Raw genomic sequence first — 205,603 nt, forward strand, 5'->3', positions numbered from 1 at the left:
TGGGTTCTCTAGGGAAGCAAAACTATTAAAGTGTATAAATATATAGAGAGAGAGTTTTATATTAAGGAAATGCCTCACATGGTTGTACAGTCTGGACCATTCCAAGTCAGTGAGCCAGGCTGGAGGTTTCTCTTGTTTCATGTAGCCACAGGGGCTGGTGAACCCAAGATCAGCAAGTCAGCAGGGCTCTGGTTCACAGGCCATGAAGACCGATGAACCCCAAGATCAGCAGGTAAGCTGCTAGCTCAGGTCCCAAGAACTGGAGATCAGATGAACAGGAGCCAGCTGCAAAATCCAATGCAAGAAAAACCCACTAGCCTTGCCAGAATGTCCACTCATACTGGATGCAGGCCACACCCCCAAGGAAATGTCCTTTCAACTGCTTGGGTACTCACAGCACATATATAATGGAAGTGATCACATCGTTATACAACTGCCAAACTACATCATAACTGCCAAACCACTGAGAATCATGGCCTAGCCAAGTTGACACGCAACCTTAACGGTCACATTCCCTGTGCCCCTGAAGATGTGAGGATCAAATGAGAGTGCTTTTTAGAAATCCACCACCTTGGTCCCCCTCGCAATCCAACCCAGAGCCTGGAGCCCAAGAGGCAGGCAAAATCACTGAAGTTTGTAACTGTGGAGATCATACTGGTGTTGAGACAAGGCCCTAGCTTTTGCCTCATGAATTTCCTCCTTCTTCTGAGGGCTATGACTAGTCCTGAGAATTAATGCTATTGCCCTGCTCCCACCCCACCCTCACAATCATGTCATAATCACATGGCCATGGCTATGGTGGGAACACCCAATAGGAATGGAGAAGTCAAGGCTGGAGAGGCCGCAAACCACAACCGGACAAGGCTTCAGCAGACCCTGCATGAGATGATGCAGCCCCCACCCCTACCCTTTTTGAGTGCTCTGGCCTCTGGCACTCAGTCACCAGTGCCCTGGCTGATCATGTGACTTTGCAAGAGATGATGTGACAGTTACTTCTCTGCTTCTGCTTGGCCCTGGCTTTGTGTAATCTCATTGGAAATAGAGCCAACTATCCCTTGAGAGGCCAAATAAACCTCAGGATGCATATTCTGCAGAGACAGTATAATTTCTGACTCAAAAGATGCCATATTTATTTATTTTTTTTAAACATGGGATATTGTTTATACTTCCCCCTGTGAAACATGCTCTGTCCATGAAGTTGGGTCACCTCCTCTTCGAGCCCACACCATTTGGTGGGGTGGGAGCATAGTTTGGGACTCAGGAATTTAGCTTTCTGGATCTTGCTCTAATCCTTCTTTCCCATTTGTTACTGTCCCTCTGACACAGTGAAAGGCTCTCAAATAGGGTTTTTTTTTTTTTTTTTCCATCTCTAGGACAACTGTGAGGAACTCCCTGTGGGAGTTGTGTTGATGGGAGCCAGGCTTGCTCTGGATCAATTATTTAGTTAACACTGTTCATGGAAAATCATTTTGATGTGAGGACTAGTCAGCTGGGGATGAGATAGATGTCACCCTGGAACCCTAACCTGTACCTCCCACTTGCCATTTTCTGCCCTCCCACCACAGAGCCACTGCTAGGGGCCTTCCTGCTTCTAGATGTGTTTGACAGACCGTGTGCCTGGTGGCGTCTTCTCTCCAGACCCTCATGACTGGAGCAGTTGTGTTTCTGTTCACCGTTAGAGGATCTTTATACTGGACCCATCCTCTGCCATATGAGGGACTACAATATATGGTTATCCTCTCTCTTACATCTTAAATGTCCCTTCTCTATGGGACACTTACTGTCAACATTAAAATATGCTCTTTTCTTCCATGTCCAAGAAAAAAAAAAACCCAAACAGCCCTCCTAGACCTCATGCTCCTCTTTAGATACAATCACTTGTTCTTCTTTCCTTTACAGTTGAGCTTTTTGAGAGTGTGGATTACCCTTGCTGTCTCTACCCCGTCACCTTCAGCCCACAGCGAGCTGGTTTCTTGCCGAGGCATCTCACTACCAAAACTGCTCTTGGGAAGCTTACTTTTCAGTCCTCACTTTACTTGACCTCCACTGACCCTTCTTCTTGAATCATGCTTTCTTCTGGGCTCTGTGACATCTCACATTCCTAGGTTTTCCTCTTTCTTCCATGACCACTTTTTCTTAGTCTCCTTTATCAACTCCAGGTCCCTGGGTGGCACAAATAGTAAGTGCTCAACTTCTAACCAAAAGGCTAGTGGTTCAAATCACCCAGTGGCTCCACAGGGGAGGGACCTGGTGATCTGCTCCCAAAAAGATTACAGCCATTGAAAACCCTATGCAGTGTATTTCAGTCACTGAAAACCCTCTGGAGTGCAGTTCTACTCTGACACTCATGGGGTTGCTGTGAGTCAGAATCAATTTAATGGCAACAGATTTTATCAAGTCTTGCTCTATCCAGTCTCTTTGTGTTGGAATTCCTCAGAGATCTGTCCTGGACCCTCTTGTCAACCTATACTCTTTCCTCCAGAAATCATATCTTACTTCTTTGGCTTTACATACAATCACAGGGCTTGCTCCTTATAGCAGACAAGCCTGTTACTGCAGTTTTGGGGCTCTTGGCTTTGATGTGTAAGGCCAGGCTGTGTCAGGATAGGCCAGAGTCAGGGCATCACTTGGAATCACTGAAGCAGCAGCCCAAGCAAACCTCTTTCCTCACCCAAGACAGTCACCTATTGGGGGCAATTGTAAAAATGATGCAGCGTCAGACCCCTTCATCTAGCTTCTGGGGGAGCGAGAGAATCAAAATCAACAGCATCAACATCAGCCCAAAGCTGATTCCTCTGAGGTACAGATCAAACACACCTCCACCCTCCAACTGTTTTACTAATTCTGTCACCAGCCATCCCTCCCACGGCACTCTCTACTCCTCTGCTCAGTTCAGTATTTTGTTACAATGGCCACAGAGAACTCACAGACTACACTCACAGTTATGGGGTTTATTAGGGAAGTAACAGATTACAATTCAGGGTCAGGAATGACTCAGGATACAGTACTTCGGTGAGGATAACTTCTTGCCACACCCACAGGCAGGCTTCTCTGCCCCTGCCCGACGTGAGCAAGTGTTACAAGCTCTTTAACTCCACTGACAAGTGCCAAGAGGCACACAATTCCCCCAGTAAGCCTCTGGATAAAGGCACTCAGCCCTCTCACTCCTTGCGCCGGGAAGCCCACTGCAACGTCTCACACTGGTCTCCTGGTTCTGCTGTGGGTTGTTTCTCTGCTGCAATTGCCACAGCCTCTCGCTGTCTTGAGCTTTCTCTGGCATTATAGCTCTCTTTGTCCCCTGGGTTAGAAGGTTCTCAGTGCAGGAAACCTAGGTCCAAAGGACACACTTCACTCCTGGCTATTCTTCTTGATGGTAGTGAGGTCTCCCTCCCTGCATCTGGGATTGTCTCCCTTTAAACATAGCAGGATAGCAAAACTGACCAATTCCCTCTTTAGGGTTCCATACACCTTATTTGCATAGTCTCATTGCCCAAGGGTTCCATGTGCTTTATTTGCATAGCCCCACCTAATCATTTTGAGGGAGTCACAAGACATGGCTAGAAAGGCCATATTAAGTAATTCACTGCGTGGCGGCAGTCAAGGTGGGCTAGACCATTATGGGGCCACTAGGCCTGAAAGTCCTTGATTGTCCCAGGCCTCTCAGACAGATGGGTTAGCCTTGGCTCTCGAAAATACATTATCTGTATGGTTACATTTATATTAAATATGCAGAAAATGCAAATCCATAGAGACAGAGGCAGATTAGCAGTTGCCAGAGACTGGGGTAAGGGGGTAATGGGGAAATGGGGAATGGGGAATGACTGCTTAATGGGTAGGGAGTTTCCCTTTGGGAGGATGAAACATCCTGGTACTAGACAGTGGTGTTCATTGTGAGTGTACTAAATGTCAAAATGGTAAAAAAAAAAAAAAATTATCTGGGATTGACTCCAGAAGAAGAGTCACCACTGCTGAACTAAACCACCATACCAGAGATGCATTCAAGGTCAAATGTGACAAGTAGGTAAGGAACTCCAAAGGGGAAATGACTCTTTCTCCCCAAATGACTTGCCTTAGTCATCTAGTGCTGCTATAACAGAAATACCACATGTGGATGGGTTTAACAAAGAGAAATTTATTTTCTCACAGTCTAGTAGGTTACAAGTCCAAATTCAGGGTGTCAGCTCCAGGGGACGGTTTTCTCTGTCAACTCTGGAGGAAGGTCTTGGTCATCAGTCTTTGTCCAGGAGCTTCTGTGTGCAGGAACCCCAGGTCCAAAGGACATGCTTTGCTCCTGGTGCTGCTTTCTTGGTAGTATGAGGTCCCCATTTCTGTTCCCTCCCTTTTCCTTTTTATGTCTTGAGAGATAAAATGTGGTGTAGGCCACACTCCAGGGAAACTCCCTTTACATTGGGTCAGGGATGTGACCTGGGTGAGGGTGTTACAGTCCTGCCCTAATCCTCTTTAACATAAAATTACAATCACAAAATGGAGGACAACCACACAATAGTGGGAATCATGGCCTAACCAAGTTGACATTTTTGGCGGGAACTGAATACCATACCTTCCCACAGTGCACAGAATGAGATGGGTATGTAACCCACATCTCCCAGGCCCACACCACATTGGAGGTGCAGTAAGACAAACATGATTTAAAGACAACTAAGTTTGTACACTGTATTAATTACTAGTGGACTATAGATAGGTGGTGTGACAGTAGAATACAAGTTTAAAGTTGTATTAGAAATTTTTTTTCTTTCAAATCTATATTTCTGTAACTATGATGAGGTCAGATGTGATGTTTGGCTGAGCATTCTGGCACTCTGAACTGAGGCCGGGGAAGAAGGCTGATTTGAAGTGTTTAAGGCCTTGAACTGACAGGACTCTGAAACCCTTTGGAGAAGCCTAGGGTTACCCTCTGATATATGAAGTGGGTGAACACTACACGCTGCTGATGCTTATCCTACTTCTCAAAACAACCCTATGAGGGGGCACAGAAAACCAGGAGTGGAACCAGGATTTGAACCAAAGGTGCAGTGGTAGTTCAGCAGGAGAATTCTTGCTTTACACCTGGGAGCCCCAGGTTTGATTCCAGGCCAATACATTTTGCCGTTTTCTCTATCCTGCCGATATCAAAATGTGAGTGTGCTGAGTGAAGCTCCTAAAGTTTGCTTGCTTGTCAATTTTGCCCCTCACCGTTGCCACTCCCACTTCACTTCCTGACTTGTAAACACGCAGGATGAGAGCAGGTGACTGACGGGTATGATACCCAGAGACCTCAGCTGCACTCAGCATATCCTGCTATTGTAAATGTAAGTCTGCTTTGGCAGCTACTGTCCTGTTTTCCCTCCTTTTCGTGGAACCATGGTTAGGGGAATGATTGTATTCCTGGGGATAAACATTTAAATTTTTCAGTGTGGGAATCAATGTGGTGTACTTGGAAGATCACACTGCTTGGAACCAGCACTAGATTCAAATTCCAGTTCTAACACCAAACTTCAGTTCTTTACGTAGAAGTAAAATAAAAGTACTGAACTCAAACTCAGAGTCATTTTGAAGACCTACATGAGATCATGGAAGAGGACCCAACTCTTTTCCTGACTTGTAATAGGCACTCAAGACATTCTTTTTTCTTTTCCTCCCCCTTCCCTACCATCTCTGCTTCCATGAATTCCATTTTTAGCACTAAATCTGGACTAAACATTTGACCCATGAGACAGAGTCTCCATATGTTGAGGTGCTCAGAGCAAAGGGGGTGGGATTGTAAGTCATCGAGAACTTGGGGAGTCAGGCCCTTGTTTCTCCCTCACTGAGTGAAGCAGGAAGGCTGCTAGACTCTGAGGGACATTCTGCCTTGTCCCTCCTCTCCTCCTAAGCTCACTCCTAGCCCAGCATCCTCAGCTTGAGTCCCATTGGCACAAGTTTCTCTGCATGCTTTGTCCCATTGTTGCCTACTGCCCTGCACCAAGGTCGAGGGTAGATGTGACCTGCTTTCCATGGGGCCTGGACTTGGGAGAAATGAGGAAGTATGTGGTTTGTCCCTGGTGCTCTTAATGTCCTGAATTTTGTCCTGTTTCCTCCTCAGGGTTAGCTTTCCTTGCAGTGCTCTCGTCTCTCTCTGTCTTTCCCTCCACACACGCACATCCACTCCCAAACTTCAGCTTCTAAAGAGTGTGTGGATCAGACCAGCTCCCTCCAGGGGCAGCCCCAGTTCTGCCACAGCATGCTGGGATATTGTTGTCCAAAAAAATGCCCCACAGAGCAAACAGCAGTACAGTGAATGAACAGCTGATTCCATGCCTTCTCTTATTAACCTGAGTAGAAAAAATCAGCCCAGTATTTAAATTTAAACGTTTCTCTGTTTACTCCTTTTTCTCCTTCTATATCAGCTGCTTAAACAATGGTAAAACCCTGAGTAAATAATATGAGCTTGTATTAAGCATATTTTTATGTGTTCAGAACAGTTCTATGACTTCTATGTGTATTATCTCAATTAATTAATTAACTCAGTTAACCCTACGAGGTAAGAACAATTATTATTCCCATTATACAGATAAAGAAACAGAGGCATAGAAAGGTTAAGTCACTCATCTGAGGTCATGAAACTAGTCAGTAGCTAAGCCAGGAATCAAACTCAGGGAATGTAACTCTGTCTTTGGTTTTTCGCATTGCACTAAGGCAGAACAGGGCATAGGGAAAGACTAAGTCAAGTGTTAAGGTCTAAATTTTGGTTATGGTGCAGAGGTCAATAGTTACTGAGGTGTGATTGGCATCTTTTGAAAGAAACTTATTACTTGCACATATCTATAATCAGAGCATGTGGGTTAGGATATATATTGGTGCAACCAACTTTGGAAAATATGATCTGATCTAACATATTTGAGGATGTTATAAAAATTAAGACCTTTATGTAAAATATTAAAATTTATTCTACTAATAAAAAGAAAGTAAAATTTGTGAGGATATTCCTCACATGCTTACAAAATTTCCTTCATATTCTGGGTTCTACTTACACCTTCAAAGGGTCGCTATGAGTTGGAATCGACTCGATGGCAATAGGTTTGGCTTTTTTTCTTTTTTTTTGGTTATTCTGGGTTCCATTTATACCTTCAAAGCATGGCCAGTCTAGAGGGTGGGGGTGATCCTAAGGCCATAGTCCTATATTGGGAAAAATTAAGAAGAACCGTATAAAAAGTTTTTGCTTTCAAACTTACATGTTCTTCCAGGTAAAGGATGTCTTCCAATCCCTTAGTTGATAGTTAAAAACCCAGAGAACGGGAAATTTAGTCTCAACCTTAATTATTAAAAAGAGAAGCCAACTCCTTTTGGGTATACCCATTAACTCATTAATTCATTTAAGCTTCTCAATTGGGTGTGGGTAATAGTAATGTGTAGGGTAACAGTAATGAGTATGTCTCAGACTCTGCTGCTTCCTGAAAATGGTGGTCACCATCTTCCTGCTATGACTGCTTAGAAGTCTGCCAAGAGTATTCTTCCTCCACAGACTCTGTTATGATATGGACTAGAGCAAAAGTAGGGGCTCCAAGTTATTTATCCCCACTGAGATAAGCACAATTAAGTGTGTATCCTTGACCTACACACTGGAGAAACAGACCAATTAATTGGCATAAAGGCTGAAACACAAAACTTACATTCTCATTAGGAAAAAAATCAGTTTGAACCACAAAGACAGTGAAAGGGAAAGCATAGTGCAGTATGGCTCAAAGAAAATACTAATATTAGTCAATGATTATTGAACACTTTGCCCACTGTGTTTTATGTAATCTTCACAATGTCCTCTCTATGTTGCTATTATCCCCATTTTGCATGGATAGGGATACCAAAGGTTGAAATAACTTGCTCACAGTCACACAGGTGGTCTTTGGTGGAGCTGGAACCTCTAAGCAATGCTCCTAGGCCTTCCAAGCCTGCTGTTACTCTTCTGAAGCCCGGTGGAGTTAATGGTATCACCAACCCAATTGGTCACCCAAACTTGGGAGTCATCCTTGATTAGGCCCTCTCCATTTCCCTCACATCCACTTACGTGTTTAACACGTGTATTGAGGCCCTGTCATGTGCCAGGTAGTGTGGATACAAAGGTGGACAGAACCTGAAAGAATTCTGTTAACTAAGTCAACTAAGCAGAGTCTTCTCTGGGGTTTTTACATTTAGAATCAGACAGAGTAAATATCAGTCTCCTTTTGGCGGTGAAACTGGAAGATGCAAGGCCAAGGAGTTTCTTGCAGCCATATTTCCTGTTGTGTGGAGGAATCCAGTCTGAAGAAAGCAACTCTCTGATGTTTCAGAGAGAATTAGAAATGAAAGTTGGGGAGAAGGCTCTGGCAGCTGTGTCAGAGATTCTGTTCCTAGCCATTCCTGAAGCCAGCTGTTCCCTGCTCTCTGCATTTATAGTAGACTACCAATAATTTCCACCTTTTGCCTAAGATGGTTGTGTTTCTGTCACTTGCAACCAAAACTATTCTGAATAACACAAAACAAAACAAAAATATTCACAACCACAACTTCCACGGCCTCTATCAGACTGAGTCTAGTACAACTAGATGGTGCCTGGCTACCACCACTGACTGCTCTGACAGGAATCACAGTAGAGGGTCCCGAACAAAGCTGGAGAAAAATGTAGAACACAATTCTAACTCACAAAAAAAGACCAGACTTACTGGCCTGACAGAGACTGGAGAAACCCTGGGAGTATGGCCCCCAGACACCTTCAGTAATCTCAGTAATGAAGTCCTGAGGTTCACCCTTCATTCAAAAATTAGACAGGCCCGTAAAACAAAATGAGACTAAAGGGGCACACCAGCCCAGGTGCAGGGATTAGAAGGCAGGAGGGAACAGGAAAGCTGGTAACAGGGAACCCAAGGTTGAGAAAGGAAAGTGTTGACTTGTCCTGGGGTTGTTAACCAATGTCATAAAACAATGTGTGTACTAACTGTTTAATGAGAAGCTAGTTCTGTAAACCTTCATCTAAATTACAATTTTTAAAAAATCCACGATCTCACCCCCCCAGGTAACCCGTATTAGCAGTGTGATATATATTCTCATAGTAGCATCTCTTGGAGTATCTGCCCAGCTCACAGTCTCTCTTCCTAGCCGTGGCCGTAGGCCTTGATTCATAGGGAAAGACCTCCTGTTGCATGTCAGTACTACTTGACCTTACCCACCAGGCCATAGTTTATTAATCCAAAGGTTCATTCCTGGACAAGTTGAGTCAATCAGAAACTCTCTTCTTAAAATTTTATATTTGGACTATAAGAATACAGAGCCTAGGCGGGATTCATTTCATCAAAGCTGTAGAAAAGAAGTTCCCCAAATTCACCTATTGAGAAGGACCTTGGCATTGTTCTTGCTCCTTCTCCTAATGTATCTTGAAAATTCATCTCTTCCTTCAATTTCATGAGATACTCTAATGTTTTCCCAATAAATGCATCCCTTCTTTTTCTTGTTTGTTTGTTTTTAAGTTGGCTTAGGTGAAAAAAAAAAAAAAATTTTTTTTTTATAGGTGAACCTTAGTTTCTTATAACCAAAAGAACTTTTAACTTGCAAACTCCTCCAGATTTATCCCTCTCTCTCTCTGTATACAATAAAAATGGGATTATACTTAATAAACTGTTTTGCAATATACTATGAATATTTGTCAAAGACAGTAAATGCTATTAATTTTTAACAATATAACACTGTATATGTGTATCATGGCTTACTTAACCTACTTGTAATTTTCGGTCTTTTACGGAGTTTAACCCTTTTCTGTATTCAAAAAAGTTTACTTCTTAGGATAGATAAATTTCTCCAGTTCACATTGCTAGACAATGTAAACACATTTTTAAAGACTTTTAATTTATATTGCCAAGTTTTCTTCAGAAAATGTGTGCTAATTACATTCCCCTCTTGGTGAATGAGAGTTGTTTCATATCATCAATAACATTAGGCATTATATTTTGTACCTTTGTCAATCTAGTAAACAAAGTGACACCCCCTTGTTTTATTTGCATTTATTTGATAACAGCTGAACTTGAAACACACACACATATACACACCCGGCCCCAATTAATGACCACTTGTGTAACTTCATTTATAAAATGTCTGCTTTGGCCCCTTGTCCATTTTTCTAATGGGATTTCCATTTTTTGGTTATTAATTTAAAAATATATATATTTTTTTAACTTATAAGAATTCTTTATTTTTTCTAAATATATTTGGTGTTTGCAAAATTATTTGTGTTGTAAATACTTTCCCAGTTTTATGTTTTCTTTTTATTTATTCTTTGTTATTGTTTTTATTGCTGTTGATTTACAGAAATGTTTATTTTTATTTTTTTTTTTTATAATAACTTTTATTAAGCTTCAAGTGAACGTTTACAAATCCAATCAGTCTGTCACATATAAGTTTACATACATCTCACTCCCTACTCCCACTTAATCTCCCCGTCTTGAGTCAGCCCTTTCAGTCTCTCCTTTCTTGACAATTTTGCCGGCTTCCCTCTCTCTCTATCCTCCCATCCCCCCTCCAGGCAAGAGTTGCCAACACAATCTCAAGTGTCCACCTGATATAATTAGCTCACTCTTCATCAGCATCTCTCTCCCACCCGCTGACCAGTCCCTTTCATTTCTGAAGAGTTGTCTTCGGGGATGGTTCCTGTCCTGTGTCAGCTGAAGGTCTGGGGAGCATGGCCGCCGGGATTCCTCCAGTCTCAGTCAGACCATTAAGTTTGGTCTTGTTATGAGAATTTGGGGTCTGCATCCCACTGATCTCCTGCTCCCTCAGGGGTCCTCTGCTGAGCTCCCTGTCAGGGCAGTCATCGATTGTGGCCGGGCACCAACTAGTTCTTCTGGTCTCAGGATGATGTAGGTCTCTGGTTCATGTGGCCCTTTCTGTCTCTTGGGCTCTTAGTTGTCATGTGGGCTTGGTGTTCTTCATTTTCCTTTGCTCCAGGTGGGTTGAGACCAATTGCTGCATCTTAGATGGCTGCTTGTTAGCATTTAAGACCCCAGACGCCACATTTCGAAGTGGGATGCAGAATGATTTCATAATAGAATTATTTTGCCAATTGACTTAGAAGTCCCCGCAAACCATGTTCCCCAGACCCCCGCGCTTGCTCCGCTGACCTTTGAAGCATTCATTTTATCCCGGAAACTTCTTTGCTTTTGGTCCAGTCCAATTGAGCTGACCTTCCATGTATTGAGTGTTGTCTTTCCCTTCACCTAAAGCAGTTCTTATTTACTGATTAATCAATAAAAAACCCTCTCCCACCCTCCCTCCCTCCCCCCCTCGTAACCACAAAAGTATGTGTTCTTCTCAGGTTTACTATTTCTCAAGATCTTATAATAGTGGTCTTATACAATATTTGTCCTTTTGCCTCTGACTAATTTCGCTCAGCATAATGCCTTCCAGGTTCCTCCATGTTATGAAATGTTTCAGAGATTCGTCACTGTTCTTTATCGATGCGTAGTATTCCATTGTGTGAATATACCACAATTTATTTACCCATTCATCCGTTGATGGACACCTTGGTTGCTTCCAACTTTTTGCTATTGTAAACAGAGCTGCAATAAACATGGGTGTGCATATATCTGTTTGTATGAAGGCTCTTTTATCTCTAGGGTATATTCCTAGGAGTGGGATTTCTGGGTTGTATGGTAGTTCTATTTCTAACTGTTTAAGATAACGCCAGATAGATTTCCAAAGTGGTTGTACCATTTTACATTCCCACCAGCAGTGTATGAGAGTTCCAATCTCTCCGCAGCCTCTCCAACATTTATTATTTTGTGTTTTTTGGATTAATGCCAGCCTTGCTGGTGTGAGATGGAATCTCATCGTAGTTTTAATTTGCATTTCTCTAATGGCTAATGATCGAGAGCATTTTCTCATGTATCTGTTGGCTGCCTGAATATCTTCTTTAGTGAAATGTGTGTTCATATCCTTTGCCCACTTCTTGATTGGGTTGTTTGTCTTTTTGTGGTTGAGTTTTGACAGAATCATGTAGATTTTAGAGATCAGGTGCTGGTCGGAGATGTCATAGCTGAAAATTCTTTCCCAATCTGTAGGTGGTCTTTTTACTCTTTTGGTGAAGTCTTTAGATGAGCATAGGTGTTTGATTTTTAGGAGCTCCCAGTTATCGGGTTTCTCTTCATCATTTTTGGTAATGTTTTGTATTCTGTTTATACCTTGTATTAGGGCTCCTAGGGTTGTCCCAATTTTTTCTTCCATGATCTTTATCGTTTTAGTCTTTATGTTTAGGTCTTTGATCCACTTGGAGTTAGTTTTTGTGCATGGTGTGAGGTATGGGTCCTGTTTCATTTTTTTGCAAATGGATATCCAGTTATGCCAGCACCATTTGTTAAAAAGGCTATCTTTTCCCCAGTTAATTGACACTGGTCCTTTGTCAAATATCAGCTGCTCATACGTGGATGGATCTATGTCTGGGTTCTCAATTCTGTTCCATTGGTCTATGTGTCTGTTGTTGTACCAATACCAGGCTGTTTTGACTACTGTGGCTGTATAATAGTTTCTGAAGTCAGGTAAGGTGAGGCCTCCCACTTTCTTCTTCTTTTTCAGTAGTGCTTTGCTTATCCGGGGCTTCTTTCCGTTCCATATGAAATTGGTGATTTGTTTCTCTATCCCCTTAAAATATGACATTGGAATTTGGATCGGAAGTGCGTTAAATGTATAGATGGCTTTTGGTAGAATAGACATTTTTACTATGTTAAGTCTTCCTATCCATGAGCAAGGTATGTTTTTCCACTTAAGTATGTCCTTTTGAATTTCTTGTAGTAGAGCTTTGTAGTTTTCTTTGTATAGGTCTTTTACATCCTTGGTAAGATTTATTCCTAAGTATCTTATCTTCTTGGGGGCTATTGTGAATGGTATTGATTTGGTTATTTCCTCTTCGGTGTTCTTTTTGTTGATGTAGAGGAATCCAAGTGATTTTTGTATGTTTATTTTATAACCTGAGACTCTGCCAAACTCTTCTATTAGTTTCAGTAGTTTTCTGGAGGATTCCTTAGGGTTTTCTGTGTATATAATCATGTCATCTGCAAATAGTGATAACTTTACTTCTTCCTTGCCAATCCGGATACCTTTTATTTCTTTGTCTAGCCTGATTGCCCTGGCTAAGACTTCCAACACGATGTTGAATAAGAGCGGTGATAAAGGGCATCCTTGTCTGGTTCCCGTTCTCAAGGGAAATGCTTTCAGGTTCTCTCCATTTAGAGTGACATTGGCTGTTGGCTTTGCATAGATGCCCTTTATTATGTTGAGGAATTTTCCTTCAATTCCTATTTTGGTAAGAGTTTTTATCATGAATGGGTGTTGGACTTTGTCAAATGCCTTTTCTGCATCAATTGATAAGATCATGTGGTTTTTGTCTTTTGTTTTATTTATGTGATGGATTACATTAATGGTTTTTCTGATATTAAACCAGCCTTGCATACCTGGTATAAATCCCACTTGATCAGGGTGAATTATTTTTTTGATGTGTTGTTGGATTCTATTGGCTAGAATTTTGTTGAGGATTTTTGCATCAATGTTCATGAGGGATATAGGTCTATAATTTTCTTTTTTTGTAATGTCTTTACCTGGTTTTGGTATCAGGGAGATGGTGGCTTCATAGAATGAGTTGGGTAGTATTCCGTCATTTTCTATGCTTTGGAATACCTTTAGTAGTAGTGGTGTTAACTCTTCTCTGAAAATTTGGTAGAACTCTGCAGTGAAGCCGTCCGGGCCGGGACTTTTTTTTGTTGGGAGTTTTTTGATTACCGTTTCAATCTCTTTTTTTGTTATGGGTCTATTTAGTTGTTCTACTTCTGAATGTGTTAGTTTAGGTAGGTAGTGTTTTTCCAGGAATTCATCCATTTCTTCTAGGTTTTCAAATTTGTTAGAGTACAATTTTTCATAATAATCTGAAATGATTCTTTTAATTTCATTTGGTTCTGTTGTGATGTGGTCCTTCTCATTTCTTATTCGGGTTATTTGTTTCCTTTCCTGTATTTCTTTAGTCAGTCTAGCCAATGGTTTATCAATTTTGTTAATTTTTTCAAAGAACCAGCTTTTGGCTTTGTTAATTCTTTCAATTGTTTTTCTGTTCTCTAATTCATTTAGTTCAGCTCTAATTTTTATTATTTGTTTTCTTCTGGTGCCTGATGGATTCTTTTGTTGCTCACTTTCTATTTGTTCAAGTTGTAGGGACAGTTCTCTGATTTTGGCTCTTTCTTCTTTTTGTATGTGTGCATTTATTGATATAAATTGGCCTCTGAGCACTGCTTTTGCTGTGTCCCAGAGGTTTTGATAGGAAGTATTTTCATTCTCGTTGCTTTCTATGAATTTCCTTATTCCCTCCTTGATGTCTTCTATAACCCAGTCTTTTTTCAGGAGGGTATTGTTCATTTTCCAAGTATTTGATTTCTTTTCCCTCGTTTTTCTGTTATTGATCTCTAGTTTTATTGCCTTGTGATCTGAGAAGATGCTTTGTAATATTTCGATGTTTTGGACTCTGCAAAGGTTTGTTTTATGTCCTAATATGTGGTCTATTCTAGAGAATGTTCCATGTGCGCTGGAAAAAAAAGTATATTTTGCAGCAGTTGGGTGGAGAGTTCTGTATAAGTCAATGAGGTCAAGTTGGTTGATTGTTGTAATTAGATCTTCCGTGTCTCTGTTGAGCTTCTTGCTGGATGTCCTGTCCTTCTCCGAAAGTGGTGTGTTGAAGTCTCCTACTATAATTGTGGAGGTATCTATCTCGCTTTTCAGTTCTGTTAAAATTTGATTTATGTATCTTGCAGCCCTGTCATTGGGTGCATAAATATTTAATATGGTTATGTCTTCCTGATCAATTGTCCCTTTTATCATTATATAGTGTCCTTCTTTATCCTTTGTGGTGGATTTAAGTCTAAAGTCTATTTTGTCAGAAATTAATATTGCTACTCCTCTTCTTTTTTGCTTATTGTTTGCTTGATATACTTTTTTCCATCCTTTGAGTTTTAGTTTATTTGAGTCTCTAAGTCTAAGGTGTGTCTCTTGTAGGCAGCATATAGATGGATCGTGTTTCTTTATCCAGTCTGTGACTCTCTGTCTCTTTATTGGTGCATTTAGTCCATTTACATTCAGGGTAATTATAGATAAGTAAGTTTTTAGTGCTGTCATTTTGATGCCTTTTTATGTGTGTTGTTGACAATTTCATTTTTCCACATAATTTTTTGTGCTGAGGCGTTTTTCTTAGTAAATTGTGAGATCCTCATTTTCATAGTGTTTGACTTTATGTTAGTTGAGTCGTTACGTTTTTCTTGGTTTTTGTCTTGAGTTATAGAGTTGTTATACCTTTTTGTGGTTACCTCATTATATACCCCTATTTTTCTAAGTAAAAACCTAACTTGTATTGTTCTATATCGCCTTGTATCACTCTCCATATGGCAGTTCAATGCCTCCTGTATTTAGTCCCTCTTTTTGATTATTGTGATCTTTTACCTATTGACTTCCATGATTCCCTGTTATGTGTATTTTTTTTTTTTTTTAATTAATCTTAATTTGTTTGTTTTTGTGATTTCCCTATTTGAGTTGATATCAGGACGTTCTGTTTTGTGACCTTGTGTTGTGCTGATATCTGATATTATTGGTTCTCTGACCAAACAATATCCTTTAGTATTTCTTGTAGCTTTGGTTTGGTTTTTGCAAATTCTCTAAACTTGTGTTTGTCTGTAAATATCTTAATTTCGCCTTCATATTTCAGAGAGAGTTTTGCTGGATATATGATCCTTGGCTGGCAGTTTTTCTCCTTCAGTGTTCTGTATATGTCGTCCCATTCCCTTCTTGCCTGCATGGTTTCTGCTGAGTAGTCAGAACATATTCTTATTGATTCTCCCTTGAAGGAAACCTTTCTTTTCTCCCTGGCTGCTTTTAAAATTTTCTGTTTATCTTTGGTTTTGGTGAGTTTGATGATAATATGTCTTGGTGTTTTTCTTTTTGGATCAATCTTAAATGGGGTTCGATGAGCATCTTGGATAGATATCCTTTCGTCTTTCATGATGTCAGGGAAGTTTTCTGTCAGAAGTTCTTCAACTATTTTCTCTGTGTTTTCTGTCCCTCCTCCCTGTTCTGGGACTCTAATCACCCGCAGGTTATCCTTCTTGATAGAGTCCCACATAATTCTTAGGGTTTCTTCATTTTTTTTAATTCTTTTATCTGATTTTTTTTCAGCTATGTTGGTGTTAATTCCCTGGTCCTCCAGATGTCCCAGTCTGCATTCTAATTGCTCGAGTCTGCTCCTCTGACTTCCTATTACGTTGTCTAATTCTGTTATTTTATTGTTAATCTTTTGGATTTCTACATGTTGTCTCTCTATGGATTCTTGCAACTTATTAATTTTTCCAGTATGTTCTTGAATAATCTTTTTGAGTTCTTCAACAGTTTTATCAGTGTGTTCCTTGGCTTTTTCTGCAGATATCCTAATTTCATTTGTGATATCATTAAGCATTCTGTAAATTAGTTTTTTATATTCTGTATCTGATAATTCCAAAATTGTATCTTCATTTGGGAAAGATTTTGATTCTTTTGTTTGGGGGGTTGGAGAAGCTGTCCCGGTCTGCTTCTTTAAGTGGTTTGATATGGATTGTTGTCTCCGAGCCATCACTGGGAAACTAGTTTTTCCAGAAAATCCGCTAAAAAAAAAACTGCAGTCAGATCCCTATCAGGGTTCTCCCTTTGGCTCAGGCTATTCAGATGTTAATGAAGCCGCCTGGGAAGGGTGGGGGAGGGAACAGAGAGATAGGAGAGTAGCACCTCAGAATATAGCCAGAGTTGCTTGTCTTGCTTGGAATGACTGTTATATCTGAGATTCTCGCGGGCGCGTCGCCTATGTGTGCTGGCTGTGTGGAGATTGCCCCCGAGGGGTCTGGCCCGCTGGAGTCACGGTCAGATCCTCCGCTTCCAGCCCCACGCCCAGCGTCAAGGCTCCCCTACTGGGACGGTGCACTCTCAACTCCAAAATCAGTCGCTGCCTCCCGGGGACTTCTCGTCTCTCCAGCCGCGTGGCCGTGCCGCCCCCGTGAACTAGGTGGGCCCCCTCCCGGGGTTAGTTCAGATGGGTGGAGTAGCTCCCTGTGCTTGTGCCGCGACCGAGTGTCCTGGCTGGAACGCTGTTCTCCCCACTCCAATACCAGTCGCTGCCTCCCGGGGACTTCTCCTACCGGCTGCGTCCCACGCCGCCCGCGCGACCCGGCTGGTCCCCTTCCCGGGGTTAGTTCAGGGGGTGGAGCAACTCTCCGTGTTTATGGCGTACCTGCGTGCAGTCCTAATCCCTGCGGGACGGTTCCCCGGCTCGGATGCTGCTCTTTCTGCTCCAAGATCAGTCACTGCCTCCCGGGGACTTCTCCTACCGGCTGCGTCCCACGCCGCCCGTGGAACCAGCTGGTCCCCCTCCCGGGGTTAGTTCAGGGGGGTGGAGCAGGTCTCTGTGCTTGTGCCGTACCTGACTGGTACGCTGGCTCCAGGCTCTGGAAACAATCGCTGCTTCCCCGTATTAGTTCGTTCTCCGTCTCTAAATCTGTGTTTGTTGTTCAGGGTTCGTAGATTGTTATGTATGTGATCGATTCACTTGTTTTTCCGTGTCTTTGTTGTAAGAGGGATCCGAGGTAGCGTCTGCCTAGTCCGCCATCTTGGCTCCGCCCTCAGAAATGTTTATTTTTATGTAAACTTTATTCTTATTGATCTTTTCCTTTGTGGTGTCTGACTTTTGTATTATGCTTCTAAGGACTTTTCACATGCCCAGATTATATGAATATTCACCTATATGTTCTTCTATGATTTCCTTTTTACATTTAGATCTGAATACATTTGGGTATAAAATAAGTGCGGTGGGATGGATTGCTTTTGTGTGGCCTTACTAGCCATGGTCTTGTAAATCCCACTCAAGTGATTGGGTGAGACTGTGGAAATAGAGTAATTGTGGCCCACCAAATGGACCGGTCAGTTTTGCCATCCCACCGGGCTTGAAATGAGCCACCCCAGACATGGGAGAGAGAAGATACCACCACTACCTTGGAAGAACAGCCAGGAGCTAGCATGTCCTTTGGACCCTGGATCCCTATCCTGAGAAGCTCCTGGAACTAGGACACATACAGAGAGAGAGAGAGGAAGCTGTAACCCTGAAGACAGCGAGAAGCAGCCACAGAGACCTAGAAGCAGAGACCTGGCAGCAGGAGACGTTATGCCGAGTTTTCTGGCCCACTGAGTGAGAAAGCTGAGTGCCTTTGGACAGAGGCCAAGGGCCAGGGAGATGTATGCTTGTGAGCATGGCTGGGAATAGACTGTTCTGATGGAAGAACTGTAACCTGAGTGTTCCTGAGCCTGAGTTGTAATTATTACTTCCCTAATAAACCCCTTAATTTTGGGTATTGTCTGTGGCCGTTGCAATGAATTATCGAACCCAGCAGAGAAGTAGAGAGTGCCTCGGGAGGAACGGTTGGTGTCAGAGTTGGTAAAGATGGCGGAGAGAGGAGGCATATCTGACCTCCACCTCATAGGTGTCAGCCTTGGGCTGTTGATCTTGATTCTCCTTCCCCCTTGTGAAGTTAGAGTAGGTCAGACACCACTCTGATGGCATTTTCACAGTAAGGATCTTTTTTTTCTCTAAATGGTTGTCCAATTTATAGTTTTACCCAAATGATTAACCACATCATTTTTTTAAAATAATCTCTTCTTTCCTCCAGTGATATGAAATGAGCCATTATCATGAACTTAAGCCCCTTTGTACTGTGGTCTGTTTTATGAATTTCTATCTCCCATCTTGCTACTCATGACACCAGACTCTTCTTTTCACTTCTTCCTAAAGAAAATCTATTCCATAGAGCATTCATGATCAATGTTGATTTCACTGAATATTTGTTGGAGGAGATAGAGAATACCAAAGCGCAAATAAGTACAAATAAATCCATAAATCCCTAGTTCCACTTGGGCTGAGCTGTCTCCTGATGGTCCTTGGCTGCTCTGTGCTTTTTCACATGGATCTGAGTCTGATGGGGTTTTCAAATATTTGTTCAACAAAGTTAAAAGTCATACTTTCACCCAACCTTTGCAGCTCTTTTTGCCAAAGACCCTGGTGGTCAAGAAATCTGGGTCCTGAGGGGCAGGAGACCAGGTTATGTGTTGCCCTTATTTGCATCCTTGTGAGATGAGTGGGCTCTGGAAATACACTCCCCTACCTGGACTGGGACAATCTGTAACAGGTCTTCCTATAACAGATCTTCTTCACATATGGCAGCCCACCAGCAGCTTTGGGCAATGTGTTGCACTTGAAATTGTGAAGGGAGGGCTGCTGCACTTGAAAGCTGGAGGTCATTACTGCTTTAGAACAGATCTTAGGCACGTGTTGCCCATCTCATCCCCAAGGAGCAATGAAGCTCCCTGCTCCTCTGCACTACCATCGTATCAAGCTTTGCTCTTTGCAGAACTGTTCACATATCTTACCTTATTTCCTCCCAACATTGCTGTGAGATAAGTGGTGATTATCTCCGATTTACATAAAAGATAAAATCAGAAGTTACACAAGGAAAACTTAGAAAAGGTGGGACTGGATCAGAAATGTAATTGATTAGCCTGGTGCAAAAGTTTTCTATTTTCTTTTTTTTTCATGGAACATTTATTATCTCCACCCTACCTGCTCCACTTCCCAATTTGCTTTCTTCTCTAACAAAGTTCTTAGTTCAGTATTTTCCAGTATTTGAACTCTGGGCTCTATGCCTTCTGGTCTTCACATTCTCCAAGCTTGTTTTTCAGTTAGGCTTTCTTACAGGACTAAGAGTAGGGCTGAGTTTAGCTTGAAAAGAGACAAGGTCACGCTGCTTGAAAGGAATGGTCATTGTGCCCTGAAGCTGGAGAGTAACCTGAACTTTTTCATTTTTAGGTAGAGAAAGAGTTCAAACTGCCCTGCTAAACATGAAAAGTCGGCCAATGGCCTTGTTCTAAAAGAATTTTCCTGGCCTTCCTGATGAGGGGTAGCTTTAGGGCTCCTGCGGCTAGGAGTAAAACTTTGGGACACAGTAGGAGTATAATCAGTTGGTAAAGAGCTTGGAAACGGTGAGATTTGTGTATTTTATTGAAATCTTCATATTCATCCTTTTTCTCAGGGTATATTAAAATCTTTTTTCTCAGGCTAAATGTAACTATTTGTGTTGCCTTATTTTTTGTTAGTAATTAGACTTGTCAGAGATTAACCTCTTTGTCTTCTGTTTTCCCAGAGAAATAGTCCTTGGATTTATTTATCTGTTCTACCCTTTTTTTTTTTGGTGCTTCCTAATTAATTAGTTTTTGCCTTTATTATTTTGATTTTATTCATTTCTTCAGGGTGGATTTTGTTTAAATTTCTTGTTAAATGTTAATACATTCTTCTTCTTTGTTTAGTAATAAATCAAAAAACCAAACCAAATCTGTTGCCGTCTTGTCAACTGTGACTCATAGCAATCCAGAGTAGAACTGCTCCATAGAGTTTCCAAGGACAGGCTGCTGGATTCAAACTGCCGATCTTTTGGTTAGCAGCTGAGGTCTTAACCACTGTGCTTAAAAGCATTATTAAATGGAGTATCCCATTCAGTTTTTTAAAGTGTGGTAAAACGTAATATAACAATTGTACGCCATTTTGGGTGTACAATTCAGTGACATGAATTGCATTTACCATGTTGTGCAACCATCACTATTATCTCTTTCCCAAAAGTTTGTCTTTACCACAAACAGAAGCTTAGTGCTCCTTAAGCAACAAATCTCCATTTTCTCCTCCCCCTAGCCCATGGTAACCACTAATAAGCTTCCATCTGTATGCCTTTACCTTTCCTTGATATTTTATTTAAGTGGGATCATATACTATTTGTTCTTTTGGGTTTGGCTTATTTCACTCACATCGTGCTTTCAAGGCTCATCCACGTCCTAACATGTATCAGAGCTTCATTTCTCTTTAAAACAAACAAACAAAAAAGGATGGCTGAATAATATTCCATTGTATGGATATGAGGAGCCTTGATAGCGCAGTGGTTAAGCGTTGGGCTGCTAACCAAAAAGGCGGTTGAACCCACTAGCTGCTCTGTGGTACAAAGATGTGGCAGTCTGCCAGCCTTAGAAACCATAGGGGAGGGTTCTACTTCGTCCTATAGGGCTGCGATGAGTCGGAATCCACTGGACCACAATGGGTGGTTTTGGTTTGTATGTGTACACAACATTTTGTTTATTATTTTTTAAAGTTGTATTTTCTAAACAGTTTGCGATACTCTCTTAATGCTATTTTTTTGTGGGATGGAGTTTTTTTTTTTTTCTATTTTGCAGTTGATTGTTGTTGTGTGCAGTGTGGTTGGATCAGACTCACAGCAATCCTATAGGATAGAGCAGAATTGCCCTGCAGGGTTTCTCAGTCTGTAACCTTTACAGAAGCAAATCTCCAGGTCTTTTCTCCGGAGGAACGGCTGGTAGGTTCCAGTCTCCGACCTTTCACCTTTCAGTAGCAGCTGAGCATTTAACCCTTGCGTCACCAGGGCTCCTTTGGGTAAAAGCTAGAAATCAAGGGGACATTTTGATGACACGTTTGTCAGTAATATTTATCTATATCTGGGGATACAGAAATACATAAATCATCCTCATCTAGCCATCCTATACTTCTCCCTAGAGGTTTCTGAGGCGCTATACATAAGAAAAGGAGCCTTGGTGGCGCAATGGTTAAGCGCTCGGCGGCTAACCGAAAGGTCGGTAGTTGGAACCCACCAGTGGCTCCCTGGGAGAAAAGACCTGGCGATCTGCTGCTGTGAAGATGACAGCCTAGCTTCCTGCTGGCACTCGCCGCCGCGCACCCGCGTCCTCCGCGCCATGCCGGCCGCAGTCTCCACCGCGAGCTGCAGTGCCGGGCCGGATCCAACGCATCCACCCTGTGGTGTCAAGGAGGACGGCGCCGGCACCGGCACTCTGTCAGTGTTTGGCATGCAGGCGCGCTGCAGTCGGCTTGAGAGTGTGTTTCCTCTGCTAACGACCAAGCGTCTGTTCTGGAAGGATGTTTTGGAAGAGTTGCTGTGGAACTCTGGTGGCGCAGTAGTTAAAAGTTTGCCTGCTAACCAAAAGGTCTTGACTCCACCAGCCACTCCTTGGGAACTGTATGGGGCAATTTTACCTCTGTCCTATAGGGTCGCTATGAGTCGGAATCAACTCCACGGCAACAGGTTTGGTTTTTGCTATCAAGGGATCCATCAATGCTAAAGAACTGTCTTCCAAGGGAGTGAAGATCTGGGATGTCAATGGGGCCCGAGACTTTTTGGACAGCCTGGGGTTCTCCAGGAGAGAAGAAGGAGATTTAGGCCCAGTTTATGGCTTTTAGTGGAGGCATTTTGGGGCAGAACATAAAGATATGAATTCAGATTATTCAGGCCAAGGAGTAGACCAGCTGCAAAAAGTTATTGACACAATCAAAAGTAACCCTGAGGACAGAAGAATCCTCACGTGTGCTTGGAACCCGAAAGACCTTCCTCAGAGGGTGTTGCCTCCCTGCCATGCCGTCTGCCAGTTCTAGGTGGTGAACAGTAAGCTGTCCTGCCAGCTGTACCAGAGCTCAGGAGACATGGTCCCGGGGGGAAGAGGGGTGCCTTTCAACATGGCCAGCTACCACCTGCTCACCTACATGATGGAACACATCATGAGCCTGAAGCCAGGTGACTTTGTACATACTTCGGGAGATACACATATTTACCTGAATCACACTGAGCCCCTGAAAGTTCAGCTTCCATGAGAACCAAGACCTTTCCCCAAGCTCGGCACTCTTGGAAAAGCTGAGACAATTGATGATTTCAAAGCTGAAGACTTTCAGATTGAAAGGTATAATCCTCAGCCAACTATTAAAATGGAAATAGCTGTCTAGACTGTTTTTAAAGGAGTCGTTTCAAGGATGTTGTCAGTCTTTAGGGGTTGGACTGGATGCCCAGGTGAAAAGGTTCTTTTTGCTAAAAAAGAAAAAGGAACTTGGTCAAAACCTGGCTTCCTTTAAGCATGTTGCCAAACGAAAAATGTACTGTGCCAGTTCTTCTAGGAATAAAAGGCCTTGAGCTTGGCTAATTTACTGCAGATGTATGCAAATGCTGAGATTATGAATAATGCTGGGAGAGTGAAAATTTACATGCCTTTAACACAAACGTGTATATGCATCTCAAACCCAAGTCTTTATGAAGGTCAGTGAATTTCAAAAATTCTATAAACAATTCCCCCAAACTTGAGTGAGCTGAGTAACACCATCGATCATAATATATAGTGTTGTTTTGAACATTTAAAGTCATTTGTTTCATATATTGCTATAATAAAGCTGTGTTCTACATTCATCCTTTTTTTTTTTATTGCCATTTATCTGCCCAGTTTCTGCCTAAAATAATTGCATTTGACTAATAAACACTCCTGAAGAAACATTTGCTGCTGTTGTTTGGATACTACTCATAGAATTAGAATCTATACTTTAGAAATGCTGACTAAACTATATTTTTCCCTGTTTATGATTCATCTAATTCCAGCTACATTTAATCGTTATAATATAATGACCTAGTGGTGATGGCAGCATGACATGATGAATGTAATTAATATTACTCAACTGTACATTTACAAATGGTTAAGTTGGCAACTTTTTGTTATATTTGTTTCACCACAATAATTTTTTTTTTTTTTAATTAAAAAAAGAAAAAAAGATTCCAGCCTATGAAACCCTGTGGAGCAGTTCTACTCTGTCATATAGGGTCGCTATGAGTCAGAATCAACTCTATGGCAACAACAACATATAAAAGAAACGATAAGCAAATGGGAATCAAAGTACTATTTTATTAATAGCTGATCCAGTTTATACTAATGCTCAGTGAGAGGCTCTGGAAAAAACAGACTGGAGCACAGAGCTCAGGCTCAAGCTTCAACAGAGATCCTACTCTAGATCTCAGGACCAGTCAGGCATCATCATGTGGCAAGAGCTGACTGGTCATTCCAGGCACCCAGGCATTTAGATTTGGAAACAGAAGAGAAACTGAGCAGAGCAGCTGTAAAACCACCTGGCCTGGGTGGGGAGTGTGAGGCAGGAAGAGAGTGGGCAGAGAACCCTGTAGCATGGGCAGAAGCAGTCAAAAGTTCCTCTTCCCTATAGTAGGGATTTTATTTCTGTTTTGTTATTAGTGTCTGCTTAGGCTTTGTGGTCAGAAAATATGGTCTGAGAAAGTTCCAATTTTGAGAACTTAATGAGGTTTTCTTGCTGAGCTGTTTCTCTGTGCAACAGTTTCCTGAACATTTAAAATAAAACTGTGTTATTTATACATGTTTAATATATCTACTAATTCAAGCTTATTATCTGTATTATTTAACATTTATTCAAATTTTTTACAGTTTTATTTGTTATCCATTTGATTGGTAATAGATCCATAGGTGCCTGATAAAAATCATAGTGGTTAAGAACTATGGCTTCTAATCAAAAGGTTGGCAATTCCAATCCATCAGGTGCTCCTTGGAAACCCTATGGGTCAGTTCTATTCTGTCCTATACAGTTGCTATGAGTCAGAATCAAGTCAACAGCAACTTTTATATATATATATATATAAAAATGTGTATTTAGAAAATTTAGACCATGACAAACATTAATATTTCTTTACTGTCTTTAACTTCTTTCATATAAAATGATTCTCCTTATCATATAAAATAATTCTTTTTATCCCATAAAATAATTCTCTTTATTACATTTAAGGCTTAAGCCTTGGATTCTATTTTTCTGTTATTAATACTGCCAGGGCAGTTTGTTTGATATATCTTTGCCACATTTTATTTTTGACCTTTCTGAGTAGTTTACATTGACTGTGTCTTGATCTGATGACTTTTGCTTTACTTCTATTATATTGTTTTATGTTTTAAAAATATTTCTGACACAGGGCCAAGACGGTAGTCAGATGCTTCTGGTGGTCCCTTTTACAACAAAGACCCCAAAAAACAAGTGAATCGATTATATATGACAATTTAGGAGCCATGAACATCACAGACAAAGTTAAGGAATCAGACTGAGTGGGAGGGGAAGGGAGAAATGGTTCAGAAGCAGCAAGGACTTGCCAGAACTGACTCAGCAGGAACCAGCACCCTACGGGTTGGATCAGCTGATGGCCACAGTGAGGCAAACAATGGCATTGGGGAATTGTTTTCCATATGGGGAGAGACTGAGTGGCTGAGAGACTGTTCAACCCTCCAGAACCAGTGAGAAACAGCCCTCAGTTGGCAAAAGATAAGTACATGCATCTAACCTACTGCACGGATCTAAAAACCCCTTGTTTGGAAAGAACCTCTCTCTCTGCTCCCTCCCTGCTCTGCGCAAGTTCCAGGCTCCATTCAGTGATTGCTGATCGCTGCTTCCCCTGGGCTGGAAGTAGGGCCCGTCACATGCTCTCAGCCGTTCTCCCCACCTGGGACAGGGAACAAATTAACAAATAGGAAAAAATAATCTGCCAGCTCCCCTAAGCTGGGAACTCAGGGGAGGTACATTTCCTTTGCCTAGGCATAGGCATAAGGGGTCCATAGACTTTGAATGCCTTTCACCCCTGCACAGATGTGTGTGTGGCCATTTCAACAGTGTAGGCCCTCATTAGCACAGTACAACAGGGTATATACCTGAAGTCTAACTTTACTGTATCAGCTGTATGGTGGAGTGGCAGCTTCGTGATATTTGACACCGCTCTGCCCATTAAGCTGGATCATCACCTATCCATATCAGGGTCCTGAAGACTGGTGGCTCCACTCACACCACCTAGCCACCTGCAACACGGGTCCAAGAATAAATTGTGCCTCCCAGTCCTTACAGCCAACAGCATTGGGTGTCCACAGTCTGGCTGCAAAAGCCACCCACCTATGCACTCTAAGGAACAGGGACAAGCTTTCCTCCCAGACACTCAGGAGCAGCTGTCAGCCCCTGCCTTGCTCAGCACGTGACCCCCTACTGCAGCCAGATACCTGTGCCTCTTCCAATCACCCCTGCCCATCTAGGACTATAGATAAGAGCCTGCACCACACACTTGGTGACTGACTATCTAGACACCTGAGCTGAACCCATACAAGAAAAGTAAACAGACTCCTGGGCTTACATACCTAGCAACAACTCTAACCACCTGGACACAGGACGTTAGAGCTTCAAAGGCACCAATAATCAAACTAGCTCACATAAGAAGCCTATTTGGGCATATGAAAATATGACAAAACAAGGAGCTAGCACACAGTAAGCAAACATAAAATAAATAAATATAATAACTTATCGATGGCTTGGAGACAACAGTTGATATCAAATCACATAAGGAGGCAGACCATGATGGCTTCAGCAAGCTCCCAAAACAAAGAATCAAGAAATCTTCCAGAAAAAGGAAAAAATCCTGGAATTACTGGAGGTAGAATACAAAAGATTAATACTCAGAACTCTTCAAGAGATCAGGAAGGAGATCTGGCAAAATGCAGAACAAGCCAAGGAACACACAGATAAAGCAATAGAGGAACTTAAACGGATTGTAGAAGAGCGCAACGACAAATTTAACATGCTACAATAAACCACAGAGACAAACAAACAGAAATCCAGAAGATTAAACAATAAAGTTTTAGAATTAGACAACTCAATAGAAAGTCACAAGAAGAATTGAGGCAATGGAAGTCAGAATTAGTGAGATTGAAGATAAAGCACTTGACACCAGCTCATTTGAGGAAAAATCAGACAAAAGAATTAAAAAAAATGAAGAAACCCTAAAAATTATGTGGGACTCCATCAAGAGGATTGGAGTACCAGACTAGGAGTGGGGGGGCGGGGGGGACGGGTAACAGAAAATACAGAGAGAATTATTGAATATTTGTTGGCAGAAAACTTCCCTGATATTGTGAAAGATGGGAACAGATCTATCCAAGATGCTCATAGAACCCCACACAAGGTAGATCCCAAAAGAAAGTCACCAAGACATATTATAATCAAACTTGCCAAAACCAAAGATAAAGAGAGAATTTTAAGAGTGGCTAGGGATAAAAAAAAAAAAAAAGTCATCTACAAAGGAGAGACAATAAGACTAAGCTTGGACTACTCAGCAGAAACCATGCAGGCAAGGTGGCAATGGGATGACATATATAAAGTTTCAAGGAAAAAAACTATCAGCCAAGAATTATATATCCAACAAAACTCTCTCTCAAATATGATGGCAAAATTAGGACATTTCCACATAAACAGAAATTTAGGGTATTCACAAAAAACAAACCAAAATTACAAGAAATACTAAAGGGGGTCCTCCAGTTAATCAATAACATCAGAGAACAACCCAAGACTAGAACACAGAACAGAGAAACCAGATAAAACCAGATAGGGAAGTCACAAAAATAAATCGAAGCTAAAATGCTGAAAATAGGGAAACAGAGATGTCAATATGTAAAAGATGACAACATTAAAACAAAAAGGAGGGACTGAAAATGTATTAATAGATCTTTCATATGGAGAGGAAGTCAAGGCAATTTGAGAAATAAAAGATTGGTTTAAATTTAGAAAAATAGGGGTAAGTATTAAGGTCACCACAAAGGAAACTAATAATCCTACCCATCAAAATAAAAAATAAGAAAAACATAAAGACTCACCAAATACAAAATCAACAATAATGAAAATACGTAAAGAAAAAAGACTGAGCACAGAAAATTAAGTGGAACAAAGAAACTGTCAACAACACAAAAAAAAGGACATCAAGATAACAGCACTAAACTCATAACTGTCAATAATTACGCTGAATGTTGTTGTTGTTGTTAGGTGCCATCGAGTCAGTTCTGACTCATAGCGACCCTATGCACAACAGAATGAAACACTGCCCAGTCCTGAGCCATCCTTACAATCGTTGTTATGCTTGAGCTCATTGTCGCGGCCACTGTGTCAATCCACCTCGCTGACCCTGTACTCTGCCAAGCATGATGTCCTCCTCCAGGGACTGATCCCTCCTGACAAAATGTCCAAAGTATGTAAGGCGCAGTCTCGCCATTCTTGCTTCTAAGGAGCATCCTGGCTATACTTCTTCTAAGACAGATTTGTTTGTTCTTTTGGCAGTCCATGGTATATCCGATATTCTTTGCCAACACCACAATTCAAAGGTGTCAATTCTTCTTCGATTGTGCTTATTCATTGTCCAGCTTTCGTATGCATATGATTCGACTGAATATACCATGGTTTGGGTCAGGCACACCTTAGGCTTCAAGGTGACGTCTTTGCTCTTCAACACTTTAAAGAGGTCCTTTAGAGCAGATATACCCAGTGCAATGCGTCTTTTGACTTCTTGACTGCTGCTTCCATGGCTGTTGATTGTGGATCCAGGTAAAATGAAATCCTTGACAACTTCAATCTTTTCTCCATTTATCCTGTTGTTGCTCATTGGTCCAGTTGTGAGGATTTTTGTTTTATGTTGAGGTGTAATCCATACTGAAGGCTGTGCTCTTTGATCTTCATTAGTAAGTGCTTCAAGTCCCCTTCACTTTCACCAAGGAAGGTTGTGTCATCTGCATAACGCAGGTTGTTAATGAGTCTTCCTCCAATCCTGATGCCCTGTTCTTGTTCGTATAGTCCAGCTCCTCGTATCATTTGCTCAGCATACAGATTGAATAGGTATGGTGAAAGAATACAACCCTGACACACACCTTTCCTGACTTTAAACTAATCGGTATCCCCTTGTTCTGCCCGAACAACTGCTCATATGCAAGTTCAAGCTGAAACTAAAGAAAATCAGAGCAAGACTATGAAAGCCAAAATATGACCTTGAGAATATCCCACCTGAATTTAGAGACCATCTCAAGAATAGATTTGATGCATTGAACACTAGTGACTGAAGACCAGACGAGTTGTGGAATGACATCAAGGACATCATACATGAAGAAAGCAAGAGGTCATTGAAAAGACAGGAAAGAAAGAAAAGACCAAGATGGATGTCAGAGGAGACTCTGAACTTGCTCTTGAACGTCAAGCAGCTAAAGAAAAGGAAGAATTGATGAAGTAAAAGAACTGAACAGAAGATTTCAAAGGGTGTCTCGAGAAGACAAAGTAAAGTATTATAATGACATATGCAAAGAGCTGGAGATGGAAAACCAAAAGGGAAGAACACGCCCGGCATTTCTCAAGCTGAAAGAACTGAAGAAAAAATTCAAGCCTCGAGTTGCAATAGTGAAGTATTCTATGGGGAAAATATTAAACGACGCAGGAAGCATCAAAAGAAGATTGAAGGAACACACAGAGTCATTATACGCTGAATGTAAATGGGTTAAATGCACCAATAAAGAGACGGAGAGTGGCAGAATGGATTAAAAAAAAAAAAGATCCGTCTATATGTTGCCTACAAGAGACACACCTCAGACTTAAGGACACAAACTAAAACTCAAAGGCTGGAAACAAACCTATCAAGCAAGCAACAATCAAAAAAGACCAGGAGTGGCAATATTAATCTCTGACAAAATAGACTTTTAAAGTAATAGCCACCACAAAAGATAAGAAAGGACACTATATAATGATTAAAGGGTCAATACACCAGGATGACATAACCATAATAAATATTCACATACCCAAAGACAGGGCTTCAAAATACATTAAAAAAAAAAAAAAAATTCAGCATTGAAAAGAGAGATAGACAGTTCCACAATTATAGTAGGAGAATTCAATGCACCACTTTCCATGAAGGACAGAGCATCCAAAAAGAAGCTCAATAAAGACATGGAAAATCTGAATGCCACAATCAACCAACTTGATCTCAAAGACATATACAGAACACTCCACCCAGCCACAGCCAAGTATACTTTGTCTTCCAACACACATGGAACATTGTCCAGAATAAACCACATATTAGGCCATAAAGCAAGCCTTAATAGAATCCAAAGCATCAAAATATTACAAAGCATCTTTTCTGACCATAAAAGTAGAAATCAATAACACAAAAAGCAAGGGAAAAAAAACCAAACACATGGAAACTGAACAACTGAACAACTGAAAACTACTGAGTTATAGAAGAAATTAAGGACGGAATAAAGAAATTCGCAGAATCAAATGAGAATGAAAACACATCCTGACAGAACCTTTGGAACACAACAAAAGTGGTGCTTAGAGGTCAATTTATAGCAATAAATGCACACACCCAACAAGAAGGGCCAAAATCAAAGCATTAACCCTACAACTCAAACAAATAGGAAGAGAGCAGCAAAAGAAGCCCATGGGCACCAGAAGAAAAAATAAATAAATAAAAATTAGAGCAGAATTAAATGAAATAGAAAACAATTGAAAGAGTTAACAAGACTAAAAGATGGTTCCTTGAAAAGATCAACCAAATCGATAAACCATTGGCCAAACTGACAAAAGAAAAACAGGAGAGGAAGCAAATAACCCGAGTAAGAAATGAGATGGGTGATATCAAAACAGACCCAACTGAAATTAGAAGAATCATAACAGAATACTATGAAAAATTATAATCTAACGAATTTGAAAACCTACAAGAAATGGACAAATTTCTAGAAGCACACTACCTTCCTAAACTAACACAAACAGAGGTAGAACAACTAAATAACCTATAACAAAAGATTGAAAAGGTAATTTAAAAACTCTCAACAACAACAACAACAAAAGCCCGGGCCCTGACAGTTTCACTGGAGAATTCTACCAAACTTTCAGAGAAGAGTTAACACCACTACTACTAAAGACATTTCAGAGCATAGAAAAGGATGGAATACTCCAAAACTCATTCTATGAAGCCAGCATAACCCTGATACAAAAACCAGGTAAAGACATCACAAAAAAAGAAAATTACAGACCAATATCCCTCATGAACATAGACATAAAAATCATCAACAAAATTCTAGCCAATAGAATTCAACAACATATCAAAAAAATAATTTACCATGACCAAGTGAGATTCATACCAGGTATGCAGGGATGGTTCAACATTAGAAAAACAATCAATGTAATCCATCGCATAAATAAAACAAAAGAGATGAACCACACGATCTTATCAATTGATGCAGAAAAGGCATCTGACAAAGTTTAACACCCATTCATGATAAAAACTCTCAGCAAAATAGAAATAGAAGGGAAATTCCTCAACATAATGAAGGACATTTATACAAAGCCAATGGCAAATACCCTAAATGGAGACAGTCTGAAAGCATTCCTCTTGCTAATGGGAACCAGTGAAGGATGCCCTTTATCACCACTCTTATTCAACATCGTGTTGGAGGTCCTAGCCAGAGCAATTAGGCTAGATAAAGAAATAAAGGGCATCTAGATTGGTAACGAAGAAGTAAAAGTATCTCTGTTTCCAGATGATATGATCTTATACACAGAGAACCCCAAAGGATCCACAAGAAAACTACTGGAACTAATAGAAGAGTTCAGCAGAGCATCAGGATACAAGATAAACATACAAAAATCAGTTTGATTCCTCTACACCAACAAAGAGAACTTCGAAGAGGAAATCACCAAATCAATACCATTTACAATAGCCCCTAAGAAGATAAAATACTTAGGAATAAATCTAAACAGAGACATAAAAGGCCTATACAAAGAAAACTACAAGACACTACTGCAATAAACCAAAAGACAGTGACATAAATGGAAAAGCATATCTTGTTCATGGATAGGAAGACTCAACATTGTGAAAATGTCTATTCTACCCAAAGTGATCTACAGATACAATGCAATTCCGATCGAAATTCCAATAGCATTTTTTAATGAGTTGGAGAAGAAAATCACCAACTTCATATGGAAAGGGAAGAGGCCCTGGATAAGTAAAGCATTACTGAAGAAGAACAAAGTGGGAGGCCTCACACTACCTGATTTTAGAACCTATTACACCACCGCAATAGTCAAGTCAAAACAGCTTAGTACTGGTACAACAACAGGTAGGTAGACCAGTGGAACAGAATTGAGAATCCAGAGGTAAATTCATCCACCTATGAGCAGCCGACATTTGACAAAGGCCCAAAGACCGTTAATTGGGGAAAAGGCAGTCTCTTTAACAAATGGTGCTGGCATAACTGGATATCCGTCTGCAAAAAAATGAAACAAGACCCATACCTCACACCACGCACAAAAACTAACTCGAAATGGATCAAAGACCTAAATATAAAATCTAAAATGATAAACATTGTGGAAGAAAAAAATAGGGACAATGCTAGGAGCGCTAATACATGGCATAAACAGAATACAAAACATTACTAACAATGCAGAAATACCAGAAGAGAAACTAGACAACCAGGAGCTCCTAAAAATCAAACATTTATGCTCGTCAGAAGACTTCACCAGAAGAGTAAAAAGACAACCTACAGACTGGGGAAAAAAATTTGCCTATGACAAATCCGACCAGCATCTAATCTCTAAAATCTACCAGATACTGCAAAACCTCAACAACAAAAAGACAAATAACTCAGTTCAAAAATGGGCAAAGGATATGAACAGGCACTTCACTAAAGAAGACATTCAGCAGGCTAATAGAAACATGAGGAAATGCTCACGATCATTATCCATTAGAGAAATGAAAATCAAAACTACAATGAGATACCATCTCACTCCAACAAGGCTGACATTAATCCAGAAAACACAAAATAATAAATTTTGGTGAGGTTGTGGAGAGACTGGAACACTTACATACTGCTGGTAAGAATGTAAAACAGTACAACCACTTTGGAAATAGATTTGGTGCTAGAAATAGAAGTACCATACGATTCAGCAACCCCACTCCTTGGAATATATCCTAGTGAAATAAGAGCCATCACACAAATAGATATATGCACACCCATGTTCATTGCAGCACTGTTCACAATAGCAGAAACATGGAAACAACCCAGGTGCCCATCAAAGGACGAATGGATAAAGAAATTATGGCATATTCACGTAATGGAACATTATGCAAGGATAAAGAACAACAATGAATCTGCAAAATATCTCATAACATGGATGAATCTGGAAGGCATTATGCTGAGTGAAATTAGTCAGTTGCAAAAGCACAAATATTGTATGAGACCACTATTATAAGAACTCAAGAAACGGTTTAAACACAGAAGAAAACATTCTTTGATGGTTATGAGGGTGGGGAGGGAGGGAGTGGGGTATTCACTAACTAGATATTAGATAAGAATTATCTTAGGTAAAGTGAAGGACAACACACAACACAGGTGAAGTCAGTGCCACTGGACTAAACCAAAAGCTAAGAAGTTTCCTGAACACAACTAATCATTTCGAGGGGCTGAGTAGGAGGGGTCCGGGGACCAAGGTTTCAGGGGACATCTAGGTCAATTGGCATAACAAAGTTTATTTAGAAAATGTTTTGCTACCCTCTTGGTGAGTGGCGTCAGGGGTCTTAAAAGCTAGTGAGCAAGGCCATCTAAGATACATCAATTGGTCCCAACCCACCTGGAGCAAAGGAGCATGAAGAACACCAAAGACAGCAGGAAAATATTAGCCCAAGAGACAGAAGGGCCACACATAAACCAGAGACTCCATCAGCCTGAGACCAGGAGAACTAGATGGTGCCTGGCTACCGCCAATGACTGCCCTGACAGGGAACAAAACAGAGAGTCCCTGAAGGAGCAGGAGAAAAGTGGGGTACAGAACTCAAATTCCAGTAAAAACACCAGACTTAATGGCCTGACTGAGACTGGAGGGACCTTGGAAGTCCTGGCCCCGACTTTCTGTTAGACCAGAACTGAAGCCATTCCCAAACCCAACTCTTTAGACAAAGATTAGACTGGACTATAAAACATAAAGCGATACTCATGAAGAGAGTGCTTCTTAGCTCAAGTAGATACATGAGACTAAATGGGCAGCTCCTGTTCAGAGGCAAGAAGAGAAGGCAAAAAGGGACATGAGCTGGTTGAATGGATACAGGAAATCTGGGCTGGAAAGAAGGAGAGTGCTGTCACGTTATAGGGAGAGCAACTAGGGTCACATAACAATGTGTGTATAAAATTTTGTATGAGAAATTAACTTGAACTGTAAACTTTCATTTAAAGCACGATTAAAAAAAATTTCTTTGTGTTTTCATTCTTCCATTCCCTTCCCTTTCCTCTTCTTCTTCCTTCCCCCTCCCCTTCCTTTCTTTCCATATGTATTATATTTTCTTCCTCCTCCAGTTTTAGGGGACATACATCTTTTTAACTCAACTAAATATGTGTCTTCATAATCAACAATTAATTTCAAGAAAAATTAACATTACCTTTCATGTAATATAAGAAACAGGCATATTTATATTCTCCTCTCCTACACCTTTATCTTTTAAAATGTAATCAGAGGATTTGGATTCAGATCATTTTCATTATATTTTTACATCATATATAATTATCACATATATTCTTTGATAAGGTATTTTCACATTTATATTGTTTTGGGTTATTGTTTTATTAGTTGTTTCCTCAAATAAAAGCTCTAGGAGTTCCAAAATTATTGACTGATTTTAGTTATGATGACAGAAAATATGTTATATGACTTGAATTCTTTTAAATTTATAGAAACTTGCCTTATTCCCAGAATATGGTCTATCTTAGTAACTACTTCATGTGCATGTGAAAAAAACGTATATTCTGCTGTTCATGGGTGGAGTTTTCTGTAACTATTAGGTCACGTTAGTCGTTATTCAACTTTTTTTTCTGATTTTCTGTCTACTTATTCTATCAATTATTGAGGGAAAAAAAACAAAACAAACTCAAACCTGTTGCTGTCAAGGTGATTCCAATTCTGATTTATAGCAACAGACTAGAACTGCCCCATGAGGTTTCCAAGGAGCAGCTGGTGGATTTGAACTGCCAACATTTTGGTTAGCAGCCAAGCTCTTAACCACTGCACCACCAGGGCTCCAATTACTGAGAAAGAGGTGTTGAAATCTCTGACTATACTTGTTGATTTGTCTATTCCTCATCACAGTTCTATATGTTTTTGCTTCATGTATTTTGAAGCTGTTATTAAGGACAAAAATATTTAGATAGTTCTGTCCTCTAATTAATTGATTCCTTTATCATTATGAAATGGCCCTCTTTAGCCCTGGTAATATTCTTTGCTCTGAAATTTATTTTGTTTCATATTAATATTGTCCTAAAGTTTCCTTTTCATTGGTGTTAGCATGGTACATATTTTTTCATCCGTTTACTTTTAACCTATTTGTATCTTTATATTTAAAGTGAGTTTTTATAGGTAATATAAAGTTGGATCTTACTTTTTTATCTAATCTAACAACCTCTGACTTTTACTTGGGATGTTTACACCATTTATATTTAATGTTACCATGGATATGGTTGGGTTTAAATCTACCATCTTGCCATGTGTTTTCTAGATGTCCCATCTGTCTTTTTTTTCCTCTTTTTCTTTTTTTGAGTATTTTTCATGATTCTATTTTATCTCCTTTATTGGCATATTACCTAAACTTCTTTGCTTTGTGCAATTGCTTTTTTGAGTTATGGTATGTATCTTTAACTTACCACACATAATATTATACCATTTCCATATAGTATAAGAGCCTTACAACAGTATACTTGGATTTCCTTTCTCTCAGACTTCAAGCTAACGTTGTCGTACAGTGTACTTGTATGTTATAATCCACAAATACATTGTTATTATTGTTGCTTTAAAAAGTTAATTTTCTTTAAAAGATACTTTAAGAAATAGTTTCATATTTTTAAGTTATTACATGTATTATTTTGATGCAATGGAAGAATACATTTTTTAACTGGAGAGCTGTTCATGATACTTCCTTAATGCACATATTGCAGACTTGATAATGTTACTCCTATCTGTGGAGTAACAAAATCAAATCTTGAGTAGCGTTTGTTTTGCTTCACAGCATTATTGAAGTATAATTTACATACCATAAAATTCACCAGTTGAACTGTACACTTCAATGATTTTCAGTAAATTTTTACAGTTGGGCAACCATTACCACAATCCAATTTTAGAACTTTCTCATCACTCTAGAAATTTCCCTTGAGCCCATCTGTAGTCAATTTGCACTCCCCGTCTCCACCACCGGCAAAGCACTGATCTATTTTCTGTCTCTATAAATTTGCCTTTTCTGGACATTTCACACAAATGAAATCATACACTGTGTAGTCTTTTGTGTCCGGCTTTTTTCACTTAGCATAATGCTTTTGAAATGTATGGTGTACCACGTATCAGTATTTCACTGCTTTTTGTCTCTGAACAGTATCTTATTGCATGGGCACCCTACATTTTTGTTCCACTCACCAGCTGACGGACGTTTGGTTTGATTCCAGCTTGGGGCTATTGTGAATAATGCTGCTATGAATCGGAATCAACTCAATGGCAACGGGTGTGTTTTTTTGGTTTGCTATAAATATTCAGGTATAATTATTTGGGCAAACATGTCCTCATTTTCCTTGAGTACTTTCCTAGGAGTGGAATCTATGATAAGATTTATGTTAAGCTTATATTCGACTTTTTTTTTTTTTTTAACAAGTAGATCAATAGATCATTTTCATCGAACATGACTGGCCTTCCTCTTTCTCTTCACTAACTTTTTGTTCAACATGGGAAGGGTATCACTTATGTAATTGAATATATCCATCTAAAGTTGTGCCTTTAATTCAGGCTCTTTGGAATGTGGGACCCCAGTATTTTTTATTTTTGTTTTTATTGAAATACCATGAATATAGCATACCATTAACCATCTTAAAGTGCACACTTCAGTGATTTTAGTATATCCACTGTTCTGCAATCATCACCACGGTTTAATTCCAGAACATTTCATCCAAAAAGAAACTCCATGTCCCAATTCTCCCCTCCCCCCGTTCCCTGGCAACCACTAAATTCCTGGAAGGCCAAAAATACATTTTTAGCTGGCAACAGGATTCTTCTTAGGGGGAAAACTATTTTTGTTTAAAAAAGTTTGATGAACTACTTGGGTAAAGGTGGATCCTTAGGGCACAGATTAGCAGAAAAAAAAAAAAAAAAAATGAAGACATGGCTAAATTGTCCTGCATTTCAAGAATCTAGGGGGTATGATAAACAAAGAGAAAAGGCCCTGGTAATGGAGTGGTTAAGCTTCACAGGAGAAATATGTGGCAGTCTGCTTCTGTGAAGATTACAGCCTTGCCAGAGGGGACAGGAAAGCTGGTAATAGGGAACCCAAAGTTGAGAAGGGAGAGTGTTGACATGTGGTGGGGTTGTTAACCAATGTCATAAAACATGTGTACTGTTTAATGAGAAACTAGTTTGTTCTGTAAACCTTCATCTAAAGTACAATTAAAAAAAAAAGTTAGTCTTGTTTTATATGGTCTCTTTTTTTTTTTTTCTTTGAGTCAGAATTGGCTCAATGGCAACAGGATAAATAAAGAATGAAAATGGGAAGGGAAAAAGAGAGGCAAGAGAATTCTGAGGAACAAGGATACCCAATGCTCACTTTTAAGTTATTTGCATACCAGAAACATAATACCCTCCGGTAAGCAGAACAATGGCCCCCAAAGATAGCCACATCTGAATCTCCAGAGCCTGTGAGTGCTACCTTACATGACAGAAAGAACTCTGTAGATGGGATTAAGTTAAGGATCTTAAAATGGGGAGATTATGCTGGATTTTCTGGGAAGGACCAATATAACCCCAGTGTCTTTAGATGTGAAAGAGGCTGGCAGGAGTGTCAGAGTCAGAGATAGATTTGAAGATGTCACACTGCTGGCTTGAAGATGGAAAAAAAGTCACAAGCCAAGGAATGCAGGCAGCCTCTAGACCCTGGAAAAGGCAAAGAAATGGATTCTCCCCTGGAGCCTCCAGAAAGAACACAGCCTGGCCAACCCCTTGATTTTAGCCCAGTGAAACCTGTGTTGCACTTCTGACTTCCTGAACTATAAGATGATAAATTTGTGTGGTCTTAAGCCGCCAGGTTTATAGTAATTTGTTACAGCAGGAATAGAAAACGAATACACTCCCCATTCACTAACATTACCTGAATGCCCAGAGTCCTTAACGAGATTTAAGTGGAAATCATTAAAAGGAGCTGGGGGGCCAGGATGAGGGGGAATCAATGCACATATAACAGGGACCACACACAGGATGGTGAGACGATCCATCAACTGAACTGATTCAGAGGAAGCAGAAACTAGACCCTAAAAACAATTGTGGGAATGTAATGCATCCACCTTTAACCCGTCATGGGATTTTCAGAAATCTTCAAGGCAGCCCTGGACATTCCACCAGTTTTTGAGAGGAGATTTAAGCCAAGCAATACCCACTGGGTTTTGATTAGACACATGTTGTTAACAGGATAGTAAATGCAACACTTTTTTTTAAATGAAATTTTATTTTTACGTGTTTGAATAGTGATACACTTACATATTTAAAATCAAAATGAAATAAAAAGGTAAACACTGAAAAGATTCACTCTTACCCTGTCCACCTCTGCCCCATTCTTTCTTGCCCCATTTGTACCATTTTCTTTGGTTCATTATTATTATTCCAGTGTTTCTCTATAAAAACACAAATATATATTTTTGTCTCCCCTCTTTTTTGCATAAAAGATAGGATACCACATGTGTTATTCGCCATCTTGCTTTTTTCACTAAATAGTACACCGTAGAGATCTCTCCATATCAGTGCATGGAGTTCTTCCTTATTCCTTTCTTTACTGCATAGCATTCCAGTGTGTAGATAAAAGTACCACAGTTCATTCAACTAGTTACCTCGTGAAAGACGTTTAGGTGTTTTCAAGCTTTTACTATTATAAACAATGCCCTGATGAATAACCTTGTACATGTATCATTGAATATGTATAGGCGAATCCACAGGGTAGGTCCTAGAAGTAGGACTGCTGGGTTAAAGGGCAAGTATTGCCAGATTCCCTTCTACTGAGGTTGTGGCATTCTCATTCTGTACTACCACTCTGTTTGAGTGCCTATTTCCTCATAACCTTCTTGAGTATGTTGTCATACTTCTGGATTTCTCTCAACTTGATAGATGAGAAATGATAGCTTACTAATTCACGTTTTCCTTAAAGTGAGATTGAGCATATTTAAGGGCCATTTTTTTTTTTCCTGTGGAGTGTCTTTTCATATTCTTTGCCCCTAAGTTGGACTCTTCTTATCTTGTTTTGACCAAAGTCTCAAACAACTGAGAAGAAAGTAATAGGTGGCAAGTACTCCCATATTCTTAAATGAGGATTTTTAACTGGTGTTGTGACCCTCAGCCCAATACCAGTGCTTTCCAACCAGTTTGTTCCCATTTGAACCCCTGCTAAGAATTTGCATTTAATCAACTCGATGGTACTGGGTGGTTTTTAACAAGTTCTGAGGCAATGCTAATGCTGCTGGTTAGGAACCAATTCTGAAAACCATTAGTAGAGCAGTGGTTCTCAAAATTTATCATACGTAAGAATCACCCAGGGACTTTTCTAAAATGTAGGTTCTGATTCAGTATATCTGGGGTAGAATCATTAGCATGGCCTGGGAACTTGTTAGAAACGCATATTCTCGGCAGGGATTCAAATCTGAATGAACCAGTTCAAAGCTCTGCCTAATACCCAAAAGAGAATATAAAGTTGTTTAAATGAAAAGGTCAAAAGACAGATGTTCTTTGGAGAAAACTGTTGGAGGGCTGAGATTTTCTATCACCCTACCACAATGGTGGAGAGCCAGGGATCTTCCTTAGCTCCAGCCTAGAAAGAGGAGCTTCAAGAGGACCACCATTCAGAGAGTTTGACTCATATCCCCTAAAGTTTCTAAGAACACATTGGTCTGGGGTCTTATCCCAAGGATGAGAAACGCAAGGTCAAGAGGTCATGGGAGCCACACTGAAAAAAAAAAAAAACACACTGAAGGCAGGCTTAATTTCCACTGAGGATAAAGGGTCTAATGGGCAAGAAGACCAAAGGCAATTCTGTGGCTGGAGTTACCAGTGATGAAGGGTGGTCCTCCATTTGGCCTGGCAAGGATCTGTGGGTTTCCATGGGCCAAGTAGATATCCTGGAGAGTAACTATACTAGAGGAGCCATGTTGATATGACATTGCCAGGGTAAGAGAACCCAGCATCACCAGCAGTAAGAAGCTGCAGAAGGCACTTTCAGGGGCAGGACCTGAGATGGTGACTCAAGAGTAAAGGATAACAAAATACAAAATATCTGGACATACACAACAAGACATACGGATGAATTACTTTGTATGTTGAAAACTAGAATACTCCAGACAAGAACGCCAAAGAAAATTAAATGGAGACACATACCATGTTCTGAGACAAGAGTACTCTATATTTAACCACCCCTCCCAAAGGAAAAAAAAAAATTTTTTTTTTTCCCCCAAAGAAGAATACTAAGACTTTGGGAGGAATTTGACCAAATAATTCTTTATGTATAACTCATATGTGTACATAAATAAATACGTAATAAAAACTGAGATGACTTCGAGAATTAATAGAAAGAATGGCAACTTGCTTTTACTTCATATGAAAAACCTATTTTAAAGTTACAGCAGATGGCACTGGCACAGAAATAGATCAGTAGAACAAAAGAGAAAGTTCAGAAATAGACCTTTAGTATATGATAAAGGTATGATTTCAAATCAACCCAAAACCAAACCCACTGCCGTCGAGTCAATTCCAACTCACAGGGACACAATAGGACAGAGTACAGCTGCCCCATAGAGTTTCCAAGGAGCACCTACCTGGTGCATTCAAACTGTAGACCCTTTGGTTAGCAGCTGTAGCCCTGAACCACTATGCAACCAGGGTTTCCGATTTCAAATCACAAGGGAAAAAATAACATTCCATGAATATTAATGAGACAACTGGCTGAGCCATTTAGTAACAATAAAAAAGGCACCTCCCACCTTGTTCCTTATACTAAAATAAATTTCAGATTAATTAAAGTTTTAAATGTTAAAAAAAAAAAAAAAAGAGCTAGGCTAGGATTGGAAAATTCTTCTAAGCATGGCCCCAAAGGCAAAATACATAAGGAAAAAGATTGACAGATTTGATTACACAAATGTAAAATCTTTGTGCAGTGGTGTATAACATATACAAGGCTAAAAAGGAAAAGATAAACTAGAAAATTATTTACAAAATACATGACAGCTAAGAATTAAAATTACTACGATACAAAGAGCTCTTTCAAATCAATATAAGGCAAACAGGCTAAGTGCTGAGAAAAAAAAAAAAATTCACAGAGACCAAACAATTACAATTGGTCAATAAGCACGCAACAAAACAGTGAAGCATTACTTTTTACCTGCCAGATTAATCAAGATTAAAACTATCAACAATGACCAGTGGTGTTGAGGGTAGAGACCAGGATTTCTGCTGGTAAAAGTGTAAATTGGTATAAACTTTCTGTGAGACTCCCCTGGCAATATGTAGCACAGTGTCAAATGAAAATCGCTTTTGATCCAGCAATTTCACTTCTAGGAATTTGTAAGTAATAATTGCAACGTGGAAGACAGATGTGGCAGTCTGTATACAGATTTGCATAAGGATAGTAAAAATTTGGAAACTCTCTAAATGTGAGACAGAATCCCCACAGTGTTGTATTCTTTACCTGGCTTCCTCCACTACAGTGTTGTATTGCAAAATCATTTCCTTTGCTGGGATCCCCCCTCCCAACTCCCCAGCTTTGCATTGGAATTCTGCTTTTTGCTTGGAGGTTACCTGTAAACCCCATTGTGACTTCATAGTACGATTAAGGATGTTGCTGATATAACTTGTATGAACTTTCTACTTGTAAACTCCTTCAAAAGTAACCTGCCTAAGGGTAGAAACAGGCACTTCACTAAAGACGACATTCAGGTAGCTAACAGATACATGAGGAAATGCTCACGATCATTAGACATTAGAGAAATGCAAATCAAAACTACAGTGAGATTCCATCTCACTCCAACAAGGCTGGCATTAATCCAAAAAACACAAAATAAATGCTGGAGAGGTTATGGAGAGACCGGAACACTTACACACTGCTGGTGGGAATGTAAAATGGTACAACTACTTTGGAAATCGATTTGGCACTTCCTTAAAAAGCTAGAAATAGAACTACCATACGATCCAACAATCCCACTCCTTGGAATATATCCTAGAGAAATAAGAGCCTTTACACAGACAGATATATGCACATCCATGTTCACTGCAGCACTGTTTACAACAGCAAAAAGGATGGAAGTAACCAAGATGCCCATCAATGGATGAATGGATAAATAAATTATGGTATATTCACACAATGGAATACTACACATCAATAAAGAACAACGATGAATCCATGAAACATTTCATAACATGGAGGAATCTGGAAGGCATTATGCTGAGTGAAATTAGTCAGTTGCAAAAGGACATATATTGTACGAGACCACTATTGTAAGAGCTGAAGAAATAGCTTAAATAGAGAAGAAAATATTCTTTGATGGTTAGGAGGGTGGGGACAAAGGGAGAGACAGGAGTATTCACTAATTAGATAGTAGACAAGAACTATTTTAGTTGAAGAGAAAGACAACACACAATACAGGACAGGTCAGCACAACTGGACTAAAACAAAAGCAAAGAAGTTTCTTGAATAAACCGAACACTTCAAAGACCAGCATAGCAAGGGCGGGGTCTTGGGGACCATAGTTTCAGGGGATATATAGGTCAACTAGCATAATAAAATCTATTGAGAAAATATTCTGCATCCCACTTTGGAGAGTGGTGTCTGGGGTCTTAAACAATAGCAAGCGGCCATCTAAGATGCATCAGTGGGTCTCAACCCACCTGGAGCAAAGAAGAATGAAGAACACCAAAGACACAAGGTAATTATGAGCCCAAGAGACAGAAAGGGCCACATAAATCAGAGACTGCATCAGCCTGAGACCAAAAGAACTAGACGGTGCCTGGCTATAACCAATGACTGCCTTGACAGGGAACACAAAAAAGAACCCCTGAAAGAGCAGGAGAGCAGTGGGGTGCAGACCTCAAATTCTCGTAAAAAGACAAGACTTAATGGTCTGACTGCGACTAGAAGGACCTCGGAGGTTAGTCCAAGACAGGAATCATTCCCAAAGCCAACTCTTCAGACAGGGATTGGACTGGACTATAAGATAGAAAATGATACTGGTGAGGAGTGAGCTTCTTGGATGAAGTAGACACATGAGACTACGTGGGCAGCTCCTGTCTGGAGGGGAAATGAGAAGGCAGAGGGGAACAGAAGCTGGCTGAATGGAAACGGTAATACAGGGTGGACAGAAGGAGTGTGCTGTCTCATTGGGGGAGAGCTACTAGAAGTATATATAAAATTTTGTATGAGAGACTGACTTAATTTGTAAACTTTCACTTAAAGCACAATAAATATTTAAACAAAAACAAAAGTAACCTGCCTGTCTGCCCTTGGCAAGCAGTCTTGGTGGCAACAGCTCCGACTTCTCCATTTCCTTGTACAATGAAATAAAGGCGTCTTTCTTATTCTCTCACCTTGGGCTCTCATTTATTGGCCAATATGAGTCATGCCAAGTAAGAATCTGGGGTTTCCACCCGGTAACAAATGGACAATTGACGATTGGTTAAATAAATTATGGTACAAACTTATAATGTAGTCATTACTGTCATGAAAATGTATCCAGGACATGTTGATGAGTGAAAGAAGAACATTATAAAACCACGTGCACAGTTTGACCCCATTCTAGTAACCCTGTGAGTTGTGCCAAGAAAGTATGAATCTGGACACACACAGATATCTATCACCAAAATGTTAACAGTAGAATCTCTGGAGGCTTTTTCTTTCTTCTTATACTCTCTTTCTCTCCTCCGCCCTCCCCTCCCATCTTTCTCCTTCTCTTTCTGTCTTTCTCGATAACAAGCAAACATGGCCTTCTTAATCAAGGGGAGACAGGAGGGCAGGAAACCATTTGCTTGGTTTCCATAGTATCTGATTTGTGTCATTGTATCATCCATCCACATGGGCACAGAGGAAGACACACTCTCTTTCCTCTCCAGAATGGGGTAGTTCAGTTTAGTTGACAGTGGCTGTGGTACGCAAAAGGCCCTTAAAACACTGTTTGATTGACTACTACTACCACTGGTTTTCTCTTAGATGAATAGAATGGAAAAATAGAAGGTTTAGAAAATAAGAATATGAGATAAGCAATAAAAAGGGAGCATTGAGAATTCTTTTTACTTCCTTTTAAACGAATTTAAATATTGACTCTTATCCCAAGGTAATATGGAATTTCAAGATAATCTTTTCTGCTCTGGTGTTCTATCTTAAGTCTTAGCTGCAATTACAGGTCTTGTTCAGAGACTGTTACTTATTTCCCTAGTTATTCCATGTATTTGTTTGATTGTAGCTCCCTCTAGAAGTGATTGGGGTGGGGTGGGGGGAGTACCTTACAGTGTAACAAGACATATATGCTATAATATTAAAGGCAAAGGTTAAAAAAATATTGTTTGGAAACTTAAAGGCGTAATTTTCCCAAGAAACGAAAGGGCTAATCCAAAGATTAGCTCAGTAGCTAACTCAGGGCCTATCAATTCCCAGTAAAGTGAACTAGACTTGCAGTCAGTCAGAAGACTTGGGCCCACAAATTCAAGTCTCATATCTGTCTGATCCCATTTCTCCATTCCTAAAATGGGGATTAATAACCCCTGGCCTTCCTACAATGGTTGCGAGGATGGATTGAGAGAATGCATGTGGATGCCCCTGCTGTACAGCTGAGGAGATAAACAGACACTGAGTCCCCGGGTGGTGCAAATGCTTAACACACTCAGCTGCTAACCGAAAGGTTGGAAGTTCGAGTCCACCCAGAGACACCCTGGATGAAAGACCTGGTGAACCACATCCAAAAAATTAGCCACTGAAAACTCCATGGAGCACAGTTCTACTCTGCACACATGGAGTCACCATGAGTCGGAATCAACTCAGCGGTAACTGGTTAACTGGTAATGGGCACAAAGACATCAGCCAAGAGACAACATGCTTCATAGCTGAGGGAGCCTACCACCCCGCCCCCCACCGCCCACAAAGCTGATTTCTGATCTGGGAGGGAGCTTAAATCCAGATCTTAGTGCTTAGCTGTACACACTGTCCCCATGACAATTAATAGAGGAAAGATTCTTCCCTTAGGATTCAGCTTTAGCCAGACTCATAACCCAGCTCAACACCCCAGTTTATGGAGGACTACCTGGATCAGCCCTTTGACAGAAGGACCTGGCATTCATTCTCCAGGAAGACCCACTATTAGTCTTTTTAGGTCCCGTTCCCTTCAACCAGGTGTCCACTTGGAAAAAAAAAAATAACAGTGTTGTGGTACAGCTACCACGCGAGTTTAGAGACCTTAAAGCCATGGTCAAGTTTATGAGAAAACTATTAGAAAAGAGCTGCAGAGAAATGACATAGGCTTTTTGCAAAAAGTTCAGCACCTGCTTCTGTTAAGTATTAACACCAAGCAACTTGGCATTATAATTTAGAACATTTAGTGGAAGTGACAAAGTCCACATTTTTGCTATTTTAGTCATCTTTCATGAACTGTTTTTACATGTCTGCACTGTTTTCAGAAGTTAATATTTTGCTTAATATGCAGTCAGCTATTTTAACTTTGATACTAAGCAAGCAGGATTTCTTCCTCTCAACGACAATTATTCTAAGTTCCCATGTGGACAACTGTAGCTTCTTTTGCAGGTAATTACAGGGCTGGAAATTAGAGAGAAGGGCAGGCTATAGAAACATGTGGTGTTTATAGAACTGGTGAGATGGGGATGGGGGTGGAGAGAGCTCAGGCTCTCTTTTTTGATAGAGAAGGACTTTGAAGAAAATCTTTACGCATCAGAGGCCCAACGCTATACTAACCAAAATCATTGGTAATGATTCTAAATTGATTCAAGAATGGTGAAAATAGTATGAGTTTGAATCATCACACATAGAAGTTAAAAAGTCGAAAGCTACATGTATTATAGTCTACTAAGGGCTTTCCTCTATAATCCACATGAATGCAGAAAGGGTTTTAGATGTTGATCCTAAGTTGTAGTCTGAGGTAGAACCTAGACCCTAAAGGATAATTATTTTCAATACTAAGAACCACCTTTCAAGAGCCTGACAGCCAGCATTGAATACCCAAGTAGCAGGATATGCCTCCTCTCTCTCTGACTGTTCCCCTTGGAGTAGATACACTCTGGACCAGGAACCCCAGTGGGAAGCATACGCAGTTTCCACATGTTGCTATCGTCTCATCTGCCCATCAGTCCAGGCTACTCAGATCTGTCCCCTACTAATACTCGGGGAGACAGTAGAGAGCACGCCAGCCCACAGCATGTCCCTTCCTCTCAGGATCCCAAGGTTGCACAACTCCAAGGAGACACATGCTGCTCCCTGAGATTGCGCAATGTAACTATCATCTGTTCTCCTCCCCCATTCTCTTTTTTTCTCCAGGCCTAGAAAAGTGGGGGGAGAAGAGAGAGGAGAATAACACTGTGACTTAGAGAAGCCACAAGCCTCCATCTCCCTTTATTTATTCTTACTGAGACTTGGGGTTAAACTGCCAGTTAGGAAGGAAAGTTAAAGAATACTGACTCAGACTTGAAAAGTGAAATTTAATCCACTCCATTTGTAAATTCAGCATATTGTCAGTAGGCCCAGCACTGCTTACAGTTAACATATCATGGCTCAGGTTGTAGATAAAAGGGATGATCGTGTCACCCACCACTGCTCCCCTCCCTGCAACACACGTGGGGGCTGGCCATAGGCTTGATATAGTTTCAACCCACTGTTATTACACTGCACCCGATCCAAATTTCTAAAGGAAGTCACTGAGCAGTTTTAGGAGAACCTCAGCAATAAAAAATAACCAGGGGAAAACAATCTAAATTACAGAATACTTTAACTGGAATGCAGACTTATTACTTTTGAATACATAGGGCAATTGGAATTGAATCAAAGCAAGGCTGCCTAACAGAGATTGCAGAGAATTTATGGAGTAGCCAGGCTAATATACTTTTTAATTAGTATATCAATTAATTGTAAAGAAAAGGCTGCTTCTGAAGTACTTGAAAAATTTGCTCTTGTCACTGTTCTGTATCCTTTCCAATGAACTTCTTCATAAAGTGAAATTTCAGCCCAAAGTTAAGTTCATCTTATCGCCTATTATGAATAATTGGGATCTGAATTAGTTAACAGAGATGCTATAAAGGAGGATGCAGACATTTCCTTACATTCAGTGTCTAAGGGAATTGACTCTCAGGCATCATTCGGAGGAAGGCACGGCACAGCCCTAATCTGCAGACTGTGGTCAATACTGTATTGTATATCAAGGGTCTCAAGTTCACAGACACAGAACTGGTCTTGTAGGACAGAAAACATCAGCAATCCCTGAGTTTTCCCCTTTCAGGAGATTCCATAGAGATGGCCACCTCCTGGAATCCAGAAATGGGGCCAAGCTGGAAGTAGAGAAAGTTGCAGGCCCACACACCTTGGGATAGAAGCCACATGGGCCTCTGTGTAGGCATCTGAAAAACTGTCATAAGACCTGCCCCGGCGGCAGGACATCCTTCCCACGCAGGGCCAGTGTGCCATCTAGATATGGAGGAGGAGAAACAGAGATGAGACAAAAATGGCACACTCTGGTTTCCCGCTGTGCACCCCTATGTGCAGCTCATGCACACAGCCATGGCAGGTGGAGGAGGATGAGCAGCACAGGACATCAGCCAGCATTGTGTAAGCGGGCAGGGGAGCCAGCATTGTCCCCTTCCTACATTGAGGTGCAGGGTTAGTCATACCTTTCACCTGCTGAGTGCCCTCTGCTGAGTCCAGGGAAACCTCCCACTCACATTCCCTTTGAACCCTCCTCAACCCCAGTTGTTCTTCTCAGCCTCCCTCCATTCCACTCATTTCTCAGAGATGATAGTGTCACATACCATACTGCTGAGAAGGACAGGAATGCGAGAATGATCACAACAGCCATGGAGCCCAGTCCAACACCCACCATCTGTTGCAGCATGAGGGATGAATCTGCAGAACAAAATCAGAAGCTGAGTTGAGCATACGTCACCAAATCATGGCTTTCCCAGGAGATATACACACAACTGTGCTTGTTCCATTGTAACCCAGAGCTTGGCCCCAATTAACCAGCAATCCCAAGAATGCCCAGTGTGCCTGTGAGCCCCATGAGCTGGCCCTGAGGATGTAGAACCTCAGGAAACCACAGCTCCAGGGTTTTTTCTGAAAAGGAAGTATAAAATCAGCCCACATTAAAGTTACTAGGGGGCATACAAATACTACATACTGCAGCACACAAATACTATGTACTGTGTTGGTTTTTGTTGGTACTCTCTCAAGTTAATTATATTTGATAGATTTTTTAGGAGCGTTTGTCCTTAGTATTGACAAAGAAGTTATTCTGACACTATTTGAATTTTTGCTCCAAAAATGATAGCTAGCTCGGGTGGTCAAATATAGCAGATAAATATCTTTTGTTGAAATAGAATCATCTTTCATTTTTCCCATACCTGAACAAGGATGGTACCACCCTGCTCTGCTGTGAGTATAAAATAGGAAAATTGATGTAAATGTTCTTTAAAGAATGTATATTCTATTTGGGAGACATCACATGCCAACTCCAGGAAGATCCCTGGTTATAAACTCAAAAAAACCCTCAGGTCTGTACATTTGCACCAAATGACTGAGTCAGTGCACCGTGTTCTGAACTACATAAGAAGATCTGATTTTAATTGGCAAACATTTATTTAACACTTACCATGTCCAGACATGGAAGCCCTAGTGGCATAGTGGTTAAGAGCTATGGCTGCTAAACAAAAGGTCCACAGTTCAAATCTACCAGGCACTCCTTGGAAACTCTATGGGGCAGTTATACCCTCTACTCATACGATCGCTGTAAGTCGAAATCAACTAGACGGCAACAGGTATCTCTAGACACTGTTCTAAGTTATTTAGTCTCCTAACCACCCTTTATGCTGGACACTATTCTTATGCCCGTTTTACAGATGAGGAAACCAAGGCAGAGAGTGGCTATGCAATTTGCCCAGCACCACCTAGCTAGTAAATGACAGAGCCAGGACTCAAACCCAAGCTCTCTACCTCCAGAGTCTGTGTTCTTGAGCACAGCACCATGCTTTCTTAGTGCCAACCTGAGTCCAGCTCTACCTGCAACAGAGCAGACCCTGTCCCCTCAGAAGTCAAGGGGCCATGCCCAGACGTTTCCTGCAAAGGCTGATGATGGCAGAGCCTCGGGCTGTAGCAGTTCAAGTTCCTCTTTGGAAGAAGCAAAAATCTGTAGGCAATGGTTCCACCAGTCACCGAAAAAATCATGGGGGCTGACTCTGCATATATAGAATTAAAAATAAATACATCTCCAAGCCATGGAATAAACATAAGGAAGTACAGTCAAGTCTAAATTATTCCAGATGAGTTCTTGCTGATATTATTTCATTTTTTTGTACCTTCCTTTGCCAATCCCCTAGGTATATACTTAGTCTGTCCATTGGGTAATCCAGTACTGCCTTCCTTGGAAGAGCTGAAAACAGCAAATGCAAAGACCTATCACTGTAAGCTGGGAGTGAAGGAAAGCTTGAGAAGAAAAACAGTAGCCCCTTGACTTAAGAGACCCTTCAAAACATAGGTAACTTGCTTTCCTGGCAGTGAACGAGGCACATTTGAGAACAGTTCAAGCTACTTAACTTTTTCATCAACTAATCTGCACTGTCGATATGGTAGCCACTAGCCACATATGGCTATTTAAAAATTAAGTTCCTCAGTGTTATGGATTGAATCGTGTCCCCACAAAATATGTGTTATATGCTTCAAAGGCCAGTGTAGCAGGGACAGGAGTTTGGGGACCATGGTTTCAGGGGACATCTAAGTCAATAGGCATAATAAAATCTATTAAGAAAACATTCTGCATCCCACTTTGGAGAGTGGTGTCTGGGGTCTTAAACACTAGCAAGCAGCCATCTAACATGTATCAATTAGTCTCAACCCACCTGGAGCAAAGGAGAATGAAGAACACCAAAGACACAAGGTAATTATAAGCCCAAGAGACAGAAAGGGCCACATAAAGCAGAGACTACATCAGCCCGAGACCAGAAGAACTAGATGGTACCCGGCTACAACTGATGCCTGCCCTGACAGGGAACACAACAGAGAACCCCTGAGGGAGCAGGAGAGCAGTGGGATGCAGACCCCAAATTCTTGTAAAAAGACCAGACTGAGACTAGAAGGACCCCAGAAGTCATGGTCCCCAGGCCTTCTTTTAGCCCAAGGCAGGAACCATTCCCAAAGCCAACTCTTCAGACAGGGATTGGACTAGACTATGGGATAGAAAATAATACTCGTGAAGAGTGAGCTTCTTGGATCAAGTAGAGACATGAGACTGTGTGGGCAGCTCCTGTCTAGAGAAGAGATGAGACAGCAGAGGGGGTCAGAAGCTGGCCGAACGGACATAAAAATAGAGATTGGAGGGAAGGAGTGTGCTGTCTTATTAGGGGGAGGGCAGCTAGGAGTACATAGCAAGGTGTATATAAGTTTTTGTATGAGAGACTGATTTGGTTTGTAAACTTTCACGTAAAGCCCAATAAAAATTTGTGTGTATATTGCTATGGCTGCTAACCAAAGAGTCGGCAGTTCGAATCCGCCAGGCACTCCTGGTAAACTCTGTGGGGCAGTTCTACTCTGTCCTATAGGGTCGCTATGAGTTGGAATCGACTCGACAGCACTGGGTTTTGGTTTGGTTTTATATACATATATGTTATAAATCCTAACCCCTATACCTGTGGACGTGTGGTTAAGCAGTCCCAGTGGTGCAGTATTTAAGCTCTTAGCTGCCAAGTGATTTGACCCCACCAGCCACTCTATGGCAGAAGGATGTTGCAGTCTGCTTCCATAAAGATAACAGCCTTGGAAACCCTATGGGGTAGTTCTACTCTGTCCTATAGGATTGATATGAGTCAGAAAAAACTGGACTGCCAAAGAGAGGGGGAGGAGGGTAGGGATAAAATACCATTTGGAATGGGTTTTCTTTGTTATGCTAATCAGACAGTATTAGCACAGGGTGTGTTTTGAGTCAATCTCTTTTGAGATGTAAAAGAGCAGATTAAGGAAGCAGAGATGGGAAAATAGATGTCCTGCCACATGAAGACCACCAAGGAGCTAACACAGAAGCTGAAAAGAGACAAGGACCTTCCCTCAGAGCTGACAGAGAGAGAAAGCCTTCCCCTAGAATTGGTGCTCTGAATTTGGACTTCTCCTAAACTGGGAGAAAATACGTTTCTGTTTGTTAAAGTCACCCACTTGTGGTATCTCTGTTAGAGCAGCACTAGATAACTAAGACACTCAGTCATACTAGCCACATTTCAAGTGTTCAATAGACATGAGGTTAAACCAAACCAAACCTGTTGCTGTCCAGTGGATTCCGATTCATATCAACCCTGCAGGACAGGGTGGAACTGCCCCATAGGGTTTCCAAGGAGCGGCTGGTGGATTCGAAGTGCCAACCTTTTAGTTAGCAGCAGAACGCTTAACCACTACACTACCAGGGCTCTGTAGACATGTGGCTAGTGGCTATCATATTGGACAGCACATATTTAGAACATTTTTATCATTGCAGTAAGGTCTCTCGGTTGGTGTCACTCACATCTCTACAACCAGGTTAAGAGCAGTTTGGTTCTACTGGAAACTCCATAGAGGGTTTGGCACCAGCAAAAGCAGTCATGGAACACAGCTCTTGCTAATTACACAGAATAAAGAGGCCTTGACACTTTAAGCTATAGGGAAGTTCTACTCTGTCCTATAGGGTCACTATGAGTCACAATCGAATCAACGGCAACAGCAACGGGACACTTTAAGAAGCCAGCTGTAAAATGAAAGGGGGGTGCACGATTAAATTAGAAATTAGTAAAGAAAAAAATGGGGGAGTGACTTGAATTGCTCTATATTAAAACAGTATAATGTCAGTATAGGAACTAATACATTAGAACAAAATTAAGTCTACAAACAGACTCAAGCATATCAAATAATCTCAAAGGTTGAACACTGGAGTCATGTTGCCCCAATCTGTATCTCAACACCACCACTCCCCAATTTTGTGACCTTAAACAGGTTATCAGACATTCTGTGCCTTAGTTTACCAACTGAGGGATGATATGATATGGGAATGATAACAAATAGTACACAGCTTAAGTGAGCTTCTTGGCTCAAGTAGGCACATGAAACTATGTGTCTGGAGGTGAGATGAGAAGGCAGAGGGGGACAGGAGTTGGTTGAATGGACACAGGGAATACAGAGTGGAGAGGAGGAATATGCTGTCTTATTAGGGGGAGAGCAGGTAAGAGTAGACAGCAAGGTGTATATAAGTTTTTATATAAAAGACTGGCTTGATTTGTAAACTTTCACTTAAAGCAAAATAAAAAAAATAGTACACACCTTATAGAGTTATTTAAGAAAGAAATGAGTTAACACATATTAAAACAGTACCAGGTGCAGAATAAGCAATAAACAAATATTAGCTATTACTATTGTTGTCTTAATATTACTTCAAATCATTGGACAAATGATACATTATTCATAACTGGTACTTAGAAAACTGGCTTGCTATTTAGAATAAGTGAGCTCTTGTGGTGCAGTGGTTAAGTGCTCGGCTGCTAACTGAAAGGTCAGCAGTTCGAACCCACTAGTTGCTCCATGGGAGAAAGATGTGACAGTCTACTTCTGCAAAGATTACAGCTTTGGAAACCCTATGGGTCAGTTCTACTCTGTCCTAAATGGCCACTAAAAGTTGAAATCGACTTGATGGCAACAGGTTATTTAGAATAATATCTGATCCCTAGAGCTTATACCATGCACCAAAATAAAATCCAGATGAATTAAAGACTTAAAATAAACCTTAAAAGGATTAGATGAAAATATAAGTGAATATCTAATATTAAGGTGGATAAGAATTTTCTAAGCATATTTATTAATGCAGAAATCTTAAGAGGCTGATAGATTTGACCCCATTAACAATCATAAGTTTCTGTGTACCAAAGACTACCATTAAAAAAAAAAAAAAAGATTAAAAAGCAAATGGCAAACTGGATAAAATAATTGTAACAATTAATAGATAAGGGGTTAACCTATAGAAAGTGCTACAAATTAAGAAGGAAAAGACAAATACCTCAATAGCAAATGAGCAAGTTCTATGAAAAGATAAATCACCTATAAAACATGATTGCAGATGACTGAGAAACCTTTGATCAAATACTCCTTTCAGAAGTAATAAAATGCAAATGAAAACATTAACATACCATTAACATGCCATTATGCATATTAAATTAGCTGGGTTTTTTTTTTTTTTTTTTTTTTTTCTTAAGAGAAAATAAAGCAATGGAGATGGGGGGCAGGGGGAAGCTGTTACTTCCCTGCACTGCTTGTTTCATCCAGTCTACCCATTATTCCTCTCAGATGTTGTCATCATTTTTTCCTTCTATATTTTCATCATCTATATTTTTTAAAATCTTGATGGAAATCTTGAACTGAAGACGACTATGGACAGAAATTCATGTCCTACATATTTCTGGATTTGACATCAACTCATTAATGAGCAAATTTTGGCTAGTCGCTCAGCAAGTTTCTAAGCCAAATAGAGCCCATGTTTTCTCATACTGTTCACAGGGCATTTTTAAATGTTTGCTGAGTCAAAATACGTTATGGCTGCCATATTTTCCTAACAAATTATTGACCTGGTACAAGAAGAGAAGGGGAGCAGTCTGACCTAATATGCTCTTAGAACTTCAATGCTCACTGAGGGGAAATGCTGCTTCTTCCACTACGTAGACACAACGCCGTCTCTCGAAGGTCACACTACAGAATCTTGCCTGGCCTTGTTGTCAAGTTATCATCCTTTACATCCTGCAAAATCTTTGTACAAAGTACTATGTTCTTTGCTTGACTTGTCTTTTTATATCTCACATCTATTTCAACATTTCTCAAACTTGACACCAATTTTACTCAAACTATTCCAGAACATAGAAAATGAATGAATACTCCCTAATTCATTCTATGAAGCCGGCATAACCCCAATACCAAAGCCAGGCAAAGATACCAAAAAAAAAAGAAAATTACAGACCAATAACCCTCATGAATATAGACACAAAAATTCTCAACAAAATTCTAGCCAACAGGTTACAAAAGTATATTAAAAAATAATAATAATACACAATGATCAGGAGAGATTCTTATCAGGGATGCAAAGGTGGTTCAACATTAGAAAAATCAATCAATGTTATTCACCACATAAATAAAAAAAAGGAAAAGAATTACATGACCATCTCAAACAATGCAGAAAAGGCATTTGATAAAATCTAATGCCCTTTCTGATAAAAACTCTCAGCAAAATAGGAATAGAAGAGACATTCTTCAACATAATTAAAGGCATGTATACAAACCCAACAACCAACATTATTTTCCACAGACAGCGACTGAAAGCATTTCCTTTGAGAACAGGAACAAGACAACAATGTCCATCATCACCACTATTACTCATTATTGTATTGGATGTCTTAGCCAGAGCAATAAGGCAAGAAAGGGAAATAAAGGGTATTCAAATTGGTAAGTTAAAACTATCCCTATTCACAGATGACATGATCCTATACATAGAAAACCCAAAAGATTCCACAAGAAAGTTACTGGAACTAATAGAAGGGGTCAGCAAAGTGGCAGGGTACAAGATCAACATAGAAAAATCAGCTGGGTTCCTCCACACTAACAAAGAGATCTCCAAAAAGGAAATTAGGAAAACGATACCATTTACAATAACCCCCAAATGGATAAAATAACTAGGAATAAATTGAACCAGGGACATAAAACACTTATACAAGGAAAACTACAAAACACTACTGCAAGAAACCAAAAGGGACCTACATAAATGGAAAAACATACTATGATCATGGATTGGAAGAGTTAACATTGTGAAAATGTCAATATCACCCAAAGCGATCTATAGATACAATGCAATCTCAATCCAAATCCCAGCAACATTCTTTAACGAAGTGGAAAAACTAATCTCCAGCGTTAAATGGAAAGGAAAGAGGCCTCAAATAGATAAAGGATATAAACAGGGCTAGCGCATTTTCCGTTGTACGGATGTTGTTGTATCATGTTAGGTGTAAGTATGACTTTATAATTGTCTTTATTTTTTTTTTTTATGGGTGCCAACCTTAAAGACAAGTTGACCTTAATGACATGGACGGAGTCAAGCTTTCAGGACCTTCATTTGCTGATATGGCATGACTGAAAATGAAAATAAACAGCTGCAGACATCCATTAATAATTGGAACCAGGAATGTATGAAGTATGAATCTGAGAAAATTGGAAATAGTCAAAAATGAAATGGAATGCATAAAGATCAATATTCTAGAAATTAGTGAGCGGAAATGGACTGGTATTGGTCATTTTGAATCAGACAATGATATGCTCTACTATGCCAGGAATGACAACTTGAAGAGTAATGGCATTGCATTCATAATCAAAAAGAACATTTCAAGATCTATCCTGAAGTACAACACTGTCAGTGATAGGATAATATACATACGAGGGAGCTCAGTTATTATGACTATTATTCAAATTTATGCACCAACCACTAAGGCCAAAGATGAAGAAACTGAAGATTTTTATCAACTTTCACAGTCTGAAATTGATCAAACACGTAGTCAGGATGCACTGATAATTACTGGTGATTGGAATGTAAAAGTTGGAAACAAAGAAGAAGGATTGGTAGTTGGAAAATATGGTCTTGCTGATAGAAATGATGCAGGAGATTGCATGATTGAATTTTGCAAGACCAACAACTTCTTTGCAAACACCTTTTTTCACCAATGTAAATGGTGACTATACACATGGACCTCACCAGATGGAATACACAGGAATCAAATCAACTACATCTGTGGAAAGAGACAATAGAAAAGCTCAATATTATCAGTCAGAACAAGGCTAGGGGCTGACTGCAGATCGGACCATCAATTATGCATATGCAAGTTCAAGCTGAAACTGAAGAAAATTAAACAAGTCCACGAGAGTCAAAGTACAACCCTGAGTACATCCCACCTGAATTTAGAGACCATCTCAAGAATAGATTTGACGTGTTGAACACTGATGACCAAAGACCAGACAAGTTGTGGAATGACATCAAGGACATCATACAAGAAGAAAGGAAGAGGTATTAAAAAGACAGGAGAGAAAGAAAAGACTGAAATGGATATCAGAAGAGACTCTGAAACTTGCTCTTGAACGTCGAGTAGCTAAAACAAAAGGAAAAAATGACGAAGTAAAAGAACTGAAAAGAAGATTTCAAAGGGTAGCTCAAGAAGACAAAGTAAAGTATTATGATGACATGTGCAAAGACCTGGAGGTAGAAAATCAAAAAGGAAGAATATGCTCAGCACTTCTCAAGCTGAAAGAACTGAAGAAAAAATTCAAGCCTCAAATTGCAATACTGAAGGATTCTATAGGGAATATATTAAAAACAATGCAGAAGCATCAAAAGAAGATGGAAGGAATACACAGAGTCACTACACCAAAAAGAATTGGTCGACATTCAACCATTTCAGGCAGTAACACATGATCGGGAACCGGTGGTACTGAAGGAAGAAGTCCAAGATGCACTGAAGGCACTGGTGAAAAACAAGGCTCCAGGAATTGAGGGAATACCAATAGAGATGTTTCAACAAACAGAGCACTTCCAGTGTTCACTTGTCTATGCCAAGAAATTTGGAAGAGAGTTACCTGATTAACTGACTGGAAGAGATCTGTATTTATGCCTATTCCCAAGAAAGGTGATCCAACCAAACGCAGAAACTATCCAACAATATCATTAATATCACATGCAAGCAAAATTTTGCTGAAGATCACTCAAAAGTGGCTGCAGCAGTATATCGACAGGAACTGCCAGAAATTCAAGCTGGATTTAGAAGAGGATGTGAAGCCAGGGATATCATTGCTGATGTCAGATGGATCCTGGCTGAAAGCAGAGAATACCAGGAAGATGTTTACCTGTGTTTTACTGACTATGCTAAGGCATTCGACTGTGTGGATCATAACAAATTATGGATAACATTAGGGAGAATGGGAATTCTGGAACACTTAATTGTGCTCATGAGGAATCTGTATATGGATCAAGAGGCAGTTGTTTGAACAGAACAAGGGGATACCGAATGGTTTAAAGCCAGGAAAGGCGTGAGTCAGGGTTGTATCCCTTCACCATATCTATTCAATCTCTTTGCTCAGCAAATAATCCAAGAAGCTGGACTATATGAAGAATGGGGCATCAGGATTGGAGGAAGACTCAATAACAACCTGCGTTATACAGATGACACAACCTTGCTTGCAGAAAGTGAAGAGGACGTGAAGCACTTACAGATGAAGATCAAAGACTACTGCCTTCAGTATGGATTATACCTCAACATAAAACAAAAATCCTCACAATTGGACCAATAAACAACATCATGATAAATAGAGAAAAGACTGAAGCTGTCAAGAATTTCATTTTACTTGGATCCACAATCAACACCCACGGAAGCAGCAGTCAAGAAATCAAAAGATGCACTGCATTGGGCAAATCAGCTGCAAGACATCTCTTTAAAGGTTTAAAAAGCAAAGATGTCACCTTGAGGACTAAGGTGCGCCTGACCCAAGCTATGGTGTTTTCAATCACCTCATATGCAGGTGGAAGTTGGACAGCGAATAAGGAAGGCCGAAGAAAAGTTGTCAGGGTTTTAATTGTGGTATTGGTGAAGAATATTGAATATACTATGGACTGCCAAAAGAATAAACAAATCTGTCTTGGAAGAAATACAACCGGAATGCTCCTTGGAAGCAAGGATGGTGAAACTGTGTCTCACATACTTTGGACATGCTGTCAGGAGGGATCAGACCCTGGAAAAGGACATCATGCTTGGTAAAGTGAGGATCAGCAAAAAAAAGGAAGACCCTCAATAAGATGGATTGACACAATGGCTGTAACAATAGGCTCAAGCATAGCAACAATCATGAGGGAGGTGCAGGACTGGACAGTGTTTCGTTCTGTTGTGCATAGGGTCACTATGAGTCGGAACTGACTTAGTGGTACCTAACAACAACAACGGGTGCCAAATTGACAAGGGGTGGACTATGATGGTTAAGGTTGTGTGTCAACTTGGCTGGGCCATGTTTCTCAGCGGTTTGGCAGTTATGATGTAGTCTGGCAGCTATATAATGATGTAATCACTGTCATAATGAGATCTGATATAGTGTGATTACCTCCATGATCAGATCTGTTATGAGCAGCCAATCAGTTGGAAAGGAGTTTACTTGAGGGTGTGGCCTACATCCAATATAGGTGGACTTTCTGGCAAAGCTCATTGGCTTTTGCTCGCACTAAATCCTACAGCTGGCTCCTGTTCATCTGACTTCCGGTTCTCAAGACGTGAGCTAGCAGCTTACTTGCCGATCTTGGGATTCGTCAGCCTCCACAGCCTGTGAGCCAGAGGCCTGCTGTCTGATCTGCCAATCTTGAGTTGCCAGGCAGCTACATGAATCAGGAGAAGCCTCCAGCCTGACCCACAGACTTGGGACTTCAGCTTCTACGATCACGTGAGCCATTTCCTTGATACCAATCTCCCTATATAAATATTTATATGCTTCAAGGGCTTTGCTTCTCTAGAGAACCCAGCCTAAGACACACAGAAAGCAACGTTCTTTGATGGTTACCAGGGATGGGAGAATCACTTACTGGATAGTAAAAAAAAAAACCATATTAATTCTGGTGAAGGGAAAAGCAATACCCTACAGGGGAAGGTCAACACAACGTGACCAAGGTAAAGGAAGGTACTGAGAGGTATGCAAGAATAAAGGACAACTACAGTAAATGTTATAACATATACAGTTCTGCAACTACAGTAATAAAAACCAAAAATATGTGTGTGATTACATAGGTAGATATGTATGTTACATAGGTGTGGAAGAGTGTATGGGAGTACATGCATGTGCATATATAGGTATAGTTGTAATCATTTGTATATAAGTATTTGTATGTGCTGCATATATATTCATACACATAATAGAGCACATAGGGGGCAGAGTTATGGAAACTTCCTAGACATATCCAAACACTAGTGGGACTGAGTTACTGGGTTTGAAGACTCAGGACCATAACCTCTGGGGACATCTAAGTCAATTGGCATAACATAGTTCCTAAAGATAAAGTTCTACATCCTAGTTTGGTGAGCAGCATCTGGGGTCTTGAAAGCTTGTGAGCAGCCATCTAACATAAAACTATCTGTCTCCTCCCATCTGGAACAAAGGAGACCGAAGGAAACCAAAGACTCAAGAAAACAATTAGTCCACCGGACTAATGGCCCACACGAACCACAGCTGCCTCAAGCCTAAGATCAAAACTAGATGGTGTCCAGCTACTACTACCAACTGCTCTGACCAGGGACACAATAGAAGGTCCCAGTTAGAATGGGATAAAAATGTAGAACAAAATTCAAATTCATGAAAAAGACCAGACTTATTGACTGATACAGACTGGAGGAACCCCTGAGTCTACTGGCCCAAGTTGTTGTTGTTAGGTGCTGTTGAGTTGATTCCGACTCATAGTGATCCTATGTACAACAGAACGAAACAGTGCCAAGTCTTGCTCCATTCTCACAAATGTTGTTGTGTTTGAGCCCATTGTTGCAGCCACTGTGTCAATCCATCTTGTTGACGGTCTTCCTCTTTTTTCACTGACCCTCTACTTTACCAAGCATGATGTCCTTCTCCAGGGACTGATCCCTCCTGACAGCATGTCCAAAGTACGTGAGACGAAGTCCTGCCATCCTCATTTCTAAGGACCATTCTGGCTGTACTTCTTCCAAGACAGATTTGTTTGTTTTTCTGGCAGTCCATGGTATATTCCATACTCTTCACCAACGCCATAATTCAAAGGCATCAATTCTTTGGTCTTCCATATTCATTGTCCAGCTTTTGCATGCATATGAGGTGATTGAAAATATCCTGGCTTAAGTCAGGTGCACTTTAGCTTCCAAATTGACATCTTTGCTTTTGAGCACTTTAAGGAGGTCTTTTGCAGTAGATTTGATTGCCCTAAAATACCCTTTTAATCTGGAACTGAAGCAACTCTCAAGGTCACCTTTCAGCCAAATAAGTGGTTGGCCTATAAAATAAATACCCGAGAGGGATGTGGTCCTTAGGAAAATTAACTATAGGAGACCAAATGGGCAACATTTATCCAAAAGCTAAGACAGGAAGGCAAGCAAGGGGAGGGAAACTGGACAGAAGGAAATGCGGAAGGCAGGGTAGAAATGGGGAGAATCCTAACACATTGTAGGGATGGCAACCAATGTCATGAGACGATTTGTATATGAATTGTTGAATGGGAAACTAATCTGCTGTGTAAACTTTCACCTAAAAAACAATAAAATGTTAAATAAAAAAAAAGAGTTCTCAAACTCAAAGGTCATTTGCAGTGGTGTAATTGCAATTTATTTGCAAATTGTATTAACTTGCTAGAATGTGCTTCATCCAGGCCAGAAGACTCGGATTTAATTAGGACAATTACTAATTGCCAATTACCTCTTCCCTCGCTTTCAAAGAACCCTGGACAAACCAACAGGACAAAAGCAAAGTAGGAATTAATGAAACCAACTTTCTCTTGGTCATTTTAGGCAGTGGACCCAACTATTCCTTACTTTAGACATAAGTATTTAAGAATAAACTTTATTCTGCGTAGAACAATTTGGGTTTGGGTCCCAGGCATGATTCTTGCTCGTAGAACCGTCCCTGGCTATGTATATATTTTTGTCTACTTTGTTTAGGTACACTGTGTCAAACTCATTAAGAGAGCTCATTGTGCAGCCACACAGGTTTCTTTAGGGATTTTCCCCTTTAATTCCGCAGTGAGAGAATTTACAATTGGCCAATTTAAATTGTATTTTTGAGAACTTTCTTGTCCTCTGGTTACCCTCTCTTCCAAGATCTCAGGACATGGAATCATGCTTATTCTTTTTCTGAATGATTTGTAGGGTATTCTTTTAGAAACTCCTATCAGTGAATCATGGGTTATATCTCAGATTCTCACAGTTACTCATTCTTGGAGAAAGCAAATACATTAGGTCTAACCCCCGCCATTTTCTCCATGGTGGCTCCCAGAAATAGAGGTGGAGTGCTTGGGGGAGTGATGGGGCCTCTCTGAGCTTATTGTTAAACCTTTCTTTTTTTACTAACAGGAATATCACAGATACTGAAGAGGAAGGTAGAAAGGTCCTGTTCTGACAAGCAGACTTTATGACAGCTTGAGGACTTCCTATGGGTGTGGTATTTTTTTCATAAATTCATGTAAACATGACCATTTTCTGAAAGCAGGAATTCTGCTCTCCAAATAGCACAAATAATTAATACTGTGACTTCTGTTTAGTGTGTTAAGTTTCTCTTTGCTATTCTAGGGTTTTCTCGCTTGAATTCCTTATAGAGCAGAAGATGGCAAAGGCAATCAAAGTAGAAAAATAATTCAGAGCTAAGTAATGCCCAATAAATCAGCGACATTATTGTATTAGTTTTCTATTACTGCCTAAAACATTACTATAAACTTAGCAACTTAAAACAATTTATTAGCTCCCAGTTCTGTGGGTCAGAAGTCTGGGCATGGAGTGGCTGGGTTTTCTGTTCAGGAACCCACAAGGCTGAAATCAATGTGACAGTTGGGTTGCATTGCTTTCTAGAGGCTCTGGGGAAGAATCCGATTCCAAGCTTATCCAGGTTGTTGGCTAAATCCAGTCCCCATTTTCTTGCTATCAGCTGGGACCACTGTCAGGTCCTAGAAGCTGCCTACATTCCTTGCCATATGGCCCCCTCCATTTTCAGAGCTAGCAGGAGAATTTCCCTTGTTTCCAATTCCTCTCACCCTTTGAATATCTGACTCCCCTGTCTCTGACATCTAGATGCAGATTTAAAGGGCTGGTGTGATTAGGTCAGATACATCCAGATAATCTCCCTATCTGGATCTTAATTACATCTACAAAATCCTGTCACAGCAACACTTAGAATATTGTTCAATTTTTAACTAAATAACTAAGAGTAGGTAGATATAAACCAGTTCCCAGGAGTTTGGGGAGACATCGTAGAATTCTGCCCACCACAATTATGTAGGTTTAAAATGAATAACATACACAGAGACACACACACTGGGCTTACATCTTAATACAAATCTTCCCTCGGTTATTTAATTCGATAAGTAAATTTTGTACCTACTACACTTCTGGCACTTTGTTAGAGGCTACCAGGGACACAAAGATAAGGAAGACACAACTTCCAGCTTTAAGGGATTAATAATCTTTTAGAATGAGATTGGGAATGTACATAAACTTCTCTTACGAAAGGCATAATGTGGTGGTACCAGGAAAGAATGATAGAGCAATATATAAATTCAAATGAGGGAGAGGGTTCATTTAGGTAGACAATCAGACAGCATTGGAGAAGGGCGTTTGAGTTGGTGATGTGTTGGTTATCAACTGAGAAAGTGCTCAAGGTCTCTTGAATTATCACCCAACCCAATTAACAAATTCTGACTCAGCGCCTAATCTGTGCAGACACTGCACCAGCTCTTCAGATGCTCTCCCACGAGGGCTTGAAACCTAGTAGGGAAGATAAGTGCCATCACTTGCTCGAAAGTATGGCAGAATGGCCAGAGAGAGATCCTGCCCTATTGAGGAAATGAAAAAAGGTTCAGGGAGGAGATAGCATTTGAGATTAATCTTAAAGGATGGGCGGGATTTTTAGCAAGCAGGCAAGTTATAGGGCAGTCCAGGTGAAAGTCATCATATGAGCAAAGACATTAAGGAAGGATTGTATGGGCCATATCCAGAGAACTGGCATGTCAGCTTGAATGAAGAAGAATGAGAGGTTTAACTAGAAGGGTACTTTGGTGTCAAACTGAGGCATTGAAAAGGAATGGAGGACTATAGAAGAATAACCAGGGAAAATATCAAAACTAGTGCTATGGTTTAGAAATATGAAGTGGGTGGTGGGATATAGGCTGGAGTGAAGAGGGAAACCCCGAACACTTGTGATGGGAGATGAGGAAGGAGGCTTTGGCAGTCATCCATGCTACTGGCATGAAGTATGCTCAGGTACTAAACACAGAACTGAAAACCAGAGAGGGATGCCCAAGGTACAAGATGTGGGATGAAAGAGAAAGATGTAGTCACCAATGACTCAGAGGTTTCACGCCTGTGAGTAGATAATGTTTCCTGATTACAGGGTATTATCGTCTCAAGTACACCAAATGACCTTGATTTGTGACCCAATAAATTACAGACTTCACAGTACTTTGTGGCTGGAAAAGGATCTCAGAAATCCCGGAAAGAGGTATTTGAGAACCAGCCAAGTTAAATGTCATCTCAAAGACACTCGGTAGTTAGTAGCCGGACTCAGGCAAGGAAGCCCAGGCCTTGACATTTCCCGTTAACCCAACTGCTGGTTCCCCATAATCATCACAAAGTTCTTTCAGGGGCAATTTGCAAAAGGCAAATGGCATAATTTGGGCAAAGGCAAGAATAGGGCTGATGTTTGGCAAAAATGATGTGGAACAATTTCAGGACTAATTTGAATCTCAATTCTCCTCAAATTACATTCCGAGGTGGCAGTCTCCAAATTTTTTTTTTTTTTTGCAAAAGGAGACTGCCAGAAGGTGAGTGCAAATAAAGGTAAATTTTTTACATAGATGTATGCTAGAATTGCCTTCAGAATTTCAACAAAACACTGGGTTTTCTGTTATCTTTCAGAGCTTTCCAACGGTCTGGATTCAAAGGCTTGAACTCTTTCTTTCAATACTGGTCCTTAACTTCAGGCGGAAAAAGAGCACAGCCAAAAATCACTTAGATATTTCCAAAGCAAAATTCTTCCTGTTACCTTAATCACAGTAGAATGACTGCAGCTGGTTCACTGGCCATTTCTTCTCGTTTGAATGTTTTCCAATCACACCAAACAGTTACTAAGTGGAGTGGATTCTCAAAGCTATTGTTTCTGTGTCTGTCCAGGAGGTTTGCACATCTCCATTCTTCTGATAAAAGTACCTTTTTTTCCATGTGGAACTCTGTTCCCACCCCTAGAGCTTTATGAGATGGATTGGCAGAAGCTTTTCAGATTGTTGGAATGTACAGTTGTTTTTTGTGGCTTTCGGAAAAATTCTGCAGCAAAGGGGAGCTCGGCCCATCTGAACATGGAAATGGAATGACACACATCTTTGTTAAGAGAGGCCGTTGTTGCTTAGCAACCAGCAATCCAAGATGGTTCATGGTCAGGTAATTTGCCTTTTCCAGATTAAAAAAACCAAGTCCTCTACTCTTGTTGAAGTTGGTGAGAGGAGAGACAAAGAGATGGGAAATAAGATTGAGGGAAAAGCAGACAAATGGGGAAAATAAAATTTCCCAGGTCCTTCCCAAACATTTCCTGCCAAGTTTCTCTACTAAGGATCCCTGGTGGCGCAGTGGTTAAGAGCTACAGCTGCTACGGCTGCTAACCAAAAAGTTGGCAGTTCAAATCCAATTCCCCTTCGTAAAGCATTATCCACTGGGAATCCCGGAAGCCTACTGATATTTCCTGAGGTAGAGGACAGGATGGAAGGAGTTAAGCTGATACTGGGGGGCTAACCGCAGACTTTAGCCTGTTGCTAGGACTCACAAGTCACAAGTGAAAGATTTCTCGTATTAGCTACAAACTAATGGAATTCCTGGGAATCAAATCCACTGGCTGGCTGCCTATGGTTTTAAGAGATGTACTGCCAGGGAAATCCCAAGCCTGGCAAACAAGGACCTGTGATTGCTCAACCCTTAAGGCAATTCCCCAGCCTGGATGGCTCTGCCAATGTCAAGTAGAAGGCTTAAACTGTTCGGCACTCCAAAGAGATCCCCCTCACTGTATTTCTTAGATATGGTTTTGGAGGATAATGGACAAGGGATAGACCCCAAGGCAGCCAAATTGACTGACTAAGTGATCCCCTATGCTGCAGGCCAGCTAGAATGCTTGCTTTTCCTGTCCAGCAGGCTGTGGTCATTGTTATGGGCCTGTGGCCACTGCATATGGCTTTCCCTTTTCCATCTCTCTAAATGAGATCATTTATTTTCCAGTTTTCTCTTTGATATTATGTACTGTGGTTTGGGAATGGTTAAATTTGCTGTTTAGTCATAGGTTGCCGAACAGATCATGAGAAACACATCTGGATCTGATCAAGAGGAACATATCATCCCCAGAAATTCTGGTTTTGAAGCTGGATGCAGTAACAGAACTGCCTTTGAAGTGTCTTCCACTGGGGTTCAATTTTTTATTGTACCTGGGATAGTTCCATTATCTTAATGGAGGATGTTTTTCTTACTGTCACATGCGTATGTGCGTACACAGGCTGAGCTGCCAAATAGTGGAAGGTAATGGACTTCGGTAGCCTTGTTTTGGTTCGCCAACATGTCTCCTGCACCCCTTTTACTGATGAGGATCTTGCTTCCTCTCAGTGCAACCATGGTGGGGCTGTCAATCACATTGCTGTGCCCTTGACCAGCTATACAAGTAACCACAAGACCCAAGGTGGCCGATTAGAGTACCCTATTCCCTATTAACAGTGATTCACCCAAGAATGGCCACTTAATCTAGGAAGTAAGAATCCTTCCCTGAATCGAAAAACTTTCTGTTCCCACTAGTTACGGAAATCAATGGTGTCCCCCCAAAATACATGTTGTAAATCCTAACCCCTATATCAGTGGTTATAATCCCATTTTGGAATGGGTTTTTTTTTGTTACATTAATGGACAGGACAGTGTAGGGTATATCTAGAGTCAATCTCTTTTGAGATATAAAAGAGATTTCACAAGGAAGTGAGGAGGCAGAGATGGGGGAAGAAAGATGCCAAGCCACATGAAGATCACCCAGGAGCAGAAGCTAAAAGAGGCAAGGCTCCTCCTCCAGAGCTGACAGAGAAAAAGCCTTCCTCTAGAGCCTGCACCCTGAATTTGGACTTCTAGCCTCCTAAATTGTGAGAAAATTAATTTCTGTTTGTTAAAGCCACGCATTTGTGGTATTTCTGTCATAGCAACACTAGATGACTAAGGTACCACTGGACTTGCTAAGCTGGCGCAGCTGGTGCCTGCCCCTCCCCACCACATTTTTTCTAGTAGAAAAAAGTGAGGCCGATTGACAGAGAAAACAGGGGGAGCCCTACTCATGGTGTTGAGTTTCAAGTTCCAGTTCCTGGAGTCCTGGTGGTATGGCTCTTTTTTTGATTCCATAGCCTCTACTTCCATCACCACCACCCCATCCTTTCCAGCTATTGCTTTGAACTGGTTTGGTCCAGGTCAGCCCCCTGCTGAGAATTCACCTTTCCACCCCAGATATACGGAATCTGAATCTACATTTTAACAAGAGCTTATGTATAAACAACAATCACCTGGAGATCTTGTTAAAATGCAAATTCTCAGCAGGGGGGTGATCTGGACTGAACTGGTTTGAAGCGCTGCTTTTTGCTTAAAAAAAAAAAAAAAACTTAAGCTAGTACCAATTGGGAGCCCAGGTGGTGCAGTGGTTAAGTGATACAGCTGCTAACCAAAAGGTCTGCAGTTAAAAGCCACCAGCTGCTCCTTTGAAACCTTATGAGACAGTTCTGCTCTGTCCTCTGGGGTCGCTATGGGTTGGAATTGACTTGACAGCAACAGGTTTGGTTTGGTTTAGTATGAGTTGGGTTTCTGTCACTTGTGACAATTTAAAAAGATATCTCATTAACATAAGTTCAATGCTGCAGACTGGACAGGAAGAAATAAAGACAACATTCTTAGGCAGAAAATGGCTTTACCTTTCACCTGAGCCCAAACTGCACAGGAGTATCTTCTCACCTATAAAGGAAAACATACCAACACGTTTAACTTGGCAAAACATGGTGTTAGTTTAAATAACACAATTTTAGCCCTTCGAATTTCAGCTTTTTTCTCTCTTAATTTGAACTAGACAATTATTAAGGTCCTATTTAGCTCTAGGAACCCCTGGTGGTGTAGTGGTTAAGTGCTATGGCTGCTAACCAAAGGGTCAGCAGTTTGAATCTGCCAGGCGCTTCTTGGAAACTCTATGGGGCAGGTCCACTCTGTCCTATAGGGTCGCTATGAGTCGGAATCAACTCGATGGCACTGGGTTTTGGTTTGGATCTAGCTCTAACATCTTATGATTCATACCCAGTGTTCAAGGACAGTGGGAACAGAACAGCCATCCTAAGGACCACTTCCTATTGCTTTCCACTATCTCAGAAAACACATGCTGTGAGTAAACAAAAGGAGTAGCTGTAAGTTTTGATTTTCTTTGCCAGTTCTGAGCATTGACTTTCTGGAGAACTACTTTGAAAAGGACTCTGAGGTTCAGCAAGGAGTGATGCATGCTATAAGCAAGGCTATGAGATCTGGATGACAAGAACATGGCAAACTCAGTTACCCAAATTACAGCCAAAAACCAATAAGAAAGCAAAAGGAGCGTATATAAAATCTCATCCATGGTAGAGGAGACCCATAAACTTAATTGAAAATAAAACACCTTCTATTCTTCTCCACCCCCACCTTTATTATGTGCATATTATTCTGTTAGGAAATTGTAGATTATTGTATATGATGAGATTCAATAAGATACTCCCTAGAGGAAGCTGAATAGCTGTTGCCTTCCAGTCAATTCTGGAGGATATCACAGCAATGCTACAGGATAGAGTAGAACTGCCCCATAGGGTTTCCAAGGCTGTAATCTTTATGGAAGCAGACTGCTACTTCTTTCTCCCACAGAATAGCTGGTGAGTTTGAACCACCAACATTTTGGTTAGCAGCACAGCACTTAACCACTGTGCCACCAGGGCTTCAGATATTTAATTTTAGAGGAGGAGTTGTAAAATAATTAGAAATGGATTTGGGAAGATTAAGCTTGGGGTTGTATGCATGATGAGTTTGACAGGAAGACTATTTAAAATTTTTTTTTTTTTTTTTAACTATTTAAGAGGTATTGAAATAGGGAAAAGGGACCCAGACCAGAGCAGAGGTCAGGGTCTTCAAAGAAGTGATTGTAAGTGACTATAAAGGAAAACTCCATGGGTCTGAAGATGGGAGAGGGACTGAGCCAGAATAACTGGTAGAATGATAGTGGTTCCTACTCGAAATCAAATCCCCATTGGTATCTGCGGTTCCAAAAGGCAATTCCACTCAAGAAATTACAACTCAGGATCCCAGAACCTCATAGCAAGTCTACCCTAGTGAAAACCCGACCAATTTTTAGCCTCTCCCAATTGAGCAGCTCATCAGAGCAGAGTCATCTGAAGGCCAATAGGAAGAACATCTGGGCAGGCTGAGCCCAGGCCTCAGGCGCAAGCAATGAGAAACCCATGGGATTATTCAACTGTCCCTTTTTGGCTTTCTAGATGGAAAGCTTGTACCAAATGGTCACCTATCACCTGAATCAGCATCACTTCAAAATCTGTGTCCTAACAATGGAACAAACATAAGGTGAGACAGGAGATAACTTTTCTAGTAAATTTGTCACTTGTGAATCTTCCAACTGTGCTATTCTTCCCTGTACCCCCACCCCCCCCGCCTTTGATGTACAATTTTTATAGAATCCACTATTATGGAAAAGGCCTAGAAACAACAAGAATCAGCAATAAATCACCACTGTAACACTAATATATGTATATAAACCCACAGGGGAAGTAATTGCAATTCAAATATAAAGTCCAAGTATAAATTTTTCAAAGCCCCTTCATCGCCTTCAGTATCCCAAAGAACAAGCACATGTTCTGCTCAGCTATATGATAAAGAGGTATCAATGACATCACGGGAAAGTTACCTATAAACTAGACTTATTATCCTAAGGTTCAACGTCATTCCCTCCCAGACTAAAACCTTAATCTGGGACAGCAGCTCTCTGAGCAATCTCTAAATTGTACTCTTGCTGTACTGCCAGTGCTAGGTCTAAGGGGAGAAACTCCAAGCCATGCTTTCGAGGCAATTTTCTAGCAAGAAGTCCTTCTCTACGTTATAAAACCTTTTGAACAAGTTCAGGGCAATATATTCTGGGCTTGAACTTTCTAGTTCTTAATTCCTACATTATTGTCACAAAACACTACCAGGTCTCTTTTGCTACTTAGGCACATTCTTAAAAGTAACCATTGGTTTTATGTCAAGCATGATGATGGCACATTAGATTTAGGTCCAGTGTATCTCAATTTTAAATATGTGATGAACCTTACACTGAAGATGGCTACATAGTTTTTCCTTAAATTCACCAGTCAAGAGATGTTTTAATATAAATATAATTTTTCTAGTGCCCATTAACGACCCATATAAATTCAGGGTTGTCCTAAGGCAGCCATCACAGTGATTTTTCCAGAAGATCTTCCATCCCTGGCTGACTGATCCAGCTCTTGCTAGTCTACTTGTCCAGCTCATTATATTTACTCATTATCTGATGAACATTTAGTTCTGTGTCTCATGAAGGAGCCCTGGTTGCACAGTAGCTCGGCTACTAACCAAAAGGTCGGCAATTCAAATTCACCAGCTGCTCCTTGGAAACACTATGGGGCAGTCCTAAGGGTCCTATAGGGTCACTATGAGTAGGAATTGACTCGACGGCAACAGGTTATATCTCATGAAAGAACTACCCCTGGAAGAACCACAGCCCTTCTAAGGCCAGGGCAGAGGGGAGTGTGGCCTATGCTATAGTCAAGGATGTGCTATGAATAGAAGGTAGGGCAGTGCTATGCTTAGTCTACCCCTCCCTCCTGCTTCCTAGGAGAATGACGGAAGGCAGCAACCTGGCAGGGGTACAGGGAAGTTGACAGAGTTCTAGGTGTTCCTCTCTAACGCAGGTTTTAGCAGCGCCATAAAATGAGGGCATTCTGTGAAGCTTAAGAGGAAGACCTGAAATCAGGTCAGTCCAAACACAGGTCTAACAATGTCCCCCAGGAAGTTCAGAATATCTACCAACATTAAACATTTCACCTGCCCATTCTTCATAAATGAAATTATTCAACATTAAGAGTAATAAACACATTTTCATGGTTATTGCACACAATGTCTAATTGCAAATAGTGGGGAAGCAAATGTTCAAACATTTAAATTTCATGTCAAAAAGAAAATAGAGTTCACGAGTGCTTTTAAAGATATTTACCTTATTCCATTCACTCGTGATTCGTAATATGATACAGTAATTGTTTCCTATTTTCAAGGGTGCATTATAATATTTCCCATAGTACAGCCTGTCTCCAATAGGTATCTCAATGGTATCATCCGGAACATCTTTGGCCAGTAGTTCTGCAGTCACGTATCCATCAGCATCAGTGGCATTGCTAAAAAACGAGGCAGCCCCTTCGGAATCACAAGGAAATGTGCTTTGAAAAGCCAGTGGAAGCACTAGCACCTGATACGAACTAGAAGAAAAAAGAAAAATGTCTATTTGTTGCTTGTCTGGAAAGAATCATTTTTTTTTCCATATTTATTGAGCATCTTCAATGAGATAAGCACTTTTCTAGGCACTGGGAACACAATACTGGACAAGAAAAAGTCCCTGCCTATGTGGGATTTATACTCTGACAGCTGTAACAGTCAAGGGATTCTTCTTCACTTCTTACCTACGGTGTTATTTAGTACCAGGTGACATTGCATAAGGGACCTCTCCAAGCTCAAGCTGCAGATGGACGCCAATGCATCCCCTTCAGCTGGGAAAAGTTGCTGCATGTGTGGCTACCCTATGTCTATGTGGCATAAAGTTAATCTAATCAGTGATTTTCACATGGTCAGATAAAGCCTGGCTGTGGAAGGGCTTTAGCAGTCACATGAAGGCAGACTGTGTGCAAGAGCTAATGTGGTAAGTTTGCAAAAAGGCCCCTGTCAATCACATGGGCCCCCGAAAAAAGAACTCATGTGATTTACATTTCCTCCAGTTCACAGACTGATACCAAGGTTCACATGAAAAGAAAAACAAGGAGTGCAAAGTCACTATGCCTTAATCTGGTTTGACAACACCCTGAAACAGCCAGCAAGGTAATATGTCATATGGTCGTTGTGGAACTGTTCCCAAAATGTAGACATAGAAACACACTAACAATCAGGTGTCATTTTTGTTGTGTTTTATTGTGGTTTATCCCACCAACTAGAAAACCTTCCATCAAAGAAAATAAGAATTAAAATGCAATGAAAAGAAATCATGCCTTCCTTTCCCTTGCCATCTATTCAGCACTTGTCTCCTGCCACTTGCACAGTAAGGGAACATCAGCTTTCTCTATCAGATCTGATAGCAGGGTCTTCAGTGATTTACTCTTGTATCCTTGCACCATTCTTTGGCTATGATTGGCTCTCCATTAAAGTTTCTAGAGTTCAAATTTCGGCAAAGAGGGAAAGCATGTATCAGCATCGAATACGATCAGGGTAATTTCCAAAACTCATTATGCCACTTAATTCTATTTTGCTGGGAAACTTGAATCTTCCTGCTCCACACTCCTAATGCCCCATCTCCTGCTTCCTAACGGCTCACAATCACTAGGTTAAGTAGCGAGAAACCTACACCCCTAGCAAGTGTTAGGTCAAGGAAGCTCTCCACTTTTCAGGCTCCCAAACACCAGGGATACGAGTAGGAAATGCAGGGGTCTCCCAGGTGTCTTGGGGGCCCTGATTTCCACAAAATTTGGGTTCACTTTCAGCAAAGGCCTTTCTACAAAAGGGACAAAGTAAAGCCTGCAGAGCGACAAGTGGTCACCACCAGGACCAGCAAACATTTACTGAGTATACCCAGTGCCTGCAAGGGAGCACCTGTAACCACAAACTGCCTAGAAACCAGGACTTCAAACTGGTTCATCCAGTTCAACTCCCTGCTGAAAATTTGCATTTCTAACAAGGTTCCAGGAAGTTATACATAAGAATCACCTGGGAATCTTGTTAAACTGTAGATTCTAATTCAGTACATCTGGAGTGGAAATGCAAATTTTTAACAGAGAACTTGTTAGAAATGCAAATTATTAGCAAGGGTTCGAACTGGGTCCAATGATTTCGGAGCCCTGTTAGAAACCTGAAGACACACTCATGAGCCATGGCCTGAGGTAGGGAAGTCAATGTTGCAGCAGGTCCACGCTGTCTATGGGCATACCTACCAATCCCGCTCATCTTTCCATGCCAGGTGGTGGTGTTCAAGGCTCCCCTGAACCCCTTGGCTTCTGCACTTTGCCTGCTGGAGGCACCATCCAAGGGACATAAAGTAGTTAGCCCAATTAGCCTGATCATAATCACCCGTGTTGCTTGAGGAATTCTAAAAATCCTCAGACCCCATCCCAGACCTGCCAAATTGAAATCTCCAGTAGAGTCCTGGAATTTGTTTGGCTGATAAAGCACAGGCGATTCCTATAATTTGGCAAGTGTGGGAGACCCTAGCATTAAGGGAGGCAAGCAATAGTCTGTCTCATTTGCCTATGATCAGCAAGTGCAGAAAGGGGGCCTGGGTCTCAGGGCCCCTTCTCTACCATGAGCCTCCATCCACTGCCCTCATCTTTGCAGCACAACAACGCACAAAGTAGCCAAGCTCAAATCAGGTAGTCAGGGCCAGGAAACATTACTCGCCTGCTGGTAGTTAGCCCTGATGACATTAGGGAAGCAGTTGTGGCTGTTTGGAACATTACTGTTCTGGAAGGCCTTCTCACCTCTTTCTCACCACCACCCTCCCTTGAATGACTCACAGATCTCCACTTCCTGTTTTGGAGGCCTTGGCCAGCACACAGCCATAAGAGTAGACGGTCATTTGGCTTTTCTTTTTGCCTTATGTAATCATTTGGCTTAAATAGCACTTTTGCTCTTACAAATTTTCTCAGGCAGTGATGCTGTACCTTCTGTTCTCCGTATAGTAACAGAATTACAAGCCTTCCAGTAACTTATCAGGACTCAAAAAATGTAGCAATTTATTCAACGCCCATTCCTGGAAAACCCTTTGGGCTTTTACTCAACTTAAACTAATGAAAAAGCAGAACAAACCTAAGTTTAATTATAAATGGACACATAGATGATATCCCCAGACTTCCCTTTATAATTTTATAATATCTCATATTTTTACCTTGATTGTACTGAAGGATCATTAGACTGAATGGTCGAGAACGACATAAGGCAATGGAAATTAAGTCAAGAGACTGTCATCTACCGGACCGGTTCCCATGAGCAAGCTGCTCATCTCTCCGGGCAAGCCTTAACCTTCCTCTCTAAAACAGGGATAATTTTACTTTCCTAAACCTATGATGACTTTTGTGAATAAAATGCTTAACTGAACACAACGCATTCCTCCAAAGGAGATAAATTAATTTCACCCAAATACTATCTGAAACAATGAGCTCAAACGTAGTAATGATTGTGAGGATGGTGCAGGACCAGGCAGTGTTTCATTCTGTTGTACACAGGGTCGCTATGAGTCAGAACCGACTCAACGGCACCGAACAACAACAATACTATCTGGAATCCAGAAGCAGTCATTAACTGAACTGTCTTGCCCATAATTCATACATGAATGAATAAAAAGAACTGTCCAAATGACCCTTTCAGAAACCACTACACCCACCCCATATCATATGTTGTCTTTTGTAAGTGGAACGATGCTCCTGACCTACCATCACTAGAGGATCTACTTGGAGCTGTGCCTGCCAAGGACAATGCCTAACATGTCTTAGACACTCAGGTAATGCCTGTCTGATGACCAAATGAACGGACTTAAGTTCTTTTTCGTCTGAAAATGTCTTATTTCACTTTAATTTTTTCTTTAAATTTTATTGTGGTAAAATACATATAACAATACATTTGCCATTTTAACCATTTTTGTGTATACAATTCAGTGACATTAATTATATTTATCATGTTGTACAGCCATTACCACTATCCATTTCCAATTTTTTTCATCTTCCTTAACATAAATTCAGCATTCCTTGACAATAAGTCCTCACTTCCCCCTCCCACCCACCCCTGGTAACTACCAGTAAACTTTGGTCTCCATATACTTGCCTATTCTAGATATTTCATATAAGTGGGATCGTGTATGTCCTTTTCTGTCTGATTTATTTCACTCAGCATAATGTTTTTAAGATTCATCCATGTGGTAGCATGTATTAGAACTTCATTATTTTTTATGGCTGAATAATATTCCATTGTATGGTTGGCTTAATTTCTTCAGTTACGCTGCCTAAATGTCTCTCTCTGATCCCTCAGAAATCTCTCTATTCATTTGGAAGGGTGCTGGTTGGGATTAGAGGCCCAGTCAGTGCCCCAGGACACAAAAAAGGCCTTGACTACACTGAGTCCCTGGGTGGCACAAATGGTTAACTCGGCCACTACCTGGAAAGTTGGTGGTTTGAATCCACCTAGAGGTGCCTCAGAAGAAAGGCCTGGCAATCTACTTCCAAAAGATCACAGTCATTGACAACCCTATGGAGTATAGTTCTACGCTAAAACACATGATGGGGTCACCAGAATTGACTGGACACAACTGGTTTGGTTTTTGTCTTTTTTTTTTTTTTTTTTTTACCACATCACTCCAACTACCTGAGTGCGGCAGCCCACGCAGATGTCTCTTCCTCACTCAAACCAAAGATCCCAAAAAATTCTATGGGTGTCACTGGGCAAAGGACAGCTACCGACCTGATAGGTCCATTTTTCTCCTTGGCTTTCCTTAGTTTCAGGGGTGGTACAGGCCGTCCATGTACTATGAAAAATTCCACTTCTGGAAGGGGAGGCTCTGAAAGCATGTTAAAAAGAAGAAAAGGGAATGGTCAGAACAAGTAAAAGCACAGAGAAAACAGTCTCATGGGGGCCATAAACAGGAAAGCTTTAATGTAAGAAGTGGGGTTTTAAACTGGTTTGGTCTGGTTCAAACCCCTGCTGAGAATTTGCATTTCCACCCCAGATATACTGAATCAGAACCCACATTTTAACAAGATCCCCCGTGATTCTTCTGTATAAATTCAGTATCACCTGGGGATCTTCTTAAAACGTAGGTTCTGATTCAGTATATCTGGGGTGGAAATGCAAATTCTCAGCAGCAGGTCCAACTAGACCGAACGGGTTTGAAGCCCTGGTTGGGTCCGCCACTAGAAGAGCCAAGTTTGGGGCCTAGGTCAATTGACTCCAATGTCAGCTTTGCCACACTACCATGTTATGACATTGCTTGTATTCATTTTGCCTGAGAAAAAACTACAGCCTAAAACTGAAAACCTAGAATTATGATTTCCTGAAAGAATAAGGGATCCCATGCTGCTATCCCTAGAGATCATAAGGAACAGACGTTGAGAGGTGCAGAGATGGAAAAGACCAAGCCTCCCTTAATTAACAGGTGTTCAAAGGGAAGAAATGAGTAGAGACTCAAGAAAGACCCCAGGAAGAGAGGCTGCAGAACGAGTTTAGTGCCTGCCCAGCTCTAGTACACAGGAAACACTATTCAGGGGACCATGACTGAGTCAGGGTCTGTATTACTGCTCCTCATGAGCCAAGAGGTAGCAACAAAAAATAGAAGACAAGGCACTGTCTCTATGTCAGGGCTGGAGAAGGGAGCTGCTGAGTGAATAGGAAGCTGAAGGAGGATAAGCCTGGAAGAGACCAGGTATAGTTGTAAACCTGTAATTGCAGAACTCTCAGAAGACAGGATCCCCTGCGCCTGAGATTCTCCAGTCTGTATATGTCCTTTTATACATTACATACTTCATATATTTATTTTATGTGCTCAGAATCCCTTTTTCTATGAGGAATGGCCCTCCCCTGTCCCATAAAGTTCTTATGAGGCTGTCATTCACAGTGCTCCAAAGCCCTTCTGGCCACAGGCCCTGTAGATGATCATGGATCGGCAACAATGGGCTCAAGCATAACAACGATTGTAAGGATGGCGCAGGACCGGGCAGTGTTTCGTTCTGTTGTACACAGGGTTGCTGTGAGTCGGAACTGACTCGATGGCACTTAACAACAACAATAACAACATCAAGTGTGTTATCATATATCCCCACTCAACGCACATTGAACAGCCCCCTCTATGCAGCAGGTACCCTGCTAGGCTGAGGGGGAAAAAGCCATGGAAGACATGGTTTCTGCATTTCAGGAGCTCAAAGTCTCATAGATGAAACAGTTATAACAGGTGGTGCTTAGAGCTATAAAGAAGTTATACAGAGGGTGCTGTGGGAGAGCAGAGGGGGAACACCTGACCAAGGGCAGGGGGACGAGCCCACCCAATACAGAAACACACATATGCAGAGGCACAAGCTAAAAGAGAGGGAGTGAGCAGTGACAGAACTACAAGTGGTTCATTATGGCTGAAATGCTGAGTTCTGGCAGGGTAGAGGCAGGCAGTGAGGTTACAGGGGTAGGTCATATATGAGGTCCTGGAAATCATGAGTCATTTAGAGAGTTTCAGCCAACTTGTATTTTAGAAATACGATTTAGATTGCTGATTGGGGGATGAATTGGAAAAAGGCAAGAGCACAGGTTGTCCAATAATCTAGGTAGAAGTGCCTATGGTCTGAAGCAAGTGATGACACTGAGAGGGGAGAAGAGGGGACAGATGGAAGAGATACTCAGGAGAGAGTTGGACAGAACATGGCAGGAGGGAAGAAAGGGGAAGGAATCTGGGCTCCTGGTGTGAGCAACTGAGTCAATGGTGATGTCATTCATGAAGGTCCAGAGTCACTCTGGACCTGTTCAGTTTGAAGTGCTTGCGGAACTAACCAGCAGGCAGTTAGAAATACAGGTCCAGAGACTAGGAGCAATCTCTGTTGTGGTGATATGGGCGGCTCATAGGTAGGAATGGGTATTGATATCCAGAGGGATAGTACAGATGCACCGAGAAGACACGAGTGCCACGGGTAGACCACTGGGAGACCCAGGCATTTCATACCAGGTGGAAGAATGAGAGTCCTCTACAGCTCTGTTGTTAGTTGCTGTTGAGTCGATCTCGACTCATGGCGACCCCATGTGTACAGAGCAGAACTGCTCCACAGGGTTTTCAAGGCTGTGACCTTTTGGAAACAGACTGCCAGACCTGTCTCCCAAGGCATCTCTGGGTGGGTTTGAACCAGCATCCTCTGAGGTAGTAGTCAGAAGCTTAACAGTTTGTATCACCTAGGGACTCCACAGCTTTTGTTAAACAATGTTAAATCTAGAATTTCTTCCAAAGTCACCCAGATATGGTCATGTAGATTATGCTTTTCATATACCTGTGGGATTACCTGGGAGCCTAAAAGGTCACCTGATACAGACCCAGCTTATCAAAGAATCAAAAATAGTCAAGGCCTTCCACGGAGGAGTTAAAAGTCTACACTGTCAAGAGGTATCCAAAAGGAGAGATTCCAGAACCGACAAAACTGACACACCCAAGAATGTCAACCAGATAGGTTTCTGAAGCAGTGATGGGGGAGAGGAGGAAGCTAGTTTGAAAAGCCCCTTCCTTGTCCCCCAGGGGTATGTGCCCCTTCCATTGTTAAAAATTACTACACTTCACGCTGTCACTGAAATGCCCTTGCATTTGTGATCATATTATCACAGTATAATCAGTGTTTTTAATCACACATTTCCTGTTTTCAGCCCAGAAGGAGATTAACTGGTCACTCTATTCTGTGTGAGAACCCTCCTCAGGCTCTCTTAAATTACTCCTCTGTTTACTCTTCTCTGAGATTAATAATTCTAGTTTGTCTAATCTCTTGGCTACCCTTTTAAACCACCCAGTTTCTCCTAGCCCTTGGTAACAGCAGAACAAAACACTCGCTCAGCTCCAAGAAGGCGGACCCACCGAACAGCGCGGGAAGGCTGCCCCTGCTTGCTATGTGCCATGTTGCCCTTTGCAAGTTAGTATCATTCTGCAGGTCTCGGTGTGCCACTATCATCCTGATGATTCAAACAACACATGACTTCTGGATGGTTTTATGTTCTGCTTGTCTAAGGCCTCCTGATGGTTCAAACAACATGTGACCTCTGGATGGCTCTGCTCTGCTTGTGTAAGACCTTCTCCACCTTATATTTTAAACAGTCTACTTTTTCTCTCTAATGTACATGCCTGAACCTCATTAGGCTGGTTCTTAATCACATTTTGAGGTTAAATAAGCTTACATTCTAGGCATTTTTTCAAGGTGCTCTTTCCTGTCTCCCAAGCTGCTGTCCTTAGCAAATCCGTTCTCCTTTCCACTAGCCTCATTACAGATTTAAACCCAATCAGACCCAAGACAAGAAAGAGGTCATGTCCAGCTAGGAAATGTATGTGGTCCGGTCACCCTGAGATGGAAGAGGACCCAGAAGGGAGACCCTTAGTACCATTTCTAGGTGTTGACACTATCCATGGCTGTGCTAGAACCAAAACCAAACCAGATCAAACTCATTGCTGTTGAGTCAATTCTGACTCATAGTGACCCTATAGCACAGAGTAGAACTGCCCCATAGGGTTTCCAAGAAGCAGCTAGTGGATTCAAACTGCTGACCTTTTGGTTAGCAATCGTAGCTCTTAACCACTGCTAGAAGCAAAGGACAAAGGAAAACGCTGAGGGCTACCATGTAAGAAAACTTGGAGAAGTAAGGAGAAAAGTAGTATAGGAGAATGTGCCCTACAAACTATTAAATATTATAAAATTACAATAATTGTAAGGGGCGGGTGCAGAACAGGCAAAGCAATGGAAGAGCTAGGCAGTCTAGAAATGGACCCAAATAAATGCATTAGAATATAGTATGTGACAAGGGTAGTATTTCAAAAGGTGATGGGAAACTGGCTTATCATTTAGAGAAAATGTGCCATGTAAATTTAGCCTCAGAATCCCTGGGAGGTGCAAATGTTTAGGGCACTCAGATGCTAACCAAAAGGCTGGAGATTCGAGTCTAACCGGAGATGCCTTGGAAAAAAGCCTGGTGATCTACTTCCCAAAAATTAGCCACTGAAAGTGCTATGGAGAACAGCTCTAGTCTGATACACATGGGGTCACCGCGAGTCAGAACCAATGTGACATCAACTGTTTTTGTTTTGTTTTTTAAATTATTTAGTCTCATACCATACATATATCAAAACAAATTCCAAATGGGTCTAAGTTTTAAATGTAAAAATCAAAACTATCAAAGAAGCATGCAAAATATCAGAGAATAAGAACTGATCTGATTTCAGGGTGGGAAAGGCTTTTTGGGACCTTCCATGACAACAGAGGCAGAAATTATAAAACTAAAAAAAAAAAAAATAGAATTGATTACTTGAAATTTTAAAATACCTAATGCCAAAAAATATATTAAAACAAGAAAATTAAAGAGTAAATAACCTGGGGGGAAATTTTATAATTATGTATAACAAAAGATTAATATCACTAATGTAGACAAACCATTAAAATCAATAAGAAAAACGAGGTAGTGTAAATATGAATGAGTGAAAATTCCTTTATCTAAAATGCACCAAACGATCATGGATGGTGCAAGCAGTTTGTGATCGACTGCTAACCTAAAGGTTGGCAGTTCAAAACCACCCAGCAATTCTGCAGAAGAAAGGCCTGGCAATCAGCTTTCATAAAGATTATAGCCAAGAAAACCCTTTAAAGCAGTTCTACTCTGTAACACATGGGGTCACCATGAGTTGGCAAAACAACAGCAACAAAACCAACCAAAATGAATAAAAAGAACCAAAAGCAGAACAAAATTTTATCTGCACCAAAACTAAACAAACATGAACCTTGTGCTAGAAACTTCAAGTAAACACGAGGAATTAAAATACAACTCCACTGCCTGAGTCTGGTACAATGCAACTTTTCTGAAATTTCTGTAATAGGTAGTAAGGAAAAAAATGAAGGCATCATGATGGTTCTTTCCGTATCCTCAGGCACCTACCCAGATACACCCAAATCATGATAAATTGAAATTGGTGGTAACAGAAAAAAATGGTAGCTCACATTATAAATAATCAGATATCCCAAGGCTAGATAGATCTCCACCATCAATACAGTTATGAGACTGTGACGACCCATGGAGAAGGGACAATTTTCTTTCCATCTTTAAATCCCCTCAGCCAGGGGTGGATTATCCAATGGGCAAGGTAAGCACAGTACTTATCTTGCTTACCAGACCATCTGTATGAACAATGTAACATTTTTTCAGCACATCAAAGACTCTGCTTCTAGCTATGGCTACCATCTATCTCTCTCTCAACCCCACAGCACCTTCCTACAGAATCAAAACCTCTTTTCAAATTCACAATCCCTGACAGGGAGGATTACCCAGTAAGCAAGGGCTTACTTATGCTTACTTATAAATCTGTAGTGAACAATTTCACATGGGTTTCACCACATCTTCAATTAAAGACATGGTGAAACCCATGTGAAATTGTTCGCACAGATGATCTGGTAAGCAAGGTAAGCACTGTGCTTGCCTTGCCGATTGGATAATCCGCCCCTGCCCTCAGCATTTAGTACAGGTCTTTGTATCTAACTAATCAATAAACAGTTGTTGAATTGTTAAGGTTCAACATGCCCCTCACCCCTCCGCTACACATAGAAACCCTGGTTTTTAGGCTTCTGATTTAAGGAAACCTTGCTGTTCATGTTTTATAAAGGCTAAAGCTAATACAAGAAAATAACATATCCAGCCCCTTTCCACCAAGGCACATCATCTTGTCTCAGTGGGACCTAAGCTGGGATTCTGTGAGAGGAGTTGAAAGACACTTATCCCCACACATTGAGAAAGTAGTTTGGAGATTTCTGGAGGAGACAAATAGGCTGACCATGGATGTAGGAAATGCCTTATGTGCCCCCCGCCCCCCGCTAGCCTGTCCTAATGTTGTTCTTGCTGTTGTTGTGTACTGCGAGTTGATTCTGACTCATAGCGACATACAGGACAGAACAGAACTGCCCTGCAGGGCTTCCTAGGCTGAAATCTTCATGGAAGCAGAGCTCCAGGTCTTTTCTCCTGCAGAGCCGCTTGTGGGCTCAAGTTGGTGAGCCCTTAACCACTGTACCACCAGGATCTCCAGATATCGAAGAATCGGTGCCCTTGAAAGGTTTTGAGAGGCTCTAGACAAAGTAGAAAACAGTTGGGGAGGGCCAGTCCCTCTCCTGACCTCTGCCCCACGATCTGGTGCAACTTCAGCCTCCTGGGGAGCAGGGGGCTTCCAGGAATAAGTGTGGTGTTGGGTCCAGCCAGAGAGGATGGTACTCTCACTGAGGGCACAGGAGTGCAGTGTCCTCAGATGGCTCGTGGATAGCCAACCATGGAAGCGAAGCCTAAGGCAGAAGATCAAGACAACTTGGTCCTTTCTGAGAACACCAGTAGTAAGAAAGGAGGTGCTGGAGGCAGGGACTGGGGTCCCTAGTCATGAAGGGGGAATCAGAGCTGTCCAGATTGGATCCCGCCATTCAAGTGGCAGTCTAACAATGCCTGGGGCATACCTGTGCTTTCAGTTCTTCTAATCTGAAAAAGTACATTCTTTTTTTCTTATTATGAATACAGCTGTTGTTGCATGCTGTCAAGTCGATTCCAACTTCTAGCAACCCTATAGGACAGGAAGAACTGCTGCGTAGGGTTTCCTAGGCTGTAATCTTAGAGATGGGAAATTTCCCATAGAAGTTGCCTGTCTTCATACTGAAAGTTGACATGGAAAGGAATGGTGTCCTTTACATCTTTTTTACCCCCTTTTCTCCTCTAGCATTTTTGGTTCCATAATAAAACTCCAACCTCAAATGATGACCATGTTTGGTAGTATTAAGTGGCCTGGTTTATCTTTACAGTCATGCATGAATTTGCTTTCTTTTTCTCTCTTTCTTTCTCTTCCCCTGTTATGGATTAAATTGTGTCCCCAAAAAACATGAGTCAACTTGGCTAGGCCATGATTCTCAGTATTGTGTGATCGTCCACCATTTTGTCATCTTATGTGATTTTCCTGTGTGTTATAAATCCTACCTCTATGATGTTAATGAGGCAGGATTAGAGGCAGTTATGTTAATGAGGCAGGACTCAATCTATAACGTTAGGTTGTACCTTGAGTTAATCTCTTTTGAAATACAAAATTGAGAACCAAGCAGTGAGATAGGGGAACCTCATACCACAAAGAAGGAAGAACCAGGAGGAGAGTGTGTCCTTTGACCTGGGGTCCCTGTGCTGAGAAGCACCTAGACCAGAAGAAGATCGATCACAAGGACTTCCCCAGAGCTGACAGAGACAGAAAGCCTTTCCCTGGAGCTGGCACCTTGAATTTGGACTTCTAGCTTCCTAGACTGTGAGAAAATAAATTTCTCTTTGTTAAAGTCATCCACTTGTGGTATTTCTGTTACAGCAGCATTAGGTAACTAAAGCATCTCCCCCTCTTTCCCTCTCTGGTGTTTTCCCTCTCCCTATGAGAAGAAACTTTTGCCCCGAAGATTTTAGATTGATGCTAGAAAATAGCATAATCAATGTCTGAAAGCTCTTCTGGCTCTTTGGAGACTACATCAAGGATGAAATACTTTGTTCTTCACCCTGTTGTAAAGGGGATGTGAATGGTGGGATTATTCTGAAGAATGCAAATCACTGAGCACCTGAGGAAGCACAGCAACCAAGAGTAAAATGCCATACACGGGAGCTCCAGCCACGCCCCCCCCCGCCCCCTCTTGCCAGCACCCTCTTCCCGGCTTTCATTGAAACACTTGCCTCTGTCCCTCAACATTCTTAGGACTTTCACTCTCCTCTGAGGTCAGCAATGTATTTAAAGCACTTGTTTCATTCTGTTCCCATCAGTAAGATTTAGTTTAACATAAGACAGTCAGAAGGGAAATTCCATTCACTTTTCTTCTGGGAAATCAGCTACTGCGTTTTCCAAGCCCAAATCCCTAACCTAACATTTCTTGAAAAATTTAAAAGTTCATGATTTTACTGAAACAAAGTCACATCTAAGGCAACCAGGCATATCTCTTCACATCAATATATGAAGTTCCCTTTTTTCCGTCTTTTATATAATGGGGGTGCTTGGGGTTTTCTTTTTAAACTCTTTCATAAGATCTTAAAAACTTACTCATGCTTTTTTAAAGTTTTAATTTCTTTAAAATAGGGTAGAGTTAGGAGTCCTGGTGGTGCTATGGTTAAAGCACTCAGCTGCTAACTGAAAGGTTGGCAGTTCCAACACACCAGCCTCTCTACAGGAGAAAGATGTGGCAGTCTGTTTCGGTAAAGATTTCAGACTTGGAAACCCTATGAGGCAGTTCTACTCTGTCATACAGGATTGCTCTAAGTCAGAATAGACTTGATGGCGGTGGGTTTGGTTTTCTGGTTGGTCGTTGTTAGGTGCCATCAAGCTGGTTCCAACTCATAGCAACCCTATGTACAACAGAACGAAACACTGCCGAGTCCTGCTCCATTCTCACAATTGTGCTATGTTTGAATCCATTGTTGCAGCCACTGTGTCAGTCTAGTTCCTTGAGGGTCTTCCTCTTTTTCACTGGCCCTCTATCAAGCATGATGTCCTTCTCCAAGGGCTGGTTCCTCTTGATAACATGTCCAAAGTATGTGAGATGTAGTCTTGCCATCCTCACTTCTAAGGAGCATTCTGACTGTATTTCTTCCAAGACAGGTTTGCTTATTCTTCTGGAAGTTCATGGTATATTCAACATTCTTCACCAACACCATAATTCAAAGGCATCAATTCTTCTTTGGTCTTCTTTATTCATTGTCCAGCTTTTGCATACATATGAGGCAACTGAAAATACCATGCCTTGGGTGAGGTACACCTTAGTCCTCAAAGTGACATCTTTGATTTTCAACACTTGAAAAGAGGTCTTTTGCAGCACATTTGCCCAACGCAGTACATCATTTGATTTCTTGACTTCTGCTTTCATGGGTGTTGATTGTGGATCCAAGTAAAACGAAATCCTTGCAAACGTCAATCTTTTCTCTGTTTGTCATGATATTGCTTACTAGTCCAGTTGCGAGGATTTTTGCTTTCTTTATGTTGAAGTGTAATCCATACTGAAGGCTTTAGTCTTTGATCATCATTAGTAAGTGCTTCAAGTCCTCTTCACTTTCAGTAAGGTTGTATCATCTGAATATTGCAGGTTGTTAATGAGTCTTCCTTCAATCCTGAAGCCATGTTCTTCTTCATATAGTTTAGCTTCTTGGATTATTTGCTCAGCATACATATTGAACAAGTATGGTGAAAGGATGCAACCCTGATGCACACTTTTAAACTATGCAGTATCCCCTTGTTCTGTTTGAATGACTGCCTCTTGGTCTATGCAGAGGTTCCTCATGTACACAATTAAGTGTTCTGGCATTCCCATTCTTTGCAGTGTTATCCATAATTTGTTATGATCCACACAGTCAAATGCCTTTGCATAGTCAATAAAACACAAGTAAACTCTTTCTGGTATTTTCTGCTTTCGGCCAAGATCCATCTGACATCAGCGATGATATCCCTCATTACAAGTCCTCTTCTGAATCTGGCTTGAATTTCTGGCAGTTCCCTGTCGATACACTGCTGCAACTGCTTTTGAATTATCTTCAGCAAAATTTTACTTGCGTGTGATGTTAATAATATTGTTCAATAACTTTCACATTCTGTTGAATCACCACTCTTCGGAATGGGCACAAATATGTATCTTTTCCAATCGGTTGGCGAGGTAGCTGTCTTCCACATTTCTTGGCAGAGATGAGTGAGCACCTGCAGTGTTGCATCCATTTGTTGAAACATCTCAATTGGTGTTCCGTCAATTCCTGGAGCATTGTTTTTTCCTAATGCCTTCAGTGCAGCTTGGACTTCTTCCTTTATTACTATCGGTTCTTGATCATATGCTACCTCCTAAAATGGTTGAATGTCGACCAATTCTTCTTGGTACAGTGAATCTGTATATTCCTTCCATCTTCTTTTGATGCTTCCTACATTGTTTGATATTTGGCCCATAGAATCCTTCAATATTTCAACTTGAGGCTTGAATTTTTTCTTCAGTTTTTTCAGCTTGAAAAATGCTGAGGCTTTTTTTCCCTTTTGGCTTTCTAAGTCCAGTTCTTTGCACATTTTGTTATGACTTTACTTTGTCTTCTTGAGCCACCCTTTGAAATCTTCTGTTTGGCTCTTTTACTTCATCATTTCCTCCATTCACTTTAGCTACTCTGTGGAAACCCTGGTGGTATAGTGGTTAAGTGCTACGGATGCTAACCAAAGAGTCAGCAGTTCGAATCTGCCAGGCACTCCTTGGAAACTCTATGGGGCAGTTCTACTCTGTCCTATAGGGTTGCTATGAGTCGGAATCGACTCGACGCATTGGGTTCGGTTTTTTTTTTTTTCTTTCTTTAGCTATGCTATGTTTAAGAGCAAGTTTCAGGGTCTCCTCTGACATCCATTTAGGTCTTTTTTTTCTCTCCTGTCTTTTTAATGACCTTTGCTTTCTTTGTGTATGATATCCTTGATGTCATCCCACAACTCATCTGGTCTTTGGTCATTAGTGTTCAGTGTGTCAAATCTGTTCTTGAGATGGTCTCTAAATTCAGGTGGGACATACTCAAGGTCGTATTTTGGCTCTCATGGACTTGTTTTAACTTTCTTCAGTTTAAACTTGAACTTGCAAATGAGTAATTGATGATCTGATCTGCAGTCATCCTCTGGCCTTGTTCTGACTGATGATATTGAGCTTCTCCATCAGCTCTTCCCTCAGAGGTAGTTGATTTGATTCCTGTGTATTCCATCTAGTGAGGTCATATATATAGTCACTGTTTGTGTTGTTGAAAAAAGGATATTTGCAATGAAGATGTCATTGGTCTTGCAAAATTCTATCATGCTATCTATGGCATCATGTCTACCACCAAGGCTGTATTTTCCAACCACCAATCCTTCTTCTTTGTTCCCAACTTTCACATTCCAATCACCAGTAATTATCAATGCATTCTGATTGCATATTTGATTAATTTCAGATAGGAGATGTTGGTTAAAATCTTCAACTTCTTCATCTTTGGCATTAGTTGTTAGTTGGTTAGAGTTAGAAAACACAGTCATGGTCTCAATGAATTAAACAGCTTCAAGGTCTCAATGACCTTAAACAGCTCAACAGTGTCCCCTGGTGGCCATAAGCACAGATACAGGCAACTCAAGCTACTAGGGCTGTATTTAGTCTAGAGAACAAGGTTAGTGTCTCATGAAGATGAAACCTCCCCTATATATATATATGTAAAGCACTCATTTGAATAAGAAATGAAAGTCATCCAAACATGGCAAAGACCAAAGAAGAGGATGAATAGCTATTTATTTTAATAAAATCGAAAGTCCAAATTGAACATTAATTACTTCTCCCTCCAACCTAAAACTTAGTGAACTCTTTTTTATCTTAGGCGTTTCTCCTTTTTTTTTTTTTTTAATCTGTATCCTGTATTTTTTTTTTATTGTGCTTTAAGTGAAAGTTTACAAATAAAGTCAGTCTCTCATATAAAAATTTATATACACCTTGGTGTATACTCCTAGTTGCTCTCCCCCTAATGAGACAGCACGCTCCTTCTCTCCACTCCCTATTTTCATGTCCATTAGACCAGCTTCTGACCCCCTCTGCCCTCTCATCTCCCCTCCAGACAGGAGCTACCCACATAGTCTCATGTGTCTACTTGATCCAAGAAGCTCACTCCTCACCAGTATCATTATCTATCTTATAGTCCAGTCCAATCCCTGTCTGAAGAGTTGGCTTTGGGAATGGTTCCTGTCTTGGGCTAACAGAAGGTCTGGGGACCATGATCTCAGGGGTCCTTCTAGTCTCAGTCAGACCATTAAGTCTGGTCTTTCTATGAGAATTTGAGGTCTGCATCCCATTTTTATCCCACTGCTCTCCTGCTCCCTCAGGGGTTCTCTGTTGTGTTCCCTGTTAGGGCAGTCATCCGTTGTAGCCGGGTACAATCTATTTCTTCTGGTCTCAGGCTTAGGTCTTAGGCCCTTCTTGACTAACCATAATCTTAATATCAGTATCATTCACTGGCTACTTATGGCTTGGCCCCCTTATTCATTCACTCAAAAAAAACTTTATTTTTGTGCTGTCAGTATTGTTCTCACACATGGGGGATTCAATGTAGAACACAGAAACAAAAAAATGTACCTTTGAGGAGCTCAAATTCTAGTAGGAGAGAAAGAAAATTTAAAAAATAGACAACAAAAACACAATTTCAGAAAGCAAGTCCTATGAAGAAATTCAAGCAGAGTAGGTGGATAGAGAGTGATAGGGTGGAGATTGGGAGGATATTTTTGAAAGGATGGAGAGGGACAGTCTTTCTAAGATGATGACATTTGCATGGAGACCTGAAGGATTATAAGGCAGCCATCTGGAGAGAGTGTCCCAAGAAGAGGAAACAGTAAGTGGAAAAGCCCCAATGCAAAAAAAAAAGTTTAGTAAGAGATTTGGGGGAAGTCCTCACCTAATTACTTCTAATTTCTCAGTGAAAGAAGAAGCAAAAGAGTATTAGCTTGGAGTATATGTGGTGGAGTGGGGGGAGGGGGGAGAGTCACTTATTTGAGGAAGGAGGAAAAAATAAATACAATTGAGTTTACTAGGGCACTAAATGGGGTCATCATGAGTCAGAATCAACTTGAAGGTAACAGGTTTGGTGTGCTGTTGTTTTAATAGTGAGTCTGCCAGTCATTTCCCCCTGAGAGTAACCTACTCTTTATTTGCAAGAGAATGCCAATTACATATGTTACTGACAAAGAAATAATAACAGGTTTTTTTTTTTTTTTTTTTTTGACGTATGAAATACTTTAAAGTTTTCAGACATCTGGAAGGAATTTAATCGACCTTTAATCAATGCTAACATTTTGCTTCAGAAATCTTTTTAAGAAATAAAACATTACAGTCCCAGCTGCAGGCCTCTTAGCACCCCTTTTCAAATCCATTTCCTTCCTCCTCTCTCTTAAAGTTCATTATATAAAGGTAGAAAGAATGTTCCTCTTTATCCTGGCCTATCAACAGCTCTGTGGTGACTTCCTTCATCCAAATGCTGTTATTCAAGATTTACCTGTTATCTGGGTTGTCAGGGAGATGGCCACAGGAAGTTTAGAAGACAAAGCCAGGAGGCTGACATTGTAGTTGGTACCTGGATGCAGGTCCAAGCACATCTGAGGGGCCTGGCTGCTGGTAGTGATATTAAAGACCATTTCCTGGGCAAATTCCTTCTGATACCATCTCTGGCCCCAAATGTGGAACTGAAACAAACAAAAAAAAAGCTTACAGGGTGAATCGCTGGCCTTTAATAGCTCTGAATGTTGCCCGCTACCCACTCTCGCTCGCGCTTTCTCTTCTTCACTTTTTTGACTCCAACGCTTCTTCAGAAAGTGAAAAGAAACAGTAAGCAAATATTAGACTTGTAACATCAATATTGTAGTTACGATATTGTTAGTATAATAAATATATTTTTAAATTAAAATGCACAAAAGGCACAAATTTATCTTTCTTGTCCTCACATGTACAGTGCACATGCCAAGGAGAAAAATTGTTGGCAAAACTGCAGAGGCAAGACCGAAAATATTTCCTAGAAAGAAAATGAAAACTCCATACTATCCTTATACCCTTATTCGGATCCAAAGCAGGATCTAAATAAGGATATAATGGTACCCCTAACTGATCCAGAGCATAATTGAAAGAAGCCCTGGTGAAGCAATGGTTAAACACTCAGCTGCTAACCAAAAGGTTGGCGGTTTGAACCCACCCAGCAGCTCTGTGGGAGAAAGAACTGGTGATCTGCTCCCATAAAGATTGCAGCCAAGAAAACCCTATGGGGTAGTTCTACTCTGTCACATGGGGTTGCTATGAGTCAATTGACCTGACAGCACCTAATGACAACAATAAGTCTGGTAAAACCTAGAAAGCATTTTTTTTTCTCTGCTGCTCCCTTCTGGGGTTCCATCCTGGGTCCACCGGTACACTTTTTTCTGCAACATCCTAGCACCTAGGCCAAGAGATGATCTTTTCATCCTACTTAATTTCTTCTAGTAGCAGCATGTCCCATGGTCTTTCTTTTTGTGACTCACAGCCATTTCTAGCTTTAGAAGGTCTCCTTGACTCTCTAGGTAACACATTCAGAGACACTGGTGTAGACAGACACACATGCATACGCCATAGAATTCCTTCCACATATACTGCCTGAACATCGGCTCTGTACCAGGCCATGGAAGCTCTTAGGGCTTTCTCATCTCTCCTCATAGTCTATGTCTTCAAATATGCAGTAGAAGTGGCTCTTTTCTTGTTTCTTATTGTGACTGTCACTGAAAATTTTCTACTGATAAGGTACAGTTTTATAAGTCGGTTTTTAGGTTTGTTGATATTTTTTAAACCTCCCACACAAAACCAACATTTATATAAATAAGTCAACTTTCAGAAACTTACTAAATACATCTCCTCTATGTCAGCTGTCTTGATATTTCTCCATTTCAAGCAGGTTTCATTAAATACTGAAATGTTAACGATGGTCTGTTTCACTGTAAGGAAGAAAACAATGAGAAATTAATTGATACCCCAGGCAAAAATAAAAAATACTGCCTTTTAATTCAACCAATTCCCAAGGCTATGCATTTGCATGGGATGAGTTCAGCAGAATTTTAATAATTCAGAAATTAGTGGTAGCAGTCCAAGAAACACCACTTGTATATTTAGGTAAACTCAGTACCGAAGAAAGGTATAAGATTAAAAGATATCCAATCAGTGGACTTGTCTTAAAATAGATCTATTCACTGCAAACTCCCTTAATTCACTATGCTAAAATAACAACTGCTTAGACACCCTCATTTACATAAAAAAGCATCCGTTTGAAGCTCTGAGCTGAGAACATTTCAGCAGAGAATTGCTCCCTCAGGAGCTGAAAAAGGCTATCTCCAGCTGCCAGGCTTTTTTATGATTAAAAAGCTGCAGGGGGCAGCGGGTCCTTCCTTTGAGTTTGGGCTTGCTCATCTCTTAGTATCAAAAAAAGCATTTCTTGGCCTCTGCTCAGTTTCATGGTGACTACTTATTTAAAACTCTGACTACTTATTTAAAACTCTGATATCAGAGGTTACCTCTTTCAATAATGACCTGTCACTAAACTGCAAATAATACAGCAGATTTGTCAAGAAGTTCCATAGGAAACTTGTGATAATGAATTAGTAATACAGACAATTTCCAAAGCACCTGAAAAAAAGAGAGTACCATGATTTTATTGTATAGCCCCCTGGGCTGACAGGTTCCTGTGACAAGTAAAGGTATGAAGCTAGGTGGGGTAGCATAACTCCACTACTGGGTGGAGAAGATAGTTTTAGAGATTAGTAGTTGAGGTCCAAGAAATGTCATATCTATGAAACCTCCAAAAACAAATAACTCTAATACTACTTAAACAGTTCCAAATCATACAGAAAGGTGGAAAGTTTCCAAACTCATTCAACATGACTAGATAAACCACAATGCTCAAACTGTACAAGGATGGCACAACCAATCACTAAGCACACTATGCCTATTTCGCTAATTACTGTTGTGGCATCGAGTTGTTTCCCACTCATAGTGACCCTGTGTGCAACAGAACAAAATGCTGCCTGGTCATGTGCCATCCTCACAGTCATTGCTATGTTTAAATCCGTTGTTGCAGCCACTGTGTCAATCCTTCTTGTTGAAGATTTTCCTCTTTTTCACTGACCCTCTACCTTATCAAGCATCACATCCTTCTCCAGGTACTGGTCCCTCCTGATAACATGTCCAAAGGACATGAGACAAAGTCTGGCCATCCTGGTTTCCAAGGAGTATTCTGACATAGTGGTTAAGAGCCTGGGCTGCTGAACAAAAAGTCAGCAGTTCAAATCCACCAGGCACTCCTTGGAAACCTTTTAGGGCAGTTCTACCCTGTACTATAGGGTCGCTATGAGTCGGAATCAACTCAACGGCAATGGGTTTGGGGTTTTTTTTTGGTTATTCTGACTGTACTTCGTGGGATTTGTTTTCTTGGTTGGAGGTTTAGGGTCATGGTTTCATGGAACATCTCAGTTAATTGGACTAGTAATGTGTTTAGTGATTCTGTTCTACCTCCTAGTTCATCGCATAGTGCCTGGGGTCTTAAGAGCTTGCAAGCTGCTATTCAAGGCACGGCAACCGGTCTCTATTAACCTGGAACAACAGAGGAAGAAGGGGAGTTAGGGATAGAAGGAGGATACGGAATGTGTGGCTAACTGATTCTGTTCTACCTCCCTTACCATAAGACAAGAAGAACTGGAGGTGCCTGGCTACCATTACTGAACATTTTCATCAAAGATTCCACAGAAGAATCCTGATCAAAAGGGGGACAATGCAGAACAGAATTTAAAATTATCATGGATTCTACACTTTCTGGAGCCATGGACCATGGAAGAACCCCTGAAATTATTCGCCTAAAATAATCTTTAAACCTTAAACTAAAAATATCCCCTAAAGTCATCTTAAAACCAAGCAGTAGTAGTTTAGCTTAATTAGTAAAAAAAGAAAGGCCTGCCTTGAGCATTATGTTTTTTTATGAGCTATTTATATGGTATCAAATTGATAACTGCAACTCGAAAGATTAGATAGGAATCTTGGGGGGGGCAGTGAATTTATGTTAATAAGGGAGGAACAATTCAGAAAAGGAGGATGAGAATGGTTGTACAACTTTAAGAATGTAATTAATATCACTAAATTGTACATGTAAAAACTGATGAATTGGTATATGTTTTGCTCTGTATATTCTCAACAACAAAATAAATAAAATTTAGAAAAAAAAACCCACATGGTTACTTTCATAATCATAATAGTAGATACACATAACATACATTCCTGATTTAAAATCTTATTAAGCTAGGCCTTAATCTGATAGAAACATATTAATTTGAGTGTTTATGAGAAACTGCCATACTTAATGGTAAAACAATGTAGTGATTTTTAGTAAGACCAATAAAAGGATGCATGGTCTCATAGCTATTATCTAATATTAGTTAAGAGATTCTAGACAAGAAAAAAACGAGCTGTAAATATCAGGAAGAAAGGGAACACAATGTAACTGCCAGTAAATCTGAGAGAATCAACTGAAAAAGAAACATGAAACTGCTTGAACCATTAGAAAAGCAGATAGAAATAATAGAAGTTTGATAAAGTTCAACAAATTCAAGAACAACATACAAAAACATAGTTTTCTATATATCTACAAGAAGTGTGGTAGGCTGAATAATGGCCCCCCAGTGAGGTCCATGACCTAGTCCCCAGAACCTATGAATATGCTACTTTACATGGCAGAAGGACTTTAAATTAAGGATCTTCAGGTGTGGAGATTATCCTGAATTATCCAGAGGGGCCCAATGTGATCACAAGGGTCCTTATAAAAAAGAGGGAGACAAAAAAATCAGGGTTAGAGAGAAAGGATATAAGGACAGAAGCAGAGGTTAAGCTGATGGACTTTGAAGATGGAGGAAGGTGCCATGAGCCAAGGAATGTAGGTGGCCTCCAGAAGCTGGAAAAGGCAAGGAAAGGGATTCTACCTTCGAACCTCCAGAAGGAATGCAGGCCTGTGGACACCTTGATTTTAGCCTGGTGAAACTGATTTCAAACTTCTGACACACAGAACATGAGATAACAAATTCACGTTATTTTAAGCCCTAAGTTTGCAGTAATTCCTTACATCAGCAATAGGAAACTAATACAAGTTACAAAATACAACAGAAAAATAAAACAATCCCTATTCACAAGAGAAGAAACCACAAAGTTCAAATAGCTAGAAATAAACCTAACTAGATGGGTCCAAGATTTATATGAAGATAAGAAAAAAGTTTCTAAAGGACATAACCAAAGACAAATAAAAGACAAAAATGAAGCCAAAGACAGAAATGCCACATTCCTGAATGGAAAAATTCAAAAGTGAAAAAGTCAATTATCCCTCAAATTAATCTATAATAATTCAATGTATATTCAATGGCAATTCTAACAGATCTTTTTGGAAGGTGATAGGTTCATTCATTCAATGAACAATTGGAAAAATGTTCTTAACATGTGCTAGGCATGCTCTAGGGGCTAAGAATAAAGTGGTAAAGGAGACAAAGTCTCTGCCCTCATGGTGTATATTCTAATGAGGCAAGAAGAAATTAAAAAAGTGAGCAAATAAATTTAAAAATACGATTTTGTATGATGGGAAAGACTATGAAGAAAAGCATTGTACGAAGACAGAAAGTGAGCAGGCGGTGACACTTTAAGGAAGATGGTCAGAGGGGATGTCTCCATGGAGGTGATATGGGGACAGAGACCTGAAGAGTGGTAGTAGGCAAACCACCAAGATCTGGAGGAAGAGTAGTCAGACAGAGGAAACCTCAAGGTCAAAGTCCCAGAAGCAGGAACCAGCATGGCACACTCAATGGACACAAAGTTTTGCTACAACTCTTCAAGAAGAGTAACAAACACAGCAAGAAAACAGTGAAAGAAAAATATTGAAAGGGGACATAACCAGGTATCAGTGCCTATTATAAAGCTAGAGCAGTGTTACTTAGCCTTTTTTCATTGTCACTACCCTGCAAATGAGCCTTTTTAGACATTTTTTTCTAATCACTCCTCCCTCATAAAATTTTAGTACCACGAATATGCTGTATATCTCTTTATGTATTGTATGTATATCTGTGCTTTACACATAAAAAGGGTATTTTTTTGTTTGTTTTTAACCTCTCAAGAACCAGTTTTTACTCCTTCAGGGCAATTTTTCCCCCTGTGAATGATATCATCCCTGTTGAGAACTGTAGAATACAATCAGTCTGTTACTAACAAAGGAATAAACAAAAAGGTCAATGGAATAGAGTCAAATCCAGAAAGAGATCTATCTATATATGGGTATTTAGTATATGATAAGAGTGGCATTTCAAATCAGAGGAGAATAAATTGAGTTGGGAAATAATTATCCATATGCATAAAATATTAGATTCCCATCTTAACAGGCAAAAATGGTTCCAGCTGTATAAAATATTTAAATTTTGAAATATACTAGGAAAAAAGCATAGAATAGTTCTATCATCTTAGGTAGGGAGAAAATTAAAAAAAAAAAAACTAGAAAATATTTTCAAATATTTGACTAAATAAAACCTTAAATTTTCTTTATGACAAAAGATATGAGAGCCAAGTTTGAAAGACTTTTCTTTCTGTGTAGAAAAATTGTAAATTATTAGGAAAAAAGTTATGGCCATAATATCTAAAGAACACTTACAATACCACCAACAAAAATAAGTAATAAATAGAAAAAGTGATTCACAGGAGAACTGTAATAGGTATGAGAAGAAATCAACCTCATTAATAATCAAAGAGGTACAAATTAAAACAAAATAAAATATGCTTTTCACTTACTAGGTTTTCAAACATTAAAAAGTAATAATATCCAGTGTTGGTGAAGGTATTGGGAAATAGGCCCTCATATATTGTTGGTGTGTGTGTGTAAATTGGTATAATCTATGTGAAGAAATTTTTTTTTTTTATGTGAAGAAATTTACAAGTATCTTTATCTTGGCAATTCCACTCCAAGATTCAATTCTACAGAAATACCGTGTCCAAGTATGCAAAGACATTAACACATTTCATTGAATCTAAGATACTATTCTTGTAAGACGCACCATTATTTTACACATTGTTAAGAAAAAAAAATCCTGCCAAATAAACTGTCAAAATTAATGTCTTATCTCTTAGTATTATTTTGTAATGGTTGAAAGAACTTTTTCAGACCAATATAGACATAAATTTTTTATCACATGTCATAAGATAAAAATATAAGAAAAACTAGTTGGTTGAGACATTCCTAAAATTTCTTCATGTTCAATATCTAATATTTTCAAATCATTTTTCAATTAAGACTTATCAGTGTCTGTGTTTTCCTACATGATATTATCTTATATGCTCTCCAGAGTTTTGGTGAGGCAGCATTTACTAACACTATATTCTACTGTTTTCTCCAGGATTTTCTTGCAAGCCACTGACACCGTTCTGATGCTGCCTCTTTCTTGATCTTATACCTTGCTGCCCTGTTTCCATGGTTTTCTACATACACAATAAGGTTTTATTTTAATGTCAAATCATAGTGTAAGCTCTGAAAGAGTTTTAATAGGCCATTAAACTCAGAACTTCTACAGTGCCACCAATGTCCACAACTAAGTAGAACTGATGACGCTATGAGCAGCTATAACGAAGTCAAGTGTACATGGGCAGTGACACTCATGGAGTTACATTCATGGAGGCCACCTGGCTGACAGCATAATAATTTTAAGATTTCATAGATACTAAAATGTGAAAAAATGCACACCTGAGAATCAATAAAACATATAATGTACCCAATTATATTCACATTAACATTGACTGTAATAACAAAAACTTGGGAGGGAAACCCTAAGTCCATATCCACAGTGGGTAAATTAATAGATTAGTGTACCTTTCTACAGTGGAATGCTATCCTTCCCTCAAGAGAATAAGATAGTATTATATGAACTGTTATGGAAGTAGGTTCACAGAATATTGTAAAGCCAAAAAAAAAAAAGGCAAGATGAGGAATGGTATGTATATAATAACCCCATTTTTTGGTTTAAAAACTTTTTATATAGACACATGTATGCACAGATAACATAGTAGTAATAATGGGCCTGCAGCTGTCTCTGCTTCACAGGAAATATCTCACTGGTTAAATTCAATTTCATCTTGGTCAAGGAGAGGCATTCTCACCCCAGGAAGGTCCCCTTCCTTCCATTCAAAGGGCTTGCAATTTGAACCACAGGCAGGTTGAACCCACGGTGAGTTCACTGGAGAGATCAGGATCCCCTACAGAGGAAGCTCATCTCAAATCCCTTTCCACCCTGCTCTCTGATCCTTTGCTATGGAGCATACACCCCCTTGTTCCTGCTCTGGTTCTCCCTCTCTCCTTTCACCACCCTCAGAGCTCATCTAATCTAGAATCCTAAAGATAAAAAACCAGACCTGTAAGAATGCCTAAAAGAAGAGAAAACGTGGCTCTTAGCTCAGCAATGTCTCTGAAACTTTATTTCTGCTTCATTAATATGGGCTAAGCTAAACCCTGATAGTGTAGTGGTTAAGAGCTATGGCTGCTTACCAAAAGGCCGGCAGTTTGAATCTACCAGGTGCTCCTTGGAAACTCTATGGGGCAGTTCTACTTTGTCCTATAGGGTTGCTATGAGTCGGAATCAACTCAATGGCAATGGGTTGGGTTTTTTAAGCTACTCTGGTCAAAATCAATCATTGCTTTCTCTATGCTCCCATAGTTGCTCTACATATACTTTAATTATATTTTATACATTGAATTGTTATTGAGCCTCATCTATTGGCCCACTGAACTGAGAGTTCCTTGAGGGGAGAGAATATGTCTTGCTCATCTTAGTTCTCCCAGTGTGTAAGACTGACAGGCACAGCATTCACAATTATTTAAATGTAAACAATCAATAATAAGGGGAAAGCTAAACAACTGATACTGTATTAACCCAGGAGAATACAGGTACTCTAAATAAGACATGATTCTGCCCTTAATATGCTTTTAATCTAGGAGAGGAGTTACATACTATATAAGTATTAGAAAAAAATAAAGGGAGTATATGTGTATATGTCATAAGACAAACTCAAGTCATAGTTAAGATTTGATAGATACTTACTATATGTCAGGAATTGTGTTGCATAGCCACATGCATTAGCCCATTTAGTCTTCATCACAATCCCATGATGTAGGTATTGTTGTACCCATTTTTACAGTTAAGGCAACTGGGACACTTGCCCAAAGGCCCAGAGGTAGTAAGGGGCAGATCTAGAATTTGAATTTAGATAGTTTGACTCCAGAGTAACTGTGCCAAACCACTATCTATACTTCTTCCTCAAATATAGTATGAGAATTTAGAAAGAAGAAAGCTTACTTTTAGCTAGAAGAGAATATATAAACTAAAGAAATAAGAGGGAATATCAAATAGGAGAAAGGTATGGAGGTGAGAAATTAGCACTTAAGGGTATATTAGATTGGAGTTCCAATCAGTTCAAGTTAAATCCAATTAAATCCAAATCTTTCCACATATTCTCCAGAATATTCTCCAGATTAACAACAAAAAAAATAAAACTCAAGCTGTCGTCATGACTAGAAGACAGAGAACTCAACAAACTGTAAATGACCTTTAAATAGAAAAATAAATAGTTCAATCTCTCTCTCTCTCCTTCTCCCACAAGCCTTTGTAGAGAGTGAGGAGAAAAGCTGTATGAAAGAGAGACGAGGGAAACAAAGTCCTCAAGAGTGAGCTAGAATCACTCCCAGAAAGACAAATTTCCCCTCAGGTATGAAAAATACTGAAAAGGAGACCTGGTTATCAGAGATCCGACTACGAGGAAAGGATAAAAAGTCCCTGAGACTTGTGGGAGTAGCATGAAAAATGCATCGCTTCTGGGGGAACAAGGGTGAAAAGGAAGGAGTGGGTGTCCTTTGGAGACTGAGAGCAAAGAGAAATAAAGCAAGGGGACATTTAAGATCTGACAAGGTAAAACAGAACCCCGAAATTGGATAATATGCAATTCATCCTCACCCCGACCCCACCTCACCAAGAAAAGCCATCCTTTAAAGAAACTGCATTTTACTTGATGACAGAAGAGGGCACTCGAACTAGAAATCTTGTTAACCCTCTTAAACCACCAATTCTACCCATGGAATTAATAGACAGAAGCAACCTTCATTAAAAAAGAAAGAAAGAAAAATACAGTTGGCCCTTCATATCCGCAGGTTCCACATCCACGGATTCAACCAACCAGTTAGATTGAAAATACTTGGGGGAAAAAAAAAGTGATATGTAGGCATACTCTGCTGTAGCCTCCCACCATTTCAAAGCCCCTCAGTTTCCCTCCAGCACTCATTGTTTGAGCTTGCTTGTCTCATGTCTGATGTGTGCTATGTAGTTCGGCCTACAATGGCTGTATCCATAGGGAACATGTACAGACTTTTTTTTCTTGTCATTATTCCTAAACAATACAGTATAACAACTATTTATGTGGCATTTACACTGTATTAGGTATTATAAGTAATCCAGAGATGATTTAAAGTATACAGGAGGATGTGCATAGGTTATATGCAAATACTATGTCATTTTATACAAGGGAATTGAGCATCTGTGGATTTTGGTATCCTGGGGGTCCTGAAACCAATTGCCCGTGGATACTGAGGGACTACTGTTATCAGAACATTTCAGCTTGGGAAAACCTCCACATTAAAAAAAAAAAAAAAAAACCCACAAACTAGAAAAAACTGTAAGTAACACAATAAACTGAATTAAATATCCTCAAACAAGCATTTGAGGATATGAAGAAAACACCTTGAGTCAGAAATCCAAAAACTAAGAAAATAAATGGATTAAAAAAAAAAAAACATGGAAGCAATGAAATGAGAGTGACTGAATTCAGGAAAGAAATGAAAGACAAAGACAAAATCATATCAGAAATGAAGACTAAATTTCATGGTGTCCATATAAAAACAGATTAGAATACAAATTGAATAAGGAGCATAGAAAAACAACCAGAAGAATAAAAGTGAGATTAAAAAAAATGATAAAAAGGGTCAAAGATAAAGTGGTTAAAATGGAATATAGGCAAAGATCCCATCAATGTATAATTAAAGTCTCTGAGGGGAAAAAAAAAACATTAAAGCACTATTAAAATTTAAAATTATAATCCAAAATAACTTCCAAACATAAAAAAGAACTAAATCTAAATACTGAAAGGGTCCACCAAGTACCTGAGAAAGCTGATCCAGAACAATCAATCCCAAGACTTACCCAAGTAGAACTTCTAGACTTTAAAGATAAAGCAAAAATTATGATAGTCTCTATGCAAAACAAACAAACAAAAAACTTCCAAAGACAAGAGAATTAGGCTGCATCAGACATCTCAAAAGCTACACAGAAAGCAAGGCAACAAAAGAACTGAATTTTAAAGAAATTCAAGGAAAGAAAGTGTGAAACAAGATTTTTATATATCTAGCCAAGCTGTCTTTCAAGCTATAGAAAAATAGTTTTAAACATGAAAGAACTCAAGTTACACTGTATTCTTGAGGAATCTACAAGAAGATGGGGAAAAGGACTGATGGTAAACATTCAATATATTAAATTGCATATGTAAGACTAAAATAAAAGCAGGGCGGGGTGAGAGAATAATACATAAATTGTACATGTTCTGATAAAGTGGAAGTAATGCAAATAAAAAATTGGGAGGAGAAGGGACAGAGAAAAAGGGAAATAGAATAAATTCATCGAATGTATATAGGCAATAAAAAGGAGTTAAAGGATACCAATAAAAACTGACAAACCAGATGGTGGAAGGTTAAATGAGAAAACAGGAGATGGGGGCATTTAAAAACGTAACCACTAGAGAAAAAAATATGTAACCTTTCCTAAAAACAAAAGAAACTGTAAAATAGCAAAGAAAGCACATCACATGGAAAAAGAAATACAGAAGATATAGCACTGAGTAGTTATAAGAGAAAAGGAGAGTCGAGTCCAAACATATCAGTCCTATCAATAACTGCAAATGGGCTTAACTCACCTATTAAAAGAAAAAAAAAAGATTTTTAATTTGTCTCACAATGCAAGATCCACTATATGCTATATATAAGAAGAACACCTAAAATAAAGTGATTCAAAAAAACTAAAGACAACGTGCTGGGCAATGCAATTAGAAACCATATGAAAGTAGGGGCTACAATCCTGATATAAGACAAAGTAGAATTCAAGTGCAAAAGCATTAAATGTGACAAAGAAGGCTACTTTTAACATTAAAAGCCACAATTCACAACAAAGATATAATGCAACTGCCTTTGTATCAAAAGGAAGTCTATAATAAAACGAAAGCAGAAATTAACGATATAGAGCAAGGTCAGCAAATTTTTTCCGTAAAGGGCCAGAGAGTAAACATTTTAGGCTTTCTGGACCAGAAGGCTCTAACAAATTTCTCAACTCTGTCTTCATAGTTCAAAAGCAGCCATAGAGAATATGTAAATAAATGGCTTGGCTTTGTTTCAATAAAACTTTATTTATAAAATAGGTGACAGGCCAGATTTGGTCCACAGGCCATAGTTTGAAAATCCCTGATGTTAGGAGAAAAAAAAAAAAAAAGCTAGATCTAATTAACATACCAAAATCTTGGCTTTTTAAAAATATTAATAACTTAATCTAGATAAAAAAGGAGAAAGCACAAATAAAGGGAGAAATAATCATTGAAACAAAAAAAAAATTAGAAAGTTAAAACAGTAATTTGCAGATCACTATGCAAATAAATTTGAAAACTTAGATGAAATGATGGGTAATTTCGAGGAAAATACAGTTTACCAAAAAAAGACAAAGAAAGCTTAAACAGATCAATTGCCATACAAAAAACTGAGAAATTTATAAAGGAACTACCCTGCAAAAAAGGCCCGTGCCCAGAATGTTTTACAATGACATTCTACCACACCTTCCAAGACCAGATAATCCCTATGCTACATGAATTACCCCAGAGCATAAATAATGAAGGAAATCTTTCTAATTCTTCTTATGAGCAAGGAATATACTGATCTTAAATTTGATGAAAACCCTGGTGGTGTAGTGCTTAAGTGCTACAGCTCCTAACCAAAGGGTCAGCAGTTCGAATCCGCCAGGCGCTCCTTGGAAACTCTATGGGGCAGTTCTACTCTATCCTATAGGGTTGCTATGAGTTGGATCGACTTGACAGCCATTGGTTAAATTGGATTAAAAAAAAAAAAGGAAGAAAGAGAGAGGGGGAGTTATACACCAAAATCACTTATGAATGTCGGTGCAAAAACACTTAAGAAAATATTTGTGAATAGAATCTAATACCAAATTAAGAAAATAATACAGCATGATCAATTTTTTTTTTTTTTCAGGAAAAGAGAGGGAGAGAAAACAAAATTTGAGATTATATCAAATTAGAAAAGTACAAGGAAATTAAATTTTAAAAAGAGTATCTTCTAGTTAGCTTTCCTTTACATCGTAGTAAGGGATATTTTGGACTTTTTTGGATTTTTTTAGAAAATCGACATTTTATCTGATGTCAGCTCAGGAGATCTCAGTCTTGGAGTCTCCTTATCTGTACACATGATTAGAATATGCACATTCTGAAAAGAATGAAATGAACCTGTTGCTTCCCAGCCATGTAGGACTCATTTGGAAGTGGAAGGATCCAATCCTAAATAACTTATTCCCAGCTATACGCCACCATGGGCATGTTTCTATTTTGCTAAGCCCACAATATCATTATCTTATCTTTAAGAAAAACAACGTTTTGCTCTTCCCATATTGGGCCTATTACAAATGATGGGAAATCCATGCAACGTATGCCAATTTCTTGCTAAACCCAAGTAAGGATTGGTCTCTCACACTAATGATTTAGAAACAGATCGATTTCTGACATGACTCTTCTATCACAGAATATTGCTACAATAGTTATCATTTTGTGGAAAAAATTACCAGAAACAAGGTTAAATTATTCATGGCCTTAATTATGCTGTGCTTGGACTTTGATTTCGTAAGCAGGAATCAGTTATGGGTGAAGTTTTATAGTCAACATAGATCTCAAATTATGCATGTTCTTAGGAAACCTTTCATCATAATGCCAATTTAAGAGTCACAATTTCTTACTAGGGAACAAAGGTAAGAGTGTTCTATTCCCTTTTCTTCTGAAAAATTTTAACATAGTAACACTATTATAAGAAATGTCTAAATGCATGCAACCCTCTGCTAAACAGAACAGAAAAACAAGTATTCTTTTACAAATAAATGTTATGGTTTTTAAGTCTCTAATTAGAAGTAGCCTAAATAGACAGTTGGCTTTGCAAGGTAAATATTGTCAGAAAGAAGGACTATAAATCAACTATTCTAAAAGTTGCTATTTTTATAGCTGTTCTGTAAATAGCGGTATCATTTGAGTTATCCTTGGTGTACATTTTGTAAACAGTTTATCTTAGAAAGAACAAGAGAATGTAACATTATTTGAAGCTGGGAGTGTTACCGTTATTTTACTGAAATTTTTCTTTAGAAAAAAAAAATTGGTATCTGGTTACAACTGGAAACCCTGGTGGCATAGTGGTTAAGAGCTATGGCTGCTAACCAAAGGGTGGCGGTTTAAATCCATCAGGCACTCCTTGGAAACTCTATGGGGCAGTTCTACTCTGTTCTATAGGGTTGCTCTGAGTTGGAATCGACTCAACAGCAAAGGGTTTGGTTTTTTGGTTGGTTACAACTGCTATGAAAATTTTCAGGCTAAAACTATGTGACCATATTATGTGAAGAAGAATTTTAGGGGTTCAATCACCTATTTATCTATCCAGAGCAGATTCAAACAATTCTTGGAGGAAACTTACGACCTCTGAGAGCACGCCCTTGGCTGAACCTTCTAACAGAGGCGGGCAGCCTTCTATTCAAGCACAAGTCCTTGTTATTCAACTGCCAACACAATACCTGCTCTCTGGGCACTTCTGACAGAGAACAGTCTCAAGCTAAATGACACCATACATTCATCAGGTCGCAGCTGAGAGAAACAGTATTTAGAAAGTATTGCTTGAAAGACATGGACCCCATTCATTTCCTCCAAATAATCTAAATAACCTATTCCCACCCCTGAATTAAGCCAGGTCATCAGACAGGAGGCATTTCTAATACATCTCTCCTTGCTCACCCCATGCTGAAATACGCTTTTCTATAATATATTAACTGTGATGAAGGACAATATGAGAAACTGTCTCATAAAATCCTTGTAAAATGCAGCTCATACATTGTCCTATTTATGAGATCCCTGGAACAAGAAACTCCTACAGGATCCTGGTATTGGGGGTGAAAAATGTACTTCCGAAAAATGTTGCTTTGTTTTAACCTTATGAGCAATGTAACAACCCCCCTTCTGACTAGATGGCTAGAAAGCTTGAACCCAAATTCGTGATCCACTTGTGAGCAAGTAAGTAGGTTATGAGGATATGTATTTTTCTTACCCTTTTTCCTACATCTTTTTTTATGCCTCTAGTTTTCTTCCTTCTTTCATTTAGACTTCAAACCTATTATCTTTTATTTTACATACCCATGCAGCTCACTCAAAGTCTTTCCTGGATATAAGATCGGGTATAAATGAATAATTTCTTGTTAAAAAATTCTCTCTTTAACTTAATGTAGTCAACCACAAAGGAAGAGAACAATAGATTCGACCCATAGAAATCTAAAACTTCTATATGTCAAAAACACCATAAAAATGTAAAAGAATTTGCAAAATATGAGAAATAGTTTGACATAATATAGGATTAATGCTCTTAGTTTATAAATAAGTTGTACATGTCAATAAGAAGAACATAAAATTAAAAAGATAAATGAAATGATGATAGTAAACAAATCAATCAAAAATTTAAACGTTGAAATAAATGAATTTGAAGGAACCTAAAAGTAATTTGAATTGCTCTCCTAACATAGACCTCTAGAAACTAGAACGGGCTTTTCAAATCGTTCTATTCAACCCTCTAACATTACAGAGGTCAAGTTGCTCTAAGTGTATTAAAGGCTATTATTTATCTGTCTCTTGATTTCCATAAAGGAAAGGACAGTTCTGGCCTCTTTCACCCTTTACTCACTAATCTTCGAGGAAGGAACTAAATGTGTAATCTAATTGGTAGGAGACTGCTATTTCTTGGGTCACATTTCCTAGCGAGTGGGGTTCATATATTATAGATCGCTTCCCAAACAATATGTGTACTCTTGCTCTCTGAGGCCTGCCTGTGCTCAGGTACAAGGAGCACATATGTCTTCTGTCCCCAAGAGGTAAGTAACCAGTTTCTGCCCACTGCCCTTTTCTTTGCTTTTAAGGCAGAGAGATTGGGTGGTAAACCAAGTGAGGCTCTCTTGCAGAACCAATTGCCCATACTTCCAGGAGTGAAGGGAGTAGGAAGACTCACTATGCCATATATCTAAGCCTCATTCTCTAATTTAGCTTTTACCTGAAACTCTGTATTGAGGAGAGTTCCTGGGACTTGCCCAGGTCAAAAATGTTGATACTTTGCTTCTCACTTGTCAGTCTGTTTTTGTCCTGTGTAATCTCAAGTGGGAAGGAGGGGTAAGACTCAGTCTTCCCCTCTATGCAAAATATGGATGTACTGATTGGAATCTTGAGCATAAAGACAAGAGCTGCCACAGGGCAGAAAAGCACCATGGGGAAAGATGGAAACTTTTGGTCTCTGGAGCTGGAACTGCAGGAACAGATGAGGTAGATATTAGATTATTAGGAAAATGTCTTCACAAATTAGGCAGAGCTTCAACACAGGCTACTTAGGCAAGTATAGACAGAATTATTTTGGCTACCACATTTTGTTGTTTCCTTTTTTTAATCATGTCTCTGCCAGAGTTGTAAGCAAGGGATTTAAATTATCCAGAGGTCTATGTGGTAAGGTTTATGTGGTTAAAGCAATGCTATTCAAAAATGTGGACTGGCAGCATCACCAAGGCCCAGGAGCTTACGAGAAATTAAAAGCCAGGGTCTCCATCCCAGACCTACTAAATCAGACCCTCTGGACACAGCCCAGGAACCTGTATTTTAATAAGCTTTCCAGGTGATTCTTAGGCTTGCTCAAGTTCGGACTGAAAATGCACTGGATTTGGGGAAGATAATTTTGCTTTTTTTTTTTAATAACTAAATATTTTTTTGAGAAGCAGTAGATGTACTGATTCTACTGAAATCAGACTGTCTATGTTCAAACCTCAGTTGCACCCCTACTAGCTGTACAATCTTGGACAAGTTGCTTAACATCTCTGTGACTCACTGTCCTTATCTGTGAAATGGGGATAATACTAGTGCCTTCCTCAGAAGGTTAGGATCAAATGAGTTGGCCCAGTTATAGTACTTTGAACAACGTCTGGCATGTATTGAGTGCTCAGTAAAGGACAGCTGTTATTCTTACCACCTGTCTTGGAAGAAGTATAGCCAAAACACTTCTTAGAAGCAAGGGTGGCAAGGATTTGTCTCATACTTTGGACTTGTTATCAGCTGGGACCAGTCCCTGGAGAAGGACGTCATGCTTGGTAAAGTAGAGGGTAAGTGAAAAAGAAGGCCTTCAATGAGATGGATTACAACAATGGGTTCAAGCATAACAACGATTGTGAGGATGACGCATGACCAAGCAGTGTTTCCTTCTGTTGTATGTCGGGTTGCTAGGGGCTGCAAGCAACTCCACCAAAACCAAAACCAAACCCACTGTCGTCGAGTCAATTCTGACTCATAGAGACCCTACAGGACACAGTAGAACTGCCCCATAGTTTCCAAGGAGTGCCTGGTGGATTCTAACTTAACTACTACACCACCAGGGTTTCCAGCAACTTGACAGAACCTAACAACAACAATTCTCACCACTATTGTTACCTGCTGGGTGCTGTTCTAAGGATTTTGCTTGTATTATGTTAGGTAATAATCACTCAGGTGACTGAGCCCCAGGTGCAAGAAGAACATACCTAGCCCCTTGACTTTATTTTTTAACTGAGACAAAATTCATACAACATAAAAATAACCATTTTAAAATGTACAATTCAGTAGTACTTAATACATTCAAATATTGTGCAACCACCCCATAGTTTTGCTTTTGCTTTCTAAATTTTGTGTCTCTGGGGCTTGTATCAAGAAGTGGAAAAATGAAACTTAGAATCAGATTAATGAAACTTTGCAGGTACCAAAGGAGTAACATCTATTACAAAACAAGATTTCTAAGATACAACAGCCAGAACACGCTCTCCATTTCCGTGTGACCTCCCCAGCTGAGAAGCAGCAGAGTAAGATGTTGGGGAAGAAAGAAAATGGGATTTTAATGCCTTTACAGTTTAATTTACAAGAAGTGGATTTAATATTTAGACATTAATTTCTCTGAGAATCTAATAATTACAGGTAATTCATATTCAGATTGTGAGCATTATTATGTAACTGGAAATGCATTTTGGGGTTATGTTTATACTGTCATGAGGTACATTTAGAACAAGGCGATCGGCCATACTCTGAGAAGGAAAATAGAATAAAAAGTGTTTTTTCTGCCTTAGGTGCCTCATCGCCCTACTGTCTTCCAAGTGCAAAGTTCAAACTGTCCAATCCTGATTCACAAAGAGCAGTGAACATCCAAAGAGAGGCCTTGGGAAGGCAGGAGCAAGAGCTACAAACACTATTCTGTTGGTTTTCTACAAAGAGGGGAGCCTCTCCAACTAGTTGCCCATAGACTTGGCTGTTAAGCCAAGGATTTAAAGAAAAACAAACAAAAAATTGTAGAACCTTATGTGTTTCCTTCCACTAGGGGGAGCTGTGGAGTTAATGCAGTGATCATTATTTGGTTTCTTCAAGATGCCCTATTGGAAGAGAAGAATTTCTAAGGTGCTTGACCTTCATTGTTTTTTTTTTTTTTGACCTTCATTAGGCAGCTGTTCTCTGTGTTGGGTTAATGTGTTCATACATGGCACAGTCATGAGGCCTCTTTGTCCTGCCAGTGTCCAACACAATGGGGCTTGCATTCCTGGTCTCTAAGAAGTTGGTTCCAGCTTGTCCATAATGATCACTCTAAGGGCTTGGCTGTCTTAAATCTGGGGTTGGAGGTAAGAGACCTTACAGAATTTTCAACCTAGTCATTAACAGAGAAAACAGAGAACACTGAATAAAGCAGTCTGTTATTGATTCATATGCTCTACAAGCCAAAAATCTCATATATTTAACTTGTCCAGAAGTTTAAAAATATAAAGACGTCCACACCTACCGGCTGGTGCAGTTTTTATCGTGATTTGCACTGAGCGCTCCTTGGGGGATGCCAGCAAGGTAATATTCACGGAGTAGTCAGTTGCTGGGTACAGATCTAAACATACTACCGGAACTTGTTCCCTCGTAGTGAAGTTAAATGATGTTGCATGATAGAAATTATTCAGATACCACCTTTGACCCAGAACTTTAAACTGCCAGGAGATTTAAAAAAAAAAAAAAATTTGTATTAAATTTCCTGCTGGCTTGCGGATGTCTAGACTACAAGCAAAATGGATATAAAGCAAGAAAGTTTCTTCCGTCCTCACCCACTTGGAATTACTTTTAATACAATAGCAAGTTAAACTGGGGAGGGACTTTACAAAGCTACCTACCTATTCAACTTCCCCCTCAACCAGGTATAGGACTAAGCTTAAAATACAGAACTATTCTCTCAGACAATTAAATGTCAGGTTTTTCTAAGGAAATCCTTTGATGCATACCCAGGTGAAGAGGGTTGCATTGGAGCTATTAGGCAAAGTGTATTTGATTTCTTTTCATTAGTAAGGAATCCATAGACAATCCATAGAAAAGCGTTTTCAAATTTTATGTGGGCTACTCCAGATTATGTGTTCAAAGCAACTGTCCAATGGTACTTCACTTGTTCCTTCCTATTAGAGCTCCGGTAAAAGATGTTTTGGTTTGTCATTCACACTGTTAACCCAGTCATACTCCATCTATTGCCAACTCAACCTGAGGGCAACTTAAAGGTCCTTATAGATAAGCTGTCCAAAATTTGGCCTCACATTTTTTTTTTTAGCTCAAAGCTATGAACTCCCTCCATTCCATTTCAGCCGCCAATATCCATGGCAAAACCCTACCCCATGCCATCATCAGAACTGCTCTACCAAGATCTCACAATCCCCTATTCTTCTATACCACTTAGTGTTTTCTACCAATATTGCCTAAGATTTACTCACTCAATGTTTTCTACTAATATTGCCTAAGATTTACTCAGTGTTTTCTACTAATATTCTGACACTCCCATCCTCGCCTCACCTACCTATCCGAGATACCACTGTTCACCACTCCAACCATTTTCTAGTCTAATACCCTCAATGCCCTTGCCCTCTGGGCTCTCAATTCCACCCATTCTAGAGAACACAAAACACCTGGTCAGTCTAGCTTTTTTACTTCACCACTTTTACATCAGGGTTTTGAACCAGTTCTAACAAGTTCCCAGGAAGCTATGCATAAGAATCAACAGTGATTCTTATGTATTATTTCTAAAAAGTTCCCAGGAAGTCATACATAAGAATCAACAGTGATTCTCATGTATTATTTCTAAGATGTTCCCAGGAAGTCATACATAAGAATCATGGAACTTGTTAGAAATGCAATTCTCAGCAGGGAACTTGTTAGAAATGCAAACCCTCAGCAGGGTTTCAAACTGGAACAAACTGATCTGAAACCCTGTTTTACATTCCAGCTACTGCCATCTGCTGAAGAAAACCCACAAAACTATGTAGGCTGCATCTCTGCAAAGTCAATCTCTATATTCCATGTAGTTCTTAATCTATACAAACATATAGACAAAAATTACTTTTTATTTACAAACTTTGAATCACATTATATGTACCATTTGATAACATAGTCCTTTCACTTACCAATATATTAAAAAGTTTTTTTGTCTGTCATTAATTTGTTCTATGAATATATCTATAGCTACCGGACACTTAAATTAGTATTTGCCTACTATCTGCCAACTGGAATATTTAGTGTTGGGGATACAATGGCAAATAAGATTTAGTTCCTAATCTCAATGGACTCACAGATAAGTATCCAGGCAAATAAAATACCTAGGGGTAAGTCTTACAATACATGAGGCTGTAGGAGCACTCAGGAGGGATACCTGACTTCCTTTTTGGGAATTAAGGAAGATTTCCCCATCTTAATTGTGGAGGGAGAAATTGGCACAAATCAGGTGACTTGGGGATGTGAAAGCTCAGGGGAGAAAAAATATTTCAGATAACAAGAACAGCTGGAGGAGGAGGTCATCGAAGTCCTCTATCAGCACTGAAGGTTCAGCAGGAGTTAGCCAGGTGTGATAAGAGAAGGAAGGGAATTGTGGGTAGGAAGGTGGCATATAGAAAGACACCATGCAAAAGAGGGAGCAAAAGCTGGATAGGGAGTACAGGCAGTCCCCAGATTACAAATACCTGACTTCCATACAACCTGTACTTACAAACCAATTCCTGTAAAGCCTGTTACATTAAAATTTTGAGTTACATACAATGGTTCGTAATGACAAACAGGCGCTACTTTGGGACACATAACAAAACATTATTATTACTATAAATATATTACATTAAAGGTGTTTTAGTGTATCTGGAAGTATGTCTTTAATGTTTTTAACGCATAGAAAGATACACTACATGCTATATATCAAGACAAACGTTTGACTGACATTAGATACGAACTGTACCTAACTGTTCCGACTTGCGTACAAATTGGACTTAAAGACAGACTTAGGAATGAAACTCATTTGTAATTCAGGGACTGTGTGTACAGAGTTTAGAGCTAATACAATAGATTAAAACCAAAAACCTAACCCGTTGCTGGTGAGTTGATTCCAACTCACAGTGACCCTATAGGACAGAGGAGAACTGCTCCATAGGGTTTCCAAGGAGCAGCTGGTAGATTCAAACTGCTGACCTTTTGGTGAGTAGCCGACCTCTTAATCACTGCACCACCAGGGCTCCAACAGAATAGATTAGTCCTGAAGAAACAGATGTAGGAGTCATCAGCACAAAGACAGTTAAGGCAGGCAAGAGACTGGATGAGATCACCCAGAAGGGGTACAAAATGACAAGCAGATGGGCACGGCACAAGCTTGAGAGTAATCAATATTTAAAGCAAGGGCAGAAGAAGGAAATGTGGAAGATAGAGAGGGCTCAAACCAACAGGAGAAAAGCAAGATACCTTTTCAGCAGAAGTGTTTGTCAATAATAGTAAATGCTATCCAGTGTTAAGTACATTTTTCAGGTCTGCATAGTGTCCTATGATATGATTGACTTTGGTTCCAGTTTCTGCTATTTTAAATAAAGCTTCAAAGAACATCTCTACAGCTTAACTATTCTGTATGTTGCTGTTGTTGTTGTTGTTAGGTGCCATAGAGTCAGTTCTAACTCATAGCATCTCATTGCACAACAGAATGGAACACTGCCCGGTCCTGCGCCATCCTTATAATCGTTGCTATGCTATGCCATTGTTGCAGCCACTGTGTCAATCCATCTCATTGAGGGTCTTCCTCTTTTTTGCTGGCTCTCTGCTTTAAGCATGATGTCCTTCTCCAGGCACTGGTCCCTCCTGAAAATACATCCAAAGTAAGTGAGACAAAGTCTTGCCATCTTTTCTTCCAAGGAGCATTCTGGCCGTACTTCTTCCAAGACAGATTTATTCTTCACCAACATCATAATTCAAAGGCATCAATTCTTCTTTGGTCTTCCTTATTCACTGTCCAGCTTTCACATGCATATGAGGGGATTGAAAATACCATGGCTTGGGTCAGGAACACTTTAGTCCTCAAAGTGACACCTTTGCTTTTTAACACTTTAAACTTAAACCTTCCTGTATATGTCTGGATAATTCGTTATAGTAAATTTCTAGATAGAAATTAACGAGTAACCGCTCCAGAAAAGCTACACTAATTTAAGTGTCCAGCAGCTATTGTAAGAGTACCATCAAGAGTGCTGGGTATTCAGTGGGATGCAGACCCCAGAATCTCACAAGACCAGACTTAATGGTCTGACTGAGGCTGGAAGGACTTTGGTGATCATGGTCCCCAGACCTTTTGTTGGCCCAGGACAAGAACCATTCCTGAAGCCAACTCTTCAGATATGGATTGGATTGGATTGGACAATGGGTTGGAGAGGGATGCTGGTGAAGAGTGAGCTTCTTGGATCAGGTGGGCACTTGAGACTATGTTGGCATCTCCTGCCTGGAGGGGAGATGACAGGGTGGAGGGGGTTAAAAGCTGGTGAAATGGACACGAAAAGAGAGAGTGGAGGGAGAAAGTGGGCTGTCTCATTGGGAGGAGAGTAATTGGGAGTGTGTAGCAAGGTGTATGTAAGTTTTTGTGTGAGAGACTGACTTGATTTGTAAACTTTCACTTAAAGCACAATAAAAATTATTAAAAAAAAATAATGAGGACATGCTTGGCATTTATCCCTGAAAAACAGAAACTTTTCATACAAGAACCTGTACGTAAATGTAATCGCTAAGAACTGAAGACAACCCAGATGTCCATCAACAGACCGATAGTTAAACAAAACTGTGAGACTCCACACTATAGGTTACTACTCAGGACTAACAACAAACTATTGATCCACGTAACAATCTGGGTGACTCTCCAGGGAACTGTGCTGAGTGAAAAAGTCCAGTCCCCAAAGGTCACATACCATATGCTTCCATTTACGTAACATTCTTGACATGACAGGTTCAATGGAGAATAGTTGCCAGAGGTTAAGAACTGGGTAGGGGCAGGAGAGAGGTGGATATAAGAAGGAACACAAAGGATCTTTGTGGTGATGGAACTAGTCTCTGTCTTGACTGTATCAATATCCTGGTTGTGATAGTGTACCATAGTTTTATAAGATGTTACCATTGAGGAAAACTGGGTAAATGGGATCTCTCCGTACTATTTCTTACAACTACAGGTGAAACTACAATTATCTCAAAATAAAAAGTTTAATTAAAAAAAAAAGAATCCTGGAGGTATTATCAGTTCATTATTCCAAGTTTATAGGAGAATAAGGGCATCTCATGGTTTAATTTATATATTTTTTCTTGCTAGTAAGGCATTGAGTGTTTTCATGTGTGTTTTGGCAATGTGTTATGTGCTCTTTTGCAACCTACTTTTTTTTTAAATAATTTTTATTGTGCTTTAAGTGAAAGTTTACAAATCAAGTCAGTCTCTCACATATAAACTTATATACACCTTACTATATACTCCCATTTACTCTCCCCCTAATAAGTCAGCCTGCTCCCTCCTTCCAGTCTCTCCTTTCATGACCATTTTGCCAGTTTCTAACCCTCTCTACCCGCCCATCTCCCCTATAGACAGGAGATGCCAACACAGTCTCAAGTGTCCACCTGATACAAGTAGCTCACTCCTCATCTGCATCTCTCCCCAACCCATTGTCCAGCCCATTCCATGTCTGATGAGTTGTCATCGGGAATGGTTCTTATCCTGGGCCAACAGAAGGTTTGGGGACCATGACCGCCGGGATTCTTCTAGTCTCAGTCAGACCATTAAGTCTGGTCTTTTTATGAGAATTTGGGGTCTGCATCCCACTGTTCTCCTGCTCCCTCAGGGGTTCTCTGTTGTGCTCCCTGTCAGAGCAGTCATCGGTTGTGGACAGGCACCATCTAGTTCTTCTGGTCTCAGGGTGATGTAAGTCTCTAGTTCATGTGGCCCTTTCTGTCTCTTGGGCTCATAATTATCTCTTGACCTTGGTGTTCTTCATTCTCCTTTGATCCAGGTGGGTTGAAACTAATTGATGTATCTTAGATGGCCACTTGTTAGCATTTAAGACCCCAGACGCCACACTTCAAAGTGGGATGCAGAATGTTTTCTTAAAAGAATTTATTTTGCCAATTGACTTAGATGTCCCCTGAAGCCATGGTCCCCAAACCCCCGCCCTTGCTCCGCTGACCTTTGAAGCATTCAGTTTATCCCGGAAACTTCTTTGCTTTTGGTCCAGTCCAGTTGAGCTGACCTTCCGTGTATTGAGTATTGTCCTTCCCTTCACCTAAAGTAGTTCTTATCTACTAACTAATCAGTAAATAACCCTCTCCCACTCTCCCTCCCTCCCCCCTCTCGTAACCACAAAAGAATGTGTTCTTCTCAGTTTAAACTATTTCTCAAGATCTTATAATAGTGGTCTTATACAATATTTATCCTTTTGCATCTGACTAATTTCACTCAGCATAATGCCTTCCAGGTTCCTCCATGTTATGAAATGTTTCACAGATTCATCACTGTTCTTTATCAATGTGTAGTATTCCATTCTGTGAATATACCATAATTTATTTAACCATTCATCCATTGATGGACACCTTGGTTGCTTCCAGCTTTTTGCTATTGTAAACAGTGCTGCAATATACATGGGTGTGCATGTATCTGTTCATGTAAAGGCTCTTATTTCTCTAGGATATATTCAAAGGAGCGGGATTTCTGGGTTGTATGGTAGTTCTATTTCTAACTTCTTAAGGAAACACCAGATAGATTTCCAAAGTGGTTGTACCATTTTACATTCCCACCAGCAGTGTATAAGGGTTCCAATCTCTCTGCAGCCTCTCCAACATTTATTATTTTGTGGTTTTTGGATTAATGCCAGCCTTGTTGGAGTGAGATGGAATCTCATCGTAGCTTTAATTTGCATTTCTCTAATGGTTAATGATCGAGAGCATTTTCTCATGTATCTGTTAGCAGCCTAAATATCTTCTTTAGTGAAGTGCATGTTCATATCCTTTGCCCAATTTTTAATTGAGTTGTTTGTCTTTTTGTGGTTGAGTTTTAACAGAATCATATAGATTTTAGAGATCAGGCGCTGGTCGGAGATGTCATAGCTGAAAATTCTTTCCCAATCTGTAGGTGGTCTTTTTACTCTTTTGGTGAAGTCTTTTTTTTTTTAGATGAGCATAGGTGTTTGATTTTTAGGAGCTCCCAGTTATCTGGTTTCTCTTCATCATTTTTGGTAATGTTTTATATTCCGTTTATGCCTTGTATTAGGGCTCCTAACGTTTTCCCTATATTTTCTTTCATGATCTTTATCGTTTTAGTCTTTATGTTTAGGTCTTTGATCCACTTGGAGTTAGTTTTTGTGCATGGTGTGAGGTATGGGTCCTGTTTCATTCTTTTGCAAATGGATATCCAGTTATGCCAGCACCATTTGTTAAAAAGACTATCTTTTCCCCAATTAACTGACACTGGGCCTTTGTCAAATATCAGCTGCTCATATGTGGATGGATTTATATCTGGGTTCTCAATTCTGTTCCATTGGTCTATGTGCCTGTTGTTGTACCAGTACCAGGCTGTTTTGACTACTGTGGCTGTATAATATGTTCTAAAATCAGGTAGAGTGAGGCCTCCCACTTTCTTCTTCTTTTTCAGTAATGCTTTACTTATCTGAGGCTTCTTTCCCCTCCATATGAAGTTGGTGATTTGTTTCTCCATCACATTAAAAAATGTCGCTGGAATTTGGATCAGAAATGCATTGTATATATAGATGGCTTTTGGTAGAATAGACATTTTTACTATGTTAAGTCTTCCTATCCATGAGCAAGGTATGTTTTTCCACTTATGTAGGTCCCTTTTAGTTTCTTGCACTAGTACTTTGTAGTTTTCTTTGTATAGGTCTTTTACATCTTTGGTAAGATTTGTTCCTAAGTATTTTATCTTCTTGGAGGCTACGGTGAATGGTATTGATTTGGTGATTTCCTCTTCGATGTTCTTTTTGTTGATGTAGAGGAATCCAAGTGATTTTTCTATGTTTATCTTATAACCTGAAACTCTGCTGAACTCTTCTATTAGTTTCAATAGTTTTTTGGAGGATTCCTTATTTTCTGTGTATAAGATCATGTCTTCTGCAAATAGAGATAATTTTACTTCTTCCTTGCCAATCCAGATGCCCTTTATTTCTTTGTCTAGCCTAATTGCTCTGGCTAAGACCTCTAGCACAATGTTGAATAAGAGCGGTGATAAAGGGCATCCTTGTCTGGTTCCCGTTCTCAAGGGAAATGTTTTCAGGCTCTCTCCATTTTTTTTTTTTTTATAGATGCCCTTTATTATGTTGAGGAATTCTCCTTCAATTCCTATTTTGCTGAGAGTTTTTATCATGAATGGGTGTTGGACTTTGTCAAATGCCTTTTCTGCATCAATTGATAAGATCATGTGGTTTTTGTCTTTTGTTTTATTCATATGGTGGATTACATTAATGGTTTTTCTAATATTGAACCAACCTTGCATACCTGGTATAAATCCCACTTGGTCGTGGTGGATTATTTTTTTGATATGTTGTTGAATTGTATCGGTTAGAATTTTGTTGAGGATTTTTGCGTCTATGTTCATGAGGGATATAGGTCTGTAATTTTCTTTTTTTGTGGTGTCTTTACCTGGTTTTGGTATCAGGGACATGCTGGCTTCATAGAATGAGTTCGGTAGTATTCCATCATTTTCTATGATTTGAAATACCTTTTTAGTAGTAGTGGTGTTAACTCTTCTCTGAAAGTTTGGTAGAACTCTACAGTGAAGCCGTCCAGGCCAGGGGTTTTTTTTTGTTGGGAGTTTTTTGATTACTTTTTCAATCTTTTTTTTTTTTGTTATGGGTCTATTTAGTTGTTCTACTTCCGATTGTGTTAGTTTAGGTAGGTAGTGTTTTTCTAGGAATTCATGCATTTCTTCTAGGTTTGCAAATTTGTTAGAGTACAATTTTTCGTAATAATCTGATATGATTCTTTTAATTTCAGTTGGGTCTGTTGTGATATGACCCATCTCATTTCTTATTCGGGTTATTTGTTTCCTTTCCTGTATTTCTTTAGTCAGTCTGGCCAATGCTTTATCAATTTTGTTAATTTTTTCAAAGAACCAGCTTTTGGCTTTGTTAATTCTTTCAGTTGTTTTTCTGTTCTCTAATTCATTCAGTTCAGCTCTAATTTTGATTATTTGTTTTCTTCTGGTGCCTGATGGATTCTTTTGTTGCTTGCTTTCTATTTCTTCAAGTTGTAGGGACAGTTCTCTGATTTTGGCTCTTTCTTCTTTATGTATGTGTGCATTTATCGATAAAAATTGACCTCTGAGCACTGCTTTTGCTGTGACCCAGAGGTTTTGATAGGAAGTGTTTTCATTCTCATTGCATTCTATGAATTTCTTTATTCCCTCCTTAATGTCTTCTATAACCCAGTCTTTTTCGAGCAGGGTATTGTTCAGTTTCCAAGTATTTGATTTCTTTTCCCTGATTTTTCTGTTATTGATTTCTACTTTTATGGCCTCGTGGTCTGAGAAGATGCTTTGGAATATTTTGATGTTTTGGATTCTGCAAAGGTTTGTTTTATGACCTAATATGTGATCTATTCTAGAGAATGTTCCATGTGCACTAGAAAAAAAAAAGTGTACTTTGCAGCTGTTGGGTGGAGTGTTCTGTATAAGTCTATGAGGTCAAGTTGGTTGATTGTAGCAATTAGGTCTTCCGAGTCTCTATTGAGCTTCTTACTGGAAGTCCTATCCTTCTCCAAAAGTGATGTGTTGAAGTCTCCTACTATAATTGTGGAGGTGTCTATCTCACTTTTCAGTTCTGTTAAAGTTTGTTTTATGTAGCTTGCAGCCCTGTCATTGGGTGCATAAATATTTAATATGGTTATATCTTCCTGGTCAATTGTCCCTTTAATCATTATGTAGTGTCCTTCTTTATCCTTCATGGTGGATTTAACGTTAAAGTCTATTTTTTTCAGAAATTAATATTGCCACTCCTGCTCTTTTTTGATTGTTGTTTGCTTGCTATATTTTTTTCCATCCTTTGAGTTTTAGTTTGTGTCTCTAAGTCTAAGGTGTGTCTCTTGTAGGTAGCATATAGACAGATCATGTTTCTTTATCCAGTCTGAGACTCTCTGTCTCTTTATTGGTGCATTTAGTCCATTTACATTCAGTGTAATTATAGATAAGTATGAGTTTAGGGCTGTCATTTTGATGTCTTTTTGTGTGTGTTGTTGACAATTTCATTTTTCCACTTACTTTTTTGTGCTGAGACGTTTTTCTTTGTAAATTGTGTGTTCCTCATTTTCATAGTAGTTGAATTTATGTTTGCTGAGTCATTATGTTTTTCTTGGTTTTTATTTTGAATTATGGAATTGTTAGACCTCTTTGTGGTTACCTTAATATTTACGCCTATTTTTCTAAGTAAAAACCTAACTTGTATCATCCTATATCGCCTTGTCTTCCTCTCCATATGGAAGATCTACGCCTCCTGTATTTAGTCCCTCTTTTTGATTATTGTGATCTTTTACATAATGACTTCAATGATTCCCTGTTTTGAGCATTTTTTTCTTTTTAAAATTAATCTTAATTTGTTTTTATGATTTCCCTATTTGAGTTGCTATCAGGATGTTCTGTTCTGTGACCTTGTGTTGAGCTGGTATCTGATATTATTGATTTTCTGACCAAACAATTTCCTTTAGTAATTCTTGTAGCTTTGGTTTGGTTTTTGCAAATTCTCTAAGCTTGTGTTTATCTGTAAATATTTTAATTTCACCTTTATATTTGGGAGAGAGTTTTGCTGGATATATGATCCTTGGTTGGCAGTTTTTCTCCTTCAGTGCTCTATATATGTCATCCCATTGCCTTCTTGCCTGCATGGTTTCTGCTGAGTAGTCTGAACTTATTCTTATTGATTCTCCTTTGTAGGAGACTTTTCTTTTACCCCTGGCTGCTTTTAAAATTTTCTCCTTATCTTTGGTTTTGGCAAGCTTCATGATAATATGTCTTGGTGATTTTCTTTTTGGATCAATCTTATATGGGGTTCGATGAGCATCTTGGATAGATATCCTTTCATCTTTCATGATGCCAGGGAAGTTTTCTGCCAACAGATCTTCAACTATTCTCTCTGTATTTTCTGTTATCCCTCCCTGTTCTGGAACTACAATCAAACGCAAGTTATCCTTCTTGATAGAGTCCCACATGATTCTTAGGGTTCCTTCATTTTTTAAATTCTTTTATCTGATTTTTCTTCAACTATATTGGTGTTGATTGCCTTATCCTCCAACTCCCCCACTCTGCATTCCAATTGCTCAATTCTGCTCCTCTGACTTCCTATTGAGTTGTCTAATTCTGTAATTTTACTGTTAATCTTTTGGATTTCTGAATGCTGTCCCTCTATGGATTCTTGCAGCTTATTAATTTTTCCACTATGTTCTTGAATAATCTTTTTGATTTCTTCAACTGCTTTATCAGTGTGTTCCTTGGCTTTTTCTGTAAATAAAATAAAATAAAATATTTCTGAAGATTCCCTAATTTCATTTCTGAGGTCATCCCTGATGTCTTGAAGCATTCTGTATATTAGTTTTTTATATTCTGAATCTGGCAATTCCAGGATTGTATCTTCATTTAGGAAAGATTTTGATTCTTTAATTTGGGGAATTGTAGAATCAATCATGGTCTGCTTCTTTATGTGGCTTGATATCAACTGCTGTCTCTGAGCCATCTATAAGATATTGTAATGATTTTTTTTGTATTTGCTCACTGAGTCTTATCTTGTTTTGTTTTCTTTCAATATACGCAGATGGCCTACTAGATTGCACTGTCTTGACTGTTGTAGCCTTTGAGTCACTTATGTCCTCTTACCACCTGGTTTGGGCTGTTACCAGATATATACGCCTAAGAGTCCATTCACTATTCTTGAATAGAATCAGCTTAGGTGTTCTGATTTTGGGTCGCCAAGTGTGTGGTGTAGACGGTCACCTATTAACTTAGAGGAGTAGTGGTGATAGTTGTGTGCACCAGAGTCTAGTAGCAGCAGGGGGTCACACTCCAGGGGGTGCTGGATGCTGACAGCCTTCCCCTACATGCCAGTGAGGTACGTGTGTCTCTATTCCTAAAGCACTTTGGTGGGTGGGCTCTGCAGCTGTACCTTAGGCATCCAATGCACGTACCTCTAAAGATTGATAGGTGTCAGTATCCTCAGGCCCCTTTGGCAGGTGGCTAGGTGGTTTGGGTGGAGCTTCTGCCCTCAGTTCCCCGTTGTGGATCAGTAAGGGCTCTGTTTAATAGGTAGAGATATCAGACCTGGAAAACTTGTCTTTCCAGTGACCTACTAAAACAATTATAGTCAGACCTCTATCAGAATTACCTTTGCATTATAATAGCCACCTTGTTCCCTGTAGGGATGAAAGCCAAAGACTGTGGATCTCATATGCTTGGCTGGAGCTGGTTCAGTATTTTTATTCCAATTTAGGGAAGTCAGGGAAGGATTTTTTGTCCCTGGGTTTTTAGTAGCTGCTTCTCTCAGGCCAGGAGAATGGGTTAGGAAAACAAAAAACAAAAAAAAAAATGCAGAGCACTTCAATCCCTGGCCCAGGAAATCCCAATGTTAATGAAGCCGCCTGGGGCAGGGAGAGGAGGGATCAGATAGATAGGAGAGAGTACCACCCAGCAATATAGACAAAGTTACTTATCTTGCTTGGTGATGACTGTTTTATCTGAGATGTAGCCTGTATGCTGGCTGGGTCAAGATTGCCCCCGAGGGTCAGGCCCACATCCCTTCCCGTGCTTGTGCTGTCTCAGAAGCCGTGGTCAGCTCCCCCATTCCCAGTCCAAAGCCCAGCGCCAAGGTCCCCCGGCTGAGACGTCACACCCCAGGCTCCAAAACCAGTCGCTGCCTCCCAGTAACTTCTCCTCCTGTCAGCCGCATCCTTGCCTTGCCTGCATGTGCTGGCTGGGCTTTCCCTGAGGTCACTTCAGAGGGCTAGGGCTGTGTCCCGTGTTTGCGCCATCTCAGGAAGCCATGCTCAGCTCCCCTGTGCCCAGTCCAAAGCCCGGCACCAAGATTTTCTGACTGGGAGGCTGGCTCCAGGCTCCGAAAACAGTCGCTGCTTCCCCATGGTTGCTCCTTCTCTCATTAGCCACGTCAGTGTGCAGCCGGCTTGCGCTGGCTGAGACTCTAACGAGGTTACCCCAGGGGGCTAGGGGTTAGGGCTGTGTCCCATGCCTGCCCCGCCTCAGCAAGCTGCAATCAGCCCCACCACTCAGCACCAGGGAACTGTGAGGGCTCAAGACTGTGGAGCGGGACAACGGTTCCAGAGGCAGTCGCTTCCAGAGGTGGTCGCTGCTTCAGGGCGTGGCTTTTCGCTCCCCTGTCACTCAGGTCAACTCTTTAGATCTGTGTTTGACGGTCAGGGCTCGTAGATTGTCACGTATGTGATCGATTCACTTGTTTTTCTGAGTCTTTGTTGCAAGAGGGATCCGAGGTAGCTTCTACCTAGTCAGCCATCTTGGCCCCTGCAACCTACTTTTTAATGTTAACTTTTTTCCAAAGGATTTTTTAAGAGCATTTCACATATTACATAAATTAATCTTTGTATAACCAAAAACAACAACGACAAAAAAACCAAACCCATTGCTGTCGAGTCGATTCTGACCAGAGCAACCTACAAGACACAGTAAAACTGTCCCATAGGGTTTCCAAAGAGCACCTGGTAGATTTGAACCACCAACCTTTTGGTTAGCAGCCGTAGCTCTTGATCACTACACCACCAGGGTTTCCAATCTTTGCATACTATATACATAACAAATATTTTCCTTTTTTGTCTTTTTCTTTTTAATTTTTTCTACCAAAGCTTATTGCACTGAAGATTTTTATTTTTCAGTAATCAAATCTGTCCATTTTCATGCTTTATTTTTATGATCTGATAATTGTTCACCTATTTTGTGTTTTACATCTTTTCGAGCCACAATTTTTTTCAATTAACTCTTTAATCGTTTTATGTAGGGTGTGAGGTAGAAATCATTTGTTTTCTTAACCACGTAGTTAATCAATTGTCCCAGAACCATTTATTGAATTAAACTTACTTGCTCTACTAATTTGAAATATCATCTTTACCTTGTCTTAAATTATTTGAGCACTTGGATATGTTTCTAGCCCCAGCATTCTTTCTCATATAGGAATTTGAATATTTCATTTCCCTATTTAAAATTCTTCAGTGGCTCCACATAGACATCAAAATAATATCCAAATCCAAAATGAAAGCATATCGGGCTTTTTGTGATCCATCCACTGCTTATATTTTTGCCTCATCTCTTTCTACTCCCCACTGATTTCTGTTTTCTGAGAGAGCCACAATCTCTTTTACTCAACATGCTACTCTACTTGCCTGCAGTGCCCTCTTACCCTCACCCTACCTCTTTTATCTGGTTAATTCCTACTCCTTCCTCTATGACTCAGGACAGTCTTTGCTTTTAGTAAAAAACTGTACCTGAACACACACACACACACAATCTCCCATTCCATTACCTATTTACATTTTATCAAAGCTCTTATTATACCATAGTATATGTGCTTGTTTACTTGTTTATTTCTATTAGTTTGACTAGGAATTCCCAAGTCCTAATCACCATGTTCTTCTGGTAACCTGTTATTGAATGAAGTAATTTTAATTTAATATTTACTGAGTCTACTCTTTGCCATATAATCTGGAAGCCACTAACATTAATATAAAAGTAACTATTTCAGCTCCTACCCAAATTTACTTGAAATTTTACTTAAGATTTGTGATATTTAAAAACTCAGATTAAATGAAGGCAATAGCCATGCATTAAATAGGTTTCTTAAAATCTATGTATTTAATGACAAAATAAGCTATAATTAATAAATGCACTAAAATAAAACATAATAAATGCAAAATACTGGAAAGGAAAATTTAGAACAAGCCACAAAATACAGTGTCTTTCTCCAGTACAGTCCCTCACTTGCAGTTACCAACTCTTGAAACAATAATCACGAATCCTCTGGAAGTTCATTTCATTGATGGTTTTTAAAATAGTTTGGATCCTCACTTGTAGACCATTCAAATTTTTAAGTGACACAACTCTGATAGCAAAAGGGGTCTTCTTACTTGGTATGTTTGTTCTGATCCAACTTTCATAGAAGTCCTCTTCAATTTCAAACAAGTTTCATTAAATATTGAAATATTGAAAATTCCATCATCTTCTAAGATATCATCTTCTAAAAGATAAGAGAGAACATATAGAAAGATTGCACCATCTTAACGAAACACGTCACAGCTAAGCACAATTGAAACTCTGACATCTTATGAGAGTGGATAGAACGTTTAACAGGAAGAGCATTAAATCTGACAGCAGCAGCTTAACTTCAAGTCCTGGCTCTACAACTTCTTAGTTGACCTTAGCTAAGTCACTCAACCCCTCTGGGCCTCACTTTCCTTATTTGTAAAATCAAGAAAATCCAGCTTGCTTTTCCTACATCACCAGACTTTGGAGAGACTCGAAGGAAATATGCATGTTAAAAATCTCTAAAAACTAATAGAGCTGTGATTTTTTTTTTTTTTTTAACCATATCACTCGGATAAAACCAAAACCAAACCCACTGCCATCAAGTCGATTCCGACTCATAGCAACCCTATAGGACTGAGTTGAACTGCCCCAGAGGGTTTCCAAGGAGCACCTGAGGGATTCGAACTGCAGTCATTTTGGTTAGCAGCTGCAGCTCTTAACCACTACACCTCCAGGGTTTCCAAGTCCCTAAGAAAAATGGCATGAAGGTAAACAGAAGACAGAAAGTCCAAGAACAAGGAAAAGGACAATTAAAAAGTCAAAGGTCATGGATTGAGCTCTCGGAAGAGGGATGAGGGGGAGGGGGAGGGTGGTGCTTTCTAACCTAGAACATGGCCAGAAGGTAAATGGCCAGGAAAGAGCATGCTGGTTCTCACAGCAGAGAGCATCTCAAGAGCTACTCACAGCTGGGTATCAAGGCAGCAGAATAATCACAAAGCAGACTTGCTTTAACCACTGTCCAGAAAAGTCATTTCATGCCTCCTACAGTCTAATTCATTCTTTCAATGTTCTAATTTCTTAATGTAGTCAAAAAGAAGGGGTTTGTTACTAATGAATTAACTTAAAACAGAGAATCCAGGAATACCATGGGTAATTCTCAAAGAAAAGCAAATTTACTAATAAAGCCTGTTATGTTTTCTACCAATGAAAAAAAGTTTAAGGGTCTATCAGAGAGAATCTGTTTTGTAACTACCTTATATATGTATTTCCCCCAAGAAGATTTGTTACCTAAGAGGTAATAATGATAACAAGTTAGTCAAAATCAGAATTGTCCATAACATTTTAAAATATCACTGATATATGCAGCGCAAGGCAATTACCTAGGAGAAAATATTCCTGGCTATAATTGACAAATGTAAAAATATGATTAAGCGAAAGAATTTGAAGAACTATCACAGTACTCTTCTTTATATTCACAACTTTCATTTTAAAGATATAACAAAAACATAAGAAACAAACATTGCCACACGTATGCATACGGTTTTGAGGAATACCAAATGTGTGTATGTATGAAATAAATGCATGTACACCATGTACAGTATATGTCTATACACGAGCAGAACAGAAACAGAAGTACTGTCTGTATATTTCCCATCTCAATATGATTCTCACATAACATAATGATTATAGCCTGAATTCTGGGGAAGATGGCAATGTGAACAAAGGCATCTGGCTCCTACCTCTCACCCCCAATCCTGACAGAAGTGACTGAGGATAAGTAAAAAGAGGTCAAAATTTGCATCTGAGTTGGAAAGAAACATTGGTTGTCATACACAAGGCAGTAACATGGCGACATTTCTGCTCAGCGCAGAGTGGAAGAGACCAGGCTGAAGAAAGACACAGAGCTACTATGTAACCTGCCTTCCAAGGAGAGAAGCATGACTCAAAGTCTTAACAGAAGGAGCTGGAGAAGAACTGGTACCCATAGAGATGGGAGCTGGAAGCAAACATAGGGCACAGACAAATAAGCAAAGAATATTCCATCTGGAATCATTTAACCCAGTGGTTCCCAGTCCCCGCCGTACATCAGAGTCCCTCAGACACGACAAGTCTGAAGTAAAGCTTGAACATCTGTGTTACATTAAAGTTCATCAGACAATTCTGATAGGCAACCAGGGTTATATATAACCCTGGTTGCCTATCAGAATTGTCTTTGTATGTATGTATGGTGGTTAAGCCCTTGGCTACTAACCAAAAGGTTGCTAGTTCGAACCCATCATCTGCTCTGCGGGAGAAAGATGTAGCAGTCTGCTTCCATAAAGATTACAGCCTTGGAAATATGGGCCAGTTCTACTCTGTCCTATAGGGTTGATACGAGTCTGAATAGACTCAACAGTAATGGGTTTGGTTTTGGGTTGTGTGTGTGTATGAGCCCTGGTGGTGGCAGTGGTTAAGAGCTCGGCTGCTAATCAAAAAAGGCTGGCAGTTCAAATTCACCAGCCACTCCTTGGAAACCCTACGGGCACTTCTAGTCTGTCCTATAACGTTGCTATGAGTCAGAATCAACTCATATATCAACTTGACGGCACACAGCAACATAGCAAACTGGTATAAAAGGATTGACACTAAGCACTGAAACTATCAAATCTATACCTACGTTTAAAAAATTGCTATAAATATGGCTATAAATCAATGTAAAAACAAAATCTTTAAAGACATAATACATGTTAAGAATAAAAATAAGTAACTGGAAATAAAATGTCATATTAAACCAACAACTACTAAGAGAAGTGGAAGGGGAAGGACTAATAGGAAGTAAAGAATGCTAACTTCTTTTCTTATTCGGTGAGAAGCTAACATTATTTGTCTTAACACTGGTAATCAGAGAAATACACAACCAAATAGGGTTCTTGTTTTTTTTTAAATGTAAAGGTGACAACAAATGACAGAGCAAAGTAGCATTAAAAAGAGGAAAAATAAAAGTAAGGTGACAGAAGAAAGGAAAATCGTATCACAAATAATAATGCAATTGGTTAACTTACCTACTAAAAAATAAACCTTTTCTCAGAAAGGTTCTCAATATATGCCATCTCCTAGCAATGCTGTCTAAACAGCATTTAAAAATAATTTTAAAAGTAAGCAAAGATATCAAGAAAGTAAAAAGACAACTTACAGAATGGAAGAAAATACTTGCAAATCATATACCTGATAAGGATCTATTATCTAAAAAATATAAAGAACTCCTACAATTCAACAACTCAATTAAAAAAATGGGCAAAGGACTTAAACAGACATTACTCCAGAGAAAATATTAAAATGGCCAATAAGTACATGAAAAAATGTTCAACATTATTAGTCATTAGGGAAATGCAATTATATCATGTCTTGAAAGTAATGACACAAAAACATGTATCAATGCCTAAGGAATTCTGCCAAAGCTCAAATCCTGAGGGGAGAAAAAAGTGTTGAAGGCTTTTGTTATCAAAAAGAAAATGACGGAAATAGGTTGAATTATGCATTCAACTCAAAAATTTAGAAACAGACAATATAAACAACGTAAGGGAAGCAGAGCAAAGAAAATAATTAAGAGAAGAAATTAATGAATTAAAAAAAGAAAAAATTTAAAAACCCAAGAGCTCATTCTTTTGGGGAAAAATAGTAATAAAACAGACAATTTAACCTAATCTAATCAATTAAAAAAGAGAAAGAAAAGCATAATTAGGAATCAGAAAAAGGATATAACCTATAGCCCCAGGGGAGTTAAAAACAAATACTCCATATGACATTTGATCAATACATTTAAAATCTCAACCAAATGGATACTTTTTTAGGAAAATATGAATTATAAAAATTGACTCAAGAAAATGGAGGAAACATAAAAAAAAAACAGTTGCTGTCAATTTGATTCCAATTTATGGTGATCCCAGATGTTTCAGAGTAAAACTGCGCTTCACAGAGTTTTCAATGGCTGTGATCTTTACACTTTTCTTCCTAGGCATCTCTGAGTGGACTGGAAACACCAACCTTTCAGTTAGTAGCCAAGTGCTTAACCATTGCACCAGAAAGAAACTGACGACGTTGTCAAAGAATTATCTCCCCAAAAGGGTAAGGCTTAAATGATCTTATGAGCAAATCTGTCCAACTTTAAAGGAAGACAAAAATTCTAAAGTGATAAACATATTTCCAGAACATGAAAAAAATTCCCAGTTTATTATCAGAAAACTAGCATAACCCAGATAATGAAGTCAGGCAATTAAATGCGCAGGACCTAGAAGAAGAGAATGACAAAGCTTTATAATTGTGCATAAAAAAAAACAGGGAGCAAGATAAGACTTGAGTCACTATTGAGTAAATGTGGAAACATACTTTTTTCCCAGTTGGGATGACTCAATATGAATCCCAATTCTCTCTAGTTTAACTGGCAAATTTAATCCAATTCCATCTAAAATTTCAGACAGAGGAAAGAGGCCCGGGGACATTAAATAACTTAGCCATGGTCACCTAACTGTTCAAGGCAGAGTTAAGATGAAAACCAGGTCAGACTCCAAAGACCATGCTTTTCCCAGGGGAAATTAAGCTGAAAAGGTAATCCAATACTGGTGAAAACAGCTAACACTAAACAACAAATTGTCATTCAGACTGGACAGCAATAAATGAGTTTGAAGTCCTGGGATAATCTTTTAAAAACATCTGTCCCTAATAAATCCATAGCAGTTTATTATTAACTTTGTAAATGTTCCTCTAGTCACCTATTAATTTTACAATATCTTTGCCAATGTATTATTTATAAAGAAAGAATTTTTTTTTTTTTTTTAATATATAAGTATCCAAAAACCTAATTTGTGCAATTTCATAGCTGGTTTTCTATTGTTAAGACAGGCTGACTTCTCAATTATTTCTACCAAATCTGAGCCTAATGGCAGTAATACATGAGCGGGTGAGGTACATTTTCTTAAGTGGGACATCAAAAAACTAGTTGCAAACCACCTCAACTCCTCCAAAATAATAAATGACACTAATGGCTTCTCAAGGTTTGCCTAGAAGGTATTTAATTAGTCCTGATGCTCCGTAGCCAGAACTACTAAAAAAAAAAAAAAAAACTTATTGTAATTGTCACAGTATTATTGTAAAAAAGCCATATGACAACCACATGCAAAGAGGTTTATTCCTATTTCTTGACTTTTCCTCCTGTCCACTCTTCCTGTTTTCACCCAAAGCTACCCTTCTACATTCTAAGGCTACTTTTCCTATCCACTCACCCGCTCTCAACTTGATTTTCTACCCCAGTCAGTTCAGGGTCAGCTCTGATCCCAGATGTAAAGCTTCTGGACCAGCTTCCCTGGCTCCTCCTCTCTCATAAGTAAGGGCCAGAAATGACTTTTGAGTTTTCTATCAAACGTAAGCCACAAGGACAACCCGAGAATTCACTGCATTATCACCTAATGATTTCCTCTTTAAAATGCCTTTGAATTACCTTAACGTCAACCAGTGCACCCATCTGAGAAACAAGACCTCAGTGCCCATTCAGCCTGGTGCCAACAGGATAGGGATCTCTGCTACTAGGCTTGTTCTGGTTCTGATCCCTGGACCAATTACATCCCACTGGCTACCAATCTCAGAGTGCAAGCACGAACTGCTCTGCATGGTTGATTCTGAAGTACATTTTCCCACATCCTCTACTTAGCATTTTCTACGAGGAAATGAGACTTCACCCCCACCTACCAGCTGTCTGGAACCAAATGAAAGCTGGCACAGAGCGTCTGGGAGGGGCAGCAGAAATGCTCACGGTGTAGTTGGCGCCTTGGTACAGGTCTAGGCACACTTCTGGGGTCCTGCTGTCTGTGGTCAAGTTGACTATCTCCTTGTGAACTGATTCCGTAGGGTCCAACCGTTGTCCTTTGATGGATATCTTGATGAGAGGAAAAGACAAGTGAATTCCACCATGATTCCAGTTAAAACAACTGAGAGAGATCTTTGTGCTACTGGATCCTATCTGCCTAGTCTTCCATTTAACACCACACTGGGGAGGATAAATAAAATAAGCCTCTGTTATCAGGTGTCTGGTGATGAAGTCTAACCAGCACAGTAATCGATAAACCCTAAGAAGTGACATAAAATGAGGTGTTTCTCTGGGGACTGCTATCCTGCACACAAATGACCAGTAGTCAGTGGAGGCAATCACAAACTGAGGGCCACTCACTGCATGGTCACCATGTTGGCAGATGTTTCCAGGCTTGCGCTGGGGGAGTGAAATACGAGTGCTTGGAAACAAGCAATAATGTTGATGTCAAGCATAAATACATCCCCCATACATATACCCTATCAAATGTTAAAGACAAAACATAAAATAATGAAATGATCCAGACATCTTAAACATTCTATTCATTTTCTAAAATGAAAATGGGATTGGAAAGCAACTAGATTGAGAAGCTCTTCCAGAAGTCCCTCCGACTCGTATTCTCAGGATTTACTATTTCTGTCCTAGCAAAAAAAGTAGATCACTTTACTTACCACATATACGATCCTGGCATTCATTCTTCCTGGGTTTATTTTCCACCTCACGCAGGTGTTATTAAACACTAACACATCACTAATTTCTGTCATTATTTCTAAAATAGAAAAAGAGAGAGTCTATTCACAAAAAGCATCAACCGGCTTTGGAAAAATTCTAATAGAGACCACTGTTGGAGGGCATGTCTTATATTATCTGCACAGCTGCTATCTCTGCCGATACCAATCACGCTGCGATCCAGATACCCCATCAGGTGACTCAAGCTATCCCAGGACAATCACCCAAGTTCTCTTCACCATGAATGAGCCTGGCCCATTACCTGACTTAAGGAAAAGGAAAAATCCAGCTGAGTAGGAGAAAGAATTCCAACTTGTGATTAGTCTAACAGGCCACTGGATGCCAGTGGCGTTCCACTCAGAAGGAATGGAAAGAGGGCCTCGAGCTGAGACCTGAATCGTCCAAGCGGCTGTCCAGGTAAGTAAGATTAGCAACTCCTTCCCCACCCCAACCAGCTGATGGAGCACTCTTATTTTCAAGTCATTGTTGTTACCAAGAGGAGAAATGGCATGTATTGCCAGATGGACACATCCCTCAGGAACGGCTCTGGGTAAACGAAATAATTTCTCCACAGGCTTACTGAACATATCTGGAACTCCATTAGCTGAAGCTGTTTCGTCCTGATCTGTGAGAAAGACAGGGATTTCTTGGGGCTGTGCTGTTCCTTTTTAATATCGTGCATGTTGAGACTGGTAACCAGTTGACCAGTAACCAGTAACGAGTTGATTCTGACTCATAGCAACCCCATGTGTCAGAGTAGAACTGTACTCCATAGGGTTTTCAATGGCTGATTTTTCAGAACTGGTTTGCCAGGCCTTTCTTCTGAGGTGCTTCTGGGTGAACTCAAACCTCCAACCTTTTGGTTAGCAGCCAAACATATTAACCATTTGCACTACCCAGACAGATTCTCCTTATTCTATGTAATGAATTTGGCAACATGGGAAACTGTATTAGGGCATTGTTTCCCTGAGGTAACAGTTTCCAATGGACAAATTAACCACCTGGGAAGAAGTTTAAATGGGAAAGAGGGCAGATCTAGCTTTTTATTTCTTTAAAATCAAATTTTCTGCAGATAACATGATCTCATATATGGAAAATCCTAAGTCATCCACAAAAAAGCTATTAGAGCTAAGAAACGAGTCAGCAAGGTTACATGATACAAGATCAAGCTACAGAAATCAATTGTACTCTATACACTAACAATGAGCAACACGAAAATGGAAGTGAGAAAACATTTCCATTTACAATAGCAAAAAGACTAAAATTCCCTGTAGACAGAAGTCACCATACTGTTGTCCCTGGGGAGGGGAATCCCTATTTCACCAAACAAGATTATTCCACAGCCCAAACTCAAGCTTTCTTGCTTGAATCCATAGGCACTTTCTTTGGATTCTTCTAAATCTCTCAACTTCACCTGTTCCTTGTTCTAGCTCTACATGGGCTCTGACAACATGACCATGCCTTGCCTCCTGTTCTAGGGCTTCCCTGCTGCAACACCCATGTCCAAACATGGAAGCGTGGGGGAGCTTACACCCCATGAGGACAGGAGCTAGGGCATAAATCTTTTCCCCTTTCCTTTCCCCCAAAGGGCAGTCCTACAGCTACGTAGGTTCTCCAGCTTCTCCAGGCACAGTTCACAGTTAGAACAATCAGTTGCACCTAGCGGAGACCAGTACAATAAAACACCCTTGTATTGGCTCACCCCGCTCTGCTTCATTCACCTTAGTCCTCACTCCTGCTTGCTGGGACTTTATTCCCTATTGCATAATAAACATAAGCACTCTGTTCTGTTTTCTGGAAAACCCAAGGTAAGACACTCATCAAGAAGAGTGGGAAAGATAACTCTCTGTCTCAGAAAATGACTCTTCAACACAGCTCCTTCCTCTCCCTTCTTTAAATCTTTTCTCAGCCTCCAAGCAGGAAGGGAAGCTTGCCTTGAAGAACCTTAGACATCTTTAGGACCAACCCATTTCTCCTTACTGAAAACCAATGCCACCTTTGGTTTGACCCTGGTGTACTGATATCTTTTCCCATAGGAAACTTTGCATCCTTACTAAGGCATACTATTGGCAGCATTACAAGATTCTTTGTTCCACGTTACCTGGCCTTGGATGTCCACTATCAGTAAGTGAGAATAAGTGGAAGCAGAGAGAAAAAAAAGCAGGCAAATTCCTGGAGAGATACCAGAGGGTCATCTATGGCTGTCTAAAGCATTCCTGGGTCTCTATATCAACATTTCTTCCCATAGTATATAGATAATTTAAAATCAAATAAATACTCCAGTTGTGACATAGGTACCCTAAGAGATGCAAAGAACTTATCAGTTCACTCCCTCAGGTAGAATAAAAATGGTTTTGGCATCGGTCTTTTATTAGCCTGAACAAGCCTCAGATATTCCTGGCCCCTTCCCTCTCTGCTGCCCTTTAAAGCCCTTGGACTCTGGACTGTTCTGCTTGCTCACACATCTCTTATACTAACTTGCCACCTCGCCCATAAGCAAAAGAAAATATCTCACCCTTCATCTCTCTGATTTGCCAGAAAAGCAAATTTCCTTCTCACTCTGGGCCCCTTTACCACCCAAGCAGAGCTTAGAACGGAGACACAGACATGAAGGTTTCCTTTCTTTTCTTTCCTTTTTGCTCATTCACTATGACAACTGCAAATGACACCTCAAAGATGCCATCTGCCTCCAGCCTGTGCCATGTTCTCTCAACAGATGGGACTTAAATTTCTGAGAAGGCTCAGCATTTCAAAGAGAGCAGCTTGGTTTGTTCAGATCCGATTATAGGGATGTCAGATATTTTATCTCAAGGAGCAGGCTAACAAGGTTTGTTGCTTTTCCTTCCAGGTGTCGACAAATGAATTGGAAAGAATTCTTTATAAGCATAACAGGAATTAAACACCTACATTAACGCTGCCCTTTTAAGAGAGATTACTTGGGAGGCTATGCTATTATTCCAATAGTGCTGATAACTGAAAACATTTCTGCAAGTTCTCTTTGGAACTGTCTCCTGTGCTCTTTCTTCATTCATCATTCAACATTAACTGAATGGCTACCAAATGCTGAGCTTCCTACCACACCAGGCACTAGGGTGTGATGATAACTAAAAGCGTGTTGTCTAGAGGAGGGTAGAAACATTAGCAGGTAAATTACAACTTGAAAAGTATTATAACAAAGCTACAGACAAGTACTGCAGAGCAGAGAGAAAGAAGCCAGCAACTCTCACCAGAGGACCCGGGGAACCAGGCTTCTGGGGGTACAACCTTAATGGATGAGTCAGTTGAAGAGTGGGGAAGGCATTCAAACAGGCAGAACAGCAGGTCGAATGCCTGGAGCTGAAAAGGGTTTGGCATATTCAGAGTGGTAAGAGAGCAGTGCCATGTGCTGGAGGAGGAGCAATGACAGGAAGTAAGGTTGCAGAGGGAAGACAGGGTCAGTCCGGGAAAGGCCTGGCCTGCCAGCCTAAGAAGTACAGGCTTATTCCTACGAGCAGTAGAGAGCAAAAAGTAGGAAAATGATAGGAACTGTTTGGTTTTTAGAAAGACTGTTGTCATCGTTAAAAAAAAAACAAAAAACGTTGTCATCGTTAGCTGCTGTAAAGTCAAAATAAGTCACTGCCCAGTCTTACACCCTCCCTAGAATCGGCTGCAGACCATTGTGGTCGGTAGGGATTTCACTGGCTGATTTTCAGAAGTAGATCGCCCCATCTTTCTTCCTGGTCTGTCTTACTCTGGAAGCTCCGCTGAAACCTGTTCAGCATCATAGCAACATGCCAGCCTCCACTGACAGATGGGTGGTGGCTGAGTATGTGGTACATCTGCCAGGAATCGAACCTGGGTCTCCAAAATGGTAAGTGAGAATTCTACCACTGAACCATCACTGCCCCCTTAGAAAGAATAAACCAGTTACCATCAAGTCAGTTCCAATTCGTGGTGACCCCACGTGTGTCAGAATAGAACTGGGCTCCATAGGGTTTTCAGTGGTTGATTTTCCAAAAGTAGATAACCAGGGCTTTCTTCTGAGGTGCCTCTGGGTGGATTAGAACCTCCAACCTTTCAGTTACCAGTCAAGCGCCTTAACCATTTGCACCACTCAGGAACTCCTTAGAAAGATTATGCAGGTGTATTTTGAAGGAGAAACTAGAGTGCAGAGGAGCTGGAGGTCATAAGGAAAGAATATGGTGCTATTGACTAAGCACTTACTATGTGCCAGTCACTGCTAGCTCTTGGTACACTTCAGCTCATCCTCACAGAAGTCATAAGAAGCAATAGTACCAGTAACGAGAGTTGACATTTACTGAGTTCTTACTATGGACCAGATAGGATGTATAATTTTATTTAATTTTCAAAAAGACCCCTAAACTAAATATTATTGTGTTCATTGTGTAGACCTAAGGCTTAGAAAGGTTAAGTAACCTGCCAAAGGTCATACAGCTAGTAAACAGCCAAGTCAGGATTCAAAACTAGATTTGTCGGACTCCAAAGCCAAGAGTCTTTGCCTAGAAGCAATTATTCAGTAAAGAAGTAAAGAGACCAAAATAAGCAAATGCATTACAAAACAAGGAACAGTTCTGGAGACTCAATAGGAGGTGAGAGATAAGGAACAGGGAGGAGTCCAGGGCTAACTGCCAGCCTTCCAGCTTAAGAGTCTAAATGGATTGCTTTTTACTGTCCTTAGAAGTAATATAGGAGGAGGCAGACCAGGCTTGTGAGAAGAAAATAAAGAATTTGTGTTTAGGACATGTAAAAACTGAGTTATCTGCAGAATATCCAGGTGAAAAAATAGCCTTGAAAGTCACCAATATGTTTATAGTAGTTGAAGGCATGCATGCAGGTGAGGATAGAGACTGGGCCAATGGCAGAACCCTGGGAAACACCAAACCCACAGGGAGACCAGAGGAGAAGGAGTAACACAAAAGAGTCATCAGAGGTCAGCTGGGAGAGAGCAATGTCTAGGAAGTCAAGGAAAGAGAGGATGCTTCCTGGTAAATTATAGCCCTTCCTCCCTACCCACATCCCATGATCTCCTCTCCCCTACCCAAAAAAGGCCTGGAGCAGGTCATCAAGGCATTGGGGGCAAGTTCAATCTCTCTCCTACTCTCATATTGCTCTTTCTCCCGTTGATGGAGTGCCCACAGTGTTATGTTTAGATTTGAGGTGTGATTTTGGGTAGAAGTAGGTGGAGCAGACCTTTGGCCTGTCCAGTTGCAGGATACTTAGGCCCCTCTGGCTTAAAAAGAGAAGGCCTCCACAGGGTCCAGTTGAATCTGGGGTTAGATTTGAATTTGGGATTAGATTGGGGGAACTAAAGTATCAGTGGGTAATAAGGTACCTTTGCTTTGCTTTAGATTCTGTGTATATTTGTATGTGTATATATACACACACACACACATATGTAGTATTCTGTTAACATTCAGTGCTTCTGTGTGGTACTTACTACAATTGTAATAACAAAATAATTAGAAATTAGTTGTTTAATGTCTCTCTCTCCTGAATGTAAGCTTTATGATAGCAAAGACCATGTTTACCTCTCTATACCCAGAATCTAGTACAATGCCTTGGACATAGGTATTCACAAATTATTTATTATTTGGTCGATTGGTTGAATGGATGGATGAATGAGGAATGGATGGATAGACGATCAGCAATGTTAAATGTTATGGAAAGGTTAAGGGGAATGAGTACTGAAATTCGGACATACATTTAACCAAAAGTTCGCCATTAGCAAGCTTGATGAGAGAACTATAGTGAAGTGGGGATGCTGGATGTCTGATTCCCCTTCAGTAGGCTGAGAAGAGAATGGGAGGAGGAAACAGAGACTGTGAGCGCTCACTACTCTTTCAGAAGTCCCATTATGCAAGGACAGGGACAGTCCTAGTACACCTTCTTGGTTCTCAATTTTATATCCTTCTTTATTTTTTAAAACAGTTAAAGGTCGTAGAGAACAAATTCAGGTGACCCAAACAGACAGTCAAGCTCAACGTCATTTCTAGTAAAAAAAGCATCAGATTCCAAGAGTAATATAACTGATCTTCCAATGTAACTCATAAACTACCTCCAAAGGCAATTCCCTAACAGGGATTCTAAAACAAACACATTTTGATAATGGCAGCATCACTGAAATCGGGGTATGTTTTCTCACTGTGAGTACTTTGAATAAAAGTGCATGTTTGGCCATGAGAGTTCTGATATGTCTTTTTTTTTTTTTTAAGTCTTAATTTAGAGTCACATAAGATAGGTATTAATAGTATAGATTAAAGTAGTGCTTTTCTACAATGTGTTATACACTTTAGGATGATTTTAGTGGTACATGAATAAATTTTTATATGTTTACTATGTGTTGATTTTTGTGTATATTAGAAAAAATACACCTAGCTCATTAAATTCCTAATATGACATATATTACAAAGTTTCTTTAAACAGTAATTTTTAATTATAAATTTAAGTTAAAATACTAGTTGCTTTAAAGAAGGTTATTATGTGTGATACTCAGAGATGGCAAAAATTGTTAGGGTGTAATGTACATAATCCAAGCGTGAGAAACACTGGTTTAAGAGAGAGAGTGTGGGCTTCCAGGGCTCCTGGATCTGAGTAGAAATTCTCGCTCTGCCATTTGCCATTTCCTGAATGACCTTGTGAAAGTTGCTTAACCTTTATGAGTCTCAGATTACTCATCTATGAAACGAAAATAACAATACTTACTGCACAGGGCTTTTCTGAGGACTAAAGGAAATCAAGCGTTAAGGCACCTAGCAGAGTCCTGGGCACATAAATTGGTGCTCAATCAGTGGCAACTATAAAGCTTGATGGTCCAAAAATTATACACATATTCAGAGACATACGGCCCATGTGGCTGTCCATATAGAGGTGTCAAAAAAAAAAAAATTTTTTTTTTTTTTTAATTTATTCCAGCTGACCTTTCTTTCCCATCTTAAATGAGCATGGCTGCAAGTGACCACCCCCTGGGCTGGAAAGGATGGTCAACAACAAAACAGAAGTGGCAGAGGCTCACAGGAGTCCTGGAGGCATTTGGAGCAGTGCCTGGGTCAGGTTAGGAGGCACAGAAAGGATCCTGGCAGATAAACAGTGTTCCAGTAGAGATGTCACTCTCCTAAGAGCTTGGTGAGCTTCAACCTTATAATTATTAACTTAAAAAGCCAAATGACCTGTGCAGAATGAAAGCCAGGGACAGTCTTATCAAGAATGAATCAGTAGTCTTTGATCTTAAGGTAAACCGACTCACTGAACACCAAGCTTCCACCTGGGGTTTTTCCAGACACTAAAGCAGTTGCCTAATTCCCAGCTGTCTGGAATTTCCAGTTCAAACTGGCTTTAAGACAAAAAAAAAAAAAGAGCCCACCACCGTGCTGGAGTTCACCTCCCATTAAAAACATTCAGAGGTCTGTGCGACTAACCCCATGAAATAGGGGTTCCAGAAATATTTGTAAGGTAACTACATCTAATCCAGGTAAGGTAAAGAGATAGTATTCCATTCAGTTCAGCACTAAACATGTAATTATAGAAAGAAGGGTAAACAGAGCAAAACCACAGAAGACAGGTAGAAGGCATTCAAAGAGAGGACAGAAAAGTAGAAGATGGGGGAGGGGAGCCAAAAGTGAGCACGCCAGGAAGATAAATCCAAAATATACAAAGTTGACTGGGATAGAAGGGAAGATGAAAAAATGGGTGGAAAATGGAGGAAAAAGAAGAAAGAAGGGGTACAGCTGAGCAAGCACCATCTTGATCAACACCTCTCACTGCATTTCCAGAAGCCTCTCCTACCTCCCCACCCAGAGATCATCTGCACTGCACCATGAGTTAATCAGCATGTAAATCACCCCTTTGTCGGCGGAAATTGAATTTAGCTGCCAGTCTTGATGGAGGGCATACAGGCCTCCTCACAGACAGATCACAGCTCTCGGAGAGAATGCCTTTTCTTCCTTTAAATCAAAGATCTTGCACAGACCCATGGAAACAGCTGCAGCTGGAGTCACAGACTTTGTGAAAGACGGCAGGCTGAGGATGGTAATTATAATTAGCAGTTACATAACATGTTTGTTCTTCAAAGTGCTCTACAAGCATCAGCTAATTAATAGCTTACTATGCCCGATGCAGATCCACTGGTTTTTCATGTAGTGACTAATCCCTGTTACCCCCACTGAATTCTCAATGGTGGAGGCAGAACAGCTTGAGCAACGAAGCAAATGGCTGAGGGTCCAGAAGCTATGCCCCGCTCCCTTATAAGTGGCTTCACAGCTAGCTCTATGCCAGGAAGACCTCCCCAAACTTTTGAATTCAGCATCCTCAGCAGCTGCCTCATTTCCTACAAATAACTCTTGGAGGTGTTATTAGAGATGCAATAATAGGTTGTACTGACCATCGGTCTGGCCCAATACGGTATTAGTTCTTCTCAATTTCCCCAACTACTAAAATGGGACCCAGGAGTCTTTGGTATTAGTTACAAGTTTGCCCTTACTTCTCTGTGCAAGTTGGGCAAGTCCTGGGCAACATCTCTAAGAGAAGGTTGACCTAGATCTCTGGGTTCTCATTCAGGTCTACTTGTCTGTGTTTCTATGATTGGAGTCTCTAGCTTATGACCTCTTGCATCTGCACGGGAGATGACCAGATATGGGAATTTCATGGCACAGGCAGGGCCTCAGCAACAGGGCTGTGGTCCCATTCTACTGCAGGGATGCCTTTGTCCAAGGACTTCAGGGGTCCACAAACACCCTGAATTTGTTTGTAAAACATTATAAGTATATGTATGTGTATTTCTTTGCTGTTTACCATATTGTACTATAAACTTCGAGAAGGCAGTGCCTAGCAAAGTACCTCACAGATAAAACCAAAAATTAGCTGCCATGGAGTCAAGTCTCACTCATGGCAACCTCAGGTGTGTCAGAGTAGAACTGTCCTCCATACGGTCCTCAATGGTTGATTTTTTCAGAAATAGATCATCAGGCCTTTCTTCTTGGGTGCCTCTGCATGGATTTGAACCGCCAAACTTCTGATAGCAGCGATTATGTTAACCATTTGGACCACTCATGGACTCTCCTCATGGATAATACAGGCTAAATAAATATTTGTTGAATGAATGAATAAAAAAATTTCATCAAATTCCTATCCCCCAAATGGTTACTAACCATGCTGTAATAGACAAATAATCAGAAGGACACATTTTATTTGCTCTGGCCCCATTTCCCTACAGTCAACTTTGGTTGGCAAGACCAGAGACATTCTACTGCAATTATGCTGCTAGTCAACCACAGACCCAGACCTGAGCTACCTTGAGGCTTCACTCTTCAGAGATGTGGCATCAGAGCCAAGCAAGCCAACATCTAGAAATATATTCCCAGAGCCATTCAGGTCTATGTGACAGCCCTTATTACCTCCCTCAACTGGTTATCACTGATGGTAAGGATTACTGCCTTTTCCCACCTTGTCTCCCGGAGGCAGATGTGCAAAATAAAGCCATTTGCACAGGCTCTGCACATTTCTCATTCCTGAGAAGGTCCTCTTCAAGTGAGGCTAGCAATTTCAGCAAAAGACCTAACATGTGCACAGTGCTTTATACTTTTCAAAATGTGCCCCAGAGATTATCTCCTTTGATTCCCCTACAACCGTTTGAAGTAGAAAAGGCAGATTTTACGTCCCCACTTTTATAGATGAGGGAACTGAGGCTCAGAGAGACACACAGCTAATAAATGGCATTTATACCACTTTCTCTCTGAAAGGCTGTGTCCATGTGCTAAGTCACAACTTTTAAGTATGTCCGCCGAGAAAAAACTCATGGAGAAAAATTTCTCAGCCAGCCAAGCAGAGCAGACAGGAACCACTGATTTAAAGTAAGGTTCAAAAGATACATATAAATTTTCCATCCAACTTGTTTTCCCAATCCACGCTCTAAATCTTTGGGATTAATCTGACATACATAAAGCCAGGTGCCCACCTAGGTAAATGACCCAGCCAAGAGCAGTACACAGAGCAAGGCAGCAAATGAATGGCTTCATGTCCCCCTGGCTTTTCTGCTCCCAGGTAACAGAAGCCCAGCAGAGTGAAGTCTGTACCTGCGCATGTCGAAGCACTTTCTCTCCAGGTGCCTTCCTTTGTGCACACAGAAGTGATCTTCCCTCCGGGGCTCTCGAACCCCTCTTGACAGGCATAGTGAGCCACACTGCCCAGGCTGGAGCTACGATTCCACTCCAGGACTGCATGCTGCACTTCCGGAGGGCTGCCACAGTCGATCTCTGCAATGGGAAGTGGTCCAGCATTAGTTATGAGCCCCAACTTCCGGCCCTATAATTCATATTTTAGAAATAAATAATTAATAATGATAGAGTTTATTCATATGGAAAAAAAAACACCCCACCAAACTGGAGGGTATAAAAAATTCAAGATTATCCAGAAGTACAGAAAACAGATACGTCTGACTTTAATAAAATTTACAAACATATGCACATACAGGATAGTCAAATTATGAGATCATTTACATTTTAGCAAATTCCTTGGTCTATATAGTAATCCATTGTAAAATTCTTTTAAATATTGAGAATTTCTGGTACCTTTTATTATGTATTTTCAGATCATTAACTCCTGATTAGATGATAATGCAATTGCGGGGGTGTTGTCAACTGAAGATTAAAGGAAATACATACAAAATCTCTGAGCTTTTCAATGCAAATTATTGGTGAAAATATTTACCCTCTAAACATTCAATTTATACACATCTTTCAAAGAAAAAAATCAGTTGCAGAGAGGGAGACAAACCTGGAATTATTAAAAAAAACAAACCCACTGCCGTCGAGTTGATTCCGACTCATAGTGACCCTAGAGGACCAAGTAGAACTGCCCCATAGAGTTTCCAAGGAGCACCTGGCAGATTCAAACTGCCGACCTTTTGGTTAGCAGCTGTAGCACTTAACCACTACGCCACCAGGGTTTCCGGAATTATAAAACTGACATTAAATTTCTCCTCTGGAACTCTGAATCCTCTGGAGCTCTGACCACTGGAATATGTTTATAGAGAACTATCTGAAGAAGAAGAATTATGTTCTTACCATGCTAGACCCAGACAAATCATACTTTACAGAACAAAAGAAAATCTTTTTCAGATGTTCTAGAATTTAAAATAAAAATCCATCTATGTATCTTTTTGGGGGAGAAAAATAACTCCAGTTTAACAACAACAACAAAAGAATCAGAATAAATATCCTAAGAAAGGGAAGAACAGGTTTTAGAAAAAACACTACCGAGCAATGAAATCAGCAAGATATACAGATAAGCCTCAATAATCATTTAGTTGTGATTGAAGAGCTTGATATAACTATTGGTAAAAAAAAAAAAAAAAAAAAAAAAATTTATAAAGGATTTTAGAAATAAAGTGTATAGATATAAGAAAATTAGTGATTTGAAAATAAAATTCCAAATTATTTCAATAAAATCTAAGCATTTTAGAGGTGAAGAGAAGAAATAAAGCAGTCTAAATTTCTCATGTTATACAGCAGCGGAGGAGCTCAGAGATACAATTTTATTCAGGAAGCATAATAAAAATAAAAATTCTTTGATGGTTACCAGGGATGAGAGAGGGAGAGAGAGGGAAAATTACCAATTAGATAGAGGACACGAGTTAATATTGGCAAAGGGAAAGGCAATACATAATATGGGGGAAGTCAGCACAACATGACCAAGGCAAGAGAGGGCACTGAGAGGAACACAAGAATAAAGGGCAACTACTTTTTTTTACGGTAAGTACTGTAGCTTGGACAATCCTGCAACAATAGTATTAACAAACAGTAATTTACAATTGGATAAATAGGTAGATAGATATACCAAGAGATGTGGGAGGATTTAAGGGAACACACCTACTGGCAGATATAGGTTTGGTGGTGAATATTTCTACATACATGAGGTGTGGCTGATATATAGGTGGGTATAGCCAGGGAAACCACTTAGACATAACCAAACACCTTACAGGATGAAGTTCCTAGACTAGAAGACAAAGGATCATAGACTGGAGGGACATTTACATCAACTGGCACAACATAGTTCATAAAGACGAAGTTCTGCATCCTACTTTGGTGAGTAGCATCTGAGGTCTTAAAAGCTTGTGAGCGGCCGCCTAAGATACAACTAATGCTCTCTTCCCCACCAGAGCAAAAGAGAGTGAAGACAACCGAAGACTCAAGGGAGCAATTAGTCCAAAGGACTAATGGACCACATGAACCACAGCCTACATGACCCCAAAACCAGAAGAACTAGATGGTGCCTAGCTACCATTACCAACTGCTCTGACTGGGATCACAATAGAGTATCCTAGAGAGAGCAGGAGAATATTGTAGAACGAAAAATCAAATTCACAAAAACCACCAGACTTACTGGTCTGAGAAAAACTGGAGGAACCCTCGAGACTATAGGCCTAAAACAGTCTTCTGACCTAGAACTGAAGCCATTCCTGGAGACCATTTTCCAGCCAAACAGTAGACAAGTCCATAAGATAAACAATAACACCTGAGAGGAATGTTTTCCTTAGAACAATCAATCAAAAGAGAACAAAGAAGGCAGGAAGGGGTAGAAAAGCAGGATGAAAGGAAACAGGGAGCCCTCGGTGGAAGTGAGGAGAGTGCTGACACATTGTGGGGAATGAAACCAAGGTCATGAAACGCTTATGTACAAAGTATAAAATGAGAAACTAATTTGCTCTGTAAACTTTCACATAATGCACAACAAAAAAAAGAAAGCATAATAAATATAAGATGGCAGTAATAATTCTAAATATAACCAATAGTCCCATTTATGATTAAATACAGAAAGAAAAACATAACTTTAAGCGCTCATTCTGATTTTTTAGTTTTCTCCCCAATCTGTAGGAAACCAGAAAATTATGCACTCCTGACAGCCTGTCTTTTAAAACAGAAGTCCATTTATTCAGATAAAGCATTCAAAATAAAGAATATGGTATAATCTGTTCTCATCGCCCCATCATCCATTCTTGGCCTTAGAAATAAGTGGCTTCTCTTAAATGTCTCTGATGCAGAATTGGTAGATTTAATGGAATTGTACTCATCTCAGTCCTCTCATGGATGCTTGTCTGTTGCAGAGCCCCAGAGTTACTTTCTTGATGGAAGCTTTCCAGAGCAGTCTTATCTGTTGTCTTCGTAGTTATCGTAACAACCTCAATACAACAGCCCAACCTACCTGACCAGTTCCTTAGCTTTAAGATGAAAAAATGTCCCTGCTCAGTGCGGACCCAAGTCATTAGCAGTTACGGGACTAGAACAAGATGATCATTTAATAAATCCTCCAACCCTTTGTACCTCCTGAGTCCCATGTTTGCTCAGAGTTTTGCTCCCTTTTCATACATGTTTAGCAGACACAAGACCCCTTGGCTCTTATGTTTTCCCAGCATCAAACCTTTAGACATATCTATTGACTCAAAACATCCCAAGACATGAGCATATGTGTATATACACAAGCAACAAACCAAACAGGCAGTTCATGTTTCATAAGACTGCCCAGTTGTTGTTGATATCTAAAACATCTTATAGTTTAAGCCAGGTTTCAGTTACAGAAGGAGTAGAGGGAGCATCAGTGAAGAGGCTGAGGGTATAGGTTTATGTATGTTTAAGTACCTTGAAGCTGGAATGCTAAAGAATACAGTGGAGAGGTATGGAAGGTAACCCAGTGATAGTTGAATCAGAAAAAGCACAGATACTAAAGGGATGAGAGTACAGAAAATAACCAGACTTGGTCATGTTAGACATGACCAAGAAGAGTGAGCAGCATGGTGGTTTTAGATGGGATGGCAAGATTCAATAATAATAATACCAAAACTCACTGGGTTGATGAGAGATTGATGGTCAGGTCTTTAGAGACTAGGGTTCAAAGGCTCAGGTAGATATCCCAGTGGTAAGCAGTCTGGATCTGTGGCTCTATGAGTTCCCACCAGAGAGCTATTCAAGTTGGACAGTCCCTTGGCAAAATATGTTTAGAGAAAATTCTAGCATGGCTTGGATTAAACTCATGGTTCCATACAACAGCTGTACATCTGAATCACCTGAGAGCTTTTGAAAAACACACATGCTGGAGTCCCACCGACCACCTCTACCCAGAGAGAACTCTTTTGATTCAGTAACAGTGAGTTGGGATCTTGGCATCCAAATTTCTACAAAGCTCTAAATTTTATTTCAATGCACACCCTCAGCTGAGAATCTGAATTAAACAATGGTGTGACTGGCTACCACATATCACACACATCCCAATGGCACCTAATTGATAACTCATTACTCCTCAGTCACCCTGCATAGTAGGGATTATATTCCCCACTTTACGGGTTAAGGTGGCTCAAAGAGGTTAAATAACACACCCAAAGTCATATAGGTAGACATTTGATGGCCAGGAGTTGAATCCATGTCTATCCGATTTCTTCTCCTAAACCCACTGCCTCTGAAGAGTTGCTCCATCTCTGAAATACTACAGTACATACCCTTCCATCCTAAACTTACTGATTTCAGTTTTTAAAAGACCACTTTGTCTCCTGGGTGGAGAATGAATGGAAGAAGAACAGGAGTGAAAGAAGAGAGATCAGTTAGTGGGTATAGTAGGAGCCCAGAGAGAGATGGTGAGGTCTTGGATGGACTTGAGAGGTGATGATAGATGTGGAAAGAAGAAGATGTATTTGAGATGTATTAGAAGCAGAGCTGATTGTTCCTGGTGATGGATTGTTAGTGGAGGTAAGAGAAGGAGTGGAATCAAAAATAATTATCTAAAATACTTATCTATACTATTCATTTGACTTTATTTCCTGCCTTAAAGGATTTAGTGTCTTTTTATGAATATGTTGTGATGTATCCCCAAGTATATGGACAATTCCTAAAGGACAGAATCTTTGTCTTATAATTTCTTGTATCCCCCACAAGATCTATCTAAAATAGTATGTTTTATACAGTAAATATTCAGTAAATTGTTGTTCATTGATAGCTTGCTACTACTCCATCATTTTTCAAGATGCCACAGATGTTACTTTCATGTGATAACAGCCTCTAAGGAAGAAAACAGACATTAGTAAATTATAGGTACAAAAAACAAGACAGGAACACATTACCTCAATATCTGTTAACCAACAGGGGTAACTCACACCTATCAAACACCAAGTAGTTGAGACCTGGAAAAAGCCCCACAGAAACTAATATCAGGGAGATTCTGGAAAATGTGTTCAAGCCTCAATAATATGAATGATAATAACAGCATTCATCAAAATTCTACTAAGTGCCAGGTAGGCTACTAGATAGACACTGTCTTAGATATCTAGTGCTGCTGTATCAGAAACACCACAAGTGGGTGGCTTTAACAAACAGAAATTTGTTCTCTCACAGTTTAGGAAGCTAGAAATCTGAATTCAGGGTGCCAGCTCCAGGGTGTCTTAGGCCAGGTTCTCTAAAGAAGCAAAACCAGTAAAGGATATAAATAGAGAGAGAGAGAGATTTATATCAAAGAAACAGCTCACGCGGTTATAGAGGTTGGAACGTCCCAAGTCTGTGGATTAGGATAGAGGCCTCTTCAATTTCATGTGGCCGCAGGGGCTGGTGAACCCAAGATTGGCAGGTCAGCGAGCAGGGCTCTACTCACAGGCTGTGAAGATCTGCAAATCCCAAGATCAGCAGATAACCTGATAGCTCAAGTCCCAAGAACAGAGGTCGGGTGAGCAGGAGGCAGGCACAGGATCCAGAACGAGCAAAAAGCCAAAATGTCTGCTTATATTCAGAAGCAGGCAACACCCCCAAGGAAACTCCCTTTCAACTGACTGGCTACTCACAGCAGATCCCGTCATGGAAGTGATTACATATAAACACTGAGAATCATGGCCCAGCCAAGGTGACACGCAGTCTTAACCATCACACAGGGGACGGCTTTCTCTCTCTGTCGGCCCTGGAGGAAGGTCCTGGTCATCAACCTTCCCCCGGTCTAGGAAGTTTTCAGTGCAGGGAAAGGACGTGCTCTGCTTCCAGTTCTTCTTTCTGGGTGGTAGGAGGTTCCTCTCATCTCTGCTCACTTCTCTTTTTTATATCTCAAAAGAAATTGACTTAAAATACAACATAATCTTGTAGACTGAGTCCTGCCTCGTTAACATTTCGGCCTCTAATCCCACCTCATTAACATCATACAGGTAGAATTTACAACACACAGGAAAATCACATCAGATGACAAAATGGTGGACAATCACATAATACTGGGAATCATGGCCTAGCCAAGTTGATGCACATTTTTTGCGGGGGGAACACAAGTCGATCCATAATAAAAACTACCATTTATTCCTCACAGAAAATCCTGAAAGGTATTTTTTTTTTCTCATGTAGTTTACAGACATGAAAAATGAAGGCCCTAAGAGCTTAAGTCACATTCAAAAGTCATTACCAGAGGCAGAGCCAGCATTCAAACCCAGGTTTGTTTGACCCCAAAGTCCAAGTCCACTAAATCTGGACAGCCTCTAAGCCCTAACTGGGACTGATCTTACAGGTTAGCTAAAACCTGAGGAGAAATGTTTGCATGAAGGAGCATTCAAACCAGTCTGGAAGGGTTCTATAACAACTCCTCCTGCCCAATCTTGTCTCCAGAACTCTCCCAGGGCAAGAGAGATGCTGGAAATAAGACTTCCCCCCTATAACTGTGTGGCCTCTGAAGCCTTCTTGGTGCTGGTGTTAACCCCATGATATGGGGGTCTAAGGCAGCTCTGGTGGCACAAACGGCTTGTAATCAACTGCTAACCTAAAGGTTGGCGATTCAAACTCGCCCAGTAGCTCCATGGAAGAAAAGACCTGGTGACCTGCTTCTGTAAAAATTATAGCAAAGAAAACCCTATGGGGAAGTTCTACTCTGTCTTACAGGTTACTATGAGTTAGAACCAACATGACGGCAACTAACAACAAGAGCCTGGATTTTGCCTGGAACAGGGCTCAGTAATAGATACTCCCTACATAATGGAGAGAGACAGCAACCACTGCCACTCCTACTTAGATCAAATGGAACCTGAGAATCAGGAGGTTCCTACTGAGAAATACTCAAAAATCAATCCAACAGAGGCCCCACTGTAGGTAACAAAAACATAATTCCATATGAAAAGCCCCAAAACCCTCACTATCACAAGGAAATAAGCCATTTTAAAACAGTTTATATCCAAGGGGAAGAAACAAAATAAGCAGCACAAATTCGCATTGCATATACAGAGGGGTGTTCAGTGAAGCACAAGTTCCTCTGACTAATTACATTATTAAGTAGCAATGTTTGAATCTGCGTCAGGAATACAGTCAATTAATTATGAGCAAGGCTGGGAATTTTTCCTCACTATTCATTGTCTGTGATTTTATTCAAATAGTTAACTTCAGGATAAGGTCTCTCTGGGGGACAAAAGGTGTTGTGCCAGTTTCAAGGGCTAAATTTATAATACAATTGTATTTCATATCCTGCAGGTAAAGATGCTTAACCACACTGCAAGGTTTAAAATTCTACCCAAAAATACATTCCAGAAGGAAGTCTGTTTGATGAAAGGTATAGGCAATTTATCGCATCTAATCAACAACTTTTTAATCAACAACTAAGGAGCACTGGTAGTCGATTCTGACTCATAGTGACCCTACAGGACAGAGTAGAACTGTTCCATAGGGTTTCCAAGGAGCAGCTGGTGGATTTGAACTGTGACCTTTTGGTGAGCAGCTGAGCACTTAACCACCGTACCACCAGGGCTCCGGGAATTAATAGTAGACTTAGTTCACTTATGATATTGACCCCAAAAAATCTCACTAAAAAAATAAACCAGTACTAGATGTAAAGTTCTGAGAAAGCAGCAAAAAGTGTGAAAACTGAAGAGTCACATTCAAGTCTGTTTTTATCTTTACCCAACTATAAGAGAAATGAGCCTCTATCAAGCCTTAGGGTCAAATCAGAGGACTAACTTACCACCTGGAGATCGGTGTAATGAGGTAGGTCATAAAGGCCCACACTGTCTAGGCAGATTAACACGAGAATCCGATACTACATTCATGTTCTGAATCAGGTAATGGCGCACTACACCCATGCTTTTTTTACTTGTTAGTGAACTGTTTCATTTGTGAAAATGTTCTCTCCCCCCACCAAACTGTAAGCTCTTTTGTGGGTTGTGCCTACATCCTATATATTTTTAAATTTGCCCTGCAGTCATGTGACTTAATATTATTGTGAACATTAATCTTCGTGATGTTGACATGTAGGTAATACAGCCTATGGACTGGGCTGAAAGCTGTGAACTATGACAAAGTTTATTCCTTTTACAGCATGTTCTGGGTTTAACCAAATAGAGTTAGACCTTCATTCCAGGGTCACTTGGGCGCTAAATTACCTAGCTCATTGATGTTGGGGGTTAGAATCTAACATCTCACTATATGGTAAGTTGAATTTAGGAAATGTTATTGCAATCGTCAAATGAAAATGAGAGGGTTATATTATGTCATGAAACACGGGCTCAAGAAGAACTTTTAAACTGCTGTAACCAAGCTAACGAGCTCATTAGTACCAAAACAGTCCACTTGTCCTCAAGACAGTAGTTTTTCATCTATTTTTTATTCTAAAGTCTTCCATGACGTTAGCCTTGACTAACAATACATTTCCTTCAGATTATATTCACAGAGAAAGCTCATTTGGAGGAAAGAGAAAAATTCCCATATAACAACACTAACTCTCAACAAATAGTGTTTAATGTGGAAACAGCTAGGATCTGAGCATCTCAGAAATTGCAGAGGAGGTGACAAACCCATTGCTGTCGAGTCAATTCTGACTCATAGCAACCGTATAGGACAGAGTAGAACCGCTCCACAGAGTTTCCAAGGAGCGCCTGGTGGATTTGAACTGCCAACATTTTGGTTAGCACCCATAACACTTAACCACTAAGCCACCAGGGTTTGATGGGGTGGATAAAAACAAGAGTGCTAGGAAAAAAAAAAAGAGCTTATCAGCATATCTGTTGTAAGGATCTTCCATTTGTAGAGGTGATAATGGTTTTTTTATGCTTTGAGCTACATATGAATCTTTGTTCAAAAGATCACATTAAAACGCTTAATTTTAATGTTCTATTTATAAACCAAAACCAAACCCACTGCCGTCGAGTCGATTCCAACTCATAGCGACCCTATAGGACAGAGCAGAACTGTCCCATAGAGTTTCCAAAGAGCGCCTAGTGGATTCGAACTGCCAACCTTTTGGTTAGCAGCCGCAGCACTTAACCACTAAGCTACCAGGGTTTCCATCTATTTATAAACAGAATATTTTAATTGAAAACCACAAATGAGGTAAAGTGAAAGCTGAAGAATTTGAGAGCTTCCCACCTGATGGTAGGAAGTTTCAGAAAGATCTTAAAATTTTGTTTAAAAAAAAAATTACCTGGTCGGTGGGATGGGGGGAGAATTACAGCCTAGAAAAAAAAAAATTACCTGCTACTCTGCAATAGATTATAACCCTCTTACTAAAATGAGTTTGGATTTTATCCAGCAGCTACTGTGTCAGGCACAGTGCCAAGTGCTTTGTATTCTTTATCTCATCAAATCTTCATAATAACTCTATAAGATGAAAAATATTTTATGCCCCACTACAGAAGGAAACTGGTGTTCAGAGAGGTTTAGAGGTAGTTACACAACTAAGTAAGAGTCTCTGGGTAGTGCAAACAGTTAACTCACTTAGCCACTAACCAAAAGATCGGAGGTTTGAGTCTACCCAGAGCTGCCTCAGAAGAAAGTCCTGGTCATCTACTTCCTGAAAAATCAGCCATTGAAAACCCTACGGAGCACAATTCTACTCTGACACACGTGAGGTCACCATGGGGTGGAATCTACTCAAAGGCAACTGAAATGCACACACACACACACACACACACACACACACAAAACCCACACAGATCTTTCCAATTCCAAAGCTCACACTTCACCACTCTGTGGCAGCCTTACAACCAATGTCATCACTCATCGCACACATTTTGCACACTCAAGTGACGCCAACCATGTGTATGAGACAAATTTTAATGACATTTACTTGGCAAATGGGTAACAAAAGAGATTGGCTGCATGTGGTGAGTAAATCAATACAGTTTTTAAAAATGTTTTATAAGATCGGCAGAGTGAGGTGCCAGAAAATGTATTTCAAATAAGCAAAACCTGCCATCACCTAGAACACAGATAATAAACACAAGATATGTATGCTGTCACTTTCTCCTCCCTCAGCCATGATGGGCACCTTTAATCAATCACAGCACTGTGCCGTGCTAAGTCTGGATGTGGTCTCGGAATCCTCAGCCCACCACTACAAAAAAAAAAAACCAAAAATCAGGCAGCAGTGCACTGAAATGGATCTGCCACCCTACACCTGAATGCACTCATTTGTGTCAGAGCTTTTTAAACCCTTCTCAACTTTGTAGAAGTGAGATTGAGCTCCACTAAGAAAATCTCATAACAGGAAGAGCTGACTTGGCAAGAACAAATACTCTCTTGGGTGGGCCCTAGACCACACTGCACAGGAAGGTATGTTTGCTCAAGCGCCCCTCTCCTTCTAGGGTCCTCTAGCTTTTTCATCAATGCCTCCCATCTCTAGGACTCACTAGGTCTGCTTCTACATGGAATCGGCCTTCTTTGGGTTCTCATATTGGTACATAAACTGGTGACATAATTCTCTTCCTTGCTCTGATCGTTAAACTCCTCTGTGAAATGAAAAATGATACCCAACTATTAACTACCTCAGAAGGCATTTCTAAAGATCAAATGAGAATTTGGCTCTGCTATTAGTGGACTTTAGAGGCCATGTCCCACCCTGGTTGACCAACTCAAAGGAAAGTCCCTGTCTCTGCAAGACTCATGCATCCTGTGAGGGTCATATGCAAAGACATGGGGAAACCAGGATTCATGCCCCTTGGCTGCCAACCAAAAGGCTGGCAGTTCAAACCCACCCAGCAGCTCTGCTGGAGAAAGACCAGGCAAATGAGGCAGCCTCAAGGTATCTGTTCCTGGATCATCAAAATAGAGAGATGTCATGCCAGGTGGGAAGCAAGAATAATGGTCCAGAAGACAGAGCAAGAAGAAAGTTAATTAAAAAGGAAACGACATGAATTTAGAGTGAAAAGGACATAGAGTTTGAGGAAGGAAACAAAAAAAGGAGGTCAGGGCTTCAACAAGGCTCAGCCCAGGGACAAGCTGAGACAGTGGTACAGGAGCTAAATCCACAATGCCCGCCACTCTCCATGGCCCTGTCTGAGGAGGATTCAGGGTGCTTATACAGGTCTAGGTATGCTAGGCACTGTGCCAGGTGCTAGACAGATCATGCTGAAGAAGACCACATGGTCTCTGAGCTTTCAGACTTACAGTCCAGTGAGAGAGACTTACAAAAACCACAAATATAATTACACATTGAGTACTCAGAAACAGAATAATGTCAGAAGTGACATTTACACTGAAACTTGAAAGACGAGAAGGAGCTCACTATGCAAAAAGCAGGGAGGCAAGCATTCCAAGCAAAGGAAAAAGCTTGAGCAAAGGCCATGGCGTTGGCAAGAGCTTGACATATTGGTGGGGGAGAGAAAGGGGAGATGTAGTCTGCAGAGAAGAAAAGAGGGCCAAACCACTGTTGGCCTTGGAGGCTGTGGTTAGGAGTTTGGATTTTATTCTAAACACAATAGCCCTTTCAATGTTTTAAGTAGAATTTTAAACAAGGCAAGAGGACAATCCAATTTATGTATCAAGAACTTCATTATTGCTGTTAGGTAAGGAATGGCCTGGGCTGCAGGGGGCAAGAGTGGAAGCGGATTCTCAAAGGGACCATGCAGTGTCAGACACACTGTCCGTGAGATTCCCAGCCAGAAAGGAAGATGTGGCCCCATGAAGTGAGGCATATCTAGAAGACAGATGTTCACAGAACCCTCCAGTTGGTCTGCCTACGCTGCAGACCATTCCTCAATGGACTCTCTTATACAAGTAGGCAAACTGCTTAAAGGGAAGGGTACAAATGCCAACTCTTCATGTACCCTCCCCATTTCCCCATCTGAACTCCTTGAGCCCTTTACCCATTCTTCTCACATAACACTTAGGATCTCGCCCTTACGTGCCACTCAGTCGTGTGCTTGTCTTCTCTCTCCTGCAGACTCCAGCCTTGCTTCATCACAGTATCTTGCATATACAGTGTCAGACCTGGACTCTAGATTTGTTGATGATAACACAAAATGATCATCCTACCTTGCTCCTGGCCTGGTGGAAATTCAAAAATTTACCTTCTAAATTTAAAAACTATCACTTATGAGTGTTCATGGTGGGAACATGGAAGCCAGCACCTCCTTAAACCATCTCTGTTATGGTGAGAAGCAGATTCTGTTTTGCTCTATTTGTGAAAGACAACTGGATGACTGAAGATTACTACTTTCAATGAGACTAGCAATTTATCTGAAAGTAGAGGCAGAGAGAAAACGGTATCTACTTTTTGCTCATCCTGATTAAAATTGAGTGGAGGTTCCTCAAAGAGTCTTTAAAACCCAGTGAACCCACTCTCAGGGGCTGGTCCCTCCTGATAACATGTCCAAAGTATGTGAGCTGGAGTCTTGCTACCCTTGCTTCCAAGGAGCACTCTGCCTGTACTTCTTCCAAGACAGACTTACTCCTTCTTCTGGCCCTGGTGCGACAATGGTTAAGTGCTCGGCTGCTAACCAAAAATGTTGATGATTCTTACCGACCAGCTGCTCCATGGGAGAAAAGATCTGGAGATCTGCATCTGTAAAGATTACAGTCTAGGAAATCCCATGGGACAGTTCTACTCTGTCATATATAGGGTCACTATGAGTTGGAATCGACTTGACGGCACACAACAACAGTCTTACTCTAGAGTCCATCTACAAATGAACAATACACTGAATACAGAAGGAAATCTTTTGCACGCTAAAGCTGGACAATGAATAAGGAAGACCAAAGAAGAACTGATGCCTTTGAATTATGGTGTTGGCGAAGAATATTGAATGTATCATGGACTGCCAGAAGAACAAACAACCATATAGTGTGCTTTCCACTCTAAAAACCCGTGAGGTTGGCTGCATGGGAATACAAATGAGAAGGCTATTGTTAACCAAAGAGATGAAAGACTTTCCAAAAAGTTCCCGCCCAACTGAGACCCTAACCTTCCATGTCCTCGTCTTGTACACTTGCCACTCTAACATGATGTTTGATGAAGTCATTTTAGACAAGAAAAACATTTAGAAAATTCAGTTCCATTCAACCACAATCGTTGAAGCTTTGTGTTAGGTGTTAGGTTAAGTTCCAGGGACACAAAGATGAATAAAAGCTGATGACCTCCTACCTATCTATAACTTACTTGGTACTTTTCATGTGGACTTGACTTTGTTTCCAACTAGGTAGGAAGTACTATTGTGCAAAAACTCTCTATCTTATGTTTCCTTCAATATTCTATAGTAACTAGGCTGCTACTACTACTGACTTGCCTATGTATAAGGAGCTGTCCTAGTTACTACCGGTCGGTAGTAGTAACTAGGACAGCTCCTTATACATAGTCAAGATTCAGTAAATATTTGTAATTTTTTTTTTTTGTTTCGATCCCAGTTGAGTTTCCTTTGAGATAAGAATGGCCTAGAGGCAAGCTGGGCCTTGCTGAGAAGAGTCCTGATGGAATTCTGCTCTGTCTCCTATCCTGGAGAAACTCTTGACATTCAATGCTACTCTGGCTAAACTTGCTCATTCTTCAGGGAGGTGGGGAAAGACTTATCACTGGGTATCTCCAATTGCTATTTAGCACTCTTTGCATTGTGCTGTAATATTAGGCAAAAATCAAATTACATGATGTATGTGCTCCACTTCTTCGTGAAATCTACTTTGAGATTTGAATGTTCATATTTATTGAGAATTACACATTCCAATCGAGTTGCATTACGAATATGCAATGCATTATGGGCATGTGATGCTTCCATGTGGTACGTAAATGTTCCATCTACTTTGCATTGGGGTAAAACTTTTCTTGGCACTACTGAAAGGACTGGAGTATCCATGTGGTGTTTGGTAGCTGCAGTGAGTTTAGATACAGTGAGTTAGGTTCTGAAGTGAACAAGTGGGGCAAAAACTTCGTAGAGTCCAAATAACACTCAAATTCCCTTAAGAATTTGCCACTTGGGAGATGGGCATAACATCGTGTCATTAAGTCCAAAATATCCACATTTTCCTCCCAGTGTTTAAAGAAATTTCTCTTTCCTTAGTTGCAAAACAGATGAACTAGCTAGCTTCAGCTTACAGGACATGTTAAACCAAAAAGTGCATAATGTTAAACAGCAGAATTACACTCGGCATGATGGGATGCTTATATTATGAGCAACATACATGGACTGCTACCGACTCAGAAGACACAGTGGCTCTGCCATATCCTGCTCCCTAGTCTGCCATGTGTGTTTGGAAAAGCAAGAAGAATCACTTGCCTTATATTTTATAATTTGTTGAATGCATATAATCAGCATTGCCTAAATTAAATAAGCTCAGGATACAACTCTATTGAACATTAAATCATTTGTTCATAGAATAGATTTTATCATGGATTGATTCATGTCCTCCCAAAATATGGGTTAACTTGGCTAGGCCATGATCACCAGTATTGTTTGGTTGTCCTCCATTTTGTGATCTGATTATCCTCCTTTTTGTAATGTGCCATAAATCCTAGCCTCTGTACCTGTGATTATGGTCCCATTTGGGAGTGAGCTGTCTGTTATGTTAATGAGACAGGATTAGGCCACATTAATGAGGATTAGGGTGGATGCAACACCCTTACTCAGGTTACAGCCCTGATCCAATGTAGTGGAGCTTCCCTGGGACATGGCCTGCATCACCTTTTATCTTACAAAAAAACAAAAGGAGAGAGAAGTGAGCAGAGAAAGAAGAGCCTTGGTATCACCAAGAAAGAACAGCCAGGACAGAAGGGCATCCTTTGGACCCAGGATCCCTGCGCTGAGAACAGCCTAGACCCAGGGGAAGATTGATGCCAAGGCACGTGGAAATCTCTAAGGAATGCCAGGCCCACACATGCTAAAAGGAGACAAGGACCTTCCCCATGAGCTGACAGAGATAGAAAGTCTTCTCCTAGAGCTGGTGACCTGGAACTTCTAGACTTCTAAACTGTGAGAGAATAAATTTCTGTTTGTTAAAGCCATCTGCTTGTGGTAGTTCTGTTATAGCAGCACTAGACAACTAAGACAGATATCCTGGTAATTTTTTAGCCAAAACCAAACCTGTTGTCAAGTAGATTCCAACTCCTAGTGACCACATAGGACAGAGTAGAACTGCCCCATAGGGTTCTAAGGCTGTGGTCTTTATGGAAGTAGACCGCCACATCTCTCTTCTCAGAGTGACTGGTGTGTTTGAACTGCCAACCTTTTGGTTAGCAGCCAAGCGCTTAACCATCGTACATCCAGGGCTCATTGATAATACTTAAAAAAAAAAAAAAAATTTTTTTTTTTTTTAAAGAGCTAACTAAATGCTGTTCACTGCTTTATTTGTGTTCAGAAGAACCTTTCTATCATGGGAAACAACTTGTAACTTTTCATCTTTAGCAATGAGTCTAAGGATGAGACGTCAAATCTAGATTCTCCCAGAAAGTAAAGATTTCCTGGTCTTTCTTTCTTCTTTTTTATGTAAAGAGGAATGTACTCTAGCATACACCCCAGGACCTTGGCCACATTAAAATATATCTATGACATTGTAATCTGTCAAATTTTTAAGTCTCATCAACTTTGAAAAAGTGTAACTACTGAATTTACTTTCATTGTACAACCCAATTTCTTCTTGAATATTTTAAGTTAATTTTAAACCATGGTAATATTTTGCCTTAAATTTCTGAATTTCTTGTGGTAGATCTGCATTTGTTTAAATAAGCTGTACTATCCCTAAGGATGCAACAATCTATACTAAGAAATTACTAATAAAAGATGTATTGCAATTATCTAAGAAAAAAAAAAACTATCACTTACAACTTGCATATTTTTTAAAAATTAAAAAAAAAAAATACAGGAAATACAAGCTAGAGATTCAGTCTTTTCCAGAGAGTTGATGGAAATGTGTGGCTGACATCTCAATAAATGCCTACCAAAATAGGAAGAGGAGCCACAGGGACCCCTGCCACTGGAAGCTTTCAGGCTTTGCCTCTAGCAAGGAAGCTGGCTCAGTGTCACAGGCCACCCCAAGAAGGCGGCAGAGCCTCCAGGAACAGAGTGATTGGGAACAGCCAAACAACAAGATCCACTGACTGCACCTTCTCTGACTGGGAAGACTGTTATCAGACACAGAAGCTGCTGCCTGTAACACAGCTGCTTCCTCCTTCACAAGCACCTCAGCAGCACCCAAGTTCACAGTTCTCTAGTGTTTTTAGTGGAATTCCCCGTTCCTGTGGCTTTATAACTCTGGGCTAAAAATATGGGACCGCTGGCACATGGCCCAGGTTCTGGAGCCCCAAAGATGCCTGAAGGATAAAAGAGAAGGGGTGTGTTCAGGGAGGAGCAGGCCGAGCAGTGGGAAAGCATTGCCATGAGGTGATATGGAGAAGGAGGGTGCCAGCAGGCAGAGGGAGCACTCATCAGGGGAGGAAGAAAGGAGTGAAGATGTTTTAAATAACCGTTCTATTAGCAACGTAACAAGCACGTTCCTCTAAATTCACTTTCTATATTCTCAGTCCAATAACCCAGATGACTACTAATTTTCAAAGCAATATAAATTGTTTTATATGAGGTTTCCTATATAAATCCCTAGGGGGGTTCTTTGATATGCATTATGGCACATTTTAATGTAAGTTCTACATTTTAATGGATCTATTGAAAGATAGTCTTAGAATTTAAATGTATTTTCAGAATTCAAAATTTGTTTAGAGCCTGAACCTCAAATCAAAACATCAAAATGATTAACTTGGTCAAGCACATCTCTGACGTTTCTTAGCTATGCAATAAATTCGATGAAAACTGTTTGTTTTTTTTCCAAAATGGAAACAGCTTTATTACTTTGTCTAATATATTAAAAATTCATTCCATACACAAAGCATACCCTAAAAATCAAATAAGACCATTGCTGTCCAGTCAATTCCGGCTCATAGAGACCCTACAGGACAGAGTAGAGCCGCCCCGTAGGGTTTCCAAGGAGCAGTTGGTGGATTCAAACTGCTGATCGTTTGGTTAGCAGCTGTAGCTCTTAACCACTGGGCCACAGAATATAAAAGTCATCCAGGACCCCCTGTCCCCAGTAGAAATTACCACTGTTAACATTTTAATATAGACTTCTAGACTTTTTCCTAAGCATATCCATACAAATGGATTTTTTTCTCAAAAGTAAGATCATGTTACTCATACAGTATAGTAAAATATACTATTAATACGTATCTATGTCAATAAATATTATTTTCCAATGTAATATTTATTGGGTACATAATATTCCATTTTATGGATGTGCCATAATTTATTTAACCATTCTCTTATGGGAGCTATTTCTAATATTTCACTATTATAAACAAATGTAACTCTGAAAAATTATAAGTGTGAGTACTTCAAGCTTCTATGTACAAGGAAATTTGAAAATTCAGAAGAAATAGATGATTTTCTAGGAATATGTAAATTACTAAAATTGATCTCAAAAGGGATAGAAAACTTAAACAGACCAGTAAGCATAGGAAGAGATAAAAAAGCAGCCCAAGAGCAACCTCCCCCACAGTGCCACATCCAGGTGGTTTTCCAGGTGAAATCTCCCAAATCTTTAAAAATTCTATTTACAGTATTCTAGAGAATAATGATATAAGAGAATAAAGAAAAAAGGAAACACTTCACTTTCCTTTTTTTTTTAAATTCAGAATAGCACTGATACCAAACTCAACAAAGACAGCATCAAAAAAGAAACCAGAATAACCTCACTTATGTCGCTATGAGTCGGAATCGACTCAACAGTACTGGGTTTTTTATGTATATCAATGCGAGAATTCTAAATAAAATTTAGCAAATATAATCCACATTAAAAGAATAAAATACCAGAAACACAGAAGAATTCGTTATAGGAATTAGCAATGATCATTGTCAGGAAATCTAATAATATTATTCATCACATTAATGGAGAAAAGGAGGGAAAAAAATATGATCACCTTATCATGTGCTTAAAAGACATGTAATAAAAATAACTCATTTCTGATTAAAAAAAATTTTTTTCCTAAATAAGTGGGAATAGATTGAGATGGAGAAAGTCCAAATCAAAGAAAAAAACAACATCATCATAAAAACAGAAGTGTAACAGAGTATTTAAGAGCACAACCTCTGAAGTTAGACTTCCTGGGTTCAGTTTTCAGCTCTTTGTGTGACGTTGGAAAAATTATGGAAGCTCTCTGTGCCTCATTTATCTCAGTAAAATGTGATAATAATAGTCCTTATGCATACGGATATTGTAGGGATTAAATGAGTCAATGTATATAAAATGTTTAGAACAGTAGTTGGCACACAGTGCTATATTCCAACCAAAACCCGTTGCCATTGAGTAGATTCTAACTCATAGCTAACCTGTAGGACGGAGTAGAACTGTCCCATAGGGTTTCCAATGAGTGGCTGGTAGATTCGAACTGCCAACCTTTTGGTTAGCAGCTGAGCTCTTAACCACTGCACTTATTCCCACACAAGTCAGGAATAAGATAGGAATAGCCAAAGTCAACTACTATTTCAATTTTTGTTCTGAAAATACTAGCCCAATAATAATTTTTAAAAAGCATAACTCCTATAAATATAGAAAAAATGAAAGAGGCAATTATCATTCTTTACAGATGATAAGATGTTATTCTTAGAATCTACTGATATTTTAGATTAATGTCAAAAGTGTAATTTAGAATAGATAAGTTGTAACTTTGGTGAAGAGTAAGCCAGTACACAACACTGGGGAAGCCAGCACGACATGTACAAGACAAGGTCATGGAAGCTCCACAGACACATCCAAATTCCCTGAGGGACTGAATTGTTGGGCTGAGGGCTGTGGGGACCATGGTCTCAGGGAACATCTAGCTCAATTGGCATAACATAGTTTATAAAGAAAATATTCTACATTTTACTTTGGTGAGTAGCGTCTGGGGTCTTAAAAGCCTGTGAGCAACCATCTAAGATACTCCACTGGTCTCACCCCTTCGGGAGCAAGGGAGAATGAAGAAAGCTAAACATACAAGGGAAAGGTTAGTCCAAAGAACTAACAGACCACATCTACCATGGCCTCCAACAGACTGAGTCCAGTACAGCTAGATGGTGCCCAGCTACCACCACTGACTGCTCTGACAGGGATCACAATAGAGGGTCCAGGACAGAGCTGAAGAAAAATATAGAATAAAATTCTAACTCACAAAAAAAAAAAAAGACTAGACTTACTGGCCTGACAGAGACTGGAAAAACCCCAAGAGTATGGCCCCCGGACACCCTTTCAGCTCAGTAATGAAGTCACTCCCAAGGTTCACCCTTCAGCCAAAGATTAGACAGGCCCATAAATAAAATGAGACTAAAGGGGCACATGAGCCCAGGGACAAGGACTAGAAGGCAGGAGGGAACAGGAAAGCTGGTAATAGGGAACCCAAGGTTGAGAAGGAGGAGCGTTGACATGTCATGGGGTTGTTAACCAATGTCATAAAACAATATGTGTAATAACTATTTAATGAGAAACGAGTTTGTTCTGTAAACCTTCATCGGAAGTACAATTTTTTTAAAAAAGTGTAATTTAGAAAGAAATATGGAAACAATCTCAATATAACCAACTTACCTTGGCAATAAAATTTTGGGGACTCCCATGTACCCAAAGCTGTGCAGGTTGAAACTGTATCTTCCGGGCCACTGAAAAATCCTTCTTGGCAAACATAATGAACCTGGCTGCCCAGTGTAGATGTATAATTTCCTATGATATAGCCATGTGTGACCTCAGGAGGGGTGCCACAGTCTATTTCTGAAAAAAAAGTAAAGTCAAGTGTGAATTTGAATTTTCAGACTTCATAATCTCTCTCCACCTCTCCCCCATCCTCCCCACTCACCCCCTGGACCATATATTTAGTAGGTTGTTTCATTTCTGCATGACTTCTGGACACATTTTCAACGATTGTCTCTATTCAGTCTTCTGGCCTTCCATAGGTGATAGTGTCTTTACATGCACAGAGCTGAAAGACTTCTTTGGCAATAGAAAGGATTATATATCAATCTTCACCAAATCATACTAACTAAAGAGAAGGCTAGTCCAATGACTTGAAGAGTTTGAACTGTAAAATACCTTGAAATACATGTAACTTTATAATTTTCAGATTCACTTTTGAGATGCTGGTCCTTCCTAGATCAACTGTGTTTATTATCTAACATAATGGTTAGTATAATGACTGCCAAAAATCCCTAAATTTTACCAATTTTAGCTTTTTTTTTTAACCTTGCCACTTCTATCTTAATTAATTTGCCATTTGCTTTATTTCATAGGTTGTACAGACGTGCAAAGGAACAGATAACCTCCATCCAAATCCCCAACACAGACCCATAAACATAGGCTCAGAGCTGGAAAAAGTTACCATCAACAGAATCTCACCTTCAGATGCTGCATTCTTTGGTAGAAACCCACCTGTGCATGACGTGGCATCTCTGGCTGGGTGGAAAGGCTCGGGCCCATTCTTTGGCAAGTAGCCATCCATACAGTAGCATTCAAAGCTCCCATGAGTGTTCACACACTGTCCTCCACGCCTGCACAGGCCAGAAACCTCACACTCATCGACGTCTTGAGACCCATCCCAAATACAATAAAGGAAGAAGAACAGAAAAAAAAAGGTATTATGACAGCCATTTTCTCACATTCTCACTCTACCCTTATAAATGGATACATTTGTTCACAACTGTATCATGAATTTTATTTTACTCCTGATACATCCTTCATAGCATTGGCACTGAGAATATAGTAGGTGCTCAATAAATACTTGTGGGTTCTGGGAAAAATTGCATGTTTACAGAAACCAACAACCATCACCAGCTCTCTGACATCCAACAAAATGAACCCCAAAAAAGTATGTTAAAAAAAATTCAATTACTATAAAATAAGGATGGCCCCAGCCTCATACTAAAACATCTTAAGTAAAACTCCAGATACAAAACAATTTAGGTGACAGTGAAAAATGCTAGGAACTGGCAAATAGTTTTTTTTAGCTCATGGGCATAAGATGGTATAGCAGATAGTAAGAAGATAATTCAGAAGGGCCTCACTGATTGCACTAAGATTAGAGGGGCTTAGAAGAGGCTTTGAGAAGGGCAAGACATACCCGTTTGCAGACTTCTCCCCTTGACTGAAGATAACCAGAGATAGCAGGTATGGGATTAAAAAAAAAAAAAAAACACAGTAATTCAGAGCCTAGAGAATAAAGTTCTCTGCCAACTAGAAGCTTTCCCCTCGGACCTGGCTTGGAGAGAAGAACTAAAAACTTTAGGAATTCCATCAGGGCCACACACACAGAGCAGCTGGCCATATCATTTTCTCTCCTATTTCACTTGGAGGAAAAAAGTACCCTAAGTGAAGCGGGACTTTTCCCAAGGACCTCTGCAAAAACTACCAGAGGGTAGTGTACTGGGAACAGCATGACGGAAGAGTTGTTTGCAGACTTCAGGATTTCAAAGGGCAGAAATTTTGGAAGGAATGACATAAGGTGATCAATATTCTATTTTGCCAAATAAGGACTTTAACTACTAATACCATCATTTTATAAAAGAAAGGACATTTTAACCCCCCAAAAGAAGGAAGAAAATAATCAGAATCCTTTTAAACTTGTTTCATGTGATTTTATAAAAACTCACCCTAGTCCTTCTCTCTTTTTGTTGCCTTGGAACAATAAACACTTCATCTCTGATCATTGTTTGGGAACAAGTAATGAATTCAATTGCTAAAGAAATCCACACAAACTACCAGTTCTGACCAACCTGTACCTTTAGTGCAACAAACTTTGGGAAACTGTTTGTGGGAGATTGTCTCCAAAGATGGAGGCCAACAATTCCTTCTATTCTTTTACTTCATACCACTTCTCCCATCAACAGTGGAGTCTGCTCCCTCTGCCCTAGACTGGTTTTGAGACTTGCTTTAACTAACAGAAGACAGCTGAAGTGACATTGTGCCCTAGGTTTTATGAGGCTTGGCAGCTTCCTTTTTCCCTTTCTTGGAATCCAGTGGCCATGCTATAAGGAAGTCCAGGCTATCTTGCTTGGCAGAGAGGTCACTCGGAGAGGCCCTGAAGATAACAGACCATGTGAAGAGAGAGGCCATGTGGAGGAGAACTAAAGTGCCCTGACGGTCAGCTTTGAGGCCCTAGACATAGTAGAGAGGCCTTCTTTTACCTACCAGCCCAGTCCACTATCAGCTCAATGTATCCTCATGTCAAGAAAGGGGAAGTCGTAAAACAGAAAAGAAGAGTGAAGAGAAATGAAACCAGTAAAATGTAAACAATTGTTGATAATATAATCATGGAGTTTTTGGTGATTGTTAAGAAGGGATTCTTAAGATAAAAACAATGTAAAATAAAATCAATATCAATCTAGTACAAACTTTAGAGATGACTTCAACACTGAAGAATCCTACACGTGTTAGGTCTGACCCATTGTCATAGATTGAATTGTGTCCCCCCAAAATGTGTGTCAATTTGGCTAGTCCATGATTCCCAGTATTGTGCAATTGTCCACCATTTTGTCATCAGATATGTTTTCCTCTGCGTTGTAAATCCTACCTCCATGATGTTAATGAGGTGCGATTAGCAGCAGTTATATTAATGAGGCAGGACTCAATCGACAAGATTGTCTTAAATCAATCTTTTTTGAGATATAAAAGAGAGAAGTGAGCAGAGAGACAGGGGGGCCTCATACCACCTAAAAACAAGAGCTAGGAGAATAGCATGTCCTTTGGACCCGAGATCTCTGTGCTGAGAAGCTCCTCAAAGGGGGAATATTGATGACAAGGACCTTCCCCCAGAGCCAACAGAGAGGGAAAGCCTTCCCTTGGACCTGGCACCCTGAATTGGACTTCTAGCCTCCTAGGCTGTGAGAATAAATTTCTCTTTGTCAATGTCATCCACTCATGGTATTTCTGTTACAGCAGTACTAGATAACTAAGACACGCATCTTTCTAGCTTAAGATTTCTTATTCCAATTAGGATTTTGCCATTGCTTTAGCTCCACTATCCTCTACAAATCTGGTGAGAAAATTGCCTGCAAATTTGTCCAAGCCACTCATAATGTTCAGCAGATCAGGGCCAGTGACCCAGCCAGTCCACCTGGCCCAGACTCCTCAGAAGATATTAAGTGGGAATAGATGTAGGATTTTTCAAAGGGTTTCTAAAAATAAGCAGTACAAGTACTATTGGAGAAAAACATGGCTAAGCAACAGTAGGATGGAAAAGATTCAAGGTTCCCAGATAATGATCAGCTCTGCATGAGTCACTACAGTTATTAATCAGTTTGCTTTGGGTATAGTCATTCATCAACCTAATAACAATAATAACTAATATCTGCATGTCATCTTCTACAGGCCAGGCATAGTTCTACATGCTTTACTGTTTATTACTGATCATTATCATCTTATGTAATCCTCCCAATAACTTGCTGAGGTAAATACTATTATTATTCTCATTTTACAGATGAGCATAGAGTAGTTAAGTAACTGGCCCAAAGTCACACAGGTAGTAGTGGAGGAACTAAGATTTAAATCCACGTACCTGGCTCCAAAGTCCATACTCTTAACCATTATATAATACTGTCTCTCTCCTTACAGTCTAATTGACTAGCACCCAGTCAATAATTCTGTATCTTTTCCACAAAAATATCATCAAAGGTATAATCAATTGCCTTAATGAAGTCCACGTATCACAGATATTAGTATGACATGATTTTGAGTCCTCAATGTGTTAGCTATTACATGAATGGGCTTCCACTCTCTGCTGACTCATTTTTCCTGGCATACAAGCTGCTTCTTCATAGCCCAGGCCTGAGCCTGCTACTGAGCATGAATGTGTACAATGCATACACACACACAGGTTGCTTGGATGGGATCTAAGGAGTAGCCACATAGCTGCTTCTGCTAGATTTGACTGCTCCAAGACAGAAGCAGAAAATCCATCTGGAGAACCCTTAGCTAGACAAGGAATGCCAAAGGAGCAAGAGTTCAAAAAGAGGCTAGCCTGTGAGTACCTCATTAAACACAAGCCCTTGTTCTGAGAAGCCTTTAAAATCTGAAGACTCTGAATGGATCGACCCAAAGAGAAAATACATAGAAAATTTTTCAAGTTGTTGAAACTGCTCTTACGGCCTACTTTTCTCCATACCTCCATCTAGTCACTACTTTCTTCCAACTCCATGAAGTAAGGTAAGGCAAAAAACTGTCTCCTCACACCTTGGAAAGTAGAGTTACTGCTTTCCCCTGCCACCTTTCCTTCTTAAATGCCAAACTCAGCCCACTATACATCTTAAGAAGCCACATTAGAGGAACACAAACATTCACTTAAAATCAAGACTGTTAAATTTCCATCATTTATTGATATTATCCAGTGTTGGCAAGGATGTGAAGAAATGAACACCCACATAAAGTAATTAGTGGGAGAATATATTGGTGTGAACTTTCTATTGGTGTGAACTTTCTGGACACCAGAAAGTAGCACTACTGTATCAAAATTTAAAATGTATATGCGTACCCTTTGATACAGAAATCATCTTCCAGAACTTACAACAAGGAGATAATCACATATAAGGATATAACTACAAGGATGCTCATTATGGCATTTTTTATAATAACAAAAAATGAACACAATCACAATAGGGAAAAAATAATCACTTAAGTACTATAGTACAGTCATATAATGAATTCCATGTAGTTGCTTTAAAAGGTATTGTATATTTATCTTTACATTATTTATTGAGTCATAATTTACATATAATAAAATGCACTGACTTTAAGTGTTCAGTTTGTAAATTTTTTTTTTATTAATTTTTATTAAGCTTCAAGTGAACATTTACCATTCCAATCAGTCTGTCACATGTAAGTTTACATACATCTTACTCCCTTCTCCCACTTGCTCTCCCCCTATTGAGTCAGCCCTTTCAGACTCTCGTTTCGTGCCAATTTTGCCATCTTCCCTCTCTCTCTATCTTCCCATCCCCCCTCCAGTCAAGAGTTGCCAACACAATCTCCAGTGTCCACCTGATTTAATTAGCTCCCTCTTTATCAGCATCTCTCTCCCCCCTGCTGACCAGTCCTTTTCATGCCTGATGAGTTGTCTTCGGGGATGGTTCCTGTCCTGTGCCATCAGAAGTTCTGGGGAGCATTGTCTCTGGGATTCTTCTAGTCGCAGTCATACCATTAGGTATGGTCTTTTTATGAGAAATTGGGGTCTGTATCCCATTGGTCTCCTGCTCCCTCAGGAGTTGTCTGTTGTGCTCCCTAACAGGGCAGACATCGATTGTGGCCGGGCACCAACTAGTTCTTCTGGTCTCAGGATAATGTAGGTCTCTGGTTCATGTGGCCCTTTCTGTCTCTTGGGTTCTTAGTTGTCGTGTGACCTTGGTGTTCCTCCTTTGCCTTTGCTCCAGGTGGGTTGAGACCAAATGATGTATCTTAGATGGCCGCTTGTTGGCATTTAGGACCCCAGATGCCACAATTCAAAGTGGGATGCAGAATGTTTTCATAATAGAATTATTTTGCCCATTGACTTAGAAGTCCCCTCAAATCATGTTCCCCAGACCCCAGCCCCTGCTCCTCTGACCTTTGAAGCTTTCATTTTATCCCGGAAACCTCTTTGCTTTTAGTCCAGTCCAATTAGGCTGACCTTCCTTGTATTGAGTGTTGTCTTTCCCTTCGCCCAAAGCAGTTCTTATCTACTGATTGATCAATAAAAAACCCTCTCCCTCCCTCCCTCCCTCCCCCGTTCGTAACCACAAAAGTATGTGTTCTTCTCCGTTTTTTCTATTTCTCAAGATCTTATAATAGTGGTCTTATACAATATTTGTCCTTTTGCCTCTGACTCATTTCGCTCAGCATAATGCCTTCCAGATTCCTCCATGTTATGAAATGTTTCAGAGATTCGTCACTGTTCTTTATCGATGCGTAGTATTCCATTGTGTGAATATACCACAATTTATTTACCCATTCATCCGTTGACGGACATCTTGGTTGCTTCCAGCTTTTTGCTATTGTAAACAGAGCTGCAATAAACATGGGTGTGCATATATCTGTTTGCGTGAAGGCTCTTGTATCTCTAGGGTATATTCCGAGGAGTGGGATTTCTGGGTTGTATGGTAGTTCTATTTCTAACTGTTTAAGATAACGCCAGATAGATTTCCAAAGTGGTTGTACCATTTTACAATCCCACCAGCAGTGTATGAGAGTTCCAATCTCTCCGCAGCCTCTCCAACATTTATTATTTTGTGTTTTTTGGATTAATGCCAGTCTAGTTGGTGTGAGATGGAATCTCATCATAGTTTTAATTTGCATTTCTCTAATGATCGGGAGCATTTTCTCATGTATCTGTTGGCTGCCTGAATATCTTCTTTAGTGAAATGTGTGTTCATATCCTTTGCCCACTTCTTGATTGGGTTGTTTGTCTTTTTGTGGTTGAGTTTTGACAGAATCATGTAGATTTTAGAGATCAGGCGCTGGTCTGAGATGTCATAGCTGAATATTCTTTCCCAGTCTGTAGGTGGTCTTTTTACTCTTTTGGTGAAGTCTTTAGATGAGCATAGGTGTTTGATTTTTAGGAGCTCCCAGTTATCTGGTTTCTCTTCATCATTTTTGGTAATGTTTTGTATTCTGTTTATGCCCTGTATTAGGGCTCCTAGGGTTGTCCCTATTTTTTCTTCCATGATCTTTATCGTTTTAGTCTTTATGTTTAGGTCTTTGATCCACTTGGAGTTAGTTTTTGTGCATGGTGTGAGGTATGGGTCCTGTTTCATTCTTTTGCAAATGGATATCCAGTTATGCCAGCACCATTTGTTAAAAAGACTATCATTTCCCAATTGACTGACACTGGTCCTTTGTCAAATTATCAGCTGCTCATACATGGATGGATTTATATCTGGGTTCTCAATTCTGTTCCATTGGTCTATGTGCCTGTTGTTGTACCAGTACCAGGCTGTTTTGACTACTGTAGCTGTATAATAGGTTCTGAAATAGGTAGAGTGAGGCCTCCCACTTTCTTCTTCTTTTTCAGTAATGCTTTGCTTATCCAGGGGTTCTTTCTCTTCCATATGAAATTCGTGATTTGTTTCTCTATCCCCTTAAAATATGACATTGGTATTTGGATTGGAAGTGCGTTATATGTATAGATGGCTTTTGGTAGAATAGACATTTCTACTGTGTTAAGTCTTCCTATCCATGAGCAGGGTATGTTTTTCCACTTAAGTATGTCCTTTTGAATTTCTTGTAGCAGAGTTTTATAGTTTTCTTTGTATAGGTCTTTTACATCCTTGGTAAGATTTATTCCTAAGTATTTTATCTTCTTGGGGGCTACTGTGAATGGTATTGATTTGGTTATTTCCTGTTCGGTGTTCTTTTTGTTGATGTAGAGGAATCCAAGTGATTTTTGTATGTTTATTTTATAACCTAAGACTCTTCCAAACTCTTCTATTAGTTTCAGTAGTTTTCTGGAGGATTCCTTAGGGTTTTCCATGTATACAATCATGTCATCTGCAAATAGTGATAGCTTTACTTCCTCCTTGCCAATCTGGATACCCTTTATTTCTTTGTCTAGCCTAATTGCCCTGGCTAGGACCAGTTTGTAAATTTTGAAAATCATATACAACCTGGTAGCCAACACCCAAAACAAGATATAGAACATTTCCATCACCCAAGAAGTTTCCTCATGTTTCTTTCTAGTCAGTCCCCAACTCCAACTGCAAGAAACTAATTTCTGATCTCCATCCCCATAAATTAGTTTCACCTGTACTTTATATGGAGCCCTAGTAGAGGTTAAGTACTTGGCTCCTAACTGAAAGGTTGGTGGTTCGAACCCCCCAGCCACTCTGCAGGAGAAAGATGTGGCAATCTGCTTCCATAAAGACTGCAGACTTGGAAACCCTATGGGGTAGTGCTACTCTGTCCTATAGGGTCCCTGTGAGTCGGAATCCACTCAATGGCAATGAGTTTGCTTTTGGCTTGGTAATTTATAAAAATAGAATCTTTCATTATATACCTTCTTTGTCTGGCTTCTTTTGTACAACATAATGTTCTCAAGATTCCTTCATGTTGTAAGTGTATCAATAGTCACTTCTTTTTTATTGCTGAGTAACATCTATTATATGAATGCATCACAATTTGTTTAACCACCCATTGAAGGACATTTGAGCTGTTTTGAGTTTGGGCTACTATAAACACTTGTGTTCAAGTCTTTGATGTACATACATTTTTTTTCGAGTTGTATATTTTTGTTGAAATGAAAGGATCATAATGTGTTGTGAGTGAAGTAATTTTTGTCTTATCTTGCTATATGGAATTGGAGATAGAGAAATATCATATGTGGTGAAGTGAAACATCAGATGGTAACATAATATACACATGATATCAGTCTAATCCATATTTATTAATTTAAAATTATGATTGTGGTACATATGCATAGAGATATCTTGAAGGCAGTTCATCAAAATATTAACAGTTGTTGCCTCTGGGAAAATATTAGGTGATTTTTACTTTTTCCTGTATATTTTTCCATAATTGTTTGAATTTTCTACATGATTTGTATTTTTTTAATAAGGAGGGAGCTATATTTCTTATGGAAAAAAATATTGGCTTATTCTTCTGTTTCCTTTTGGGAAGATCATGGGTCAAGACAATCAGAATTATATGGCCCATTCCATTCCAGAGCTCCTTTCAAGGGTAATGGCTCTATTCATTTTGACACATAACTTTTGCTAAAATAGAAGGTGGATAAATGGAGAACCATGTTAGAGGTTATGCTCAGAGATGGACTGGTCATGAACAAAGAGCCTGAACACAAAGAGCTAAACATTTCCTTCACAATCTTGCCAATACTGATAGTTTGCTTCATAAAACCTGTTTTATTGATAGTTCAAAGATAAATTTGAACTCAGCTTCTGTCCCAGTTACTCCTCCCACTAAAATTGGTGGACTATAAACGAACCCTGTGTACATATTATACTTTACTATACCCCAGTGGCACAACTAGTTAAGAGCTTGGTTGCTAACCAAAAGGTCAGCAGTTCGAGTCCACCAGCTGCTCCTTGGAAACCCTATAGGGAAGTTCTACTCTGTCCTATACCGTCGCTATGAGTCAGAATTGGCTCAGTGGCAATGGGTTTGGTTTTTGGGGGGTTTTTTTATACTTAGTAGCGCCTTGCGAGAACATGAGACATCCATATTCTGAGGCTTAAGCAAGTGATATGAGGCAAGAGTAAAGTGTGGGGGATGTTAAACTCCACGGAGAGCTAAAGCATTACCCAACACTCCCAAAGTGGAGCAATGGCACCTTGGTCAAGGCCTCTGGCATTTGAGGAGATGAAGCTTTGGTAATCATCTTTTGATTTAGAATTTTTGGCAACTTTCTCCTCCCTAGGAGCTGGAGCAGTAACAGGACCTGAGGACCTCACTCGCCACAGTTACAAACCTAAGCAGGAGTCAGGAGGGACTCCAAAGGGAAGACAGGCAAGGAGCCAATGGTTAGGAGCACTGCTCTGGACAGTGGGGAGTAATGTCCTGCCAGTGTGTTTTTCCATGGGTTTGTCTTTCCTTGCTTCTTCTTTCTTTCAGAGTGGTACAACAATGACTCCTTAAGAATAAAATACAGCTAAAACAAATGATTAGAATTTGGGAGGCAAAGTTCAATTTGGAGAGAGCACTGGAAGAAACTTCACACAGCTACAAGCCAGTTGAGCAATATCCCCCTTAGAGTGAGCAGAAACTTAGTGGGTCTACACATTTGTGTCTTGGGCCAGACCAAGCTGCTCCAGGACCCCAAACAGCAGGGCAGCTGAGAAGCTTGTAGGCAAAGGCTCTCATGGAAAACAAGGCTCCTGACCTGGGAGAAAAACCAACAGACTAAATCTGGTCTTGGCAGGGGTAGGGTTTATGTCTAGCAATCAAAGCGTTTACCTCACCATTGGCACACCTATGGGCACAGATTTTTGGCAGGAGGTTTCAGGAATTGATAAAAGGCAAAGCATTCACTACCTCCAGGTTATGTTTTGCCTTTACCCTGTTGTTCAGCCAAGGTTGAGGTGCTGTCACACTTCTTCAGAAGAAATGAACTTATGCAAGAAATGAGCTTATGAAAGAAAAGATTGTTGCTCCATCAGAATCAAGATAGATTCCCAAGTCTCAAAGAATTCAAAGACTGAGAAAAAGTATTTTTCAGTTTTCAGGAGTTCCTATTAACACTATGCCTATTTGGAGTCATGCTGGTGGGGAGATGACAGCACATCAGCCCCTGTTTCCAACATCAGTCTCATTTCTCTCTACTTACTCTCAGTCCACGCAAGTCAAACCACCCTAACACTGGAAGTGCCATGGAGCTTCTTCCCCTGAGTTGTGGCTCATGGCCAAGTTCCCATGATTCTCAGGAGTCATTCAAGGGGCACATCTGAGGGTCAGCACATTTGCAGGTTCTCTAGAATGCCTGGAATTACCCAACAGTAGAAGGGTTGCTATGAGTCAGAATCAACTCCACGGCAATGTGTTAGAATCTCTGCAACTCAATCCCCATCCATCATTGGTGATATCCATGGAGACCTTCCTGCACCAGCTCCTAAGCTTGACTTCAACTCTGCAAAGTACAACAAACACCTTGGCTCAGAATTCCTCAGAATTTAGTAACTAGGATTCACATTCTCTGGTTCCAGGCAAACACTGGATAACTGCTGATACTCCAAAACTTGCTAGCCTCTGCCCTCTGCGACTGGTGTTGCTCTGGCAACTGTGACCCTAAAAGAAACTCAAAGTCATTCAGAAAAGTTGTTCACCATTTTTTACAAAATGATAAGTTGGAGACTGCAAAATGAAAAGTCAAGAAGAATGACTGCCAATGAGTGTTGTTGTCACTGTTAGTTGCCATCGAGTCTGCTCTGACTCACAGCGACCCCATGTACAACAGAAGGAATCTTGCTAGAACCTGCACCATCTTCACGATTGTTGGTATGTTTGAATCCATTGTTGCAGCCATGGTGTCAATCCATCTCACTGAGGGTTTCCCTCACCTTTGCTGGCCCTTTGCTTTACCAAACATGATGTCTTTCTTCAATAATTGGTTCCTCCTGATGATGAATCCAAAGTAAGTTGAAGTCTTGGACAATATTCTATAATCTATAGGGTTTTCATTAGCTGATTTTCAGAAATAGATCACCAGGCCTTTCTTCCTAGTCTGTCTTCATCTGGAAGCTCTGCTGAAACCTGTCCACCATGGGTGACCCTGCCGGTATTTGGAATACTGGTAGCATAGCTTCCAGCATCATAGGAACACGCAAGCCACCGCAGTATGACAAACTGACAGATGAGTGGTGGACAATGAGTATAGAGCTTCTTTTAGGGGTGATGGGAATGTTCTAAAATTTGATAGTGGTGACGGTTGCACAATTTTGTGAATATACTAAAAATCAATTAAATTGTATACTTTAAAAGGGTATATGTTATATTAATTATATCTCAATTTTAAAAAGGGGGGGAGGTCACAATATATGGCAAGAAATAGAATAAATAGAAACAGAGCCTAAATCGGGATTTTGCTCCAGGAAGACTGATCTTTATTAGGCTGACACCTATTTGGCCATCGCATAAAATATTTACTTCTTCTTCCTAACTTTTTAAAAGTTTAATGCAGTCTTGGGAACTATACTGATATACAAAATTTTTTTCCTGGCAAACACCCATAGCCTTAAAAAATACAATTTCAGGTATCATGTCCCCCAGAAAGCTTTCCTGATCCCTTCCCCGCTTCTAAGATATGTGTTCCCCCTGGAATTCAGTAAGCACTCTTTGCTAACTTTTTTTTTTAATTGAACTTTAGATGAAGATTTACAGAACAAACTAGTTTCTCATCAAACAATTAGTACACACATTGTTGTATGACATTGGTTAACAACCCCATGACATGTCAACACTCTCCCTTCTCAACCCTGGGTTCCCTATTATGAGCTTTCCTGTTCCCTCCTGCCTTCCAGTCCCTGCCCCAGGGCTGGTGCACCCCTTTAGTCTTGTTTTGTTCCATGGCCTGTTCAGTCTTGGCCGAAGGGTGAACTTCAGGAGTGGCCTCATTAAACCTGAGCTGAAAGAGTGTTTCGGGGCCATACTCTCAGGGTTTCTCCAGTCTCTGTCAGGCCAGCAAATCTGGCCTTTCTTTTTGAGTTAGAATTTTGTTCTACATTTTTCTCCAGCTCTGTCCAGGACCCTCTATTGTGATCCCTGTCAGAGTAGTCGGTGGTGGTAGCCAGGGCACCATCTCGTTGTACTGGACTCAGTCTGGTGGAAGCCGTGGTAGATGTGGTCTATCAGTCCTTTGGACTAATCTTTCTCTTGTGTCTTTGTTTTCTTCATTATTCCTTACTCCTGAAGGGGTAAGACCAGTGGAGTATTCTAGATGGCCGCTCACAGGCTTTTAAGACCCCAGATGCTACTCACCAAAGTAAAATGTAGAACATTTTCTTTATAAGCTCTGTTATGCCAATTGAGCTAGATGTTCCCTGAGACCATGGTCCCCACAGCCCTCAGCCCAACAATTCAGTCCCTCAGGGAGTTTGGATGTGTCTATGGAGCTACGATGGCCTTGCCTCATACAGGTTGTGCTTGCTTCCCCAGTATTGAGTACTGTCCTACCCTTAACCAAAGTTACTGCTTATCTATTAAATGCTTTTCCATCCCCACCCCTCCCCTCCCTTGTAACCATCAAATAGTGTTTCTTTTTGTATGTAAACCTTTTCATGAGTTTTTACAGTAGTGGTCTCATACAATATTTTCCTTTTGTGATTGACTTATTTCACTCAGCGTAGTGTCCTGTGCTGAGTTCCTTTTGTTTGTGGATTTCTTTTGTTTTTGTAGATTTTGTTTTTATTGAGACTTTATGATTTTCTTCTTTATTTTGATGAATAGGTTTGTTAACTTTCTTTGTAGTTACCTTGAAATTTACTCTATCTTCCTAGGTTTGAACCAGTGTATTATTACTTGGTATCGCCTTGCCTTCCTCTCCATTAGAGAGTTCTATACCTATACCATTTATCCCCTCTTTTATTGTTCTGACATTGTTGTCATTTACAGATTAATCTCTCTGGTTCCCTGTTGCAATTGTTTTGGTTTTGGATAGTCCTTGAGAGTTCATTTCCTAGGTTGGTATCTGGCTGGTCCAATCTTGCGTCCTAGATTCAGGCTGTGGTCTGATGTTGTTTGTTCTCAGACTAAAACCAAAAACCCGTTGCCATCGAGTCAATTCTGACTCACAGCAACCCTACAGGACAGGGTAGAACCACCCCACAGAGTTTCCAAGGAGCACCTGGTGGATTCGAACTGCCAACATTTTGGTTAGCAGCTGTAGCACTTAACCACCACACCACCAGAGTTTTCTCTCAGACTAAAAGGACTCCTTTAATAATTCTTGTAAATTTGGTTTGGTTTTTAAATATTCCCTTAATGTCTGTTTATCTGGAAATGTCCTAATTTCACCATCATATCTGAACAAAAGTTTTGCAGGATATATCATTGGTTGGCAATTTTTTTTCTTTAAAGTTTTATATACGTCATCCCATTGCCTTCTTGCCGGCATGGTTTCTGCCAAATAATCAGAGGTTTGTTTTATTGTTTCTCCTCTGAATGTGACTTTTTGTTTTTCTCGAGCTGTTCACAGGATTTTTTCTTTATCTTTGGTTTTAGCAAGTGTGACTCTGATATGCCTTGGTGTTTTTCTTTTGGGGTCTATCCTATATGGTGTTCATTGAGCTTCTTGGATGGTCAGCTTTTCATCATTCATGATATTAGGGAAGTTTTCTGTCAGCAGTTCTTCAATGATCCTGTCTGTGTTTTCCATTTTCTCTTCCTGTTCTGAAACTCCAATCACTCATAAATTTTTGCTTTTGATTGTATCCCACATAATTCTCAGGGCTTCTTCATTTTTCTTTGTTCTTTTTTCTGATTTTTCTTCAAACAAAGTTGTAGCCAAATGTTTGTCTTCAATTTTGCTGATTCTGTCTTCCATCATTTCAAGCCTGTTCTCCAGCCCTTCTATGACACTGTTCATTTCTCAAATCTTGCTGTTTATCTTTTGGATTTCTAATTGTTGTTTTTGTATGATTTCTAGGCATGTTGCTCCTGTATTACTTTCCTGAATCGTTCTATTTTTTTGCCTGTATTTTCCATGAATTTTTCTGCCTTTTCCAAAAATTTGTCTATTTTTTCCTCATTTTTGTCTCCTTTTTGCTTCAACTCTTGGATTGCTCTGAATATTAGAGATTTGCATTCCCTGTCAGGTAGTTCTAGTGCCTTTCTCCTACTGGAAAGTCATCAGGTGTTTTATTTTGGATACTTACTGGACCCATCCTGTCCTTGTTTTTATATGTTTTGGTATTGTCTGCTGTCTTCAGGACATTCAGCAATTATTTTCTTTGTTTCTTGACTGTAGATTTGTTTGTTTTGTCCTGCTTTTTTGTTTCATTTGGTTATTTATGTCTGCGGAGGCAGGCTGTGCGTTCTTTGTTGTTTGCTCATCTGTAGTCATGATGCTTTTCACCTCCTTGTCCAGTGGGCAGGGCCAGTCAATCAGCTATGGTGCAGCAGGGCAGGTCCAGCTGAAGGAGAGGGGCTGGGATGAGTTGTTTATGGCAAGTACTAGGGCTGACAGGGCAGGCCAGGAATCAGTGCTGGACAGGTTCCAGTAGGCCATGCCTGTGCTGCTCAGGGGTGTGATGTTCAGTGCATGGTGAAGGTAGGCAGGAAAGTGGGGGGAGGTTGTGATGTGTGGAGCTAATACAGGTGTGGGAGAGAGGAGAGAGAGGAGAGAAGAACACGAGCCAAAAACAAACAAGCAAAGAGGAAAAAAAAAAAAAAAGGAGTGCTAAGGGAGTTTGCATTGGAGTGGAGAGATAAGAAACTGAGAGAGGGAGAAAAGAAAAAAGGAAAAAGAAAGAAAAAAAAACTAGACAAAAATTTGGAAAAGAAAAGCCCCCGGGAGTCCTGGAGTCCCACCTGGAGTCTGGGGAAGTGGCTCCCAGGCTGCAGTATAGCCTTGCTAGAGGGGGTATAGATGTCACACAGCACCAGGTATTTAGGAGACAGGAAAAGAAGGTAAGTGTAGAGAGATGAGAACTGAGAAATGAAGACAAACAGAAAGGAAAAAAAGAGAAAAGAAAGAAGAAGAAAAAAAAAAGAAATGCCCCCAGGGATCCTACCTACACAGCTGTGCAGATTGAGGGAGTTGCTCCTAAGCCATGCAGCGTAGGCCAGCTAGAAGGAGCTCCCAAATTGGGAAAAGAAAAAGAAAACAAACAAAACAGAACAGACCAAAACAAGGGGAAAAAAGACCCAAGAATCCCACCTGCATGGTGTCAGGGGAGAGGTTCCCCAGTCTAGCGTGGCTTCACAGCCTTTCAAGAAGAAGCAAAGATGGAACACGGAGCCAGGTGTTCCAGAGAAAGGAGAGAGAGCAGGTAGGAGGCACAAAAGAAACCAAAAGAGATGGAAAGAACCAACACCAGCTCAGGGGCCCGGCCAGTGTGGGCAGGGTGAATCCAAACAGCCTACGGCCAAAGCAGTTGACTCTGTGCCAAGAGACTGCAGCTGGTGGGAAGCAGAGGAAGACGAAACAGGGTGGGGGGCGGGAGGGGGGAGTTGAAAGTGTATATCACTCGTTACTGGGTGCTCTGTCTCCTGCTGGGAGCTTCATGAAGCTGCTTTCCCATATGGCTGTCCGCCAATCTGTGATGTGGATGGGGCAAATCCAAACAGCATGGACACTGCACTTCCCAGCAGCCGGCCAGGAAGCTCAGAGGTACAGCAGTGGGGAGAGAATGGGGGGTAGGAAAGCATGTATCACTGGCTACTGGGTGCCCTGTCTCCTGCTGGGAGTTCCACGAAGCTGCTTGCCCTGTCTGCCAATCCCCAGCTGGAGTCCAAGATGGCAGATCCATGCTGCTTTAGCTGCTGGGGCCCTCTGCACGTATCTCTCCATCCTCTGTCAGTTTCTTATTCCATTTGGTGCTTGGCTGAGTTCTCTATTTCTTCATTTGGCACTTAAGGTTCCAGGAATAACGTTTGTCTCTGTTTTACTTAGTTTTTCTGGTCTTTGCTGTGGAGGGACAGTGTGGTGCTTCTGTCTATGGTGCCACGTTGGCCAGAAATCCCATTTGCTAACATTTTATATTAAAATTAGCCATTTGCCTATCACCTCTCACTACCACAGCCTTGGCATGTAAGAAGTGTTCGAGAAATGTGTACTGAATAAACTGAACACTAGATCATCATCTTGCAAGGTTTTTGGTTTTTTTTTTCAAACTAGGTATCTTTTTTTAACTTACTTAATTTTATCCTGCAGTGTTGCACTTCTGCAACCACGTAGCAAGTAATTTGCTACCTAAAACAACACAATATCATAAATTCTTCTTTCTAAGGGAATGTGTTCATTCAAGCCAAGAATAAATCAAATGTACCCTTTGAGGAATTTTACCTTGGTACATGTCAAGAGGGAGAATGAATCAGAACATCACAACCTGTGGTTCTGGAAGGTAAGAAGAAAAACGTGTTCTCCTCTCCCTTTCTTTTCTCCGAAAACCTTTAGATATCATAAAGCTTTTAAACAGAGCCATGAAGTCTATGCATAACCATCTGAGTACCATGAATCTTTCCCTGCCTTTTCTCTTCACTACTGTTCAAAGATTTTCTTAGAAAACCAAAGAGCTATATTATCATGACAGACTGTGTAAATAAGAGTTCAGATAATAGAGAAGCCACTGAAAATGAGGAGAGGTTTACCTGCCTCTTGTGAAGGCCAGAGTCGCTGGGTGATACAGTTAACATGCTCGGCTGCTAACTGAAAGATTGGAGGTCTGAGTCTACCCAGAGGCACCTTGAAAGAAAGACCTGGCGATACACTTCCAAAAAATCAGCCACTGAAAACCCTGCGGAGCATAGTTCTACTCTGACACACATGGGGTCAACATGAGTCAGAATCAACTCGACATTAACTAGCTGTATTTGGTCAACATATGCCCAGAAATCTGACCAACAGAGCTAGTAAGGTCCAAGAAGTAATAGTCCTCACTCAGCTTCCTCCTGTAAGAACCAAGCCAAACCCTCAGTCAAGGACAGCACAACATCACAGTGCCCACCACATTGGCCCTTAGTGGACAGTGTGTTCCAGTGGTGCACAGGGCTGGTGAGTATAAGAGTCACCCCAAGGATACCCCACCTGGGGCTACAGGAGCCTGCAGACGGCACGCCATCTCTGAGAGTCCCTCGTCGTTCATTATAAAAATGTTCAAGCATGCAGACCCAGAAAAAGAATATTACAATGAACTCTCATATACCCATCCCTCAAGATTCAACAATTGTCCACATTTTGCCATACTTGTGTGTATGTATGTGTTTACATATATGAAACATTTTAAAGTACTTTACAGACATAATCACAGTTGGTACTTCATAACGATACCCCCAAATACTTCCACATGCATCTTTCAAACAAAAATATTACCCTTTATACTATAAAACTATTATCCTATCTAAAAAATTTAACACTAAGTCCCTAATATTAACTAATTCTCAGCCCATGTCCAAATTTGCCTTATGGTTATTCTTAAAGGAGAACCTGCCCTTAAATCACAGCCTATCCCAGCCCTGCCCTCCCCCTCCTTCCACCCGTAATGCTGTCCTGCCATCACCAAGTTTCCAACATAGCTCTGAGCCCACTTTTTGAGTACCTGTACAGAAAGTGCCATCATTGGGAATGAATGTCTTGTGGTTGTTCGTGGCTCGGTATCCTTCTAGGCAAATGCAATAGAAGCCTCCAGGTATGTTGTGGCAAGATGTGTGGTTCCCACAGACCACAGCAGCTCCAAACTGGCACTCATTTTTATCTGTTGATACATTGAGACAACACACAAAAAGGACTATAAATCCGTATCATGTTCAATAACCCAGACTGGTCCCTTACAATTTTCTTCTTCTGTGCTATGGACTCGGGAATCAATATTCCATGACAACAGCTTGCTGATATGTTTCCCCCAGGTTCTTTTCCTTTCACTACGCTTCCCACTCTAGAGGACATGGGCTGTCCTAGTCATGTGCCAGGTGAAAATGAAACCATAAGAGAAACACAATAACTCATTCTGAAAATCCATCTTATTTGAAGATTAGGAGACAGGGTTATTGTTGAACTTTTTCACACTTAAAAAGGTCTTGTCACAGGCATGGGGAAACAAAATCAGCAGAATCCCACTTTTCCAGCTCTCGCTTTTTCACAAGAGCCAGAGTAGGAGGTTCTCACATCAATGATAAACTGGAGAATTTGTTACTTCTGAGTTACCAGGAAACACAATGGGATTAGTGCTGAAGCCTCATCCGGGAAGCAGGGCTAATAGTGCGGCAGGAACAGCTCACGCTAATTGTCAGTGACCCATGTGAATAATGTCAGTTACCTAGTGAGGAGGGGATGGAACGTGGAATGTCTGACGAATCCACAGACGCCTGCCCCATTTCTTTTTAGTTAAATAACTTGAAATTTTAGAGATATAAAGTGAAAGTAATTCTCCCTCCTACCTCTGTCCTCTAGCCCAAAACCAAACCAAACCCACTGCCCATCAAGTCAATTCCAACTTGTAGTGACCCTGTAGGACAGAATAAAACTGCCCCATCGTGTTTCTGAATTCGTAAATCTTTATGGAAGCAGATCACCGCATCTTTCTCCTGTGGAGTGGCTGGTAGGTTCAAATTGACCACCTTTTAGTTAGCAGCCAAGCGCTTAACCGCTGCGCCATCAGGGATCCTTGTCCTCTAGCTCAGGGGTCAATAAGCTTTCTCTGTAAAGGACCAAACAGTAAATATTTTGGATTTCACAAGCCATATAGTTTGTCACAACTACTTATCTGTGCTGTCGAAGCACAAAAACAGCCATAAACAAATAAGCATGGCTATATATGACAATAAAATTTTACAAAAACAGACAATGAGCTAACTGTAGCCTATGGGCCATAATTTGTCCACCCTGTCCGAGCTTCTAACTTCAGAGGAAACCCCTGTGACCAATTTCTTCTGTGTCTTTTAGAACTGATCTATCCATTTCGTTTTTTGAAGGAAAAAATCCTTACCTCATGAGCTAGTGGTGTTTGTTTGTTTGTTACTGGATGTTTTGTTATGCCATCGGTTCCCTCCAATCAGTTCAACTTCCTCTTACAATTGTATTCAATTCCTACCAACTCAAAAGTACCCCCTCCCAAAATCTGGGTTTTTTGTTGTTGTTTTCATTATTTTTCTATTACCTTTTTAAAATTTAATTGAACCTGGAACACAGTTCATGGTTACAACGGTGCATGGCAGGCAACTTGAAAGATTAGACAGGAACCTCAGGGGGCAGTGATTTATGTTAATGAGGAAGGAACAGCTCAGAAAAAGAGGGTTAGCATGGTTGTAAAACCCAAAGAATGTAATCGATGTCACTGAATTGTACATGCAGAAACTGTTGAATTGGTGTTTGTTTTGCTGTGTATATTCTTAACAAAATAACAAAATAAAATTTAAAAACAAAAAACAGTCTGTGGCAAGATTTGCGTCAGTGCTTAGCGAGATAAAACAGACCCTCGAGCCTCCACCTAGGCTAGGGTCCAGTCCAGCTTGTAAGCACTGCATGTGGGTTTCAAACACGAATCCCGCTCCCCATAACATGGGATTTTTCCTGTCCGTTGCAATTGTTTCTGATGCCTAATTATTTCTGAGGTCTCCCCTGTAAACTTCACCAGAAGGGATACTTGGGTTTGGTACAGGAGTCTAGAACACTTAGGTTCCTTGGTCAAATACCATGTCACAGCACCTCTGGCACACACATAACCTCACCTGTAACCTGTGGTGCGGTCTCAGCAGACCAAGTACTGAGATAGGGATACACAGTGCCCAGTATTCAGGAGCAAGTTCCACATAATTACCTGCTCTCCAAAGAGAAGTTTCTAATCAGAAATCAAAGAGCAATCAAGACAGCAGATAGCACTAATGGGAGGAGGAATTCATTCGGGGAGGGGGCAGAAAAGGCTTGTCCGTTCTCCCCAACTCATTTCCCAGCCCCTGCCAAGGAATTGGGGGTTAGGAGTGGGCAAGGGGGATGGGAAGGAGAAGCCACACACCTCACAGGTAGAAGCCTAAAAGGAGAAGGTCAAAGGTGACACAACTCCAGTCTGCAGGAATGACCAATGGGGGTGACTGTGAAAGCTTACATCTGTCAAATGGAATGTGCTGACCTGGCCAGGTGAAGCTGCTAGTATGACTTTTTAAACACAGGACTGAATTCTTGTTTGTCTTCAGGGAGAAAAAAAAGATGCCACAACAAGATTACACTGTCAATCAACAATTGCAATGCAAAACTATCAGTATTTTTACTGTGGGTAAAGAGGTTGCTAGGAAGAAACTGTGAGATTCTTGTAACATTTACTATTTTAAATTGTGAAAATCTCCCTCTGAATTGGGCTTGAACCTGGATATTGTCTGACTCATGGCATGGTGGATGCCATGGGGCGAAAAAATAATCAGATGCTTCTAGCCTAATGGTGTTTATATTCCTTTAAGTCACCCAAGACCCCAAAGGGTCGCAACTATAAAACAATTTGGAGGATGGATTCTGGTAGATATAAGACTCAAAGCAATAATATTTCACCAATTAGCCAAGAAGACCAATAGGAAATTGTATTTTGTTTTTCTTCATGGTATGAATATAAATAGCTTTATATCAAAACAATGAGAAAGATTAAGAAACAAAATATTCAAATTGTTAAATCGAACTCGTCTTGAAACGGATTTCAAATTGTGTTAGATCAGAGGGCTTTTGGATATTCAAGTTCAATGACCTTTAATACAAGGGACACTTTCCCGGAGGCTTTAGAGAAAAAGATATATCCAAACACTAAAACAAAGACTTTTTATGGCTCACAAAATTTCTTATAATAAAAGCGTTGTGCAAAATAACATTGTTTCCCTCCAAGGACATCAACTACGTAACACCAGAGAATCTTGTTTCATGATTCAACTCTTCAGCGTAGCTCGGGATTCAGAACTTACCAGCACACTCGGTCCGCCCATTGCCCACAAATCCATAGTTGCAAATACAGAGCTTCTTCCCTCCTATTTGCTGGCAGGTGGCATGTTCATGGCAAGTGGCACAGACATCTAAACCTGAATCATAAATTGTATGTGTTAGGAAAAGAAAAATTCAATTGTCTATTCTGGACAAGATGCATTTTGGGTAGTAGATATTTACAATGGAGAACCAAAAGGTGAATACCAAAATGAAATAGGACAGATCTGATTTCATCCCTAAAAACTTTCAATGGCTACTCATTGCTCACAGAATGAAGTGCAAATTCCTCTAAGGGGCAATCAATGCTCTTAGCAGTCTGACTCCAGACTAACTCCTCCAGCCTCACTGTTCTGTCCCCAACCCCACAAGGTATTCTCTAGCCAGGAGAGGTCAACTACTCTTGCCCTAACGTGCTATCCACTTTGATATTCTTCGCTTTAGCCATGATATTACCTTTACTGAGAATGTCTATCCCTTCTTCTCTGTACCTACTCATATCTCAAGACCCAACTTAAATGTCACATTCTCTCTGAAGCCTTCCCCATTCCTCCATTCTTGCGGAACATTAAATGCCTTGTCCTCTGTGCTCCCCTTCCACTGGTACATTCCCATAACAATCATGTACATTTGTCATTATATTTGGTTCCAGTTCTGTGTTTCCTGCTAGGTGTCATGAATGAGCTTCTCAAGGACAGAGATTATGTCACATTTGCCCAGATTCTGGCACAGTAGAAATACTCAACATATTTTTATTGACAAACTGTATGAACGAACCTATGGTCCACTTGCTACAACTCAAAAAGCAAATGGAGGGGAGAGGAAGGCATCTGCCTATTACACTACTCACTTTCCTTTTAGGGAAGAAGTGAATGTATTTAAGATGACAGTGAGATAGCAGCCAAGGCCCCAGCAGGTTGACCAGATCCCCATTATTTAGATAAACAGTAGAAATGTTCAGGGCTAAAAGTCCCAAAACATGCAAATCTACCAAATGGTGATATATGGCCCGAGATTAAACGAGAATTTCTACCAGAGGCTATGTGGGATATTGTTTTACTCTCAGGTGTCTATAATTTCAGGAGTGGTCTTGTAAGGAGAACCTTTCCAGCATGGAATTTCATCTTACCACTGACCTCATTACTACACAGGCAATACAGCTTTAGCCTTCAGGCTGCTCCAGGAATGAAACCAACTGAGATCCAGAGATTTCTAAACACTTAACCATCCTTGCTTTAAAAAAAAAAAAATAAAGGCAGCACACACACAAAAAGTCACACTGATTAAGGGTAAGGTTGCACAGCCGATTATTGTAACTGCTGTCAATAAACTGCATACCTGTAAAAAGTTGAATTGTCAAAAGCTGTGTTACAGAAATGAGAAAAGCCACTATTTGTCATTAAATAATGCCAAATTAACCATAGAATATTTATAACATGGACAAAAATAAAGCGTAGCTGCTGAGGCTGCTTATGTACAACCAAAGACCTCATTAGATTTGCTTCCTTGGTTTGGAAGTTTAGCGTCATGGTTACATAGGATATCCCTGTTAATTGGCCTAATAACATGTTTAGTACTTCTGTTCTACCTCCTTTACGTAATGCCATTCATTACGTTCATTACGTAATGCCAAGGATCTTAAAAACTTGCAAATGGCCATCAAGGCATTTGGTCTCTGTTCACCTGGAACAACAGAGGAAGGAGAGTCAGGAATAGGAAGAGGATATGGACTGTGTGGCTAACTGCCTCCATGAACAACAGCATTCTCTGCCACAAGACCAGAAGAACTGGGTGATGCCCTGTTACCATTACTGAACATTTTGATTAAAAATTCCATAGAAGACTCCTGATTAAAAGGTAGAAAATGCAGAACAGAATTTTAAATTCTCATGGGCTCCAGACTTCCTGGAGCTATGGATGATGGATAAACCCCCGAAACTATTAACCTGAGATAATTTTTGAACTGTAAACCGAAAATATTCTCTGAAGTCTTAAAACCAAACAATAGTTTAACTTAACTAGTAAAATTTTTTGGTTTTTTTTTTTAGTAAAAAATACTGCCTTGAGCATTGTATTCTTTTAAGAACTATCTATATGGGATCAAAATGACAACAGCAACTGGAAAGGTTAGACAGGAATCTTAGGGGGCAGTGAGTTTATGTTATTGAGGGAGAAACAACTCAGAAAGGAGGTTAAGATGGTTGCACAACTCAAAGAACGTAATCAATGTCACTAAATTGTAGAAACTGTTGAATTGCTGTATGTTCTGCTGTGCATATTCTCAACAACAAAATAAGTAAAATATAGGAAAAAATAAATAAATAAAGGTAGCACAGAAATGAGACAAGCCACTACTTATTAAATAATGCCAAATTAACCATGGAATATTTACAAAATTTACTGTAACTCAGACCATAAAGAAAAATTCAACAAGTTTCAAAAAAGCAGCAATTTTTACAGGCCATACTATCTGATTGCAATATAATAACATAATAAACTAAAAAATAAAACAGGACTGTTGCTGTTTTTATTGCTAGGTGCCATTGTTTCCGACTCATAACAACACTATGTACAATCAAATGAAACACTGCCCAGTCCTGCGCCATCCTTACAATTGTTATTATGCTTGAGCCCACTGTTGTAGCCACCGTGTCAATTCACCTCACTGAAGGTCTTCCTCTCTTTCGCTCTTTACCAAGCATGATGTCCTTCTCCAGGGACTGATCACTCCTGATAACATGTCCAGGTATGTGAGACATAGTCTCACCATCCTTGCTTCTAAGGAGCATTCTGGCTGTACTTCCTCCAAGACAGATTTGTTTGTTCTTCTGGCAGTCTGTGCTATATTCAATATTCTTCGCCAACACCGTAATTCAAAGGCATCAATTCTTCTTCAGCCTTCCTTATTCTTTGTCCAGCTTTCACATGCATATGAGGCAACTGAAAAAACCCTGGCTTGGGTCAGGTGCACCTTAGTCCTTAAAGTGATGCCTTTGCTTTTGAACACTTTAAAGAGGTCTTTGCAGCAAATTTGCCCAATGTAATGTGTTGTTTGATTTCTTGACTACTGCTTCCATGGGCATTCATTGTTGTGGTGTGATGAATTGCTTAATATGGCCTTTCTCGCCATAGTCTTGTAACTCCTACACAGGATATTGGGCCACCCAAACAAAAACCCAGTGCCCTTGGATATTGGGAGGGGTATGCAAATAAGATAATTGTGGCCCACCAAGAGGACTGGTCAGTTTTGCCTTAAAAGAGAGCCAATTCCAGAGCAGAAAGAAGAGCCCATGACCACCAAGGAAGGAGAGATGGGCAAGAGAGACTCATAGGAGACAGTGCAGTGGGCTTCCTGGCCCATGAAGTGAGAAAGCTGAGTGCCTTTGGGCAAAGACTAAGGGCCACAAATTTGGGACTTGCCAGTTTCCATAACTGAGTGAGCTATTTCCTTTATATGGTTCCTGAGTGCTGTGAGAGTTGAAGCGAATTAGGGAACCCAAAGACAGGAGGGAGAATATCGAGGGGAGAGGGAGTCAGTTGATGTTGGAGATGATGGAGTGGCACAGCAGCTTGGAAAAGTTGGACATTTGGGACATCTTTAACCTCCACCTCATAGGAACCAGCTTTGTACTGGTCCTTATAAAACAAATTATTCATTTAATTCTGAATTCAAGTAAAATGAAATCTTTTGCAACTTCAGGATTTTTTCCATTTTACCATGATGTTGCTTACTGGTTCAGTTGTGAGAATTTTTTGTTTTCTTTATGTTGAGGTGTAATCCATACTGAAGGCTGTGGTCTTCGATCTTCATCAGTAAGTGCTTCAAGTCCTCCTCACTTAACAGCAAGCAAGGTTGTGTCATCTTCATATCATGGATTGTTAATGAATCTTCTTCCAATTCTGATGCTCTGCTCTCCTTCATATAGTCCAGTTTCTTGGATTATTTGTTCAGCATACAACTGAATGGGTATGGTGAAAGGATACAACCCTGACACACACCTTTCCTGACTTTAAACCACGCGGTATCCCCTTGTTCTGTTCAAACAACTGCCTCTTGGTCTGTTTACTAGCATCCTCAAAAGAAAATCTACTTGGAAACCACAGAACGCAGCCAACTGAGGTCTAATTGCTTGAGTGACTCTGTAGCCTCCTTGGGAAAAAAAAAATTGTTAAGAAAAAACTTATCTTGTGGAAAGAAAGGAAAGAAACACAATCTGAATCCAAGGACAGACAGAAGGCTGCTTTTGACTATCCAACAGTGTCCATTGTTCAATAGCCTCTGACTCAGTTAAGAATCACCTGGAGATAGGGTGACCAACTAGCCCCAGTTTTAACACTGAAAACTCCACGTCCTGATGTACACCTGGGAGCTACTTAGAAATGCATATCTCAGCCCCACCCTTCACACACTGAATCAGAATTCATGGAGACTCTGTGTTTTAACAAGGTCAGCCCCAAGGAGTTGTGTCAGAACCCTGAGGAAAGGAAATAAAAGCAGCACTGAATCTTTCACCAAGCTAGAGAGAGGTACAGCAAAGCTGAGACTACAATGACAGAGTGAATAACCCAAGGGAGAGGAATTCTCCAGGCCAATAGAAAGATCACTCTACCTTTGCTATAACCCAAGGAGCAGCTGTGTTAGGGGGCAGCTTCACATCCACATCAACAAGGCTTTAGCTCCATCACCAGCCAACTTGGTGGCCTGAGAGCGGAGAGGTGGTTGCCAGGTAGTAACTGAGCAAAGTACTGCTGAAATAAGGGACCTCACAGAGACTTCTAAAATTATTGGCAGAGAAACAGGGGAATTGGAGGTTCCAAAACTGTAGAAGGAGGGAAAATCTGACAAATATATTTTGTTACTATTATTGTATTCCCAGGCTGCGGCTGCCACTCTAGGTTCACTTCCCACCTCCACTCTGCAATGATTCAGCTAAAACCACATCTGACAATGAGAGGGTGAGACATGTTTTGGTGTCTCAACCTAGGTTAGAGTCTACTCTTTTGCTCCCTGGTTACAGGACCTCTGGTAAATTAAACTCTCAGTGCTCCCGTTTTTTTAATCTGTGGGATGGAGATCATGTTGTGAGGATTAAATAAGAACCATAAATGCTGTATGAATACTAGAGCACTACACAAATGTGAGAGATAATTTACATGAGTATTTGTGTCAATCTCCATGTTATTATTGTTAGAAATAAGTCATGTGAGATGCCCAATGACTGGTACTTGGCATCGTGGTGAAAAGCACAGATTACAGACAGAGATTATTGGGGTTATAATCCTAACTCTATCATTTACTAGCTGTGCGATCCCTGATAATCTCTGTGCCTCAATTTTTTGTAAAGCTATAAAATGACAATAATAAGAGAGCTACCTTACATGGCTGTGAGCATTAAAGAGTAAATGAGTTAATACATGTAAGGCAATTAGAATATGTTAGCCATTATTATAATAACCACTCAGCAACACTTCTGATGAGTAAATCTAGTACCAACACTGACAATTAGCTAGCCAACTCCCATTTATACTAATGAGGAGTGTGATGAAGAGTAGTAATGAGGCAAAAATTCAAAGCAATGTCTGTGTGTGGATAGATGCCTACCTATTCATGAGGCTGATATTCTAGGAACTATAACATCTCAGTTTACATAATCACTCCCTTCCTCCTCCTCCTCACCCCATGTCCCAGTGTTCTGGGTAATGCCTGACTCAGAAGTTGGAAGTTCACCTTCCTCACCCTTTCAGACCTGCTTGCCTCTCCCTCCTCTCCACCCAATACGAAGAAAACTTATACCACAGGAGAAATAAGAAACACTTTCTTACTTCAACGCTCCAAAAATTAATAGTTTGCTACAAAAAAAAAAAACAAAACTGCATTGCTCTTAAGAGACTGTATCAATTTATAGAGATGGGAGGAACCTGAGAAACCTCATATTTTCTCCTCTCCAACAACTCCATCAGGAAAACAAAAACGTAACTTCTGATTAAAAATCTCCCAAGACAGAGAACTCTACTCTCTTGAGCAATAAAATCCTTGTAGGGCAATATGAACCCACATATTCCCCATCCCCACCCCAATCCAGAACTGATATTCCCCATCGAGAACCCTTAACCTTTCCTCATGTAAAATGGCTGACAGGACCCTCAGCTTCCTCTTGCCTTCCTCTGTTCACTTCCTTGTTTGACCAAGATCAGCTTGTTGTGGGGCCCCCATACCTGGCCTCCAGACCCACACTAAGTGCCCCAATCTCAACTTTTGAGTTACGAGTTTTGGGTTATGCAATCATTTAGGCCACACCCTAGGTTCAGGTTGAGCCTGTTACCACTAATCCCCGCCCCGCCCCGCCCTAGTTCTTTCACAGCTGCCTCACACCTGACTCACAGTCTCCAGAAGGTTATATACTTTTTTTCTCATGCAACTCATTTCCCCTCTCTTCTCTGTAGAACTGATACCAACAGGCCCCTTGTTACCTTGAGCTGCAGAGACCTAGAAGCTCATTTTACAATTTGTCCAAAAAGCTGAGGATGTGCCCAGGACCACATCCCTGGAGGTGGGAGACAAGCAGCAGTGGGGATTTCTTCATCAGCTCAAATCTTGCTCCCTTACTCTCAGCAACTTTAAATCTCTCCAAAAAAAACCACTCCCTCCAGCCCTCCTCTTTTCCACTCTGAATAGTGAATATGCTGCTCTGATTCAGGATGACAGAGTGAAGACCAAGCCTGAGAAATGCAGGATTAGGAAAGTCACGCGCATTTTATACTATAATAACAATTTCCCCCAACTCTCTCCACCATTGCTCTCCTGTGTTTCTCAAGGTCTCTGCCCCTCCCCCTCTGGCCTTCCCAAGCCCTGGCCAGGCCTGAGCCAACAAGTCCCACAGCCACTCCCAGACTCAGAGCAATGCCAGACAAAGGTTAAGGAACAGGACTGACTGGTTCCACCTCTCTTAGCCCATTTCAAACCACTCTATTCCCCAAGGCCTGATACCCCACTCACCCACACACCAACACCCTCCTACCCTACCAACTGCAGGTCTCACACTTTTCCTCACACTCAGGCCATCTGAGTTGGGCTCCTCCACTTTCCTCCCTCCCAAAACATCTTTGATATCAATTAAACTTAATTCACTACACATTACAAGATTCCTAATACCAGCCACATCCCTACCCACAAGGAGTTCTTCTTAGTCTGCTAAACAATTACACTGCAATATGGTATAAGTGTACAACAAAGAGGTGGGGAGGGTACTGCTAGTGCTGCAAGAAGTGGATAGTGCTAACAGGCTTCCCAAGAGGGAGGACCACTGGGCTGGTTTTGAAATATGACTAAAAAAAAAAACCCAGTGCCTAGCACTCACTAAGTAGATAGCTGGGGAAGAAGCATTTCTTCTCCATTCTTCTCCTTCCTGCTGCTTTCAGACACTAACTTCTCCCACATATATGTAGCCCAAACTTACTTTCTTACCTGCTCCATTAAATATCTCGTTTCTTTTCACATCTTCAATTTCTTCCTCTCTAATAAATAATGGCCCTCAGTCTAAAATGTCCTTGAGTTTGTATTACTTCCCCCAAAATCTTGCACTGACCTGGCCAGCCCAACAGCAAGGCACCTTCCCACTTTTCAATCTTTTTTAAGTGTGTGGTAAAATATACATAAAATTTACTGTTTTAACCATTTTTAAGTGTACGATTGACTTAATGGACTCTACAATGGCATTAAGTACGTTCACAATGTTGTGCAACCATCACCACTATTTCCAGAACTTTTCATCATCACAAACAGAAACTCTACCCATTAAGCAATAACTCCCTATCGCTCCCCTAGCTCATAACAGTCTCTATTTTCTGTCTCTATGAATTTGCCTAGCCTAGATATTTCGTGTAAGTGGAATCATATGATATCTGTCCTTTTGTGTCTATTTCATTTAGCATAATGTTTTCAAGGTTCATTCATATTGTAACATTTATCACTCAGAACTTCATTCCTTTTTATGGCTGAACGATGACAGTCCATTATGTGGGTATCCACATTTGGCTTATCCATTCATCTGTTAATGAACATCTGGGTTGTTTCCACTTTCTGGCTATTGTGAATAGTGCTGCAGTGAGCACCGGTATACACGTACCTGTTTGAGTCCCTATTTTTGATTCTCTTCAGCATATACCTATGAGTAGAATTGCTGGGTCTTATTGTAATGATGGAAATCCTGGTGGCATAGTGGTCAGGTGCTACGGCTGCTAACCAAATGGTCGGCAGTTCAAATCCGCCAGGAGCTCCTTGGAAACTCCATGGGACAGTTCCACTCTGTCCCATAGGGTCGCTGTGGGTCAACTCGATGGCACTGGCTTCTGGGGTTTATTGTAATTATAACTTTTTGAGGAACTGCCAGACTGTCCTTGGTTCTCTTAATCTCTTCAACCTCAAGGCTTCAAGTGATCATCAAATCTACATCACTCACACACGCCATTATCCATATTCCTTCCTGTCTATTGATTTAGTGTCTCTGAATGCCACAACAGCATCTCAAACTCAGGATGTTCAAAACAACTAATCATCTTCCTTCCTAAATCTTTTTTTTTTTCCCCCTTCCTATAGAACTATATAAGGAGCCCAGGTGGAGCAACAGTTAAGTACTTGGCTGCTAACTGAAAGGTTGGCAGTTCAAACCCACCCAGCGGCTCTGTGAGAGAAAAGACCTGGCATAAAAATTACAGCCAAGAAAACCCTACAAGGCAGTTCTACTCTGTCACACAGAGTTGCTATGAGTTGGAATCAACTCAACGGCACCCAACAATAACAACATAGAACTATATAGCCAAGTCACCCAGCCCTAAACCTTACTGTCATTTTTTACTCTTCAATTTCTTTGCACCTTAATGCCTGATTCTTTCCAGTTTCATTTCCACCTCATCACCTACATTTAGTCCTCTTTTCCTGCTGTCGTTACTGTGGGTCTAGTCCTCAGTATTTCTAGGCCACCTACTGCATGAACTTCCTCAATGGTCTCTGAGCCTCCAATCTTTCCCCATGTTGTCTGCCTTTAATAAAGCCATATTCTCCAACGCTATAAATGGAGGGAGAAGACAGCATAAGGACAGGAGGCTCTACCAGGCAACCCTGACTTCCATTTCCCAAAATTAACCCACAGCCTTTCAGTGGTTACAAAAGACTTTGTGATTACAAATTGTGTTCAACCAACTTAACCCAGCAATTCAGAGGGACCAAGCTGGACTCTTTCCTAGGCTAAAGAGTCTTAACATGAAGATCCTGAAATAGACTCCAAGGTTCCACAAACCCTTATGTACTACTGCAGTGGAATGTAAGACCAGGTTAGGGAAGGAGGTTAGAGAGCCTGTCAGAGCAACTAATGTACAAAAATGGCCATTCTAGAAGGTTGAGTCATCAAGGGAAACACCCACCAGGGAAGGTAAAAATTGCAAGGTAAAGAGAATTTGGGGAGACAAGTCTAAGCCTCAAAGGCCCCCCATGTTTCTACACCTGGAAATTTCCTTCAATTCCAGTATCATTGTTTAGTTTTATTAAGGAAGCTAGGATCTCCTTATACATATTTTTCATATTACTTCCTGGTAGAAAAACCTGCAATGGCTTCCAATGGCTTCCCACTGCCCAGGAGCAGCTAAGTTCAAATGCCTTGGTTTGTCAATCAAGGCACTCTGTCTCCTGGTTAAGTACAATTTGCTCTTCCACCCCCATTTCCCATTCCTCTCCCACATACCAGTCAAACTGAATTACATGCTCCATGCTTTGGTGCCTTCAAGCTCTTCCTCAGGCTGTCCCTTGTGTCTGGAATTCATTAATTCCACACATACTTGTGGAGAGCTCTCTGTGCCCTCTGCTATGAGCTGGGATGCCTTTTCCTCATCATCCCACAACCAAACATTACTAACCCTTGACGGCTCAGCTCAAGTCCCTCATCCACGAGGCCATGTGGAAGTAATCTTTCCCTTCACTGACCACCCACGCCTTCTCCGAGCGCTGTGGCATTCTGCCTTCTATTACGGTTGTGTAAATGTCACATCGCCTACGTGGCTGAATACTGTTTGTAACTCCCGCCACACTCAGCATTGCATTTTGCAGGAAGGAAAACTACTCCAGTTGCCTGGAAATGGATTATTCTCCTGTCTGCCTCCTCCAGACTACGAGCGCAGTGAAGGCCAGCACGGCGTCCTCAAAACCAGCACAAGGAGGGGAACTATTATTCAAGGACTTTTTTTTGTTGTTGTTGTTGAATGAAAGAAAGAATGAATGGACACTTGGTTTCTGTAAACGTCCTTACATGTCTTTCTCACCGTATTAGCATTCGGTTTTTCACTAACATGAAAACATAAAAAGATAGAAAGAAAATTGCTTCGGGTCAAGAATTCGTCGTTCAAAAGCCGCACACAGCAGGGCAGGAAGCTGACAGTGTAGCCGGGTACGCCCTTGCACGCAGGGCGCGGCCCTCTCCGCGCCGGCGTCCACACCCAGCCCCCATCCGGCCACAGGTCTCGGTAGCAGTGGGCGGCCAGTCCCCGGGGGCAAGCTCAGAGCCACCTCAAAGCCACCTGGAGGCTTTGGAGACAGGGGAGACCGAGCGGGGATCTCCTCTTGCTTCTTTGAGCTCCGCCTTCCTGATCCCAAACCGCCAGAACTGGCCCCACCTGCATTCCAGGCTCCGCTCCGGCCCGGCCCAGGGGCGGGGAACAGTCCCGGGCGCACCCAGCGTCCTAGCGGTGCCAGCCTGGGGACCCGGGGGCACCTGCTTCGCCTCCCCGCCCTCACTCACCAGCCGCGTCTGGCACTGCGGTCGCGCCATGGGCCAGGCCGAGCAGCAGCAGGAGCAACAGCAGGCGGCGCGGCGGGCGGCCAGCACCCGGGGGCCCGCAGCCCATGCCGCCGCGTCCCTCCCAGCGCGCCCGCGACTACTCCAGCGGCCCCGGAGGCGCCGAGATAAGGCGGCGGGCCCGCGGGGAGGGGGCCGCCCGACCGCTTCCGGCGGCGCGCGGGGTCCCCGGGAGGCCGCGGGGCCCCGGCCCTTTCCTCTGCCAGGCCCGGGCGATGACGCTCATTCATTCACTCGCTCACTCTCCCTTTCGTGCGCCTGCTGGGTGCCAGGCGCGTGGGGGGCACTGGGACACAACAGCGGATAGGGGCGGGCCATCTCGGCGTTTACATTCAGAAAGGGGGCACGGACATCAAATAATGACAGGGCTGAACTTAGAGTCTTGGGCTGTGCTAGAAGGAAACGCCCGCAGTGCTCAAAGCTTGTGTAACAAAAAGGAGATTTCTGCCTGTCGGGGGCTCAGGGAGGCAAAGGAGGCGCGAGAGGGGCAGAGGGAGTGGGAATCTATGAGGAGGGGAAAGAGGGCCGAAGTAAGAGTGGTGGAGCTCCAAGAGCGAGGTGAGAGGGCAAGAAGCGACAAGCACGACCAGGAGATGAGACAGGACCCCGTGATGAAGGAAGGGATTGGTGCTTCAAGAACACAGGGCCGAGGGGCGCTTACCCAGCTTGGGGTAAGTAAGCCAAGACCATCAAAATGAAAAGGAAGTGGGGAATCTAAGCGGCTAGAAAGGCGTGTATGAAGGGACAGAGAGGAAAGTGTGTATTCCAGAAATTGAGCAGAGGACCTCCTTAGGGTAGGAACAGATGGTATAGAAGGGGCATTAGGCTGCAGAGGTAAGTAAAGCCTCAGAAGCTTAGTAAAGGAGGTTGCCGAAAACCAGGGGAGTGAATTGATCAAGGCTCTGTGTAGGCTCTGTGGGGTTGGGATTGAGGCAAGGGAGACAGGGAGTAGCCTGGAGCTGCTGCAGGGCAGGAATCCAGGCAAAAGAGGAGCTGTCCTGGAGCAGGACCTTGGCAGTGAGTATTGGGAGAAGTGGAAAATGGGACTAGTAGAATGTGGGGAGAAGGAAAAAGAAATTAGAGATGACACTCAGATTTCTGGTTTGGGCAACTGGATGGATGGTGGTTGGAGTCACTGAGCTACAGACCCAGGGGTGTTGCAGGTTGGGGGAGGAGGAGAATGCCAGGGAAGAAGAAACAAGCTCCATTTTGGAAGCTTTGAGCTTGTGGTGTGTGGGGGGTTATTCAAGAACAGGTATCCTCCAGACATTTGGAGTTAAAATTGAACACACACACATACACACACACACATGCTGAGTAAGTATGGTGGACAATGCCTCTGCTCCTTTTCCTGGCCCCCACTACTTCACCCCATAGCCTCACTTGTGAGTCTGGCTAAATCTAACCAGGCATGAACACACCCATATAAGGGCTAAACTTTTGCAGCCTTAAAAATAAGTAGTTAAAAATAAATTTCCTAGGCTCTTTTTTGTAGTAGACTATCTTGCAAATTATTTTTTGTCCAGCAAATATAGGGACTAGATGGTCAATGTGAGCACTGCAGTCTATCTCTTATTATTTAGACAGTTGTTTTATTAAACCCAGTTCTCCAAGATCATTGAAATTATATAATTACTTCAACAAAAATACCATTCATTTAAGAAATATTTTATCCAACCTATACCTCTCCTTTACCACCATGCCCTCTGCAATATATATATATACCCCACCAAAAACCAAACCCATTGCCATCAAGTCGTTTCCAGCTCATAGGAACCCTGTAGAATAGAGTAGAACTGCCCCATTGGGTTTACCAAGACTGTAAATCTTTATGGAAGCAAACTGCCACATCTTTCTCCAGTGGAACAGCTGGTGAGTTTGAACTAATGACCTTTTGGTTAGCAGCCAAGCACTTTAACCACTGCGCCACCAGGGGTGTGTGTGTGCACACATGCTTATCTATATATGTTGGTAACAATTGTCAGGAAAAATTGTCCAAAGTTTAGAAATAGGCAAGAGGCACTGGGTGTCTTTTTCAACAGGGGCTGGGTATTGATCAGTAGACCTTCTGTTTAAAGATTATCTGATTCTATAAGGTTGTATGCCTTTCATTGACTTTCTATTGACTAGGCTATTTTACTGCTCTAGGGGCGATATTAGAAACCCTAGTGGTGTGTAGTGCTTAAGAGCAACGTCTGCTAACCAAAAAAAAAGGTTAGCAGTTTCAAATCCACCAGGCGCTCCTTGGAAACTCTATGGAGAAGTTCTACTCTGTCCTGTAAGAGTCGTTCTGTGTTTCTTCATATAAATGGAATTATAGAATACGTGACCTTTTCTGACTGGCTTCTTGTTGGCAATAGGTTTTTGGTATATGGAGTATTTATCAATCTTTTCTTTTATAGTTCCACTTTTGTCTTCAGTTTAAGAAATCTTTGCCTTTCCCAATATCATGAAGGCGTTCTGTATTTTCTTCTAGAAGCTTGATTATTTTACTTTTCACATATAGGTCCAAAATCCCTCTGGAATTAATCTTGTGTATGGTGTCAGGTTCATTTTTCCATATGGATAATCCAATTGTGTCAGCACCATTTATTTAAAAGACCCACAGAACTAAGAGGAGCTTCACTGTGAATCAAGGGATTGTGCGTGTGTTTCTGGGCTCTATTTAATTCCATTGGTTGGTTTGCCTATACTTGTACCACTGTTTTAATTACTGTTGCTTTATAGTAAATCTTGATATCTGTTTGATACAAATCCTCCACCTTTGGTCTTCAACATTGCCTTGGCTTATCTCTGTCGTTTGCATTTCCACATACATTTTAAAATCCACCTGTCCATTTACACACACACACAAAATAAAACGTGCTAGGGTTTCTGGGTAGGGTTTTGATTAGGATTGCTTTGAATCAATGGATCAGCTTGGGGGTAATTGACATATTGAAAATACTGAGTATTCAAATCTGTTAACGTGGATTACCCATCTATTTATTTAGGTCTTTTTTAGTTTCTGTCAATACTGTTATATGATTTTCAGTGTATAAATCAAGTCTTATCCATCTTTCATTAGATTTATTCCTAATTATTTTATGTGTTTGATGCTATCATAAATAGAATATTTTAATGACAGCTTTATTAAGACATAATTAACATACTATAAAGGGCACCCTTTTTATTGTACTTTAGGTGAAAGTTTACAGCTCAAGTTAATGTCTCATACAAAATTTTATACGCATATTGTCATGTGACACTAGTTACAATCCCTACAATGTGACAGCACACTCCCCCTTTCCACTCTGGGTTTCCCGTGTCCATCCAACCAGCTCCTGTCTCTTCCTGCCTTCTCATCCTGCCTCTGGGCAGGAACCCACCGTTTGGTCTTGTGTATCTACTTGAACCAAGAAGCACAGTCTTCATGAGTATTATTTTGTGTTTTGTAGTCCAGTCTAATCTCTGTCTGAAGAGTGGTCTTTGGGAATGGTCTCAGTTCTGGGTTACAAAGGACACCATTTTAAAGCATAAAATTTAGTGATATTTAATATAGTCACAGATATGTGCAACCATCACCGCTTTAAAATTCCAGGACCCTTTCATCACCCCAAAAAGAAACCGCTTGCCCTTTAGCAGTCACTCTATTTCCCCCCAATCCTCCCAGCCCCTAGCAACCACTAATCTATTTCTTTTTCATAATAGGCAAATATAGATTTGTCTATTATGTACAAAACCAAAAAAACCAAACCCGTTGCCATTGAGTCAATTCTGACTTATAGTGACCCTACAGGATAGAGTAGAACTGCCCTGTAAGGTTTCCAAGGAGCAGTCGGTGGATTCAAACTGCTGACCTTTTGTTTAGCTCTTAACCACTCTGCCACCAGGGACAGTTCATATAAATGGAATTATATAATATGTGACCTTTTCTGACTGGCTTCTTTCACTTAGCATAAGGTCTTCAAGGCTCATCAATGTTGTGTCATATACCAGTCAGCACTTCACTCCTTTTTATGGTGGAATAATATTCCATTGTATGGAGACACCATGTTTAGTTGGTCCACTTATCTGTTGGTAAACACTTGGGTCGCTTCCATATTTTGGGTTTTATGAATAATGCTTCTGTGAACGTTCGTGTTCAAGTTTTTGTTTGGATAAATGATATTTTAGTTTTCACTTGTTTTTTGCTCAATTCTTATTTTTATATTTTTCTATGATCGTAATAAGATTTTTTAAAGGAGGAGAGGTAAACACATGTATCCAGTCATCCTTCTTAGGTCAGAAATACTTAGAGTGATCTTCCTGAAGTATGAATCTGTTAAGCTTCTTTTAATTGCAAGTAACAGAATCCCACTTGAATTAGCATAAACAAAAAACAGAGTTCATTATAAGATGAGAGCTTTCCATGAAGAAAGATAGGCTTTGAGAATAGATTGCAATGTGAGATTGGGACAGCATCAGGGCTCTCAGCTGTCATTTTTTTCTATCATACCTGCTTTATCCCTCTCTCTCTGCAGGTTCCCAGGTTTCCTCTGACTTACCACTGCACCTGGCTGAAAATATGCTCACCAACAACCCCTGAGATTTCCTGTTTCAGGCCCAGTAACCCGAGAAGTGACTTGGTCTCTTTCTCTTGATCTGCTTAGCCTAGTCATGGCCAGGGGGCAGACCTGGGTTAGTATCTTCAGTGGTCAGCTTTGATCAAGTGCATACTCCCAGTCACCTTGGCTGAGAGAAATGGTCTCATTGTACAGAATGATTGTTAAGGACTCACCACTATTCTGATATGGATTGGCAAGGAAGGCTTTTGTAGAAATGAAGGCAGTGGGCAAGCTAATTGATAAGTGTCCTTTCCATTACATCTTTGCTAAAAACCCTTCAATGACTCCTCCTTCCAACCATCTAAGGTTTGCATTCTCTGGCATGGCATATTACTGTTGATGTTAGCTGTCGTTGAGTCGCCCCCCCCCCCCCCAATCATGGCAACCTCAAGCACAATGGGGTCAGATCATTGTGATCCATAGAGTTTTATTGTTTTTAGAAATAGATCACTAGGCCTTTCTTTCTAGTCTATCTTAGTCTGAAAGTTCTATTGAAACATGTTTGGCATCATAGAACTTGCAAGCCTCCGCTGACAGCAGCACCAGATTAAGACATGTGAGGGCCCTCAACATTGAAAATCTGTGGTGCTCCCTCCTCTGCTTACTCACTCATTCAAATGGGATATGTGAGTTGTATATATATACATATATGTGTGTGTGTATCTTAACTATCCATGATGTAACTTCTTTTTAAATGTGACTATAACAAGGAAGACCAGTTAATATGACTATTATTCAAATTTACACACCAACCACTAATGCCAAAGATGAGGAAATTGAAGATTTTTACTAACTTCTGCAATCTGAAATTGATCAGACATGCAATTAAAATGCACTGATAATCACTAGTGATAGGAATGCAAAAGTTGGAAACAAAGAAGGAGGATCTGTAGTTGGAAAATATGGTCTTGGTGATAGAAATGATACTGGAGATTGCATGACAGAATTTTGTGAGACCAATGACTTCTTCACCACAGATACCTTTTTTCAGCAACATAAACAATGACTCTCCATGTGGACCTCACTGATGGAAAACGTAGGGATCAGATCGACTACATCCATGGAAAGAGAAGATGGAAAAGCTCAATATCATCAGTCAGAACAAGGCCAGGAGCCAACTGTGAAACAGACCATCAATTGATCATATGGAAGATTAAGATGAAAAAAAAAAAAGATGAAGCTGAATAAAATCAAAGCAAGTCCATGAGAACCAAAATATGACCTTGAGTATATCCCACCTGAATTTGGAGATCATCTCAAGAATAGATTTGACACACCGAACTCTAATGACCAAAGACCAGACAAGTTGTGGAATGATATCAAGGACATCATCCATGAAGAAAGCAAAAGGTCGTTAAAAAGATAGGAAAGAAAAAGAAAAAAAAAAAAGGTCAAAATGGATGTCAGAAGAGACTTTGAAACTTGCTCTTGAATGTAGAGTAGCTAAAATGAACAGAAGAAATGATGAAGTAAAAGATCTGAATAGAAGATTTCAAAGGGTGGCTCAAAAAAAGTAAAGTATTATACTGAAATGTGCAAAGACCTGGAGTTAGAAAGCCAATAGGGAAGAACATGCTCAGCATTTCTCAAGCTGAAATAACTGAAGAAAAAATTTAAACCTCGAGTTGCAATAGTGAAGAATTCTATGGGTAAAATATTGAATGACCCAGGAAGCATCAAAAGAAGATCAAAGGAATACACAGTCACTGTACCAAAAAGAAATGGCCAACGTTCAACCGTTTCAAAAGGTAGCATAGAACCAAGAATCAAGAACCAATGGTATTAGAGGAAGAAGTCCAAGCTGCACTGAAGACATTGGCAAAAAACAAGGCTTTAAGAATTGATGGAATACCAATTGAGATGTTTCATCAAATGGATGGATGCGGCACTGGATGTGCTCACGCCTCTATACCAAGAAATTTGGAAGACAGCTACCTAGCCAACCAACTGGAAGAGATCCATATTTGTGCCCATTCCAAAGAAAGGTGATCCAACGGAATGTGGAAATTATCAAACAATATCATTAATATCACATGCAAGTAAAAGTTCACTGAAGACAATTCAAAAACGGTTGCAGCAGTACGTCAAAGGAGAACTGCCAGAAATTCAAGCAAGATTCAGAAAAGGACGTGGAATAAGGGATATCATTGCTGATGTCAGATGGACCTTGTCTGAAAGCAGAGAATATCAGAAAGCTGTTTACTGTGTTTTATTGACTGCAAAAGGCATTCAACTGTGTGGATCATAACAAATTATGGATAACACTGTGAAGAAATGAAATTCTAGAACACTTAATTGTGCTCATGAAGAACCTGTACTTAGACCAAGAGGCAGTTGTTTGAACAGAACAAGGGAATACTGCATGGTTTAAAGTCAGAGAAGATGTGTGTGGCAGGGTTGTATCTGTTCATCATACTTATTCAGTCTGTATGTTGAGCAAATAATCTGAGAAGCCGGAAAATACAAAGAAGAAAGTGGCATTAGGAAGACTCATTAATAACCTGTGATATGCAGATGACACAACCTTGCTTGCTGAAAGTGAAGAGGACCTGAAGCACTTACAGATGAAGATCAAGGACCATAGTCTTCAGTATGGATTACACCTCAACATAAAGAAAACAAAAATCCTCACACCTGAACCAATAAGCAACATCATGATAAACACAGAAAAAAATTGAAGTTGTCGAGGATTTCATTTTACTTAGATCCACAGTCAATGCCCATGGAAGCACTGACTTTTGCTAATCTCATTTTAAACAGCTCATACATTAATTTTGATGCTTTTTTCATAATAAATGCTATAATTATAAATGAACAAATGAAAAGATGTCATAAAATAAAAGCAGTCAAGAAATCAGGTGACATATTGCATTGGGCAGATCTGCAAAAGACCTCTTTATAGTGTTGAAAAGCAAAGATGTCACTTTGAGGACTAAAGTGTGCATGGTCCAAGTCATGAGGTATTTTCAGTCACATCATATGCATGCAAAAGCTAGACTATGAATAAGGAAGACCAAAGAACTGATGTCTTTGAATTACAGCGTTAGCAAAGAATATTGAATATATCATGGACTGCCAGAAGAATGAACAAGTCTGTCTTGGAATAAGTACAGCCAGAATGCTCCTTGGAAGCAAGGATGGTGAGATTTCATCTCATATACTCTGGACATGTTATCAGGAGGGCCCAGTCCCTGGAGAAGGACACATGGTTGGTAGGGTGAAAGGTCAGTGAAAAAGAGGAAGACACTTGATGAGTGCCTGCAACAATGGGCCCAAACACAGCAAACACCATAACATTAGCAATTGAATGCAAAAGTGGCATATACCATTTTAGCAGAATGAGATGAACTGGACTGTAAAATTTTTAGTAGATATGGGGTACTAAGATTTTTGATATATTATCACATTTTCTGCAAAAAAAAATTCCACATATTCTACAACAAAGAAAATGAGTCAGTGAAGTTAATTTTTTCAACAATCAATGTAAAATTCTGTTGATCTCCCACAATGAAAAATTAACTTCTGCTAATCTCATTTTAAATGGCTCATACTTTAATTGTGATGCTTTTTTCATAATAAATGATATAATTATAAATGAAAAGATGTCATAAAATAAAATTTAATGATCAGAAGACAAATATTACAAATTAGTATATTTTATTTTTAGATAGATATTTTATCTCTAACATGTTATTAAAAACATTTCTTTTGGTTCTTTGCTCTTACAAATTCTTCAATTATTTCATCATAATTAAATAGCTGCTGAACAATACCTACTTCTATACATAGTGAGGATAATGAATAGAGTCTTTCTTGAATTGTAGTTGTACACTGATGGTTTTTGCATCTCTTTAGGGAAGAAAACGAATGTTCTGTTGTACAGTTTGTGATCATTTAAGTTAGGAATATGCATAAAGCAACTCCAGACTTGGGAAATAGGCATTATATTTTATCTTCTATTATGGAGTCACATATGCCTACATGAGTAAAAATTGTCTTTCCTGAATCTGTAAACTTAGTTCTCATGTAAGAATGAAACTGTCACATTTCTCCATAAAGGTTTGTATTTACGTCATCAGGATAAGCCTGCACTAATTTCTTGGATGTCTTCATGCATTCTTCATCAGGTATGTCCACATTGTTTAAGAAGGTAAATCTATCTGAAAAAACTTCATACACTCATCTTTCTTTTTGTGCAAGATTCAAGTGTGTCAATGATGGTATAATAGTACATGGTTATGTGAAATTGATCTCTGGCACACAATACTTCAGGAGCATGTCAGCATTTATTTGTTTCTTTCTAATGCTTCTGTGATGGTGAACTACTTGATAACCTGTATTTGGCAGTATTTGTTTTGTTGTGTTTTCGAAATATTCTTTTAAATCATGTAACTACCCTGTTAATGACTGGTAGAGATCAGTGCATGTCTTTAAATTTACTTCTGAATCTTGGAGAGCTTGACTTCTCTGATGAAAATGCTGCAGTTATTATTCCACATAATATGCATAAATACACACTCTAGTGTTTACATTTTGTTGGTGATGTTTTCAGTTTCTCTTTTGGTATCTCCTTTTTGAGTCTGGTCTTCAGCAATATTTTCTAAGGCATCTAGAATCCGAGTGTATGATTCCAGGATTGTACCCATTGCTACAACAAGTGCTTCCCAACACATATTAGAAAGACATTTTAATACATGATCATTGTCTAAATATGTTTTAAGAACTGCCCATCTGTGAGCAGAGGTGGCAAAAAATGTGTAGAGTAACTGAACAGTAGAAAAAAAAAATCAACTGCTTCTGGACAACAATCTACTGCACTTCATCCCACAAGATTAAGTGAATGTGCAGCACATCAAATGCAGATGGTATATTCATGACATTATAAAATTTTGGTTGCATGCCTTTATAATACCCTGACATATTGGCAGCATTGTCATAGGGCTGGCCTCTGCACTTAGAAAAATCAGTTTTTTCAAATGTCACATAAATAGTGAATTCTTTAATTTATAGTTTCTTCACTGGTATTACTTTTTAAGCTAGTAAATGTGATAAGTTGCTTGAGAGGTTTTCCATCTGTTGGAGATATGTATCCTAAAACAATACCTAAGTGACCTGCATGAGAAAGGTCAGGAGTGGAATATACAGACAAACTGAAATATCCAGCTATACTTATTTCAATGAAAATAGTTGATCAAGTTTTATCATTTATTATTAATTCTTCACATGTTGTTTTAGCCATATACAATGGGTTGCCCTTTCCTGTGTTGCCATATTTTGAGATGTGACCTGCTAAAAATGGATCAAACTGAGTAACAAGTTCAAGTAAACCCCCAAAATTTCCATTTTGTGGAGACCCAAAAACTTCAGTACTTTCTCGAAAAGATAGTCCACATTCAGCAATTGTTATAATGACAGCAACAATGCATTGCAAAATGGCTTTCCAGTACCGACGTTCATTCATTAATTTGGGTTTCAAGTTCATGAGTTAAGCCAAAACCATGTCTTCGGTTTAAATAGGACAACATACAATCTCTGCAAATTGAACTTTTTTCATGTTTATCAATCATATTTGAGTTGCGCCAATCACTAAATCCATCCATAGCAAATCAGTAATTAAATGATTTAGGACTGAATAGTTAGCAAACAAAACAATACACAGAGCTGACTGATGGAGAATACAGTAGCCACTCCCTCTTATAATTTTCACCATTAGCTTTGCACCCTAGAAATATATTCTGGCTACAGAACCTTGTTTGTTTATCACCCAGGCATTTTTTATATGAATTTTCAAATGGTTCACTGTGATGTTGACAATCTCTTGGCCTTCTTTTGATACATTAATTCACATTATTAGAAGAAAAATTGTTCCACAAAGCAGGGTCTATATTTCTGTTATTGATGGGGTATGCAGATGTGACAGTTCCAGGTTCCAAAATAGTTTTGCTTTCTACGCCATTATTAATTTTTTTTTACTACAGCAAATAATAGACACAGAATTTGGAAAAAATTGTTATATTCTTATTGTTATTAGTACTTCCAGCATTAGTGGTACTAGTATGATGAATGGCACCTGTTAAACTCAGGGGTTCAATGGAAGAAGTCTCTTCTGATTCATTACATTTTCAAAAGGAAGTTGATTTTGGAATCGTGTTTAAAAACCAAAACAAAGCCATTGCCACTGAGTCGATTCTGACTCGTAGAATAGTCTTTAAAAAAATCACAAATCCTTTTCTCTTTATCTTATTTGAACTTGCATTTTTGCACCCCACTTATTTGTTGCCATTTCATTTTACCTGGATATAAAATTATGTCACTTCTTAAATTTAGTTCTACTGTAGCTAATAATTTAAATAACTGAAAATTAAATTCATAAAATTTATAAAATAAAATTTACATTCAAATTTGGACAGTAACACAAAAATTTTTATTTAAAAAGTTAGTAAGTAAAAGAAATTGATTTGGAACATGTAGTTTTTTATTCTTCAGGTCTGAAATAGTCAAAAGAAATAGTACTTACAAGAGTCACAAGTAATTTCACTCATTTGTCATATGATATTTGTCAGTGGGCCCTTTGCAGATCTCGAGTGTTTTTCGTCTTGAAATAATACTTAAAAACTTGCACACTCACTTTCTGTCCTTTGATGCTGCATCTTCACAGTTTATTAGACTACTGCAGATATCTGATGGGGGCAAAAGCAATTGCAAAGAGCGTGATACAAATACAAGAGTGTTCTCGATTTGAAGATGCACATTGCATAGGACAGGACCAGGCACCTCAAGAGTCACAGGATTACATTGTTACTGCGCATTCTTGTGTGGCCGATGAGAGAGAACTGAATGTGAGGTTATACCCGATTGGTCCTAAGTGAAAAGGAAAATGTAATTTTTATCATACACAAAATGTGTAAAATGTATATTTTATTTGTGGAATACTTCAACTCCCATGTTTGGAGATATGTACATAATTGATATAACAATAGCACCACTTCTCGATGAGCTAGTTTGTTTAGCAAGTCATAACAGTATGAATCAATTTCTTAAAAGAAAATCAGTCTGAAGGGAAACGGAAAATCAAATATATATAATTTTTATTATCTAAATATTCATTTATTTCCTCAAGGAATTGTTCAAGTTCCTTATGCAGAGATATGTAAATATCCTGATAAAATATTAATATAATGTTCTGATAAACACCCTTTGTTGCTTTCTTGGAAGACAAATTTAGAAACACACTCATTGTTGCAAAACAGAAACATATTTTGCACAATAAATATTGAATTTTGCATCTTCTTAATGTGCCTAATACCTCATTTATTAGCATAATTTTAACATCAAGCATTGTGTCCCTTGCAAGAGACAATAAAAACCAAAACTCACTTGATACATGAATTAAAACTTTTCATGTTAAATGTTAATTTTGCCAGTATTTTTAGATGTTTGCTATGTTAGTATTATATTAAATTATTTCCCATGTTAGATTGCATACAAATGTATGTCAAACATATTTTAAGGTTAAAGTTATAAATATTATTGTTTTTAAAACTTAGGACATAATTCTGCGTGTCAATGCTACACGGTTAAAAAGTAACTTAATTGAGTTCATTGCAATGATTGACTTATTTAAGTTCCCTCGCTTTTGTGCATCATCTGGGACTGGAGTTCCCACTGGTTATTTACCAGGACACGCGCAAGAGCATAACCTTGTGTTTGTATCATGGCACAAAAGAGCATTGCCGGCCCTTCTGGCTGGAGTTGCTGGGTCACCAGATGTGTGTACAAGACGATTTTCTCGAAAATGGATCAGAGACCTGTTATCTATTACTATGATCTGTCCATGCCCAGTAACTGTTCATGTTGGATTCCATTGCATGTTGGGTGAATGTAGCAAGAGTTAGACTTGACAGCACACCTCCATCTCTTGTTTATTAGAAAGAAATAGTATACTCCCAAGAGACCCACCGAGATAAGGAGTTTCAGTTACATGGGAAGGGGCTGTAGGAGACACATGTCAACAAAATGTTGAAGTGGTAGGGGCCTCACAGCTTAAACAACCTTGTGCGTGGGCACCCTTGTGATCCTGCATGAATTTTATTTCTTGCTGGCACTTTCTCACGCACTGGAGCTGGTATCAGTTTCATTTAGTGCCCTGCCAGTTCCCTTCCAATGCAGCACTCGTTTTTCCTTGTGTCCTGTAAGCTTGACATCTATGGGTCTTTGCTTTGGACAACTGATGCTTCTGTTTTATTGATATACTAAGCATGTGCTTACCTTGCTTATTTAGTAATCCATCCCTGACTGACAGATATGTTGTGGCTACGCCTGGAAGGTGGGAGGTCTACCACTGAACCACCACTGCCCTCTCATGGCATCCATTGCTGTCGAGTTGATTCCAACTCACAGTGACCCTATAGACAGAGTAGAACTGCCCCATAGGGTCTCCAAGGAGTGGCTGCTGGATTCGAACTGCCGACCTTCTGGTTAGCGGTCTGAACTCTTAACCAGTGCACCACCAGAGATTCATACTAGGCCCTTTGTAATCTGGTCCCTGATCATCTCTCCAGATACCTATCTTAACTTCCAAAACCTCCAACATAAACCACTACTCATGGTGTGTTTTATAGCAGTACACGTACTGGGATTATCACTTGTCTTTCACATTAAATTGTAAGTATTTTGAGGGGATGGATTAGTATATTTACCAGCTACCCCTGTCAAAAACACTTAGTGCCTAGTAAGTCTTCTACACATGCGGGGAAGGAAGTAGTCACTGTCAAGGTTGCTGGTGGGTGCTAACGTTCAGCTGAGCTGCACATCCTTGGAGCAAGCCCATGTAGAAAACCTTCAGATTAGTCGTCCCACTACATGTCTCATTTCTTGTTCATTCAAGGCTGGGTGGTACCTAGAGGCTATATCCCCAGGTGACTATCTCCAAGACTGATGACGGCCCACATTTTACCGACTTGCTCTCACAGTTGTGCTCATTTGTTTTTAAATGGATATGAGTGAGAAGCTTTGAATCTCCGCCAAAGTGGGAAATGGAAAAGGAAGAACATATTAGCCAGATTAAAAGATTTCTTCTGCTTTGATTTTCTCTGGCAGGTTTATTAATAAACTTTAAGTGCTCACGGACAATTTTAAAATCAAATGAATCTTTCACATCATGGTCCCCACTGCCATTGAGTCGATTCCAGCTCATAGTGACCTTACAGGACAGAGTAGAACTGCCCCACGGGTTATCTTTACGGAAGCAGACTTCCACATTTTTCTCCCTCAGAGCTGCTGGTAGGTTTGAAATGCCAACATTTCAGTTACCAGCCAAGTGCTTAACCACTGCGCCACCAGGGCTCCTTCACATCATGGTAGATACTTCTTAAATACAATTTGCCAACATCAGCCATAATATTGGGCTGACAAGTCACAAACCTTAGATCTTCACACAAAATGCAGATTGTCACACATCATTTGAATCAAGTGTGATGGTTAAGATTATGTGTCAATTTAGCTGGGCAGTGATTCTCAGTGTTTTGGCAGTTGTATAATGTTGTGATCACGTCCGTGTTGAGATTTGACACACGATCACCCCCATGATGGGATCTGCTGTGGGTGGGGCGGGGCCTCTGCTGGCCTTCATCTCTCTCAATCCTCCACTGCCTAGCACTTCCTGCTTGCCTTGCCAGGGCTTTTGCTTGTTCTAGATCCTGCAGCTGGCTCCTGTTTGTCTGACCGCCAGTTCTTGGGACTTGAGCTGGCGGCTTGCCTGCTGTTTTGCCTGCCAATCTTGAGATTCATTGATCTTTACAGCCTGCAGCTGCCCTGCTCTCTGGCTTGCCCATCTTGGGTTTGCCAACCCCTGAGGCTACATGAATCAGCAGAAGTCTGTAACAGCCCTATTTTCCAGCCTGCTGATCTTGGGTTCACCAGCCCGTGTGGCTACGTTAGTCAGGAGAATCTCTTTCCTATCCCACAGACTTGAGACATTACAGACTCTAAAAATTGTGTGAGCCATTTCCTTGATATAAATCTCTCTCTCTGTGTATATATATATATGTATATACATATACATGTATATACACATATATATACACACACACTTAACTGATTTTGCTTCTCTAGAAAACCCAGTCTAAGTCATCGAGCCACTTGTACCTGTCCAGACAGAGCTCTATATTACCAACTCACCCAACTGCTGTCAAAATTTCTCTCCCAGGTTCCTCTCCTTTGTGCCCTGCTTTGTACTTCTCAGGAGACTTTTCGTTCAAGTGACATAAAGCCTAATCAAATGTTGAAAGCAAACCAAAAAAAAAAAAAACCCATTGCTGTTGGGTCGACTCTGACTCATAGTGACCCTATAAGACAGAGTAGAACTGCCCCATAGAGTTTCCAAGGAACACCTGGTGAATTCAAACTGCTGACCTTTTGGTTAGCAGCTATAGCACTTAACCACTATGCCACCAGGGTTTCCTACCAAAGCTGGAATTTATTGGCTCCCTTAACCTACAAGGTTTAGGCCTATGTCTGACTTCAGGTGCGTCTTGACCAGAGACTTAAGCAATGCTGCAGGAACCCAGTTTCTTCCTCTCAGCTCTGCTTGCCCCATGCTGGTTCCATTCCGAGTTAGGTTTTCCCATCATGATCATAAGGTGGCTACCACCACAGCAGATGTTATATCCTCTCTGCTTCAAATCCAGTGAAAGGAGAAAACTTCTCTTTCCCAAGAATGACACAAAAGTCCTGAGCCTGCCTGTTGCTGGGGTCAAGTGCCCTTAGCTGAATCAGCCATACCAGTGTACAGGATAATTCGCTTAGAGTCACCAGGGCTCAATCTGAGTGTGGGGTTAGCTTCACCAAACCCCAAGGGCTTAGCTGAGGAGGAAGTGGTTCCCTGAGAGAAAAGCTGAGTAATATTTTATCAGGAGAAGAGTAAAGAGGCACTGGGCAGCAAAAACAGCAGGTATGACTATGTTACTTTCACTTTTCAAGGCAACAGCTTGTGAGCATCTGGCTATGCAGAATCCTTCCCTCTCAAATTAACTAACGCATGCATTTTCATAAATTATGACTTATTAGAGCTGGAAGTTTTTTTAGCACCTCTCCACATCACATTTTAAGACTTAGCTTTGAGTAATTCTGG

At 40.2% G+C, this 205,603-nt stretch overlaps 1 protein-coding gene and 1 pseudogene across 3 annotated transcripts; one reads left to right on the top strand and one right to left on the bottom strand.

Annotated features, from left to right (window-relative positions):
• The first annotated feature begins 21,846 nt into the window (after positions 1–21,846).
• On the top strand, positions 21,847–22,885 carry LOC126082433 (thymidylate synthase-like; annotated as a pseudogene).
• A 21,278-nt stretch (positions 22,886–44,163) lies between these two features.
• Positions 44,164–190,119, bottom strand: SUSD1 (sushi domain containing 1). Of its 3 annotated transcripts, XM_049895615.1 has the most exons (18): positions 189,830–190,119; positions 179,027–179,140; positions 175,687–175,842; positions 158,393–158,545; positions 157,559–157,738; positions 137,834–138,013; positions 127,709–127,806; positions 126,920–127,106; positions 121,300–121,409; positions 106,658–106,850; positions 89,284–89,375; positions 87,917–88,103; positions 74,612–74,708; positions 70,122–70,380; positions 66,784–66,823; positions 49,086–49,261; positions 47,840–47,933; positions 44,164–47,498 (listed from the first exon to the last, which is right to left on the bottom strand). In XM_049895615.1, exons 1-17 carry the CDS (start codon positions 189,933–189,935, stop codon positions 47,874–47,876), a joined length of 2,388 nt encoding a protein of 795 aa, XP_049751572.1. In that variant the 5' UTR covers positions 189,936–190,119; the 3' UTR covers positions 44,164–47,498; positions 47,840–47,873. The 3 variants fall into 3 exon arrangements, with proteins under 3 accessions (XP_049751572.1, XP_049751573.1, XP_049751574.1); XM_049895616.1 differs by lacking the exon at positions 49,086–49,261; XM_049895617.1 differs by lacking the exons at positions 49,086–49,261; positions 66,784–66,823.
• Between the last annotated feature and the right edge of the window lie 15,484 nt (positions 190,120–205,603).

The sequence above is a fragment of the Elephas maximus genome, chromosome 9 (genome assembly GCF_024166365.1).
Source record: "Elephas maximus indicus isolate mEleMax1 chromosome 9, mEleMax1 primary haplotype, whole genome shotgun sequence".
Lineage (NCBI taxonomy): Eukaryota > Metazoa > Chordata > Mammalia > Proboscidea > Elephantidae > Elephas > Elephas maximus.

Excerpts from the sequence above, each read along its gene's own strand:
- SUSD1 (XM_049895615.1), bottom strand. The coding sequence starts at position 189,935 with ATGGGCTGCGGGCCCCCGGGTGCTGGCCGCCCGCCGCGCCGCCTGCTG. Across the intron at positions 179,141-189,829 it reads CGCAGTGCCAGACGCGGCTG|GTTTAGATGTCTGTGCCACT; the intron begins GTGAGTGAGGGC and ends TTTATGATTCAG. Across the intron at positions 157,739-158,392 it reads AGATGCCACGTCATGCACAG|AAATAGACTGTGGCACCCCT; the intron begins GTGGGTTTCTAC and ends CTTTTTTTTCAG.